Source organism: Homo sapiens, chromosome 2 (assembly GCF_000001405.40).
Source record: "Homo sapiens chromosome 2, GRCh38.p14 Primary Assembly".
Taxonomy (NCBI): Eukaryota; Metazoa; Chordata; class Mammalia; order Primates; family Hominidae; genus Homo; species Homo sapiens.
This window is the reverse complement of record NC_000002.12, coordinates 156,879,722-157,168,079: the sequence shown is the minus strand read 5'-3', so window position 1 is coordinate 157,168,079 and position 288,358 is coordinate 156,879,722. Positions and strand designations below refer to the sequence as shown.

Genomic DNA, 288,358 nt, shown 5'->3' with positions numbered 1-288,358 from the left:
TATACAGATATATACATTTTCATCTGTTACTCATTTTTTAAGCATCCTTAGAGTCAGGAGTTCATATTGGGATCTGCATGCTTCTCAGAGCCACTTCTAAAATCTCTACTCTTTTGTACTCATGCTATTTGGATATATCACACTTGGTTCATTTCTTATTTCCATCATCTAGTTATCTCCTAGAGATTCCTCTTTAATTTACTAGGAAATGTGGAACCTCGCTCAGCTTTTCCCCTTACCTTTAAGTGCTTCCACCATTATCCCAGATTTCATGTTGACAAATGATCAGAAAAGTCTAAATTGAAAACAAAATATGAAAAACAAACTCAAACCCAGATTTTCACTTCTCAACTACCTTGCTGCCTCTGCTTCACTTGAGAATGCAAATTCATTGTAGTAAATAACATCAGACAATATGCTTTTTTATTTTTTTTCTAGACAAGCTCCCATTCTGTCACTCAGGCTGAAGTGCAGTGGTGCCATCTCGGCTTACTGCATCCTCTGCCTCCCAGGCTCAGGTGATCCTCCTCGCTCAGCCCCCAAGTAGCTGGGACTACAGCCATGTGCCACCATGCGCAGTTAATATACACACATATATGTGCTACTAATGTGTATATATACACACACATATACACACACATATGTAATAAACTCCCTTTTATATATACATATATACACAAAAATAAAAGGGAGCTTATTAGAGAGAATTGGCTTACATGATTACAAGGTGAAGTCCCATGATAGGCTGTCTGCAAGCTGGGGAAGAGAGAAACTGGCTCAGTCCAAGTCTGAAAGTCTTAAACCAGGGAATCCTGACAGTGCAGCCTTCAGTTTGTATCCAAAGGCCCGGGAGCTCCTGGCAAGCCACTGGTGCAAGTCCCAGTGTCCAAAGGCTGAATAACCTGGAGTCTGATGTCCAAGGGCAGGAGGGATGGGAGGAAGCATCCGGCACAGGAAAAAGATGGAAGCCAGAAGACTGAGAAAGCCAGCTTAGCCCACCTTCTTCCTCCTGCTTTGTTCTAGCCACACTGGCAGCCAACTGGATGGTGCCCACCCACACTGAAGGTTGGTCTTCTTCTCCCAGTCCACTGACTCAAATGTCAGTTTCCTCTGGCAACACTCTGACAGACACACCCAGAAGCAATACTTTACCAGCTATCTAGAGATCCTTTAATCCCATCAAGGTGACAATATTAACCATCACAGTGTCAAAGTAAGAATACAAATGTCAAAGTAAGAATACAAAGTAAAAATACAAACCCTCGCTCGGTACCCAAGTCTGTATTCTAGACAGACTTTATGGTATGCCACAGAATAGCAGTGTTAAAAAGAAAATGCAGATTTGTAAGGTTATATAAGATATTGTTATTATTTTTTTGTGGACCAGCCTCACACTTTATATCTATTGTATTCTGCAATGTGTCCAAAAAAGTGTGATTTTTTGGACTACTTTGTGTCCAATTATTATTTGTTAAATTGATTTTAATATGATTTAAATGCAAAATAGAAGAAAATCACTTGAGTCTTTAATAAGAATTTATATGTCATCAAAGGCCAGTCAAATTCAGTGACTGAAGCAAAGATGATAGGAAATGGTGAGCATTGTAATAAAATGGAAAGCATAGATCCTGCCTAAAGATATTTGCGTTCATGTTTTAGAACAATATTTATACCAAACAAAATATATAAGTGGGGTAATATTGACTCCCATTTTTTCCACTCTTGCTTCAATAATAGCCTTAATTAGAAGGAGCTTTGGCTGGAGATAGTCAAAACTGTAGCAGAATTTAAATTTTATAGCAAATCTTACACTTCTTGGTTCAAGTTGAGAATTAATTAGAGTTCTCCACTCCACAAATACTTTATGAAAGCAAAAATAACCTATTTGTTTGGAAAGGATACCAAAAAGAAAAAAATATGAAATTCTGTTGTCTAGGTGCATTCCTAAAACCACCAGAGAGAATGTAGAGAGAGAAGGGGAGAACTTTTCTGCCCTACAGGCTACATGATTTCTTTTTCCTTCAGTATCAAATCTAGATTTGTCTGGGGGACTTTCAAAGCCCTCTAAAGGAAAGCAGCAAAAATAGTAACTGCTGAGGTTCAGAACTAAAGACTTACCATTATGCTCTAATCTAGTCAAGGGAAACCAGTTCATACAAGGAGTATCAGACACAGGGTGACAGTGGTGGCAGCCCATCTGGAGCAGCCACTATGGGGACACCAGCTGCAGTGGGGGAGGTGTGGCCAGAGCTGCACACTCCGTGGAGTGGCAAAGGCTGGGAGCAGGTGGGAGTCCTGCCCCCTACTGTGTTGGCAGAATGGGAGCCCTGAGCTCTTGGGTACAGCTGCAGCCACCTAACCATGGCTCCAGACGTGGGCATCCCTGCAATTTCAGGGGTCTGGGAAGCTCCCCCTGCCCCCACAGGCTCAGAAGTGCCTGCTCCCACTCCCTAACGTCTCCCCACTTCCAGTGCCCACTCTGATTTCAGAGCAATGTTGAAGCTAAGCCCAGGTGCTCTCGTGACCTGGCCAGGTGTGCATGCACTCAGGGTGGTGCTGACATGCCAGCCCCCTGCTGCCTAGGTCCTCTCTGAAGCTTTGGGCAATGATGAGCTCAGCGAGGGAGGCCAAGAGTGGGTGACTGAGGGTGGCTTGACTGGGCCTGCAGGTGCCCCTAAGCACAAACAGCCTGGGCATCATGGCTGGCATGTTGATGATGGCAGGAGGCAGACAGGTTCCTAGATGGGAAAGGGTGGGTCCTCGGTGAAGCCCCACCTTCAAATCAGGGATGGCCTGAAGCCTGGGGGCAGGCTGCCAGTTCCGTGTGGAGTCTGTGACCTGGAGTGAGAACTTATGGTGCTTTCTCCAGGCCTGCTCATGGCCACCCATGGACCAATCAGCATGCACTACCTCCCTTCTGAGCCCATAAAAACCCTGGACTCAGCCAGATTCACACACTCATTGGGCTGACTTGCTTGCAGAAAGGAGCTACCCACTATGGGTCTCCCCTCTGCTGAGAGCTGGCCACTCATCAGGATGACCTACCTACAGAAAGAAGCTATCCACTTCAGGTCTCCTCAGAGCTCTTCTGTCACTCAATGAAGTGCCTCTCCATCTTGCTCACCCTCCAGTTGTCCACATACCTCAATCTTCCTGGACATAGGACAAGAACCTCAGACCTGACAACTGGTGGGACAGAAAAAGCCGTAACACAAACAGGGCTGAAACACGCCCCCTACTTGCCACATTGCGGCCAACAAGAAGGAATGAAGAGCTGTGACGCTTCTGGGACCCCAGACCTGAGAAATCCCCAAGCCAGGACTGTGACACACTGCAACACCCTCTTTGGGGCTCTGTGGTTCCTGGCATCTCCAAGCTTTTTGATGCCATCATGTTCCTCTTGTCTAGACACTGGTGCCTATGGTGGAAGCTGCTCGGGGTACGTCTGGTCCAGCCATAGCCTCACACAGAGCTGAAGCCTGTGCTGGCGCCTGGAGCTGCCCACCCTGCCACCACAACTGGTATGCCTGGCTGGGTGTAGTGGCTGGACCCTGTGCTTGTTTGCTCACACACTCCTCGCCACTGCACACCTGGCTTGCCCTTGTCAAGTGTGGGATCCAGACTGGTAGCACCAGCCGAGTGAAGCCTGCTGGGCAGAGTGGGTGGAACAAGCCCAGCAGGAATAAGCAAAACCCAAGCAGAGGTACCACTGGCCACAGTGCCTTTCTGGCTGGTGAAGCAACACCCTGAGGATCCTGTGACAATGCTATGGCAGCTACCACTGCCCACCCAATCCTCTATGTCATGGCCGACTTTGCCAGTTGATCTGATATTCTTTCCGGGTGGAGCCCTTTCCAACTCTCAGAATTGTTCTCAATACAGAGATTACCACTATTTGAGTTTTATATTAGTTAGGTCAAGGTCTACCTGGAAGCATTTTTTTTTCTTTAGAGACATGCAGTCTTTGAAATGATAGCACAGAGCCTAGTAAGCACTGACATTTCTATTTAGAAGAGTGTAATGAGTGAAAGCTGATTCAGTGATACAAACAACTCACCATGGATATGAGTCTTTTAGTTTCATGACTATAAGCTTAATTTTTATGCTTTATCTTCCAAATCAAGCCTTTATATATTAACTGTAACATTCTCCTATATGGCCTTTTCCTTCCTATCTCTCCCACATATTTACTAGATTAATCTATCATAAACTCCACTGTCATCATATCACTCTCCTGTTCAAACAATCAATTGTGGTTTTCTACTATATCCAATTGCTCTGTCTATATATTTTGTTTATTAAAATAAAAAGGACTGTGATTCAGAAAGTTTGGGAACCTCTGAGTTTCCCTATTGCCATAGGGAATATCAATAGAGAAGGAGTCTCTATTTACATGCATGGAGCAGTAGTGTTCTACACAAAAATCAGTTTGGGAAATGTCGACATAATGCAGGCATAGACACATACTCACTTTATGGAGCATTTCCTGATTACAAACAACCTGATAAGAAATAGAATTGCATAGGTTGATAACAAAAATACAATAGAGAATAAATACTCTGGAATAATGCTGTACATGGAATCCATGCTTTTGTTTGCAGTACCACCATACTTAATTCATGACTTGCCTATTGTCATTATAAGCTGGTTTAGTTTTGATTTTCTTATTATTTCCTGTTTTTCTCCGATGCTTTAAGAATGGCTTCCAAGGCCTTATTTATATTTCTAAATTAATGGATTGTGTAGGGAAATAGGACCAAACAGTGAAAGAAAAAGAAAGTAAGCACTCAAAAATGAGTCCGTAAATGAATTTCAGAGTAATGTTTGCTGACAAAATTGTGTTGTGATTTTCTTTTCTCCTGGTTTTCCAGCCGTAGATAACAATGCCATACGTTTGTTTTTATAGTCTTTGTCTTTTATAGGGTCTGATAAGCAATTTGAAGTCTGAAAATAAAGATCAATTTTTTGCATTTCCAGGGTGATATTAGGACTTCGTGGTTGTTTGTACAGTTCCACTTAAAGATCACAATCTCGAACGCATTGATGAATAAAAATGTCTTCTCCATACCAAAATAAACCTGTAAATACTGAACTGTAGAGCAAGCTAGGGAAGGGCATCACACAATTCTGGCCTTTAAATAAAAATATATATGAATCCAAGTATATTTCTTTAATGTAAGAAAATGTGCAAAGCAGTCATGTGGAGATGTGAAGGTGGTGCGGTCTGATACTGCAGATGTACTACCCAGCATCCTTGGTCCCCAGTGTGGTTGGCAAAATGAGGGGCCATAAAGATGTCTCTGTCCTCATCCTCAGAACCTGTGGATGTGTCACCTTATATGAAAAAAAGGGTCTTTGCAGCTGTGACTCGGGTTACAGACCTTTAGATAAGGAAATTATTTTAAATTATCCAGTTGGGCTCAATGAGTTTTTAAAAGTAGAAGAAGGAGGCAGAAGAGTGGGTCAGAGGTATGTGACCTGAGAAGGACTCACTTACTGTTGGTTTCAAGATGGTGGAAGGTGGCCATTAGCCAAAGTATATGCTTCCCTCTAGATCTTGAGAATGACCCTCAGTTTTCAGGCAGCAAGGAATATGAAATTTTCTCTATGCTGGCAACCTCTATTCTAGGAAAGGAGCATAGCTGGCCAATACCTGATGAGACCTATACCAGACTTCTAACTTGCAGAATTGTAGGATAATAAATTTGTGAGGTTTCAAGCTATAGTTTGTGGTCATTTGTTGCTGCAGCAATAGAAAAGATGCACCAAGTAACAAATAACATTAGGTAATCACAATGGAAGGACATAATGGGAAATAAATACAGCAGAGATTTCTATAGCTGGGGTCTGTCTTCAAGCAGCTTGTATTCTCCCCTGTTTTATTGGAGAAGGCCTATGTCATATGCACTTTCTATACATATCTATTGATTGTCTTCAAATTTAGGCATCAGGACATCCCTGGAGAGTGTTTTCCTTGGAGGGCGTGTGATCAACAACTACTTTTGAGTACTTCTCCTAATATCGTATCCTAAGATATTCCTTTGTATATTGGCATTTTGCCATTTGTAACAGAGTGACAATTATAGTTGAATTGTAAATATTTAAAGTTCTAAAAAACTCAAACTTGTTACCAGAACTGATTTTGTCATATAATAATGTAATTATAAAACAATATTAATAATAATGTAGTATTGGTGTTTTCCTCATACACCCACTCATTTTGAATTCTTATTCCATTGTTAATTCAACTGTTTTATGATAGTGATGTTTTATTTTACATATGCTTAGAAAAGTCTCAAAGCCAATAGGGCAAACCCATGCATTATTGGTATTATAGTAAATATTTACACATTTGCTAATAAATATTTAACACATACTTATAGGCCTTGAACTGACTGTAGATTTATTTGACATTTTCCTCTCTTGTTGTAATTGAAAGATTTAATCAATTTATTTAAATTCATCCATTGAAATTGTACTGAATACTTGCTGGATACTACACACTGCTATAAGAACAGAGAAGATAAAGTTAAACCTCATAGGTCTCGTAGCCAATCTAGGGAGTCATAGCAGTCAACAAGTGGGAGAAGATTCCTGCTGAGCCAGAGAACCAGTTGGGATAGGCACCATCTGTGAGTAAAGCAACCTTTTTTTCACATCTAATTGTATCCCCTAAGTTTTATGTGGCTAGAAATTACTTGAAAATGATCTTGAATTTTGATCTCATCACAGATTAAGACATTCATGTCAATTTATTTGAATTAGGATGAATAATTAAATTGTAGAGATTTGACTGAAACTACCTAGGAAAATATCTAGAGAAAATATCCCTTAGAGGGAAACTGATGGCTGGCCAGAAATTTCAGAGTCAGCAGCAGAGCCTGGGAATTAGAGGAGAAGAACATATGGCTCTTAGGAGACCTTGATGGTTCAAACACTTGCTGGGTAGTATAGTGGTTATGAGTACAAGCTTCAGAGCCAGACTGCCTGGGTTCAAATGGGGCCTCTGCCATTTAGTAGCTGAGTATCCTCTGGTAAGTTATTTCTATGTGAAAAATAGCACCTATATTAGAGAGTTTTCATAAAGATTAAAATGAGTCTGTAGAGTCACTCCTTGGTATCTGGTGGAGATTGTTCCCAGATACCAAAATATTCAGGACCTCCCTCCCTGGATACCAAAAATCCACAGGTGCTCAAGTTGTTTATATAAAATGGCGTAGTATTTGTATATAACCTAAATACATCCTCCTGTATACATTAAATAATCTCTAGATTACTTATAATACCTAATATAATGTAAATGCTGTGTAGTTATTATACTATATTGGTTTTTAAATTTGTATTGCCTTTTATTATCATACTTTTTTACTGTTTAAAATATTTTTTCAAGTATTTTCAACCTACTGTTGGCCAAACCCGTATATGCGGAATGGAGGCAGAGGGCCAACTGTATGTCTAAAGCACTTATACAAGTTTCAGACATGTATTTGGTTTTCAGTAAGTGTAGCTACTATTAATATCCTTAGGATGAAGAACTGCAGGGCTTTTCTAGAGGAGCTGAGCACATTTATATCTATTGTGCATTGCTATTTGCAGATGAGCAGGAAGCCCAGGAGACCCAGTAGGCAGTAAAAATATTATTTGGTGGCTTAGAGATGAGAGGCAGAGGGAAAGCAGGGCTCGTCCTGGAATGCAATGGCATTGATGGTGCAGGAAATAGCCCAAGGAATCTTGGTGGCATGATGGACTGCCCTTAGGCAGTAACGGGCAGTGATCCAAGCAGAACAGGAAGACCATGACATTGAGTGGAGTGACAAGGGAGACTGCTGCTGAAAAGACGTTAAACAAAAAGGCTGTCTGTCTGAGCAGGTTTACAATCAACCTATTGTAGGAGCACCTGTTGGAGAATCTTCCCCATAGACATTTCCAAGGACATTCTAGAGGAGAGTAAGAAGATCTGTAAAGAGAAGGCAGCAGGGGTTTTGTGTTGGGAAAGTAAGAGGTGCTTTCAAAGCAATAGGTTTGCTTCTTATAATGTGACCTTAAGTGTACCTACAATTTGGTGAGAATTGGGGTTCCTTCAGGTTGTATAAACTACATACTATATAATGTGATATCTAAAGGTCAACTGGGAGCTCAGGGAAGGAACACATTTGGCCTGAACATACTGAAAAGGTTGAAGTGACACATGGAAAAACAACTTTGGGAAAAGTTAAAATAAAATATACTAAGGCTGTGGGTAAGGAGGGAGCTTAATTCATTTTCTTTTTTGCATTCTACTTATGTTAATGCCTTAACTTATAATGGTGCCTCATATTTTGGTTGCTGTATAAGGAAATAATGTTCAAGTGGCCTTTGACGTCTCGTTGCTTACAAACTCAGATTATACTGGCAGAGTCTGTCAATTATTTACATTTATTATGCGTAGTTTATACACTTGATTCTTTCATAAGCAGTGAAAAATTGTATGCACACTAAAAACTCACATATTCATTCTTCAGAGAGCATATTTCCAAATGGTTGTAGCACATCAGAGAAAAATGTCACAAATCAACTATGAAGATTATATATGTATATATATGCTGGCCACTATAATGCAGCAAACTATGTACACAGTAATTAAAGGGAACATAAGGATACACATGTGTGTATGTGTGTATTGTTTTTATACGTGGCCCCTACTCCCATGATGTAAAACAGTGCCAAAGGAACTCGTAGTCCTAGTAAGCTTTCATATCTGTGCCTACTTATACAAGCTACATTTCTGAATTCATTAGTTAATAGTACAGATATATAATAAAATACAGTGTTGAAGTCAGATTCAATCAAATTCACTTCACATTTTGCTGCAATAATTGATCATAGTCCCTAAATCAGAAAGAACTCAGATGTCAGATACTTTAACCTTTCTCCCAATGCACAAAACCTTTCAACAGCATTTCTGAGAGACTACATCTAGTATTTGATTGCCACTTCCATGCCATTGATGTTTTGATACCTTTCTCTAGTTTCTGGTTTGCTTCCAGTCCCTTAAATAACATGTACCAGATTGATGTACTTTCTCATCTCTTTTCACTCCTTTTCCCTTAATGTCTTTCCTGCTCTTTCTTCTTTGCCCTTCTTTTGTATAGTTTTCAAATAACAACTATAAATATGACTTTCATCCGTAATTTTATCCTGAATTCTGACGTTCAGTCACAAATTTTCATTATGTAGTCCCATTAGAATTATAACTGAATATGTCTGAGAGTTTGGGTTCTCTATTTTGTTTGATGTCACTACACTACTCTGGGTTTAAAACTCCAGGCATTTCTGCCCTTCTTCTCCCTCATTCTGTATTCCAATTTAGTAGAGAGGGAAAAATGAACTGGAAACTCATAGAACTTAGTATTGGTTTTAGCCTCATAGTTAACTGCTTCCAGAACCATTGAACAATTCATTTAATTGCTTTGAGTTTCAATTTATCTAACAAATGAGCTGATTGGAATACATAATTTCCAAAATCGTTTCCAGCTATGACATTCTTTTCTTATATACCCAAATCCTATCAAGTCTTTTGCATTAATGTTTCTTTGCAACTATCCCCTTTATTTCGACCTTACCTCCACTGACTCTACCTGCATGACTTCACTTAGGCTTTCCTGTCTTCAATGGATTTTCCTCATTTAGTTATTTAACTTACTTTTCCAATAAATTCTTGCCAGAGTAATTTTTCTTAAACATAGCTATGGTGATATCACTTTTTTGTTCACAGCCATGCAATGACTCACTATTTCCTAAGCATAAAATCTAAATCCTGTGGTCTAACTCCAAACTATGGCTTCATCTCTTATGTACATTATGTACAGTTCTAGAGGTAACTTCAACTGCTTGCTCTTCCTATACATATCTCTCAATTTCTAGTCCATGTTCCTTTGCTCAATCTGTTTCCTCTGCTTGGAATTCTTTTTCTTTCCATTTCCATATGCCCACATCATGTTCATTCTTCAAACCTCATATATTTGTTGTGGGAATCAAGTAAGGTACATGGAATGTACTTTGCAGAGTTCCTTCATGTTATGTTCTTAGTAAATGTTGACTTTATAGTTTTTGGTATTTTCTAGGTTAGAGTACTAATTTGCGCACCTTCTGGACTCAGTATTTAGGAGTGAGTTTTAAACAGTATTGTTGGAGTACTTTATTTGAATTTTGTTTATAATTTTACAATTTTAAAAAATTGTGTTTGGAAGTATATGCTGAACAATTTCTGCTTTGGAGAATTTATTTCCAATTTCTTCATGTCCTTGAGAATTGCCACTTTTTAAAGGAGTCCATGTGCATTTTCTCTCTGGAAAATGTGAATTTTAATATACCTTGAATTCTCCAGGTCCTTATTCATTTGTGTTGAATTGATTTGACATGGCTTGGTGTAATGCATTGAGGTTTCATACTATGATTATGATTTTGTTAAAAATTATTTATATGAGTTTTTCTCCTTTGTGTTGTTCTTTGTTACTTGGCACATACATTTGATAATGAATATAATTTCTTTTAGATTGCTTCTTTTATAAAGACAATATAATCCTCTTTGCATTGTTCATAGTTTTTATTTTGAATTTTACCTTGGCTGATGTGAATATTGCCACTTCTGCTGTCTTTTTGTTTGCATTTTACAGATATGTCTTTGCCTATCCTTTATTTATAACCTTTCCAAGTCATCTTGTTTTAAGTTTGTCTCTTGTAAACAGCATATTGTTGGATGTTGTTTTCTACTCCAATCTAAGAGTCTTTGCCTTTTAATTGGGGAGTTCAACACATTTACATACATTGTCATAACTGATATGTTTGGTCCTGCTTCTGTCATCTTGTTTTATGGATTCTATTTTCTGTGCTTCCTTGCCATTTTCTATGTTTCCTCTCTTGATATTTGGACCATATTTTGTTTGCTTTTATCTTTTGAAGGGATTTAAAAGAGAGAGCTTTAAAAGAGAGAGTTTTAAATTCTACCAATTATATCTTTAAGTTTATCTTGTATACATTTAAACCAATATTTCTCTAATTAGGATATTTAAGAGCAAAATAGTATCTTTGGTCTCGTTTTGACATACCATGCTTTTATTTTTCCTCTTTCCCTGTGCCAACTCTTAGTTCATAACGTGTAGTCTTCTCTTGTCTTCTTTTTCAGTAACAATTTTCAATAGGAAGTTGAAAATGGGTCTATGAAATACTTCTGGCATATCATCAACCCTTTCATTTTTCTTGATAAGCATCTTCTCACTTTGTAACACTGGAGGAAATTAAGAAAGGTATTGAGATCAAAGCTATGTCTACTCAAGTTAAAAACAAATTTGGTGAAATGTGTCACTAAAGTCCAGCTATGCTATCCTTATTTCAGTTCTCAGGCACGCTAATCGTTTTTTAATCACTATGTCTTTGACCAAGGCTTGATATTTTTCTTTCAGTCTCCCTTAAATATCACATCCTCAGAAACACCTTCCTCAACTAACTGAACAAGAGTGAATCTCAATACCCCATTCTTTTTTTTCTTAGCTTTCTATTTTCCTTCATAACATCTATCACAATGTTAATTATATGTTAACTCATTTATTTGCTTGTTTAATGTGTATGCACTTGATCAGATGATGAGCTCCAAAAGTACAAAGACCATGTCTGTTTAATTTACCACAGTGTATCCTAGGCCTACCACAGTGAGTGCTTACTATATAACTGATAAATAAATGAATGAATTGATGACAAAGTGTGGCAGTTTAAAACTGCTATACTATTCTATATTTTAAAAAAAGTCTCTGCTTAAGCCAAATAGCACCAACTCTTGCTCTCATCTAGTACAGTACTTTAAGCACCCTGTATTAAGCAATCCTTACCCTCAAGTATTTTTTTTGAAATCAGATAGTTCACAAACACATTTTAGCACTGGGCTCAACAACTGTAATGCTATATATACACCCATTAATTCCTACCACGAATATGCTATTTATTCATGGCTGCTGTGGATCTGCCATCTCAGAGATATCCTGAGGGTACCATCACATTTGTTGGACACTAAGGTCTCTTTCATGGCTCTGCTTGTTAGTGGTGGCAGAGATTCGAGTTTCCCTGAATTACCAGCAGCGTGTCTGTATGGGTCCATAGCAACTTCAGTCCTTGCCTCCTGAGGAGAAAGAATTGGACTGAGGGGCATAAAGCAGAAAAAGAGACCAAGGCAAGTTTCAGAGCAGGAGTAGAAGTTTATTTAAAAGGCTTTAGAACAGGAAAGAAAGAAAAATTTGCTAGGAAGAGACCCAAGCGGGCGCCTGAAGGTCCAAGAGAGAAAAGAGAGCAAAAACAAAAGAAGACAGCAAAAAACGGAGCCTTTAACCTTGATCCTAGGACTTTATAGGCTTTGCTCTTTCCCATGATTGTTGTTTTAGGGTGGGCTTTCTACATGTGCAGTGTCCTCCTTACCCTTGGGAACTGAGCATGACCAGTGTGTTTAGGGAGTTATATGCATGTCCATCTGAGGCTTTTCTTCCCTTTTCCGGTGTAGTGTGCCCCTAGAAGATCATACTTCGCTATTTTTGTCTGTTAACACACATGCCCAAAAAGTTGCTTCTCCCTGGGGCCTGCATTCAGTTAACATTTTTAATGTTAACCGGTGTGGACCATCAAGAGATTGTCTCTCCTTGGCTGCCGAATTATTATTTTTGGAGAGGCAATGTGATAATTGCCAAACCATCATTTGACATTCCTAGTGGGTGCGGGGAGAGCTCTCCCTTGCCCTGCTCGTTATCTACCTATCTGTAACATGCTGGTTGTTGATGTTAAAATACTGGAGCCCATTTTGTAGAATTCTACTATGTTTTTCTCTTTCTTTTCTCCTTCCTTCCCACCCCCCTTCTCTCTTTCTGTCTTTCTTTCTTTCTGTCTTTCTGATGGAGTCTCGCTCTGTTGCCCAGACTGGAGTGCAATGGTGCGATCTTGGCTCACTGCAACCTCTGCCTCCTGGGATCAAGTGATTCTCTTGCCTCAGCCTCCTGAGTAGCTGGGATTACAGGCACATGCCACCATGCCTGACTAATTTTGTATCTTTAGTAGAGATGGGGTTTTGCCATGTTGGCCAGGCTGGTCTCGAACTCCTGGCCTTAAGCAATCTGCCTGCCTCAGCCTCCCAAAGTGCTGTGATTATAGGCATGGGCCACCGTGCCTGGCCTCTACTATGTTTTTCAATGCAGCGAGAAGAATGTGTATATTTTCTAGTCTGTGATAAGCTTGTCATGGACCAGGCAGCAATGTTATGGTTGCCCTAGGTGCCTCAGGTCCTTTGTGAAAATAGTTCGTTGTCTTTACGTGTAAGAACAGCTCAGGTGCCATTCAATGGGGTTGAGTGTGGAGTAGAGACCATTCTGACCTTTCCACTTATCTCTATCTGTGGACTAAATACAGCAAAACATCCTCTCCTTTAGTTACAGGAATGTCAACTACAATCTGTCTTCCTCCCCTATTTATCAATTTTGCTCAGATATGAGAGTTGGGCTTAGGATAAGATCTTTATTATATACTTAAGAGACAATAATTGATGCTATACTTTATTATAGTTAGACATTTACGTAAGTTATCCTAGATTTCCCCTGAAAAGATTGTTTTATTCTCCCCTGAGAAGCAACTTCATTCTAAGGGTTAGCTAAAAGGAAATAGAAATTTTATGGTTTACGACAATGAATAAGATTCTAATAAAGACAGTTGACTGATAAGCAAAAAACTGAAATCACCAAATCTTTCCATCTAGGCCAGTGTAAAACTCAGTCTTTGGCTTCTGATGAGTCTACCATGATACTGACAACCTACCAGCTGAAGAGAAGTCTCTACATGGACTGTGCAAAAGAGATTCAGAGGCGTCTACTGAATTTCAACCATAAATTGTCTAGTATAAAGGAAGATAAGTGTCCCTGCTGAAGAAGAATGGAAACATAATGGAATCAATTCGGTGTGTCTGTGGAAAGAACTTATTTCTCCATTCCCCCAGGATCCAGGCAAGTGGCAATTCTCTTATCTATGCTAAATAGTCGAAGGCATCCTCACCACTTACTCAGAATAATCCTTTTTTAATAGCAGAGAAGTCTCATCCAGAAAAGTGTTGTAAGAAAATATATTGTGGGAGCCAGGATTCTCTTCGGGGCATAGAGAATTTTGTAACAGTGAAGGGAATTTTATCATCTTTCTCTTGAAAACAATTCCTTTACTGTCTCTTGGGCATATTGATGACCACATAATAGTTATAAAGTTCCCTATTTCCTTTCCAAAAGGGAAAATGGGATAATCAGTAGAAGATAGGGGATGACAAAAAGACACATAGGTGGCCTCCTTTGATATGATGGGCCGGTTAAAGGGTAAATTGTTGTGGGGTATTAAACACCACCATCCATGATGAGGAGAATTAACAAGGGAATTCCCATGCAGTAAGATAATGAAGACCTGGGAGTGTAGAGAGCATTTGGTCAAACTTCTTTCATTATGCAGATGAAGGAACAGGGTCCCAGAAAAGAAAACTGTAAGTCACATAATTAATTACTAGCGGAATCAACATCAGAATTAAGGTTTCATCACCTCTTGCATAATCCTCCTGAAACTAGGTACAAATTGAAATCATTTACAAAATATGCATCTCTCTGAGTAATTATGACACTGTGTTTTAATTGTGTACTGTTGAGTTTATCTTCTTAAAGAAACTGTTGATTTCTGTAGGGAGGGGCTTATAAACATCTTTGTATTTCTTGGATATAGCACAGTGTCTGATACATATGTAATATTCAATGCTAATTATATATGGGAAAGAATGAATAAGTAAATGGAGTTCTTTGCAATCAAGATGATCATTTTTCTTTCTTTTTTCTAAGTTTTGAAATTTTCTGACCTGTAGTTTTATTCCTTTTGAAATGAAAAACAACTCTAAAGAGTAATAACAAATGTAGCCAGGTCTGTGTTGTACATAGATAGGTTTATGTGATGTTTCTTTGTGTCACTGACTCTCAATTATCTCCTCATATATTTGAGACTTATTCATTTTAGAGAAGAAAAGGGAGGCCTCTTTGATTTATAGGTAAGCTTGCTGCTTTATTCTTTTGGTATCCTCAGTCAATTATTTCATCTCATTTTGAATGTAATGAAGATTCATTTAACAACCTATAAGGGCCTAATATGAGAGTCTAAGTTTCTTTGATAACCCCAAGGAAGTGCTCTTGTTTGTTCCCTTAGGAAAGGTATTAATTCTGACACAAATCACTATTTTCTATGTCCCTCCAAAGAGAAAGGTTGCAGTGTAGTAAAGGATAAATGTTCTTTTCCATTTTGGGCCAGATAAAATCCAAGACCTTTTGAAGGTGGATATAGTGGCCTTCTCACAATTGCCTGGAGTATGCTAGGGAGGGCCATGTTGCTTGGGAATGAGAGGTCCCTAATAGTGAGAATCAGGTTTAGCAAGAAGTATTCTGGGCTTTCAGGAGTCTTTGAAGTTTACCCTGGCTTTGACCTCTGTCCTTTCATTTTCTTTATCATTGTTTGCATGGACTGAGAGAGAAATGTATTACGTTTTGGCATAGGTTTTTACTTTGGTCTCTGATCTTTCCTAAGTTTGGAGTTCTGAAAATACAATGTCCTTGTACAAGCTGTTTGGTTTCATAAACTATTTTGTGATTGTTTAGGAAGACAAAAAGATTAGTTCAAACATTGACTAACACCATATTTTGAATAGGCAAGGATTCTAATTCAGGCTACAAAGGTTGATGTCTTTGTCTTTTTAAGACCATGGTAAGATTTTGTCTATCAATAGTAACTTCGTTAGGGTTAGGTAGGAAAGGTTTTCTTGTTTTAAGGAAATACTATAAATAAGGTACTTCCTTTAGACAACTCTTTTGCATTGTTCAAAACGAAAATCACTGAAGTCCTGTGGTCCTGTGGGAAGCTGACTTGAAGATTTTAAGTCATATTTTTAATAGTATGTGCATAGGTAGTTAAGTAATTCCATAAAAAATAATACATCATTGATGTACTGAATATGTTAATTTGCTTGATTTAATAATTATACATTACACATGATACATTATACATATCTGTATACATATATCAACCTATCATATTCTTCTTCATATATGTATATAATTATGATTTTTCAAATCAAAAATAATAATTTATAAGAAAAAAGTTTGTCCCCTACTATATATACATATGTACATTTTATATATGTTTTTATTATATATACACAAATTATGTAGTATATATACACATATGTATACACACATGTATCTGTATATGCTTACATGTATGTATGTATATATGCTATATTATATATATTACATACACATATAGGCATATAAGCATATATAATGTATATTACATATGATGTACATATGCATATATGATAGATATGTATGCAGTATATAGTGACTGTATGTGTGTATGTGTGTATATAGATGGATACAATAAGAAAATATATGTAGTACCAAGATAAAGATTTTACAAAGTGTGGTAGTAGTACACCATCCTCTCTCCATGGGAGTTTTCCTTAGGTCCCAGATGGGGCTTGGCCTGCCTGTGTCTCTTTGATGAACAACCAACTGAGATGCCAGCTTCTCAGGTAGGCAATGCCTATTTCCAACATTTTCATACTGGTTAGTAGGGAGGTTGGAATAAAACTTTTCTCCTTACCATAAAAACCTATTTAAATCATCTGAAGCTGAACAAAGGTGAAAGCTAAGATTGTGGAAGTAACAATAAAAATACAATGGTTCTTATGGCTTTGACTTCCCCACATGGTTCCAAATTGTGGCCCAGGACCTATCTCTTTCACAGAATCATGTAAATCCTTTTAAAATAATTAGATAATTCTATACCCTATTAATGCCTGTGGAACAGTGATGACCTGATTTTTCATAAGGTATCTGTGTGAATATGTGTGTAATTGAAGAAAAGAAAATAAAAACTAATAAAATTTCACCTTGTTACTTTTGAGCAACCATGTTGGTAAAGAAAAAATACATGTTGGTAAAATGAGAACTCTTGACTTGAGTATAAAACGTATGTCAGTTAATAACAGGAAAGAAAAACTAAAACTTTTTTCTGACCTTTGGACTATCTGTTTGCTTCACTGAGTAGCAATTTTCACTCCATATGATTCATACAGAGAGTTTAATGTTTCTGGTCAGTTTCACTTCAGGACACGAAAGCCAGTAACAAAGTGCTGCAGGAAGATTGACGAGTTATTTAAAGATTATTTATATCTTATGATTGCTGTATCATGAATAATAGAATATGCTGACATTAAATGACAAAATAAAACTGTTAGACATGCATTGTCCATAGGCACTGAGACCATGCACAGTGTTTCTGATCATACATAATTTATAAAAAGAAAATTCAGGCACTATATAAGAAAGTATTTTTCAAAACTATAATAAATATTTTTCTACATACATATGAAATAGAAAATTTATTTAATAAAGTTTCTTCTGAAGAGCTTATATAAACCAATAATCACAAATCCTGATATCTGACTACAAAAATAAAAATGGGAAGCCCAATAGGAGTCATTCTGCATCTCCGTGGACTAGGCTCAGTTCTGTTTGGCCTGTATGATAGACAACCACATCCTAAGGACTGAAGACTGGAGAAGGGAGAATTGTATTGAGGCAACCATTCTCTAAAAGCATGTAATTGAAGAATAAGGAGCTGAAATTATGCTAAGTAAATATGAAATTTTCAAGGATTTAAACTATCTGGTTTACATGGGGTATGGTAAATTTTCGAGTTTACATAGGAAACAATTTCCTGGATCAAATCTTGGTCCCATGCATAGTACACCTATGCCACAAACTCAAGGCCATGCTTGTAGAAGAAGTTTATCTTGGGCTTGATGCAACTACAGAAAATTCCAGTTTCTCCAGAGATGCCAATGCTTTACCTCTTCCCATGTGCTAAATATACTTTTAAAAAGTTTAAAAATACCTTGAGAAAGACAAACCTCCACACTTAACTAATCAAACTGTGTGTGAGTTCCTTTCTTGAACCGTGGTTCATCTTGTTTGAAGAGTTCCTGAAAAAAATGTGTGAAAGCATAGAGATGGCTTCACCAGGAACATCAAGACTCTTTCTTAGAGCCTAGCATATGATCTTTGTTGATGTTTCAAGCCAGATAGCAGAGAACCAAGGAGAGTTTGTCAGCCTTTCCCTGCCAGCTACTGCTTGTATAGCTAGTACTGTTAATAATAATTTAAATGCTTTAGTTGTCAGTCATTGCTCTTTCTTTGTAAATGTTACCCATTTCATAAATAAATAAAAACCTGCAGACCTTAGGTTTTGAGAAACTTGAATGCTTTTGTTAAAATTGTATGAAGCAAATTCACAAACACATGATTTATATTATCTCAGTGCACCACTGGAGATGATAGAATATACTATTTAAATTAACTCCTCTCCCAACAAATGAAATCAATTCTCTTCTTAGGTTACTTTTCAGCTGCCTTTTGTCTTATTGCAGAATCTTTTCTATTTCTCTCACTCATTCATCTATTGTGCCCTTTCCTTGATCTGATAGCATTAAACATATAATTAAGTCATAAAGGAGGGAACTGATGAGTATAGCAGATGGTAATTGCTTCCTACATTTGAATGAAATGATATGCATTGCTACAATTTACAGCTCTCGCCTCATATTTTATTCAGGAACCTTTTATCTCTTTTCCTGCAGAATTATTCTGCAATAAATTTAGACATCTTATCAATAGCTTGGTGATAGTAGCAGAAACAGAGAAAAACTGAACTTCGTGCATCTTAATGTTTAAAATAATTTTCTGCAATAATTGAATTATCTGTCAGTGAACATTCACATAGAGAAAGTGAATATTATCTTCCCTTTCCTTGGGTCAAGCCTGTGATTAAAGGAAAAGAAAGACCCTTTAGTTTGACAGATTATTGACTGAAAAAGTTTGAAACTAAACAAAAAGATAAGAAAATTTTGGTTCTGTTTTTTTTTTTTTTTTTTTTTTTTTGGAAAGGGGAAGGGATCTTTTCTCCTTTCCATGCCGTCAAGTACACAACAAAAGGAGAGTAGAGATGAAACTATCTTAGCTATTACCCAGAGATCCTGAGGTAATTAACACTTAGCCTTTCGAAAATTATGGGGAAATTTGGGAAGTTCAAGTCGTGCTCCATTTCTTTCCTTGGAATTATGTCCCATGGGGTCCATATTACTTACTAAATGTTGAACATGTGGAAACTGCTCCTGAAAGTCATTGTGTTGTCTCCCAGGACCTGAGGGTAATTTGCTACACTGTAGGGTCAGTGCAGTAAAAACAATAAAACCCCTCTCTGGCATAGTTACATTATTTGAAACCATTGTTAAAGAATGTGATTTTGAATGACTCCAGGTCTACAGGAGACAGGCAGTCTCTCTCAATAATGCATGTAATTTCTTTTCCCTTACAACAGAATTATGTATCATCTGTAGGAGAGTTGTTATAGGTTTTGGAAGTTTAAACATACACAAATGCATACAACACACATGCATATGTATATATTCAGCCCTCTTACAAGTACCTCAGCTCTAAACTTGTTGACTTAAATCTATCATGTGTTGCATTTTTATTCACACGAACATATATCTGACATGCCAATTCAGTTCAGAAGCATCACTCTGTGCTCCTACATCGTTAGCTGGCAATGGAGCTCTTATGAGAGGAAAAGAAAGAAGTCTGATCATCCACTCAGTATTTCCATTGTTGGTAAGAAGGGCAGGTCCCTGGTGGACTGCAGAGCATCGTTTTTTCATGACTTCTACTTTCTCCCTAGCTCATCCACCTCTCTCTCACCTTGAAGCCCCTCTCTCATGGGGTATGGGGAATTTGTCTTTTGTTCCATTAGCAATAATCTAGTTTTGAATAATATGTTAGAAGATAACCCAGCTTCCTCTCTGAGAGGCATGCACATTTTTAAAAACCCTGCTTAATAATGAACATATTTTATATTTCAGATATAGTACTATTTTATGTATTTATTCATTATCTTATAGAAAAAACATTGGTTGAGCACAAAGCATGTGCTTGGCACTGACCTATGCTTTAGAGATAGAAGTAAAAATAAATATAAGACTGCTTTTCATTCCAGTCTAGGCTCAGACAGAGCAACAATACAGAGACGTGTGGTTTGGTATGGAAGCCCAGAGGAGAGGCACCTAAGTCACACTAAGTGGACATAATTGGCCTTCCAGAATTTGTGACCTTGAACGAAACCTTCAAGGCGGAACAAAATTAACTAGGCAATTCCAGGCAGGTGCTCCCTGGGTAAAGGCTTCTGGAGAGTAGGGGTGATTTGGTATGGATGGAACCAAGTGTGAGTGAGGGAAAGAAGCAAAGGATAAGGTTAGGAAAATAGGCAGTGGTTGTAGTGGTGGTGAGGATGTTTTGGAGGTAAAATGTTTCAGGTAAGACTTTTAGAAACCACTGCAAATATTTACTCTGCAATGACAGATTAATATCATTAACAATTTTTGGCACATCGATTAAGATTCAAGCAATGTATGGGAAGCTTATTTTTATAAAATACATCAATATTGTTATTCACAAGGACTTTGTAAATATTATCTCTATTCAAATTTGGAAAACTGAAGCTTGAGGAGGTCAAATACCCTCTCCAAGTTCATGCTGATAGTAAGTGATAGAACAAATTCTTGGATTCAAACACTGGTGATCTGATTTCAAAATCCTTGTTTCTTCTATTACTCTTTGCAGCCTGTAGCAATCTGCAGGCTGTCTTTTCACAGTATTTAACTAGGGCCTGTACTCAGTAAGCCCATGTTACAGCTAATTCAATTAATAAAATATAAGATAATTTATCTTGCACATATTTTCAAATTTGAATGTCTTGGAGCCTGGATTATGAGTATTAGAAAGCTTACATATTTCAAGCAAGCAAAATTTGGTTATTTTCTTTAGTAGTATGATTTAATAGGTGATAGATGGAAGATATTCAGAGTATTGTAGAAAATAAACAAATTAAAAGTTTGGCTTAACGGATGGTTCCCTTTCTACTAGTACCCTCCATAGTATTACTACGTTCACTTAGAATGAATCCCTTTATTTTTTGAGCACATCCAACATTTCATTTGCTGGGACATAGTGCCACCATTCCTTAGCAAACAAAAAATAATTATTGGAAGAAAACTTTGTGAAAATATTTCAAAGTATAAATCCCTTTTCTCTAAGTTTAGCATTATCTTAAAAGAAAGAAAGCTAAAGAAACAATGACAGATTAAAACAGAAAAAGCGTTCTCTTAACATAAAAAAGGAGATTAGTGAAGTCCCCGTATTAGGCACATCTGAAGATACTGTGTTTAAAAATAAAATATGGAGGAGGAGTCTTAATTAATCCCTCCTTCTTAAAAAATTTCTAGGTGAATTTCATAGGCAGGAAAAATATAGCCAAAATTTATTCTGGATCTTTGAAGATTTTAACTTTAAAAGTTCAATTAAAAGCTTCCTTGTCAGAAGGATTATAAAATGTATTATGCATTTTTCATCATATCAACTTATAGTACTAAGAAAGGGGAAATAATATAAATGGTCAAGCATAATATAAATTATTTCATGTTAATTTTTAAGATATCAAAAAGATGTTTGCTTTTATTCAAAATGAATAAAGAGAATGTCCTTCTTCTCTTTTTAAAAAGCACTTCAATTTTTGAAATGATCAAAACTCTGACATTGCAAATGAAAGGAAAAAGTAAATTCTATTTCAACCTTCCGGCTTGTCTTTCAGTTGAATGAAGAAGTCTGGAAAAGACTCCATGCTAGGGAGAAGAATGAGTGGGAGATAGAGGTTTGGGTGGTAGCATATAGAAGGTAGTCTGTAGAAGCCTATTCCAACTTTTTCATACTGGTTAGTAGGGAGGTTGGAATAAAACTTTTCTCCTTACCATAAAAACCTATCTAAATCAGCTGAAGCTGAACAAAGGTGAAAGCTAAGATTGTGGAAGTAACAATAAAAATACAATGGTTCTTATGGCTTTGACTTCCCCACATGTTTCCAAATTGTGGCCCAGGACCTATCTCTTTCACAAAATCATGTACATCCTTTAAAAATAATTAGATAAATGTGGTTGGAACCACAGGTGTGGGTGGGAATGTTTACAGAGCATTTGTAAAATGGGAAGAAAACCAATTCAGAACTCTGAGAAACAACAATATTTAAAGGGAGGAGGGGAGTGGAAGGGAGGTGAGCCCAAAAATATGATGAGAGATGGCTGGAGAGATGGGTGAAGACTCAGGAAGGGATTGTCATAAGAGTTGAGAGTTGCAGAGTATCAGGAATAAATGTTATCAGGAAACATTGCTATTGAATATTAGCTAATTGCATGTGACAATGAATAGGTCTTTGGTCACCTTTAAACACAAGGATGTGTTTGTCTGAGGGAGGGTTTGCCCCTACATTAGCAACTAGCAAAATTTTTAGAGGTCTTTACAACCAGCAGCTTTATAGCCAGCAACCAGCCCTAGAGGTCTTTACAAGTATCAGGTGTTACAATAAATATTTAATATTTAAGTGGAAAATAATTTCCTATTATAAAGACATCTGCCAAATGATAGGATATCAACCATTAGGTAGTCTATCCAGTTAAATATTTTCATCTTTTGCTAATTTCTCATAATTGTTTATCAAGTACTAATTCCTTATCTCAAGTAATTTTAATATTATTAAATAATTGACTTCCAGAATTCTAGCACTCAATAAGAAAAGTCTAATTTATACCCAAGGCCAGATATCCACCTGTTTCTACTTCCTGTCTTCCTCTACCCAGTGGAGACTCAAAATACTCTTACCCAATTGCATGACATAAGGACTGCAGTTCTTTTTACAGGACTGATGAACTCAGCCATGTTAAATCTTCAAAAGGTTTTTTTTCTCTTTTTTCCTTAACCTTTAACTGGGTGAAAATATACATATACATTCTCTCCCTTCTGCCCTTTTCTTTTCTTTTCTTTTTTTTCTGTACTAAATTCACAGCTTTCAGCTTTTCTCTTTCTCTTACAATTTTTTTTTTTTTCTGGTCACACTGTATTTCTGGCTCTTTCTCTCTTTGCTTTTCTCCTACCTCTCCACTCTTTCTGCATTCTTTCATTCTTTTTATACCCCTTGTTATACTCCTTCCTGCACCCACTGACTTACCCCAATAGTAATTGCTGAGTATAGATGTCACAAACGTAAATGGAGGATTATCATTGTGGATGGGAGGCAGGACTAGATTATAGCTCTGACTCAGACGAACAGAGCAGCATGCAGAAGCTCGCATTGTGAATTTTAGCTCCAGATGGACTACAAGAACAAACCAGCAATCCTAAGAGGACACACAGACCCTCTGAAGGAAGCAGACTGCTCCTGCGCTACCCGGGAGGTGCCCCAAATACTGTGAGTGCTCCAACCGTGAAAAGGGAGGTCCTCCTCTTCCAAACACACATTCCCAATGGAGAAACTGAAGGTCTGTTTGTAGGAGAAATTTCCAACTGTACCTGGAGCTGAGTCAATTTAGAGAGCTGAGAGAAATACAGGGGTAGAGGAAGCAGTGGGAAAGGCCCTGGGAGCTTGCTGGGTCCCCAAGCAGGCCATTCCTACCTGGCACCACAGGGATCCATCAGGAGGGTGGTCAGAGGAGCGGGGGAAACACCACAGGGAGAAGGAAATCTCCAGGTGAACTTTGTAACAATTTGAGCCAGGTGAGAAGCCTCCTGGCCAGAACTCTGGGGAGAGCACAAATCTGGTGTGCAGACTCCACAGGTAGGGGAAGAACCAAGCCCTTTTCTTTCGCAGCTGGCAGGTGGGTATCCTGGGGCAAGTTCTCAAGCCTGGCTGCCTACTGCCTGGAAACAGACTTGGGGCTGTTGTGGGGGGTCACGGTTAGAGTAAGACTGGCACTTCGGTTTGCGTGGGAGCTGGGTGAGGCCTTTGACTGCAGGCTTTCCTCCACTCCCTGACAACCTGCATGACTCAGCAGAGGCAGCCATAATCCTCCTAGGTACATGACTCTATTGACCTGGGAACCTCACCTCCATCCCCCACAGCAGCTGCAGCAAGACCCACCCAAGGAGAGTCTGAGCTCAGACATGCCTAGCCCTGACCCCACCTGATGGTCCTTCCCTACCCACCCTGGTAGCTGAAGACAAACAGCGTATAATCTTGGAGTTCTAGGGCCCTGCCAACCACCAGTTCCTCTCCATACTACCATGGCTGATGCTCTCTGTAAAGTGCCACTTGCAGGAGCCAAGCAGCACAAAAATAGAGCATTAAACCATCAAAGCTAAGAACCCTCACAGAGTCCATTTCACACCCCTGCCACCTCCACTGGAACAGGTGCCAGTATCCATGGCTGAGAGACCCATATATGGTTAACGTCCCAGGACTCTGTGCAGACAACCCCTAGTACCAGCTCAGAGCCAGGTAGACTTGCTGGGTGGCTAGACCTAGAAGAGAGACAACAGTCACTGCAGTTCGGCAAACAGGAAGTCACATCCATAGGAAAAGAGGGAGAGTACTACATCAAGGGAACCCCGTGGGACAAACGAATCTGAACAACAGCCTTCAGCCCTAGGCCTTCCCTCTGACAGAGCCTACCCAAATGAGAAGGAAGCCCCAAACCAACTCTGGTAATATGACAAAGCAAGGCTCTGTAATACTATAAAAAATCACACTAGTTCACCAGCAGTGGACCCAAACCAGAAAGAAATCCCTGATTTACCTGGAAAAGAATTCAGGAGATTAGTTATTAAGTTAATCAGAGAGTCACTAGAGAAAGGTGAAGCCCAATGCAAGGAAATAAAAAAAAATGATACAAGGAGTGAAGGGAGAAATATTCAAGGAAATAGATAACATGAAGAAAAAACAATAAAAAAATTCAGAAAACTCTGGACACACTTATAGGAATGCAAAATGCTCTGGAATGTCTCAGCAATAGAACTAAACAAGTAGAAGAAAGAAATTCAGAGCTCAAATTAACCCAATCCAACAAAGACAAAGAAAAATGAATAAGAAAATATGAACAAAGGTCCCAAGAAGTCTGGGATTATGTTAAATTACCACTGCGAAGCATAATCGGTGTTCCTGAGGAAAAAGAGAAATCTAAAAGTTCGGAAAATATATTTGAGGAAATAATTGAGGAAAACTTCCCCGGCGAGAGACCTAGACATCCAAATACAAGAAGCACAAAGAACACCTGGGAAACTCATCACAAAAAAATTATCACCTAGGCACACTTTCATCAGGTTATCTGAAGTTAAGATGAAGAAAAGAATCTTAAGAGCTATGAGACAGAAGCACTAGGTAACCTATAAAGGAAATTCTATTAGATTAACAGCAGATTTCTCAGCAGAAACCCTATAAGCTAGAAGGGAATGCGCCCTATCTTTAGCCTCCTCAAACAAAACAATTATCAGCCAAAAATTTTGTGTTCAGCAAAATTAAGTATCAGATACGAAAAAAGGATTCAGTCTTTTTTAGATAAACAAATGCTGAGAGAATTCGCCACTACAAAGCCACCACTACAAGAACTGCTAAAAGGAGCTCTAAATCTTGAAACAAATCCTGGAAACACATCAAAACAGAATTTCTTTAAAGCATAAATCACACAGGACCTATAAGACAAAAATAAAAATTAAAAAGCAAAACAAAAAATAAAAACCAAGGTACATATGGAACAAATAGCACAATGAATGCAATGGTACCTCACATGTCAATACTAACATTGAATGTAAATGGCCTAAATGCTCCACTTTAAAGATACAGAATGGCAGAATGGATAAAAACTCACCAACCAAGTATCTGTTGCCTTCAGGAGACTCACCTAACACATAAGGACTCACATAAACTTAAAGTAAAGGGGTGGGAAAAGGCATTTCGTGTAAAGGACACCAAAAGTGAGCAGGGATAGCTATTCTTTTATCAGACAAAACAAACTTTAAAATAACAGCAGTTAAAAGAGACAAAGAGGGACATTATATAATGGTAAAAGGCCTTGTCCAACAGGAAAATATCACAATCCTATACATATATGCACCTAACACTGGAGATCCCAAATTTAAAAAACAATTACTAATAAACCTAAGAAATGAGATAGACAGCAAGACAATAATAGTGGGGGACTTCAGTACTCCACTGACAACACTAGACAGGTCATCAAGACAGAAAGTCAAAAAAGAAACAATGGATTTAAACTATACCTTGGAAAAAATGGACTTAACAGATACGTAGAGAACATTTCATCCAACAACTACAAAATATACAATCTATTCAACAGTGCATGGAACTTTCTCCAAGACAGACCATATGATAGGCCATAAAACATGCCTCAATGAATTTAAGAAAATTGAAATTATATCAAGCACTCTCTCAGACCACAGTGGAATAAAACTGAAAATCAACTCCACCAGGAACCTTCAAAACCACACAAATACATGGAAATTAAATAACCTGTTCATTGAATGAGCATTGGGTGAAAAACAAAATCAAGATGGAAACTAAAAAATCATTTGAACTGAAAAACAGTAATGACACAACGTATCAAAACCTCTGGGATACAATAAAGGCAGTGCTAAGAGGAAAGTTCATAGCCCTAAATGCCTACATCAAAAAGACTGAAAGAGCACAAACTGACCTTCTAAGGTCACACCTCAGGGAACTAGAGAAACAAGAACAAACCCAACCCAAACCCAGCAGAAGAAAGGAAATAATCAAGATCAGAGCAGAACTAAATAAAATTGAAACAAAAAATGCAAAAGATAAATGAAGCAAAAAGCTGGTTCTTTGAAAACATAAATAAAATTGATAGACCATTAGAAAGATTAACCAAGAAAAGAAGAGAGAAAATCCAAATAACCTCATTAAGAAATGAAACAGGAGATATTACAACGGACACCACTGAAATACAAAAGATCATTCAAGGCTACTATGAACATCTTTATGCTCATGAACTAGAAAACCTAGAAGAGATGGACAAATTCCTGGAAAAATACAACCCTCCTAGCTTAAATCAGGAAGAATTAGATACCCTGAATAGACCAATAACAAGCAGTGAGATTGAAATGGTAATTAAAAAATTATCAACCAAAAAAAATCCAGAACCAGAGCAATTCACAGCAGAATTCTACCAGACATTCAAAGAAGAATTGGTACCAATACTTTTGACACTATTCCACAAGATAGAGAAAGAAGGAATACTCCCTAATTCATTCTAAGAAGCCAGCATCAACCTAATACCAAAACCAGGAAAGGACATAACCAGAAGAGAAAACTACAGACCAATATCCTTGATGAACATAGAAGTTAAAATCCTTAACAAAAATACTAGCTAAGCGAATCCAACAACATATCAAAAAGATAATTCACCATGATCAAGTGGGTTTCATACCAGGGATGCAAGGATTGTTTAACATATGGAAGTCAATAAATGTGATAGACCACATAAAGAGGATTAAAAACAAAAATCACATGATCATCTCAATAGATGCAGAAAAAGCATTCAACAAAATCCAGGATTAAAACTCTCAAGAAAATCAGCATACAAGGGACGTACCTCAATGTAATAAAAGCCATCTATGACAAACCCACAGCCGACATGATACTGAATGGGGAAAGTTGAAAGCATTCTCTCCGGGAGCTGGAACAAGACAAGGATGCCCACTCTCATAATTCCTCTGCAACATAGCACTGGAAGTATTAGCCAGAGCAATCAGACTACAGAAGGAAATAAAGGCATCCAAGTCAGTAAAGAGGAAGTCAAACTGTCACTGTTTGCTGATGATATGATAGTTTACCTTGAAAACTCTAAAGACTCCTGCAGAAAGCTCCTAGAACTGACAAAAGAATTCAGCAAAGTTTTAGGATACAAGATTAATGTATGCAAATCAGTAGCTCTTCTGTACACCAATAGCGACCAAGAAGAGAATCAACTCAAGTACTCAACCCCTTTTACAATAGCTGCAAAAATAAAATACTTAGGAATATACCTTGCCAAGGAGACAAAAGACCTCTACAAGGAAAACTACAAAACACTGCTGAAAGAAATCATATATGACACAAACAAATGGAAACATATCCCATGCTCATGGATGAGTAGAATCAATATTGTGAAAATGGCCATATTGCCAAAAGCAATCTATGAATTCAACACAATCCCCATCAAAATACCACCATCATTCTTCAAAGAATTACAATAAACAATTCTAAAATTCATATGGAACCAAAAAGAGCCTGCATAGCCAAAGCAAGAGTAAGCAAAAATAACAAATCTGGAGACATCATTCTACCTGATTTCATACTATGCTATGAGGCCTCAGTCACCAAAACATCATGATACTAGTATAAAAATAGGCACATGCACCAATGGAAGAGAACAGAGAACCCAGAAATAAACCAAAATACTAACAGCCAACTGATCTTCCACAAAGCAAACAAAAACATAGCGTGGGGAAAGACACCCTTTTCAACAAATGGTGCTGGGATAATTGGCTAGCCACATGCAGGAGAGTGAAACTGGATCCTCATCTCTCACCTCACCCAAAAATCAACTCAAGATGGATTAAGGACTTAAATCTAAGACCTGAAACTATGAAAATTCTAGAAGATAGCATTGATAATATTGGAAAAACCCTCCTAGACACTGGCTTAGGCAAGGATTTCATGACCAAGAGCCCAAAAGCAATTGCAATAAAAACAATGATAAATAGTTGGAACTTAATTAAACTAAAGAGCTTTTTCATGGCAAAAGAAACAGTCAGCAGAGTAAACAGACAACCCACAGAGTGGGCGAAATTCTTTACAATCTATACATCTGACAAAGGACTAATATCCAGAATCTACAATGAATTCAAACAAATCAGTAAGAAAAAAAACAATCCCATAAAAAGTGGGCTAAGGACATCAATAGACAATTCTCAAAAGAAAATATGCAAATGGCCAACAAACATGAAAAAATGCTCAGCATCACTAATAATCAAGAAAATGCAAGTCAAAACCACAATGTGATACCACCTTACTCTTGCAAGAACGGCCATAATCAAAAAATAAAAAAATAGTAGATGTTGGCATGGATGTGGTGAACAGGGAACACTTCTACGCTGCTGGTGGGATTGTAAACTAGTATGACCACTGTGGAAAACAGTGCGGAGATTCCTGAAAGAATTAAAAGTAGAGCTACCATTTGATTCAGCAATCCCACTACTGGATATCTCCCCAGAGCAAAAGAAGTCATTATATGAAAAAGATGCTTGCAAAGGCATGTTTATAGCAGCACAATTCACAATTGCAAAATTGTGGAACTGACCCAAATGCCCATTAATCAACATGTAGATTAAAAAAAAACTGTGGTATATTTATATGATGGAATACTGCTTAGCCATAATAAGGAATGAATTAATGGCATTTGCAGTGACCTGGATGAGATTGGAGACTATTATTCTAAGTGAAGTAACTCAGGAATGGAAAACCAAACATCGTATGTTCTCAACGATATGTGCGAGCTAAGCTATGACGATGCAAAACCATGAGAATGTTATAATAGACTTTGGGGACATGAAGGGAAGGGTGGGAGGTGGGTGAGGGATAAAAGCCTACAAATGTTGTGCAGTGTATACTGTTCAGGTGATGGGTGCAACAAAATCTCACAAATTACCACTAAAGAACTTACTCATTTAACCAAATACTACCTGTACCCCAATAACTTAAGAAAATTTTGTTAAAAGTAAAAAAATTAAAAGGAAAAATCTAATTTTTGAAATTTGCCAATTACAATAACAGTCAAGTCATATCAATTGCTAAAACTCTTGGAGGACTCAGAAATTTTCTCTAGGATCCCCACTAGTTTTAATGTCTACCCTTTTCTAAATCGACTTGCTGGCTATTAAACGCCAGCATTAAAGAGAAATAAATTTATTTATATTATTTTACCTTTGAAACATTTATATTGCAATAATATTTCCAACTGTTTTTATAGCAAATGTACCCTATTTAAGTTACATTTTGGGCTAAAGAGACATTCAAAGATTGCTTCAGAAATGAACTATTCCATTTATAACATCACTTCCAAGGGAAAATGTGTGCTAAGTTCCTAACAACTGATTAGCAAATTAAATTTTGAAATACAACCTGTTTGTTAGCAAGGAACTGCCTGTAATTAGGAAGGTAAATCTGTTGGGAAAAAATCAAATAGGTGAGCCAAAACGCAGAAGCTTGTGTTGTGATAAGAAAGCTAGTGTATATTTGTATATTGCATTACTATTTCAAACTGCGTTCATACACACGCGCTCATCTGAGTGTCACAACAACCCTGAAAAGTAAGCAGGGAAGTGTTTTTTGTTATCCAAAATTTGCAGAAGAGAAAAGTGACTGAGAGGGGTTAAGCAACTTGCACAAGTTCAGGCAATTGCAAGGCTAGGTGGAACCGGGTCTTCAAATTCAGTATCTTTCCCAGAATAACTGCCTTTAATAGTGGGGTCTGTTTAAGATTTTAATTGGAAACCAAAAAGTTCTGCTGCTGCTGAAGAAAATGTTTCAAAGCTACTGCACTAAATGAATACGGCCAGCATGATTTTCCAGAATGGAAGTTAGAAGTCAAGCTGAGGTGTTTCTTCCCAGAATTCATTATGTAGAAGAAAAACCTTTCCTTTGTGCAATCATAATTCTGAAATGGAAATGTGAATGAGTAAACACGCTGAGTTCCTACTATGAGCTGAGCTTTTTGCTAGACTTCATTTCATTAAATCCTTTTGAAAACCATTTGAAGTAGTATTATGTCCATTTTACTGATGAGGAAACAAAGGCTCAGAAAGGTTATGTAACTTGCCTTGGCTACCTATTTTGTGAAGAGCAATGCAATGATTTGTACCTAGATGGGGCTAACTTCAGATTCTGTCCTCTTATTTACTACTCACACTCAGTGAACTGCTTTCCTGCTATTTGGAGATGCATTACTATGCTCTGAAAAGAAAATGAAATAAAGTATATGGGTAGATTACTTTTCAATTCACCTGCGTAGACAGAGGCTACTGCACTCTACTACATCAGGAAGGCAGAATGACAGAGCATCCACTCCAAAGTCGATGTTAATAGTATCTCCTGGAACTGGTTGATATGCAGCCTGCTCAGTTGTTCACAGTGGCCTTAGAAAGATCCCCAAACCATGAACTGTTATACATATTGGATGCTTTGGAATTGCTATTCTGCGTAAATCTATATGTAATATTTGTATGGTTTTGATATTTTCAGTTTACTTAGATTAGTGTGTATCAATTTTGACTTGATGTACAAAAATGAGAAGCATCTCCAGTTACAAAGTATAAAAAACAGTCAACTCTTAGACGACAGAGGATGTTAATTTTAGACTATTTAGCTTGTTCTGTGTAACACCATTTGGGAATATGGTAATCATAGCAATATTTCTTTTTAGATGCTATTTTTCCTGCCTCGTTCAACTCCAGGAAGAATTCCAACATGCCCTCTTCAGTCTTTTCTCTTTTGCCTTATGACTGCTAAACCTAAACTTTATGAGTATCCTTAGGTATGATACTCAGTCAATCCCCAAACATTTATGGCTCACTTCCTACTCTAGGAAAGTATGCTAGGTAAACTAGGGTAGGATGGGAATGAGAATATTTTCTTCTTCTCCGGTCTGATCTAGGGCCTCTTCATTCATACCCCACAATACACAATCATTTCCAAATGAATATCATCATACCTGTTCAGAATGGGGTGAGAACTGCCACCAACTATGGTAAGAGAAGATTTCTGGTGAATTAAATTCAAATTGGTCCATGTAGAATGAATAGGATTTGAATAAATGGAAAGAAGGGATGGTTGGGGCAGAGCATTATCAAATCACAAGTTCAGGGGAAGGAATTTGCAAGATGTGTTCATAAAACAGGGACAAGACTGCTGTTTATCATGAACAGGTATTTCTTGTGAGATAAAAGTGAAGTTAAATTTGGGTCAGATTTCAGACCCCCTTATGTGTTGGGTTACTGTAAGTAACAGCAACAATTAAAGGCCTTTGAATGCATACTGTGTGTTTCAAAGTATTAGAACCTCAAATGTATGAGATATGTGTGATTATTATCCCCATTTTATAGATCAGGCAACCAAATCTCAACAACATTAATTAGCTGGTAAGTAACTAACAAAGTCAGGATTTTAGTAATGTGGAGCTATGGAAAAATTAGAAAGAAGTGTATGACTTAAAAATGTAAAATGGGGCCGGGTGCGGTGGGTCACACCTGTAATCCCAGCACTTTGGGAGGCCGAGGTGGGCGGATCACCTGAGGTCAGGAGATCGAGACCAGCCTGACTAACATGGAGAAAGCCGTCTCTACTAAAAATACAAAATGTGGTGGCACATGCCTCTAATCCCAGCTACTTGGGAGGCTGAGGCAGGAGAATCGCCTGAACCTGGGAGGCGGAGGTTGTGGTGAGCCGAGATTACACCATTGCACTCCAGCCTGGGCAACAAGAGCAAAACTACGTCTTAAAAAAAGAAAAAAGAAAGAAAGAAAGAAAAAGAAATGTAAAATGGGGCTATTGGAATATTCATCTGGTAGAGATTATCAAATGAACTGGATGTGAAAAAGGCAGAGAGCCTGCCAGGGAGGCAATTTCTGAAGCCAAGACATGAATGAGGGCCTGAATGAAAAACAGACACCGAGGCATGAATGAGGACCTGAATGAAGAAGAAAGCTATGTCTGAATATTGGAGTGATAAAGACAGAAGACTCAGACATTTATCCAAGGTTTCAACAGGAAGAATTGTGGAAGGATTACAAAAGGGGGTGGGGGTGGTCCCTGCAGGAGAAGGAAGCTTGAAGGCAGGAGTACTAATAGTTGTAATCACTGTAGTATTAAATCTGAAATATTAATAAATGGTAGAAATCAAAGAAGAATCTCCAAATAATGGTAAATGCTATAGTAGTCAGACCCAGTTCTTGATATCTTGCTTTAAGATTGGTAGTGCTCTTTAGTGACCAAATTTTACCCTTACTATGATAAATAATTGTGAATAATTGGCATAAGGGACTACCTGCATTTTCTTTCATATAGTGTGTGTTTGTGTGTGTGTGTGTGTGTATTTTTCACACCTCTGCTTCAAAATCTCTTTTGCTTAGAGAATGCTGTTTTACAGAATTATGGTTCTGACTCCAGTGCTCTAATGTGCCTGCATGTTCACTAAATTCTAAGTGCCTCATAAACAGGGGTTGTGTCTCAGTTATCGTTTTATCAAGCACAGAGCCCAGCAATGGTAAGTGCAAATTAAGTGCTTATTTAATGATGATCTGACAGTACATGAGGACATCCTTTTGATAATGCAAATAAAATGGAATCCACAAAAGTCTGTCTCATAATTTATTGTTAAGTTGTATTCAATCTTCTGTGGCTAGAAATTGTGTCCCAAAAATGAAGTGACCTGCAAAGAGATGAATAAGTTAATGCTGTAATAAAGCCAGAGTTGGGGATACTCCTTGAGTAGAGATTGCAGGAGTAAATTAAGTTTCCTAATAATCTATTTGTGTTTTGTTTAGTCAAACTGACTTTTAAACAGTTAAATGATTAATTTTTGTGTCTCCTAGGGTACAATTATTAAACTCAGTGCCCTAGAACAGACTAAGTGCTGTATAAAGTTCAAAAAAGGGATAATGCAATATAGATAAAATTAGAATCCTGAAGTCTTTGTGCATTGCATTACTTAAGAAAATACTTTCTGTTGTAACAAACAAATATAAAAAAAAGTTTATTTTTTGCTTGCCAGAGGTGGGGTGTGGAGATTGTGTGGTTAACCTTTGCTGCAAGGCTGAGACACTTTTATTCAACTAAAAATCTTACTGAACCTTTAATGCTCAAACTTTGTTCAAACTTATCTTACTTTTTGAGGATCCAGAAATAAACATTTTTGGTAAATAGATAAGGCTCTTGACACTATTTTATTTTATCTCGACCTACAAACAAACAGTTTCTTGCCTGAACCCAACTTATTCTTATAATTTCTTGCTCTAAACAGCATGTAGTAGCCTATAACATTCTGATATTTTCCAACAACTTCCCTAAAAGCTATAATCTCAGGAGGCACATATTCTATCTTCCAGATAGTCAGTTATACCAAATGTATTCCATAATGTAATATGGGTTTTTAACTGTTCAGCATACTGTGTCTGTCTTCTTGACTTCCACTACCTGACTTCAAAGCCAATGTCACACATTTTGTATTCGCTGTTATAGTAGAACCCTACTGCTGGTAAAAAATTCTGTTTTAATTGAGATGAGTAACGTTAGTTTAACAAAAATCTTCATAATCTCATGACTTAAAGGTTTATTTCTTGCTACTCTACAGTCCTGCTAACCAGATGTCCCTTTTTTTTCATAAGAATGATCTACTCCTGTAAAATCAACTTCTTCTACATGTGTCTTCTGGTTCCACAGATATTTCCCCTGCCTGAGGTTACTTCCACCTTCTAAATTATATACTGTAGGTTGGGGGCTCCTGTCACCCAGTGGTTTAGGGAAGGCTTAGACATGCGGATCCAGTTTTGTTTTTTTGTTTTAAACTTTTATTTAAGGTTCAGGGGTACATTGTAACATTGTTATATGGGTAAACTGCAGATCAGGGGGACTTGGTGCACAGGTTATTTAGTCACTCAGGTAATAAGTATGGTACCTGATCGATATTAAAAATCCTCTCCCTCCTCCCACCCTCAACCCTCAAGTAGGCCCCAGTGTCTCTTGTTCCCCTCTTTGTGTCCATGTGTTCGAATTGTTAATCTCCCACTTAAAGTGAGAATATATGGTATTTGTTTTTTTGTTTCTGCATTAGTTTGCTTAGGATAATGGTCTACAGTTCCATCCATGTTGCTGCAAAGGACATGATCTTGCTTTTTTTTTATTTTGACGGAGTCTCGTTCTGTTACCCAGGCTGGAGTGCAGTGGCGCGATCTCGGCTTACTGAACTCTCCGCCTCCCGGGTTCAAGCAATTTTCCTGCCTCAGCCCCTCAAGTAGCTGGGATTGCAGGCGTGTACCACCATGCCAGGCCAATTTTTGTAATTTTAGTAGAGACAGGGTTTCACCATGTTGGCCAGGCTGGTCTTGAACTCCTGACCTCAAATGATCCACCCTCTTCAGCCTCCCAAAGTGCTGGGATTACAGGCATGAGCCACCATGCCAACTGATCTTGCTCTTTTTTTATGGCTATGTAATATTCCATGGTGTATATATGCCACATTTTCTTTATCTAGTCTACTGTTGATGAGCATTTAGGTTGATTCCATGTCTTTGCTACTATGAATAGTGCTGTGATGAACATACATGTACATATGTCATCATGATAGAACAACTTATATTCCTCTGGATATATACCCAGTAATGGAATTGCTGGGTCGAATGGTAGTTCTGTTTCAAGTTCTTTGAGAAATTATCACACTGCTTTCCACAATGGCTGAACTAATTTACAATCCTATCAGCTGTATGTAAGCATTCCCTTTTACGTGCAACCTCACCAGCATCTGTTATTTTTTAACTTCTAAATAGTGGCCATTCTGACTGGTATGAGGTGATAGCTCACTGTGATTTTGATTTGCATTTCTTTCATGATTAGTGATATTGAGTATTCTTTCATATGCTTGTTGGGCACATGTATGTCTTCTTTTGAAAGTTGTCTGTTTATGTCCTTTGCCCACTTTTTAATGGGGTTGTTTTTTGCTTGCCCTATTTGTCTAATTTATTTATAGATTCTGGATATTAAACCATTGTCCAATACATAATTAGAAAATATTTTCTCCCATTCTATAGGCTGTTTATTCTGTTGATCATTTCTTTTGATGCGCAGAAGCTCTTTAGTTTTATTATGCTACATTTGCCAATTTTTGTTTTTGTTGCAATTGCTTTTTTGACATCTTGGTCTTGAAATCTTTGTCAGGTCCTATATCCAGAATGGTATTTCCTAGGTTTTCTTCCAAGGCTTTTATAGTTTTAGGTTCTACATTTATGTCTTTAATCCATGTTGAGTTGATTTTTGCAAGTGAGGTAAGAAAGGTGTTATGGTTTTGTTCTGTATCCTCATCCAGATCTCACATCAAATTGTAATCCCCACGTGTTGAAGGAAATATCTGGTAGGAGGTGATAGGGTCACGGGGGTGGATTTCCCCCATGCTGTTCTCATAATAGTGAGTGGGTTCTCATGAGATCTCATAGTTTAAAAGTGCTTAAAAATGTGTGACACTTCCCCACCCCGCAGCTCTCTCTTTCTCTCCTCTTCTGTCATGGGAAGATGTGTTTTCCTCCCCTTCACCTTCCATGATAATTGTAAGTTTTCTGAGGCTACCCGTTAATGTTTTCTGTAAAGCCTGTGGAACTGTGAGTCAATTAAACTTCTTTTCTTCTTACCCAGTCTCAGGTAGTTCTTTATAGCAGTGTGAGAATGGACTAATACAGAAGTGGTCCAGTTTTAATCTTCTGCAGATGGCTAGCTGGTTATCCCAGCACCATTTACTGAATAGGGGGTCCTTTCCCCCATTGCTTGTTTTTGTTGGCTTTGTTGAATATCAGATGGTTGTAGGTGTGCAGCATTATTTCTGGGCTCTCTATTCTGTTCCATTGGTGTATGTGTCTGTTTTTGTACCGATACCATGCTGTTTTGGTTACTGCAGACTTGTAGTACAGTTTGAAGTCAGGTAACATGATGCCTTTTTTCTTTATGCTTAGAATTGCCTTGGCTATTTCATCTCATTTCGGGTTCCATGTGAAGTTTAAAATAGTTCTTTCTACTTCTGAATAAAATGATATTGATAGTTCGATAGAAATAGCATTGAGTCTGTAGATTGCTTTGAGTAGCATGGCCATTTTAACAATTTTGATGCTTCCTATCCATGAGCATGGAATATTTTTCCATTTGTTTCTGTCATCTATGGTTTCTTTGAGCAGCGTTTTGAGTGTTTTCTCATGGTAGAGTTCTTTCATATCCCTGGTTAGCTATATTCCTAGGTGTATAATATATATATATATATATATATTTTTTTCAAATGTGAATGACATTGCTTTCCTGATTTTGCTCTCAGCTTCAATGTTGTTGCTATATAGAAGTGCTACTGATTTTTCGTACATTAATTTTTGTATCCAGAAACTGCTGAAGTTGTTTATCAAATCAAAGAGCTTTTGGGCAGATGCTATGGGGTTCTAGGTACAGAATCATGTTGTCTGCACACAGAGATAGCTTGACTTTCTTTCTTCCTATTTAGATGGCTTTTATTTCTTTTTCTTGCCTGATTATTCTGGCCATGACTTCTAGTACTATGTTGAATAGGAGTGGTAAAGAGGGCATCCTTATTTTGTTTCAGTTTTCAAGGGGAATTCTTCTAGATTTTGCCTATTCAGTATGATGTTGGCTGTGGGTTTGTCATAGATGGCTCTTATTACTTCGAAGTATGTTCCTTCAATGTCTGGTATATTGAGGGTGTTTAAAATAAATTGATGTTGAATTTTATTGAAAGCCTTTTCTATATCTATTGAGATAATCGTGGTTTTTGTTTTTAGTTCTGTTGATATGATGAATCACATTTATCAACTAGTATATATTGAACCAACCTTGCATCCCAGAGATGAAGCCTACTTGATCATGGTGAATTTGATTTTTGATGTGCTGCTGGATTCAGTTTGCCAATATTTTGTTGAGGATTTTTTCATCTATATTTATCAAGAACATTAGCCTGAGGTTTTTTTGTGTGTGTCTGCTAGGTTTTGTATCAGGATGATGTTGGCCTTAGAGAATGAGTTAGGGAGGAATCCCTCCTCCTCAATTTTTTAAAATAGTTTCAGTAAAAATAGTACCAGCTCTTCTTTATACATCTGGTGGAATTCAGCTGTGAATCTGTCTGGTCCTGGGATTTTTGGGATTGGTAAGCTTTTTAATACTGATTCAGTTTTGGAACTCATTATTGGCCTGTTCAGAGATTCAGTTTCTTCCTAGTTCAATCTTGGGAGGTTGAATATGTACAGAAATTTATTCATTTTCTGTAGGTTTTCCAGTTTGTGTCAGTTTGTGTGCATAGAGGTGTTCATTGTAGTCTCTGATGGTTTTGTGTATTTCTTTGCAGTTGGTGGTAATGTGCCCTTTGTCATTTCTGATTATGCTTATTTGGATCTTCTCTCTCTTTTTTTAATTAGTGTAGCTAGTGGTCTACCTAGCTTATTATTTTTTTTTCAAAGAACCAATTCCTGGATTTGTTAATCTTTTATATGGGTTTTCACATCTCATTTCCTTCACTTCAGCTCTGATTTTGGTTATTTCCTAGCTTCTGCTAGCTTTGGGGTTGGATTGCTCTTGTTTCTCTAGTTCCTCTAGGTGTGATGGTAGGTTGTTAATTTGAGATCTTTCTAACTTTTTGATGTGGGCTTGTAGTGCTGTAAAATTCCCTCTTAACAATGCTTTATCTGTCCCAAAGATTCTGGTATGTTGCATCTTTGTTCCCAATAGTTTTAAAGAACTTCTTGATTTCTGCCTTAATTTAACTATTTACCCAAATATTAGTACAGAGCAGGTTGCTTAACTTCCATGTAATTGTATGGTTTTGGGTGATTTTCTTTGTATTGATTTCTATTTTTATTTATTTTTCTTTTTTTTATAACTTGCTGAGGATTGTTTTACATTTGATTCTGTGGTTGATTTTAGAGTATGTGCCAAGTGGTGATGAGAAGAATGTATATCCTGTTGTTTTGGGGTGGAGAGTTCTGTAGATGTTTATTAGGTCCATTTGGTCAAGTGTTAAGTTCAGGTCCTTAATATCTTTATTAGTATTGAAACGATGATTTTTCTAATACTATCAGTGGGGTGTTGAAGTATCCTACTGTTATTGTGTGGGAGTCTAAGTCTCTTTGAAGGTCTGTAAGAACTTGCTTTATGAATCTTAGTGCTCCTGTGTTGGGCATGTATATATTTAGGATGGTAGGTCTTCTTGATGAATTGAGCCCTTTATCATTATGTAATGCCCTTCTTTTTTTTTTTTTTTAATCTTTGTTGCCTTAAAGTCTTTTTTGTCTGAAATTAGGATAATAACTCCTCCTTCTTTGTGTTTTCCATTTGCTTGGTAGATTTTTCCTCATCCCTTTATTTTGAGCCTGTGGGTGTCACTGCATGTGAGATTGTTCTCTTCAAGACAGCATATCTTTGGGTCTTGCTTCTTTATTCAGCATGCCACCCTGTGCCTTTTAATTGAGGCATTTAGCCTGTTTACATTCAAGGTTAATATTGATATGTGCAGATTTGATCTTGTCATTTTCTTGTTAGCTGGTTATTACGCATACTTGTCTGTGTGGTTGCTTTATATTGTCACTGGTTTGTGTACTTAAGTGTGTTGTAGTGGCTGGTAATATTTAGTGCCTCTTTCAGGACCTCTTGTAAGGCAGGTCTGGTGGTAACAAATTCCCTCAGTATTTGCCTGTCTGAAAAGGATTTTATTTTTTCTTCAGTTATGAAGCTTAGTTTGACTGGATATGAAGTTATCGATTGGAAATTCTTTTCTTTAAGAATGTCGAATATAGGCCTCCAATCTCTTCTGGCTTATAGAGTTTCTGCTGAGAGGTCTGCTGTGAGCCTGATGTGGTTCCCTTTGTAGGTGACTGTTTCTTCTTTCTAGCTGCCTTTAACATTTTTTCCTTCATTTTGACTTTGCAGAATCTGATGATTATGTGTCTGGGGGATGGTCTGTTTGTGTAGTATCTTGCTGGGGTTCTCTGCATGTCCTGAATTTGAATATTGGCCTCTTTAGTGAGGTTGGGAAAGTTTTCATGGACAATATCCTGAAATACATTTTCCAAGTTGCTTGCTTTCTCTGCTTCTCTTTCAGGGATACCAGTGAGGTGTAGATTTGGTTTTTTTACATGATCCCAGATATTTTGGAGGTTTTGTTTATTCTTTTTTACTCTGTTTTCTTTATTTTTATCTGACTGAGTTATTTTGCAGAGCCAGTCTGTGAGTTCAACATTCTTTCTTCAGTTTGTTCTATTCTGCTGTTAATAATTGCTATTGCATTATGAAATTCTTGCAATGTGTTTTTCAGCTCTTATCAGTTTGGTTCTTTCTTATAATGGCCATTTTGTCTACCAGCTATTTTTTTTTTTTTTTTTTGTGATCCTTAGCTTCCTTGAATTGGGTTTCAACAGTCTCCTGAATCTCAATGATGTTTGTTCCTATCAAGAGTCTGAATTCCATTTCTGTCACTTCAGTTATTTTGACCCAGTTAAGAACCCTTGCTGGGGAACTAGTGCAGTTGTTTGGTTGTTTGAAAGAAAGAATCCACTCTGCTTTTTTGAGTTGCCAGAGTTCTTGGGCTGGTTCTTTCTTATATGTGTGGGCTGGTATTCACTTAATTGTGGTGTAGTTTGAGTACAGTCAGTACACTTCTTTTCTGGATGTTTTTAGACAGCCAAGGCTTTATGCAGGGTCTTTGTTTGTAGCTAAATTCTTGTCCTTGGTTTCACAGGGGGGATATTAGCAAAAATATTTTTGGTGTTAAATTTTAGGCTGTGATCCAGTAGATGGCACTTAAGTGAGTGGTGACTGCAGCTCATGGCTTGAGACTCCTGGGTTGTATGCCATAGCTCTGAGCTTCCTTTCCTAGCTAAGAGGCAGCATGGCCAGGGACCTTAGCAGTGGTTGTGGCAAAGGGCCTTTCACTTGTCTCTTAGGGTTTTCACCCTAGAGAGATGTGGAGCCACTGTTAATGGTGGGGGGTGTCCAGATTATTGGTGTCTTGAACAAAGAATTGGACAAAACACACAAACAAAGCAAGGAAGGAATTAAGTGTTTTATTGAAAATGAAAGTACACTCCACAGGGTGGGAGTGGGCCTGAGCATAGGGGCTCAAAGGCCCTGTTACAGAATTCTGGGGAGTTTAAATATGCCCTAGAGAATTCCATTAGTTATTTGGGGTATGCACTATGTAAATGGAGAGGATGAAGTAAAGTTACAAAGTCATTTTCTGTGTACACCCTATGGAGAGGATATTTCCTGTTATAGCTAACGTGTGAAACGGCCTTATGTTCCCTGCCTCCAGACCCTATTTTCCTGCCTCACCACTATCAATTAGTGCAATCAACCTGGGATGAGGTGGCTGCATTGTGGGCCCAGGCCAGGGTTCCCTGCCTGGTGACAAGTAGGTGGATAATGGAGGGGATGGACTGGCCTCTTCTCCTTAGGGCAACTGCAGCTTGCTGGATGGGTGGTTAAAACACTCAGGGTAATGCTCCTTCCCAAGTCCAGCGATAACAGGACAATACCACTGAAGTGGTTGCCTCTGGGAGCTGCACCTCAGGGAAACACACAGAGCCACTGCTACTGGGAATGTTCAGCAGGGAGTGGGGCAGTTGCACTGCTGGCCCAAGCTGGGAGTTCTGCTTGCTGAAGAGCAGGGGTTTGAGGGCTCATGAGGATGAGAGTCTGGGCTCCTCTCCACATGGTGACTGTGGGATGATGGAAGCTCAGGTGAAGCCCTCAGGCTCTTTGTTTCTTTCCAGACCAAGGGCAGCAGGGCAGAACCATTGCTGTGCCACAGCAGTGGGGCTGTCAGTTGCCTCCAGGAGCCCATCCTCAGGGAAACACCAAACCACTACCCATGTGTGTGTTCAGCCATGGACGGGTGGCTGTTCTACAGTCCTGAACCGGAGGCCCTGTTTGGCAGAGTTGGGTGAGGACTCTCAGGGAATAGGGACTGGACTACCCTCTGAATGGTAGCTGTGGTAGGCTGGAAGTGCCAGTGTAGTGACTAGACCCTTGTAACTGCCCAACGGGTTCACCTTACCCACTGCCTAGACAGAGCTCATTTATCAAGACAGCGGAATTACAATGGCGAAAGAGTAATTCATACAAAGCTAGCTGTGTGGGAGACCAGTATTTTATTATTACTCAAATCAGTCTTCCTGAGCATTCAGGGATTAGAGTTTTTAAAGATTATTTGGCTGGTAGGGGCTCTGGAAGTGGGGAGTGCTGATTGATCAGGTTGGAGATGGAATCATATGGGGGTGAAAGTGAGGTTTTCTTGCTGTTTCTGTTCCTGGGTGGAATGGCAGAACTGGTTGAGCCAGATTACCAGTCTGGTTGGTGTCAGCTGGTGCACTGAATGCAGGGTCTGCAAAATACCTCAAGTACTGATCTTAGATTGTGCAATAGTGATATGATCCTCAGGGGCAATCTGGGGAGGTTCAGACTCCCTAAACCTAATTTCTAATTTTGTAGCTAATTTGTTAGTCCTGCAAAGGCAGCCTGGTTCCCAGGCAAGAAGGGAGTCTTTTCAGGAAAGGGCTATTATCAATATTGTTTCAGAGTCAAACTATAAACTAAATTCCTTCCCAAAGTCAGTTCGACCTACACCCAGGAATCAACAAGGATAGCTTAAAGGCTACAAGCAAGGTGGAGTCAGTTAGGTCTGATCTCCTTCACTGTCAAAATTTCCTCAGTTATAATTTTTCAAAGGCAGTTTCACTCTTTGTTCCTTCCCCTGCCTGAGGGAGGTTAGGATAGTACAGCTGCAACTGCAATGGAGGAAGGGTTGTGAATTGTCTCTGGGATTTCCTCCTTAGTGAAATGCAGAGCTGTTTCTGACCAAAGTGTTCAGGTGGAGGAAGGGTGGTTGCCCTGGAGTCCCAGGTCAGGATGCCCTGCCCAGTAAGAAGTAGGGATGGGAACCTGCATGGAAAACAGCCTGGCTGTGTTTCTGTGGGGCAGCTGTGGTGTTTTGAGGATCCATGCCAGTCCCTAAGCACCTTGCACTTATCCTGCAAGGTACAGTGGAAGTGAGGCCTGCCTGTAGTCTGTTGCTGTTCAGCCTCCTGGATTCAGCTCCTTTCCTCGGGGTACTCAAGGGAGCTTGACCTCCCCTGCCGCTGGAGCTGTAGCCACTAGTGCCGGGATGCCTGGAGATCCAAGACTCCTGGGGCTCTGCATGTGCCTGAGTGGCAGCTGTGCCTAGACTGCATGTAGCTCTCCATGTCAGTCTCAAAGCCCAAATGGGTGATCTCATGGAAGGATCACCTGAGCCCAGTGTTGCAAAGGCCCACAGAAGAAGTGTGAGTCCCTGGGGATTCTCACTCTCTCACCACTTCCCTGTGGTGGAGAAGCCTCCTTTGGCTCTGTGCCACTCCTGGGTGGGTGGTCATCCTGTCTTGCTCCTCTCCATTCTCCACGGGTCAAGTTACTTCCTTGATGAATCCTAAAATGTCCACCTAGATGTTCCAATTGCAGATCTAGTAATTACTCACCACTCTTTCTTCTCTCTGTGAGAGGTGCACACTAGTTGCTTTCAGTCAGCCGTCTTGACTAACCCTGGATCCAGATTTGATAAAGGATTGGGTGAAGCAGCAACTGTAGATCTCTGGCAGATCTTAACACATTTATGCCCAATTTCTTTAAAGATAGATGTAAAAGTCTTGCATATTCTCCCATTTTCTTTCCCTACTTGTTCCAGCATTTTGAAGTGAAAGATGGATTAATTATTAAACATTTTATTATTTTTATTCTCATAGAGTGACATCTAACAGAAGATAGCAAAAGAGCTTAAGAAGGGAAGGGAAAGGCCAGGCGCAGTGGCTCACGCCTGTAATCCCAGCACTTTGGGAGGCCAAGGCCAGAGGATCATGAGGTCAGGAGATTGAGACCATCGTGGTGAACACTGTGAAACCGCGTCTCCACTAAAAATACAAAAAAAAAATTAGCTGGGCATGGTGGCAGGCACCTGTAGTCCCAGCTACTTGGGAGGCTAAGGCAGGAGAATGGCATGAACCCGGGGGTGGAGGTTGCAGTGAGCGGAGATCGCACCATTGCACTCCAGCCTGGGCGACAGAGCAGGACTCTGTCTCAAAAAAAAGAAAAAAAGGCATGGCTTACTTGCCTGACTCCTTAACCCAACTCTAGGCTAGACCTCCAGTGTTGGACATGGTGACTTGCCCAGAGTATGGGCTTAATGCATTTTCCTTGAGGAGTAAGGAGCACACTCTGGAGTCAGATTCTCATTGTTCTAATTCCTATTCTATGTTGCCATGAATCTTGGGCAAATTACTCTGAACCTCGGACAAGGTACTTAATGTTTTTGTACCTTAATTGGATCATCTGAAAAACTGAGAAAATAAGAATGTGTAGATCATAGAGTTTTTGTGTGAGGCTTAACCGAAATGATAAATGTAGGGGCTTAGAATAATGCCTGGTTCAAGGGTATGCTTTCAGTAAATATTAGTCACAATTTCAAGATATAGCATAGCATAATGGTTGAAAGTGGCACTCTGAATCCAGGCTAACTGGCCTCTAATTCCTGTTCCACTCATTCCACTTAATTTTTCCAAGATGATGTTAATTTTTTATGCTAGTTTCTACATGGCAAATATTTAACAAACATTAATATTATTATTGAATGATTACAGAATGAACTATTTAAAAGGTAACATTCCAAGATGAGTAGTTAAAACAATGCTAATTTCTACATCTGATTTTAACTTTTGGTCTTGCTTTTCACATTGATATTAACATGAAATACTCAATTAGCTGTCCCTACTATGTAAACAAAAGGACAAGTCTATGTCTTAGTTTTCCATTGCTGCTTTCCCCTCCAACACATGTGTAATTCAAATGACAAGAAATCACAATGTCAGGAGGAACCCATATTAAAACGTCTCAAATCGAAACACAGCAACCATTTCCCTAATTAGCCAAGTCTTAAAAACAGAGTATTTGGAAAAGGGATGGATTGATACCATCTGACAAAGAAGGAAGAATTATATTTAAGAGCTTTGTTGTTTTACTTCTCACATTACCTAAAAGGAATAATAAAGTAAAATAACATCCCAGGAAACTGCATGGCAGTTTCTAATATGATAGACGTTTAGTGACTTATTGCTGTTTGCCGTGGTGTTTCATAGTTTCTGACAGTATAAAGCTCGCTTAAAGAAAAAAAAAATACTGCCACCCACATTTTGTCTGGAGTTAATATGTATTTTTCTACTTGTCAGAGTGTGGGAGGCTCTCGGTTTATGTAATTACAGCTTTCAAAAATCGCTTAAATAGACATGAGCAAAGAAGTGAAATTGCATGTGGAATATTCGAATGACACTGAATCTGTCGGGCCTATGGGATTTTTCTTAGAAAAACTGAGATGTTTTTCAACTCTCACTTGGATGGGACTGTGCTTTGCAAGAGCTTCAGAAACAGCTTTTTCATGTTGCTGACAATCCTGACAATGGTCCTGATGAATTATCTGTATTAAACATGCTCCTCAAGCCAACTGAATCCACTCTGTCAAGCAGATTTGAAGAAAAGCAATGAGCTATGTCTTTCCCTGCAGCCTAGGGCTTGGTACCTCCAAGGAGATCAGGACGAGGAAGGGAAATCCTGACCAAACTTGATACCCTTTTTCTTCTTTTCCTAATGGGCTATCCTTTATCAAATTAAGAGTTAAAGCATTAGATATAAATGTGAGTAAGGAATGGAAAGCTAAGAAGAAATTGGGCTTGTATTTGTAGGGGCAAGGGTACATCTTTACTTTCCTCACTTATTTTTTAACAGGTAAAAAATAATTATAAGTGACTTCTTCAATATTCTTTGTTTCTATCTCACATTCTACATTTTAACATTTAGTTTATTTTCTATTTCTAAACAGCTTTACTTAAAATTGATATGCACTAAATTGCAAATTTTAAAGTGTACACATGTGTATACCCATGAAGCCATCACCCAAATCAAGAAATAAACGCATCCACTGCATCCAAAAGTTTTCTTATGCCCCCTTTTAGTCTCTCTCTCCTAGCCACCACTACCTTTCTGCCCCATCCCCACATCCCCCGCACGACCATCCCATCCCCTGGAAACCTACTGCTTTACTTCCTGTCTCCACAGATTATTTTGCATTCTTTATAATTTTACAGAGATGGGAATCATACAGAATGTACTCTTTTTATAAGGATTCTTCCAGGATAATTATTTTGAAATTTATTCATTTTGTTGTGTGTACAATTTTGATCTACATTTTCCCAGTGACTAACAATGTTGAACATCTTTTCATGTGCTTATTTTCCAACTATATATCTGTACAAATCTTTTGCCTGTTTTTTATTGAGTTGTTTGCTCTCTTAATACTGAGGTTTAATTTCTATTTTAAGTGTATTCTATTTTAAAAGATTAACATCCAATAAAATTAACTTTTTGGTGTACAGTTCTATTAATGTTATTAAATGATAATTTTACGTAACTACCACCACAATCGAGATACAAAACAGTTCCATCACTCCCAAAAACTCTTGCTAATGATACCCTTTATAGTCATATACTGCCCCATCCCAACCTTTGTTCTATTCTTCATCACTATAGTTTTGTCTTTTCAAAAATATCATATAAATTGAATTATACAGTATGTTACATTTTGAGACTGACTTCTCTCCCTCAGCATAATGCCTTTGAGATTCATCCAACATGTTGTCTATACGTAGAGTGCTCCATTTTATTGCTGAGTAATATTTTATAATATGGATGTCCCACAGTTTGTTTATCCATTGCCTGTCAAAGGATTCTTGAATTGTCTCCAGTTACTGGTAATTATGAATACTTTTACACATAAGGTTTCACAGAAAAATAAAGTTTTCATTTCTTAATAGAAAATACCTAGGAATATAATTGCTTGGTCTTATGGTAAGTATACGTTTAAAATATGCTCAAAGCAGCTGTCAAACTCTTCTCCACAGTTGATGTACCATTTTGCATTCAACAATGTGTGAGATATCCAGTTGCTCCTTATCACCACTTACAATGAGATGCCACTACACACCTGTAAGAATGACTACAGTTAAAACATCTCACCATTCCAAAGATTAGAGGAAGCTTCACCTATGACAAACCTATAACCAGTATAATACAGAATGGGGAAAAGTTGAAAGCATTCCCTCTGAGAACTGGAGCAACATGCCTACTCTCACCACTCCTCTTCAACATCGTACTGGAAGTTCTAGCCAGAGCAATCAAACAAGAGAAAGAAATAAAGGGCATCCAAATCAGTAAAGAGGAAGTCAAACTGTCATTGTTTGCTGACGATATGATCATTTACCTAGAAAATCCTAAAGACTCCTTCAGAAAGCTCCTAGAACTGATAAAAGAATTAAGCAAAGTTTCTGGATGGAAAATTAGTGTACACAAGTCAGTAGCTCTTTTATACATCAACAGAAATCAAGTGGAAAATCAAATCAATAACTCAACCCCTTTTACAATAGCAGCAAAAGATAAAATACTTAGGAATACACCTAACCAAGCAGGTGAAAGACCTCTACAAGGAAAACTACAAAATGCTGCTGAAAGAAATATATGACACAAACAAATGGAAACACATCCCATGCTCATGAATGGGTAGAATCAATATTGTGAAAATGACCATATTCCTAAAAGCAATCTACAAATTCAACACAATCCCCATCAAAATACCACCATCATTCTTCACGGAATTAGAAAAAAACAGTTCTAAAATTCATATGGAACCAAAAAAAGAGCCTGCATAGGCAAAACAAGACTAAGCAAAAAGAACAAATCTGGAGGTATCACATTACCTGATTTCAAACTATACTATAAGTCCATAGTCACCAAAAAAGCATGGTACTGGTATAAAAATAGGCACATAGACCATTGGAACAGAATAGAGAACCCAAAAATAAACCCAAATACTTATATCTAACTGAACTTTGACAAAGCAAACAAAAACATAAAGTGGCGGAAAGGACACCCTTTTCAACAAATGGTGCTGGGATAATTGGGTGGCCACATATAGGAGGATGAAACTGGAGTCTCATCTGTCACATTATACAAAAATCAACTCAGGTAGCCAGGTGTGGCAGCATGCGCCTGTAGTCCCAGCTACTCAGGAGGCTGAGGCAGGAGAATTGCTTGAACCCAGGAGGCGGAGGTTGCAGTGAGCCGAGATTGCACCACTGCACTCCAGCCTGGGCGACAGACTCAGTCTCAAAAAATCAACTCAAGATTGATTAAGTACTTAAATCTAAGACCTAAAACTATGAAAATTCTAGAAGATAACATTGGAGAAACCCTTCTAGACATTGGCTTAGGCAAGGAGTTCATGACCAAGAACCCAAAAGCAAATGCAGTAAAAACAAAGATAAATAGCTGGTACTTAATTAAACTAAAAAGCTTTTGCATGGCAAAAGGAACAGTCAGGAGAGTAAACAGACAACCCACAGAATAGGAAAAAATCTTCACAATCTACACACCTGACAAAGGACTAATATCCAGAATCTACAATGACCTCAAACACCAACAAGAAAAGAACAATCCCATCAAAAAGTAGTACAATTCTCAAAAGAAAATATACAAATGGCCAACAAACATAAGAAAAAATGCTCCACATCGCTAATGATCAGGGAAATGTAAATCAAAACCACAATTCGATACCACCTTACTCCTGCTAGAATGGCCATAATCAAAAAATCAAAAAATAATAGATGTTGGTATAGATGCAGTGAACAGAGAACACTTATACACTGCTGGTGGGAATAAAAACTAGTAGAACAACTTTGGAAAACAGTGTGGAGATTCCTTAAAGAACTAAAAGTAGAACTACCATTTGATGCAGCAATCCCACTACTTGGTATCTACCCAGAGGAAAAGAAGTCATTACTCGAAAAAAATACTTGCACACACATGTTTATAGCAGCACAATTTGTAATTGCAAAAATGTGGAACCAACCCAAATGCCCATCAATCAAGGAGTGGATAAAAACTGTGGTATACATATACGATGGAATACTACCCAGCCATAAAAAGGAATGAATTAACAGCATTTGCAGCGACCTGGATGAGATTGAAGACTATTATTCTAAGTGAAGTAACTCAGGAATGGAAAACCAAACATTGTATATTCTCAGTCATAAGTGGGAGCTAAGCTATGAGGATACAAAGGCATTGAGAATGACACTATGAACTTTGGTAACTCAGGGGAAAGGGTGGGAAGGGTGTGAGTGATAAACAAATAGGGTGCCACGTATACTGCTTGGGGGATGGGTGCACCAAAATCTCACAAATCACCACTAAAGAACTTATTCATGTAGGGCCAGGCGCGGTGGCTCACGCCTGTAATTCCAGCACTTTGGGAGGCCCAGGCGGGCGGATCACGAGGTCAGGAGATGGAGACCATCCTGGCTAACACGGTGAAACCCCGTCTCTACTAAAAATACAAAATTAGCCGGGCGTGGTGGCGGGCGCCTCTAGTCCCAGCTACTCAGGAGGCTGAGGCAGGAGAATGGCGTGAACCCGAGAGGCGGAGTTTGCAGTGAGCCCAGATCGCGCCACTGCACTCCAGCCAGGGTGATAGAGCGAGACTCTGTCTCAAAAAAAAAAAAAAAAAAAAAAAAGTAAAGAACTTATTCATGTAGGCTGGGCGCGGTGGCTCATGCCTGTAATCCCAGCACTTTGGGAAGCTAAGGGGGGCGGATCACGAGATCAGGAGATTGAGACTATCCTGGCTAACACGGTGAAACCCCGTCTCTACTAAGTATACAAAAAATTAGCTGAGCGTGGTGGCCGGCGCCTGTAACCCCAGCTACTCAGGAGGCTGAGGCAGGGAGAATCACTTGAACCCAGGAGGCGGAGGTTGCAGTGAGCCGAGATCACGCCACTGTACTCCAGCCTGGGTGACAGAGTGAGACTCTGTCTCAAAAAAAAAAAAAAGAACTTATTCATGTAGTGAAACACTACCTGTTCTGTTCCCCAATAACCTATGGAAATTAAAAAATAAAAAATTGGAGGATTCCAGTTCCTCTGAATTGGAGGAACTGGAATTCTCAACACTGCTAACTGGACTCTAAAATGGTATAGCCATTTTAGGAAGCAGTTTGTCAATGTCTCTAAAAGTTAAACATATAATTTACCATGTGAACCAGCCATTCTATCCTTAGATAATTATCCAAAAAGAATGAAATTGTATATCAATATAAAAGCTTAAACGCAAATGCCATAGGAGAATTTTAGGCATTCTAAAATGTATGTAGTAGTATCTCATTACTGTTTTAATATGCCTTTCCCTAATAGCTAATGATGTTGAACATCTTTTCTTGTGATGATCTATCATCTGTATATCTTCTCTGGGAAAGTATCCATTTAAGTCTTTAGCCCATTTATTTAATTGCATGGTTTATTTTCTTAGTGTTGATTTTTTAGAAATATTTATACATTCTGGATACAAGTCTTTTATCAAGTATGTGATTTGTGAATTATTTTCTCCCAGTCTGTAGCTCATCTTTTTCATTTTCTTAAGAGTATATAATCAATTTTTTCTTTTATGAATTGTGCTTTGTTATTAGGTCTAAGAACTGTCTGCCTAATCCCAGGTCATAGACTTTCTGCTGTTTTGTCTTTAAATTTTTTTTTTTTTTTTTTTTTTTTTAGACGGAGTCTGGCTCTGTCGCCCAGGCTGGAGTGCAGTGGTGCAATCTCCTCTCACTGCAAGCTCCGTCTCCCGGGTTCACGCCATTCTCCTGCCTCAGCCTCCCGAGTAGCTCTGACTTCAGGCACCCACCACAACGCCCCGGCTAATTTTTTGTGTTTTTAGTAGAGACAGGGTTTCACCGTGTTAGCCAGGATAGTCTCGATCTCCTGACCACGTAATCCACCCGCCTGGGCCTCCCAAAGTGCTGGGATTACAGGCATGAGCCACCACGCCCGGCCTAAAAATTTTATAATTTTATACTTTACATTTAGATCTATGATTCATTCTGAGTTAATTTTTATATAAAGTGTGACATTTAGGTCACAGTATATTTTTGTTTATGGATGTGCAATTATTTCAGCTCCATTTGTTGCAAAGGTTATCTTTCCTCTATTGAATTGTTTTTGCATTTTTGTCAAAAATGAGCTGAGCATATTTATATGAACCTATTTTTGGGTTCTCCATTCTTTTCCATTGATTTATGAGTTTATTCCTTCACCAATATCTCACAATTATAATTATTTTAGTTATCAAATAAGTGTTGAAATCAGGTAGACTGATTCCTCTCACTTTATTATTCCTTTACAAAATTGTTTCAGCTATTCTCATCAATTCGTCTTTCCATACACATTTTAGAGAAATCTTGTTTATATCTATAAAAAATCTTACTGGGATTTTGATAAGAATTTTGTGAAACCTGTATATCAGTTTGTAGAGAACTGACACCTTTACTTTGTTGAGTCTTCCAACCCATCAACATGGTATGTCTTTTTATTTATTTAGGTCTTCTTTAATTATCCAATCAGTTTTTGTAGTTTGAAGCACACAGATCAGCTTTATATTTTGTTGGATTTATATGCAAGTATTTTATTTTATTGGAACAATTACATCTGACATAGTTTAAAATTTTATTTCATGTTTGAATGTTGACCTTGTATCCTGCAAATCTGCTAAACTTGCATTATAGTTTTGGAATTTTGGGGGTAGCTGATTTTTTTGGTGGTAATAGTGTCTTCTGTGAATAGGGACAGATCTATTTTTTTCATTTAAAATTTTATGTATTTTGTTTATTTTGTTTGCCTCATTGATCTCACTAGAATTTTTACTACAATGTTGAATAGGAGTGGTGAAAATGGACATTACCATGTTCCTATTCTTAGAATGAAAGCTTCTGATTTTTCACCATGAAGTATGATATTAGCTGTAGGTTTTTCATAGATGACTGTTACCAGTTTGACAAAATTATATTCCTAGCTTGCTAAAAGTTTCATTAAAAATGAATGTTGGATTTTGTCTTAAGGTTTTCCTGTGTTTATTGAGTTTATCTACCTGTCTATTATTTTCTATTAGGTTGTTAGTATAATCAATTACATTTATTTTATTTTATTTTTAAAATCACTTTAATGAGATATGACTGACATATAAAATCTGTACATACTTAACATGTATACCTCAGTAAGTTTGGGGATAAATATATATCTGTAAAGCCATCACTATCATAAAATCCATAAACATAGCCATCATTTCCCAAAGTTTCCTCCCATGCCCTCTATTATTATTACTGTTTTTTCTGGAAGGAAATGGTAAGAGCATTTAGCAGAAGACCTCTGCTCTTTGAAAATTTTAAGTGTACAATACAGTTTTGTTAGCTAGATGCGCTATGCTGTCTAGTAGATCTCCAGAACTTATCCTGCATAACTGAAATTTTGTACCCTTTAACCATCACCTCCATTTTCCCAACCTCCAAGTCCCTGGAAAACACCATTCCACTGTCTGCTTCTATAACTTTGGCTATTTTATATTCCACGTATAAGTGAGGGCATACAGTATTTGTCTTTCTTTGTCTGACTTATTTAACAGAATGCCCTCCAGATTCACCCATGTGAATAAAGGGCAGCATTTCCTTTTTTTAAAAAGGCTAAATGGTATTCCATTGTATGCATATGACACATTTTCTGTATCCATTCATGCATAGATGGACATTTATATTGTTTCCATATCTTGGCTATCTAATTGTCAAAAGTGGGGTATTGAAGTTTTCTATTATTATTGTATTGTCATCTGTGTATATCTTCAGTTCTATTAATATTTACTATATTTAGGTTCTGCAAAGTTGGGTGTATGTATATTTATAATTGTGTTATTTTCATTAATTTTTTATCATTATATAGCGACCTTCTTTGTCTCTTGTGACAGTTTTTGACTTAGTCTATTTTATGTAAGTATAGCCACCTTTGCTCTTTTTTGGTTACCATTTGCATTGAATGCCTTTTTCCATCCCTTCACTTTCAGTCAATCTGTGTTCTTAAAGCTAAAGTGAGTTTCTTGTAGGCAGAATATGTTGTATATTACTTTTTTGTCATTCAATCACTCTATGCCTTTGATTTGAGAATAAATTCATTTACTTTATTTATGTATTTATTTATTTATTTACAGACAGAGTCTCACCCTGTCACCCAGGCTGGAGTGCAGTGGCACAATCATAGCTTACAGTAGCCTTGAACTGCTAGGCTCAAGTGATCGTTTCACCTACAGCCTCCTGAGTAAGTGGGTCTGCAGGCATGTGCCACTACGTCTGGCTAAATATTTTTAGAGATGAAGTCTCACTATGTTGCCTAGGCTGGCCTCAAAGGATCCTCCCACTTCAACCACCCAAGTAGCTGGAATTACAGATGTGAGCCACTGTGCCTAGCTCTAATTCATTTACATTTAAATTAATTATTGATAAGTGTGGAAGTATAATAATACTTCCATTTTGTTAGTTGTTTCATGTTTTATCTTACTTTTGTTCCTTTCTCTTATACTGTCTTTGTGATTAGATAATTTTTGTAGTTTTTTCATTTTTGAAAATATATATATTTGCTTTTCAGTAGTTTTGGGGATACAAGTGGTTTTGGTTACATGGATGAATTGTATAGAGGTGAATGAGATTAGGCCACCCATCACTCGAGTAGTGTACATTGTACCCAGTATGTAGTTTTTTTATCCCTTGCCCGCTCCTACCCTTCCCCTTGCAAGTCTCCATAGTCCATTATATCACTCTATATACCTTTGTGTATGCATAGCTTAGCTGCTACTTATAAGTGAGAACGTGTAGTGTTTGATTTTCCATTCCTAAGTGAGATAATTTCCGTAAAAAAATTTCCATTATTCTAAGTGAGTTATCTCAGTTAGAATAGTTGCCTCCAGCTCCATTCAAATTTGCTGCAAAAGACATTATTTTATTCATTTTTATAGCTGAGTAGTATTCTATGGTGAAGCCATCACTATCATAAAATCCACATGTCTTTATCCACTCATTGGTTGATAGGCACTCAGGTTGGTTCCATACCTTTGCAATTGTGAATTGCAATAAACATATATGTGCAGATGTCTTTTTGACATAATGACTTCTTTTCTTGGGTAGATACCCAGTAGTGGAATTCCTGGATCAAATGGTAGATCCACTTTTAGTTCTTTAAGAAATCTCCATACTGTTTTCCATGGAGACTGTACTAATTTACAATTCCACCAGCATGTATAAGCATTCCTTTTTCATCACATCCATGACAATATCTACAGTTTTTGGACTTTTTAATAATGGCTATTTTTGCATGAGTAAGATGATATCTTATTGTGGTCTTAATTTGCATTTCCCTGATGATAAGTGATATTGAGCATCTTTTCATATGTTCATTGGCCATCTGTATATATATTTTTTTGAGAAATGTCTATTCATGTCATTTTCTCACTTTTTGATGAGATTGTTTTTTTCTTAGTTGATTTGTTTGAGTTCTTTGTAGTTTCTCTATATTATCCTTTGTCAGATGCATAGTTTGCAAATATTTTCTCCCATTCTGTGAGTTGTATGTTTGATGATTATTTCTCTTGCTGTTCAGACGCTTTTTAATTAGGTCTCATTTATTATTTTTTAAATTTTTGTTGCATTTGCTTTAGAGGTCTTAGTCATGAATTCTTTGCCTAAGCCAATGTCCAGAGAGTTTTTTCTAGGTCATCTCCTAGAAATTTTATGTTTTTGTCTATTAGATTTAAGTATTTGATCCCTCTTGAGTTGATTTTTTTACAAGGTGAGAGACAGGATCCAGTTTCGTTTTTCTACTTGTGGCTAGCCAGTTTTCCCAAAACCGTTTATTTAATAGGGTATCATTTCCCCAATTTATGTTTTTATATGCTTTGTCAAAGATCAGTTGGTTGTAATTATTTGGCTTTATACCTGAGTTCTCTATTCTGTTCTAGTCGATGCATCTCCTTTTTATATCAGTACCATGCTGTTTTGGTAACTATATCCTTGTAGTATAATTTGACATCTGGTAATGTAATGCCTCCAAATTTGTTCTTTCTGCTTAGGATTGCTTTGGCTATTTAGGCTCTTTTTTGGTTCCATATGCATTTTAGTATTTTTTTTAATTCTGTGAAAAATGGTATTGGTATTTTAATAGGAATCACATTGAATCTGTAGATTGCTTTGGGCAGTATCACAATATTGATTCTTCTAATCCATGAGCATGAGATGTGTTTCCATTTGTTTGTGTCATCTGTGATTTCTTTCAGCAGTTGTTTTCTAGTTCTCCTTGTAGAGATCTTTCACCTCTTTGGTTCAGTTTATTCCTAAGTGTTTTATTTGTTTAGCAGCTGTTATAAAATGAATTGGGTTCTTAATTTGATTCTCACCTTGGTGGTTGTTGGTATATAGCAATGCTACTGATTTATGTACATGAATTTTTTACCTGACACTTTACTGAATTCATTTATCAATCTCGGAGTCTTTTGGAGGAATCTTATCGTTTTCTAGATATATAATCCTATCATCAGCAAACAGCAATAGTTTAACTTCTACTTTTTCAATTCGGATGCTTTTTATTTTTTTCTCTTGCCTGATTGCTCTGGCTAAGACTTCCAGTACTATGTTGAATAGAAGTAGCAAAGTTGAGCATCCTTATCTTGTTCCAGTTCTCAGGGGGAGGGCTTTAATCTTTTCCCCACTCCATATGATATGGGCTGTGTGTTTGTTATACACAGCTTTTATTATTTTCAGTTAAGTCCCTTCTATGCCTAGTTTGCTTAGTGTTTTTATCATAAAAGGATGCTGAGTTTTATCAAATGCTTTTTCTGCATCTATTGAAATGATCATGTGGGTTTTATTATGAATTTTGCTTATGTGATGTATCGTATTTATTGACTTGTGTTGTTAAACCATCCTCATATTCCTGAAATGAAACTCATTTGATCATAGTGTACTACCTTTTTTATTTTATTTTATCTTGAGACAGGGTCTCATTCTGTCTCTCGGGCTGAAGTGCAATGGCATAATCTCAGTTCACTGCAATCTCTGTCTCCTGGGCTGAAGCAATTCTCCTGTGTCAGCCTCCTGAGTATCTGGGGTTACAGGATCACGTCACTGCACCTGGTTAATTTTTGTATTTTTTGTACTATCTTTTTGATGTGTTGTTAGATTCAGTTAGCATGTATTTTGTATGCATAGTTTCTGTATCTATGTTTTTCAGGGGTATTGGTCTGTAATTTTCTTCTTTGTTGTTATGTCCTTCCCTGGTTTTGGTATCAGGGTGATACTGGCTTCATAGAATGAGTTAGGGAAGATTCTCTCTTTCTCAATCTATTGGAATAGTTTCAGAAGGATTCGCACCAATTCTTCTTTGAATGTATAGTAGAATTCAGCTGTGAATCTATCTGGCCCTGGGCTTTTTTTGTTGGCAATTTTTTTTCATTACTGATTTCATCTTGCTGCTTGTTATTGGTTGGTTCAGGGTCTCTATTTCTTTCTAAGTTAATCTAGAAGGATTGTATGTTTCCAGATGTTTATCTGTTTCCTCTAGATTTTCCAGTTTGTATGCATAGAGGTGTTGACAGTAGTCTTAAATGATCTTTTGTATTTCTGTGGTGTCTGTTGTAATGTCTCCACTTTCATATCTGAGTTTATTTGAGTCTTCTCTCTTTTTTTCTTGGTTAAACTAGCTAAAGATCTATCAATTTTATCTTTTCAAACAACTAGCTTTTTATTTCATTGATCTTTTGTATTTTTTTATTTCAATTTCATTTAGTTTTTCTTTGATCCTTGTTATTTCTTTTCCTCTGCTAGCTTTGGGTTTAGTTTGTTCTTGTTTCTTGGGTTCTTTGAGGTGTGACATTAGGTTGTCAATATGTGATCCTTTAGAGTTTTTGATGTAGGCATTTAATGGTATAAACATTCTTCTTGGAACTGCTTTTGCTGTATCCCAGAGGTTTTGATAACTTGTGTCACTATTATTCATTTCAAGGAATTTATAAATTTCCATCTGTTTTCGTTGTTAACTCAAATATTACTCAGGAGCAGATTTTATAATTTCCATATATTTGTAGTTTTAAGGGTTCCTTTTGGAGTTGATTTCCAGTTTTATTCCTCTTTGGTCTGGGAAGATACTTGATATGACTTTGATGTACTTAAATGTATTGAAACTTGTTTTGTGGCCTATCATAAGGTCTATTTTTGAGAATGTTCTATGTGCTCAGGTAAAAAAATGTACCTTTTGAAGATCTTGAGTAGAATATTCTGTAAATATCTATTAGGTCCATTTGTTCTAGAGTATAGTTTAAGTCCATTGTTTCTTTGTTGACTTTCTTATTTGGTGATCTGCCTAGTGCTGTCAGTGGAGTGTTAAAGTCCCTAAGTATTATCGTGTGGGTATCTCTTTTCTTAGATCTAGTAGTAAATGTTTTATGAATCTGGGAACTTAAGTGTTAGGTGCATATAAATTGAGGATAGTAATATAATAGCTTCTTGTTGGATTGATTCTTTTTTATTTTTTTTTTTTGAGATGGAGTCTCGCTCCGTCACCCAGGCTGGAGTGCAGTGGTGCTTGGCTCTCTGCAACCTCCGCCTCCTGGGTTTAAGCAATTCTCCTGCCTCAGCCTCCTGAGTAGCTGGGATTACAGGCACACACAATCACGCCTGGCTAATGTTTGTAGTTTTAGTAGAGACAGAGTTTAACCATCTTGTTCAGGCTGGTCTTGAACTCCTGACCTCATGAACCGCCTGCCTCAGGCTCCCAAAGTGCTGGCATTACAGGTATAAGCCACCGTCCTGGCTGATTCGTTTATAATTATATAATCGTCTTCTTTGTCTTTTTAAATGTTTTTGCTTTAAAGTCCATTTTATCTGACATAAGAATAGATACTCTTTCTCACTTTTGGTTTTTATTGGTATGGAATATCTTCTTCCACCTCTTTACCTTGAGTATATATAAATTTTTGTGTCTTAGATGAGTCTCTTGTTTTGTGATTTTTAAATCCATTCTGCAAATCTATATATTTTAAGAGGAGCATTTAGGTCATTTACATTCAATGTTAACATTGACACGTGAGGTACTATTTCAGTCATCATGTTAAATGGTTACCTAGATACTTTGTTTTTTACATTGTGTTATTGTTTTATAGGCCCTGTGAGTTTTACAGGTTCAAGAGGTTCTATTCTGGTGTGTATTGACATTTTGTTTCAGAATATAGAACTCCTTACAGCATTTCTTATATTGCTGGTCTGGTAGTAATAAATTCTCTCAGCATTTGTTTATCTAAAAGTGACTTTATTTCTCTTTGATTTATAAAATTTAGTTTTACTGGATATGAAATTCTTGGCTGACAGGTATTCTGTTTAAGGGGGCCAAAGATAGGAATCCAATCCCTTCTGGCTACTAAGGTTTCTGGTGAGAAATCTGCTATTAGTCGTTACCTGGTTCTTTTGTCTCACTGCTCTCAGAATTCTTGTATTCACATTGACTTTAGAAAACCTGATGACTGTGTGCTTAGGTGAAGTCCTTTTTGTGATAAACTGTCCAGTTCTTTGAACTTCTTGTATTTGAATATCTAATTATCTAGCAAGGACAGGAAAGTTTTCCTCAATTATTCCATCAAGTAAGTTTTCCAAAATTCTTACTTTTTCTTCTCCCTCAGGAGCACCAGTTATTCTTAGGTTTGGCTGTTTTACATGATCCCATATTTCTTGGAGACTATTTATTTTGATTCTTTTTTCTTTATCTTGACTGATGGGGTTATTTCAATTTTGTCTGTGATCTCTGAAATTCTTTCTTCTGTTTCTTCTAGTCTATTGTTAAAACTTCCCACTGCATTTTGTAATTCTCTAAATGTGACTTTCATTTCTAGAATTTCTGATTGGTTTGCATTTAAAACCAATCTATCTCTTTAGAAAATTTTTCATTCATATCCTGAATTGTTTTTCAGATTTCTTTATTTTGGTTTTCATCATTCTCTGGTATCTCCTCAAGTAGCTTAACGATCAACCTTTTGAATTCTTTACCTGGTATTTCAAAGATTTCATCTTGGTTTAGATTTATTGCTAGAGATGTGATCTTTTTTGGTGGTGTTACAGAACCTTGTTTTGTCATATTACTAGAATTATTTTTCTGCTTCTTTCTCATTAGGGTAGACTATTCCTTCTAATTATTCTTGAATTTATTCTTTATTTGACTGTGGTTTTTTTAAACTTCTTTTTTCCCCCTTAGTGATGTGACTTTAATGTATATAGTTTATCGTAGCCTAATTCAGCTCTTCGTACTTTCAGGGGTGAAGATTCTGTACAAGTTCCTTGGTTATAGAGAAACTTTGTAGGATAGCTTTCTCAGATACTGGTTAAAATAGCAATGTGCTCAGTGTGTAGGCAAGTTCACTGTCTCCTATGGGGTTGGAATGGCAGAGGTCTCTTGAAGCTTACTTTGTTCCCCAATGGTGTATGCTTATTTATTTATTCATTGTTTTCCCAGTATTATTTAGTTAGTTTGAGAAGGAGTCTCACTCTGTCATACAGGCTGGAGTGCAGTGGCATGATCTCGGCTCACTGCAATCTCCACCTCCTGGTTTCAAGTGATTCTCCTGCCTCAGCTTCCCAAGTAGCTGGGATTCCAGGTGCATGTCACCATGCCCAGCTAATTTTTGTATTTTTAGTGGAGATGGGTTTTCACCACGTTGATCAGGCTGGTCTTGAACTCCTGACCTCAGGTGATCCGCCTTCCTCGGCCTCCCAAAGTGCTGGGATTACAGGTGTGAGCCACTGTGCCCGACCCCCAGTATTTTATTTACTGGGTTTGTTGAAGTTCCAGAGACCCATTCTACTGTGAATGCTGCTGCTCCTTGGGGTCTAGCAACCTAGTAAGTCTGCCACATTTCAGGCTGGTGCTAGGGAATATCTGTAAGTGATCCAGAGATGTACCTGTCCTCAAGTCTCCCAGCAGCAGGTATCAGCAATCCCTCTGATGGGGGTGACAGAGGAGTGATGTAGATTCTATGAGATTCCCTGATTATAAATAGTCTCAGTGCATTGGCTTTCTTAAATGCCAATTGCAGTGGTAATGCACTGGTCAGGTGTACAGACTCAGGACCTCCTGGTTAGCCAGGGTGGTGCAGGCAGTGGTGATAGCTGAGGTCATGTACAAGTTTTCTCATTCCTCGGTGCAGTGTTATTCCACCTGTAGATGCTGTAATGGATTATGTCATTTGGCCTCCAGCCAGGAAGTGGTGCTTACAAAAGACAGCCAGCTGCGGTAGTAGCAGTGGGATTTTTGCTTGCCTTATGTTACCCTGGGGAGGTCCTCTGGTTTCTCAGGCAATGGGTGGGGTCATAGGGCTCTAAAAAGTTTCTCTCCTTTGCATTAAACTACCAGGGCAGGTGGAGGGGAAAAGCCAGGTGGGGGCTGGGTCAGGCAGGTCTGCATTCTGGCTCTCCATGTGCAGGGCAAGCAGAGACCCTTGTTGGAGTAGGAGGGCAATTCTCTGGCCCCTGGGGTAATGTTCCAGGAAGGAGCATAGCTGCCTCTGCTGCACAGAAGAGTTTGCCCAGGGAGTGGGGAGTAGCAAGTGGCAGTAAGCCTCACCCAGCTCTCACACACTTGGCAAGGCAGGCCTCTCACCTACAGTGTTTGCTAGCAACAGTGAGCTAAATTCCAGGCAGTCTACACTCAGAACTCAAAACTGTCCCAGGCCACAAGCCTTCCCCAGGGAGAGAGGAACCCAGGCTTTCAGGCCACGCCTCTTCCTGTCCACTCACAAATCTAAGGTGCCCAGCTCTTCTGCCCATGGCTGTAACACACTTCTCACTCAACTCCTGGCTTTGGCCAAGGGAGTTCATCCCCATTTAATATTATATTGTGAAATTCAGTTGGGAGCTTCTTTCAGCCTGCAGCCACTGCCTGATTTAATTGGCAGGCTTTCATGAGGTCACCTGTGATCTAGAATCAGGAATGTCTTCCCTTGGTCTGTGCTGAAGACTGGGAATGCATACAAGGCTCTTCCCATTGCTGCTCCCACTTTTATATTCCCCACCATTCCCTACATTAGTTGCAGTGCTGGGTAGGGTTAATGTCTTCCCCTGTGAGTGGGATTGCCAGGTACCATGGTAGTGGTGTATATGCTGGAGGCAGTCTCTTGCCCTCTCACACTCTGTGGACTTACAGTTTTTTGCCTGGTTCACAGTGTAATCTATAACCCGCTGTTTCTTTCAAAGCATCTGTGGTTTCTTTTCATTTCCTGTTGAGTTCCTACATTTCTTCTTGGAAAAAAGTTCACAGTATGAATCTCTACTTACTATTTTGTCTTTCCAAGTGAGAGAGGCATGCTAACACTGCCTCCAATCTGCCACCTTGGAAAAGAGGTTTTTTGTTTGTTTGTTTTATTCCTTTCTTATGCTTGTGCCCCAAGGATGTAGTGGTATGTTTTTATTCCTTTCTTTTTATCTTTTGTGTATCTGTCACAGGTTTCTTTGAGATTATCATGAATCTTACATTAAAAGTCTTATAGCTGTCTATTTTAAGCTGCTAGCAACTTAACTTCAATCACATACAAAAACTCAGCACTTTGCTTCTCCCTATGCATATTTTGTTATTGATCTTACAATTTACCTTATTTTATAACGTGTTCCATTAACACATTATTGTAGGTGTATTTTCAATATTTTGTTTTTTAACTTTTATACTAGAGTTAAAAGTGATTTATGAACCACCATTAAAGTATTAGATTATTCTGAATTAGATAACATACATACCTTTACCAGTGAGTTTTATACTTTCGTATGTTTTCATGATGTTAGTTAGAATCCTTTCATTTCCGTTGGGCATGGTGGCTCAAGCCTGTAATCCCAGCACTTTGCGAGGCTGAGGTGGGTGGATCACGAGGTCAGGAGTTCAAGACCAGCCTGACCAACATGGTGAAACCCCATATCTACTAAAAATACAAAAATTAGCTGGGAATGATGGTGCACACCTGTAATCCCAGCTACTCAGGAGGCTGAGGCAGGAGAATTGCTTGGACCCAGGAGATGGAGGTTGCAGCGAGCCAGATTGCACCACTGCACCACTCCAGCCTGGACAACAGAGCAAGATTCCATCTCAAAAAAATAAAAAAGAAAAAAAAAGAATCCTTTAATTTCAAGTTAGAGAACTCCTTTTAGAATTTCTTGTATGATAGGCCTAGTGGTGATAATCTTCCTCAGCTTTTGTGTGCCCAAGAAAGTCTTCATCTCTCCTTCATTTCTGAGGCACAGCTTTGCCAGGTATAGTATTCTTAATTGGCATTTTTTCTTTTAGTATAGTACTTTGACTTTAGTGTCACACTGTCTCGCATCCTATAAGGTTTCAACTGAGAAATACACCAACAGTCTCATTGCAGTTACCTTGTATGTTATGAGTTGCTTTTCTCTTGCTGCTTTCAAAATTTTCTCTGTCCTTGACCTTGACAATTTTATCATAATGTATCTCAATGAAGGCTTCTTTGTGTTTAACCTATTTGAGGTTCTTTCGGCTTTATGAATCTGGATGTTTGTTTTCCTTTCCAGATTTAGTAAATTTTCTGTCATTATTTTTTAAAGTAAGTTTTCTGTTGCCCCTGTCTTTTTTTCTTTACTCCTTCTTGAACTTCCACAATACTTATTTTGGTTCACTAGATGCTGTCCCATAAATCAGGTAGGCTTTATTTTCTGTTTTTAATTCTTATTTCTTTTTGTTCCTCTGATTGCGTAATTTAATATACTCTATTTTAGAGTTCTGTGATTTTTCATTTTGCTTTGAGTCTGCTGTTGAAGATCTCTATTGAATTTTTCAGTTTAGACATTATGTTAGTCAGCTCCATAGTTTCTTTGTGTTTTTAAATAGATTCTATTTCTGTTGAACTTTTCATTTTGTTCTTTTCCTGGTTTTGTTTAGTTTTCTATCTGTGTTCTAGCTCAATGAAATTCTTTAAGATAATTGTTTTGAACTCTTTGTCAATCAGTTCATAAACTTCCATTTCTTTAATTTCAGCCACAGCAGCTTTATTTTGTTCCTTGGTGGTGTCTTAATTCCATTATTCTTCTTGTTCCTTGAAATCGTACATTGTTGTCTTCACATTTAAAGAAGTCACTTCCTCCCATCTTTTCTGATTAGCTTCAGGAGAGAAAGACCTTCACCAGTAAACCTGGCTAGGGATTCTGGGGATCTCTCAGATTTTTTCTATGGATGCACCTGCTCCATTCCTCTTGTTCCCTCTTAGGGGTAATTCTTAAGATTTTGTGCCTTCTCTCAATTCTGAAAAGACAAGCCTGGTGCCGAGAAACTCCTTTTATTTTTTCTATGGTCCTGATGTGTTTGAGGTTGAGCATCGTCACCTAATCCAACAGCCAAGCCAGCTACTGAGCTCTGCATCTGCTGTTGAGATATGCATGCTGTCTGTGGAGGCTCACATGTACTGTGTGGGATACCATGCATGGGTAAGCATGGGCTGTTGGCTGTGGGGATGATGGTATGAGAGGTCCTAGGAGAATGCATTGACTTGTTAGGTGAGTCTTCAAGTTTTACAATAGGCCTTTTGATGGAGTCTGTAAGCTGGTTATCAGGATCTGTTGGTAGCTGTTGAAAGATACCCATATCCTCCTGGAAAAAAGAAGAAGAAAAATTACATACCTGGGAATTTGGTTTTTTTCTCACTTGGTATAAATTCAGACATTTTTAATTACCCAGAGAGGGTTTCTCACACATACACTGTTCTTATAGATAGTAAAAAAGCCTCTACATGGTAGATATAAATCATATCTCTTAGAGGAAGTGGAGTTTCAGCCAGAAATCAGGTCTTTGGTGGGCCCGGGAAGCTTCCCATGCCACATTTGTAATCATTTGAAAATAAGCTAAGTCTAGTTCAGAATGAAAACATATTTTAGGTCAATGTCAAAGCAACAAATTAGCTCCAGTGTCCACCTGTGCATTGTACCATAAAACCAAAGTCAGTTACCAGAAGTTTTTTCTGTAGCTGCTACTAGGAGATAATGGTGACTAGGCCTTGAATGGGAGCATGTTTGGGAGAGAGTTGCAGTCTCCAAGAGCAAATTTTGAAAATCTTGGCACAATGACTACAGTGAAAATTTTTGCAGAAATTTCTCAAAGAGGGACTATAGTCCTCCCTTACTAAGGTTAGAAAAATACATAAAAAAGAAAAAGAAACCTAAACTTGAAAGAAACAGGATACAGGAATTAAACAGCTGCAGACACAGCCACTGTCTATGCTCCCAGAAGGATAATTGGTTGATTATTAGTTCTTTACCTTACCTCTTCTTGCTGAGTATAAGATTCTTCTCTGGAAATCAGGAAACCTAGGTAGGTGATCAACTGAATCACTTCAAACTATGAAAAACTTACGTTCACTATACAATGAACTAACAGGCTCCAGATTTACCATTCCACCAGAAACAACTAAAAACTCAAACAGCACATATTTTTTAATTATTTGCAAGATATTTGACATTAGACAACATGGAAAGTGATTTATATGAGATGGGAAGCAAAGAAAGTTAGTACTGTCACCTTCCACCTATTAGTTGTGAGAGAGTTTCTAGGGTAGTGCATAAAGGAGAAACCAGGTAGAACCCAGTAGACTCCCTGAGTTGAAGAGTCTGGGGAAGCCAATGCATCTAGAGTTCACAGGGCAGACTACTAGAGATGCACAGACACAAAACTCTAGGGATATTCAGAGGATTGCCTTCAAACATTGATCAGAGTATTGATCAGTGTGCTCATGTGAAGAAATTATCCAATATTAGAGAAAGAATGACTCTACTAGAAGGAACGCCTCACACAGGGCTATGAATATTGCCTGTTCAACCAGTGTCATATTGGAAAACCTTATAATTTATGGAGTATTAAGTAGAGTACTCAGGTGAGTCTCATTTTAGTAGTAGGCAATAATAAGCCCCAGATGATTAGATTATGCCAAACACATCTTTAAAAGCAAGACCTAAAAATATGACTTATAATGAGGCTGAAAACCAACAAAAAATAAACTTGGAATCGATGAATGTGGTTGAAGTAGCAAACGATGACAGGAAAATAGTTATTATAACCATATTTCATATGTTTAAAAAATCTAGAGGAAATATTTAATATGTTAAATAGAAACATAGAAGTTATATAAAAAGAATACCCATATTGGACTTTAGAGATGAAAGGCAGATTAGACATTGCAGGAGAAGAGATTGGCTGACTTGAATATAGATCATTAAAAAAAAATTGAAATGGAACACACAGAAAAAAACACAAAAATGTATATAGATTGTAAGTAAATAGTTGGGAGTCAACTTCAATAGTAAATATTTAATTGGAGTCCCTAGAAAAAGACTGAAGAGAGAACATAATAGAAGAACAATTGAGAAATAATGACTGAAATTTTTTCTAAATTTAATAAAAATATAAACCTATATAGATCCAAAAAGGTGAATAAATCCCATGTTCAAGAAACATGAAGAAAACTACACCAAGGTAAGAGAGTAGTGGTTCTCCCAGCACCGAGTTTGAGATCTGAGAACGGACAGACTGCCTCCTTAAGTGGGTCCCTGACCTCCGAGTAGCCTAATTGGAAGGCACCTCCCAGTAGGGGCCTACTGACACCTCATACAGCTGGGTACCCCTCTGAGATGAAGCTTCCAGAGGAAGGATCAGGCAGCAGCATTTCCTGTTCTGTGATATTTGCTGTTCTGCAGCCTCCATTGGTGATACCCAGGCAAACAGGGTCTGGAGTGGACCTCCAGCAAACTCCAACAGACCTGCAGCTGAGGGTCCTGACTGTTAGAAGGAAAACTAACAAACAGAAAGGACAACCAAACCAAAACCCCATCTGTACATCACCATCATCAAAGACCAAAGGTGGATAAAACCACAAAGATGGGGAGAAACCAGAGCAGAAAAGCTGAAAATTCTAAAAATGAGAGCACCTCTTCTCCTCCAAAGGTACACAGCTCCTCACCAGCAATGGAACAAAGCTGGATGGAGAATGACTTTGACAAGTTGAGAGAAGAAGGTTTCAGACGATTGGTAATAACAAACTTCTCCGAGCTAAAGGAGGATGTTCGAACCCAACGCAAAGAAGCTAAAAACCTTGAAAAAAGATTGGACGAATGGCTAACTAGAATAAACAGCATAGAGAAGACCTTAAATGACCTGATGGAGCTGAAAACCATGGCACAAGAACTACCTGACACATGCACAAGCTTCAGTAGCCGATTAGATCAAGTGGAAGAAAGGGTGTCAGTGATTGAAGATCAAATGAATGAAATGAAGCGAGAAGAGAAGTTTAGAGAAAAAAGAGTAAAAAGAAATGAACAAAGCCTCCAAGAAATATGGGACTATGTGAAAAGACCAAATCCACGTCTGATTGGTGTACCTGAAAGTGATGGGAAGAATGGAACCAAGTTGGAAAACACTCTTCAGGAAATTATCCAGGAGAACTTCCCCAACCTAGCAAGGCAGGCCAACATTCAAATTCAGGAAATACAGAGAATGTCACAAAGATACTCCTTGAGAAGAGCAACTCCAAGACACGTAATTGTTAGATTGACCAAAGTTGGAATGAGGGAAAAAATGTTAAGGGCAGCCAGAGAGAAAGGTCGGGCTACCTGCAAAGGGAAGCCCATCAGATTAACAGCGGCTCTCTTGGCAGAAACTCTACAAACCAGAAGAGAGTAGGGGCCAATATTCAACATTCTTAAAGAAAAGAATTTTCAACCCAGAATTTCATATCCAGCCAAACTAAGCTTCATAAGTGAAGGAGAAATAAAATCCTCTACAGACAAGCAAATGCTGAGAGATTTTGTCACCACCAGGCCTGCCTTACAAGAGCTCCTGAATGAAGAACTAAACATGGAAAGGAACAACTGGTACCAGCCACTGCAAAAACATGCCAAATTGTAAAGACCATCGATGCTAGGAAGAAACTGCATAAACTTTCCAGCAAAATAACCAGCTAACATCATAATGACAGGATCAAATTCACACATAACAATATTAACTTTAAATGTAAACGGGCTAAATGCTCCAATTAAAAGACACAGACTGGCAAATTGAATAAAGAGTCAAGACCCATCAGTGTGCTGTAGTTAGGAGGCACATCTCACGTGCAGAGACACACATAAGCTCAAAATAAAGGGATTGAGGAAGGTCTACCAAGCAAATGGAAAACAAAAAAAAGCAGGGGTTGCAATCCTATCCTCTGATAAAACAGACTTTAAACCAACAAAGATCAAAAGAGACAAAGAAGGCCATTACATAATAGTAAAGGGATCAATTCCACAAGAAGAGGTAACTATCTTAAATATATATGCACCCAATACAGGAGCACCCAGATTCATAAAGCAAGTCTTTAGAGACTACAAAGAGACTTAGGCTCCCACACAATAATAATAGGAGACTTTAACACCCCACTGTCAACATTAGACAGATCAACGAGACAGAAAGCTAACAAGGATATCCAGGAACTGAACTCAGATCTGCACCAAGCGGACCTAATAGACATCTACAGTACTCTCCACTCCAAATCAACAGAATACATTCTTCTCAGCACCACATCGCACTTATTCCAAAATTGACCATATAGTTGGAAGTAAAGCACTCCTCAGCAAATGTAAAAGAACAGAAACTATAACAAACTGTCGCTCAGACTGCAGTGCAATCAAACTAGAACTCAGGATTAAGAAACTCACTCAAAACCGCTCAGCTACATGGAAACTGAATAACCTGCTCCTGAATGACTACTGGGTACATAACGAAATGAAGGCAGAAATAAAGATGTTCTTTGAAACCAATGAGAACAAAGACACAACATACCAGAATCTCTGGGACACATTTAAAGCAGTGTGTAGAGGGAAATTTATAGCACTAAATGCCCACAAGAGAAAGCAGGAAAGATCTAAAATTGAAACCCTAACATCACAATTAAAAGAACTAGAGAAGCAAGAGCATACACATTCAAAAGCTAGCAGAAGGCAAGAAATAACTAAGATCAGAGCAGAACTGAAGGAGATAGAGACACAAAAAACCCTTCAAAAAATCAATGAATCCAGGAGCTGGTGTTTTGAAAAGATCAACAAAATTGGTAGACTGCTAGCAAGACTAATAAAGACGAAAAGAGAGAAGAATCAAATAGACGCAATAAAAAATGATAAAGGGGATATCACCACTGATCCCACAGAAATACAAACTACCATCAGAGAATACTATAAACACCTCTATGCAAATAAACTAGGAAATCTAGAAGAAATGGGTACATTCCTGGACACATATACCCTCCCAAGACTAAACCAGGAAGAAGTTAAATCCCTGAATAGACCAATAACAGGATCTGAAATTGAGGCAATAATTAATAGCCTATGAACCAAAAAAAGTCCAGGACCAGACAGATTCACAGCCGAATTCTACCAGAGGTACAAAGAGGAGCTGGTACCATTCCTTCTGAAACTATTCCAATCAATAGAAAAAGAGGGAATCCTCCCTAACTCATTTTATGAGGTCAGCATCATCCTGATACCAAAGCCTGGCAGAGACACAACAAAAAAAGAGAATTTTAGACCAATATCCCTGATGAACATCGATGCAAAAATCCTCAATAAAATACTGGCAAATTGAATCCAGCAGCACAGCAAAAAGATTATTCACGACAATCAAGTGGGCTTCATCCCTGGGATGAAAGGCTGGTTCAACATATGCAAATCAATAAATATAATCCATCATATAAACAAAACCAAAGACAAAAACCAAGTGATTATCTCAATAGATGCAGAAAAGGCCTTTGACAAAATTCAACAGCTCTTCATGCTAAAAACTCTCAATAAACTAGGTATTGATGGGACATATCTCAAAATAATAAGAGGTATTTATGACAAACCCACAGCCAATATCATACTGAATGGGCAAAAACTGGAAGCATTCCCTTTGAAATTTGGTACAAGACAGGGATGCTGTTTCTCACCACTCCTATTCAACATAGTGTTGGAAGTTCTGGCCAGGGCAATCAGGCATGAGAAAGAAATAAAGGTTATTCAATTAGGAAAAGAGGAAGTCAAATTGTCCTTGTTTGCAGATGACGTGATTGTATATTTAGAAAGCCCCCTCGTCTCAGCCCCAAATCTCCTTAAGCTGATAAGCAACTTCAGCAGTCTCAGAATACAAAAATCAATGGGCAAAAATCACAAGCATTCCTATACTCCAATAACAGACAAACAGAGAGCCAAATCATGAGTGAACTCCCATTCACAAGTGCTTCAAAGAGAGTAAAATACTTAGGAATCCAACTTACAAGGGATGTGAAGGGCCTCTTCAAGGAGAACTACACACCACTGCTCAAGGAAATAAAAGAGGACACAAACAAATGGAAGAACATTCCATGCTCATGGGTAGGAAGAATCAATATCATGAAAATGGCCATATTGCCCAAGGTAATTTATAGATTCAATGCCAACCCCATCCAGCTACCAATGACTTTCTTCACAGAATTGGAAAAAACTACTTTAAAGTTCATATGGAACCAAAAAAGAGCCCACATTGCCAAGACAATCCTAAGCCAAAAGAACAAAGCTGGAGGCATTATGCTACCTGACTTCAAACTATACTACAAGGCTACAGTAACCAAAACAGCATGGTACTGGTACCAAAACAGCATGGTACTGGTACCAAAACAGAAATATACACCAATGGAACAGAACAGAGCCCTCAGAAATAATACCACACATGTACAACCATCTGATCTTTAAACCTGACAAAAACAAGAAATGGGGAAAGGATTCCCTATTTAATAAATGGTGCTGGGAAAACTGGCTAACCATATGTAGAAAGCTGAAACTGGATCCCTTCCTTATGCCTTATACAAAAATTAATTCAAGATGGATTAAAGACTTAAATGTTAGACCTAAAACCATAAAAACCCTAGAAGAAAACCTAGGCAATACCATTCAGGACATAGGCATGGGCAAGGACTTCATGACTAAAACACCAAAAGCAATGGCAACAAAAGCCAAAATTGGCAAATGGGATTTAATTAAACTAAAGAGCTTCTGCACAGCAAAACAAACTACCATCAGAGTGAACAGACCACCTACCGAATGGGAGAAAATGTTTGCAATCTACCTATCTGACAAAGGGCTAATATCCAGAATCTACAAAGAACTTAAACAAATTTACAAGAAAAAATCAAACAACCCCATCAAAAAGTGAGCGAAGTATATGAACAGACACTTCTCAAAAGAAGACATTTATGCAGCCAGCAGATACATGAAAAAATGCTCATCATCACTGGCCATCAGAGAAATGCAAATCAAAACCACAGTGAGATTCCATCTCACACCATTTAGAATGGTGATCATTAAAATGTCAGGAAACAACAGGTGCTGGAGAGGATGCAGGGAAATAGGAAGGCTTTTACACTGTTGGTGGGACTGTAAAGTAGTTCAACCATTGTGGAAGGCAGTGTGGCAATTCCTCAAGGATCTAGAACTAGAAAAACCATTTGACCTAGCCATCCCATTACTGGGTGTATACCCAAAGGATTATAAATAATGCTGCTGTAAAGACATGCACACGTATGTTTATTGCGGCACTATTTACAATAGCAAAGACTTGGAACCAACCCAAATGTCCATCAATGATAGACTGGATTAAGAAAATGTGGCACATATACACCATGGAATACTATGCAGCCATAAAAAAGATGAGTTCATGTCCTTTGTAGGGACATGGATGAAGCTAGAAACCATCATTCTCAGCAAACTATGGCAGGGACAGAAAACCAAACACCGCATGTTCTCACTCATAGGTGGGAATTGAACAATGAGAACACTTGGACACAGGGTGGGTAACATCACACACCGGGGCCAGTCATGGGGTTGGGGGAGGAGGGAGGGATAGCATTAGGAGATATAGCTAATGTAAATGATGTGTTGATGGGTGCAGCATACCAACATGGCACATGTATGCATATGTAACAAACCTGCATATTGTGCACATGTACCCTAGAACTGAAAGTATAATGAAAAAAAAAATATATATATATATATATAAAGAAAACTACACCAAGGTACACTTTAATCATAATGCTAATAAAATAAAAAAAAAAGCCGTCAGAGAAAATGTAAATGTTATGACCAAAATAGTTCTTGCTGAAAGCATTGCGTGTGAGAAGATAGGTCAGAAATACCTCTAAAATACTAGGATTCTATACCCATTGAAAACATCTTTCAAAATGACATATGAAATAAAGATTTTTTCAGACACAAAAATGAAGTAATTCATTACCAGCAAACTTTTTCTACAAAAAAGTAAAAGAAATACTTTCAGTTAGAAGAAAAAATGATATTAACTGGATATATATATCCACACAAAAAATAATGATCATGAGAAAAAATAACTACAAGAAAAATATGAAAGAATTATTTCTAATTATTTAAATATTTTAAAAAGGTAAATCAATACTTATAAAAATAACTTAATACACAGTTTATAACATATTTAGAAGTAAAATGTATGGCAATAAAACCACAAGATTAAAAGTAACAAAATGAAAATTTACTGTTTTAAGTTTCTTGTATCTTAAGTATAATATATCTTCCAGGTAGATTGTGATGAGTTAAAAATGTATACTATAAACATAGAGCAACAACTAAAACAGCAAAGAGTTGTTACTAATAAGCCAACAAGGAAGATAAAATGGAATTATAAAAAATAATTAAGCCAAACTTTTTTTTGAAAAAAGGAAAATGAGAACAAAAAATAGATGGAAAAAAAGTAAACAAGTGGCATGATGGTAGTCTTAATCTCAATTATATTATATAAGCAGATTAAAAGGGATGGTCTGTGTACCTCAATTAACAGGCAAAAATGGACAGATTGGATTTAAAAACAAGATCCAGCTATATGCTACCTTCAAGAAACATTAAAATATAAAGAAAAATTATGTTAAAATTTAAAGGATAGGAAACTAAATGCCATGGTAACACTAATCAAATAAGACTAAAATGGCGATATTAATATCAGACAAATTAGAATTAGAGAAAAGAATGTTACCAGAGAATTTAAAAATAACTTCTTAATGAGAAACAGGTGAATTCATCATAAGAACGAAACATTTTGGCACATAATAACAAAGCTTCAAAAGATATGAAGCAAAACCCGATAGAGCTATAAGGAATAGAAATATCTATAGTTATAACCGGATATTGTAATGTTCTTCTTTCAATAATCTATAGAAAAAGTAGACAGAAAGTCAGTAAGACAATAGAAAAAATAAACACTATTTGTCTTAATCGATATTTATAGAATCCTATAACTAACACTACAGTATTCTCCATTCTTTTCAAGAGTATATAGAACATTTACCAAGATAGGCCATATTCTGGGCCATGATACAAATCTGAATGCATTTTAAAAGATCCGCATTCTAAAAAGTGTATTCTCTGATCACAATAAAATTAAATTAGAAATTTAAAAAAAGATCTCTGGAAAAATCTTAAATATAGTGAAACTAAATAATATACTTCTTAACATTGCATGGGTTGAAGAAAAACATTAAAAGAGAAGTTAGAAAGTATTTTGAACTGAATGAACATAAAAACACAACATACCAAAATGTGTGGCATGCTAGTAACACTTAAAGGTAAATGTATAGCACAAATCACCTATATCAGAAAAAAAGTGAAGTCAAATCAGTAACCTTAGGATCAGATTTAAGGTATTAGAACAAGAAGAGCAAATTAAATCCAAAGTAAGCAGAAATAATAAGTATCAGAGCATAATAAATTAAATAGAAAAGCAATGGGTAAAAATCAATGAAACATAAAGGTAGTTTTTTGAGAAGAACAATGAAATTGATCAAATTTCTTGAAAGACATAAATAACCAAAGTTTACCCAAGAAAAAAAAATCTGGAGCAGACTTAATTAAAGAAAATGCATTACAGTTTATGACTCCCTCTTCCCCAAAATTAACAACTCCAGGTACAGATGGCTTCACAAATGTGTTCCAACAAACAAAAATGAAATAATACTACACAAACTCTTTCAGAAAATCAGAGAGGAGGAGAAACTTTCCCTAAACCAATCTATGAGGCCAGCATTACACTTATGCCAAAACCACTCAGACATTACAAGGAAAGAAAATGACAAGCCAATGTACCTCATGAACACAGATGCAAATATTCTTAAAAGAAATGAATAAATTTAACCAAACAATATATAAGAAATACAACACATCATGCAAAGTTGGATATATACCAGAAATGCAAGGTTGGCTTAACATTTGAAAATCAATCAAGACTTATGTCAGAAGATGGTGGAGTAGGAGATCCCATCCCTCAACCTGTCATACAAATGCTGACTTTGAGAACCCACCACTGATGAGAGTACCTCTGTGGCAACTCTGGAGTAAAACTGAGAGATTCCAGCACCCTGGTAGAGCAAAAGAATCTGAGTGGACACATGAAAAAGGTAAGAAGAATAATTTCACTTTATCTGAGTTACCCCTTCATGAAGAAGGCACAGTGTGGGGGGATTCTGCCCAGAAGGCCTCTCTGTCTTCCCCACTGGGAACACTGAGGGGATCATCAAAGCTGAATCATCTGGAGGCAGGCAGGAGCTAGAAGAAAGGGTGGGAACTCACAGCAACCTAGTATTCACAATGTCCGCAGTAGAATTTTAAATTATTTTAAATTAAAATTATTTAAAATTATTCTCCAATAAAATAGACAATCAATGGAAACCAACTCTTATGTGCCCCAGGTGTTGGTATTGGCAGAGCAGGATTTTAAAGTAAATGACATTCAAAGGAGTAAAGAAATATGTACTCACAATGAAAGAAAAGATAAGAAATCTCAGCACAGAATTAAAAAACCATAACAAGAAGCAAATGGAAATTCAATAACAGCACAAGAACTAAGTTTTTTTAATTACTGGGTAGGCTTATCAGAAGAATGGAGATGATAGAGAAAATAGTTAAGTAAATTTGATTGCTCTGTTGGTTAATAGAAGGCAGGAAATTACGAGAGGTCATTGCTGAAAGATCTGCTCTATAAAACATGCTAAAGAAAGTTCTTTTGGCTGAAGGGGATTAATATGAGATAAAAATGTGTATGTTCCAGAAGGAATGAAGAGCCTCAAAAATGATGAATGTCTGAAAAAATGTAAAATACTATTATTATCCACTAATTTCTTTAAAATACACAGAACTTTTAAATAAAAAAATATATTTTTGTAAGATTTATAATATGTGCAGATAAATGATTATAGCATAAAGGATGGGCATGAGTAAAAAGACAGGAATGTTTCCAAGTTGTCCACGTTTTACTTAAAGTGGTAAAATATTAGCTCTAAGTAGACTATAAAACGTTAGCTCTATGTAGACTATAAAAAGTTAAGGATGCATATTGTAATTCCTACAGCAACCACTAAACAATAATGCAGAGTATTTATGGTCTATCATGTCTTGCATATCCGTGTACTTCCAATAGTAGAGTAAGTCTTTCTTCTATTTATTCTTTCCACATTTTCCCTACTCTAGCCCTCTACATTCATTCCCCTGTGGGAGAAGAGTTGCTTAACATATTGGTAAGAGCTCAGGATATTAATTTAACTATGTCCATTAATTGACACGGTTACTGCTTTAAAAAGTGATGTACATCTTTGTGTGATCTTTTTCTATTTCACTGTCTCTGTACCTTTCCCTAGATGTGTTTATTGGGAGGGAGCTTCTCTATAACACATTTGTTTTAGATTTAAGAAGAAATATAAGGTTTTACTTTCCTCTCCAAGTCAAAGTCATGTTTTCCAATTCAGTGATTATCAGTAACTTTTACATTTGGAAATATCTAGGGCTTGCCAGGCCCTAAATAAAGTGGTATTTTGTTCTGATTTGGCTGTTATTGTTTTTTTGTGACAAATCCTGCAATGTGTAGGAAGACAGGATTTGGGCATTCTGGAACCCTCCTAGCTTAAAATCATTATGTATAACAGCATGAAACCTTGAGATTAGCATCCAGAATACCATACAGTCTGCCACATGGCATCAAGGACATTAGCCCAAATACTGGGCTTGCCCCCACAGAGGCATAACGTTAAAATTAAGTAAGCTTGATACCATTCATGCTCTCGGGTTGCTCACAGTCTTAGAAATATTGCTCAGCCTGTCAGATAGGGTTAGATGGCAACCTCCGAGAAACAGGTAGATAGATATCAAGACCCCTGGGTTCTTTTGGGTTGGCCCAAAGGATGATCCTATCATTGACTTTTTTTTTTTTTTTTTTTTTTGAGATAGGGTCTCTCTCTGTGGCCCAGGCTATAGTGCAGTGGCACGATCACAGATCATTGCAACCTTGACCTCTTGGGCTCAAGCAATCCTCCTGACTCAGCCTTTGGAGCAGCTGGGACTACAGGCACACAAGAACACACCTGGCTAATTTTTGTATTTTTTTGTAGAGATGGGAGTCTCACCATGTTGCCTAGGCTGGTCTTGAACTCTTGGGCTCAAGCAATCCACCTGCCTTGGCCTCCCAAAGTGCTGGGATTACAGGTGTGAGCCACTGCGCCCAGCTTATCATTGACTTTTTATTATTGTTTGCAGAGGTACTTTGTCTTCTCAAAGTGAACAGTAAGAATTTCAATTTTTCTTTCACTTGTTCAATATGTTTCTCTAATTTCTCCTTTGAAAAGCAAAGAAAGACCTGGACACTTAAGATTTGTTGTTGCTATTGTTGTTTTATTTGAGAGGCAATAGTTTTCAGTTTTCATTTTATGGTGTTGTCTAAATAGACATATAGGGCAGAAATATGATTCTGCCTTTCTGGATTCAAATCTTGGCTGCACCACAATGAGCTGTATGATGGCTCAAGTTAAGTTAAGATGCCATTTAAGATTGTAAAGATGGAAAGAAGTAATATATTTAAGACACTTGGAACCATGGCTTAATAAGCATTAGTTATTGTTAAAATTTTTAAAATATGATTAAGATGGATACTCTAATATCAAGCTAGAAACAAAATAATTCAAAATGACTTTAATTCTAATAATTATATGTACACTTTTTAAAGTTAATTTCAAAGGAAACAGAATATTACTTCAACAAAAATGAGACAGACTTCTTGCACCAATGGGGATCCAATTCTGTGCTCAGCTATTATGGAAAGGCAGTTTGGCTTAGATATTCATATAACATACTCATATTCTTTTGCACTTCTGCCCAAACTATTTAGAGACAACAAGTCATGGCTGAACAAGAGGTTCCTAAATACAATTAGATGATAAATTATTACTAATTAAGCTCTGAACAGTGATGGTTCAAATTAAAGTGTATTGCTCAAATTGAGGTTTTTTCGATTAATGAAAACCCGACATATAGTATTATGAGCTATAAGTATGATCACAATGTTGACCCTTTGAATATTTGTCTTTATTTGGTTATTGTCTTTAAGGATTCCCATCTATATAACAATAAACCAGAATCAAATGTCATATTAAGTATATAGGGGGAAGTTTGAATAAATTGAGGAATCAAGGTTTTTTTTTGTTTGTTTTTTTTTTCCACATCCAGTGATGCAGGATGAAAATAAACTCCAACTAAATTGGGCTTTCTGTCACTTGTATTGATTCTACTATGAGAAGAAAATGAGAACTATATTTGGGTTTCTGAAATGTGTATGTTTTAATGTTATAGAAACACTCAGTACTATTTGTCACTATTAATTTTTAAATGCTCTATTTCCATTTTATTGTGTATAGTGCCATTTGTAAAAATTAAACTACAAATCACATCGATTGCTTCTATCCTAATTAGCAGAAATAATCAAGTTTTTTAAAATCATCTATTATGTTGTAGGAATTAATTCCAAAATATATCTTGATTGGTCATTGATATCATAGAGTTAATGTGAGGTTTGTCTTTCTGTGAATTCACTGGGACATGGAAGGAACAATGACTCTGAGATTTTGACAGATGGTAAAACCAGGCAGAGACATTGCTTTCTGTCTTGAAAACCTCTCTCCCACAATTCTAGTTTGTCTACCAGTGGAAACTACTTAAAATGGAAGACAGAGCAAAAACTCACGAAGGTGATTTGAGCTGGCGGGAGAATATGTTTCTTTAATATTTGAGTTATTTCTAACTTTCTGTGAACTTCAAACCTAATTTAGATACTCCCTTTTCTGGTCCTTACCATTCAATCACACCTTTGTTTTATATTGATATCATTCTGGTTTTAACTCTGTTATCTATTACTTGCTGCTTATCATATTTATATTTGGATTATTAAGATTTACAATTAGTGAATCTCAAAATCTGGTTTTATATGTTGATGCATTTGATATTTTCTCCTATATCAATGGGCCTTCATTTTTACTTTGTTCATAAGATAAAAATGGAACTTTATATAACAGTGGAATGGCACCAGCTAAAAAGTACTTTTTATACTAGGGAAGTGCAAGGCAGAAAAGCTGCCAGCTCACTGTGGTGTCAAGGTATGTTAACTTTTCATTGTTTCTTTTCAGCTTAGGAGTTCAAGACAGACTTGTCAGTAATAATTTACAGAGTAATCTTTTAAAACCTGTGATTCCCTCTCTTATTAGTTTTAATAAAGAGTCACTACTCCCTAAGCTTGCTTGGAAAATTATTACCTATCAGCAAGACAGAAGACAAACATATACGATATTGACAGCAGTAGAAAGTCAGTCCCTAATGATGGCTATTAAGAGGTGAAAGTTACTTTTTAAATAATACAGTCAACCTTAAATTAAGTTCCTTTTGAAGACATACCTTGAGTTTGAAACTAATAGTGAGAAATTGTTTTTATAGTAAAAGAAGCAGAAGACCTGCTTTAATGAATACTAAAATTATAAACTAAGAAAAGACTCCACAGTATTTGAACCAGCTCAATACATGTATCCATCTGCTGAAAGAATTGTTAACAATAGATTATCATAAAATATAAATCCTTCATTATTGAGAGATAGTGTAAGGACAGTAGAATTCTTCCTGTGTACTGAAATGGGAGTGATATCATTATCTTATTTAAAACAAATGCTTATGTTCTTCTGGTTATCTGTAATCACTTTACATTTTTAGTCCACATATTTAAATATGTTCTGGGATTTGCCTGATTTGAGTGATTATGACCATGGAATATTTTTACTCTTTAGCTCTGTTCTAGGACTCGTCAGATTTATGTGGCTATGATAGAGAATACAAATGCTTATGTTGGGAACAAGTACAACATCATGTAATCAACTTACTGCACTATGCTTCATTATGTATAGGCAATGCACTTTGACTTGCAGTGTAATAAATCTTATAATACAACAGGACATTTTATAGTGTTGCTTAAATAGAAATATAAGACAGAAATATGAGATTGGAATGAATAAATGTCTGACAAGCTTGCTGAATGAATATATGAATGAATGAATGGAATTTGTTTGCCTTTGTCAGGTCAGACTTGGTTTTTAAGACCTTGCAGAACTGGAAGTTTGCCTGAAGTCCATCTTTCATATAAACGTTGGGTGCATTATAGAGGAGTTGTGCTCCTAGTGGATTAGTTTGTTATGTAAGGTGCATGCATTAAAGTTGGGTAGTAAGTCAGATGCCATCCAATGGTAGCAGAACTTCTGAGGAGGAAAATTCAATAATGAATGATTCTGTGTATTAGTGATGTATGAAGAAGTTGAGATGGCCTCTAGTGTAAGATCAGGAAAAGGAGAGGAGGCCTATGGGTCTGCTGCCACTAAAGCCATGTTTTATAGCTTTGACTCTTCCCCGTGGCCATGCAGCTTAGCACTAGATACACCAATTATTGCCAATGTGTTATTTAATTTTTTTAAGCCATCAGCTCATAGAGAAATCACCTCAATGTCGACGTTACTTTTGGAAGAGATGGACAGGGAGAGATAATTCAGGTCTGAAAGCTGTCATCCAAATTTACAGCTGTATGTGGTCAAATGACTATTGACGCTTGAGAGTTTCCAATTGCTGGTAATAGACTGAAAAAAAGATAATGTGTTTGATCGATCAGCATGAACAAATTTCATTTAGGGGATCAATAACAGTTTATACTTGACAAAGCTGAGGGACCACATTTATTTTTCCCTTTGATTGAATAAATGTTTTCAATGGGACTGCAAATGTAAAGCAATCGTAACCATTTCTTAACTTGAGGCACAGCTCCAGCTACAGTGTTATTGCAAGCAATGTGTATTTAAAACTAATATACAGAAAAGTGGATAGCCAGGGGCTGGAGCAGTTAAATGAAACTAATGTACAGTTTATTAAAACACAGCACATGGTAAGAGTAAGGTTTCATTTTCTTGGTGTCAAGTAATGGAAAGAATAGGAGAGAGACGTCACATTTCATGGTACTAAGCTTTTTGTGTTTTGTTTTATTTTGCTTTCCTCCACTTCTTTTTATTAAGATTAAATCCTTCAATGGACAAAATAAATTATTGAAAATATTAAATAGCAAAAAAGAGTCAAATACCTGTGTCTGACAATCCCAGGGTGAATCTTTGCACAGCGTGTGCTATGCTGCCTTCTCTGGCAATGCATATGTCCACTCTGCTGGCTCTTTTTCCGCAAAGCCATCTTCATACCAACTTTAATGCCTAGCTCAAATGTGTGTTGAATGAATAAATGGTTGAATTAATGCCTATGGTAGTGATTTTCTGCCAAATGGCCTTGCAGCTGATGCCAATTCGTGGCATTTCATTTGGACTCTGTAGTTAGGCCTGAGTTCCAGGGTTTCTGCATACCATACACAATGGAAGCACTCTTCATTTTGTGGATGGCATTACAGGCCACATGTAACTCAGCCGAAGATTTTAGATGAAGGAGTGAGATTCTCCACCAATTCCCTCTAAAAGTGATAGGTAGATTACTTTGGTAGCTCTGTATAAAAAGGTATTCTCTGATCAGCTTATTTTTCTTTCACATTAAAAATAAATGGCTCCTCTTTTTAGAATGTAGATTTCCAACTGACAAGCTAAGACTCATTTTCATTATTTTTCAGGATTCTTTCCTCCAAAAGATACTCATTTTTGCCATCTGAAGTTTTCCCTGCTGGCATTAGAAAACACAGATTCTAGATCCACAGCTTTTTCCACGCCTTGGTTTTATCAGTATTAAGTTTTCTCCAGAGGCCTTGGGTAATTCTCAATGAGACTTGAAATTATTGATAATTTGTGACTCTCTTCACAAAAACATATTGGCACGACTTAAGGGAACACAGTGATCAAGACATTTATCCAAATGCCTTCAATTCAGGTTTTACTTAGAAAACAAGGGGGTAAAGTTTTCCCAGCAAAGAGTTTTCTTTCTCCGAACGATGCCTAAAATTTCCTCCCAAAGGGGCTGGAGTTACATCACCCAGTAATTAAGTTTCCGTGATCCAGATGACAAGTGTGCCTTGAAATGTGGGGGAAATGCCAATAGTACGTGCAGCTTCTCGTTCCAGCTGCCTTAGCCAGCTCCACATTCCCCGGCATGTGCCTCCGAGTGAGAGAGCTGAGATGGCGAGAAGCTGCTCCTGAGTAGGAGCCCTGTGCCAGGTCTATTTTAGGCACTGGTGCTTTGAGTTGTTTAAAATGCATATTGTTTGTGTACATCTCACAAAAGAAAATGCCAGCTACGAATGCCCCGGGCTGCTTGTATGTCAAATGATTAAGTCTTCAAGTCCTGCAGCTGAGGGGTCGTTATCAATGGTACTTCCAGGTCAGGGTGTACACAGAAGAGTTTGAGGCAATGGTTGACCTTTCGATGGCACTTCAGGGTAACACAGCTTCTTAGGGCATAAATAATCATTTTTAAATTGTTCGTCTGAGTTCTATTTGTTTAAGAATGCAAATGTATTATAACATATGTGACTTACAGATATTCTTTTGGGAAGGGAAGAGCAGTTTCCACAGATAGAATTTCTCTCTCTAACTTTCTAAACGAAACACCTAATGAAGAGAAGTAAATGACAGAATAAATAATAGAGGTGAGTCAGTTATACTCTGCTATTTTGTAGTTTGGGGTGATCACTAAAATGGTACAGTTTTCTTGTAAAGTGTGAGCTTCCTCAATATTACAAAACAATCTTTGTGGTCTTCCACATATATTAGCTAAACTTTAAATGGCTTGATAATGCTTTAAAAATCTTCCAACTATTTATACACTGTATGCCTTTAAAACAAAGATTTTTAGGGGGTGGGTTCTTGAGGAAAGAAGTATTTGACTGTAGGTCATAAGACCCCCCATTCCAGAGAGGCTCCTGCCCCCTACCCAGAAGTAAGGAATGCTGCACAGAAAGGCCAGGAAGAATCTAAACAGACAGGCCTTACTGGGTTTTCCCACTCAGTCTATTAGCATTAGATCATACCCTTTTTGTCCAATCATATTCGCACATGCTATACATACTTTGTTGAACCTAAGTATAAAAATGGACTGTTTCCTTCATCTTTGTGTCTTCATTCTAAAGGCTCCCAAGTCATGTAAAATTATAATCAAATAAATTTGTATTTGCCTTTAAAAAAAAAAGTATCCATACTATATTTATTCTGAACTAAATTGACTTCCAATGTCACTGCACTCTTTGCATTTGTAGAAGTATAAAAGATGAATATGGAGTACAACAGTAAAATTTCAATAATGATTTCAATCAGCTTCAGTCTACTGTTATCTCCTGAGCTTCTACTATTCTTAACACACTGTGAAAGGTTAAAAAAAAACTTTCTGAGCTTATAACTAGAGAAATAAGGCAGAGAGGATCCTAGATATACAGTGTGGAGCAACAATTATTTTTTCTAAATTAATTATTTAAAGTGATTATTTGATGGTGCATGAGTGATACATTTCTGTTTTAGTGAAAATTCACAATGGCCTTTCAGATGGCACGAGGTCTCTGAACAATAGAGATAAAACATGGCTTTACATGACAATAACTATTGCAATAGTTATGGTGACAACTTAAACAACAGCAATGATAAATGTGTAGTGGTACAAATACAATGGAAATTTATATGTTGGCTCCATAAAATCCTAAACAGGTGTTTTGGATTGGTGGTTGGCTCTCTCCTAAGTGATGATTCAGGGAACCAGAGTCCTTTCACTCCGTGGCTTTGCCTTCTGCAGCATAGCACCCAAACACAACTGAGCTCCCCTACTGCACTGGCAGAAAGGGAAAGGGTATGGAGGGCCTTGTGTGGGGGAGGCTTTTGTAGGTGATGCACTTCCACTAAAAAGGGATAGGCTAGAGCTTAGTTTAGTGGCCACAACCAACAGCAAGGAAGAGAGAGAAATACAATCTACTTGAATATAGAGGAAGAAAAACAAGAAGAAGATTTGGTGAACAGCTAGCCAGTTTCTGGCACAGCTATGATTCTTCAAAATGACATGACATCACTATTTGTTCTAGCAACAATAAACTCTATGGTTAATGTGATAACTTGCATGGCAATCCTTAGAAGAAATGCATTTGTTTCTTTCAAAGTAAGAAATTTTGAATAACTACACTTTGATCTATCTGAAGTGATACATACACACTCTTGGAAGGAGTTATGGCAAAGGTCCCAGCCCTCTTGGAGAATTGCTGCAACTGTGGAGAGAGGTGATGGAAGCAGAAATCAGCTCTACTGCTACCTTATGTTGGGTCTCTGGCTTCCAGACAGCCCTAGTTTCTACCCAGACCCAAAGAATGGTCATGCTTGAAAGCAAGTGATCCTATCGAATATGTTTCTGTTGACTTGGCTACTGAGCTATTTAGGCAAGAAGTGGTAAGCATTTTTTTTAAATCTCTTTTTATTGGCTAATTCTGTTTTTCCCTTTATCTTTAAATATCATCTAATATAATCAATTTTATATGTAGGCAAACAGCAGTGGCATGGGTGCATTTAAAATAATACATCTAGCTGGATCATTAGCATTTAGGATCTTTTATTTATCATTTAAAGAACTTTATACTCAAAACAGTTCTGGAAGTATTATTACTATTGTTAAACCTCTTATATTTGCAACTCCACATCTCTGAATTGCCTCAGCCAAGAATTTTCTTGTCCTTTCTTTTCTTCTTTCTCATGTCTCTCTGATGTTCCTTAACCCCTGCCCCTTAGACTAATAAATTAAGTTCCCAGTATGTGGAGGTGCTGTCTATTCCTGAGCTGTAATGAATGTCTCCTCATTAATCAAAGAGCAAAGATCCTGATGGAGATGTCCCCTTTTCTCCATGAACCAGGTGTCACAATGCTATGTCAGAGGCTTGTACTAGGTCTTCAATTTCTATTTCTTGTCCATAGCACCCAAGTAAAATCCACAAGAAAAGCACAAACATTATATAAACAATAACCAAAATGAAATCAGTGAGAATAAGAGTCTATTCTGGTTTCATAAATTTAAAAACGTTAAACTATGTTCTTTAGAGCAATGGGAGTCCTTTAGTAATTACTCTTTATCTATGTATTTCACCTATTACACATAAGGTTATGAAATTTCTTTGAAACGCTGAAAAATACAATTAGTATTTGTTATAATGAGATTGATTTAGTAACGTGCTAAATTTATTTTATCCCTCTAGACCTCAGGGCATATATTATGAATATCTGTTGATTCCTTGATTTCAAAATATATAATAAACAATAAATAAGATTTTAAAAGGTAATTGCTTCTCTAGTCATTTGGTTAAGGCACTTTTGAAAAAAAATATATATATATATTTGGTTTTGGCTCTTTTTGGGGGGCGGATGATGAAGTTTTGCTCTTGTTTCCCTGGCTAGAGTGCAATAGCATGACCTTGGCTCATTGCAACCTCTACCTCCCAGGTCCAAGCAATTCTCCTGCCTCAGCCTCCCGTGTAGCTGGGATTACAGGTGTGTGCCATTATGCCTGGCTAATTATGTGTTTTTAGTAGAGATGGGGTTTCTCCACATGCATCAGGCTGGTCTTGAACTCCTGGCCTCAGGTGATCCGCCCGCCTTGGCCTCCCAAAGTGCTGGGATTACAGGTGTGAGCCACTGTGCCTGGTCTTTGAAATAAAAATATTTTTAACTAAAACTAAAAGTTTTTTATGTGAGTGAAAAATCACAGGCTCCTGAACATGCAGACACTGTTGGCATGGATTTATTTTCCCCAGAAGTCCAGTATTAGTTGCTATGTGGCTGGTGTCTGCTGTGACTTCAGGTTGCTAAGAGGTGATCGGTTCTACTGTTGCCGTGCAGAAGTTTCTTCCTGGTATTTCTTGGGAGAATTATAATTTCTCTGAATCCCAAATCCTGAGAAAAGTTAGTTCAGAAATCAGAAAAATGGGAAAAAATATAATTCTACAAAATTAAAGCTAAACAATCAACATAAAACATTACGGAGACAACTTAAAATTGAAATGCAGAAAATGCTGATATGAGGAGTCCAAGAATAAAGTTGATATTTCCTAGAACCAGGACAGGAACCAGGAGAAGAAAAGTGGTCAAGAATGTAATGAATCAGTCTTGCTTAGTTATAGAGTTGCCGGGTTATAAATGTGTGTTCATAGTCCTGTTTGTAGCTTTGGTGTGTCATTCCTGCAAATAAAAATTTGTAAGTTCATACACATAGTATACTTTATATAAATCCTGTGATTGATGCTACAAAAATAAACAAATTTGGGAAGCAAAATGAGTCCTAAATTGGTAAATTATGCGTTTGAGTCTGTGTAGTGCCCCAGCCAAGAATTTTCTGGTCCTTTCTTTTCTTGCATAAACCAAAAAGTATTTGAGACAGGTCTCAATCAATATAGAGGTTTATTTTGCCAAGGTTAAGAACTATGGCCTGTGACGCAGTCTCAGGAGGTCCTAAGAATTTGTGCCCAAGGTAGTTGGGTTACAGCTTGGTTTTATACATTTTAGGGAGACAGAAGTTACAGGCATATACATAAATCAATACATAGAAGGTATACATTGGTTTGTACTAGAAAGATGGGACATCTCAAAGAAGGGGCTCACAGGTGATAGGTGGATTCAAAAATTTTTCTGTTAGGCAATTGGTTGAAGAAGTTAACCTTTGCCTGAGGAATTGAAGTCAGCATAAATAAATGTTTGAGTTAAGGTAAGGGGGATTGTGGAAGCCAAGGTTCTTGTCATGTAGATAGAGCCACTAAGTAGGAGCCTTCAGAGAGAATAGATAGTAGAAGCCTCTTATCACACCTTTAAAGGTGTCAGACTCTCTGGAAAAGACCTAGTAGGAAAGGAGATTCTCTACAGAATGCAAATTTCCCCCAGTAGAGACTGCTTTGCAGGGCTATTTCAAAATATGTCAAAGAAATATATTTTGGGTTAAAATACTTTAATTTCCCTCAGGGCCTGCTGTCTGTCTTGTGATACTAAACCAGAGTTGGGTTCCAACTGGTGTCTTATTGCTGCAAAGACTCTGTTTTGTCAGTCTTATGATCTCTGTTTTAATGTTAATGTTAATGTTGATCTGCTGTGCCTAAACTCCAAAGGGAGGTGGGTATAAGGAAGCATGTCCAAACCCTCCTCCCATCACGGCCTTCACTAGTTTTTCAGGTTCTTTGGGATCCCCTTGACCAAGATGGGGATCCATCCATTCAGTCAGTTGAGGGGCTTAGAATTTTATTTTTGGTTTATACTTGCTAGGAGATGATAATGTTACTTTTTTCAAATATCACGTAGTAATAGTCACTGGGATTTTCCAGTGTTTGAATATATTCTATAGGTTACAGTTCTTTGTAAATAATGTTAAACTTCATAATTTTTATTTATTAGGCATTTGTATTTCTAATATCAAGTAAAGAGTAAAGAATGTTGGAAGTATTTTAAGAAAAATAAAGGAAAGCAGTAAGCTCGTCAGATATGTTTCAAATCACAATAACACATTCATTTATTTTTTTTTAAACAAAAGTTTTTGAAACTTTTGGTATAACCCTATTACAGCAAAAGTGATTTATATTTATAGTTATGGTAATTCATTACTATTACATAAAGAAAATGTGATGAAAAATGCACAGCAACATGATTCTGAATATTCTTGTGAACTTGGGGGAATTCAAATTTTAAATTCTCAGATTCTAAAGATGAGTGTCTATTGGAAATTTGGAAATTTTAATCTATTCTCACAGTAAATTGAAGTGAAGGAGTACATCTAAACTCGGCAGATAGATTGAACAATTGTATCTCTGTGGTGCAGTTTGAGTATTTTCTTTCTTTTTTGGTGTTTTTTTTAAGACAGCGTCTCGCTCTGTTGCCTAGGCTGGAGTGCAGTGGCGTGACCTCAGCTCACTGCAACCTTCCACCTCCTGGGTTCAAGTGATTCTCTGGCTCAGCCTCCTGAGTAGCTAGGACCACAGGCGCCTGCCACCACGCCCGGCTAATTTTTGCATTTTGAGTAGAGACGGGGTTTCACCATCTTGGCCAGGCTGGTCTTGAGCTCCTGACGCCTGCCTCTGCCTCCCAAAGTGCAGGGATTACAGGCATGAGCCACCTCACCAGGCCAGTTTGACTATTTTCTAACTGCTTAATGCAAATTAATGTTTTTAACTCTAGTGATACCATTTTGGGGGAGTTGAGGTACTATTTTTCTCTGTGAGGATCAGATAAACATTCTAAAGCTGATGTGAGGTGCTGTAAAGGAAGGTACACACCCTTTGACTCACAAGAGGTCCAAGTTACACCAAGTCCATTTCTTAGAAGAACAGAGGTCTTTCTGCTCTTGATGCCCCTAGGGAACGTTCCTTTGCAGGCCTTCCTCTTTTGGATGGAGCTAGACTGGTGTGAAATTACATGATTGGCTGGATACAAGGCAGCTTTATAGACCTGAACTCAGTCGCTGAAGAGTTATTCTAAGGCTGGAAGCACTGGGAAATGACAAGCAGCTTTTAGCTGCATGGGCATCCTTTAATTCTCCATCTAAGTTGTTTGTACTTCATTAAATGATCAGCAAGTCCCATCAGGCTTGAGTGGGAGTCTCTAAGAAGACCAAGAGAAGGATTCTATGGAAACTCAGGGTGCTTTACAATTCTTTCACTATGTGAAATAAGATCAAGATGAAATGAGGCATTTTGCCATTGTGGCAAGTAAGCTGGAATGAAAATGAGGAGAGACCCAAGCTCTAGCCTTGGTTCAGTGTGCCATGGACTAAGTCAGGTACTCTTCCCTGACTTTGAAGATCTTGTTCACAAAATAAGAGGTTGAGCTGGATGCTCTTTGTGAATGATTATATCACATAAGGACTTTGATTTTAACTGCTGTGGCCTTGGTACAGGTCGTTAGTTATTCCACCTTGACTATGCCAATTATCTCCTGGTTTCCAGTCTCTCATTACTTCATCTTCCACATTTCTGTAGATTTCACTACTGTGTTTCCAACTCTTCAATTATTTCCAAATTCCTATAAAATAAATTTATTTTGTGTGTCATTTAAAGCTCTTTATCATTTGTTCTCGTTTATATCTCCAGCCTCATTTCTCTTTACCTCATGTAATATGCCATGGTTACACCTTCCCACTCCACACAAAAGATGAAAATATGTGAAACTGACTAATTTTCCTCCAGCTCTAACCTTCGTTTTGTCTTGTATATAATTATATCAGTTACTACAATTGAAAATAATTCCTTTATTCATTATTTGCACCTAATATTCCTTCATTCATTCTTTAAAATCCAAATGAAATCTTTTCTTTAATTTCCTTCCATAAGAAGAGTTGATTATTTCTGATGTTATGACACTATTATATCTAGAACATACTTCTATGTGATTGTACTATATTAAATTTCTTTGTTCACACAGCTTTTTCCTTATAGGTAGTCAGTGAATCATATTTATTTTTGTGTATCTAGTTTCTTATTTATCTAGTGGTTGCTACTTAGTGGGTCCTCAATCCATGTTGTTTAATGGAGCTAACATTAATAGGTGTAAGTTTTGTAAAGACAGAGTCCATGACTATTTTCTTCACTATTGTATGCTCAGTACTAAACCCGACATCTGAAACAGAATAGGTGCTCAATAAATATCTGTTTAACAAATGAATGATAAATGGATTAACAAATGTAATAATAGTTTTGTGTTTGAGGATATTAATCCAAGTTTTTTTATCTCAGTTATAATTATTACCACTATTCTCCTATGATACTTTTTAATTAGTAGATTATGTTAATATGTTGGAAATATAATTTATTTTGAAATATAGTATTAGTTTAAGTTGACAGAGAAGACAGCTAAATTTAAAAATTTGAGTTCTCCCTTTAAGTCATTAATACTTAGAAAACGGTCTTCAAATCTCATCCTTTTATGCCTCTCATTATGTACCACATTAAAGGTCAGGATTTTAACCCTTGTTCTGCCATGTGTATGCTTTATTACCAATTTCTTACGTTGCCTTAAGCCTGTGTAATCTTGATTAGTTTTCTCATTTTAAAAATGGAGATGTTAATTCCTATTCACTTTGTAGGGATGATGTGTAGCATAGCAAAGTAGTTTATCCATAAAGTGCCATACAAAGAAAATAATTTTTTTCTAAACATAGATATACCCAATTGTATAGTTGCTCTTCATGACCAAACCAAGTCCCCTTTCTAAACTTGAATATTGTTTCAAGAAGTTCCTGTCCTATGAAAATGAAAATTACCATTTACCTCCATATGTGAAAGATTGGTATATTCTCTTTAATATTGAGTGATTCAATATTTTCAATTTCCTCTTCTTCATATGTACTAGTCATCTCAGGCTGCCATAATAAAATACCATAGACTGGCTGGCTTAAACAAAAGAAATTTATTTCTCTGCTGGGGATGGTGGCTCATGCTGTAATCCCAGCACTTTGGGAGGCTAAGGCAGGTGGATTGCCCAAGGTCAGGAGTTCAAGATCAGCCTGGCCAATATGGTGAAATCTTGTCTCTACTAAAAATCCAAAAATTAGACGGGTGTGGTGGCAGGCTCCTGTAATCCCAGCTATTCAGGAAGCTGAGGCAGGAGAATCACTTGAACCTGGGAGGCAAAGGTTACAATTAGCCGAGATTGCACCATTGCACTCCGGCCTGGGCGACAGAGTGAGACTCCATCTCAAAAAAAAAAAAAAAAGAAAAGAAAAGAAAGAAAGCAATTTATTCTTACAGTTCTGGAGGGTGGTACATCCAGGGTCAGGGTACCAGCATAGTCAGGTTCTGGTAACGACTGTCTGGCTTGCAGACTGCTGCCTTCCTGCTGTGTCCTCACACAGCAGAGAAAGCTAGCAGCTCTCTGGTGTCTCCTCTTATGAGGACACTAATCCTATTGAATCAGGGCCCTACCTCCTTGAAGGCTCTATCTTCAAATTCAGTCACATTGTGGGTTAGGGTTATGAATTCGGGGGAAAAACAATACAGAACATAGCACCACAATGAAAAAACAAACAAAAAGAAAACATGGGATTTTCCCACCCTCTGCCACTTATCAGATTTTCAGTGGATACCTATGCCTCATCCTGTACGTGTATTTTAGTGAACTGGCAGTGTGTGTGTGTGTGTGTGTGTGTGTGTGTGTGTATGCGTGTATACATAAACACTCTCTACCTATGTGTGTATGTGTATATATGCGTATATATATTTTGATGTTTATATTAATTTGTATCTCATATCTGTGAACCCCAGTATTCCCATCCCAAATTATCCAATGGCTATGATTAAAGTTTAATCAGGGTTTTTTTTTTTTTTGGCAAAGAAGAAAAACGGTCTCTTCTACATTTTTGTTGATGTTATGAATTAGCAGGAGATATTCTGAAATAGAGTTGCCTACATGTTGTTTGAAAATTGTTTACAGCAAATAATGAACAAAGCAAATCAGATTGCCAAAGGCCTTGCTGTTGAGAAAATGTAGCACATTATTAATTAAAATACAAGTCAGCTTTTCCAGCACTTGTAGCCTGTGGGTATCAAATGTACTCCACTTGATTGAATCAGGTAGTGGCAGCACAGGCATTTTTTATTTTGTGCTGGAAGGGATAACAAAAATGTAAAGCTGTTTTCTGCTACTTCATTTGAAAAAATATTATTTTGGAATGAAGGCCTACCAGCTGCAGCAGACAGGCAGAAATAATATAAAATCTGCATTTGTACCCTAGCCCTGTGATTTTAAACAAGGGGTCTACAACCTCAGATGCTCTCATGGCATTGTATTATAGGCAGACCTTTGTCTATGGCCAAGGAAACAGTTTCCATGGAGATGCAAGGCATTTGACAATGGTCACTGTTTTGGTGGAGAAAATTAATCTAAGCAGGAGGCCAGTTTATAGTTTTAAGATTTTTTTCCTATGTAGGAGGAGGGGAAGAAATAGTTGAGAAGTAGCAGAGAAGAAAAACAAATCTGCCTTTTGGGTATTCTTTGTAACATGCTGAAGTCAGTGAAATTTTGAAAAACCACAAACTATGTTTCCAGTTTCAATGCTGATGGGAATTCTCAGGTGAAAGAAAAAAACAGTAAAGAGAATATGATCTTTACTAATACACTTAAATATTTAGCTCACCCCTAGGATAAGTCAGGAAATAATGCTGAGAGTGTTTTTTTTTTTTTCTCAAACACTTTGGGTTAATTAAACTAGGAGTTAGTACTTTTTAAGTCGGCCTTGGTTCCAAGCTCTTCATGGATAGAGACCACTCTTTATTCATCCCCACATCCCCTTTATCTCAACATTTGGGAAAATAATTGAAATAATGTTTTTTGTAAATGTTTGTTGAATGCTGTGGACCCATCAAACTGTGATGCTCCATGAAACAATAAATATGGTAATTTAAAAGGACTTTGGTTACCTAGAGGTCAGCTCCTCCCACCTCAGAGTTCCCCTCTAGGTTCAGTTTAGCCAATATTGAAAGATTCACTAATACTTTCAGGCCACTTGTGTTGAAGGGAACATTTAGAAATGTTAGGACTCTTTTCAAAAATGCCTAGTGAAGAAGTAGGCTTTGTAATAACGAGCAGAATCACTGTTGACAAAAAGTAAAACAGAGCAAGTCAAAAGCCTCTTTGACCTATGGGATATTGGTGCAGTAATCCCATTTCCATGGTCAGTGTCCTTATGGGTAGATTTACTCACCCCTGGCCATTGGACTCATTCCGCTCATAGGTTTAAAATCTCCATGGTGGGCACTAATGCACCAGATTCACCTCTCACCGTTGTCTGCAGATTTCCTGGGTTTAAATTAGTGCATTCCTGCAGCTTTCAAGTTGAACTTTTAAAATAAGCAAATTGAGTAGTACTAAATTCACTTAATTCAGCTCCCTGTTTCACTCTAGGTCGGCCACACTCTAATTCATAATCATAGTTTGAGTGGTTGTTCTTACCCTGAGAGTTTAGTGGGACTTTGTTCGTCATTTAGAAAGCTTTGCCTGAATAAGGAAGCTCTTCACTGATTTAGGTTGATAATGGCTTAACATGCTCCTTTGGCCTCAGACAAATGAGTGGGTAGCACATAGCATACAACTATGTGCTATGCATGAATGGTAGGAAGAGGAGCTAAATTCTGCCTCAATTCCAGAAGCAACACCCTGTCTAGCCTAACTATATTTCACCATAGAAGGTATGTTCTACAATAGAAAATTACATATTCTTCTACCTCCCTTCTTCCCTTTCTCACTTCCTCTTTGCCTTCTTCCTTTCTTCTTCCTCTTCTTATAAGATATATGCTAAACCTATGTGTTTCTTCCCCATTTTGTCTTCTCTCATCCCTTCGTTCTAATTTTTCCAGTCATATTTTAGCCCCTGCCTCATCAACACTTCCTCCAATACCCCCTTCTCCCATTATTCCTTTGTTCTGTCTGCCTTAGGTACAGAGTGGGTTTTCTTCCTTCCAAATCCCTATTCTGCCAAAAAAAAAATTTTGCCTTAGGAATTAAGGGCACATAAACAAGATTATAAATTGGCTAGTGACATATCAATGTTCATACTTGCTTCCTCTGCTTTCTCTCAGGCTTTAAAGCTGTTTGCATGGCCATGAGACAGTTTTCAAAGCTAACTTGGACTTTCTTGTTTTTTACTTCCTCTCTCTCATGGGAATGTAAATCTTCATTGCTATAGAGCAACTGATTGTGACCTTATGTGTTAGCGGATCTGCTCCATGAGAACTAAAAATAGGCCTTAATCTTCTCAACATGTGAGGATCCAAAAGGGGCTCTTTGATTAATAGCTGCCTATGTGTAGTGGCATCAGTGTCCTTCTCTGAGCAGACTGGAGGTGGGGAAGGGTGCTGGCAAGAGAAGGCAGAGCTGCAGCATCACTGTTTGTCATGGATGACTTGTTTTGCCTCCAGAGTCCAGCTTTTTCCTGACTTCTGTGCTCCATTGAGAAGGCCACTTCTACAGGCAAAAACTGAAAAACACACCACCGTACCTAGGCTCTGTATTTTTTATGTGATTTGGAAATTCAATTCAATTTTTTCATTGCATACATCAGTTCTCACATGTTGTATACAGCTACATTTTACTGTATAACATAATTCTAAATAACCTAGTACTTAGTGGTGCTTCACTAATTAAACAAATTCCTTTTTCTCTCCCACAAAAGGACCTAAGCATCAGATTCTTTCTCTCTCTCTCTCTCTCTTTTTTTTTGGAAAATCACTGGTTGCCTTTGTAGAGGTGAATAAGATTCCAATTGCTGGTAGTTCTGATAGGCTCAACACCTGCCCATATTTGAAATCCACATTCAAATACACATTGGGTCAAACCTAACCAGATGTAGGTACACAGCCAAGTTATTGGATTTCTTGATAATGAACAGAAAGCAGACAATGCACCTGTCCGGTTGTAGAAAGGATTTGCATAAAAATGAAGAAATAGTATACATGCTTATGTAAAGTGTTGATTAACTGGATCACCTACATATATATGTAAGAAAAAAACAACTAACACAATACAGTTTTTCTAAGTAAAACCATAGACAGCATTACAAACACACACACACATTTGCCACACATTAGGAAAAGTGTTGATAGGCTGGGGCTATGCTAGATTGATTTGATTTTCTGGCATATTTATCCTCTGAAGAAGTGAAACACTGTTAATAAGCCAGTCAACTAGGTATTTGTGAGGGCGCTGATTATAATATGCTGTTGGCTATTTGATCCTTTGTGCTTAACATAGAAGGAGGGGGTGATAATTATGAAACAAACTACCGATAGAGACATGAGATACCCAAAAAGCAATGCATGAAGCCTCGGTCTATTTGTTCCTCTTCACTGCTTGGTTGAGAGTTTGATGGTGGAACCAATCGGAATTGAATTTAGTTGCTTCAGGTAGACCTCAATGTTGCTGTTGCCTCCATCAAAGGCAGAGGTTTTGGGAAAACAGGTCAATAGTGGACAGTGGGAAAAGTCCTTTCACTTGTTTCTGCTGCCACTGCTTGTATGGAAGGCATGTTTCTACTTTTCTCCCTGAGTGGCTTATCTGATTGCCAGTACAGATCCATTATCTGCTCTTCTCTGCCGTGTTCTGTATCTGGGATGCTGATATCCATAGATCTCATAAAGTTGCTTTGCTTTTTCCCTTCTATCTGGGTTTGAACTGTAGGAGACAATGGTGGGAAATTGGGAAAATAAGAGAAGAGGAAGTTTAGGGTATTTATTTCTCATTACCCTACTTCCTCCACTGTGGGATGTGGCTTCAATATTGACTGCATTCATCTGCATAATATCACAGTCTCCTTTTGGTAGCTCTTCTCCCATCATTATAGCTTTCAGTGGTTTGGGGGAAGACTGCATCCTATTCTTGACACTTCAGGCCTAAAGGTGGTAATAGTTTGGCACTCTTGCTGGTTTCTGGGTTCTTCATGGTTCTTTGTTAGTTCTCTTAACCATGACGACATCTCTGTAAATGGTTCTTTAATTCAGCCATTTTTAATTACTTCCTTTGAATGGGACCTTTTTTTTTTTCCTGCCAGTGTCCTGACTGATACATGGCCAAACACTTATGGTTGGGACTGAGACTCTGTCTTCCATCTTAGTAATGACTCCATGTAATGGTCAGTCCACTAAGATCATTTTACTCTCATAGGGGCTTCTCTTGGGACTTTATTAGTTTCCCCTGAACTTCAATTGTAGACTTCCTGTGCCACCCTGACTGTTTCAGTAGTTTTGAATTGAATTCAAGTGGGTTTTTGGGGGGCGTGGGGGGTCAGTCGCCTCTCTCCTTTACCTCTCAATTAATCCCTGTGCTTCTTATACAAATTGGTCCACCCCTTTCAACAACATTTAGGTTATATCAGTTATTTAGTGTGTTAAAAATAAAGACATTAGTTATTATAGAAACACAAATAAAAACTAAAATGAGATATCACTTCATAGCCAATAAAATAATTGTAGTCAGCAAGGTAAAATACAACAAGTATTGTCATGATATAGAGAAATTGGACTTTATGAGCTACTAATGAGAATGTAAAGTGGTACAGCCACTTTAAAAAACAGTGTGAAGTTCCTCAAAAGGTTAAATATAGATTTATTATATAACCCAGAAATCTCACTTCTAAGTATATACCTAGGTGAAATGAAAACCTATGTCCATATGAAAATCTATACACAAATATTTATACCAGCATTTTTTTATTATACTTTAAGTTCTAGGGTACATGTGCAAAGTGTGCAGGTTTGTTACATAGTTATACATGTGCCATGTTGGTTTGCTGCACTCATCAACTCGTCATTTACATTAGGTATTTCTTCTAATGCTATCCCTCCCCCAGCCCCCCACTCCCTGACAGGCCCCAGTGTGTGATGTTCCCCACCCTGTGTCCAAGTGTTCTCATTGTTCAATTACGACCTATGATGAGAACATGCAGTGTTTGGTTTCCTGTCCTTGTGATAGTTTGCTGAGAATGATGCTTTCCAGCTTCATCCACTTCCCTGCAAAGGACATGAACTCATCCTTTTTAATGGCTGCATAGTATTCCATGGTGTATATGTGCCACATTTTTTTCATCCAGTCTATCACTGATGGACATTTGGGTTGGTTCCAAGTCTTTGCTATTGTGAATAGTGCCCCAATAAGCATACATATGCATGTGTCTTTATAGTAGCATGATTTATAATCCTTTGGGTATATAGCCAGTAATGGGATTGCTGGGTCAAATGGTATTACTAGTTCTAGATCCTTGAGGAATTGTCACACTGTCATCTGCGATAGTTGAACTAATTTACAATCCCACCAACAGTGTAAAAGTGTTCCTATTTCTCCACATCCTCTCCAGCATCTGTTGTTTCCTGACTTTTTAATGATCGCCATTCTAACTGGCCTGAGGTAGCATCTCATTGTGGTTTTGATTTGCATTTCTCTGATGACCAGTTATGATGAGCATTTTTTCATGTGTCTGTTGGCTGCATAAATGTCTTCTTTTGAGAAGTGTCTGCTCATATCCTTTGCCCACTTTTTGATGGGGTTGTTTGTTTTTCTCTTATAAATTTGTTTAAGTTCTTTATAGATTCTGGATATTAGCCCTTTGTCAGATGGGTAGATTGCAAACATTTTCTCCCATTCTGCAGGTTGCCTGTTCACGCTGATGGTAGTTTCTTTTGCTGTGCAGAAGCTCTTTAGTTTAATTAAATCCCATTTGTCAATTTTGGCTTTTGTTGCCATTGCTTTTGGTGTTTTAGTCATGAAGTCTTTGCCCATGCCTATGTCCTGAATGGTATTGCCTAGGTTTTCTTCTAGGGTTTTTATGGTTTTAGATCTTACCTTTAAGTCTTTAATCCATCTTGAATTAATTTTTGTATAAGGAGTAAGGAAGGGATCCCATTTCAGCTTTCTACATATGGCTGGCCAGTTTTCCCAGCACCATTTATTAAATAGGGAATCCTTTCCCCATTTCTTGTTTTTCTCAGGTTTGTCAAAGACCAGATGGTTGTAGATGTGTGATGTTATTTCTGAGGGCTCTGTTCTGTTCCATTGGTCTATATCTCTGTTTTGGTACCAGTACCATGCTGTTTTGGTTACTGTAACCTTGTAGTATAGTTTGAAGTCAGGTAGCATGATGCCTCTGGCTTTGTTCTTTATGCTTAGGATTGTCTTTGCTATGAGGGCTCTTTTTTGGTTCCATATGAACTTTGAAGTAATTTTTTCCAATTCTGTGAAGAAAGTCATTGGTAGCTTGATGGGGTTGGCATTCAATCTGTAAATTACCATGGGCCATATGGCCATTTTCATGATATTGATTCTTCCTATCCATGAGAATGGAATGTTCTTCCATTTGTTTGTTTCCTCTTTTATTTCATTGAGCAGTGGTTGGTAGTTCTTCTTGAAGAGGTCCTTCACATCCCTTGTAAGTTGGATTCCTAGGTATTTTATTCTCTTTGTAGCAATTGTGAATGGGAGTTCACTCATGATTTGGCTCTCTATTTGTCTGTTAATGGTGTATAGAAATGCTTGTTATTTTTGCACATTGATTTTGTATTCTGAGACTTTGCTGAAGTTTGCTTATCAGCTTAAGGAGATTTGGGGCTGAAACAATGAGATTTTCTAGATATACAATCATGTGATCTGCAAACAGGGACAATTTGACTTCCTCTTTTCCTAATTGAATACCCTTTATTTCTTTCTCTTGCCTGATTGCCCTGGCCAGAACTTCCAACACTATGTTGAATAGGAGTGGTGAGAGAGGGCATCCTTGTCTCGTGCCAGTTTTCAAAGGAAATGCTTCCAGTTTTTGCCCATTCAGTATGATATTGGCTGTGGGTTTGTCATAAATAGCTCTTATTATTTTAAGATACATTCCATCAACACCTAGTTTATTGAGAGATGTTAGCATGAAAGGCTTTTGAATTTTGTCAAAGGCCTTTTCTGCATCTATTGAGATCATCATGTGGTTATTGTTGTTGGTTTTGTTTATGTGATGGATTACGTTTATTGATTTGCGTGTGTTGAACCAGCCTTGCATCCCAGGGATGAAGCCGACTTGATTGTGGTGGATAAGCTTTTTGATGTGCTGCTGGATTCAATTTGCCAGTATTTTATTGAGGATTTTTACATTGATGTTCATGCGGGATATTGGTCTAAAATTCTCTTTTCTTTTTGTTGTGTCTCTGCCAGGCTTTGGTATCAGGATGATGCTGGCCTCATAAAATGAGTTAGGGAGGAATCCCTCTTTTTCTATTGATTAGAATCATTTCAGAAGGAATGGTACCAGCCCCTCTTTCTACCTCTGGTAGAATTCGGCTGTGAATCTGTCTGTTCCTGGACTGTTTTTGGTTGGTAGGCTATTAATTATTGCCTCAATTTCAGAGCCTGTTATTGGTCTATTCAGAGATACAACTTCTTCCTGGTTTAGTGTTGGGAGGGTGTATGTGTCCAGGAATTTATCCATTTCTTCTAGATTTTCTAGTTTATTTGCGTAGAGGTGTTTATAGTATTCTCTGAAGGTAATTTGTATTTCTGTGGGATTGGTGGTGATATCCCCTTTATCATTTTTTATTGCATCCATTCGATTCTTCTTTCTTTTCTTCTTTATTTGTCTTGCTAGTGGTCTATCAATTTTGTTGGTGTTTTCAAAAAATCAGCTCCTGGATTCATTGACTTTTTTTGAAGAGTTTTTTGTGTCTCTGTCTACTTCAGTTTTGCTCTGATCTTAGTTATTTCTTGCCTTCTGCTAGCTTTTGAATTTGTTTGCTCTTCCTTCTCTAGTTCTTTTAATTGTGATGTTAGGGTGTCGATTTTAGATATTTCCTGCTTTCTCTTGTGGGCATTTAATGCTATAAATTTCTCTCTACACACTGCTTTAAATGTGTCTCAGAGATTCTGGTACGTTGTGTCTTTGTTTTCATTGGTTTCAAAGAACATCTTTATTTCCACCTTCATTTTGTTATTTATCCAGTAGTCATTCAGGAGCAGGTTGTTCAGTTTCTATGTAGTTGTGTATTTTTGAGTGAGTTCCAATTTGATTGCACTGTGGTCTGAGAGATAGTTTGTTGTGATTTCTGTTCTTTTATGTTCGCTGAGTAGTGCCTTACTTCCAATTATGTGGTCAATTTTAGAATACATGTGATGTTGTGCTGAGAAGAATGTATATTCTGTTGATTTGGGTTGGAAAGTTCTGTAGATGTCTATTAGATCTGCTTGGTGCAGGGCTGAGTTCAAGTCATGGATATCCTTGTTAACCTTCTGTCTCGTTGATCTGTCTAATATTGACAGTGGGGTGTTAAAGTATCCCTTTATTTGTGTGGGAGTCTAAGTCTCTTTGTAGGTCTCTAAGGACTTGCTTTATGAATCTGGGTGCTCCTGCATTGGGTGCACATATATTCAGGATAGTTAGCTCTTCTTGATGAATTGATCCGTTTACCATTACGTAATGGCCTTCTTTGTCTCTTTTGATCTTTGTTGGTTTAAAGTCTGTTTTATCAGAGACTAGGATTGCAACCCCCGCTTTTGCTTTTTTTGCTTTCCATTTGCTTAGTAGATCTTCCTCCATCCCTTTATTTTGAGCCTATATGTGTCTCTGCATGTGAGATGGGTCTCCTGAATACAGCACACTGATGGGTCTTCATTCTTTATCCAGTTTGCCAGTCTGTGTCTTTTAATTGGGGCATTTAGCCCATTTACATTTAAGGTTAATATTGTTATGTGTGAATTTAATCCTTTCATTATGATATTAGCTGGTTATTTTGCCCATTAATTGATGTAGTTTCTTCCTAGCATCGATGGTCTTTACAAGTTGGCATGTTTTTGCAGTGGCTATACCAGCATTATTTTAATAACCAAAAAGTAGAAACAAGTCTAATGCCCATCAGCTGATGAATGGATAAATAAAACATGCTATATCCATACAATGGAATATTGTTTTTCCATGAAAGGGAATAAATTACTAATACATGCTACAACATGGGTAAAACTTTGAAAACATTATGCTAAGTGAAGGAGGTCAGTCTCAAAGGTCACCTTTGTATGATGCCATTTTGATAAAATGTCCAGAATAGGCAAATCTGTAGAGACAGAAAGTAGATTAATGGTTACCTAGGTCTGATGGGAGAGAGGTTGGAGAAAAATGAAGAGTCATTGCTAATTGGTATATCGTGTTTCTCTCTGGGGTGATGAAAATACTTTAATATTGATAGTGATGATGGTTGTACAACTCTGTGAGTATACAAAAAACATTGAATTACACTCTTGAAAAGGGTAAATTATAGTATGTGAATTATGTCTCAGTTACAAAAATAGATAAATAAATACATATATAAATAGAAAAATAGATGAATAGAAAAATTAGACTTCGTATTATCTTACTACAGATATAACTGGTGAGAAGTAAAGTCATACTAGGCAGGAAAGACTATGAACTGTGGAGAGGAAGCATAAATATAAATGAGGTAAAGGTTCATGAGAAGGAAAGAAGAAAGAATGGAAAGAAAGGAAGGAAGGCAGTGGGAAGAGAGGGAGGAAGAAAAGACGAAGGAAAAAAGGAAGTGAAGGATGGAGGAAGAGAGGGAGGAAAGAAGGAAGGAAACACAAAATTAGAAAAGCAGATTAAAGACCCTGATTCTCCTGATACTCCTCCCAGGCATTTATGTCATTTTTTATCACATTGTCCTAGATCCTGCTATATATTTATTTTTCTCTTTTATACACCCTTAAATACAAATCACTACATAAAAATAGCTAAGGATTTATGAAAACAAAAAGGGTATGAATTTATAAAACAGTTATGAAAAACTAATCTAATAAAATATATGCCACCATGTAAATATGATCTATCCAAATCTTCCACTCCTTACATTGAAAAGCCTCAGAACCCTTGAATTATTACATTTTCTACCAAATGAAAGGGTGAAAAGCTGGAAAAAAATTGAACCAAGAAAGCTAAACAACTTCTGCAGTAATTTCATTCTTACTCAAAATAAAACTAGTGTTTACAACACAAGAGTTTTCCAGATGGCCATGCAAATGAAGGCTCAGGAACACACTACATACCATATTATTGTTGTTTAGTATTTATTGAGCACTCACAGCATGCAAGGCGCTGAAAAAATAAACTATTTCCCCAGTTATTCAAATTATAACCTAAAAGCATATAAAGTCATATTATCTATGTCTTCAGTGGGTTAATAATGCATGCAATGTCCCAAAGGTCAGGGCTCAATCATATTAATATTGTTTCCAGGAACATATCTCATTCAAATTAATCCGTTTTCTTTATTTCCTGTCTTTTCCAGGATATTTTTCCTGATGCATTTTTAATATTTTTATATCATAGTGTAATCATTGATATCAAAATTCCACCAATAAAGGTTTTTGCAATACGTAGCATTATGGATGACTAAGATTTTTTAGAACTTCATTTTTACTAAAATAATCCATTGTGATGATCCTTCTAAATCTACATCATTGACCTGGACCCTTCCTTGAAAAAGGGCTGGTTAACCAAGACACTAAAGATCTTAAGTGCAGTATTGCTAATTGAGAGAGCAACAATTTAAAAATTTTAATAACAAGAGTCTCTTGACTGAACTTAAAAGTGGAAAATTGTTTACAAAATTGACACACATTCCATTTTCATTTCTTAGCCTCAGGCTGATTCAGAGACTGACAGGAAACTTGTAAAAGGCCAGTTAGGAAGAACGAATCTTCATAGGCTTCTACAATACTATTCATTATAACAAGGAAAGACAATTACATGCTTTTACACCCATAACATACCTAAGCTGCCATGTACTGGAATTGTCTACATGGGTGCATATCTCTTAGAATTTGAGGCTTCCTTATAAGACATTGTGATGAATGCCTACATAGGTGAACTAAATTTTAGCCGAGCAGATTGTACAATGAGGATAAACAGAGAAAAAAAAGTTCCAAAATCAATTAAAAGATTAGCAAAGAAGACAAACCCAGATGCCAAAGTTTAACTCTTTATCTGTGATGTTATGCCTGTTCTATATTCTGACACCATACTTCCAAATCTGACATCTATAAGATGTGTTGGAATCAATAAAGCCACTATTCTTCTTTAAATTTTTAGCTTGATATTAAGTGATTTCTAATAGTAAAAGTGATTTTAACCAAGGCTTTCTTCAAGTGGATTCCCTTTGCTATTTTTCTTGAAACAGAAGTCAGGGACTCCCCATTATGATGGTTTTTCTTATCATAACTTTCTGATGATTGTTACTGTTAAAAATACACATTCTTCTAATTCCATGATCCTCTAATTACTCATTAGAGAAACTGATGGTCTAAGATAGCTACTGTTTTGGTGACATGCTGACAAGTGGTGACAGTAATAGACAATTTACAGCAAAATTTGCTTATATTTTCCTGGGCTTTCGGGCATATATTTATCCTATATTCTACATGTGTCTATCATATATCTTTGTATATGAACACTATATTTTTGGTAAGGGCTTCAGATTTTATTTTTTCAAATCTGAACCAAGAATCAACAAAACAGCAAGTGCTGGACTATCAGTAAATTGAACTGACAACATCCTTATATGAAGAGCAAGATTAAGAAGCTGCTCAACATTTAGCATTTAGCATGTTCTTCCTTAAGATCTCTGATTCTCTGATAGTACTTAATTACTTAGAAAAGGCACATTTCATCTCTAAAGCGACTTGCTTTTATTATTTTAATATATTAATGATGAAAAACTGCCTTAGTAACATAAAAGGCACAAGGAAAACTGTTTAGTTTCATATTTTCATATTAAAAATAATTTGAGTAATATTTGCAGTTTAGACTCCTCAGCTGCCCAAAAAGGTACCATTCCAGGGGAACATTCCATTTTGAGGGGGAAAGTAAACATTTACAGAAATGCTGAATACCCAGAATCTAGACACTTCCCTGGCCTGTTACTACTTGCTGCTTCTCCTTCCACATCACCGACTTGTTCCTTAATCACAGGTGAGGAGAGTACTATACAAATTGGAACTGATTGGAACTGTCCTCTGATATACAGTAGGCTCATGGTATTCAGAACATGAAAATATAAATAAAAGAAGAAATAAAAAAAGCAAAAGATAAGCAAGAAAGAGAAGGAGGAGGAGGAGAAAAAGGAGGAAAGGAAGGAAGAAGGGGGTGAGGAAAATTTATTAACACCAACTGGTATTTTCATGAACTTCTGGTGATCAGAAGAAAATCTTAAGACTTAATTCTTGTTAAAATATGTTATTGAATCAAGAACAAAGATTCTCTGTTGCATGTATGTTGCATGTGTAGCTGGAGCTTATTTTCTATTTTTCCTTTTAAGATAGGTTTTAAGATTTTCAGGATTTTAAGGTTCATGCCAACCTCTCCATTCTACCACTACTGTCTTTTTCCAGGATCGTTCCCACTTATATCTAGTAACTCTCTCCCTAGAATGTCATCTGCCCTCCCAGAATTCTCACCGAATTTTATTTGCTTATCAAGTCACAACTGAGGTGCCACCTCCTTCATAATCTTTCCTTGTTTACTTCTGCCATCACTGATTGTCAGAAGTCCTACAGCCTTAAAGCTTAAAATGCTTATAGATTCTCTACATAAATGAAGCAAAGAATTCCACATTGTTTCTGTCTGCAATAGCCTCTTGAGCAATACTCTTAGTTTTATAAACCACATGGAGTTATTGAGTGCCATCATCCTATTTTATACTTATTTTATATATGCGTTAATTCAGAGTACAGAGTAGACAATAAATAAGTGTCGACTAATTGTTTTACTAATAAACTTGTTCTGGACTTTCACCACCATAGGGTTCTTTGTCAACATAGAAATCAACATATGGAATTTTATTACTCTATTGCATATGTATCACTTATCCTGTTAATGTGGAAAAATAATAGATTAGAAGATCATCATTATTGTCCTCAATTCATTTTTTACATACAGAGACAGGGAAAAGGAAGAACAATATAAAACAATATAACCAAGGGCTAGAGTGTGGGTTCTGTAGGATATCAGCCTGATCCCCTTTCACCAAATAAAAAAATGTTGTGTAAAATTATGAAAGGTTATATTGTTTTACTTTTCTCTCCTTCTGTGAGTATGAGGATGGGCAAGGATTTTCACTTGCAACAGTGTATTATCTTGTTTTAACAGTAGCCCAAGGTAATTGAAATAAAGTGTTAACTCTTTTCTAATAATGATTATACTATTTATGTGCTACTATTATGTATCTGTAAAGGAGTTACATATGTCTCTTCTCTTCCAAAAGTAAATGTTCATGAAGACATGATGAAAATAAGGATTTTATTCCCTTTATATCAATGAGGTGGGGGCAGAGGTGTAGGGTAGGGGAAGAGTAGAATTCCCTATAGATAACATCATCACATCATCCCAAAATTTTGGTTCTTTATGAGGAAAGTGATTTTGAGGGAGAATCATTAACAAAGAAAGTAAGAGTTTGTTATTTCCAGAGAGCCTAGTAAGACAGGTGGAAAGATTATGATAACCATGTAATCCACCTACTAGCATAGCACAAATAGAAACTTTCTGTTACAGCTCAAGAATATAAATAGAAGTAAATGATGGCATTATTATATGGATAAATGAATTAGTCAATCACTGACAAAGCATACTCTGTAATCAAAATATTTTTCATGTTAAGATTAATTTCTTGTAATACAAGTCTAAATGTTACATAAACCTCTTTGACATTGAGTTATACTTCATAAGACAAAAAGGGCACTTCCAGCAGGCAAAGAATAGCAGATTGTCGGGAACAATTTGCTTGGATTTCAGGATGTGGGTGGCCACTAGCCAAAAATCTGGGAATGATTTGAATGTCAAAGTATAGATCTATAGTGTCTAATATGGTAGCCACTAGCCACACGTGGTTACTTAACAAAGCTGATAGTTGACAATGCTGGTAAAAGCCAGAATTAAATGAAAGGACCAAATTCCCTGGAAATAAAACAGTTAACATGGTGTAAGCATGAAACATATACCAGGTAGGTAGTATGAGTTAGGTGTTAGAAGCATTGAATATTGAACAGATATTTCTCCTCCTAGACATATAAATAATAATAGCACATATTGAATGTGTATGCATTGTTTCTAGGCTTTTGTATTCAACTAGAAAGCCACTCATCCTGAGAACCATGTTGACATAAAATTCCATCAAAGAAGAGCACATATTTAAAGTCAGTTGATCATACTCACCTTTTGGCAGGTCCACTCTAACCAGCCTCACTCTCTGACCAGCAGAATGTGTTTCTTCATCTACCAAGGCAAAGATGATAATTGACAAAATGGCCAAGGCCACTTTAAATTCAAAATGGAGTTAGGTGCCTGAATTAATACAGGATGGAGAAATTCATAAAAATAACTCTTTAATTTTACAATGATTTTAGGAGTTGATTTTCTATAAAAGAGTTGACATGAACCTGTTACAAACACCCATCTAGTTCATGCCAAAAGACAGCTGCAGTCCTTTCCAGATGGGAGCACTCTCACAGGGCACTTGCTGAGAATTCTTCAACACAAACATTGTTCTGTGGGTTTCTTGATCCATCTGCTAACTTCTATTTTGCATAGATTTTCCAGAACTGAAAACCTAGAAAAAGGATAAATTCCCCAAGATTCAAATTCAAATCAAAGTGTTTCAATAGAGGAACTCAGTCTTACACTTCAATGAGAGTAGATTTACCCTCTGGGAGAAGCTTGGCAAATACCCACAATCATAGTTCATTACCAGATGTGCAATTTTAAACTCTTTTATGAAGACAAGGCCATAAACTTACTCAAAGACAATGTCTCTTTACATGAACTAATGGTTCTCAGAAGTTTAAGAAATCCTAGATATGGAAATATCCTAGATATGGAAAACATGAGAGAACAAGTCTTTATTTTGTTTCTTATTCCCCACCTACATGCAGAATAGTGAACAAATAAGTACTATTAATAATTCTTAGGCTAGTCATGTGAAACTATAAAATTTTCACTTTGTGGTGAACAAGAGAAGGCATTTTACAGAGAACAGGACACAATTCACTATTTTTAGAGGCATTTACAAATTGTTTTCAAGCCTAATAACTATCATTGTCTTTCCTCTCCACCTGTGATCTCTGTGGGTAGTGCCCAAACTCACATTCTTCATGATTTGTCTGTTTTATTTCCAATTCATATGGACCCAATCACCAGGATAGGGGGCTGAAGGCACTTTCCCTTCTCTCTCATTTTATAAGCTGTTCACAAAATTAGTGAATTTTGGAGCTAGAAGAAATCTTACCATCCATCTAATCTACCCCCCCCCCACCACCCTTAGAGTGAACAAACTGTAAGGAAGAATGAACAGTCATACACCTGTCAGCTGGAGAAAGAACAAAACCTAGAATCCAAGTCTTCAAATTCTTAGTCAGCACTCTTTGACTTCTCCAAACCACATTCCTTGACTGGCTCTTACTACAGAGAAATAGGGAATCCCCACATTGTTCCATTTACATGGCATTACACATCTGGCATAACACATGTGGCATAATTTGGCCATAATGTACTCAATTAAAAAATAACTTGGAAGTTATCTTAATGTGAATTTTTACAATCCTAAGAAAAACAGCTAAGAGTGGTTATTTATACTTTCATATGGAAGGTGTTTTTTTTCTAATTCTAAGAAACGTCCATGGTAGCTTGATGGAGACAGCACTGAATCTATAAATTACTTTGGGCAGTATGGCCATTTTCACAATATTGATTTTTCCTATCCATGAGCATGGAATGTTTTCCCATTTGTTTGTGTCCTCTCTTATTTCCTTGAGCAGTGGTTTGTAGTTCTCCTTGAAGAGGTCCTTCACATCCCTTGTAAGTTGGATTCCTAGGTATTTTATTCTCTTTGTGGCACTTGTGAATGGGAGTTTACTCATGATTTGGCTGTCTGTTTCTCTATTATTGGTGTATAGGAATGCTTGTGATTTTTGCACATTGATTTTGTATCCTGAGACTTTGCTGAAGTTGCTTATCAGCTTAAGGAGATTTTGAGCTGAGAAGATGGGGTTTTCTAAATATATAATCATGTCATCTGCAAACAGAGACAATTTGACTTCCTATTTGAATACACTTTATTTCTTTCTCTTGCCTGATTTCCGTGGCCAGAACTTCCAATACTATGTTGAATAGGAGTGGTGAGAGAGGGCATCCTTGTCTTGTGCCAGTTTTCAGATGGAATGCTTGCAGCTTTTGCCCATTCAGTATGATATTGGCTGTGGGTTTGTCATAAATAGCTCTTATTATTTTTAGATTCGTTCCATCAGTACCTAGTTTATTGAGAGTTTTTAGCACAAAGGGGTGTTGAACTTTATTGGAGGCCTTTCCTGCATCGATTGAGATAATCATGTGGTTTTTGTCAAGGCAACTAAACAGGTGTTTGGGCCACAAGCCTTGCACTCTAGGGAATCCCCAAAGCTTGAGTTGACTTGCTTTTATTTGCATTTTCCTGTGAAGTGGATGCCTTTCTTTGGGGAGCAAATGATTCTGTGATGCCCAGATAGAAAGTTTGAAATGTGTCATAAGGATGCCTTCTTATTATGGCAGGATAAGGAGATAATGTTTACAGGCTTATGTGTCTGGGTATGAACAAGGTTAGAAGAGAAACAGAACTTTCCTATTATTTTGATGATATGACCAACATGGCTTATTTTCTCCCTTACCTAGTTTGTGCTATATAAAACCTTAATTCAATGTATTTCATTAAATTCATCTTTAAATAAAAATGATTAGTATGTTATTTCTCTGATATCTTTGGGCTAATCATATTAATGCCTTTGGTTTAAGAAGTGAAACATTTGAATTACAGTTGCTGGTGGATGGCACCAGCAACCATGTGGTTTTATAATGCAGAATTATGTAATGATAAAACATAGTCTGTTCAAAAGAGTACAAAGTTAAAAAGAAACTTTTATTGAAGGCTTTTAAATTGTATTACATGCATCTCCATTTAGCAGATTAAAAATGAAGGTTTAAAAAAGGTATGCAATTGCTCATTATTGAAAATAAAATGATATTATCAAAGGGGAAAAATAGACGTCTCTCTTACCTTCTGATGCTGTTGTCTTTGTAGTCTTGCAATAATAGGACCACTTGAATCATTGATAACTCAGAATATATGCATAATTAGACTTGAAATCATGTGGATTCTGTTAGAATTGCTTTCCAAATGTGGCATCTCCTCCTCTCCACCTTTACTATGCTCAATTATCATCAACATTAGCCTGAATGATGGCAAGAATCTTCTCACTTGTCTCTCTTTCTCTTCCAGGCAGTCTTGGTGACAATGTTACTTTCTCAAAAATAAGAAAACAAAGCAAAGCAAACTATGCCCATCATTGTCATTCTTCTCCTCAGTGACAAGCTTGTTGCATATGCACTTCTCTGTCTTTATCACATGCCATTCCCCTCGCATTGCCCCCATAAATCTTATCCTCCCCACCCCCACATTCTCACCCCTGTGTAAACACAGTGCTCCCTTTCAGAACTCCCCACACAATTGGTTCCTTCTGCCTGGAATGTCCTGTCAAGTCTCCCTCTCTATCTCAAATTTCATCATTTTGGTCCTAGTTTGAATATCAAGACTGTCCCTCGGTGGTCATTTCCACTCCTGGCAGAGGTAGCCACTCTTTCTCTTTAGATTTTAGGGTTACTTTTCCACATCTCTAAAAAAAACACCTGTCACATTTTGTTTTAATTCTATATTTAATTGTCTACTTCTCTGGCAGACTATTTTTTTGGGGTGAGGGGAATGGAGTCTTGCTCTGTCCCCCAGGCTGGAGTGCAGTGGCGTGATTTCTGCTTACTGCAACCTCCGGCTCCCTGGTTCAAGCGATTCTCATGTCTGGTAGACTCTTTAACAGACGCTTTCAAACTTTTTTAATGCAGCTATCATTAAAATGCATTTTTACATTGTGATCTGGAACACACACACACGTGCTCACATTTACACAGATACAGACTGAAACACAGCTCCGAGAAATAATATATTCCCTTATTATGAGTGGCATGCTTTAATATTTTCTACTCTGATCTGTTTTTGAAAAAAAAAATGGTGGTCACAACCTATTGTATTGATTTCACAGCTCAGTAATGGGCCACTACTATGGGACTGAAACCTCTCTCCTAGATGACAAACAATGGCCTCATTTTTACATCCCCAGTGCCTAGGAGTGGAAGGTACTCAATGTTTGTTAAATAGATGATTGTGCAAAGATAATATTGAAAATGTTTTTTAAACTTTTTTTTCCTCAGCCACAATACATATTACAATATTTCTTCTCCATCTTGAGTTTAACTTTGAGCTATCTCCCTGGGATTTTTTCGACTGCTTAGCAAGAGAGAAAAGAATAAAGTGTATATAGGTCATGTTTGCCGCCTGGAGGCTCTGTTAAAGACAAATCTGATGAGCAGAATGGGTCAAAGTTGTGATCTAAATAACTTTTAAACTTATTTAGTCACTTCATTGGTTATCACCCGCTTCCACGTGCAGCAAAATCAGAAATTGTGAGTATAAGCATTTTCTGTACAAATCATTTTAATTAGTTGATTTTGAACCTTAAGATGGCCCTATTAGAACAAAAATATTTTTTTAAATAAGAAAAAAAATCTTTCTAGCGAGTAGTTAATGCTTATTCTTAGTCCACCTACGTTTTTACATTTAGTTCGTTTCCTGTTTTTAGTTTTTGACTTTCAGTGTTTGACAGACTATAAGTTTTGTATTATAAATTTTATGGGCACAATCCAGACTCTGGGTTCTTAACAGACATTAATAATAACACTAGAAACATTTTTCTTGGTCCAATGGCAACCTTGCCAGTTTGTAACCAGGAATAAATAGAACACTCAGTTCATTCAGTCCATGCGCTCATTATGAAGCATACAGAGAATAAATCAGCCTTTTTCTTGGTGCTGATAGCTGAGTGGAAGTGGAAAGCTTGTGAAAAATCAGTTGTAACTAATTTATGGATTTAACTGTCAATTTATTGTTTTTTTATGATTATTTCTGTAGCATTATCTTTAGATAATAATAAAATGAAATGTGTGACTTTTTGAATTTTAGGTGACAATAAAATTAAGTTTATTAATATCACTTGTTAACATTTAGATTCAGAGATTCTCATGATTCAAGACACTCCCTCAATATCACACCTTTTGTAGGAGAAAGGGGAAATGAAACTGGATACAAAGCTGGTTCAAAATGATCAAAATTAACTATATGGCCTTAGTGAAATCTCTGATATTAATTCTACGGTTGTGGTTTTAAAATAATTTTTCTTCCTTTTTCTATTTTTTCCCCAGAATGCTCTCTCCTCAGTATACCAAAAACAAACAAACAAGCATTATTTGGAGTCCCATTTTTTAAAAAAGCAATATGAGTCGAGCTTTAGTAAGAGGGCTAAAAGGAGGCCCCTACCGATTTGGCCATACAAAAGGCCTGAATTCCTGGGGTTTCACCCAACACAGCCGTCAAATCACAATTCCAGAACACAGCAAGGTCAGGGAGTGTTGCAGAAAACTTCAGCAGTTCTTTCCAGAAACACATATTCAGGTCTTCTTCCTCCAGAGCTCCTGATTCTTTGAGTTTGGTGTGGCATTCAGGCATATGGATTTGCAATAGCTCCCAGGAGACTCTGGACCATCCCGTCTCTGGCTTCCTAGGACTGCTGGTCCTAAAAGGTTTCTTTAAGTACAGTCCTTGGGCCACCTGCGTCAGAATCACCTGAAAATTCAGAACCCTCTAGGCCCTCATCTAGACCTTCTGAATCAGAATCTCTGGGGAAATTCTGATGCATACTTGAGTTTGAGATTCAATGATTAAGAAGAATGTGGACAAATGCCTTTTCACGTCTTAGCACTAGGCTAAGCAATGAATCTTTTACAAAGAGAATCTGGTTAAACACAACATCAAAACTCCCAGGCACATTCATAGCACTTGCCATTGCTCTTCCATAACTCAGAAAGCACAAATGTCAGTCAAAATAAGCCTACTGGTCTTTGAAGAATGGGCCACTCTACAATTTCAGCCTTTGTCTCTGAGAATCGCTGGGAATGATTCTGATGGAGAAACCACAGCACTGTGATGGCGTATTGCCAGGACTTATGCAGAATCAAAATGCTGGGTACAATGGATACAAGAGGGGTCAATGGACTTTGTTTATTTTTCTCATTTTAGTCCCAGTTTCTACTTTAAAGCTGGAGGCTAATGGGAAGAATAATTCAGAAATTAATGGCCACCAAAAGGAGGAAGAGTGTAAAGAAATATTAAGGACAAGTTAAAAAGCTCCAAGATGGTTTATGTTTTTATGACTGTGAAAGTCATTATTTCTCAGACAAATTTCATTTATACTGACATCTCAATCACATCATTGTATTAACATCCACAGGTAAAGTTATCATCACTATCTTGTGATATAGCTTTATTTGGCAAATTTGGAAATAGAATGCTATATGACAATTTTATTGAACAACAGTGATAGCAGCAGTAGCCCCTTGGCAGAACCACCTTGTAGCTAAATGCATAGAATAGACTCTGTATCCAGACGGCCTGCAATTCAACTGTTGCTCTAGTACTTATTAGCTGTGTGACCCTGGGAAAGTTTCTTAACTTGTGTCTCAGATTTATCTGGTAACATGATGATGATGATGCTAAGGATACACTATCTACCTCATAGGGTTGTTAGGAAGAGTAAATTGGTTAATATTTATAACGAGTTTTGAATAGTGCACTAGATGCTGGGAAAATGTTAAATAAATAAATAATTATTTAAATATCATTTATATGATATATATAATATCAGTTAAATAATTAAAATCATATGAAAACCAGCCTTTTTTATGCACTAGACATGACCAAATGCTTTGCAAGCATCTCTTCATGTAAGTCTCCTCTCCACTTTTTGTAAACCAAAGCACAGACAGCTTATGAAACTTACCCATATTCCTACAGCTGGATGAACTCAGGAAAGCCAGTCAAAATCCAAATGATGTGGCATACAAATCTTTCATTTTTATAATGATTAAAATAGTTAAAATGCACAGTTTTGCTGGCAGAGTTCTGACCTGAATCTTCTGACGATTTAGGTATAATTAAGGTGAGCGAGCAGAAGGATGGAGAGAAGGAACAGAATACTGGGAAAAGAATGACTGAAGCAATTCTAGCACCTCCAATCTTGACTTTTTCCTATTTCCTATTAGATATATAGTCATTTTAGTGTTAATATTTTCCAGTGCATTTTAGTTTGTTTAAATATTATCATTATTTTTTATATTTATCTTTGTATATACACGTTAGAGTACGTTCAAGTGCTTGAGATTAGAGTTATAATTCCTTTTGGTTGTGTGTTTGTTACTTTTTCATGCAACAGTTTGGAAGACCCTGTATGACATCCTCACTGTCATTTACCTTTGGGGGAACAGTATTTGGTAGATCCCCTGCCTCCTCTGATTAGAGCCAATGGAGACCAGTCTTCCCAGAGGACAGCTCAACTGCATGTCATGTTGGAGGCTGAGGCAGGCAGATCACTTGAGGTCAGGAGTTCAAAACTAGCCTGGCCAACATGATGAAACCCCGTCTCTACTAAAAACACAAAAAATTAGCAGGGCATGATGGTATGTGCCTGTAATCCCAGCTACTTGGGAGGCTGAGGCAGGAGAATTGCTTGAACCTGGGAGGCGGAAGTTGCAGTGAGCTGAGATCACGCCACTGCACTCCAGCCTGGGTGACAGAGCAAGACTCCATCTCAAAAAAAAAAAAAAAAAAAAAAAAAAAAAAGAATTCAGTCCCACTCCAATATCTCACAAACTAGCTGTGTTCTCTTGAACAACCTTCAGGGAGAGGGCAGCCTTGGCTTCATTCAGAATCAAATGACATTATTTCCTCTTACCCAATATTAGTCATATGCTCATCCCCTTTTTTTATAGTAGATGAACAGCTCTGTTTGGATCTCCCTGAACTTCAAAAAGACCTTTGTATGCAGAGCTGTTGCAGAGAGGCAAATGATTATGGGATCATTTATTTATATTATTATGGCACAATAGAAGTCACTTTGGTCCTTGAATGTGTTCCAGTGACTCAAGATATTTTTTCCGATGTTTTCTGACCTCTGCTCCTTTTCAAATTCTCCCATCTCTGATAAATTAGCTTCAAAACCACAGAAAAACCACAGCTGTGTTTGTTCATCAGGGGCATGAAGAATGAAAGTAACTGTTTTCATGAGGAATCTTCAAAGGAGGTAAAATTAGTTTCCTGTTGTCTACATATAACCAGATACTAAGGGATTTCGGAAATGTAACTTGTTATTTCTTGTTTGGAAAATATTTTTGCATGATAAAAAATAGGAACGTTATAGAGACATCACCAAGGTCAGCTGAATTGTTTATTTTGTTATTACATTGCAGCATTACAAATGAGATGACACACAAATCACAATGAATGCATAATAAATAGAAAGTAATAATAGATTAAATGTATTTAATCACTTTATGAGACAAATATGATTATCAGAATGTAAAATATTAAAAGTCTAAGCCAACAAAAATATGTGGAGATAACAAAAGAAGACATTGATTTATGGAAGTTATGCAAAGTGTTTCAGACCTCCAGAGGGTGCTATTGCATTTACACAGAAATATATTTAATTATGTACACATTCTCCTGAAATTTAAAAAATGAGAATTTTGAGCATCTCTAATTTGTTTCCACATAAAACAAGGAAAGAATCAATAATCATAACAACAATTTGCCTTCTAAAATATTAACTGAGGTTTATCTCATTTAAAAGAACATTTTTTAACCTGAAGATTAGTTACTTAATGAAAGAATGGAAAATATATCAAGTCATTTCAGATACTATGTACAGTAACCTTTGTTTGAACAAAATGAGGTTTGTATTAGCCACAGATATTAAATTGATGGTATATTCAAAAATATGTTTAGAGATTTAAAGTTCTTTGAATCTTTTTGAGCACCAGGAAATAAATCACAACATGCAATCAATCTTTGAGGAAAAGCCGCACATTTTGAAAATGAAGATAAAGTCTTTAACTAAGCAAAGTTATTTTTGACTATCGTAATCTAGCATTTCTTACATATACTTACGGTAGGAGTGGTATTACCTACTGAGGAAAATGAATCAGAGGCAATGGCAAGTAAATAGTAAGTTAGTTCTTTGCATTATTTGAAAGCTACATGACAATGGTGGATGTGTGTATCTTTTTTTATTTTATTATTATTATACTTTAAGTTTTAGGGTACATGTGCACAATGTGCAGGTTAGTTACATATGTATACATGTGCCATGCTGGTGTGCTGCACCCATTAACTCGTCATTTAGCATTAGGTGTATCTCCTAATGCTATCCCTCCCCACTCCCCCCACCCCGCAACAGTACCCAGAGTGTGATGTTCCCCTTCCTGTGTCCATGTGTTCTCATTGTTCAATTCCCACCTATGAGTGAGAACATGCAGTGTTTGGTTTTTTGTCCTTGCGATGTGTGTATCTTAAAAGATTTTAAATTCATGTGACATGGCTGTAAATTTGTACACTGAGCTCTAATCTGTACATATCGGTTTCAAATAATATGTCTTTATAAAAAAGCAATGATTAAAATTGACTCAAATAATCCTTTTTGAAATTCACTGACATATTTGTTTTGTTTTGAATTTTGACAGCTATTATGAATTCTTATCATATTTATAGGATTGTTTGAATCATAAGATCATTGATTGCTATTGGAATTTCATACAATGCCCCAGGAATGTGATTAAGAAAATATTTGGATTGCTTCACATCTTTAAGCCTCTGATTTGCATTTTCCCTGATTTGAAATCATCCTGGTGTTGTTTTACCAAAAAGTGTATGTTGTTATTCAAAATAAAAAAGGAACTAATGCAAATATTCAACTCTTGGCAACATTAGTGAATGACATCATAAAATGCAGGCAATAGACAAGAAAGTAATTGAATCCAAAAAGTGTCCCTAAATTTATAACATTTCTGTCATTAAGAGTAAACAATCTATTTGGGAAACGCAGAATAATTGATGAGCCATAATTACATTGAAATGATTAATAGTGAATCCAGGTAGGAAGTTAAGAAACATGTTCATTAAAATGTGAGGATGTTACTAGAAAACTTGTAGAATTGCGTGTAAATAACAGTGTGATAGCATATGCTATTTCTATAACATCTTTCTCTCAGGAGCACAAGCTAACATAGATCCATTCTCTTCACATTTCTGGAAGACAGGAGGGTATTAATATCCCCTGTAGCTACAAGAGAACAAAATAACCAGGACAGGAGCAAAACAAAGCATAGGGAGGCAGATGGGTGGCAGTTTCCCATGTTTGTGGGTGACTGTGGACACAGATGGACCTGTCAAATGTTTTCCTTGAGCTGATCTGGATGACATCAGTAAGGGAGGAGTTTTAATCAAAAAGGCTCACAAGTAGAAAAGGAAGGCAAATGTAGCTTTCTTTAAGACCTTCACAAAATATTCTCCTAGGGACCTGTAAGTCTTTCAATACATGGGATCTAGAGAACAGGGTGGCTGCAGAAAACATTTAAACATTTAATACCCTAGAGGATAACTAGAAAAAGATCTCTTGGCACAAGATAGATGCATGCTAGTGACAAAGCATTCATATGAGCTTTTGGCCCTTTCCAAGGTATATATACCCTTTCTGTTGAGCCATAATAGTCCCTAATTGGGGATGCCATATTCTTCATACAGTCTAAAAACTGTCAGCACTGTATAGTACCAGGAAATTTAAGACTGAAAATAATAGCTAAAAATAAAAATAACAAATAGAACATTTGTTAGATTTGTGGCCTGGAAAAAAAAATATCTCCTTAGGCCTTATTTTTCACAGTTCCCAAATAGAGACATATGAGGTTAAATATTTGAATATAGTCTAAATGAGATAATATATTTTAAAGTGTTTTGGAAATATAAAGTCTTGACTATGTTAGCCTACTATAGTTTGTAGTTTTATCTCAGGTAAGATCCCAGGTGTATTTTACAGTGCTAGATTCTTCTTCTTTTCCTAGGAAAAGATAAATTAGGACTAAAGAAACAGAATGATTTATTTCAATATTTACCCTAGATTAATATGAAAGATGGAGGTGAGTCTAATCTAAGATCTCTTCATTTAGGTTCAGTGTGAATGATGAGGTAGAGTGGCTCCCTCTTCTCTCCAGCTCTTCAGTAACATCTTACATGGGCTACTAAAAGAATGCCTGGCAGAGACACCCCATTTCTCAAATGACTCACTGGATACACACTCTGCCGGAAGCTCTGTATGCATACCACAGTGCAATTGATAATGTTTCAGACCAGTAACTCAGTACAGACTTCAAAAGTAGTGCATGTGATGTTATTTTGTGTTATTTTATGGATCCGTTGGGAATGTGATCAAAACAGATATGTCACGAAAAAAATAGTTCATTTTTTACAACATTGATTTTGTAACCAGTGAGTGATTTTCATCTGAGAAGAGAATCATCTGAAGAAATAAGGCCTAGACTGACACCATGAGGTTGGACTTTGGACCATATGTGTTTAGTCTGTTTGCTGTGTTGGAGGAAATATGGGAAATCGCCATGACCCTCTCTAGGTATAGGAGAAGGGAATGCATGCTGGCATAATACCAAGCCAAAAGGTGAAACACAGACAATAGTTGTGAAATGATAAAGGAGGGTGATAGGATAGAAAGGTGACTATGAACCTGAACGTCAAAGTTCTTGCCAGATTTTGTGCACTGTGAATTGGGACAAGGACTCAGATTCTGTGATCCCAGTTTCACGTCTGCTAACTTGAGGCTGGATTTCGACCAAACATCTCAAAATTTCCTTATAGCTCTTAAATGCTCAGATTCTCTAACCCAGGTGTGTGTGTATGTGTGTATGTGTACATATGTGTATGTGTATGTGTGTGTTCTAAACTGTCTTGAATTATAATTAAATGGAAAGCAAGTTTACAAGCAATTTACACAGAAAATCAAATGATTCATTTACATGGGGTAATAAAGTAGGTTGGCAAAGGAATTTTTCAAAACACTAAGTATTTGAAATTCTGTTCTAAGGGTGAACAGATGCACACTTACTACCACAATACCTTTTGCATCTTTTATTTAAGTAAAAAGGATCCTTGAAATTTTAGTGATTCTCGTGTGCACATTTTGTAAGGAAGTTTTTTTTAATGCAAGATTCTAAACTTCTCTATTCACCCATACTTAACTGGTGTCCTCCCAACTGTATATGTGGCGGGTTTGGCCAAAGAGTTTTATATATAACTAACTCCCTCTGCACAAATTTAAATATCTAAGGCATTGTGCTATTGAGCTAGTAATATAATAGCTTGGCTTTGTATTTTATTGCAACAAATTCTTCCATTTCAGCATGCTACTTCTATTGAGAGAAATATATACTAAACAATGATTTAAAATGTACATAAAAGTTCCTAGATGAAAATATCTATGTCTTTTTCTGTTATATTCAGTGTCTATAAATCTGAACCTGCATTTATACATAGATTTATGCAATTGGATAACAATCTCACAATCATATCTTAAATCCTATCCATTTGTGAGGATTAGCCTGTTCAACTAATTCAGCGTGCTAGGATTGTAGTAATTTCGCTAGTCCTTTTCTCAAGACTGCATCCACAGGGAAATCTCACAGCATCTCCTCTTCAGCTTGTAAACATTAGCAGTCAGACCACATCATTCAGATTCATTCTCTGTTTTGTACTCGCAGGTACAAACTTCCCTACAACTATGGAAGTACCTCTATTAAAAGTAGAAAGGGTTAGAGACACTTTTTATGTTTATTTCTGTTGACTTTTTAAAGCAATTCGTAGTTCTAATATAGTGAATGTAATAGATACATGTCTGTCTGTCTAACAACAGAAGCAATTAGCTTTGTTAAATCTTCTACTCCACCTAAATCAGCAATTTCAGATGCCTCAGGAAAAGAATATATGGGAGACAGCAATCAGATAGGAAAAGGGAAGGTCGGAGGAAAAGTGGTCTGCTCACTCTCTTGCTGTTCCCTGACAGTTTGTGAATTCAGTCCTAAAATGATTAACATAATTAAAGCTGTATAAACATTGCTTATTTATCTTACTTTTTAAGGGACTTTGCTGAGACTTGTTCCAAAAACAAATCAACCCCAGGGTCAATTATTGACTAAGCCAATGCATATTTTTAAATGTGAGATCATAGACAATATATAATTAGTAGAAAATAAAATCTTCTTTTCCATTTTCAACTCCTCATTGTCATACCATTTTCTCACCGTTCCTCACTCATAAAAATAGAATGAAAATTTACAGAGGTACTCAATGCAGTATTAGGGTCTGTTAGAGTCAGTGAACTCTCTTCCACCAATCTTACACACAATCACTGTATGTTGACAGTTTTTGTGTTTGAATATGACTTTATCTCTTTTTAGAGTGTTTATTCAGTGTCCTACTTATTGGATCACATTTCAGAATCTGAAAGTAAGCAAAGAAAGTTTCTTAGAAGTCAAAATAGCTATGCACACCTAATACTCGTGGCCTCCATAAGCACCTACTTTTATTTAATGTACATATTATATGATTTAGTTGTCTACTCTCCAAGATCTTAGCAGATTACAGACATATTGATTATAGTACAATGATAATTTGACAACTTGCACAAAGAAGATTCTTGGGCTCAATAAGTGTGTAAGCAATCTGGGCACAAGAATGTCACAATGTTATAGCATTAATCATCCTTTGTACTTGATGATTGTAAGTCATCAAGAAACATTAAATTATGGTTAAAGTATATGGCTTTAGGAAGATCAAATCAGGGCCAGGCATGGTGGCTCACACCTGTATTCCCAGCACTTTGAGAGGCCAAGGCGGGCAGATCACAAGGTCAAGAGATCGAGACCATCCTGCCCAACATTGTGAAAACCCGTCTCTACTAAAAATACAGAAGTTAGCTGGGCGTGGTAGCATGCACCTGTAGTCCCAGCTACTCAGGAGGCTGAGGCGGGAGAATCGCTTGAATCTGGGAGGTGGAGGTTGCAGTGAGCCAAGATTGTGCCACTGCACTCCAGCCTGGCAACAGAGCGAGACTCTGTCTCAAAAAAAAAAAAAAAAAAATCAAATCAATATAATCAAATAAACAATTATTGCAATTATTGATGACTACTATTCAAATTTTATCTTTAACATTTCCCCATAACTTACTCTTTTCACCATTTTATGGATGAGGAAACTGAGGTGCAAAGAAGTAACTTTCTCAAGGTCACAGGCGATAAAGTGGCAGAAGTAGAGAGTAAAGCCTGACCACAAAGATGTTGCTCTTTCTGCAACTCTACTTTGCCTCAAGAATAAGATTTTCTTTCCATTTGAAACCATATTTGAAATTACATAGTCTAGCATCTCCAGTTTACAAATGAAGACATAAGAGTGAAAGAAGAAAGTTATTAGCCTAGGACAATGTAATGAATGAACCCAGAACCTAGATTCCTGATCTCACAGACCAAAGTTCTTTGCATGCTGCCATGTTGCTGACTGACATTGCCCCTGTCAATACCAAGTTCTCCTAACTCCCTGCCTGTTCTAATACCCAGTCTTGGATTAATAAAATTGATGAATATTGTTGTAGACATACATAGACTGATGCTCTACAAATCCAAGGTCTTTCGCTAGTCAAGACACTTACAGCTGCTTGTAATCTTGTGATATTTTTGAACTATTTCCCTGTAATCAATATCATAGTGTCCTGGGCTTCCAAGTTCCCACAGCTTCATATCTTCTGGCAAATTCACCTAGTTTACTGAGTTCAAAGTCATCCAATGTGAACTCTAACTTTAGCCATCATCTCCATCTCAGAATTTTTGTGTGGACCCTTCTCCCAGCCTGTATGTAACAAAGAAGAGTTTTGCATCATTATCATATCTAGTTCATTCTGTTGCTCATTACGTTTCATCTGTCTTGAAGGAACTTGCTCCCTTAATTTCTAAGACTCACTCCTTCCTTCCAAGCATGTAACATTCTCCAGCTTCACTTATCTCTAGAATTATGTCATTCCACTCACATCTCTTTTTTATTTGACTTCAAAATTCCTCAATAATACAATGGGTTCTCTTCCTCACTGTTCTTTCTCCTCTTCTCTTCTTAACCCATGAAAATGTAGTTACCTAGCTATTCTAGTTCAATAGAAATCTCCTGTTCACCAAATGAAATAGTCCTTACTCTGTTCTCAATATTTGTTTTTCTTAAGCTCTGTTGAGTACCTGCTGCTCAAATCTGTCTGTTGATAAGACATTGATCTTCCTGGCTTTTCTCCTATGTTCTTGGCCACACATTCTTCATTTTCTTCTCATTTATTCTTTCTCCCACTCCTTACGAGTAGCCATTTCACCATCTCTTCTTCCTTATTCCTGTATTTTCTTCCTTGCTGATGTCATTCACTCTTATAGCTTTAGCCATCATCTTCCATGTAGATGACAAAAATAGTCTATCTTTAGCTTTAACCTTCATCTTCAGCCTGGAAATTTCTAGCTACTGCTACATTTTCTTTTGATGTTTACTGACACCTGAAACTTTCGACACACCTACATCTTAACTAACTTATTCTGCTAAACGTTCTCTTGATGTCTCAATTTCTGTCATTGCAACACCATCTTTTGAGGGACCTAGGCTCTATGGACATGCAGGATCATCTTCAGGTATGTGACTTTCCTGAAATAAAGTGCAAAATGTTGTATTCGTATTATTTTTATATAATTTTATCTGAAGAAAAGTTTTAGAAATTTTTATCATCTTTTCAAAGAGTTCAGAGAGCAAAAAAATATCTTAATAGCCACTGCTGGATTTAACATCTATTTTTCTCCTTGTGTGAAAAAAAGAAATGCCTATAGGTAAGCTTATAAATTCAAATTTTTGGATAGCTTTTGCAATCCGTGTGCTTATATTTCTTAGCTATTATATGCCAGAATAAATTATCAGTTGTTTGGTTTTGCTCAGTAAGAGAGGATAAGCAGAACTTTGTCTTCCCAAATAGAAATCACATATCTTGGATTATGACTTACTGTATAAAATTATGATGTTATCTCTAAATTTTAAAAATATATCCATCACTTTGTCTTTGTTGTTAAATACAGGATTTGGCTATCAAAAGAAATTACACTGTTTATGTGTACAGGCAGCCTAGTTTTGTGTTTATCTCAAATCAGGAACTCATGTGTAAAACTAAAAGGTCAATTTGAAATATCTAGCTATTTGACATCAGATGGATAAGGAGGAATTACACTTTCAACCAATTCAACTGTTACAATATTAGGGTAACTATTTTAAGAAAATATATTTGAACCTATGTTTGAATGAACTTGATTGCTCCTTGTATGAAATGACATCAAAAGCGAAATCTATTCTCTTTTTACACACAAATTATGCTCAAATTTGGTAATTTTTTTTCAGTTTGCTTCCTGAGGATTAATGGCATGTAGACATAACTTTGTGATTAGAAAATTAACCACACTGTTGTGTTCCTTGCTTTCCTTTTTATGTGGAGTAATGCTGTTTTGCATTGGTTCTTATATTGTTTATCATTGTATGAAACAAAGCTTACAAATTAGATTTCATCTCCTATAAATTAGTGTATTTATATTTTCCAGGCCAGGGACTGTTAGGTGCCAAGCCACAAAGGAGAACAAGACAGCTCCTGTTCTTAAGGAGCAGAGTCTAACAAATATGTATCCACCTTGAAAAATATTGTTGTATTTATACTAGTATTATTACTGTTATTCATTTTTAATGATTATTATACCTAGTTCTAGCAAAAACACAACATTTTTTACAACAGTACATATTACTCAAAAAAGAAATGATATTCTCTTATATAAACAAGTTTTCTTTATAAAGGTAGAGAAATGTGTCAATTTTCTCCTTGAACTTCTGCCACCTTGTAATCAGGAACTAATTAATTAATTAGCTAATATTTTTAAAGTGCATTGAAAATGAGCTGTATCATAGAAATGCTAAGTATTTTAAAGCCTTGCGTTGCCTCATATATACCAAATAGGCTTTCTTAAAGTTTGTAAAGGACAATTTGAACAAATTACATTTGGTTAAAGGAAAAAGCTAGGCGTATATTGAAGACAGGTGTAGTCAGGAGTAGGAGAAGTTGGAATGGGAAAGTGCAAATGTAATCAAGAGAAGGAAAATGATTCTTTACTTTTATCTCCATTTATCATTATCAGAAAACAAAAGAGATGTATGTCTTATAAAATGCTAAAAATAGAATACAAATTTATCAAAATGAAATAGTACGATAATTGTTCTTATACTTACGAAGTTGTTAATAGAGTTAAGTCAGGACTTCCTATACAGGTGATTATTTTATAATGCTCTTGGAACTTAACTCCAAGGCCAAAACATCCCATTTGGAATATTGAGCTATATCTGCACTGCCTAATCATGGATAACAATCAGCCTCTTCCTTCTCCATGATTTTCATGTCCAAAGACTGTGCCAATGCCTGGGGAGGACAAAGGAAAGAAGAATCATGGCCAGTGCCCCCACACTGATAAATGTGGAAAACCAAGCCACAGCAGTCACGCTTCAATATGAGATTTCAAACCTAGAGAGTTCTCAAATGGGGTAAATTGCTCAAGTACTTTTTTAGACCCAGACTTACTTTTGTGATTTTTAAACATGATCATGTGGAAATTCAACTTTGCTAGAAATTATATTTGTTTCAGTTTAGTGGTGGTGGTGTTGTGCAATCTTTCCACACTTCTCTTTCTTTAAAGCCAATGAGAGAGATGGCCCAGAACATAGAAACAGAAGGCAACCGCAAAACATTGTTATGGTACTATTTTCACTCCTCAGGTATTATTTGCAGCATTTGCAGATCACTGCTGGTGTTCTCTCTTGTGAATATATGAGGAATAGACCTGACCCACAGAGTTAACTTGGCTAAGTGAGGTTCACTTGGCTAACTTGAGTTTGGCCTCAACTTGACATCATCACTGTGGGCTCAGCAAAGTGATTGCTCACAAGTAGACTGTGCAATATGCCCTTTTACCTCCTCCGAGGCCATAAATTATCACCCCAATAGTATACGATCATATCTTTTTCTACGTCACTTAAGGCAGATTAAATGGCGTCATCCAGTCTTTCTTACCTTTACAATTCTCATAAGCCATTTGGCCGATGTAGAAACTGAGATATAGAGAGACTGAATAGTTTCTCCAACCTCCTATATGTAGCAAAAACTTGGAGTTGAACATAGATGTCTAATGCCAGAGCCAGAGTCCTTAACCAATATACCATACTCTCTACCCATAATAATGATAATTACTAACACTTATCTAGAACCAGTGCTTTTCCAGTTAATTAAATTACTTGACTAATTTTATCTTCACAACAACCATATAATGTAGCTATTATTACTATGCCACTTGTATGTATGAAAAAACTGAGATGTAGAGAGGTTGTATAATTAAAGTTTGATCAATAGTAAGTGGCAGAGCAGGGATCTGAATAGGACATACTGACTTTTAGGATTTTATTTCGCATATAAATATCATGTAGAAACGTAGTATGCTTCATGACAAATCTTAGTGAGATACTGGATTTTTTCTCCTTTATATGACCGTAAGAGCTTCATAAGTCCTCATTTGTATGAAAGTTTGTTCCTAACCATTGTTTGGATTAAGACAGTAACATTAAAAAATTATGTATCCCTTAGAAGAGCAATACACTATCATGTAAGCATTTATGAATGCACTAGTACAGATGTTTATCTGATTAGCTAGCTGTCATTGTGCACAGTTAAACTCTAAGTAAAGGAATCTGTTGTAAGTCTTTGATAGAGATGAGTTTTAGAAAAGGTCCAAGTGCTCCCTGAAGAAATCATACCTGATAGGGAGAGAAACTACAGAAGGTCCTGAATAAACAGGATACCACACTGTATCCTGAGAAGAAAATACATCAAATAAGTAGAGAAATGCTCTTTGCCTCAGATTTGAACCTATAAACTAGCTTGACACATACAAACACCAAATATGAAATGACCAAGGAAGTTTGACTTCTTCACAGAAATCTCAGAAACCTCTGCTTGAACTCCACACCAAGCATGCACTCAGCCTGTTATTTCTCTTTCCTCTGTGTTTCTACAATTTAGAGTAGAAATTTGAACTTCAGTTTTCTTGCTGTGGTGCTCCGTGTACTTGGTTTGGGCTCCTCACTTGTTCTACTGCTCTATGCCCTAGTTGTAGTCTCCATGATCTAAATTAGGCTGTAATTGTTGATTAATACCTTGAAAGGGACCAGCCAAGGCCCATGACGAAAGTTCAAAGGCCCTGAAGTTAGATGTGTATTTTGCTGGCTTGAAGTCTTGATCGGCTCCATTGACTGTGGCTATGGTGAAAGTTGTAAGAAAAGCAAAAAGCAGTAGTGCTCCCCCCCGGCCACACCCCTTACCACCCATACCAATCTTAACTATTTAGGCTTGTCCTCTACACAACTGTCTTGAAAAATTCTTTGACAAATTTTGTGGATCCTCTGCCATTCATTCAGTTTGACAGCTATGTGCTTTTTTTATAGGAAAAAGATAAAATAGACATATGTAACTATTAGGCAAGTTGCATCAAAATTTGGGAGTGCTAATTAACAGAGAACTTACCTTTACAAAAATCCTGTAAATTGCTGTCTATTTTTCCAGAAATTATGCTTATTTACTGTTTTCTGTTTCTGAGAAAGAATGTTTTAAAAACCCAACCCAACTCAATTCTATATTAATAATATAAAGAAAGACCATATAAAATGGATTATGAGAATTATGTTAGATTATACATGTAAATGATATTATACATGGTTAATATTAGGGATCATTTTTCTAATTTCCTATTTTCCTTTCTTTCCTATATTTCTTTTCAGAGTTATATTATGTCATGTTCTATTAATATCTGGATGAAAGATATTGCCATATTCATGTTATAAATATCCAGATTGAGGACAGAGTTTTGAGTAATATGGTAACACCAAGTATTATTATGTGTAGAGCATTTTATCAACTCTCCATCTTAAGGGGTTTTCCACAATTAAAAAAGATGATTAAAGAAGCTATTGCTAACTAATTGTAGGTTAGTGTTGGTTGTAAAGTAAGGTTTCTCAGGTAGAGATTTATTCCCATTTGTAGAGCTTGCATATTTTTGGAAAGCTTAGGCATCAGAGCCCTGTAGCTTGTTTTTCAGCAGCTCACAGTAAATGTGATTACACTCAATCATCATCTTGAAGTTCTCTATGCAAATGCAGGAGGTTCTTGCCTTGAGAAAAATCTTTAAAAGTTGCACAGCTCCCCAGAAGCAGAGGTTGAGAGGGAGGCATGCTTTGTGTCATACACATTAATTCAGTTGGCACATTACAATGTTAAACTAAATGACATTATTACAAAGCTGTGCTAAGAAGTGTTGACAGGTCCATATGGTAATTTTACAATGTATAATGAACACACAGACTCCTTTCTTGCAGAAATTTATAGTTCAAATCTATACCCAGGATATCCAGTTTTATTTCCAGAAACTTAAATTGACTTATTACGATGTAGTGAATGTATAAATTAGTTCCAGTAGTTAAACTGAAACATTTCCCTACAGACTCAATTAGATTCATTAATCTGCTGTGTAGACCTGTAAACGGCCCATTGTTCTTTTCCCCCCAAAATGTCAAAAACTATTTCTCTAACTATAAAATATTTCCTACAAAAACTGTTTTAAATGGTCAGAATATTGTATATTAGAAACCCAGAACTGCAAATTGTCTTATTGCCCTGGCACCTTTTTTCCAAAGAAAAATAGGGTCCAGCCCTTGCCAAGTAATTTAATGGGGTTAGTGACTGAATTCAGTGCTCTATCACACTGAAAATGCACTGAAATTAAGAAAAGATCATCTTTTCTCCTTTCCTACTGCATAAATCAGCTGGCATGGGGCATATTGTGTATGTTCCTAGCCCCACAGCTTTTTCATTTTAAAACTTTTGTTTATGTGCCTCCCTCTGCCTGAAGTGTGGCAGCTTATCAGTCCATTGTGATGTTCCATGGAGGCAGAGTAAAATAATACAACCTGTTAATAAATTCCATTTCAAACGATGCACACCTGTGTCTTACCTTTTTCAAAATACCACCCTCGTGGAAACTAGGGAGGCCACTGCTCAGCAGAGCTTTAAACACAAATCTTTTTTTTAAGCTACTGTTGTAGAATTTTTAAAAACCACCTTGTTTTATTGATAGATGAAGGTGGCTGTTTTTACTTACTGCACGATATTTTTTGCTTCTGTGATTTATTAAACATTATTTTTTTGAAAAACCTTTGCAACTGTTACCTTTGACTTTTTTTTTTAATGGTTCAGCTCTAATAATCTTTAGAGGGTTGCATTTGAGGCTAACTTTGATTAGGTTTTTAATCCTGGGTAGACAAGGAACTGTTCCATTTTAAAGATGAGAGGGGGCTGCTGTGGTCATTTTCAGACAGACTGAAACTGATGTGATCTGAAATGGAAATACTTAAGACTTGTTTAATTTTGTTTAACAGAAAACAATTTCAGTTCTCTTTAGGGGGGAAAGATACATATTTAAGAGTGTGGGGGTGTCTCATAAGGCAAGCAATGGAAAACAAATAATCTTTAGAAATGATTTGCAACCAAGGATTCAAATATTCTCTCCCTCTCTCTCTCCATCTTTCTTCTCTCATTATAGCTACTTCATTCTTACTCATTATTACTTCAGTTCTAGTTTAGCTTTTTCTGCTTCTCTGGTTCATAGTGTGAAAAGTTTGGCTAAAGGGAATCTCCCAATTCTTACACGGCAGAGCAAATCTTCTCCCATCTTAATCCCAGTTTTAGAAAATTATATTCGTATTGGTCTAATTGCTTCAGTTCCTGCTTCTTTCCTACTTTGAGGGCAATCAAATGTGACTAGAGAGTGGACTGACACTGGTTAATGGTAGCAAAGAGGGGATGCTCCACTTTGGGCAGGAGTAAAAATCGGCTACTCTAGCTGAAATGGAGAGAAAGTTAAAAAGAGGGAGCTCCCAGGAAATGTTGGTAATGGTAAATGGGGGTTAGTGTTGGGCTGAATACACACATGGAACAAGTATCTATCTATCCTATTTTAAAAACCCTTCATCATTATCTTCAGTCCAATATTATGTAGAAAGTTAGAGCCGTAGGTGCTCCAAAAGTAGAGATGTTGGACTTTTCCTCCAGGATGATATTTCCAGTGAGAAATATAATGTGTTGGAATAATCAGCTTCCTGTTCACAGTCCCATGTTCATCTGCTCGCAGGACACGCACAATTTTCCTGCCAATGTAGAGCATAACATTTCCTTCCCCCACCCTTTCCATTTCATTAATATGGAGGTGGGGAAGGGGTGTGCCAGATTCTTCTTAACAACATATTTCCCCCTAATTTTTCAACTTATCACCTCCCTTCTTGGAATCCTAGCTTTTCATGACAAATTGAAGAGTTCTTGCTTGTGCAAATCTGCTCAATGCTAATATCTGCACCTGTACTCCGGGGTTGTGGCAAAGCAGCCACACATGCACAATGAGTATGAATCTCCCACATCTAGAAAAGACAGGAGGACTGATATCAGCAAAACCAGCTCAAGTACTTCCTTGTCCTATGGAATTGGTAACTGCTGTGTTTGGAAAGCCTTTCCTATGGCTCAGCACTTTGCATTTCAACACAGATATTTATTAAAGAACTCCTATGTGCCAGGCACTGTGTTGTATACTTATAGAGAGGCAAAATAAGTAAGATACTGTTTCTGCCTTCAAGGAGAGTGCCATGTTGATGGGGTGACAAGACAGTGTCTCACCAATAATTATGGTATAAGGGACAATGTGGATATACTGAATAAAGCTGATGGGAGTAATTATAGAAAACTTCTTGGAAATGAGCTTAAAAGATGACTAGGAGTCTAATAAAAGGAGATATGGAACATATTAGGTTTACTGGCATTCTCCTATTTAAGAGTCCTTTCAAAAGAGAATAGTCTTAAATAGAATGAAAATACAGAAGACTTGCAGGGAAGTTTAGAAGAGGATTGGAATGAGGGAAATTTGACTGAGCTCACCTCTATTGTCAATACAAAGAGAAATGAGGGAAGATATGAGGGAGGAGAAAGAAGGACAGAATAAGCAGGAATAGAGCCTCCTGGTGAACAGGAGCCCCAGTGTAGAATTCCTTGTTTTACATGCACTTTGAAGTAATGTTTCTAGCGGGCCTATCATTTGGCAGAAACTATCACATAATATCTGTGTTGTCCATTGTATTTATTGGTAAATTGTCTCAAACAGGATTAGCTTAAGGTAACAAAGTTAGTAGGTAATGCAGCTGGGAATTGAACCCAGTGTGCTGAATTCAAAAGATGGAAACATTCTTCAGGAGAATTAAAGGAAGAGATGGGCAAGTACTCATGAACTTGCTTCTTTGTTAGCATCCTTGATCCTCCTCTCTCTTCTCTATTGTCCTTGCCCTTTTAAGCAACTCTAGTTACCAGATTGTAATTAAAGGTGCCTCAGCAACAGAAATTTGTTGATGTGTCCTGTAGGTTCATCATTATAAGTGTGACTTAGTTGCCTTCTCTTTCTGCTTCTCCCTAGTCACCTTTTAGGTTCTGCTCCCAAAACTAGGTATTCCTGTTCAGGCCACTACCTGACAATCTCTTTTTTCACATCTTCATTCAGACTTTCTCAAGAGAGACTATATGATTGGCCTAAGTCATTATTGTCATTGCTATGGAATAAGCCTTTGAGCCAGACCTCTTCTAGACTGTGACCAGCCTTTATGTAGGATGCCATGGGTCAGAGGCTCACTTCAGTCTAAAAAATTGTCTTCAAGATGGTTGGGTCATGCAACTTGGCTGCTGATTCCCCTATTTTAAAAAATCTCTTAAAATGGGCTCTATTTGGACATATAAGGAGAGAAAGCTAAGAGACATTACAATTTCAGGCACTAAAATCAATGCAACATTGATCCTGACCTGCCTAAAGCAAACCAAAAAATGTGTTACCCTTTTCAAAATGAGAGTATATTTCTTAAGCTAAGTACCATTGCATATCATATTTATTTTTGTCTTCCATTAAAGTAACTGATCCACAGTTGTGCTTGATTATAGAACAAAGTGACTAAGAACATAAACTTTGGAACCAGACATAGGCTCAGTTCCTACCTTGGCTGTCTGTTGTCTCAATGACTTTAGTAAGTTATCCAAATTTTCTATGCCTCTTTTTCTTTATTTGTTGAATAGCTGTCAGTATCTAATGAGGTGTATACAAAGATCAAATGAGGTAATATCTGTAAAATGCAAGCACATAACAAATAATAGACTAATTTTTAAAATAAATGAATATTGCCTTAAAATTAGTAGATGCCCATGTAAAAATGTTACGAGAAGGAAATTAATAAACAGAAAAAATTATTTGCAGAGTGATCAACTTCAAAGACCTTGGATTCATTGTAGATTTTGGTTTATAAACAAAAACACACACAAAAAAACCTTTTTTGTTGTTGTTGTTGTTTGTTTTTTGTTTGTTTTTTTTTTTGAGACGGAGTCTTACTCTGTCACCCAGGCTGGAGTGCAGTGGCACGAACTCAGCTCACTGCAACCTCTGCCTCCCAGGTTCATGCCATTCTCCTGCCTCAGCCTCCCGAGTAGCTGGGACTACAGGTGCACACCACCACACCCAACTAATTTTTGTGTTTTTAGTAGAGACAGGGTTTCACCATGTTGGCCAGGATGGTCTTGATCTCTTGACCTCGTGATCCGTCTGCCTCAGCCCCCTAAAGTGCTGGGACAGGCATGAGCCGCCGCGCCTGGCCAAACCTTTGTTTTTATACAACCATAGAACCATGGGCTAAGAAACATAATTCTATTTAGTATCCTATACATAGTTTGCAAAAGGATATTCTCAATCTATACTCTTTGAGTAAGTGTGCCTTTCCCATAAAAATATCTAAAGGAGATTCTATGATTCTTAAAACTTAATGTGCTAATGGCCACATGTAAAGATGAAACCAAATGTTAATGTCATAGTTGATTGAGCCAAGGTTTTATGCATAAATACATGAGAGTGGCACATTTTTAAAATGTGAACAAACATTAAAGTATAAGGTTTATAAAACAAATTAGTCATAGTTTACTTTTTAGTGTATTTAAAATGTGTCATTGATGACCTTTTAGTAGTAAAGACAAGAAAAAGCAGTAACATTTGAATTTTAGGAGAAAAACACATTCAAAATTATCCTTTTTAATATATTAGTACATTTCCATATCTAAAGCCAGCTTCTCAACAGGGCTGTGTTTTTTTTGTGAATGATCAGCTCTCTAATTAGCCAATTATCATTGCAAAGAGCGAAAGGGACAAAAATCACAAACTGTTAGTAACTTAAAATAGTTATCTACATCACTACATATGAACGGAGAGTTTAAGTAGAATAAAAGGTTGGGGATCAGAATGAAACTGTTTCTAACCCTTTGCCGAGATAAAAATAACATTTTACAATATGGTGTCACTTGTCTCTGTTTGAATAATGAGAGTAATTTTTTACATCTGCATGACTGTTAAGAAGCAGTGTGTGTTCCATTTGTAAAATAATACAAAGCAGCTTTGAAATGTTTTATAACCTTTATTAAGAATAACTCCAAAATATCCAGACACTATTTATGGTTATAATTACTACTCTTAACTCTCTGTATTTACTACAGTCAATATATCTGCATCTCTAAATGACAAATGAGGCACAACTCTAAAATTTTGACACCTGTTGGACATATCACCCTCTGAAACTGTAGCTAGTAAGAAACTACAGAAAATTAATACAATAAGCCATCTGCAGAGTTAACCCACAATAGGAGAAGTTTTATAAACAAAACCAGGGTGTTACCAAATATCACCAGGCAGATGCCAATCAAAAATAAAACTAATATGCAATAGACTGAAACCCTGGAAATTATTCTATGCTGATGGCAGTCACAAACACAAATATAGTGTTTTGTGTGAGCGTAGAAAGTATGTTTCTGAATAAGAATTTGTCAGTATTCCATTGTACTACTCTAAAGCAAGGATTTAGGGTCCTTCTCTGTCTATTCAGTGTATGTATTGTCTACTAAGACAATTGTCACTTCAGCAAGTATACAACTGAGTCCAGGGAATGAGTAGTCTTAAAATGACTCCCTGGGTACTAGCTCTCCCTATTAAAAAGTTTTGCCCTATTTATACAACCAGTTATCTGGTTAGACAGACTTCCCAAGGTAAATGAAAACATGACCTTCTGGTGTACACATTTGTTTGTTAAGTGTTGCTTAGTATAACTTAGACCCTGGGACATGTTAATTCCTCAGTGAACTGACAAAATTAAGTGCCTCAATGTGCATAACTCAGATCTGGACTCTGGAATAGGAGAGTTCTACTAAATTACAGTTAATCTACAAACTCAACATCCAGCAATAGCTCAATTGTCTTAAGGGAAGCATGCAACTGGCAATAGATAAACAGAGATTTATTTACTTCATGGCAAATGCTTCTTGCAATGTAAATACTAAGAGTATTGCTAATTAAACATATTAGGCAACTAATTGAACAACATGAAATTTAGAGTTCCATAAATGCTTTTCTACTTTTGTTATCACTTTGTTTACATTACAGATGTGGCACTAACCATATACTTCCTTCAACTGTAGTATTTAGGTACAAGTCTTATTTTTGCCTCTAAGTTGCAATTTATTTTAGGACAGGTGTCAATGTCTCCCCTCACAGCCTAGAGTAGTCCCTTGCATATTGTAAGTATGTACTAACAAATATTTATCAAATGAACAACATATCTTATTTCTATGTCTTATTGTGACAGATAGTCTCTTCTTTCCTATATTACAGCAGTTGGAAGTTTTGAAACTATATTTCCAAGAATCCCTATTACCAGCAGAGTGCTGGTCACACTTCTTCCGTAAAAAGCACTTACTCAATAGTTGGGAAGAGAAACAGAAGTAGAAACCATCATTGGTCTTGTGGCAGCAATGGGCAGGTGTGAAAGTTTCTGAGCATCCTACTAAAAATTACCCAGTTTGGTTCTACTATGATCATTAACAGTGGATTCCTACAGTTCCTTCAGTTCTTCCACTTCCCAGTGTTTCGGAAATTTTTTTTTAGGAAATCCAGCAGGGGCTTTCCCTGAACACTATCACAGTCTTTCCAACAATTCCATAGGCTCTAATTCCCTGTATTGAATTCCATTCTGTTTAAAATTTCTGACGTATTTTCTGTTTTCCTAAAATACTGACTGACAGACTTGAAATTATGCTTTCCATTTGCTTGTCATTCCTATTCTGTCTCTATTATGAAAAAAAAAACTAAAGTTTTGAACATTCTTCCAAGATTTTAATTGTATTAGCAGTGGAGGAAATGCCACAGCTTCAAATTCCAATTATGCATTAGATTTATGGCCATAATAGATGGAAATGGCATAACTGATCTATCTCTTTATAAGCATCATAGCATGCTCTGAGTCACAATCCAGATAGTATTGGAATTTTGATATTTGATAGCTGCAATTAAGAAGCTGCTAGAACCTATCTTTAGTTTTAAGGTTATTTGCATTTACGTGTGAAATTTAAGTATCACCATAACAATGTCTATAAAGGAACTATAGGAAAAGATATTGACTGTGACTTTTTTGAAATCTACATATTAGTTTGAGAACAATTGAAATTCTAACAATGTATTTTTTAATTCATTGCCTCTTTATTTCTTTTTTATTTTCTCGGGTAGGTTTTGTAGTTTTCAGTGTATAGGTCTTGTACATCTCATTACTAAAAGTTATTTCTAAATATTTGATGTTTTGAGGTGAATATTTTTTAAATGTTAAATTATTATTGAAAATATTAAATAATATTTTAAAACTTTACATCCAGTTGTTTCATATTTCAATTATTTTTTGCTTAAAGATAGAATTATAATTTGATTTTGTAGTTTGACTTTGCATTTTGAAATTGTGATAAATTATTCATTCCAGTAGCTTTATGTATATTACTTAGAATATTCTATACACATATTCTATTGCTTGAAAATAAGGAGAATTTTATTTTGTCTCTTTCAGCCTGTATACCTTATATTTTCTTGCCTTATTCTGCTGGAGCTAGGACCTCCAGAAAAATGTTGAAAAGAAGTGAAAGCTGACATTCTTGTTTTTTCTTAATCCTAAACAACCTTCCACTGCTATGTTAGCTATGGATGTTTCATGTATGCACTTTATCATTTAGAGGAAGTTTCCTTCTATTTCTAGAAGGAATATTTATTTATTTAGATATATATGTAAATATTAGAAGAAATATATATAACATATATAAATAAATATTAGAAGGAATATTTATTTATTTTTGAGATGAGCTCTTGCCTGTCACCCAGGCTGGAGTGCAGTGGTGCAATGTCCACTCACTCCAATCTCTGCCTCCTGGGCTTTCCAGCTTTTGCCATTAAGTTCAACAACTTATATGAAAGGAACAAATTCTGTGAAATCAAAAATTATGAGAACCAATGAGATTAAATGTTTATACTATTATCTTATTATGCTTTTACTGTCTGTAAAACTTGTAGTGGTATCCCCTCTTCCATTCCTGATATTGGTAATTGATGTATTTTCTCTCTTGTTTTTTCCTTGATCAGTCTATCTAGACTTTATCAACTTTATTGATCTTTTCAGAAATCCAGCATTTAGTTTTATTTGCCTTTTTTCTGAGACAGAGTTTCACTCTGCCACCCAGGCTGGAGTGCAGTGGTGCGATCTTGGCCCACTGCAACCTCCGCCTCCCAGATCAAGCAATTCTCCTGCCTCGGCCTCCTGAGTAGCTGGGATTACAGGCATGTACCACCATGCCAAGCTTTTTTTTGTATTTTTAGTAGAGATGGGGTTTCACTATGTTGGTCAGGCTGGTCTTGAACTCCTGACCTCATGATCCACTTGCCTCAGCCTCCCAAAGTGCTGAGATTACAGGCATTTCATTGACTTTTACATTGTTCACCTGTTTTTTATTTCATTGCCATTATTTCTATTTCTGGTCCAAGTCATTGTTTTGTGTATATCCAAGTTGTCCTCTGACATCATTTTCTTTCAGTCTAAAAAAGTTCGTTTTTGTAATTTCATGTAATGAATGTCTCATGGCCAAAAATTCACTAGGCTTTTGTTCATCAGAAATTTGTCTTTGATTCTGTTTTTTAACTTTTCATTTTTAAAATAATTTCAGACTTACAAAAAATTTCAAAAATAGTGTAAATAAAATTCTATACACCATTCAGAATCCCTAAACAATACAACTTTACCATATTTGTTTTACAATTCAATCCTTCTCTTCATATATATGGAGTATATGTGTATGTGTGCATGTGCACAAATATATGCATATGTTGTTATAGAAATATAAATACATTTGTGTATATACACATATATGTATTTGTGTGTGTACCCACACACAGACACACACAGAAATCTTAACCTAAAATCAAATACCATCACTTTAAAGAATATTGTCACTAGATGTAGAATTCTAGGTTGATAATTTTATTTCAGCAATTCAAAGATGTCATTGTATTGTCTTCTAGAATTCACTGTTTCTAATGAGAAGTCAGTGGTCATTTTTATCTTTGTCATATCTTTGTCATTATCTTTGTTTGTATGTCGTATTTGCTTCTACTCTGCTACCTTCAAGATTTCCTTTTTATTGTTGGTTATGGAAATACATTATAATGGGCCTTAGTATAGTTTTCTTTATGTTTATCCTGCTTGAGTTGTGTTGGGTTTCTCAGATTTGAGAGTTTATAATTTTTATGAAATTTGCAAAAATGTGGCATTTATTCTTTTAACTTTTTTTTGTTCTGCTCTTCTGATCCTCCAGTTATATACATAATAAATTGCCAAACATTTTCCTACAGGTTCCTGAAGATCTGTTTATTTTTGTTTCAATCTTTTGCTGCTCATGTTTTATTCTGGATTTTTTTTCCCTTTGCCACATCTATCTATTCTTTATTTCTCAGTGGATTTTTCTTTACAGATAATATATGTTTTGTTTATCTATTTTTCCATTTCTGTCTTTATTAATCTTCTAGGTTCTCTTGACTATATTAATAGTTTCCTCTAAATCCTTTAAGATATTTATATTAGTTATTTTAAAATTAATATCTTCCAATTCCACTCTCTCTGTCATTTCTGGTTTTTTTCTACCAGTTGATTGTTCTCTTTGTTCTGAATCATATTTTCTGCTTTCTCACATGTCTAGTAATATTTTTATGAAATCCTAGGCATTGCAATATTATGATTTATGATTTTTCTTTAAAGAGTATTGAGTATTGTTTTTGGTAATTAAGTCACTTGTGAATCATCTCATTTTTCCTCCATTTTTCATGTTATGTTAGGATATAACCTGAGTACCCTTTTTCTAGATCACTCCAGCTCTACTAAAAAAAGTTACCTTTTTGAAGCTTCCATTGAATACCCCAGGAGTTCGAGTATCGCCATTCCTATTAGTCAAAACTCATATGTCTTCTAGCTCTCAGAATTCTAGAATGAATATCTCCTTATTAGTCATTCTTTCCATTGTGATTATTTTCTGCTTAGCCTCCTTATAGAGCCTTACCCTATAAATGTACAAAGACTCATAGGCACGCTGGTGCAGATTTATGGAGCTTTTTCTCTGCGTAGCTCTGTCCTTTTTTACTCTGCCCCCAAATTCTAGTAGTCTCAGCCTCTCCAAACTCAGAAACGATTTCCCTAATTCAGAGATAGTACCATTCTCTGCTTGGGATTTCTTTTCCTTATTGTGGTCTGGAAAATGTCTCCAGGTAGAAAGCCAAGGTTATTTTAGGGATCATATCATTTGCTTCCCTTACCTCAGAATCACACACCTGTACTGTCTGTTGTCCAGTCTCTGAAAACAATTGTTTGTTTTATATATTTTGTTTGGTTTCCTACTTGTTTACTATGGGAGAGCAAGTCTAGTCAGATTCATTCTGTCATGGACAGGAGTGGGAGTCCGTAGTTTACTTTTTGAAAAAGAACTAAATTGTCTTTGGGAAAAATCTCAATCTCTCACTCTCTCTCACTCTCTCTCTCTCTCTCTCCCCCGAGCCCTTGCTCCATCTTTAATGAGCAAATGTGTTCTGTTATGTGAAAATCAAAATCCTAGTTTATTGTGGGTTGGAGGGGTTTGTGATAAGAAACTAATGTGTTCAATGTGTTAATATAAAAACTTGTTACCACAGGAATAGAATGGTTGCTGTATAGTGAAGAAGTACCATCAAAAATCAGTTGAGATAATGATTGAGGGGTGTACTATTGATTTTACTCTTCCTGGGCCCTAGAGAAAGTTGATTGGTCTCAGAAAGCCATTGTGCAACAATATGGCAACAATAGCCTTTCAGAGGAAAAGTAAATCATAAATATTTTTGGCATGGACAAATCCTATAGACTCCAGAAGCTGTGATGTCCAGTATCTAGTTGAAATACAGCAGAAGGGCTTTCTTCGAGGAGTTAGATAATGAAATTTTCTAAACATTTATTTCACAAATTTTAAGCTCCTGGTGCCATAAAGATCTATTTTTTAATCTGTTGACTGTAGTGAGCAGAGTAAGATATCTGTTGATATTTGTATAAGGCTGCCCTATTCCCTGAGTTTTCATTTACACTCAGCAGATTATATTTATTCTAATACAATGCAACTTGACCCAAGGACAAGTCAAGCCTCCAGGTAATTTGCAATAGGTTTATTCGCCTGATTTGATTTTCTCTAATTTTCATGGTACTTATTCTGCTTAATTTGAATTATTGGTATAAACTTTCTTAAAGTACATGCATAAAAAGAAATAATTTTTTCCTTTAATTAAAACATGGATCAAAGGACCTTGAAAAGCTGGAATATTTCTGAAAGAATAAAAGTCCTGAAGAGTGTACCGTTTACGTAGGGATGTCAGGAAGGACACATAGCACATCATTATTTCTTCCGCTTGTACTCAGAGTGATTTTTCAAAAGAGAAAAAATCTTGAATACACTCATAGAAACTTTGAGTCATCAGACATTTTTTACTGTGACTGCCTACTTAATCCAGGAAGAAAGTGAACATTCATGAGTCAGAGCCCTTAGCTTTGACGAGTTCACTTAAAAATGACAATGGAATATTGTAGAAGAGGAATTTGCACCAAATAATCTGGAAAATATTTGCAATAAATGAGCACTGGGTCAGTCCTATTCACCCTCCCTGTGGATGTGCAAGAAACAGGGTTGTCTCAGGAAATGTGATGAAATGAGCCCACTATTGCAGGAAACTGCAAAGCCTCTCAAAGTCCCTGAAGAGAGGGCTTGACATGATCAATGGTAGGACAATTTAGACTCAATATAATAGTGGTTCCTCAGTGAGATGATGCGCTTCTACATAAAGGAAATGGGTAGATTATTTATGAAAGTTGTTTGTATTTAACCTTTGATTGTAAAGAAAGGTAGAATTAGTTACAGAATTTACATATTAATTTAATGCTACAAATATTTATTTATAATAAAAAAAGTCCTACCATCATCGAATTATAGTCTAAAAGAAGAAACAGACATTAATTAAATATTCACACAAAATAACTGAGCGACGTGCTCTTAGGAAAAAGAAGACGATACTACAAAAATGACTACAAAAAGGAATCGTATCTAGACTTGAGGTTGGGTGGGCTTCTGTGAGGAAGTGGCTAAAGTATTAGTGAGAGATACTAAGTGAATATGTGTGCATAGGCCTCTTTCCATAAAACTGAGAGATGGTTCAAATAGAAAACAATAAGATGGTAAACATAAACTCCAACAGATTAATAATTATACTAAACATAACTAGGCTAAGTAATAAAAAGATAGACTATATAGTATAATTATATACTCCTTGTGTGTGTATGTATATATATATATATACTATATATAATCTATATGGTATAATTATATACTCCTATATAGTGTAAGTATATGCTTGCAATCGACACACCTTTAATATAAGGACACAAGGAGGTTAAAAATAACGGTAGACTTAAAGATAGCATTATTAGAAATAAATAGGAAATTTTAAAGTGATAAAAGGCCAATCATCTAGTAAGGTCAAACAAGTTTAAATTTCTGTATTCCTAATAAACTTGAAAAAGGGGAAAAGTAATCGAATTAATAGGAGAAATAGACAAATCCAAATTCATAGAGAAAAATTTTACATTTCTCCTAATAACAGAACAAGAAAAAATATTTAGTAGAGATTTAGGAAATCCAAACATCTTTAACACATATAACCTAATTGTATAAATATAACTCTACACCCAATAATAACAGAATATACATTTTTTTCCCTTTTTGAGATGGAGTCTCGCTCTGTCGCCCAGGCTGGAGGGCAATGGTGTGATCTCAGCTCACTGCAACTTCTGCCTCCAGGGTTCAGCAATTCTTCTGTCTCAGCCTCCTGAGTAGCTGGGAATACTGCCACAATGCCTGGCTGATTTTTGTATTTTTAGTAGAGAAGAGGTTTCACCATGCTGGCTAGGCTGGTCTTGAACTCCTGACCTCAAATGATCCTCCCGCCTTGGCCTCCCAAAATGCTGGGATTACAGGCGTGAGTCACTGCACCTGCCCAACAGAATATTCGTTTATTTCAAAAGCACAGAAAATATTTACTACAATTGACCATATACTGAAACATGAGGCAAGATTTCAATAAATTGCTAGAAAACGAGAGGCTGATTTTTATGCAAAGCAGAATTCCATATAATTCTTCACTGATGGAATTTACTATCTAGAGTATAAATGAAGATTGTAAAAGAGATTTTCTATGTGTGAGTAATAATCTGAGAACTCTTTACAACATGAAATACCCAGCATATAAACGAGCTTACCGTTTTTGGGTTTGTGAGCCACTGTTGTCCTGAAAAATGTAAGTTAGTCATATATGCCTTCTGACTATGTGAATAGTGAGATACAAAAGCTGAGTGATCCGAAAACTAAACAGGCCCAATTAACTCATTGATCACATTAAGTTAGTGCTTGTCATTTAGAATCTAAACAATATCCTGATTTGGAAAAGTTGTTTCAGGGAGCTGTATTTAATGGATTGGGGTCTCCTAGCTATTGATGTGGCATTTGCTGTGACTCTATCTTGTATTCTTTGCTAATTACTTGTAAAGCTTGGTGCTGGGTGAGACGCAAGTTTTGAGTAAGTCTGATAATTTGGGCATTTGTGAGAAAGCAAAAATTAAACTGAATTCAACACAATAAGAAGTCAATACAGCTTTAAATAACGCTTGGATAAAATCAGAAATTTTAATAGAATTTATATATGTTAAATTCAGTGATAAAAATATGACATATTAAAACGTGGAATACTGTTTAGAGAAACAGTAATAACATTAAATCATACATTAGACAAGAGGGGAGGAAGTCAAAGTTCAATGCTCTAAATGTGCATCTCAAGAAGAGAAAAAAATCAGCAAATAAAGCCTTGTAAAAGTAGACAAGAGGCAAATAAAGCCTTTAAAAAGTAGATAAGTGTAGAAGTTAAAAAATTAGAAATCAGGCTGGGCGGCGTGGTGGCTCACACCTGTAATCCCAGCACGTTTGGAGGCCAAGGTGGGTGGATCACGAGGTCAGGAGTTTGAGACCAGCCTGGCCAACATAGTGAAACCCCCTCTCTATTAAAAATACAAAAAATTAGCTGGACATGGTGGCAGGAGCCTGTAATCTCAGCTACTTGGGAGGTTGAGGCAGGAGAATCGCTTGAACCCAGAGGCGGAGGTTGCAGTGAGCCAAGATCGCACCATTGCACTCCAGCCTGGGTGACAGTGTGAGACTCCATCTCAAAATAAATAAATAAGAAATCAAAGACATAATAGAGAAAAACAACAAAGCCAAAACTTGGCATTATGGATTGAATTGTGCCATGCAAAATTATATGTTTAAATCTGAAATTCTGACATCTCAGAATGTGTTTATTTGAAAACAGGGTTGTTGCAGCTGCAGTTAGTTATCTTAGTCCAGTTGTGCTGTTATAACAGAATACCACAGACTGGGTAATTTACAAAGAAGAGGAATTTGTTTCATACAGTTCTGGAGGCTAGGTAAGTGCCGGCAGGTTCGGTGGTCTGGTAAGGACTGCTCTGCTGTGCTCACATGGTAGAAGAATGGAAAAGCAGGCTAGTCAGCTAGCCTAAAGCTGTGTGAAACCTCTCTTTTGAGGACCTTAATCCCACGGATGAGGAAAGAGATCTTACGACTTACCCATGTCTTAAAGGCCTCACTTCCTAATACTACAGGTTGAATATCCATTATCCAAAATGCTTAGGACCAAAAGTGTTTTCGATGTCAGATTTTTTTCAGATTTTGGAATACTTGCATATTCATGATGAGATACCTTGGGAATGGTACCCGAGTCTAAACATGAAATTCATTTTTGCTTCATATACACCTTGTACACATAACCAGAAGGTAATTTTATACAATATATTTAATAATTTTGTGCACGGAACAAAATTTGACTGAATTTTTGACTGTGAACCATTGCATGGGTTCAGATGTGGAACTTTTTACCTGGAAGTTTTAGAATTTGGAGCATTTTTTTATTATTATTATACTTTAAGTTCTGGGATACATGTGCAGAATGTGCAGGTTTGTTACATAGGTATACATGTGCCATTGTGGTTCGCTGCACCCATCGACCCGTCATCTACATTAGATATTTCTCCCGATGCTATCCCTCCCCCACCCACCCCCTGACAGGCCCTGATGTGTGATGTTCCCCTCCCTGTGTCCACGTGTTCTCATTGTTCAACTCCCACTTATGAGAGAGAACATGTGGTGTTTGGATTTCTGTTCCTATGTTAGTTTGCTGAGAATGATGGCTTCCAGCCTCATCCATGTCCCGGCAAAGGACATGAACTCATTCTTTTTATGGCTGCACAGTATTCTATGGTGTATATGTGCCACATTTTCTTTATTCAGACTATCATTTATGGGCATTTGGGTTGTTTCAAAGTCTTTGCTATTGTAAATAGTGCTGCAATAAACATACATGTGCATGCATCTTTATAGTAGCATGATTTATAATCCTTTGGGTATATACGCAGTAATGGGATTGCTGGGTCAAATGGTATTTTTGGAGCATTTTACATTTTGTATTTTTGAACTTTGGATGCTCAACCTATATCACATTGGCAGTACTTGAATTTGGGAAGGAATTGACTTTCCTTTTTTCTCTTCCAACTTTTATTTTAAATTCAGGGGATACATATGCAGGTTTGTTACCTGATATATTCCATGATACTGAGGTTTGGAGTACAGATGATCCTGTCACCCATGTACTGAGCATAGTACCCAACAGTTGTTTTGTTGTTGTTGTTGTTGTTTGTTTTTTTATGGTTTTTTTTTTTTTTTTTTTTTGAGACAGAGTTTCACTCTTGTCACCCAGGCTGGAGTGCAATGGCACGATCTTGGCTCACTGCAACCTCTCCTGCCTCAGGCTCCTGAGTAGCTGGGATTACAGGTGCCTGCCACCACACCCAGCTAATTTTTGTATTTTTTTTTGTTTTAGTTGATATGGGGGTTTCACCATGTTGGCCAGGTTGGTCTCGAACTCCAAACCTCAGGTGATCCACCTGCCTCGGCCTCCCAAAGTGCTGAGATTACAGACATGAGCCACCACGCCTGGCCAGTACCCAACAGTTTTTTAAACTTTGTCCCCCTCCCTACTTCCTCCCTCTACTAGTCCCTAGTGTCTGCTGTTGTCATCTTTATGTCCATGACTATCCAGTGTTTGTTTAGCTCCCACTTACAAGTGAGAACATGCAGTATTTGGTTTTCAGTTTATGCATTAATTTGCTTAGGATAATGGCCTGTACCTGCATCTGGGTTGGGGCAAAGAATACGATTTCATTCTTTTTTATTGCTGCATAGTATCCCATGGTGCATATTTATCACACTTTCTTTATCCAGTCCACTACTGATGGGCATCTTAAGTTAATTCCATTTCTTTGCTATTGTGAATATTGTGAATAGTGCTGCAATGAACATATGCATGTATGTATCTTTTATAATAGAATGATTTATATTCCTTTGGGTATATATCCAGTAATGGGATTGCTGGGTTGAGTGGTAATTCTGTTTTGAGTTATTTGAGAAGTTTCCACACTGCTTTCCACAGTGATTGAATCCATTTATATTCCGACCCACAGTGTACTGACGTTCCCTTTTCTCCACAGCCTCATCAACATCTGTTGTTTTTTGACTGTTGTAACAGGCATTCTGACCAGTGTGAGATGGCCTCTTATTGTGGTTTTAATTTGCATTTCTCTGATGATTAGTGAAGATTTTCAATTTTTTTATTTTTAATTTTTGTGAGTACATAATAGTTGTATATACTTATCAGCTACATGAGAAATTGTGATACAGGCATACAATGTGTAATAATCACATCAGGGTAAATGAGGCACTCATTACCTCAAGCATTTATCTTTTGTGTTACAAACAATATAATTACACTCTTTTGGTTGTTTTTAAATGTGCTGAGATTACAGACATGTAATCGTTTAAATAACGATTAAATTATTACTGACTGTAGTCATCCCATTGTGCTATCATATACTATATCTTATTCATTCTTTCTATTTTTTTGTACCCATTAACCATCTACACTTCCCACCCACCCCCCTACTACCCTTCCCAGACTCTGGTAACTATCATTCTTCTCTCTCCATGAGTTCAATTGTTTTAATTTTTAGCTCCTACAAATAAGTGAGAACAGGCAAAGTTTATCTTTCTGTGCCTGGCTTATTTCACTTAATGGCCTCTAGTTCTATCCATGCTGTTGCAAATGATAGGATCTCATTCATTTTTATGGCTGAATAGTACTCCATTGTGCATATGTATCATGTTTTCTTTATCCATTCATCTGTTGATGACACTTAAGTTGCTTCCAAATCTTGGCTATTGCGAATAGTACTGCAATAAACATGGAAGTGAAGCTATCTCTTAAATACACTAATTCCTTTCTTTTGGGTATATACCTAGGAGTGGGATTGCTGGATCATATGGTAGCTCTATTTTTAGTTTTTTGAGGAACATCCAAACTGTTCTCCGTAGTGGTTGTACTAATTTACATTCCCATCACCAGTGTGCATGTATTCCTTTTTCTCCACATCCTCGCCAACATTTGTTATGGCCCGTCTTTTGGATAAGATTCATTTTAATTGGGGTGAGGAGATGATATCTCATTGTAGTTTTGATTTGCCCTTCTCTGATGATCAGTGACGTTGAGCACCTCTTCATATATCTGTTTGTCGTGGTCTTCTTTTGAGAAATATCTACTCAGGTATTTTGCCCATTTTAAAATCACATTATTTATTAGATTATTTTCCCATAGAGTTGTTCAAGCTCCTTATATATTCTAGTTATTAATCTCTTGTCATATGGGTACTTTCCATTATGGGTAGTTTGTGTATATTAAAACAAATCCTCCAGATATTAAAAACACCACAGAATATAATACACAATTTCATGCAAATAAATGAAATGGAAAAACTAAAGAATGATGATTAAACATAGGATAGTTGTTCTGATAGTTCTGGGTGACCGTGACAGGTCAGTGGCATGCTTTAGTGGTACTAGTAATACTCAATTGTATTTTAATCTGAGTGCTATCTATATAGGTGTGGTTATCTGTTGAAAATCTCTCAGGCTGAACATTCATATTTTTGTACAAATTTATATTTTAATAAAAAGATTTACTTGAAAATGAAAAATATAAGCCATTCAAACACATTAGTTTTCTTCATTGTTTAATTACTGGACTCTCATTGTTGATATTGATTGTTTAAATTCAGGAATATGTAATACTTCAGGAGTTAGCGATCTGAACTGAACTGTCAAAATAAACACAGGTAGCTGAGCCTTTCTGTGTATAAAAGATGTCTGTATAACAGGGAATTCTGTGAATTAACTTCCATGCAAAATACAATTTATATCAAAGGATTAGTGATTACAACATGCTAAAAAATCTGGGGGGCTGACAGCAGCCAAGTCATGGTCTAGGAGTAATCATTCTTTTCAGATACCTGAAAGCCAGATACATGTATCCTGATTTCTTAGATTATGAGATTTTCCTAATTTAAAACTCAGCATTGGAGAAGAGAATAATGAATGTTATTTCTGGAGAAGAGAATATGAATGTTATTTCTATTCTGTCCCTTTCTTCAACATCAACCAAATAAATGTTAAGGCCTATTTTTTTATTTTAAAAATATTTGTCATTGAATATCCAATTTAATTAAAACATGTTGGCCAGAAAGAATTGGGATAAAATTTTTGAAAATTGCTCAAGCTAGTTCAGAATCCTTCTGTAAATGGACAAAACATCAAGAAGTGAATAGTTATCCATGCCCTTGCTGTTCATAGAGCATATATACAGAGATGAGTGGGCATGGAGTGATGGTGATAGAACAATACAATGGGGAATAAAAGGGGCTCTGATCCCTTGATCCTTCTCTAGTAAATTTGCAGAAGGAGAGAACAGACTGGTAGATATCATTTAGGGAGGTATATTAGTCCATTTTTACACCACTGATACAGACCTACTTGCGACTGGAAAGAAAAAGGGGTTTAATGCACTCACAGTTCCACATGGCTGGCAAGGTCTCACAATCATGGCAGAAGGCAAGGAGAAGCAAGTCACGTCTTACATGGATGGTGGCAGGCAAAGAGAGAGAACTTGTGGAGGGAAACTCCTCTTTATAAAACCATCAGATCTCATAGGACTTATTTACTATCACAAGAACAGCATGGGAAAGACTTGCCCCCATGATTCAATTACCTCCTACCTGATCCCTCCTACAACGTGGGAATTCAACATGCGATTTGGGTGAGGACAGAGACAAACCACATCATTCCACCCCGGCCCCTCCTATATCTCATGTTCTCACATTTCAAAACAAATCGTGCCTTCCCAACAGTCCTCCAGAGTCTTAACTCATTTCACCATTAACTCAAAAGTCCACAGTCCAAAGTCTCATCCGAGACAAGCCAAGTCCCTTCTGCCTATGAGGCTGTAAAATCAAGAGCAAGTTAGTTACTTCCTAGATACAATGTGGGTACAGGCATTAGGTAAATACAGCCATTCCAAATGGGAGGAGTTGGCCAAAACAAAGGGGCTGCAGGCCCCATGAGAGTCCAAAATCCAGTGAGGAAGTCAAATCTGAAAGCTCCAAAATGATCTCCTTTGACTCTGTGTCTTGCATCGGATCATGCTGATTCAAGAGGTGGGTTCCCATGGTCTTGGGCAGCTCTACCCCTGTGGCTTTGAAGGGTATGGTCTCCCTCCCAGTTGCCTTCACAGGCTGGTGTTGAGCGTCTGTGGCTTTTTCAGGTGCACGGTGCAAGCTGTCAGTGGATCTACCATTCTGGTGTCTGGAGGATGGTGGCCCTCTTCTCACAGCTCCATTAGGTGGTGCCCCAGCAGAGACTCTATGTGAGGGCTCCAACCCCACATTTCCCTCTGTACTGCCCTTGCAGAGTTTCTCCATGAGAGCCCCACCACTGCAGCAAACTTCTGCCTGGGCATCCAGGCATTTCCTACATCTTCTGGAATCTAGGTGGAGGTTCCCAAACCCTAATTCTTGACTTCTGTGCACTCACAGGCTCAACACCATGTGGAAGCTGCCAAGGCTTGGGGCTTGTATCCTCTGAAAACACAGCCCAAGCTCTATGTTGGCCCCTTTCAGCCACAGCTGGAATGGCTGGGATGCAGGGCACCAAGTCCCTAGGCTGCACACAGCACAGGGACCCTGGGCCTGCCCACAAAACCACCTTTTCCTCCTAGACTTCTGGGCCTGTGATGGGAGGGGCTTCTAGGAAGACCTCTGACATTTCCCCTGGAGACATTTTCTGCATTGTCTCATTGTCTTGGGGATTAACATTCAGCTCCTTGTTACTTATGCAAATTTCTGCAGCTGGCTTGAATTTCTCATCAGAAAGTAGGGTTTTCTTTTCTATTTCATTGTCAGGCTGCAAATTTTCCAAACTTTTGTGATCTGCTTCCCTTTTAAAACCGAATGCCTTTAACCCAAATCACCTCTTGAATGCTTTGCTGCTTAGAAATTTCTTCCGCCAGATACCCTAAATCATCTCTCTTAAGTTCAAAGTTCTACAAATCTCTAGGGCACAGGCAAAATACTGCCAGTCTCTTTGCTAAAACATAACAAGAGTCACTTTTGCTCTAGTTCCCAAAAAGTTCCTCATTTCCATATGCATCACCTCAGCCTGGACTTTATTGTCCATATCACTATCAGCATTATGAGCAAAGCCATTCAACAGTCTCTAGAAAATTCCAAACTTTCTCACATTTTCCTGTCTTCTCCTGAGACCTCCAAACTGTTCCAACCTCTGCCTGTTACCCAGTTCCAAAGTCACTTCCATATTTTGGGGTATCTTTTCAGCAGCACTCCACTCTACTGGTACCAATTTACTGTATTAGTTTTCCCACTGCTAATAAAGACATACCCGAGACTGGCCAATTTACAAAAGAAAGAGGTTTAATGGCCTCACAGTTCCACATGGCTGGGGAGGCCTCACAATCATGGCAGAAGGCAGGAAGGAGCAAGTCATGTCTTACGTGGATGGCAGCAGGCAAAGAGAGAGAACTTAATGCAGGGGAACTCCTTTTTATAAAACGATCAGATCTCATGAGACTTATTCACTATCATGAGAACAGCATGGGAAAGACTTGCCCCCATGATTCAATTACCTCCCACTGGGTCCCTCCCACAACACATGGGAATTCAAGATGACCTCTGGGTGGGGACACAGCCAAACCATATCAGGAGGGATTTGAGAAAAACCTGAATTTCTCTTAAGCTGAGGCATAGAAGGATAGATCAAAGAAAATGTAGAGCATGTGAAAGATTTTATTAAAAAAAAATGTACTGGGGGTGGGTGAGTCCCATTAAACAAGGGACTGTGTCCATATTGGCCTTTCAGAGATCAAAAGAACTACGCAGCAGGAAGATGTGGGCAAGGTGGTAAAAATCAGAAGAGGGGAAAGTAAAGCTTTAACCACCTTGTGCCTAGTTCAATAAAAGTTGTTACTGGAGGTAAGAAAAGCAACAAGTCAAAGTAATCTGGAAGCATATACTGGCAGTGAGGGGAGAACAGTAAGTGAATAGAATTTTATTATAGGAGTAGAACATAGCATAGTAAAAAGGTAATTGGTTGTGTGAATCACAAAAAATTAATTGCAAAACTGGAATCATTTGCTTGTAGGCCTTTGGCCTTTATACTGCATTTGGCTCCTGGTTTCTAAATTTTATGAGAACAGAAACCTAATCCTCCATCTTAACCTCTTTCAGTACCTACCATGTTGCTCTGTGTATATTGGAGAGGCAGTAAATTGTAACAGAGCATAGGTTTTACCCTAAATTACAACAGAACATAGATTAAATCCTAAATATCTGTGTCTGAATCCAAAATTTGTTACTAGCAATGATGGTTAATTTTATGTGTCAACTTGACTGGGCTATGGGGTGCCCAGATAACTGCTAAAACATTATTTCTGGGTGTGTCTGTGAGGATGTTTCTGGAAAAGATGAGCCTTTGAGTTGGTAGTCTGTGGGAAAAAAAATCTTCCTCATCAATTTAGGTGGGCATCATCCAATCACTGAGGGCCTGAAAAGAGCAAGAAGGCAAAGGGGAGCAAATTCACTTTCTTTGCTTGAGCTTGGATATCCATCTTTTTCTTGCCCTTGGGCACTGGACATTGGTGCTCCTAGTTCTTGGGCCTATGGACTCAGATGAGGACTTATACAATTGGCTTTCCTTGTTCTCAGGGATTTAGACTCAGACTGAATTATAGCACTTGCTTTTCTGGTTCTCCAGGTCACAGATGGCAGACTGTGGAACTCCTTGGCCTCTACAATCATGTAAACCAATTTGCCAACTTTAATAACTCTCTCTCATCTTTGATTGAATTGCAATTGTAATGCATTGGATTACAATTTAAGGATTCTTTGTACTTTAAATCTTTTGTTTGTTTGTTTGTTTGTTTGTTTTTGAGATGGAGTCTCACTCTTTCACCCAGGCAGGAGTGCAGTGGCACAACTTTGTCTCCCAGGTTCAAGAAATTCTCCTGCCTCAGCCTCCTGAGTAGTTGGGATTACAGGTACCACCATGCCCGGCTAATGTTTGTATTTTTGGTCGAGATGGGGTTTCACCACATTGGCCAGGCTGGTGTCGAACTCCTGACCTCAACTGATCTGCCCACCTCAGCCCCAAAGTGTTGTAATCCCAAAGTACTGGGATTATAGGCATGAGCCACTGCGCCCAGCTTAATCATTTTCATTTTTAACCAATTATTTCTTGTTTCATAATAATATATACCTTTTTAAGACTTTTAACAGGGAAGCTCATCTTACATTTAAAAAATTTTCCTAAGTTGAACTTACTACCCTGTCTTGAAATTCATTATATTTAAAATATCACCCTTATCATCACATGCTCAAATTTCTAAAATTACCTCTCAATTTCTTTGAAATGCCTACATTCTTAAACTAAGCCCAGAAAAGAAGTTAAAGATTAATTCTGACTACATAAAAATGCAACGTCTCATTGTTTCTAGTTTCTAATGTATCAGGCATCATTGGCTTGTTTGGAACGTTACAACACTAACTCAATTATGAGAGCATCCTATATCCAAATGTGTTTCTCTTTTTGTCACTACGCGCTATGTGGGGTGGACATAAAACAGGCCGGAGATAAGGAGGTCGCAAAACAATCCTTCGTTGTGACACACACACACACACACAAAAAAAAAACAACAACAACAACAACAACAAAAAAAACCACTGGGCAAATTCCAGCTAAAATTAATTCAGTCCATGACTAGAAGAGACTAGAAGGAATAAAACACTCACAATAAACAATAACATCACTTGGCATTCATTGAAAAAAACTGCCCCTATTAATTTACATAATCATATTATGACATTTTTGCAAATATGTTTCTGAGTTACATTATGAGATGGAAAATTAAGGTGAGTAAAAACAAGCAGTTTCAGAAAACAAAGAATTACTGATTCCTTAACTCTCTCAGTCTAATTAGTCCTCAGAGAGACAGCTAAAAACAGAAAACTAGAGGACATGTTCTCAAAGTTATGCTTGCTTTTCTAAGAGAAATGCCTTTATGTGCAGTTGATCTCTGTGTTGATTAAACTGCCCTCTGCACTATGACCTCAATTAGAGCAGAACAGCAATAACCTATGTTGGTCTAGCGTCATACATCAAGAGATTTTTTTCTCGTTAGTAGAACAAAATAAAAAGAATAAGGTAAAATAATTGGGATGGGTAAAGAAGTATCAAGAATCTTCCTATGTTATCTTAAAGGTGTTTCATGTATTTAGATAGAAACAATTGAGGGAAGTCTTGAGAGACCACAATGTTAGAAACACCACGAAACTAAACACTGTTGTGGAACATGAGGTATTACAGTTGAGCAGAAGAAAATGTGGTAAGTTTTTGTTCAGTATGCTCCAATACTACTTATCAGGTTTTTCTTAGTAGTTGGCATTGTATTAATTTTATATATCTGGCATATACCAAATTACTATAAACTTAGAGGCATAGAAAATGCCACAAATCTATTATTTTCCACCTCTGGAGGGCAGAAGTCCAACACTGGTCTCATCGAGCTAAAACCTATATATTGGCAAACCTGCGTTTTCTTTCTGGAGGCTGTGGGGGAGAACTTTATTTCCTGCCTCTCCAGCTTCTAGAGGCTCCCCACATTCCACGGTTTTTGATCCCCTTCCTGAATCTTCACTGCCAGTGGTGCCACCTGTTTCTGACTCTTCTGTCATCACAACTCTCTCTAATTCGGCTGGGAAGATTCTCCACCTTTAAGGAACTGTGTTATTAGATTGGACTCACTCATGTAATCCAGGATAATCTCCCCTTTTTAAGGCCTTTACCCTACTCACATCTGAAAAGTTGATTTGCCCTATGTAGTCACTAACGTCTTAGAGTTTGGTAGAAAGTTGAAGAGAGGTCTCACATGGAACAGGATGGCAAAAATAGACGGTGCTGCTATCCAGAGCTCTTTATTTGCTTCTCCCAAGATAATGTATTAAACCATTCATGAGGGGAAAGCCCTCATTACCTAATCACCTCTTAAGGCCCCACCTCTCAATATTGTTACATTGGCAATTAAATTGCAACATGAATTTTGGAGAGGACATTTCAACTATAGCAATTTACATATCTAATGCAAATTTTTGAAACCTGTATTAAAGAAACCTTCATAAATGAAGTCAGAAAAGAAAAAGTGCCACATAACAGACACAAAGGTAAGAATGACAGCAAACTCTTATTGGAAACAATGTAAGCAAAGACTGTGGAGCAACTCCTTAAAGTGAAGCAAAAAATTGTCAATCTAGAATTCTATATATAGCATATGTATTTTTCAAATAAAAATAAAATAAAGGTATATGAAAGCTGAAAACATTTATCATTAGTGGACCTGCATTAAAAACGATGTTAAAGAAATTCCTTTAGATATGGAGAAAAATAATATCAGATTTATATGTGGATCTACAAAGGAATGAAGAACACATAAAAATAATTGTGTGGATAAATATATAAGATATTTCTCTTATTAACATCTTTTAAAAGATGATTGACTAAACAAAAATTAAAACCACATGTGCTGGAGATTCTAACACAAACTGGGTAGGGGTAAAATGTTTGATAACATTACCACAAAAGCTATGAGTGGAGAAATATATACTACAGTAAGGTTTTTATAAGTGTAAGTGAAGTGATATAAAGTTCCTTAAAGGTAGACTTTCATAAAGTTAATGATGTGTGCTAGAAATCTTAAAAGACAACCACTAAAATAACAGCCATGATAAGAGTGATACTATTAGATAACATAGATGGTAACAGAGCTATAGATAATGAGACAAAAAAGGATATAATATAATTTTAAAAAGCAAATCCAAAAGAAGGCAGAAAAAGAGGAAAGTATGAACATAGCATATGGATTATCAGACATTATATAGGTAGTTGATTTCTTATTTAATCTTCTTTGAGTTAAACTTACAAACAAATGGAAAACAAACAGCAAGATGGTAGATTTAACCCAATCATATCAATAATCTATATATTCCAGTTAAAAGTCAGAAATTTTTGTATTGGATGAAAAAGCAAGACTCCATTATATGCTGTCTAGATGAAATCCACTTCAAAAATGATGACACAAATGAATTAAAAGTAAAAAGATGAAAAAAAGATATAACATGACAATACTAATCAAAAGAAAATTGGAGTGGATATATTAATGATAGATAAAGTAGATTTCAGAGCAAAGGATATTACCAAGGATAAAGAGGGATATTCAGTAATAATGAAGAGATTAAATTCACCAAAAGGATATAATAATGTACATTTCCAGACATGTCTTGTTCATGGTCACAAATAAAGCTAGTCTCCCCAACTAAACTACACACCCCTTAGCAGCTTCAGGGGGAGAACATGGAAAGAAACAAACAAACAAACAGATGCCCCCCACCCCCCACACCCATCATCAGGAAGAAGGTTAATTATTATAGGAGTTTGGCCCTCTTTTTCTCTCTGGCCCACATGCTCACTTCTGCCTTCCACCCTAATCCAATGGGATTGCCCTTGCCAGAGGCCAGCACCATGCTCTTGGACTTCCCAGTCTCCAGAACTATGAGAAATAAATTTCTTTTTAAAATTAGTCACCCAGTCCATGGTATTCTATTATAGCAACGTAAAGTAGACTAAGACAGAAAAATAGTACCAAGAAGTGAGGCTGTTACTATAACAAATACCTAAAAATGTGGAAGCAGATTTGGAACTGGGTAATGGGTAGAGGTAGGAAGAATTTGGAGAAATAAGCTAGGAACAGGCTAGATTGCCATAAGTGAAGTATTAAGGGAGGTTCCAGTGAGTGCTCAGAAGAAGAAAAGAGGTGTAGAGGAAGTCTGGTTTCAAGTGATAGACCCATTTTGCCATTTTACTTTTTTTTACTTTGCTTGCTTCAAGACTGACTTGAAGTTAAAATAGTAGTATAAAACTTCTGTAAAACAATGTGACTAACATCCAAATCCCAAAGTCGCCCTAATAAGCAGTTTCCTCAGGTCCCAGGTTAGGTACTACTTTTATTTTTTTTTGGTAGCCAGTTGTGAGATTACAGTATACTGCCAGGTCTACATCAAATTCCTAACTGACAAGATAAAGCAGATCTACCAATAACTGAATAATGGGTCAATTATTTCAGATTTTAAAAATTTCTAGGAAAGAGACAGGAGGCAAATGCAGTATGTGAAGTTGATTCAGTAAGAATCAACTGGCTGACTGAAAATAGAGATTTCCTGCCTGAATATGAGTCCCTGAAAATTTTGATCTATTAGGTCTGGAGTGGTGAGTAGGAACTTGCATTTATAACAAGTGATTCGTATGGCCAGGAGAGTTTGAGGAAAGATTGATACTGTGAAACTGAACAGCATAAAACTGTTGATTACTTACTATCCCCTTCCTTCGTATTTCATCCATGAACATACTTAACTTGTTCACTTATTCATTCACTGACACCTTTTGAACATTTGCCATGTTCCACTCATATATGTGGATACTAGTAAATAATAATGGACAAGTCACAGGGCCTACCCTTTAGTGCTTACAATTTACGTTAAGGGTATGGTAGACATGGGCCGCTGACATGCAGTCATAGAAACACAGTACTGACTATGCTGGTATATATTGATTGTGAAGGCATCATTGGTCTTGCTTTTAAATTTCTTACTCTACCATTTTTAAAATAATTTGGCCATAAAAGAAGCTGAAAGTTGCCTATTTTTCTTTTCTTCACATCACAGCAATCAATAGTTTAATTACACAGGTTTTTTTCTAAGTCTCCAATCCAGATAGCAAATCTCTAGCCTAGACTGATTTTTTTCTATACCTTCAATTAGAACCTAGTATCATTTTTCTAAATAAGTTAGTTTCCAAGTAAGCACTCATCTTCTTTTGAAAGGGAAAATCATTTCACAATCTTTTAAGCTGGTTTATAAACCTCATCTTGATACTTTATGCTTATAATTTTTCTTTCATAAAATAAATTTTAGGTTTCACTACTTTAAATAAAATGACTCAAATGGAATACTTCCCTTAAATTAAAAATTGAAAGAAAAATTTAGAGGGAAATACTTTAGTGGTTATTTTTATGTATGCAGAATACCTGATATTCACAGCTGATATTGAAGAAAGACACACAACCTGAGAAGATAAGTAGCTTAAAAATTCAGATTCACTCAAGTCCTTCTGCTAAAACACATAACTTTTGTTTTTCCCCCTAAAGTATTAGGGTAAAATTTTGCAAGACAAGGGATATCTCTTTGTGTTATGCTGCTAAGTATTCTGCACATATTAAACAACACTGTGTTTCCCATCTTTTTGTTCTCCACTAACTAAAAAAGGTAGGAACTTCAGAGGGACTCTCTTGTGCGTAGGATGTTCTATGCTTTAGAAATTATTAAAGCTGAGAATATCAGTGACAAAGATAAACAAGGTTAGATGCTAATATTTCAGAGCAAGAGCATGGCAAGGGGAAATGAGACAGCCTCAGCATGACTTTTGAAAATTCAAAGTTCCTGACTAGTTTTGAGACAGATTTATAAAGAAATGTGCTTTTTGACATTAAGAAGCAAACCAGAGGTAATCCTAACTTTGGGTTTCATATTATTATTCCAATTTACTTAAGGTTAGCTTTCACTGTCTTAATAGAACAGTCCTGTTTAACTGGGTTATACCTTGTTGGCATTGGACATGACCAGGGGTTTGGTACAAGTGTAATCATGTGACGAGCAGAAATGCTACTGCAACATTATCTTCCCTTTTTATCTGCACCCCTGTTCTGCAAAAGCATGTGAGTGATACAAAAAGTGACTAGTGCCACATGTGCCATGCTGGGCAAACAGTCAACTGTGATCGTCTGATGTTGGACTTTTGATTCTAGGAGGGCAAAAATTTTCGAAACTGTGGGTGATAATTAAGCAAGGTTACAGAAGAGTATTAGCTTGGTGCAAAAGTGATTGCAGTTTTTGCCATAACTTTCAGTAGCAAAACCGCAATTACTTTTGCACCAGCCCAATAGTTGTTGAAACTGAGGTTGTAATAAAAAGCAACAAAAAAAGAAATAAGATATCAGAACTTTTATTATATTTCGGCGATGTTCATTATTTGCATCTACTTCTCTGGGCTAAAGAGATAAATAAATTAAAAAATATGAAAAGTTTGGTTTAGTTGAAATGTATTCACTAACTAGAAAACAATAATAAAGTAGTATTTAAGTTCTATAATATGGGCTATGAACACACATATTGAAGGGATGTGTGCAAAATACAATTATAACAGGGTGGTGTGAAGATGGAAATGTTCATATGGGAAGTGGATTTTGAACTTTTCAATCTCACTTTGAAGTAAAGGGTGTGAATTTCTGGAAAGCAGTAACAAAGATATTATAGATTTGTTTGTTTGGTTGTTGTTTGTTTGTTTGTTTTGAGACAGAGTCTTGCTGTGTCACCCAAGCAGGAGTGAGGTGGCGCGATCTCGGCTCACTGCAACCTCCACCTCCCGGGCTCAAGCGATTCTCCTGCCTCAGCCTCCCAAGTAGCTGGGACTATAGGTGCCTGTGACCACACCTGGCTAATTTTTGTATTTTTAGTAGAGATGGGGTTTCACCATGTTAGCCAGGCTGGCCTCAAACTCCCAACCTCGGGTGATTCGCCTGCCTCAGCTTCCCAAAGTGCTGGGATTACAGGTGTGAGCCACTGCACCTGGCTTGGTTGTCTTTTAGTAAGGCTTCTGGTTGGCCTCGTTCTGTGAGAAAGTCTGATATTTATTTGAAGGTTTTCTTAGGTTTCTTAGTGTTTTCCTTTAATAAATTACATATATATTTATAAAATTACGCATTTCTTAAAGGTAAGAATACTATTCTTGTAACACACTATGCATAGTGCCTAGACCAACTTCACTCTAGGATAGAAAGTACATGCTCTATAGCTTAAAAGAGTCAGCTAGATGAGAGACATGTAAGAAAGCTAGAGGTCTCTATTGCTTGGGACTGACCCAGCAGATGGGCATCACAGGAAATGTTAACATCTTAATAGGACATTGCTCCTCAAACCATGACCATTTGAGTTATAATTTTGTGTTTTGCCATTCTTCATACCATCTATATAAGTACTTACTTAATATTTTTCTTTGATCAATTTAATCATGTTACTTATATACCTTCAAAGCAGTACAACCAGTGTCACTTGCCATGAATCAAAGTAACCATGAAAACAAACACAATACAAAACAATGTGATTAATTTGAAAATAAAATATAAAATAGAATTATTAATGATATAATCATCTTCTCAACTAAAGATAAGTTTGTCACTAAAAATAACAAAGTTATCAATTATATAATAGCATAAAGTGTCACTTGACTAGATGACACTTAATTTAAGAAGAACCTGGGCTCTATATTAGGAAAATGATTGCATAATTTTGTTTGAGGCTAATCAGTAATGAAAATTCCATCTCTGGGAATTTTCCCAGGTCATTAAAGTATTTTAATAATTTACACAGTAATTCATCCTATGCACATGCCATCATTATTTCATTCCACCTCTAAAATTGGACATTTTGTTTGTATATAATTTTTCATCATAATAAACAATTATTTGAAGGTCAAGAAAAGAAAAAGAAAATCCCATATCACACATGTATCTCCTGAGAAAGAGCAATATATTTTATTTATGTTCTCTGACAGGTTTGGGAACTAAGAACCAATTTTCTAACCATATTGATATGTGATTATTTTTCAGTACAATTGTATTCCAAGAAACCTTATGAAGAAATTCCCTAAACCTGAATTCTGTCTGAATTCTTCTGAATCTGTCCTATTCACGAATTTCTGCAAACAAGCATGTGTTATCCATTTATTTTTATCATTTGGTTTGGGAAAATACGCATGACATCTTTTTCTATTATTTAAAAAACATCCTCATACATATTTCCAACTTTGAAGTCAACACTGAACTGTCTGTCTCTCTCTCTGGCTGGCTGGCTGTCAACCCTATTTCACTTACAGTATACACCAAAATCCTTATAATGGTCTACAAAGCCCCATAGAATCTTATTTATTTTTCTCTCTTCCTTCTCTCCCATTCTCAATACAAAGTTCCTGAAGACCAGATAATTTTGTGTTCATTGCTTTATCGCCTCAGCCTAAACCTGTTTTAGTATGTGTACAATAAATATTGATTGAATGTTTGAATGTATGAGTACATTTTCAGTGAGCTCTTATATGAATTCCTACCAAGGTTCCACAGTCAACAGAGTCCAACACCTTATAGCTTCAGTGTTACCATCATTTCATTCACGTGATTCATATGCTTTTTAACAGAATACTACTGCAAACATCATGCCTTGTAAGAATAAATTTTTATCATTCAAATAAACATGTCGATGTGCAAGATATATTCTCATTTTAGTCCTAAATAGATGTGTGATTTTTCAGGTTAGAAGTTTTATTTGGAAAACCCTGAAGTCGTCTCACACTACATGTAATTGAAAGATGAAACATCAACATAAAAGCTTATATTCACTTTCTACTCTTCACGAAACTGAGAAAAAAAGATGAGAACCCAGTGACTTGAACCTAAAGACACTGACAAATAGAACCCTTTTACCAGCTACTTCTAAATCTTGAAGCACATCTACAATAATTTAAGATTTTCCTGTAATTAAACAAGTAGGTTTTATTTTCTAAATTTAGAGATATGCATTGAAAGAGTACAGAAATAAGAGAACTTCAAGATACCAGCAATTGGAATCATTTGCGTAATTAGTACTATTTCTGAACAGTTAATAAAGGAGGGTTTGTGGCATTGATAACTCCTGGGTTTGTGTAAACAGCATTATCATGATGCTACCTACTTCATCATCTCAAAGCAATACTATGTATGAAAAAATGTCAGTTGTATTTTTTTGTAATACATTAAAATATATGCATAGGCAGGGCGCGGAGGCTCACACCTGTAATCCCAGCACTTCGGTAGGCCGAGGTGGGTGGATCACCTGAGGTTAGGAGTTCAAGACCAGCCTGGCCAACACGTTGAAACCCCATCTCTACTAAAAAATACAAAAGTTAGCTGGGCATGGTGGCACGCACCTGTAATCTCAGCTACTCGAGAGGCTGAGGCAGGGAGAATCGCTTGAACCCAGGAGACGGAGGTTGCAGTGAGCCAAGACTGTACCACTACACTCCACCCTGGGCAACAGAGCGAGACTCCATCTAAAAAAAGTTAATAAAATAAAATATATGTATAATGATTAAAAATTTTTTAAAAATCCCTTTATCAGCTAAACTTGCCCCAGTGGCCACCAGTTCCAATTGTGTCATTTCTAGGGCACTAGACACTAGATACGAGACATTAGACACTAGGCACTAGACACTAGGCACTGTCTAGGGCAGCACTATTCAACAGAAATATATTATAAGCCACAAATGTGAGTCAGATATATAATATTAAAGTATTAGTATCCACATGCAGAAAAACAAAAAATAAAATGGGCAATATTAATTTCAATAATATATTTTATGTAATCTAATATCAAAAATACCATTTCAACATACAATTAATATAAATATTATAAATGAGATATTTTACATTTCTTGGTACTAAATCTTTGAAATCTGGTGTGTATTTTCTACTTATAGCACATCTTTATTTCCTATCATGAAATACTTAACAAATCTTGGAGATTCTTTGATTAAAATTTAATATCAGTGTCCTAAATGTAATCAGATTATGGTTACATATAACAAAATTGGACACTCATATCTGTATTTTTAATAATAAAGTTATTTTATTAATTATTTGTGGGGAAATACTGTCCTAGGGTGTTTTCTTTTCCTTTGTTTTCTTATTTATTTCTGATTGTAGTGAGACATTTAACATGAGATATACCCTTTTAACAAACTTTTATGTGTGCAATATATTATTGTTGGCTGTAGGTGCAAGGTTGCACAGTAGATCTCTAAAGTTTATTCATCTTGCTTGACTGACACTTTATGTCTATTTTTTAGTAACTCCTCATTTTCCCCTCAGCCACTAGCAATCACCATTTCACTCTGGTTCTATGAGTTTGGCTATTTTAGAGTACCTCATGTATGAGGAATCATGCAATATGTCTTTATGCAACTAGTTTATTTCACTTAGCATAATGTCCTCAATGTTCATCCATGTTGTAGAATATCCCAGAATTTTCTTTTTTCGTGCTAAATTGTATTCCATTTTATCTATATACCACATTTTTCTGTCCATGGATGTTAAGGTTGTTTCTACTTCTTGGCTATTGTAAACAGTGCTGCAATAAACATAGGAATGCTAGTATCTCTTTAAGATCCTGAATTCAAATCTTTTAGATAAACACTCAAAAGTGGAATTGCTGGACCATAAGGCAATTCTAGTTTTAATTTTTTGAGAAATCTCCCTACTGTTTTTCATAACATCTGTACCATTTTGTCCATTCTCACTAACAGTGTTCAAGAGTTCCAGTTTTTCCACATTCTTGCCAACATTTGTCTTTTGTTTCTTTGCTAATAGCCATCCTCACGGGGGTGAGATGATATTGCATTGTGGTTTTTATTTGCATTTTTCTGGTGAATATTGACACTGAGCATTTTTTATATAGCTGTTGGCCATTTGCTTGTCTTCTTTGGAGAAATGTCTATTCACGATCTTAGCTTATTTTTTAATTGGATTTTTTAAAATATTGAGTTATAAGAGTTTCTTATATGTTTTGCAGATTACCCCCTTATCAGGTTTATTGTTTTCAAGTATTTTCTGCCATTCCATAGATTGTATTTTCACTCTGTTTATTGTTTCCTCTGCCATGCAAAAGCTTTTTAGTTTGATGTCGTTACACTTTTATATTTTTGTTACCTGTGATTCTTTTGTCATATTCATGAAATTATTGCAAAGATCAATGCCATGAAGCTTTCCCTTGTGTTTTCTTCTAGTAGTTTTATATATGAAAAGTCCACAGCTAACATAATATGTAATGGTCAAAAACTGAAATTTTTTCCTCTAAGATCAGAAACAAGGCAAGGATGCCCATACTTGCCACTTCTATTCAACATAGTCCTAGAAGTACTAACCAAAGCAATTAGGCAAAATAAATAAATATAATATAAATATAAATAAACAAATAAAAATAGAAGGCATCCAAATCAGAAAGGAAGAAGTAAAACTGTCCCTGTTTGCAGATGCCATGATCTTTTATTAAGTCCTAACGTCTCCATAAAAAAACTATTAGAGTAAATAAATTAAGTTGCAGGATACAAAATTAACATGCAAAAATCCCTTGAATTTTGAAACATTAACAATGACCACTTTGAAAAGGGAATTAATAAAACAATCCCATTTGTAATAGTACCAAAAAAGAATAAAATACCTAGGAATAAATTTACCTAACGTGAAAAACCTGTCTATGGAAAACTATGAAATATTAAGGAAAAATTTAAATAAGGCACAAATAAACAGAAAAACATCCCATGTTTATGAATTGGAATACTTCATAATGTTAAAATGTTTATGTATTAGTCTGTTTTCACATTGGTATAAAGAATTACTTGAGACTGGGTAATTTATAAAGAAAAGAGCTTTAATTGGCTCCCAGTTCTGCATGGCTGGGGAGGCCTCAGGAAACTTATAATCATGGCGGAAGGCACAGGGGAAGCAAGCACCTTCTTCACAAGTTGGCAGGAAAGAGAGAAAGTGCAGGGGAAACTGCCACTTTTAAACCATCAGATATCATGAGAACATCATGGGGGAAACCACCCCCATGAAACAATCACCTCCCACCAGGTCCCTCCCTTAACACATGAGGATTACAATTCAAGATGAGATTTGAGTGGGTACACAGAGCCAAACCATATCAGCTCATAATACTTAAAGTGACCTACAGATTTAGTGCAATCTCTATCAAAATCCAAATGGCATTTTTTGTATAAAGAAAAAAAAATTCCTAAATTCACATGGAATCACAAAAGAACAATCTTGAGAAAGAGAACAAAGCTGGAAGCATCACACTTCCCGATTCCAAAAACATTATAGACCTACAGTAATTGAAACAGTATGGTACTGGCATAAAGATAGACATATAAACCAATGGAACAGAATAGAGATGTGAGAAATAAATCCACACATATGTGGTTGACTAATCTCTGACAAGGGTGCCAAAACTACACAATGGGAAAAGGATAGTATGTTCAACAAATGATGTCAGGGAAACTGGATATCCACACACCAAAAAAAAAAAAAAAAAAAAGAAATTGTAATTTTATCTTACACCACACATGAAAATCAACTCAAAATGTAATAACGATGTACATGTGAGACTCAAAGTTTTTTGTTGGCTTATTAGCCATGCACTGGCATCAAGTCTCCTGGGAATATTCAGAACATGTATCACATGTATTTAGAAACAAATCTTATATTTGCTTCAACTCTCTGGCTTCCTCAGCAATGCCTGTTGCCAAGTCACTTGGGGACAACATATACTGAGACTATTTTACTTCTCTCCTGGGTGCCATCATCTCACTGCTCAAATAAGTTGGGCAGTTCTTGGCATGTCAAGCATATTGCTGTGGCCAGGGACACAGTATAGTGTGCAGGATGGCCCTCTCTCCTAACCCAGACCCGAAACACACTGGGTGTTCCAAGAGCCTCACTAAGGCTCCCAAGAAAACAACTCTTCAATTTTTTGTTCTAACCTTTATCCTTAGGGAAACTTGGAGCCAGCTTCTGGGGTCTGTGGATGCAACATAACCTCATTCCCCATCATACTCTAACTTCTTTTATTTTTCATTCAAAAGACAAACTTCTAAAAATAATTTCCGTAGATGAGTGGTCATTTGCAAGCTTGACCACGTTTCTGCCAGGAATTAACTCAGATCACACAGTTTGGAAATCTCTCTCACTTTGGTACCATCTTTTTAATTCACAAATCTAGCAATTCATCACCTCATATTGAGCTAATTGCAAATAGTTAATTGCAAATAACAACCTAGTTAGTCTCTGCACTGCTAGAGTACTTAATATAATTTTGTATATGAAATTTAACATCTATCAATAAAATCTGCAGATTTGTATCTATTGATAAAAATAGAAGTCAAAGAGGATTTTTATAAATAGGTCAATTGGTAGGAAAAAAGGCATTGTGGTTTTGTCTAAACAGAGAGACTTTGCTTCCAACAAGTTTGAAAATCTAAAATAATGCTTTGAATTGTTGCTATTCTGTCCTGATCTCAAATGATATTTGGTTATTCTATATCCCAGAGGAAGTAAATTATCCTACTTTCTTTCATTGCATTAATTAAATATTGGAAATACAAGTTCAACATTTCCTTTTAGGTTGGCTGTCCATTGGCACCACCAGAAATAGGCGTTGCTAATGGTAACATAGGATTGAGAAAGTATTTTTTCCTTCTTTGTCATTATTTTAAGAGATATTTTAGTTGATAATATTACACTGATCTGGCTTTATTATCATTTAAATACTCACGTATCAGATGTTGTATGTTAGTGATTACGTATTGCAAGAAAGTTCATTTCTCAAGGAAATTATTAGCCAAAAGTACAACATATTTTTATGTACACAATTAGTTTAGTTACACCTTGATTGTGAATTTATGCTAATACAAAATGCCTCTCATGAGTGAGTCTCTGGAATTATAGCTTAGAGCATGAACTCTGGAGTCAAACTGGCTGAGTTTAAACCTAACTACACTGATTACTAACTGCTAGACCTTGTACTGTTTCCACATCTGTAAAATGGACTAATAAAAGAAGCATCTCAAAATCACTTTCAAAAATGAAAATTAAATGAGGAGATTTTAAATTGATATTGGTATGATGAGAAAGAGGAAATCTACCTCAGCACTGATAATTTTAAGTTAAAACACATAGATGTTAGGTAAAGTAGAATAGTGTGAAGAGATCACTTAAAATTAGTATATCTGGAGAATGTATGTAGTGCCCAGCACTTTAGTGCTCTATAAAGTGACTAAAACACTTGGCATTTTGTTGGGACCTAATACATTTGTTTTGTAATTTGTTACAGGAAAAATACTGGAGAAGACATTTCAAACAATTCCTTGTCAATGTTTTGAGGCATCACAAATCTAGATTTTAGAGCTTGAATCTGGAAAAATGATTTACAATAGCTGGATGATAGACTTTGGCTACAATACATTCGTTATCAGGAAAGAAAAAATTAGGAATTTATGAAACCCTTGTGGAAATGTTTGCAAGCCAAAGTACTATGAATCTAGCTACTAATATCCATCATATTCTCTAACCAAGACATTTTCTGTTTTATCTCTTTGCCTCAACCACCTCATCCACTTTCATTATAACAGTGCTTCATGAAAGAATGTTTTGTCATAATAATTTTAAATGTTTTATATCTCTATCAGTGATTTTAATGAACTTTTTGCAATTTTACAATAGTTGTATGAGTTTCAGAGCCTCAAATTAGATCACATTTACCTTCTTTGCAAGATCAAGTTATCTGTCTATTTGTCCATCATCTATCACAAAGCATAAAGTTGGTCACAATTTACTTGAATGTACCCCTTTGTGCCAGGGAGATGTGGGACAATTTCTTGGTAGAACAGTTCTCTTGTTAACATATATCCTTTAGGAAAAAAGACCACAGATTCTGCCATTTATAAGAAGTACATTAGAAGAAGAGAGGAATCACTTACAGCCAGAAGCTGAACTCCACAGTTCAGTTCTTTAATATAGCAAATGCAAGCCTTCTTTTGTACATGAGTACCATGAAAACATCTTCCAAGAATCACCTTGTGTGCAACAGAGAGTGTAGTGGGCTGGAGGCTCTCAGGAATAAAAGAGAAGACCCCTAGAACCCTGATAAGAAGTGGAACTCTCATGACATTCAGTAAGGGTAAGGAAGGTTAGACCTCTTTGAAGTTTACTAATTTACTTAATTGGTAAACTTATTTTAAACTAATAAACTTAATTTAATTATAAACTAATAAACTTAATTATTAACTGTAACCAAAAGAGATAGAATAATTTATTCAATAAAACAACTGGGATCCTCACAAGACTCACAGAATTTGTTCAGGGAACAAGAACTTTGAAGATGTCCAAAGATCTATAAAGTCTCAATTTTTGTCAAGGGGAACAAAACATTAAGAATCTTTTTGGTATTTGGATTTTAAGCTTTGGAATATGTGGAATGAATTTCTCTTGATGATAAAAACTGCTCTCATGTGAAATGCACATTCAATAATATATTGATGAGGAAAAATCTTCAGTAACACATAATTTTAATGAACATGTCCAATACCAGCTGATCCCACTATAAGGATTCCAGTCTACTTGTAATTTCCTAAAAGTAAATTTACTCTGGTACTGACGTCAAAAATACAGCTCTATCAATGTCACCTTTATGTCAGCAAACAGATTAAATGCTTCTAATATCCAGCATAATGACATTCTGTAGGGTCTAGATCACATTTGTGATAGTATATTTGATACAGTTGTAAACCTTGGAAGAATATGCCTGCCTAAGAGAATAGCTTTTTTTCTAGTCTTAAACACATTACAGTTGCCAGTGTAAATCACTTGTCAGTCTATGGCAAATGTAACAGTGTTTTAATCTGAAAAAAAAGGGAGAAATAAAGTACAGATAATCTTTTTTGGCCATTTTCTTGGCACCATCATACATTGGAGACTGACAGGTCCTTCACTTGAGTGACAGGTGTCCTTTGAAATGCCTGTGAATCAGTATCTGTACAGACTGTTGAAATGCATATTTCCATCCTTATCGTAAAGGAATGGATGGGCAAGATAGGTGCTGTTAACATTGCAAATAGCTCCAGAATTATTCATTGTCAGCTCCAGGCAAAGAATAGGGGGAAAGTTTTATTATTCACCATGCACAATAGCAGGATGCTTAATGATTCTCGGTTACCTTGGCAGAATTGTCTGTCGACTTCAGGCACTAGCAGTGGGTGACACAGGTCTGGCCAAGTGTTAGAGCAAGATCATACATTCTGGTCCCATTTTAATTTCTAATACATTAATCTTTCCCTCCCAGATGCACAATGAATATTCCATAGACTCTTGTTTGTCAGAAGCTGTCTGGCTTTCATCTATTCAGGTGGTTTCATTGACTGTGAAAGCGTGCTTCAAAGGCCTGATCAGTCAATGACAACTGTCTCACAATAGCATTGAGTAATGCTTTCCTTTTTTCTTTTCAGGCATCTGATAGACAACTTTGACACCTGATCTCTGGGGACCTTATGGAGTCACTCAGAGTTCTTAAGAGACTTCCCTTACTTTATCATTCCAGAAAGAATTGTCACAGGTGAATGTATCGCACTTTCTCAGGAGCTGAACCTGACCCTTGAATCCATCTCATTTGCACTGCAGGTTTCACAATGAATTAAAATGGATTAAGTTGGCTTAATGCTGTTTTACAAGCAAGCGGAAAGCACTGCACCATTCATTTTTAATTTTAATCCTTTGTCTTAGCCTGCTAATTACTATTGTTTTAAGTTCATTATCCTGGCGTGCACATTGTTACTAGTTGGATGCTAATGCTTGTAAGCAGTGTTCTTACTTTTGCAGGTACTGACCCTTCAGTTATCAAATTAGTCCATGTCACTGCTGAACAGCTGCCTCTGTAATCTACAATTCTCTCTTTAAAATTTTATTCTTCTCTTGTCTCTAATTAATTAAGCAATAACCCTATTGAAACATCTTATGCACAGACTCAAGTTCAAAAGCATTAACAAGGAGAAAAGAAACTAAAATTGGATATGTGATTCCTCAAGTTTCTCTGACAACCTTGGTTCAGAGGAATTCTATGATGCCACATGTTTTGTCTGTAAAGCTTGCAAAATATGACCATAGAAAGTAATGTGAGTTACATTTTCTGTCTCATCACCACTTGTTTAAAAGTCTCCATTAATTACAACTCAGATGCTACAACACTACAATCAAGAGGAAAGCATAAGGAAGAAAAGATGACATTGCTGAGAAATGATATGGAAAGATGAACCAGTCACAGAATTCAACAAACTCACTTCTTGTACAGATTGAAGTGTCAAATACGATGTCCCTTTTTGATGCAAGGATTATCTCCACAATGTCTTCACAAAGCTCAGTCAGCTCTCTGAACATTTTCTGTGAAGGGAACTTCACAACTTCAGATTACAAAGTTTTGATCATTATGAAGTTTATTTTTATGAATTGCAATCTATCTTCCTTTAACTTCCACCTACTCATCATAGTTCTTTGTTCTGGAGCTGCACACACACACACACACACTCTCTCACAGAAAAGACTACTGCCTTTGCCACATGACTATATTTCAATTATTTGAAGCCTACTAATTCCCTAAGTAGCAAAATTTTAGACCCTTTCACACTCCAGTCAGTCTCTCCTGCATATGGGCTCTCTTTAGTCCTCTTCAATGTAAACTTTCTTATCAGACATTTAAAATAATTTGGAAGATAAACCTATCTTTCATGAAGACCAACAAATCCAACCAAAACATAAATTCTCATCACCAGTTGTTTCAGCCTCCATGAATCTCGACTCACTGGCTTTGCTTCCCTTCCTTATCACAGTGGAAGAAGTCTCCCTGATCCCATAGACTCTAGATTGTCTCCCATCTTGTCTGTCCAAAGACTTTACACTTGCAGTTATCCTGACTCTCACCTACATCAGCAATTTATCCCTTTCTATAAGATTAGTGTAGGCCAGGCACGGTGGCTCACGCCTGTAATCCCAGCACTTTGGGAGGCCAGGGTGGGCAGATCACCTGAGGTCAGGAGTTCCAGACCAGACTGGCCAACATGGTGAAACCCTGTTGCTACTAAAAATACAAAAATTAGCTGAGCTTGGTGGCTCACACTTGCAATCCCAGCTACTCAGGAGCCTGAGGCAGGAGAATCGCTTGAACCCAGGAGGTGGAGGTTGCTGTGAGCTGAAATCGCACCATTGCCCTCCAGCCTGGGTGACAAGAGTGAAACTTCTCAAAAACAAAACAAAAAAAAGATAAAAGATGAGTGTAATAAGAAATCAACTATGTCACTTTCCATTTAAAAGTACTCCCCACTATGATCATAAATTCTCCTTTACCTACTGCTCCATTGTTATCTTCTTTTTCATGGAAAATAAGTAAGTCATTGTCATCACTCAGTGTTACCAGCTCTATTACTCCTCAGGCTACTTCATTAAGGCTTTTGTCACAAAGCTCCCTGAAAATGGTCTTGTCATTGGGTTCCATATTGTCAATGATTTCTTCTTTGTTCTTTTTCTCATTTACTCAGTTTCTGAGGAGCATTTGGATGTCTTCCCCTCTTGAAACATTTATTCTCTTAACTTTAGTTGTGCCATGACATGTTGGTTTACTTCGAACATCACTGGCTTCCTTGTCCCTTCATGTTCAATTTTCTATGCTGGCTTCCTCTTCTCATTTTTACCTCTGTATTCTGGAGTTGCTGATCCTTGGCCTTTGGCCCTCTTCTCTATCTACATTCACATCTTAAGTGGTCAATGTCTCCCTAAATTATACCTCCAATACTGGACTCCCCTGAGAGCTTTCCCACTTAACCTCTCCCCTAAATTGTATAACAGACATTTAATCCCTTCATGTTCACAATGAAACATTTCACTTTGTTTCCTGTAATGATTGATTATGTAATTAAATCAATCTCTCCCCTTCCTCAATCCGAGATTTAGTTAAAAGAAGTAGATAAGATATATTAATATTTCATGTCCTCTGAAAAGTGACAGAAATCTGATGAGACAATATGAGATTATTGGGTCAAAAGTGGAGATAAATTTGAAATTGAGAGAGGCAAAGGGGCATGCTAGTTGGTGCAAAACGAGAATAGCAATCAAAACTCAAGACCCATAAAAATTTGGGAGTGTAATGAGAGATTTTCTCAACAATGGTCTAGGGTACCAAAGAATTTCATTCCTTGGGGAGAGGATAAAATAGAAGGAAACAAGCCCTCACATGACTGAGTTATCTGGAGGGAACTTCTGGCCATACATTTAGTTTAAGTTGATCTTTGATTTCTATTACTTCCAGGATCCTGGCAGAATAAATCATAAATTCTCTCTAGAGGCATTAGCATCCACTCTAAGCCTCAAATTATAGTTACCAATATATTTTTGTCACACAGCTTAAGATAACCAGGAGCACAAGGAAATAAAATACCATGAAGGAAAAACACCAAAACAAACAAACAAGCAAATAAAACTATACATACTTTATGTAATGAACGTGCCATAGACAGATTATAAAACAATTTAAAAAGAGGAGCTTGAGCTTGAGCTTATCTACAGGTAAAACTTTAAAAATTGCAAAGCAAATTAAAAAAAATACGTAGGATTACTAGAAATGAAAGAAGCAAAATTTACATTAAACTTACAGAATTAAATCTCAATTATCTCCTTCCTCTAAAATCCCCCTCTCCACCCAAATCTGTTCCATTTTAGATAATAATAATATCCTTCATTCACTCAGATGACATTTCCCTCATCCCTAACATTCAATTCATCGACAGTGCTATTGATGATACCTCCAGAATTTGTAATAACCTGATAATTTTTCAGCATTTTTACTGCTATATCTCAGTCCAAGCTACTATAGTCTGGCACCTGAACTTTTGAAATATCCTATTAAATGATCTCCTTGATTCTATCTTTGTTCTCTTCTAATTTTTCTCCATATAGCGTCCAGAGAGATCTTTGAAAAATATAGATCCTATAGATCCTCCTTTGCAGAACCCAATGGCTTCTTCCTGCTGCAGAGGCTTACAAAGTCCTATATGATCTGATTCCTAAAATGTTTTCCTTCAGGATCTTGCTCCTAAAATATATTCCTTATACCATACGCTTAGCTGGCTTTCTTGAGCATACACGGTTAACTTTGCCCCCGACCTTTTCCACTTACTGATGTACCCTTCTGTCATACAGGGTTTAGCTCAAATGTCATCTCCACATCTAAGACTATCTTAACCACTCTATCCAACCTTCCCACTTCTTCAATCATAAGTTTGTCCACTTGTTTTATTTTTGTTATTGCATTCACCATAATCTGAAAATATCTTATTAATCATTCATTTACTTATACGAATATATCTGTCTGGTTCACTGTTACATTTCCAGAGCCTAGAACAGTGTCTGGTAAATAGTAGGGGCACAAAAATATTTGCAGAATAATGAAATGTATTTACTTTTATCTTATTATTGACATAACTGACAAATTTAAACAAACGTTTGTGTAAAAGTGTATAATTGGAAAACCACAAACTTTCACTAAAACTCTAATAAGCTGGAGGGAAGGAGCATTTACAGTATATTCAAAAGGCCTTGAGTTTGTTTGCATCATAATAAGGCCAAAATTATGAAAATGTCTACAGCTTAAGTATTGAATATACAACTGCTTGTAGGTATACATTCAAAAATAAACTGGTTTATTGACCAATAAAGTATCTTTCTGATTAAATTTGTACATGTTATAGAAATTTTAAAATGGCTAAATAAATGACCAACATAGGAGTTCAATAAAGAAAGCACTTGGATTTTAGGAAAAGAATGAAATGGGTCATCAAAGAAGACAACTGATGAATGACCAGAGAGAAGGGGAGAGGGTACTTGGAAGAAAAGAGGAAAAAATTTAGGACAGGAAAAAGGCTTTCTTACTTGGGAATAGAGAAATCTAAATTATATGGAGACTTGTGCCGTGGGGAAGGATAAACTAGAACGGTATTTGAAAGACAAGACAAACTTACCTGAGAGTTAAAGATACTCCTTTAAAGGAAAAGTGGAACGCATTTGGAAATGGGTACCAAGGAAACAAAGGAATCGTATTAATTGACAATTGCTAGCACATGGAAAGTGCGTCCTCCGTGTCCAGCTCAGTTGGAAGTCCTTCCTGTGTGCCCATGTTCAAATTTCATAAGAGCCCCAGACATAGAAACTGTGCTTAATCCCCATTTTAAAACTGAGGAAGTATAAGCTTAGAAAGTTAAAGAACTTGTGCACGTAACCAATCATTTCGTGATGGAAGCAAGACTTTGACTCTCATCTTTCTGATTCTAAAATCCATTTTCTAGCTCGTTGTATCTTACTGAACATTGTAATACTTTCTCTTCAGTCTAATTCTAGGGTGTGGAAGTTCCCCAGCAAAACCATAAAGGTTTTCTTTTACAAATCCCTTTTAGAAACTTGCCATTGCTTCCTCATGTGTGTGCGTACGTGTGTGTGCACACGCATGTGCACCAGTGATTCTGTTTGTAATAACATGTTTAATTTACAGGGCCTGAGGTTTTCTTGGCAGGCAGCCATCTATTCTCACCTTCTCAAGCTTGCGGCTACAACAGTTGACATTCTGTTTTCCTTCCTGCTCCTTTTAGATATTTCTTCCATCTGATTAGTCATTTAAAATCTTCCTGCAGTGTTTGTTGATCTTCACCTGTTTGTTGCTTTTCCTGTGTTTAGAGGTTAAAATGCTGTGTTGGTGCAAGCTTACTAAAGCTTAACAAGAGATGAATCCACACAACCATTTGAACTAAGCAGATCGCAAAGTGTAGTTTGAAGGTTGAATAGCTTAATGGGGTGCCTGCCTTAAAAGAAGGAGAAAATTTTAATGGGTTTAATCTATAGAATAAGAGACTCAACATAAAAAAGTCAAAGGCCAGTTATACTAGTTGTTTAATAATGGTTTCAATAAAAAATATCTTTTAATTTGCTAGCAGCAACCCCTGTGTATAATTGAATTTTATCAAGTCTCAGAATAAATTTGATTATTACTGCTAGCAATAACATTTCTAAACAGTGTATCTGAAAGTCTTGGGAACGCAGCTTACTTGTAACTTCTAAATATATAATGGGATAAACCAGGCCACCTGGATCCCCTAAACTCTGAGAATCAACAATCTGAATCAAAAACTGCATGGACTACATTTTAGGCTGTTCTATTTATTGAAACTACCCAAGAATGATTAGTAAGTTTTCAGTAGATATTACACTCATGCACCGCATAATGACATTTTGGTCAATGACAGATCATATATACCATGGTGGTCCCACAAGAGTATAATGAAGCTAAAAATTCCCTATCACCTAGTGATACTGTAGCATTTGTAACATCATAGTGTAATGCATTATTCACATGTTTGTGGTGATGCTGGTGTAAACAAACCCATTGTGCTGCCAGTCCTATAAAAGTCTAGCACAATTATGTATACAATTATGTATAGTACATAATACCTGATAATGATAATAAATATGTAACTGGTTTATGTATTTACTATACAATACTTTTTATCCTTATTTTAGAGTACACTCCAGTGACTTATAAAAAAAATAAAGTTAACTATACAGCAGACTCACTTGGGTCCTTCAGGAGGTATTCCAGAAGAAGGCATTGTTATATTATCATAGGCAATGACAGGCTCCTTGAGTGTTACTGCCCCTGAAGACCTTCCAGTGAGACAAGAGATGGAGGTGAAAGACAGTGATATTGATGATTCTGACCCTGTGTAGGCCTGGGCTAATATGTATGTTTGTATACAGTGTTTATAAAGCCTAAAGCAGCATGCAGTAATGTCCTAGGGCTTCACATTTACTCATCATTCACTCACTGACGCACCAGAGCAACTTGCAGTCCTCAAGCTCCATTCACAATAAGTGCCATGAAAAATGGTGCAGGTGTACCATTTTTTATCTTTTATACCAGGTTTTTACTGAACCTTTTCTATGCTTAAATATGTTCAAATATACAAATACTTACCATTGTGTTACAATTGCCTGCAGCGGTCAGTACAGTAACATACTGTACAGGTTTGTACCCTAAGAGCAATAGGCTATATCATATAGCTTACACATATAGTTGGTTGTACCACCTAAATTTGGGTAAGTACACTCTATGATGTTCACACAATGACAAAATTGCCTAAAGACATATTTTTCAGAACATATCCCCATCATTAAGCAATGAATGACTGTAATACAATGAAGGAAATTCTAACCTCTTTGAAGTGAAAGTAATCAACAATGCCCCTAATAGCTTTATTGGATAGAGACAAATTTTACTTTAAAGAGTACAGCTGCTATGGTTTGAATGTAAACTCCCAAAAGCATGTGTTGAAAACTTAATGCCCAATGCAACAGTGTTGGGAGGTGGGGCCTAATGGTAGGTGTTTAGGTCATGAGGGCTCTGGCTTCATGAATGGATTAATGCCAATTATAAGGGACTTGAGGCTGCAAGTTCAATCTCTTGCTCACCCTTGCATTCTCTTTGCCCTTTCACCATGAGGCGATGCAAGAAGGCCCTTACAAGATGCTGGCCCCTCAGTCTTGGACTTTGCAGCCTCCAAAATCATGAGTCAGTAAATTTCTGGTTATTATAAATTACCCAGTCTGTGGTATTCTGCTATAGCAGCATAAAACAGAATAAGACAATAAATAGTTTGTTGCTTGTTTTACACTAATTGGTATCCTCTTAGATCACCATTTCTTTTTTTTAACAAATCATTAAACACATCATAGGGCCTTCTTTCTTCCTGCATAGCTTACCAAAGTGTGGCTATAAAACTAAGTTGTGGCCCCTATTTCAACCCTCATTACTAAAAATTCCTCTGCATTCACAGCATGCCTACCCTTGGCCAGGAACATAGGGCCAGCGATGTTCTAGTTCTTTGTTTGTGCTGCCATCTTTTCTTTCCCATAAGACCACTCTTTATCATTTACTTACTTTATTTTTGGCTTCCCACAAACTTTGGTAACTTTGGTATCGGCATTAACATATTTTGTGTAAGAGTTTTCCCCATCATTTTAGGAGACTCCAAAAATACTTGTGAAGCTACCACTTTAGAATCCCAATCCTTCATCTTTTCAGCTCAAATATCATTTTTTTTTCTATTCCACTTTGACAATTTGTATTCATGGCTACCTTAAAGAGAACATGCTTATTTCTGAAATCTTAAACTCATCCATCTTAGCTCTGTCTCTCACACCCACTGCATCCTTCATTTATCTTGACTTCCTCCTCATTTCCTCTGTAAGTCATTTCTCCTTTTGTTTCATTGGTCTTTTATTTTTAATTTTTATACTTTTTTTATTATTATACTTTAAATTTTAGGGTACATGTGCACAATGTGCAGGTTAGTTACATATGTATACATGTGCCACGCTGGTGCGCTGCACCCACTAACTCATCATCTAGCATTAGGTATATCTCCCAATGCTATCCCTCCCCCCTCCCCCCACCCCACAACAGTCCCCAGAGTGTGATGTTCCCCTTCCTGTGTCCATGTGTTCTCATTGTTCAATTCCTACCTATGAGTGAGAATATGCGGTGTTTGGTTTTTTGTTCTTGCAATAGTTTACTGAGAATGATGATTTCCAATTTCATCCATGTCCCTACAAAGGACATGAACTCATCATTTTTTATGGCTGCATAGTATTCCATGCTGTATATGTGCCACATTTTCTTAATCCAGTCTATCATTGGTGGACATTTGGGTTGGTTCCAAGTCTTTGCTATTGTGAATAGTGCCGCAGTAAACATACATGTGCATACGTCTTTATAGCAGCATGATTTATAGTCCTTTGGGTATATACCCAGTAATGGGATGGCTGGGTCAAATGGTATTTCTAGTTCTAGATCCCTGAGGAATCGCCACACTGACTTCCACAATGGTTGAACTAGTTTACAGTCCCACCAACAGTGTAAAAGTGTTCCTATTTCTCCACATCCTCTCCAGCACCTGTTGTTTCCTGACTTTTTAATGATTGCCATTCTAACTGGTGCGAGATGATATCTCACTGTGGTTTTGATTTGCATTTCTCTGATGGCCAGAGACGATGAGCATTTTTTCATGTGTTTTTTGGCTGCATAAAGGTCTTCTTTTGAGAAGTGTCTGTTCATGTCCTTCACCCACTTTTTGATGGGGTTGTTTGTTTTTTTCTTGTAAATTTGTTTGAGTTCATTGTAGATTCTGGATATTAGCCCTTTGTCAGATGAGTAGGTTGTGAAAATTTTCTCCCATTTTGTAGGTTGCCTGTTCACTCTGATGGTAGTTTCTTTTGCTGTGTAGAAGCTCTTTAGTTTAATTAGATCCCATTTGTCAATTTTGGCTTTTGTTGCCATTGCTTTTGGTGTTTTAGACATGAAGTCCTTGCCCATGCCTATGTCCTGAATGGTAATGCCTAGGTTTTCTTCTAGGGTTTTTATGGTTTTAGGTCTAACGTTGAAGTCTTTAATCCATCTTGAATTGATTTTTGTATAAGCTGTAAGGAAGGGATCCAGTTTCAGCTTTCTACATATGGCTAGCCAGTTTTCCCAGCACCATTTATTAAATAGGGAATCCTTTCCCCATTGCTTGTTTTTCTCAGGTTTGTCAAAGATCAGATGGTTGTAGATATGCGGCGTTATTTCTGAGGGCTCTGTTCTGTTCCACTGATCTATATCTCTGTTTTGGTACCAGTACCATGCTGTTTTGGTTACTGTAGCCTTGTAGTATAGTTTGAAGTCAGGTAGTGTGATGCCGCCAGCTTTGTTCTTTTGGCTTAGGATTGACTTGGCCATGTGGGCTCTTTTTTGGTTCCATATGAACTTTAAAGTAGTTTTTTCCAATTCTGTGAAGAAAGTCATTGGTAGTTTGATGGAGATGGCATTGAATCTATAAATTACCTTGGGCAGTATGGCCATTTTCATGATATTGATTCTTCCTACCCATGAGCATGGAATGTTCTTCCATTTCTTTGTATCCTCTTTTATTTCATTGAGCAGTGGTTTGTAGTTCTCCTTGAAGAGGTCCTTCACATCCCTTGTAAGTTGGATTCCTAGGTATTTTATTCTCTTTGAAGCAACTGTGAATGGGAGTTCACTCATGATTTGGCTCTGTTTGTCTGTTGTTGGTGTATAAGAATGCTTGTGATTTTTGTACATTGATGTTGTATCCTGAGACTTTGCTGAAGTTGCTTATCAGCTTAAGGAGATTTTGGGCTGAGACAATGGGGTTTTCTAGATATACAATCATGTCATCTGCAAACAGGAACAATTTGACTTCCTCATTTCCTAATTGAATACCCTTTATTTCCTTCTCCTGCCTAATGGCCCTGGCCAGAACTTCCAACACTATGTTGAATAGGAGTGGTGAGAGAGGGCATCCCTGTCTTGTGCCAGTTTTCAAAGGGAATGCTTCCAGTTTTTGCCCATTCAGTATGATATTGGCTGTGGGTTTGTCATAGATAGCTCTTATTATTTTGAGATACGTCCCATCAATACCTAATTTATTGAGAGTTTTTAGCATGAAGGGTTGTTGAATTTTGTCAAAGATCCAAAATTGACACCCTAACATCACAATTAAAAGAACTAGAAAAGCAAGAGCAAACACATTGAAAAGCTAGCAGAAGGCAAGAAATAACTAAAATCAGAGCACTACTGAAGGAAATAGAGACACAAAAAACCCTCCAAAAAATTAATGAATCCAGGAGCTGCTTTTTTGAAAGGATCAACAAAATTGATAGACCGCTAGCGTGACTAATAAACAAAAAAAGAGAGAAGAATCAAATAGACGCAACAAAAAATGATAAAGGGGATATCACCACCAATCCCACAGAAATACAAACTACCATCAGAGAATATTACAAACACCTCTACGCAAATAAACTAGAAAATCTAGAAGAAATGGATAAATTCCTCGACACATACACTCTCCCAAGACTAAACCAGAAAGAAGTTGAATCTCTGAATAGACCAATAACAGGAGCTGAAATTGTGGCAATAATCAATAGCTTACCAACCAAAAAGAGTCCAGGAGCAGATAGATTCACAGCCGAATTCTACCAGAGATACAAGGAGGAACTGGTACCATTCCTTCTGAAACTATTCCAATCAATAGAAAAAGAGGGAATCCTCCCTAACTCATTTTATGAGGCCAGCAGCATCCTGATACCAAAGCCTGGCAGAGACACAACCAAAAAAGAGAATTTTAGACCAATATCCTTGATGAACATTGATGCAAAAATCCTCAATTAAATACTGGCAAACCGAATCCAGCAGCACATCAAAAAGCTTATCCACCATGATCAGGTGGGCTTCATCCTTGGGATGCAAGGCTGGTTCAATATACGCAAATCAATAAATGTAATCCAGCATATAAACAGAACCAAAGACAAAAACCACATGATTATCTCAATAGATGCAGAAAAGGCCTTTGTTTCATTGGTCTTAACAAAATTGTCTGCTTCTGATTTTCAGATAAATGTTTTAGTAAATTTAAAGGAAAGAACTTCTCTTATAAGAAATCCTAGGGAATATTTGCTCCCTCTCTCATTTCTCTCATAGTTTTTTCCAGAAAGTGTGGGAAAATTCTGTAGTCATAATTTATTATTTAATACATTAACTTAATTTTTAGAAATCTATATTATTTTTATCTTCCAACATTTTGAAACTCCCTGTTCATTCTTTTGTGCACCATAGGCTGATTTCTGCTACTCCTACTCTGCTGAAACCCATCTCTCCAAAGTCACCAATGACATACTCAACATGAGCTTTATGTTGTTAGACTTCAGTCTAGATATTTAATACAATTAATCACTCTTTCTGTCTTGGATTTTTTTACAATTTTAACTTCCATAATGCCACTCTTTCCATATGTCTGTGCTACCTCCTTTGCCTTTATCTTTCTTGTTCCTTGACACACTTAGTTTGTTTAATTTCCCTTTAAATATTGGTTTTCCAAGCAGCATGCCCTTGGCACTCCCTTCTTCTCACTCTACACACTCTTCTTATGAGGTTTGCTCTAAATCTTTTACTGAATCCTAACTATTACTATTTATATGCTAAAGATCCTCCCACATCTCTGACTTCTTTCTTGAAGACACATCTACACAAACGCCTACTGAATATCTGTTCTGTACGTTTTAGAGGCATCTTATACTTAATGTGTAAAATCATTGTCTACACACTCCCCTCTCCTGCCTGTAATAAACTCCTAAATCTGCTCCTTTTCCCATATTCACCAATTTGGAGATTAGTATTACCACCTGCTCAGAATGGAAGACATCCCAGAAAACTCCCTCTCTGCTTGACACCTTGTCACCACATTCTCTCCTTTCTTCCTTTTACACATCTTCTCTACCTTTCTCCACTGTCATTGGTTTTCTCAAGTTCCCTTTATTTTTTTATGTGAACTACAGCAGTGGCTTCCTGTAGCTTGTCTCATTCTTGCTAACCTGCCCTCTACACGGCTGCTATCTAATTGTGTTACTCCTATGATTAAAATCCTCTAATGCTTTTCTGCTGCTTGGATAAAGACCAAGACAATATATAATGCCTTCAAAAATCTGCAACTTTCCCTTCACTTACTTCCACGTTAATCTACCAAACTGATATTCAAGCCACATTAGCTCCAATTGTTTCTTTTTTGTATGATGTTCTCTCACCACCTTCAAGTTTCTCCCATCTTTCTTTTCTTTTCTACCAAGAAAGCTTCTACTCATTTTCAAAGGTTCACTAAAGTTATGTCTTTTTGAGTAAGCTGCTGTTTGCTGTTGTAACTTTGTGTACCTACCTCTAGCATAATTCCTGTCATTATAACTGCCCTTTTTAATGTACTGTATTTTTCTTGCAGCCTCCATGTCAGTCATATAATTTCAAATGATGCATAGCAAATATGTGCTCAATTAATATTTATTGAATATACAGGTAGATAAAATTATAAAAGTCAGGTGAACCTAGTTTATGCCATTTATCCCTTTAAACTATATTTAGATACAATCTTAATCTACTGCCTTTACTGGGGAAAAAAGTGTAGGTCAAAAACTGACAAATTATACAGTATAAGAATATTCCGTTTAGAAATTAACATAAATGAAAATGAAAATCTGGTAGAAAAAAAAATAGGCCCTCAAACTTGAACAGGAAACAATTTATCTAAACACCTTTATCTAGAGTAGGTTATCACACTAGTTCTTTCATGAAAAATATGATAAGGCTCAAAAAAAGACTGGCTTATTAGTTAACGCAGATCCCATTCACATTCCCTAAAGTTTGTATTCGGATGATATCTACTGATATTGTCGAAACTCTTTTTCTTTCATTACAGTCAGCAGGGCCTGCCAGTGAACAATTTCAGGAAGTACATGTAAATCTTCAAACCATCTGTATTATAGTCCTCAACCTCGTTTTCATAGGAGAGTTTTCTTTTTTTCTTTTTTTTTTTGACGGAGTCTTGCTCTGCCCCCAGGCTGGAAGTCAGTGGCGCGATCTCGGCTCACCGCAAGCTCCACCTCCCGGGTTCACGCCATTCTCCTGCTTCAGCCTCCTGAGTAGCTGGGACTACAGGCGCCCGCCACCACGCCCGGCTAATTTTTTGTATTTTTAGTAAAGACGGGGTTTCACCGTGTTAGCCAGGATGGTCTCGATTTCCTGACCTTGTGATCCACCTGCCTCGGCCTCCCAAAGTGCTGGGATTACAGGCATGAGCCACCTTGCCCGGCCTTCATAGGAGAGTTCTAACAGAAGTACATAATTTTAGTGTCTTTTATTCTGAGATGATGTGTGCCAATGAAGGGCACAGGCAACCTTTTTACAAAGTGATGTTGACACACATCTGCTCAAATACATTAACGTTTCCATTCCAACTGACTCAGTTGGCAGGAAATAGCTCACTCCTCTTTGTGAATAAAGAACTAGGGAGGGGGCACTGGAAAGGGGATAGGCATTTTACAATTCGTCAAGATATGTATTCCAGCACTTATTTAAAAAAAAAATTAGTACTGAGTCCAACTTGAGCTAATAAGCTAATGACTGCTTATCCTTTACTATTAAGCTTCAAAGGAGCTCCTAACTAAATGAGCCAATTGTTATATTGCCATGTATTTTTTATTCCTTCCTGTTAAATCATGCATTTGGTGTTATATAGAAGTTTTATGCTTATTAGAAAATAACCAGTATGTATGAGCTTATGAAAGGAAACCTCACTCAGATTTTTAAAAAGCAAATGAAAACCTTCAAAACTAACTGGTGCCATATGGTACACTCAGAAACACTTGTAAAAGGAAAGTTAAACCTTGAATATATTAATGATTTCTTACTGAAAGAAAAAAAAAAGCCTCTATTCCATCTTTGCATGTAAAAAGACTTCTGAATAAGGCATTAGATAACACTTTTCTTTACAAAAAAGTAAATTCAGTAACATAAACCTTGTCTTGGTTTTATCATTATTATTATCTTATAAATAGTGCATGGTTTTGAACAAAACAAAACATTAACATTGTGTCTTAATACTGCCCTAGAGGCTTAAAAGATCTCGTAGGTGATTTTCTACTTATATTTTTTCATTGTATTTCACAAAAACTTTTTTTTTTTTTTTTTTTTTTTAGATGAAGGCTTGCTCTGTTGCCCAGGCTGGAGTGCAGTGGTGCGATGTCTGCTCACTGCAACCTCTGCCTCCTTGGTTCAAGTGATTGTCCTGCCTCAGCCTTGTGAGTAGCTGGGACTACAGGCATGTGCCACCAGGTCGGGCTGATTTTTGTATTTTTATGAATAGTAGGATGGGGTTTTAACATGTTGGTCAGGCTGGTCTCGAACTCCTGACCTCAAGTGATCCGTCCACCTCGCCCTCCCAAAGAGTTGGGATTACAGGCATGAGCCACCGCCCTGGCCCTCAAAAAAACGCTTTCATCTGACCTTGATATAAAGATATGTGCACAACAAGCCAACCAGCCACTTATGATACACACTAATGTGCCTTTAGAGGAGGGAGTCTTAATTCCCTGGCCACTCATTTTTTGCCTCCACATGAAGTCTCTTTCTCTAATTTATACTAATATGTAAATCATCTACTGAAGAGTCTGGTTTGATTCTTTTCCTTCTCTTAAAATGCAAATGTCAACCATGCAGAAAGTGATGAAAGCAAAGAATCATTAGGTTAATGGAGAACACCTGTACCTCTATACCCTTTTCTCCATATCAAATTGTCAGTGTTAAACTGTCCTATCACTTAATAAAATCAGGATAGTCCTTTAATTTTCAGTGTATTGAATACTGTATGCACTAATATACATACCTTCTTATTCTTATGTATTAACACAGCTCATTTGTTGAGATGGGACTGTATTTTTCTATAAAACGAAGAAAAACCTATGAGACTGGATTATTTTTTCTTGACCTACTGTACACTGAGAGTTTGTTTTGCTGTGGAACATAGCCTTCACTGTGGGACAGAATCAAACTCTGGCAAAGGGTCTCAGCATAAACAGCCACTCACCATTCCATTTCACTTTAAGCTGCATGTGCAATAAAATGATACCTTCTTCCATTTTTCCTAGGAACTTCTCTTTTATTCATGATGCATGGAAAAATGTGTGTTTTCCAAAACTACTGGGTATTTTTCCCAGGTCTTTTAGGCAATGATTGTTTTCTGAAGAGGCAATCAACACCTTCAACACACTTAAATTGCTCTGAACATCTCAGTGAGTTTCTACTGTTCCTTACATTGGGAATCAAATATTTGACGTGATATTTCTTTAGTTAGCAACATGATTTGACTTTCAAGGAGTTGCTTTATATTTTAACACTTATTTTCAGATATCAAGAAGATGTAGATTTTTAAGGTGATAAACCAGATGGCATTTAAAAATATGTTTAATTTATTTCTAAACAACAATTGTTAAGTATCAGCAGTAGAAGTTAAGTAGCAAAGGATTCACTTAATTTATTTGATCATCTGTGTGCCTCCAGAGTGAGACTCTATAATTTTTTGCATGTATGCATGGTTTAATGAACCTAAAAATGGAATAAAAATGACAATTGAGAAAAGTAAAGTGGTCGTGAAATATATTACATAGTATGAGGACTATTAAAAAGGTACCAATTATACTGCTTATTTTGATGAAAAAAATAAAATTATATTTCTAAAATCAGAATGTGATTTAATTACCTAGGTATAAACTGAAATCTAATTATGTCTGCAAAAATAAGAATTATTCAATTTTTAGTCATTTGGTAGTTTATAGGGCTTCCTCACAGGCCCACAAAGAGAGATATTAAGAGGTTAAATCTATTCTCCTGGTAAAGGTCTGGAACCCTTCTAATTCAAATTGTGACCTAAAACTTAGCTTATATTGCAAAAAATTCAAAGTAATACATAACTATGTAAAAAAGAAAAAGGAATACTTGCAGCAAATACATACTAACAATAGCTAAACTTTGCAGAAAAGTGCCTGGCAGCAAGTTCTGGGTTTTACCTGGGGACAGACTGCAGGGTAAGAGAAGAAGATCAAGGATACGGAAGAGTCAATTGCTTATGGAACATTTTCTGGATTGTCATTCAGATCCCACTTCATCATTAATCAAACATTAAAATAGAGCAAGAGTATAGGGGTTTCATATGGGAGAGGCAAGAACTCATAGGAGAAGAGACTGGTAAGCCTCGGGTGACCAGATGAGATTTTTGAGTTCATGAGAAGTTTTTTCAGGCTCGCAGCTCTCTATGTAGCTTCACATTATGAGTGGACAAATCAGAAAACTTAGAACTGGACTCTTTCTATAGCAGGAATGTGACTATAAATCCTTGAAAATAAAAATCTTGCTTAAATTTTCTGGAATATTACTAATGACTGAAAGGTGCTCCTTTCTCACCATTGTTAACAGAAAAATAACAAAGGCGGAAGAAAGAAGAACACTAAAATGGAAACACATTTAAGAGGAAAGCAAAACAGAGCAGTAATAGGCTCATTCTAATACAACAGAAGTCATTTGACAGGAGTTTGGCAATGAATTTACCTGTGATTATAGAGAAAGCATATTTTGCCATTACCAAATAGAATTCCTAGGGGTGAGATGAATTTCTACTTGCTCTTTGCCTGCACAGGAGGCTTTACTCTTTCTTTATATATAAATTCATACTGAAATATGTGTACAGAAATTTTGTGGCTGTTCAAAATTCCACTTGTTTCTGATGTTCAACTTACGTATTAAAAGCTCATAAAACTTACATATTAAGTTGAACATCAGATATCACAAGCATATTTGGACATAAATTTAAAGTTGGTTGCAATAGATAAAAGTCTAATTCTCTAGATACTAAACAAACAGTTTTGTATCTTTTGGCCCCAGGATATTTCATGTTCTTGTTACAGGATGCGCAGTGGACCAGATGACTTTGGAAGGTATCAAAAGTTCTTATTTCAAACCATGCTTTGTGAAACACAATCACATTAGCATTTGATGTGTCCTCTAGTATTTTTGTAATTGTCTCATTTTATTACCAAGTTGAATATTTAATTTTGCACTCCACTTTTTTTCACTTGCTAAAGCACAAATGTTTCCACGACATTACATATTCTTGGTCATCAGGATTTTTAACGACTAAGCAACGTTGCATTTTGTGGATTTGTTATAATTAACAGGTGTTTTATAATTATATATTTAAATTATTTTTAATTTTTCAAAACTAAAATATTTTCCTGAGGTATTTATATGCATGATACTTTTTTTTGGTCAGCTAGCGTGAGAATAATTAAAGAATATTTTCAGTAATGGAATTATTGGGTCAAAGGTTATGACTTGCATCTAATTTTTAATTACTTTTAAAAATTACACGAGTAACATAGGAAATTCAGAAACAAAGCAGTATGAAAGTACTGAAAGTGAATGTGATGTTCTCTTTTTGTTTTCTGTTTCATGTCTCCCCTTTCACTGATCATCTTAATTTTGTGTCATTCTTTCCATTTTCAATGCTTTTACATGTGCATATGTACACAAGGTAAAGTTTTTGTTACACAAATAAAATTATATACATTATTATATACCTTATTGTATCTTACTTTACATTGTATCTTTAAAAAATTTTTAAAGTACCCTAAATCTTCTCATCCAAATATTTCTGTATTAATGAATTTTTATGTTATAGATACAGGAAGTAAGAATTCTAACGTTATAAAGTGTAAGCAGTCTCCTCCAGTTATCATCCCTCCTTCCTTCCCTATTCCTCTCTTCAAAGGTAATGCTCTTAAAAAATGTTCTGTGATTCTTCCAATTAAAAAAGCATTAATTGTATTTTAACTTTTTTATAGCTAATTATTAATAATACCTTGAGTATTACTCCAAGTTTCAATATTATTATACTAAGAAATAAATTGTAAATCAGATAGATGCTGATTTTCTCAGTGGTTTATAAGGTTATGAAGGGTGAGACTTTCTCCCAATTATGACAGATTGGGCTAAGATTCGAATTATTAATATGGTCCCTTTATTTTGCAGAGAAGCAGGCAACGTGGCTCCCAGGAAAATGGCTTGAACAGAACCCATGAGAGGAAGGCTGTCAGTTCATGGAAGGGTTATTCATGGTGAGACCTGCTTGAGAGATTAATCCCATGCAGGATGCCCCTAGTGTTGCCTTCAATTAGATTAGAAGCCATAAAGCAGCTTGGGAGTGTGGTTTTCACCAGAGTGAATGTAAAGGACAAAGGGTAAAGGGTAATTAGCTCCTGACCTGAAAGAGCTCATAAAAGAAGGAAATTCCAGTAAAACAGTTTACTTTGGCCATTTCAGTAGTGTGTATGTGTGTGAGGCAGTATGTATTCATCAGTAATAGGAGTCTATTTTGATTAGAGTACACCATGGCAGGTAACACACTCAAATGGCCACATGGGCAGGCAGTCACACAAATGAGTGAAGTAGGCCTGGGCTGGTGAATGTGGGAATACAGGCGCCACCCAAAGGTCCAAGTGTGGCTCTACTCCTGTCATTTGGGGCAAGGACAGAACACGGGCTGAAGGTTACTTTATCATATGATGCCTTAAGAGATCCAAAAATAGGAATGTTCTTCTGAAATCTGTGAAATAAATGTTGGCAAGTATTCAATTTTGAAACAATATATAAGCCAATCAATATGCTTCTATGTAACAAGCCAAGTGCAAGAACTTCCAGGTTGTTACCTCTCCCTAAAATATTTAGTCCATGCTACTTATGTCAAGTCTTTTAACCATAAAAATCATATAAGAAAACCTAGGCAATACCATTCAGGACAGAGGCATAAGCAAAGACTTCATGACTAAAACACCAAAATCAATAGCAACAAAAGCCAAAACAGACAAATGGGATCTAATTAAACTAAAGAGCTTCTGCACAGCAAAAGAAACTACCGTCAGAGTGAACAGGCAACCTGCAGAATGGGAGAAAATTTTTGCAATCTACCCATCTGGCAAAGGGCTAATATCCAGAATCTATGAAGAACTCAAACAAATTTACAAGAAAAAAACAACCCCATCAAGAAGTGGGCAAAGGATATGAACAGATACTTGTCAAAAGAAGACATTTTTGCAGCCAACAGACACATGAAAAAATATTCATCATCACTGGTCATCAGAGAAATGCAAATCAAAACCACAAGAGATATCATCTCATGCCAGTTAGAATGGTGATCATTAAAAAGTCAGGAAACAACAGATGCTGGAGAGGCTGTGGAGAAATAGGAACGCTTTTACACTGTTGATGGGAATGTAGATTAGTTCAACCATTGTGGAAGACAGTGTGGCGATTCCTCAAAGATCTAGAACCAGAAATACCATCTGACCCAGCACACCCATTACTGCGTATATACCCAAAGAAATATAAATCATTCTACTATAAAGATACATGCACATGTATGTTTACTGCAGCACTATTCACAATTCCAAAGACATGGATTCAACCCAAATGCCCCTCAGTAATATACTGGATAAAGAAAGTGTGGTACATATACACCATGGAATACTATGCAGCCATAAAAATAATGAGATCATGTCCTTTGCAGGGACATGATTGGAGCTGAAAGCCATTATCCTCAGCAAACTAATGCAGAAATAGAAAACCAAAGACTGCACGTTCTTACTTATAAATGCGAGCTGAACAATTAGAACACAGGGAGGAGAACAACCCACACTGGGGCCTGTCAGGGGGACAGAGGGAGGGAGAGCATCAGGATAAATAGCTAGTGCATGTGAGGCTTAATACCTAGGTGATATTAAAATATTAGCTAATTATTTATAAGACAAATAATAAGATTTTGGAGGGTCTGAGTCTGGCCTTGGCATAGGTAAACAAGGGGTCACTCATAAGTTTCCTCTTAATCACATAAGAAAGGGTAGTTCTTTGCAGAAAGCTGTTTCTTAGGACACAAAATGTTAAGGGGTAATTTCTTAATCACCACTTGTGGTGGCTCATATTAGGTGTCAACTTGACTGGATTGAGGGGGATGCCTAGATGGCCGATGAAGCATTGTTTCGGGGTGTGTCTGTGAGGGTGCTGCCAGAGGAGACTGACATTTGAATTAGTGAGTTGGGAGAGAAAGACCCATGCTCATCATGGGTGGGCACCATCCAATTGGCTGCCAGTATAGCTAGAACAAAGCAGGCAGAAAAGGGATAAGTAGCCTGTTTGCTGAATCTGCTCTCTGCTCCCTCCTCCCCTTCCTTCTCCTCCCCCCTCCCCCCTCCCCCCTCCACGTCCTCCCTCCCTCCCTCCTTCCTCCTCCTCCTCCTCCTCCCTTGGACATCGAACTCCAGGTTCTTCAGCCTTTAGTCTCTGGGACTTAAACCAGCAACCTTGTTGGGGCTCAAGGGCCTTTGACCTCAGACTGAGGGCTGCACTGTCAGCGTCCCTGGTTTTGAGGCTTTCGGACTTAAATTGAGCGACTAACAGTTTCTTTCTTTCCCAAATTTGCAGATGGCCTATCGTGGAGCTTCATCTTGTGAGCTAATTCTCCCTAATAAATTCCTTTATGTATATATAAAGGTTCTGTCTCTCTGGAGAACCCTGACTTATACGTCACTGTTCTCCAGGAGCACAGTGCTTAGGTAAATTTTAACATTGTCAGGAGCATTTCAACCTGACCATTCCTTTCAGGGAACAGCAAACTTCAAGTTTTTAAAATATATTTCAAAAGTCAGTAATTAATTCTGAAAATTAATAACCCTGTTGAGAAACTAGAATATTTTAGTGTATCATATTTAAGTAACTGAAAAGCTGAAATGCAAAAGACTAGATAACATCATCGTGATAATAAAAGAAAATTTGACTTCCATTTGTTTTCTCCATAAATTTATATTGCCTCTCAATTTCTTAGATGATGACTTTCCTCTTCTCCACCTGTCTCTTTTGTTACCTCTCTGAGGTTATCTCTTTGAGCCTCTTTGGATACCGCTCTGGCTCTTCCATCCTTAGGTATTTGTAATTTTTATCTCAGTCCCAAATAAGCCATTTAATAATGCCAAGAGGACCATTTTCAATGGAATGTTACTATGATTTACTCGGTCTGCAAATGTATTATTTAGGTAAGGGAAAGAGGATTTTCCTGTACATCACACAGAAGTTGGCCCCATGCACTTAATAAAAGCTCATTATGGAAAGATTATAAACGTATAACAATACATTTTAAGTGAGATGCAATGATCCATAAAATTGGCGTGGCTAATTAGCAGATCAAATCTCTGTAAGAATTGGATGTCTTTAATATCCTGCAGTTGCTTAATTCTATAGGTATTTTACTATCCACAAATGTTTAGGAAAATTAAATAATAGTATAAATGTTCAGTGGGATGAAAGCAGCTGTAAAATGAAACCAAATAAAATGAGTTTATTTTGTTAATAGAATAAAGAGAATCTCAGTGTTAATATAACATTACACAAAATCTAGAGCAAACATCCTCTGAATCCCAGCCTCATTTCACATGTAATTAACCTTTCTCAATCAAGCTAAGCATCCCTCACACCTCCTTCTCAACTGCTGCACATCCACATCTCTTCTTTCACGTGAATAAAAGTCAGGCATCAATTTAGATTAGTAATACTGCCTTATACTGTGCCTCCAGAGCAACGTCATCCCAAGAATATTTTGAATTCCAATTATTTCTCCCAGTTCATATGTATATTTTACAAATCTTGTTTCTTCTTCAGGAAGTAGGAGACATTTGATGCTAACGGATAATCTGTTTTAATAGTAAAATCTCAACTATTAGTCACCACTCAGGTGGATGTGTCTTATATATTGGTCTTCTAGCAGCCACCAACTGCTTTTTGGTAAATGTTAACAATTTGAGTGTAGTAATCCACTCCTTTGGGTTGGATTCCATCCAGTGTATACACAGATAGAATACATTACACCTAGGCTTAGGTTAATCATCACAGTTATCCTGGCCTCAGTGATTTGTAAACAAATGGGTGTAAGACTCAAGTTGCACCAATCAGGGTGATTATAATGGTAAGTGTTAAGAGCTACTGGGAAGGGAATCTTTCTCTTTCTCTTTGGACCTAAAGTTGAGAGAATGTGAGGCTATCACTGCTGTAGCAATTCTACTACTACAGATCCAGAGATTAAAGCCAGCACATGGAGGAGAGCTCAACCAGGAGCAGGGAGAAACCACATCCTGCTAATTTTTGAGTGTATATAGAGCCATTTCTGAAGCCCGTTTTACCCCGAGTTTTTCCAGTTACATGAGTCAACAATTTTTCTTCTTTTAGTTTGTACAGTGTTTTTTATCATAACCAAAAGAGTTCCAAATTATACAACATTAGGCCAATGTGTGGTAGTAATATAGCTAAAATTGTAGGCTGAGAAATCATACAAACTTGGGTTTTAATTCCAGTTCAGCTACTAACTTCCCGAATTTTCTTTGGCAAATAGCTTAAGCTAAGGATATGATACAGTTCTTCCAGTGTTTAAGTGTCTATGAAAGCTTTGTTGTAACTATTAAATTACATGTACATGAATTTTGCATAAAAGTCATGTGAGTACTCAATAAATAGTAGTTATAATTTTTATAAAATTGCTTTTGCAGAGATTTTATTAAAAACTAAGAGCTATGAAAGTGTTCTTACTTCAGTAAAACTCAGTCTTATTCTAGATTATTGATTAAGTTTACCTGTATACTAAAGTATTTCTGGTTCTGGAAATGTGTTTAGCCTTGCAATTTAGAGGCTTGGGAGGGTCAGGAAGATGAAACAAAATTCTGTTCTGAAAAACAGATAAAGTCATAAGCTTAAAATGGACACCTATTGTTACCAGCATTGCTCAACTGTTTAGAAGTGAAGTGAAGTTGGCCAGGCGCAGTGGCTCACGCCTGTAATCCCAGCACTTTGGGAGGCTGAGGTGGGCAGATCACGAGATCAGGAGATCGAGACCACCCTGGCTAACATGGTGAAACTCCGTCTCTACTAAAAAACAAAAAATTAGCCTGGTGTGGTGGCAGGCACCTGTAATCCCAGCTACTGGGGAGGCTGAGGCAGAAGAATGACGTGAACCCGGGAGGCGGAGCTGGCAGTGAGCCGAGATCACGCCACTGCACTCCAGCCTGGGTGACAGAGTGAGACTGTCTCAAAAATAAAGAAGTGAAGTGAAGTAAAGTGAAGTGAAATGAAATGAAGTAACTTACACTGGGTAGATCAATGGGATTTGCAAAAAGCATACACAAAATGATAGACAGGAACATCACTTCAAAAGGTCCAATGAGTTTATGTTTTAAGGCACATTTCTAGTCTACTCATAAGATCAAGCAATAAGCTATAAGATTAGACATAAGAGCACTGAGGTATGCATCTCTAAAGATCAGAAAAAGAAAAAAATAATAATGATAAAGCTACAAGATTTGTGGGCTGCAGACCTAGAAGTATGTAAAAGCAGTCAGACTTTGGCACCTATGGCTCAAAGAAGGCTGAAAAGTATTTCCCAGTAGATAAAGAACAAGAGTCAGACTCACTTTTTAAAATTAGTAACTATTGCTAAATTCCATTTGGATTCTGTTGTAGCAAGCTGGGCCTAGAGATGAGGGAACAAAGAGTGTCTCCTGACCAGAAATTGAACAAAGTAGTTCACTAGAATGATGATTGTGTATATACCGTCTTTTACATTATACTAAAACAGAAATCCTTAAGTGTTGTTTCTGTACTAAGGGCATAGGAGCCTGGTGAGAAAACTTCAAAAACCACTGCTAAAAGAAATGTGAGCAGAGAAAGAGAAAAAACAAACAAACAAAAATTTCATTCACAATAGCCTACTATCATAAGTTGATCTTAAGTAAATTTAACTTTATGTCACAATCTGAAAAATAATTTGAAGTAAAAATGTTGACTTGAGTGTGCTCAGAGATATAGTTATAACTTTCATTTTAATAAACAAAAAATTATAACACTAAAATAGCTGTTCGTGCAGCAAAAAGGAGTGGATATAAAAAATTAATTAGAGAATTTGGAATTGATATAGATGGTTAAGTTTTTAACTTGTCACAATAGACACTACAACTTTACATTAGATACAATTTTAAAAAGACATTGGAATTTTATGCTAAAAAACTTATCTGGATTGTAACACAGAAAAATAGAGGTAAAAGTTGAAAAAGCAGTTCTGAAAGCACATAGAGGAGCTCCAATATTAATTCCGGAATGAAATTTTGAAATTTGTAAAAGAATAATATTTAAAGAAGTAACAGCTAAAACTTTCCAGAATTAAAAAAAATAAAATTGTAAGACTTACCAAGTCCTGAGTAGGATGAACAAAAATAAAAGCATCCTTAGTCACATTTCAATGATGCTGCATTATCAAAGATCAAGGGAAAAAAAATCTTAAAACGTTTAGAAAATATGTATTATTTACAATGGTATTAAAACAAAAATCTCAACAGCAAGAATAGATGCCAGTAGATAATACAGTAATATCTCTGAAGCGCCTAGGAAAAATTATTGTCAACCTGGAATTCAATATAAAGTTGATTACCATCAAAATGAGGAAGAAATAAACATTATTACATTCAGAAAAATAATCACTTACATATTTTTGCTGAAGGAACTAGTATTAATAGAATTATTTACTTAGGAAAAAGTTACATGACTTCAAAGGGAAGAGGTGAGAAAAATAATAACGAACACAGAACTTTATTAAAATTATCAGTAAATGTAAAACAAGTAGAGCTTTTGTATCAATAGAAAAAAACATGAAAATGTCTAGGCAATGTTGACAAGATTGAGTGTTAATGAGATGCTCTGTGGAAAACTAAAATGTGTTAAGATCTCTGTCATGCTTAGGTGAATAAAATAATAAATAACTTTAGACTGTTATTAAGAAAAACCTACTTAGGTATTTATGTATTTTTTAAAATAGGTATAATAATTAAAAGAATGAAAAAAATTATAAAGCTTCCAAACTAATAAAATTAATATAGCAGAACTATTCAATTCTACTGAAGGTAGAAAGAGAAAGGAATAAAATAGAAAATTAATAGCAAAGAAATTTAAATTAAAAATCAAGTAAAAATAAGTGCAAACATATCAGTAGACATATTAAATAAAATGCATTAAACTTACATATTAAAGGATTGAAGGGAGATGACATCAGAAAGATGGAATATAAATCCTCAGCCCTTGTTCTGTCACCAAAACACCAACTTAAAAATATATATTAAATAAAATACTTTTATGAGAATTCCAGAATCCAGTTAAGAGGCAGTACCTCAGGCAAACACAAAGCCAAGAACAGTCATAATAAAATAATAAGTAAGAAGAGCAATTTCATTTTACCCACATCAGCTCCTACCCCAAAGCAGTACAGCTCAGCACCAGGAGAGGACAGCTTAGTTTGGAAAGAGAAGGGTGGAAGGAGTGTCCAATGTTTGGCTTTTCGAAGGGCTGCCTGAGGGATTAATTTCTGTCTTGCTCCATTTGAAGTGCTGATGGAACTGGCATGTTTGGATGCCTGGAAGAAACTGAGAACAAAGAAGGGGGAAAAGTGATGGAAGAGGCTTACTGTGGCCAGCACAGTTGGGTTTAATTATTGCATAACTCAAGGCTTCCTCCTTAGAAAGCAGGGAGATGGGTAGAGACTGAATCTGACATGCCAGGTCTTTTGAGGGATGTCCAAAGAACTGATACCTGTTTTGTCTGACTTGGGACGCTGACAGGGAGCTGGCATAGTTTGGATGCCTGGAGGCCACTGAGAATAAGGGTGAGCAGTGAGGCTTGCTGCAGTAGAAGCATAGAATCTGCAGTGCCATAGACAAATGCCAGAGGGATTGAAGGATCACGAACTACTGAAAAAGAAACCAGTGTCTCTTTAATTGAGCAACTGTATGCACAGAACTAGAGAAGTTAGATCTCCCTAAAAAGGTTTAGAGGCTCCAGAATCTCTAGCCAGACTGAATGGTGAGGTTTTTTTTTTTCCTTTACAAATCCAGTCCATAAAGACTGGGAAAATATGTTCCACTAGTTCAAGAAAACCATGCATGATCAAAATTACACTATCAACAGAGAAAAAGGAATATAAAAGAGAACCGAGTAGATATTTTGGAGCTGAAGAACACAGTAATTCACTAGAGTAGTTCAAAGAAGACTTGATCAAGCAGAAGAAAGAATCAATGAACTCAAATATGGGTCATTTGAAATTATCCAGCTAGAAGAACAAAAGGGAAAAATAATGGTAAGGAAGAATGAAGGCCTAAGGGACTTAAGGGGTACCATTGAGAGAACCAATATGTGCATTATGAAATATTCAGAAAGAAAAGAGAAAAAGAAAGGACAAGGAAGTTGATTTTTAAAAAATAATGGATGAAAACTTTTCAAATCTAAGGAAGGATTCGAGAAGCCAAACAAATTCTCTTACTGCAACTAACTCAGAGAATTCACAGACAGGAACATTATTATTACAAATGATCACAATGATTATTTTGTGAAAAGTCAAAGACAAAGAGATAATTTTCAAAACAGCAAGAGAAAAAAGCAACTCATCACATACAAGGGAAACTCTCCTCATTCTCCTCCATAAGATGATGAGTAGATTTCTCTGCAGAAATGTTTCAGGGTAGAAAGAAATGGGATGACATATTCAGATCATTAAGAGAAAAAAAATACTGTCAATCAAGAATACTAAAGTCATCCAAACTATCTTTTGAAAATCAAGCAGAAATGAAGACTGCCAGATAAACAAAAGCAATGGAGTTCAACCGCAGTAGACCTGCCTTATAGGAAATACTAAAGGGAGAACTTTCAAGTTGAAACAAAAGGATACTAAATAGCAACACAAAAAATTGAAAATATAAAGTTTTCTGATAAAGGTAAATATATAGACAAATACAGAGTATTGTTATACTGTAATGGTGGCAAGTAAATCCTTTTTAGTTATAATATAGAAGTCAAAAAACAAAAAATAGGCCGGCTCAGTGGCTCATGCCTGTAATCCCAGCACTTTGGGAGGCCAAGGCAGGCGGATCACGAGGTCAGGAGATCGAGACCATCCTGGCTAACACGGTGAAACCCCGTCTCTACTAAAAACACAAAAATATTAGCCAGGCGTGGTGGCAGGCGCCTGTAGTCCCAGCTACTCAGGAGGCTGAGGCAGGAGAATGGCGTGAACCCAGGAGGCAGAGCTTGCAGTGAGCTGAGATCGCACCACTGCATTCCAGCCTGGGTGACAGAGTGAGACTCCATCTCAAAAATAATAATAATAATAAAAATTTAAAAAAGAAATATGCAACTCAAAAATACATTAGTGGTTACATAACATAAAAAAGATGTAATTTGTGACATCAGTAATAAAGTGTGTGTGTGAGAAGTAAAAGTGTAAAATACTTGCATGCAATTAAAGTTAAGTTCCTGTTATCTTAAAATGGATTGTTATAAATATAAGAAATTTTACATAATCCCCATGGTAAAAACAAAGATAATACCTATAGAAGATGCACAAAGGATATGAAAAAAGTATAAAAGCATGTCAGTACCAAAAAAAATTAGTGAAACATGAAGAAAGACAGTAATAGAGAAAAAGAAGAACAAAAAACCTTATAAGATGAACAGAAAAACAATTAACAAAGTGGCACTAGTAAGTCTTTCTCTATCAATAATTACTTTAAGTATAAATGGATTAAGTTTCCTATTAAAAGGCATAGAGACAACATAGATTTTTTTAAAAATCCAACTATATGCTATCTACAAGAGACTCACTTTAAATTTAGGGACACATAAAGCCAGGCACAGTGGCTCATGCCTATAATACCAGCAGTTTTGGAGGCCAAGGCAGGAGGATCTCTTGAGGTCAGAAGTTTGAGACAAGCCTGGCCAACATGGTGAAACCCCGTCTCTACCAAAAATATAAAAAATTAGTTGGGTGTGGTGGCTTGCACCTGTAATCCCAGCTACTTGGGAGGCTGAGACAGGAGAAATGCTTGAACCCAGGAGGCAGAGGATGCAGTGAGCTGAGATTGCACCACTGCACTCCAGCCTCAGTGACAGAGCAAGATGCAGTCTCAAAAAAAATTAGTTAATTAATTAATTAATTTAAGGACACACATAGGCTGAAAGTGAAAGAACGGATATAGATATTCTACGCAAATGGCAACAAAAAGAGCAAGGGTGGCTTTACTTATATAAAACAAAATAAACTTTAATTCAAAAAATGTCAAAAGAGACAAAGGAGGACATTATATAATAAAAGGATCAATTCTTTAAGATATAACAATTATAAACATATATGCATACAAAATCAGACACCAAAATACATGAAACAAACATTGGCTGAACTGAATATAGAAATGGACGATGATACTTAATAATAAGGATTTCAATACTTCACCTTCAATAGAAGATAGAATATCTAGACAGAAGATCAATAAGGGATCAAAGATCAAAGAAATCAATACTATAGACCAAAGGGACCTAACAGAAATATACAGAACATTTTACACAATAGCAGCAAAATACTCATTCTTCCCAAGTGTGCACATAACATTATTCAAGATAGATCATAACTGAGCTCAAAAATCAAGTCTTAACAAATTTTAAAAGATTGAAGTTATATCAGATGTCTTTTCTGACCACAGTGAAATGAAACGAGAGCTCAAAAGGCAAGTCTTAACAAATTTTAAAAGATTGAAATTATATCAGGTATCTTTTCTGACCACAATGAAATGAAACTAGAATTAATGGCAGAAGGAAAATTAGAAAAAATACAAATAGATGGACATAAAACAACACACTTTTGAGCAACCAATGGCTCAAAAAAGAAATCTAAAGAGAGATTAGAAATAATCTAAGACAAATGGAAATGAAATTGCAACATACCAAAACTAAGGGGAGGCAGAAAAAGCAGTACCAAGAGGGAAATGTATAGTGATAAATGCCCACATTAAAAAGAAAAAAAAACTCAAATTAACAACCTAAATTTACATTTTAAGAAATTCAAAAATAGATGGAAATAAGGCCAAAGTGAGCAGAAAGAAGGATACAATTAAGATAAGAACAGAAATAAATGAAATAGAGAATAGAAAAAAATCAACAAAATTAAGTTGGTTTTTTTAAGATCAACAAAGAACAAAACTTTCGCTACATTAATTTTAAAAAGAGAAGATATGAATACTTAAAATCAGAAATGAAAGAGGGGATATTACAACTTTTGCCACAAAAATTACAATGATTATAAGAGACTACCATCAACAATTATAGACCAGCAAACTGGATAATCTAGAAGAAATGGATAAATTCCTTAAAACATATAATCTACCAAGACTGAATATTGAAAAAAATTGAAAAGTTGAGCAGACCAATAACCAGTATTGAGATTGAATTAATTATCAAAAATCTCCCAATAATGAAAAGCCTAGGACCAGAGGGCTTCACTGGTGAATTCTGCCAATTATTCAGTCCTTCTCCAACTCCTCCAAAAACCTAAAGAGGATGCAACCCTTCTAAACTCACCTCACAATGCCAGCATCATCTTCTTACCAAACCTAGAAAAAGATACTGCAATAAAAGAAAACTGCGGCTCAATATCCCTAATGAATATAGAGGCAAAAATCCTCAACAAAATATTGAAAAACCAATTTCAACAGCATATTAAAAGGATCATATACCATGACCTAATGGAACATACCCCTGAGATGCAAGGATGGTTCAACAGGTAAAAATCAACCATTGTGATATACCACATTAATAGAATGAAGGACAAAAATTACATGATCATCTCAAAACATGCACAGTATTTGACAAAATTCAATACCCTTCTATGATAATAACACTCAACAAACTAGGAATAGAAGGAAATTACCTCAACATAATAAAAGCCATATATTAGAATCCCACAGCTAACATTTTACTCAATGATAAAAAGCTGAAAGCCTCTCCTCTAAGCTCAGGAACAAGACAAGGATGTTCACTCTCACTACTTCTATTCAACATTGTACTGGAAATACTAGCCAGAGCAATTCGGCAACAAAAAGAAATAAAAGGCATCTGAATCAGAGAGGAAGAAGTAAAATTATCTTCTTCACAGATGGCATAATCTTATACGTAGAAAACCCTAAAAATTCCACCACAATAATCCATTAGAACTAATAAAAGAATATAGCAAAGTTGGAGGACATGAAATCAACATACAAAAGTAAATGCTTTTCTATACTCTACCAATAAAAAATCTGAAAAAGAAATTAAGATAATTTCATTTACAAATGCATCAAAAAGAATAAAATAAGAATAAACTTAACCAAGGAGATAAAAGATTTGTATACTGAAAAATTACAAATGTTGTTGAAAAACAGAGCCAAATAAATGGAAAGATGTTGTGTTTATGGATCAGAAGACTTAATATTTTTTAAAATGTCTGCATACCCAAGGGAATCTACAGATTGAATCTGGTCCCTATCAAAATCCCAATGATATTTACAGAAATAGAAAAAAGAATCCTAAAATTTATTTGGACTCACAAAGGGCCTCATACAGCCAAAAGAATCATGAGAAAAAACAAAGCTGGAGGCTTTGCATTTTCTAATTTTAAAACACATTACAAAGTTACTGGCATAAAGATACTGGCGTAAAGACAAACATACAAATGGAACAGAATTGAGACTCTGAAATATACCCACACAAATATGGCCATAATTATTAATTTTAAAAAGGCTTAAAATTTATCTGAAAATGACAAAAAAAAACTCCATGTCAATACCCACATTTGAAATCTTAGTAAAACAGTTAAACACAAATTGTTAACTCAATAAAAAGAAAAATACTTAGCAAAATAATAGTCATTAAATAAGTTGAATTGACAATTCTGTTACAGTAGATTGAGAGTGGATTGGATATTTGCTTTTAATGCTGCTACTTCCAAATTCTCCACTACAATGATAGTGGAGGAATAAAGTAAAAAACTCACAGAGGCAAATTAAATAGAAGCAGCAATTGCAGCAGAAAAGATAGGTCAACAAAATATTAATAGCTGGAAAGCAAATGTACTGATGGTAATTAATTTGACAGGGTATTGAGAAAGCCTATTTGTGTCTCACAATACCCTGAAAAGTCTCAGGAACAAAAGGTTCCTGACATTGCCATATGGGAGAATATGGACTGAAAACATGAGGAATGTCTGAAAGGCTGGATAAGTTAAGTTAGTAATCTAGATGCCTTCTTGCTCATGTACAATTACAGTTAAGTATAAAGAAAGGCTGGACTAGAACATCAACCTTGGGTACTGATCCCACTTTTGGAATGTGGAGATTGGGAGATAGGGAGAGGTCATATGGAACACAATGGGTTCTAGTCAGAGTCCCTGCTCCCCAACCTGGTGCCAAGATCCCTGCTAGCCTTCCTATAGAGAGACTGGTCTAAGGGAAGGTACTTGCACCCTACCCTCAGCAAAATGGCCATGTCCCACTCAATCACTCTCCAGTGAAGCCTACTAGAGGGTATCTGAGCTTCTAATCAGCTGTCTAGTGTTTTGCTCTTAAATATGAACCAACTCCAAAGATGCCTCAACATTTGAAGAAAATCTTAAAGATGAAAACAGAAAACAAACCAAACAAACAGAAAAGCAACTCAGAGAAAGCAGAGAATAGACCAATACATAGAGATTGAGAGTAAAAAATATTTAAAGCATGTGCTCACGAACTATAGAAAGATTTAAAAACATCCATGGAAGAAGTTGTACAAAAGTAATGTTTACAAAACAATGCCCTCCAAAAAATCTTGATTATTAAACATGAGATAGAAAATATTTAAAAATAAGTAGAAAAGTTGGAAGACAAAGTAGAAAAAAATCTCCCAGAAACTAAACTAAAATGACAGATTCAAAATATGAGAGAAAATTTGATAATTGTTTAAGGAGTTCTAATATATGGATGGTAGGAATTCCAGAAGATAGGGACAAATAAAATGGAGACGGTTGTGGTTATCAGAGAAATAAAATAGAAATTTCCAAGACATAAGGCTATGAATTTCAGTATTGAAAGGTCCACTGAGGGTTTAGCATGAAAAAGGGGAAAAAGACCACCTCAATGGATATTATTGTGAAATTTCAGAATGCTTGTAGTAAATCAGGTATACCAGAAACCCTGGCCACAGAAAAAGCAGAGCCACACTGAGAGCTGACAGTGGCAATGGGGACCCCACAAGGACAACTGTACTGCTGATTACAGAACAACCAGTCCAGATGGAGCAGGAGGACCCACAGGTATGCATCAAAGAAAAAAAAATATATCACCTGATGAATTTGTGTATAGAGAGTCAGAGGGTGCATCCAGGAGAAGAACACTGAAAAGCAAGCAGGCAAAGAAAAAAATACCCAAGAAATTATTAACTCCAAGGATGATAAATATTGCATTCATAAGTTATTCATAGTCCATTATGTTGCTCAGCTGTGAATAATATTTACAAAGACAAAATAATGTAAACACTGAAATAATGGATTAAACTGAGATAATGATGTAACTATGGTGTGTATTAATATTGACTGTGTATATTAGAGAGGAGAGGAGTTGCAGGGAGTGACAAAGGTAAGCAGGGGGATGGAGAGGTGCAGAATGTAAGAGAATTAAGTCTTCCTCATACATAGACAATAGATAATATTCTTCACCTCAGCAACAACATTTAATTCCAGTTAAATTCAGTTTTGAGTTTCATCCTGACTTGCAAAAGCAGTCTTATTGCAAGGGCCTTTAGAGACACCCAGTAGTCTGCTGGCATCCCCTCCTCAGAGATCTGAGTTCCAACCCCATGGGACACCCCTTCCAAACTTCAAACAATTCTAACCTCTTCACTCTGTTCCAATAGCCACAGGGTGGGTAACTGCTTCGTGTAGTCAGTACCTTTTTGGTAACTTAATTTTCTTTTTAGCCTTTGCAGTTACTTAGCTAATTATTATTTATATCTGGTTAACAATTCTTTGTATTAATTTTTTTCTGATGAACCAGTTGGTATGATTTCTATCTCTTGACTAGACTGGGACTGAAAAAAAAATCTAAAACTGAAAATGAACAACAGCAATACACATCTCCTGAATACAAATATAGAGTTAAAATATCAGTTAAAACTACTAAAAGAGTTGTAGGTAGTTAGTGCTGGTTGTTTTTGTTTGTTTTGTTTTGTCTGGAGTAGAACACTTATTTCAAAAGAAATCTTTCAAGAAAGCACTGTATTTAAAAGATAAAGTGGAACTTCTCTCATGGATAGGTTGAATCTGGTCATTAACCAGAGATCTGCAACCTAAGGCACCTCCTTGGAAACCTATAGAGAGAAGCCAGAAAACATTTACAACATGGATCATGAAAGAAGGAATGTTAATCTGCAAGTTCCATTTGTGTACATAATAGTATACAATCCTAGTTATGTGATTTACTAAACATTAATTTATCTATTATCTAGTGATAATGTAGTCTATTGGTGTCCCCAAATAATTATGACAACATTGAAGTCGAATGGAATATCACATTTATTTAAATGGTATAAAAAACTGAGAATTCAGAGAAGTCTCTCAGAGACATGGTGATAGGTAAAGTGGACCTTTCACATTACAAACATGGGAAAGGAAATGGAGCATAGTCCCTCAGAAGTAGTCATAAAGTAGGAGTCTTAAGCCAGCAAGTATTCAAGTCATAAGTCCACCATTTTACAACGGACACTTGCAAGAAATGTGGTTTGCAGGGATCATTCAAACATCAGTATTTTGAGTCCTGAGGTTGGTTTTGACACAGAGTAATTGCATCTTGTTTCCCAGGGTTTGTCTTAGCTTTCTCATGCCCCACTGATCCATTGACTCGGCCCCACAGGCTACTGACTTCAGTTTTCAGTGAAGAGCATGCTGAGATACAGGCTTTGTTTCTTCCACTCTACCAATAGAATGATGCTGTCCTGGAAAGTCAGATTTCTAGGTACTTCAAGTTTCCTGTGGAAGTAGTTAATTATCCAACTGCAACTTTTATATTTCTAGGAGAATTACCTTCAATCCTTGGAGTCCCTGCAATGCTCTTGTGAATCAAACTTGAAAACAAGCTTTGTCAAGCAGCAGGGTTCATCTGAATGTAGGTCAAAAATAGAAAACCTTTCAAAAGATTAGCAGCAACTGGTGAAAGACAAGACAGTGCCAAAATTATTCACAATCCCTTTCCTTCCTCTTAAATCTCATTAAGGATACAATTGTTGCTGAAATTGACTACATTTTAACAGTTTGGTGCAGCTCAGAAAATATCTCTTTCATTCCAGTCTTCCAACCATTACAGAGAAATTGTAAGCCCTAAATTTCCTTTTTATAGATCACAGGAAGAAAATGGAGTAAAATATAGAAAACTTTTTACATGCCTACGTTGTATTAGAAGCAATTTGAATAGACATAGACTTCGTTTTTAAAGCAATAAAAAATCAATTCCAGTGAAGTTTTGGTACAGAACTTAACATAAAATGAAGCAACTACCTTTGCAGAAGTGGTGTACATGATTTAGTAATAATGTCTGGCTTTTGAAAGTGTCTTCTCAATGTGTGTTTTTCTTCTAGACATAGATTTTTTAAAAGACATAAGTAAAGAAATTCTGAACTTCAAAAGTCCGTTCATGTTTTTGTTTTCAAAGTACAGCTCATGTTAACTAAGGAATGGGTGTGAATTTCAATTTACCTAAGGAATGGGAGTGAATTATTTTGGTTGTAAATGAATTTAGAACTAAATCCACTTAGGATGTAATTTGGTTTTAGATCTAACATTTTTTTGGCTCTTTTACTCATACCTCATCAAAATAAAGACAGCGCTCAGTGCTAATTAATATTAGAGTCTACTAACCTTCTCATTATTTTCTAATTTTTATAATCATCTTGTGAAATGGTATGATTAGCCTGGGAATGTAAAAGCTCAGCCTCAGAGGATTTAGCCTCAAGTGTGCTAGAGGAGAGCCTGGAACTCTCTTTTCCCAAGGCAGAGTTGATTTTCTTTCCATCACATCAAGATGCCTTCTTTGGTTAGGAACACACAGATTTAAATTGGGAACACAATTTATTCTGCCTGGTGGTAGGAAGCAGTAAGTCATATGTGGAAGACGAATTAGTTCAGACTTCACATAGCCTCTTTGGATGAGATTTCTACAGCTAGAGAAAACAAAACAAAACAAAACAAAGAGGGGGAGAGTTGACACCTCAAAAGGAAATTGCAACGATTTGTTTGGGGGAAGAAATAAAAATTTCTTCATCTTTTCTTTAGGGAAACTGCCCTTGTTGTTGAATACATAACCTTATGGAAACTTGTATGGATGTTATCAGATACTCTTGGTACAAAATAGGATCTATTCTTTACAAAAATCCCCCCGTGTTTTTGTCAGGCACATTTGTGAGTGTAAACTGATAAAGACTCTGGAATGAAGTGTCCAGAATCTATGAAATTTCATATCCTTTTACTTTGAAATTTTACTTTCAGAAAATTTTCCTAAGGAAAAGATTAGAAATGTGGACAAAAATGTATGTATAATATTGTTTACTGAAGTGTTATTTATAATACTGAAAAACTGGAAACAAACCCAAATGTCTGACTTTATGGAAATGTTTAAATGTATTAGGATACATGCGAAAGGTGGAATATAAAACAACAAACACAATGTAGTTGAAGGAATTTTTATGGCTTGGGGAAATATTTAATATGATATAAACATATAAGCATTTGTTATGCTTAAGTAAATCTAAGCAAAATAAAATCAATGTAGAATATGATCTCAACTTTGGGGGGCAGTATATTTACAAAAAGAAAAAGGACAGGAAGGAAAATTGTTAATATTTATATAATCAATATATAATAATATAAAAACATCAATTATAACAGTGAGAGTATGAAAGATTTTTTTCTTTATGCTTTATTTTCTAAATTTTAATGTACATATATTTATTTTACAATAAAAATATAAACAATACCTATATATAAAGTAGTTTTAAATATTATCAATGTTCTTTCAGACGTGTCAATTTAAGTGCTTTTTCTTTTGTTCCCATATAGATGGTTTCTCAAAATATGCCTGCTAATTTTTGCATCATTCTGAATATTATTACTTTTACAGATTCATTCAGCATTAACAATGGAATACCAATTTAAACCATTAGCAATAAAATGCAGCTTTATAAATGCATGTATTGTTAATGCTATGAGTCTTTTTTTTTTTTTATTTAAGTCTGGTTTTAGGAAGCCAGAGGTAATTCAGGTACTACTATACCGCATTAAAAGGGTTTCAATTCTTTAAAATTTATAATTGGTTTGGCCTAATCATTTAAACTATACATGAATGACCCTTTCTTCCTCATTCTTAGACCTATTCTTGAACCTATTGCTCCACAAGTGGCTTTTTTGTTTTTCTTTTAAAATAAAGCAAGTATGCATATTTTATATTGGTGATTGTAATACTGGAGTTTAAATTTACCTAATTGCTTTTTTGTCAAGATAATTTATCATTGAGGTCTGGCAGCCAAGATGGCCGAATAGGAACAGCTCTGGTCTACAGCTCCCAGCGTGAGCGACGCAGAAGACGGGTGATTTCTGCATTTCCATCTGAGGTACCAGGTTCATCTCACTAGGGAGTGCCAGACAGTGGGCGCAGGTCAGTGGGTGCAGCGCACCATGCGCGAGCCGAAGCAGGGCGAGGCATTGCCTCACTCGGGAAGCGCAAGGGGTCAGGGAGTTCCCTTTCCTAGTCAAAGAAAGGGGTGACAGACGGCACCTGGAAAATCGGGTCACTCCCATCCTAATACTGCGCTTTTCCGACGGGCTTAAAAAACGGCGCACCAGGAGATTATATCCCGCACCTGGCTTGGAGGGTCCTATGCTCATGGAGTCTCGCTGATTGCTAGCACAGCAGTCTGAGATCAAACTGCAAGGCAGCAGTGAGGCTCAGGGAGGGGCACCCGCCATTGCCCAGGCTTGCTTAGGTAAACAAAGCACCCGGGAAGCTAGAACTGGGTGGAGCCCACCACAGCTCAAGGAGGCCTGCCTGCCTCTGTAGGCTCCACCTCTGGGGGCAGGGCACAGACAAACAAAAAGACAGCAGTAACCTCTGCAGACTTAAATGTCCCTGTCTGACAGCTTTGAAGAGAGCAGTGGTTCTCCCAGTACGCAGCTGGAGATCTCAGAATGGGCAGACTGCCTCCTCAAGTGGGTCCCTGACCCCGACCCCCAAGCAGCCTCACTGGGAGGCACCCCCCAGTAGGGGCAGACTGACACCTCACACGGCCGGGTACTCCTCTGAGACAAAAATTACAGAGGAATGATCAGACAGCAGCATTCGCGGTTCACGAAAATCCACTGTTCTGCAGCCACTGCTGCTGATACCCAGGCAAACAGGGTCTGGAGTGGACCTCTAGCAAACTCCAACAGACCTGCAGCTGAGGGTCCTGTCTGTTAGAAGGAAAACTAACAAACAGAAAGGACATCCACACCAAAAACCCATCTGTACATCACCATCATCAAAGACCAAAGGTGGATAAGACCACAAAGATGGGGAAAAAACACAGCAGAAAAACTGGAAACTCTAAAAAGCAGAGTGCCTCTTCTCCTCCAGAGGAACGCAGTTCCTCACCAGCAATGGAACAAAGTTAGACGGAGAATGACTTTGACGAGTTGAGAGAAGAAGGCTTCAGACGATCAACCTACTCTGAGCTACAGGAGGAAATTCAAACCAAAGGCAAAGAAGTTAAAAACTTTGAAAAAAACTTAGACGAATGTATAACTAGAATAACCAATACAGAGAAGTGCTTAAAGGAGCTGATGGAGCTGAAAGCCAAGGCTCGAGAACTATGTGAAGAATGCAGAAGTCTCAGGAGCCGATGTGATCAACTGGAAGAAAGGGTATCAGTGATGGAAGATGAAATGAATGAAATGAAGCGAGAAGGGAAGTTTAGAGAAAAAAGAATAAAAAGAAATGAACAAAGCCTCCAAGAAGTATGGGACTATGTGAGAAGATCAAATCTACGTCTGATTGGTGTACCTGAAAGTGATGGGGAGAATGGAACCAAGTTGGAAAACACTCTGCAGGATATCATCCAGGAGAACTTCCCCAATCTAGCAAGGCAGGCCAACATTCAGATTCAGGAAATACAGAGAATGCCACAAAGATACTCCTCAAGAAGAGCAACTCCAAGACACATAATTGTCAGATTCACCAAAGTTGAAATGAAGGAAAAAAGGTTAAGGGCAGTCAGAGAGAAAGGTCGGGTTACCCCCAAAGGGAAACCCATCAGACTAACAGTGGATCTCACAGCAGAAACTCTACAAGCCAGAGGAGAGTGGGGGCCAACATTCAACATTCTTAAAGAAAAGAATTTTCAACCCAGAATTTCACATCCAGCCAAACTAAGCTTCATAAGTGAAGAAGAAATAAAATACTTTACAGACAAGCAAATTCTGAGAGGTTTTCTCACCACCAGGCCTGCCCTACAAGAGCTCCTGAAGGAAGCACTAAACATGGAAAGGAAAAACCGGTACCAGCCACTGCAAAATCATGCCAAATTGTAAAGACCATCGAGGCTAGGAATAAACTGCATCAACTAATGAGCAAAATAACCAGCTAACATCATCATGACAGGATCAAATTCACACATAACAATATTAACTTTAAATGTAAATGGACTAAATGCTCCAATTAAAAGACACAGACTGGCAAACTGGATAAAGAGTCAAGACCCATCAGTGTGCTGTATTCAGGAAACCCATCTCACGTGCAGAGACACACATAGGCTCAAAATAAAAGGATGGAGGAAGATCTACCAAGCCAATGGAAAACAAAAAAAGGCAGGGGTTGCAATCCTAGTCTCTGATAAAACAGACTTTAAACCAACAAAGATCAAAAGAGATAAAGAAGGCCATTACATAATGGTAAAGGGATCAATTCCACAAGAAGAGCTAACTATCCTAAAGATATATGCACCCCATACAGGAGCACCCAGATTCATCAAGCAAGTCCTGAGTGACCTACAAAGAGACTTAGACTCCCACACAATAATAATGGGAGACTTTAACACCCCACTGTCAACATCAGACAGATCAATGAGACATAAAGTCAACAAGGATACCCAGGACTTGAACTCAGCTCTGCACCAAGCGGACCTAATAGACATCTACAGAACTCTCCACCCCAAATCAACAGAATATACATGTTTTTCAGCACCACACCACACCTATTCCAAAATTGACCACATAGTTGGAAGTAAAGCTCTCCTTGGCAAATGTAAAAGAAGAGAAATTATAACAAACTGTCTCTCAGACCACAGTGCAATCAAACTAGAACTCAGGATTAAGAAACTCACTCAAAACCGCTCAACTACATGGAAACTGAACAACCTGCTCCTGAATGACTACTGGGTACATAACGAAATGAAGGCAGAAATAAAGATGTTCTTTGAAACCAACGAGAACAAAGACACAACATACCAGAATCTCTGGGACACATTCAAAGCAGTGTGTAGAGGGAAATTTATAGCACTAAATGCCCACAAGAGAAAGCAGGAAAGATCCAAAATTGACACCCTAACATCACAATTAAAAGAACTAGAAAAGCAAGAGCAAACACATTCAAAAGCTAGCAGAAGGCAAGAAATACCTAAAATCAGAGCAGAACTGAAGGAAATAGAGACAAAAAAAACCCTTCAAAAAATTAATGAATCCAGGAGCTGGTTTTCTGAAAGGATCAACAAAATTGATAGACCACTAGCAAGACTAATAAAGAAGAAAAGAGAGAAGAATCAAATAGACGCAATAAAAAATGATAAAGGGGATATCACCACCGATCCCACAAAAATACAAACTACCATCAGAGAATACTACAAACAGCTCTACACAAATAAACTAGAAAATCTAGAAGAAATGGATAAATTCCTCGACACATACACTTTCCCAAGACTAAACCAGGAAGAAGTTGAATCTCTGAATGGACCAATAACAGGCTCTGAAATTGTGGCAATAATCAATAGCTTACCAACCAAAAAGAGTCCAGGACCAGATGGATTCACAGCCGAATTCTACCAGAGGTACAAGGAGGAACTGGTACCATTCCTTCTGATACTATTCCAATCAATAGAAAAAGAGGGAATCCTCCCTAACTCATTTTATGAGGCCAGCATCATCCTGATACCAAAGCCGGGCAGAGACACAACCAAAAAAGAGAATTTTAGACTAGTATCCTTGATGAACATTGATGCAAAAATCCTCAATTAAATACTGGCAAACCGAATCCAGCAGCACATCCAAAAGCTTATCCACCATGATCAAGTGGGCTTCATCCCTGGGGTGCAAGGCTGCTTCAACATACGCAAATCAATAAATGTAATCCAGCATATAAACAGAACCAAAGACAAAAACCACATGATTATCTCAATAGATGCAGAAAAGGCCTTTGACAAAATTCAACAACCCTTCATGCTAAAAACTCTCAATAAATTAGGTATTGATGGGACGTATCTCAAAATAATAAGAGCTATCTATGACAAACCCACAGCCAATATCATACTGGGCAAAAACTGGAAGCATTCCCTTTGAAAACTGGCACAAGACAGGGATGCCCTCTCTCACCACTCCTATTCAACATAGTGTTGGAAGTTCTGGCCAGGGCCATTAGGCAGGAGAAGGAAATAAAGGGTATTCAGTTAGGAAATGAGGAAGTCAAATTGTCCCTGTTTGCAGATGACATGATTGTATATCTAGAAAACCCCATTGTCTCAGCCCAAAATCTTAAGCTGATAAGCAACTTCAGCAAAGTCTCAGGATACAAAATCAATGTACAAAAATCACAAGCATTCTTATACACCAATAACAGACAAACAGACAGCCAAATCATGAGTGAACTCCTATTCACAATTGCTTCAAAGAGAATAAAATACCTAGGAATCCAACTTACAAGGGATGTGAAGGACCTCTTCAAGGAGAACTACAAACCACTGCTCAATAAAATAAAAGAGGATACAAAGAAATGGAAGAACATTCCATGCTCATGGGTAGGAAGAATCAATATCGTGAAAATGGCCATACTGCCCAAGGTAATTTATAGATTCAATGCCATCCCCATCAAGCTACCAATGACTTTCTTCACAGAATTGGAAAAAACTACTTTAAAGTTCATATGGAACCAAAAAGAGAGCCTGCATTGCCAAGACAATCCTAAGCCAAAAGAACAAAGCTGGCGGCATCACGCTACCTGACCTCAAACTATACTACAAGGCTACAGTAACCAAAACAGCATGGTACTGGTACCAAAACAGAGAGATAGACCAATGGAACAGAACAGAGCCCTCAGAAATAATACCACACATCTACAACCATCTGATCTTTGACAAACCTGAGAAAAACAAGCAATGGGGAAAGGATTCCCTATTTAATAAATGGTGCTGGGAAAACTGGCTAGCCATATGTAGAAAGCTGAAACTGGATCCCTTCCTTACACCTTATACAAAAATCAATTCAAGATGGATTAAAGACTTAAATGTTAGACCTAAAACCATAAAAACTCTAGAAGAAAACCTAGGCATTACCATTCAGGACATAGGCATGGGCAAGGACTTCATGTCTAAAACACCAAAAGCAATGGCAACAACAGCCAAAATTGACAAACGGGACCAATTAAACTAAAGAGCTTCTACACAGCAAAAGAAACTACCATCAGAGTGAACAGGCAACCTACAAAATGGGAGAAAATTTTCGCAACCTACTCATCTGACAAAGGGCTAATATCCAGAATCTACAATGAACTCAAACAAATTTACAAGAAAAAAACAAACAACCCCATCAAAAAGTGGGCGAAGGACATGATCAGACACTTCTCAAAAGAAGACATTTATGCAGCCAAAAAACACATGAAAAAATGCTCACCATCACTGGCCATTAGAGAAATGCAAATCAAAACCACAATGAGATACCATCTCACACCAGTTAGAATGGCAATCGTTAAAAAGTCAGGAAACAACAGGTGCTGGAGAGGATGTGGAGAAATAGGAACACTTTTACACTGTTGGTGGGACTGTAAACTAGTTCAACCATTGTGGAAGTCAGTGTGGCGATTCCTCAGGGATCTAGAACTAGAAATACCATTTGACCCAGCCATTCCAGTACTGGGTATATACCCAAAGGACTATAAATCATGCTGCTATAAAGACACATGCACACGTATGTTTATTGCGGCACTATTCACAATAGCAAAGACTTGGAACCAATCCAAATGTCCAACAATGATAGACTGGATTAAGAAAATGTGGCACATATACACCATGGAATACTATGCAGCCATAAAAAATGATGAGTTCATGTCCTTTGTGGGGACATGGATGAAATTGGAAATCATCATTCTCAGTAAACTATCCCAAGGACAAAAAACCAAACACCACATGTTCTCACTCATAGGTGGGAATTGAACAATGAGAACACATGGACACAGGAAAGGGAACATCACACTCTGGAGACTGTTGTGGGGTGGGGGGGGGGGAGGGATAGCATTAGGAGATATACATAATGCTAAATGACGAGTTAATGGGTGCAGCACACCAGCATGGCACATGTATACATATGTAACTAACCTGCACATTGTGCACATGTACCCTAAAACTTAATGTATAATAATAATAAAATAAAATAAAATAAAAAATAATTTATCATTGAGAGTGTACTTTTGTTTTATACCATTCAAACATTAAAGCAACTCTATATTTTGATGACTTAAAGTTTTTTTTAGATAGGTACATGGGTGTGCAATTAGGAGAAATGATGACTTTCATATATGAATTACCTATATGTCTTACGCACAAGTAGAATTTGAATATAAAAGCAGTCAAGGTAAAGTTAGCATCAAGACACCAGTATGTATAAGCTCTCACATGTTTCAGTGCATTCTTTTTATTCACAAGTCTTTCCAGATATTTCCAGGAATATCCAAGGATAACAGTTATTTACAGGAGCTCAGGAAATATATCCTGCAATGTAACTCTGTCCTGGCCTCCTCTTCATGTCACATCACCATTTCCTTTTTAAGAATGCTAGAGTGACACTCTGGAAATACATTGAATGAAGTTAAAGAAGGAGCTGGAGAAAGGAGAAATAGATAAATGACTTCCTCATTACTCTTAAATTATACCAACCAATAATATTTTTATGATTATAGGTGGTATAGTTTGGATATTTGTCTCCCCTAATCTCATGCTGAAATGTAATCCACAATGTTGGAGGTAGGGCCTGGTGGGAGGTATTTTGCTCGATTGGATACCTCATAGCTTGGGACTGTCTTTGCTATAGTGAGTTCTCATGAAATCTGATCTGATTGTTTTAAACTATGGGGCAACTGCTCCCCCTTACTCTCTCTTTTACTCTTTCCCTGGCCACATGACCTGCCTGCTTTCTGCTTCACCTTCCACCATAAGTAAAAGCTCCCTGAGGCCTCCCCAGAAGCCAAGCAGATGCTGGGACCATGCTAGTACAAACTGCAGAAACTTGAGCCAATTAAACTTCTTCTCTTCATAAATCACCCAGTCTTGTGTGTTTCTTTATAGCAATGCAAGAATAGTCTAACACAATAAGACTAAAAATACCTTACTATAAAAGCATCTGAAACTATAGAAAGAAAATAAAACATTTTCATCATCTCTATCCCATGTGCTCTCCTTTCAGACTTTTAAAAATATATATGTGCTGATTCTATCTTTACAAAATGCAATCAGACTGAAATATACTTGCTTATACACTTAGTAGTACAAAGTAGACATCTCTACCTTTCAAAAGTTGTACATTTATATCACTATTTTAATAGCCATAGAATTCCAATGATAAATTTCCATGTTTTTTATGAATCATTAATTATTTTCACTTGTTGCATTACAAATAAGACAGATAATTATCCTTGTATATACATTTTGACACATTTTCTGATTCTCCCCCTTAGGCTAAATTCTTATATGTGAAATTGCTAAATCAAAGAAGATGCATAATTTTAAGTTTTTGTTGAATATTTCAAGTAGAAATTCATTGAGACTTCAAAAGGGATTGAGAAATAAATACACACACACACACACACACACACACACACACACACACAAAGCTATATCTAAACTTTTTTCCTGTTCCAGTTGCTTACTTTCTATTCTGACACTAACATATTAATTTTTAAATTATTTTAACTTTATAGTGTATTTTAATAACTAGCAGAGATTTCCTCCATCACTCTTTTTACCCATATTTTCCAGTGATTTTCAAAGTTTGTTCTAAGAATTCCTTTATAAAATGGCTTTGTCAAGTTATCCCCTAAACCATAAGTTTTCAATTTGGAGCATATTTTGAATGCAGATTTTTTTGTCATGCCTATAATTGTTCTTGCTTTACACATGTGCCGTCTTAACTGATTCGCTATATAAACCACCATAGGAATCATAAATCATAAAATTTAATTATGGTTAATATTTATATCTCTAATTTTATATTCTTGACTAATTACATTAGAGAACAATTCTGGGATTATGTTAAATAATAGTAGGGCTAAACTTCTATATCTTTCTTCTAATTTCATTTTTTTAAAAGCATGATGCCAGCTTCCAGATTGAGATAGATTTTTAAAAATTATTTTATTCTTATTTTAGTTAGGTTTCATTGTTTTGTTTTTTGATCAATAATGATTATTGTATTTTCTTCCATTATATTTTCTACTGTGTAGTCAATGATAAATATTTTTTCTATTGACCTCTTAATCTGATGAATTATTAATTTATTAATAGGAATTAGCCCTACCATAATGATGGCAGCAGTGTCTCACCTGGAGTGGCTGCTGCCATTATGCCAGATGCAGTGAGGCATGCCCGGCCAGGGCCGTGTGCTCCATGGAGCCAGCAGGAGCCGGGAACAGGCAGAAACCCCACCCCCTTCTGAGTTGGCAAGGTGGGAGCCTAGTGCTCCCCAGTCACAGCTGCAGCCACCCAGCCATCCCTGTGCTCTTGGGGGCCAGGAGCAGGCAGGATCCCCACCCTCTCAGACACAGCAGCAGCCACCCAAGCTGCAGCTGCAGACCAAGGCATCTCTGAACTCTCAGGGGCCCAGGAAGGCCTCCCTCCCTCCACAGGCTCAGAAGTGCCATTTCTGCTGCCTGACCTCTCCCCAGTGCCCACTTGGATCCCAGAGCAAAATTGAGGCCAAGCCTGGCCACTGTTGCAACCCAGCTGGATGTACACACCCTCGGGGCAGCATTGACGTGCCAGCCCCCTGCTGCTTTGGCCCCTTCACACTTTGGACACTGAGGAGCACAGGAGGGAGGCTGAGGGGGTGCTAAGGGCAGCCCAGCCCTGGCCTGCTGGCACCCCATGCACAAACAGCTGGCACCCCATGCACAAACAGAGGCAGGAGGCAGACAAGCTCCTGAGCAGAAAGGGGCGGGTCCCTGGTGAAGCCCCGCCTTCATGCTTGGGAAGGCCTAAAGACTGGGGGCCAGGCTGCCAGTCCCACAGACAGGAGTGGGAACTTATGGTGATTTTTCTGGGCCAACCCATGGCTACACAGGGGCTAATCAGCATGCACTTTCTCCCCTCTGAAGCCCATAAAATCCCTGGACTCAGCCAGACTTGAAGTGATGTTGGGACTTCCTGCCTGTGGAGAAGAGCTACCCCTCCAGGGTCTCCTCTATGCTGATAGCTCAGCAGATGATGGGACTAACAGCTGTAGAGAGGAGCTATCCACTCCAAGGTCTCCTCTCTGTTGAGAGATGAACACTTGATAGGACAGCTTGTCTATAGAGAGGAGCTACACACTCCAGGGTCTCGTCTCTGCTGAGAAATGTATACTCGATGGGATGACCTGCCTCTGGAGAGGAGCTACCCATTCCAGGGTCTCCAGTCTGCCGAGAGCTGAATACTCACAGAGATACCCTGGCTGTGGAGAGGATCTACCCACTGTGGGTCTCTTCTGAGCTGGTCTATTACTCAACAAAGCTCCTCTTTATTCACTCTCCTCTTTTCTACATACCTCATTCTTCCTGTACACGGGACAAGAACTTGAGACCTGCCAAATGGTGGGGCTGAAAGAGCAGTAACGCAAACAGGGCTGAAACATACCCCATGCTTGCCACATTGTGGATGACAAGAAGAAGAGAAGAGAGGAGAGAAGAGCTGTGCCCTTTTAGGGATCCCAGACTTAGGAGCTCCCTGACCCAGGGCTGTGACACCCTCTTTGGGACTCTGTGGTTCCTGGCATCTCCAAGCTTCCAAGTGGAAGCTGTTAGTGGTACACCTCATCAAACCACAGCTTCTCAGTGAGCTGGCACCCAGGCTGGCACCTGGAGCTGCCCACCCCACCACAGCTAGCATGACTGGCTGTGTGCAGTAGCCAGTCCCAGTGTTCGCTTGCTCACACATCTCTTGCTGCTTTGCTCACCCTTAGCAAGTATGGGATACAGGCCAGTAGCACGTGCCGAGCACAGCCTTCCAGGCCTGGTGGGCCCAGCAGGCCCAAGCAAAACTCAGGCAAAGGCGCCACTGGCCACAGAGATTTCCAGCTGGCAAAGCAACACCCAAGGATACTGTAACAATATTTCAAGTAAATCTTACATATTTATATCACATTATATTGATAAATATGTTTGTAAATATTTAGTTCTTTAGCTAACATTCATAAGTAATAATGATCTACATGTGAACTTTGTTCATGCTAAATTTCTAAGATTAAAATCTGAATTATACTGATTTTATTTTTTAAAGCGTCTTGTATGTTTTTAATTAAATTTTTTAATTTTTAATTTTTACAGATTTATGGATAAAAGTATAGTTGTTTTACATGAATATATTGCATACCGGTGAAGTCTGGGCTTTTCATCTGCTCATTATCCAAATAGTGTACATTGTACCCTATGTTACCCCACTGCCACCCTCCCACCACTGGGTGTGTCCAATGTCTGTTTTTCCACTCTGTGCAACCATTTGTACCCATTGTTTACCTCCCACTTATAATTGAGGAAAAAATAACTTGGAAAAGCTTTCTTTTTTTGTACTTGTGCAGGAAACACTTAAAACATCTAGTAGTTAATCTATTCTTGAATGTGTGAGGACATTATAGTTGAAATTTTCTTATTTTTTTCTTGGAAGTAGTTCTTTGACAATTTTAATTCTCTCTGGTTAAATTTCTTTTAAGCTATAATATATTTGGTCAAAATTCTCTGCCAGTTTTACTGATACGTATATTTTTAGAAAAGTCTTTATTTTTTAAGACTTCCAAATTTGTTATTATGAAGTTTTGCATAGTATTCACTTACAAATATATGTAAAGAACAGCACTTATATTCTCTTCCTAGCTTGTAACATCATAAATTTATAGTTTCTTTTTCACTTTTGTTAAAATTCTTGCTGAACATATGTCACTTTTTAAAATCTCCTCAAGATCCTGCCTCAAATTTATCAATTAGTTTTTTTATTACTTACTAATCTTTAAATTTGTCTATATTTGTTTTTCTACTGCATGCTGTAAGTTTATTTTATTCTTCATATGATTTTTACATAGAATACTATATTTATAAGTATTAATAAGTATGATATATAATGTGTTGTAAATGATTATACATTATATGATCATGTAATATATATTAAATAATAAATTATGTAATGATGTGCATTATTTGGATATGATTATATAATTATAATTCTATTTATTTGTATTTGTCTCATTTTAATGTTATTAATTTTCTTTTGGCTATGGTTTTGAACACATTCTATAAATTGTGATATATAGTTTTCTTATTATCATACATTCTAAATGGTTTTTTTGTCTTTTGTATGCTTTAAATCCTTTTATTCCAATATTGCAATAGTATTTAAAAATTCCTAATTTGTGTGTAATATTTTTATTGCTTTAAGTTATTAAATTTTAGTTTCATTGCATGGATATAGTGGAAATCACTGTGTTGGTCTTCTGGTTTTACTTTTTAATATATTGAGATTTTTTTAAGATATAATAGATGATCATCTAAAACATATCTTTCACAGAGGTTTGGAAAAAAAGGGTACTTTTTTATATGTCAGATATAACAGTTTGATATAGCCAGTAAATAAATTATATTAGTTTATTATTCAAATCTTTTATATGTGCTTCAGCTGTCAAAAATGAATCCACCAGCTGAGCATGGTGGCATGCGCCTGTAATCCCAGCTTCTCAGGAGGCTAACAAAAGGATGAGTTAAGGCCAGGAGTTCAAGACCAGCCTGGACAACATAAAGAGACCCTATCTCTTATAAAACAAAAAAATTAAGAAAAAAAAACCACTAGCAAATGAATCTAGCATATTTGAATTTCTTACTGTTAAATTTCTGTTATGTATGTCTATAGGTGTATCTTTTTTCTTTCCTTTATATATGTTATTGAATTGTTAACCAACTAAATTGAGTGAGGAAGACTTGGTTCAAAATCTTTGTAACTCAGAACTTGCTATATGTCATCATGTGGCAATTAGTGTTCCAATAACTAAGCTAAAAGGTTACCAGATCCCAGAGACGAGAACACTGGCAAACAGCCCCCATGATGTCATCTGGTTGATTAAAAAGATCTTGGTGCAGAGAAGCCCTCTCTGCTACACATGCGGGAAGATCTCCAGGCATTTAGAGCACTGCTCATCTGAATCAGCAGCTTGGCCTGCCCCACCATGCCTGTGCAGAGATCTTGGTGCAGGGAGGCTCTCTCTGCTCATGCCCAGGCAGATCTCTAGCCATTCAGAGGATCTGATTGCCTGGTTTAGCAGTCTGAGTTACCCCAAATCCTCTGTGCAGAGATATTCATGCAGGGGGTCCCTCTCTGCTCCATGTTCAGGCAGATCTCCAGGCATTTGGAGGGCTTACTCTCTTGGGCTAGAATTTTAAGCCATCCCCCATCCCTCTGCAGAGAACTTGGAGTCAAGGTGGTTTCCCAGCTCCATGACTAGGCACACCTGTGGGTACTTGGTGGCTGCCCACTGGATTCTCCCTCAGAATTGGTGCCTGTGCCTGTAATAGGAGGACCTGTAGATGGGCATGCCCTGTCCAGGCCTGCCCTTCAGAACTCCTACCCTCCCAGGGCTGAGCAGGAACCTTAGACTGCTATACAGTCCATGAATCAGCTAATTGCCTGAGGCAACAGAGAGCTTCTGCCAGTGTCAAAGATCAAGTACATACCCAGCTATGTGGGTCACAGCCAGCTCTTACCTATAAGTGTGATCCATGGGCTTGTAGGTCAAACTCCACAGCCGAATATAAAAACTGCTGAAAGAAGTGCATAGGGCTATAGAAGCAAAGCCTAAAGACCAAAAGATGCTACTCAGCATTCTCTATAGTCACACCAGCTGGTAGGGAGCGTTGGGGAGGGAAAGAGAAAAAAAATAATAACTATAGCATTATAGGTAAAGAAAGAAAAAAAGTCCTACCCACACAAAAATAATTACAAATATTAGAAGTGCCAGAGTCTCTAGATGTGAGGGAACCAGTGCATAAATTCTGGCACCATGAAAAATCTGAATGTAGTAACACCACCAAGATTTTCACTTCCTGTCCAGCAATAGCCATTAGCCAAAATGGAAACTCAGGAATGACAGATAAAGAATTCAGAGCATGAATTACAAGGAAGCTCACTGAGATCCAAGACAATGTTGAAAATCAACACAAAGACACTTCTAAAGCAATCCAGGAAATGAAGAAAGAGGTAAATATATTTTTTAAAAAAAAAATCAGAGCTTTTGGAATTGAATAACTTACTTAAGGATTTTCAAAATATAATTGAAAGCTTTATCAATAGACTGGACCTAGCAGCAGAAAAATTTTGAGAGCTTGAAGACTAGTCTTTTGAAGTGACCCAGTTAGATTAAAATGAAGAAAAAAAGAATTTTTTTAAAAAAGAACAAAGTCTTCAAGAAATATTGGATTATGTAAAGTGACCAAACCTACAAATTATTGCCATTCCTGAGAGAGAAAGAGAAAAAGTGAACAACCTGGAAAATATTTTAGATGGAATAATTCAAGAAAACTTTCTTAATTTTGCTAGAGAAGTAGACATCCATATACAAGAAATTAGGGGACACCAGTAAGCTACTATACAAAACAAACATCACCAAGGCATATAGTCACCAGACTGTCCAAGGTTAATGCTAAGGAAAAAAGTCTTAAAGGCAGCTAGAGAAAAAGGTCAGGTCATGTACAAAGAGAACATCATTAGGCTAACAGCAGACAGCAGAAACCTTACAAGTGAAGAGATTGGGGCCCTTTTATTTTATTTAAGAATGCTGAAAATAGGCCCCCAGTCTCTCCTCACTTGTAAGGTTTCTGCTGAGATGTCTGCTGTTAGCCTAAAGGGGTTCTCTTTGTACATAATTGATAACTGAACTGCATATATATCTTAAAAATATACGTATCCCAATCTTGTATCCCAGATACAAGAAATTCAGGGAACATCTATGAGATACTATACAAAACAAACATCACCGAGGCATATAATCACCAGACTGTCCAAAGTCAATGCTAAGGAAAAATAAATCTTAAAGGCGGCTAGAGAAAAAGGTCAGATCACATACAAAGAGAACCTCATTAGGCTAACAGCAGACTCCAGAAACCTTACAAGTGAGGAGAGATTGGGGGCCTATTTATTTCCTTTAAGAATGCTGAGAATAGGCCTCCAGTATCTCCTTACCTGTTAGGTTTCTGCAGAGATGTCTGCTGTTAGCCTAATGGGGCTCTTTTTGTACATAGTTAATAACTGAATTGCATGTATATCTTAAATATATATGTATCCCAAGCACCCAGATTCATAAAACAAGTACTTCTAGACCTATGGAAAGACTTAGCCACACAATAATAGTAGTAGATTTCAACACTCCACTGACAGCATTGAACAGATCATCAATGCAGAAAACTAACAAATTCTGGACATAAACTCAACCCTTGACCAATTGTACCTAATCAACACCTGAAGAATTCTTCACCCATCAACCACAGAATATACATTCTTTTCATCTGTACATGGAACATACTCCAAGATAAGCCACATGCTTGGCCATAAAGCAAGTCTCAATAATTTTTTAAAAAATCAAAATTATACTAACCATACTTTCAGACCACAGTGAATCAAAATAAGTTAATACCAAAAAGATCTCTCAAAACCACAGAACTACATGGAAATTAAACAACTGGCTCCTGAATGACTTTTCAGTAAACAGTGAAGTCAAGGCAGAAATAAAAATTATTTGAAACAAATAAAAAGAGAGCCATAATACACCAAAATCTCCAGGATTTAGCAAAAGCAGTGTTAAGAGGAAAGCTTATAGCACTAAATGCCTACCCCAAAAAAGTTAGAATAGCTCAAATTAGCAACCTTACATCACACCTAGAAAAACAAACAAAAACAATAACAAACTAACCCTAAAACTAGCAGAAGAAAAGAAATAACTAAAATCTGAGTGAAACTGAACAAAATTGAGATCCAAAAATCCATACAAAGAATCAATTAAACCAAAAGTTTGTTGTTTGAAAGGATAAGCAAGATTGATAGACGGATAGCTAGATTAACAGAGAAAAAGAGAAGATCCAAATAACCACAATCAGAAACAACAAAGGTGACATTAGAACTGATCCCATAGAAATACTAAAGATCCTCAAAGACTATTATAAACATCTCTATGCACACAAACTAGAAAATCTAGAGGAAATGGATAAATTCCTGGAAACATACAATCTCCCAAGATTTAATTAATTAGAAATTGAAATACTGAAGAGATTAATATTGAGTTCCAATTTTGAATCAGTAATAAACAAAACCTACCAACCAAAATGGTGACCAGATGGAGCCACAGCAGAATTCTACCAGATGTACAAAGAAGAGCTTGTACCAATTCTACTGACACTATTGCCAAAAATTGAGGTGGAAGAACTCTCCCTATTGCATTGTACAAAGCCAGCATCACCCTGATAGCAAAATCTGGCAAAGACACAATGAAGAAAGAAAACTACAGGCCAGTATCCCTGATGAACATAGGCACCAAAATCCTCAACAAAATACGAGGAAAGTTAATTCAACAGCATATCAAAACATTAATTCACCATGATCAAGTAGGCTTCATCCCTGGGATGCAAGATTGCAAGATTGGTTCAGCACATGCAAATCAATAAATGTAATTCACCATATAAACAGAATTAAAAACAAAATCCATATGATCATCTCAATAAGTGTGGAAAAACTTTCAATAAAATCTAGCATCTTTTTATTAAAAAAAACTCAAGAAACTAGATATCAAGGGAATATAACTCAAAATAATAAGAGCCATCTATGAAAACACCACAGCCAACATCATACTGAATGGTTAAAAACTGGAAGATTTCCTTTGAGAACTGAAACAAGATAAGGATACCCACTCTCGCCACTCCTATTTAACATAGTACTAGAAGTGCTAGCCAGAACAACCAGGTAAGAAAAAGAAATCAAGTAGGAGAAAAAGTAGTCAAACTAATTCTCTTCACTGATTATATGATTCTATACTTAGAAAACCCTAAGGACTCCACCAAAAGACTGTTAGAACTGATAAACAATTTTAACAATGTTTCAAGATACAAAACCAATGTACAGAAATCAGTAGCATTTTTATATACCAATAATGTTTAAGCTGAGAGCCAACTCAATAATGCAATCTTGTTTACAATAGCCACCAAAACAAAAACAAAACCCTAGGAATACATCTAACTAAGGAGGTAAAAGGTATCTACAAGGAGAACTACAAGAAAATGCTAAAAATATCATAGATGATACAAACAAATGGAAGACCATTCCATGTTTATGGATTAACAGAATTGATACCATTAAAATAGCCATACTGCCCAAAGCAATTTACAGATTCAATGTTATTTCTATCAAACTACCAATGTCATTTTTCATAGAATTGGAAAAAGCTATGCTAAAATTTATATGGAACCAAAAAAGAATCCAAATAACCAAAACAATCCTCAGCAGAAAGATTAAATCTGGAGGCATTACATAACCTGACTTCAAACTATACTGTAAGGCTAGAGTAAGCAAAATAGCATGGTAGTGGTACAAAAACAGATACATAGACCAATGGAGCAGAATAGAGAACTGAGAAATAAAGCCACACACCTACAGCTATCTACTCTTCAACAAAGTTGACAAAAATAAGCAATGGGGAATGGACTCCCAGACTCCCTATTCAATAAATGGTCCTGGCATAACTGGCTAGCCATATATAGAAGAATAAAACTGGACTCCTACTTTTCACCATATACAAAACTTAACTTGAGGTAGACTCAAGATTTAACTGTAAGACCTCACGCTATGAGAATCCAAGAGGAAAACCTAGGAAACACTATTCTTGACATCTGTGTTGGAAAATAATGTATGATTAAGTTCTCAAAAGCAATTGAAACAAAAATAGAAATTGACAAATGAGACCTAATTAAATTAAAGAGCTTTTGCACAGCAAAAGAAACTATCACCAGAGTAGACAGACAAAAGGAGAATGGGAGAAACTATATATCCAACTAAGGTCTGATATCCAGAATCTGTAATGAACTTAAACAATTAAACAAGCAAAAAACTATCTATTACAAAATGGGCAAAAGACATGAACAGACACTTTTCAAAGGAAGATACACAATTGGCCAACAAACATATGAAAAGCTGTTCATCATCACTAATCATCAGAGAAATGTGAATCAAAACCACAATGAGATACCATTTCACACCAGTCAGAATGTTTATTATTAAAAAGTAAAAAAAAAAACAACAGTTGTTGATGAGACTGCAGAGAAAAAAGAATGCTTATACACTTTTAGTGGGAATGCAAATTAGTTCAGACACTCTGGAAAGCAGTTTGAAGATTTCTCAAACAACTTAGAACTACCACTTAACCCAGCAATCCCATTACTGGGTATATACTCAAAAGAAAACAAATCATTCTACCAAAAAGACACATGCATTCTCATGTTCATTGCAGGACTATTCACAATAGCAAATACATGGAGTCAACCTAGGTGCCCATTACCAGTGGCTTGGATAAAGAATATGTGGTATCTACACACCATGGACTACTACACAGCCATAAAAAAATGGAATCACGTCCTTTACAGCAACATGGATGCAGCTGAAGCCTATTATCCTAAGCAAACTAATGCAGGAACAGAAAACAAAATACTGCATGTTCTCACTTATAAGTGGGAGCTAAATATTGTGCACTCATGGACATTAAGATGGCAACAATAGGTACGGGGGTACTACTAGAAGGTAGAGAGAGGAAGGCAGGGCTACAAGGGTGGAGAAACTATTAGGTACTATGGTCAGTGACTGGGTGATGGGATCATTCATACTCCAAACCACAGCAGGTAACAAACCTGCACATGTACCTTCTGAATCTAAAATAAAAGTCAAAAAATAAATAAATACAATTAAAATGTTTAAAAGATAAAATAAAAGCTTAAAATTTTCCACTGGGTAAGGAACTTCTTTTTTGGACATTTGCTTAGATATTTTCTTAACGTGTAACATAAAATTGTGTGTTTTTGTGTACTCAATATTTAATAACCCCATCTGGACTTAGTTCACCGTTATTAATTAGTTCACTGTTATTAATTAGTTCACTGTTATCTGGTGTGTATTTTAGCTCAGGTAAATTTACTTCTATCTTAGAATAGCATTTGTTTGTTTATTTGTTTTAATGTTTTCTGCAGACTACACGGAAAAAAAGTATGTGTTTATTCTTCATTTGGTTGGCTTCCAAATTCTTCAACTCATCTCTTATTTCTATTATGTCTTTTAGGGATTCTGCTCATCACTGCTTATATTTTTAAAACATGTTGTAGCTTGTTTTAAACTATTCCTTACTCATCCCATTAACTCTCTTTTTATTTCTGTTTACATATTTTTTGCCTCGTTTCCTTTCATTTCCATCTATCACTTCATGCATTTCTTGTTTTCAAAAATTATTGTTATTTTTAGGGAAATTTAAAAGGAGCCGTGGTTTAAATCTTATGTTCCTTTAAGAAGTCATTTTTTTAGGTATTTTGGCCTTCTAACTCGTGAGCACAATGTTTTATTTTTTTATTATGCAGGGAACCAGATTCAGAACCGTATTTATTTGCCTGTTTTCTGACTTGTCCATACTTATTTATCTACAAAAGTTAAGATTTTTATCTAGAAACAAGGGAAATGACTTTCTCTTGGATCTCTTCCCTCTCTCCTTAAGTTTTAGAAATTTCAGGTTGCCAGAAACCTTTCACCATGCACATTTATATGCTTGTTGCTAGCTTACTGATCTAGCTAAGCATGGGGACAGAAAGATGGAACTGAGGCCATGAGTAATTATACCTGAAGAATTTTGTCCTTGTGCCAGCTCTGATCATGTGCATGTGTGCAAACATGTGCATGTATGTGTGAAATCACTATGGCAGGTCCCCGGGTAAGCATAGCCAGAACACTTACATGGTTGAGAAATGGTCTTGCCTCTTGGCCCAATCATCGTTTCAACTAAACTTTCCAACTTAATGAAACTGCTTCTCCAGCACCCCTGCCACTATGGGTTTTCAGTGGCCCACGGTCTAGTAGATTGATTCTTGCCCTAGTTCCTGGTCTAATATGCCCAGGCAGCTATTTAACATATTAAAGATGGCCTTGCTGTCTTAGACTAGATCTCCACATCTGGGACTTCCTCTGTTGACCTGAAGTTTCTTCTAGTGTCTGCCCAGAATCTTGGGATTCACTGTTACCCTGAATCTTACATAATATTTGGTTTGTTGGCTTGATTTGATATTCAGCTTTGTTTTAAGTAATTGCAGACTAATCAAGACTGTGGAAAGATAAAACATTTAATAAGTTATATTGCCTTGGATTTTAAGATCAGTCAGAAAGATATGAGAAAAAAGATAGGGTACCAATATAATAAATTTTATAAAACCAAGGTATCAGTAGTACTTTTTATAGAAAAAGGTAAATATAAAGACAATCGTTATTAGGTGTGAAAAAGAGATTCTGTTCTTGAATGCATTCAATTATAAGAAAGTCCCGTTAGAAATACTCTAGACAGTGATCTACAAATGCTTGACTTAAAATTGGTATTAGACTTTTGAATTCGCCCATATAGGATGGATCTGTAAAATCCAGATTTTAAAAGAAATCTTCCATGGATTCCGATGTGCAGTTAGGTTTGGAAACTACTGCTCCAATTTATGTAAAATTGTAGATTTGGAGAGAAAGCAAGAAATTTGACACCATGTATGGAAATCCTTTTAAATAAAGTATGTGCAATAAAGTAATATGGCATTAAAAATTTAAACAATAAGCATTCAATGAGTATTATTATTTCTGTTGGATTACTTTCAAGTCTGCAATTTATTCTTTAGATTTCCTCAAGGGCTCTTCATATGAGAATGGATTTGATTTTGTCAAAGTAGATTGAAGTCTTCTAGAACTGTTTTTTTAATAAGCCTAACTGAATACGTCTTTGGGAATTTCTTTCTAAGTCTTGGTCAACTGAATAATGAAAGTAAAAACTAACTCTTCCTGAAGTTATCATTTCACTTTTTTGATTTGACTGGCATTCAAATATCAGTGTGAAGATAATTACCCTTAAGTTGATCAAGATGCTTACAATCAGGAGTTCATTTTAAAGTAAAAGAATTGCTTATTGTTGACACATCCACTTACATTCACAGTCCTGACACAAACAGGAGATAAGACTTCTTAGTACATGCAAGAAAAGCCCAAGTACTAAGTCAAATTGTATGTACTAAGTGAAATTGGTATTTAATTACCTGACAACTCCGACTGAATAAAAAAGAGTGAGCCAGAATACTACTCTTTCAGTAATGGATTTCAGATAATTCAACTGTATCCCAGCACTGTTCACATGTTTCAGTAGCTTGTATGTTAATTTTAAGGATATATACCATTAAAGTTAGACTAATTTCATATATAACAGACATCAAAAAGGAACACAAGCTCTGTGTTCATTTATATTATGTTATCATAGGGAAGTTCTTAAATAATCTAAAATTAAAGTCATAAAATATTACTTTTATATACCAACTCTACTTCTTAAAATCTTATTTTTCATCTTTTTTCTCCTACCATATAGTTGAATTAATTTTATTTGAAGAAGGCCCATATAATAGGACAATATAGTTTCAGAAGGTCTTTCTTCCTTGCCATGGCTAATATCTGCAGTTCAGCTTTTTATAGGGAGGGAAATGACCCAAGAGGCTCTAAAGTCGACTTTGCCTTAACTGGAGAATATCGGTTGATTTACTTCTTCAAAGTGTAAATATTGGAAGTAATTTTTAAAATAATGTATACTATCTGGTTGGGAATGTTGGGGTTATGATTAACACAGATGTGCAGAGATAAAATAAAACAAGGTTATCAATGCCTCATTGAGAAGCTCTTACCAAGGTTGTTTTCTAAGCCTTTATTCTTGGTGAGTTCTAAAAATGAAGTACAAAACACACTATTAACATGACACATCCTGTCTCATCATCCAAAAATGTATTCTAACAGAGAAGCAAGGTTCAGTTTCCCTGCTCTGAAGTCTCATGAGAATGCGCAAATAAAACTACTTTAGGAAAATCTGCTCCACTCTAATTGTGTATGTTTTTTACTCCTGTAACATCAAAATCACCTGTGGGACTCAGTCTCAATTTTGGAAGATAGTTGGTGGTACCTCCCAGTGAGGCAGTGTGTCTATTAAAGTACAAGAGAAATAAATGTAACATCATGTATAAAAAATTGTGGTCTAGCCCAGCCATCTCATTTTAAAACAGGAGGGTTAGTGTACCCTGAAACATCAGGTACTGGCTTGATGACAGGGTCAAGATCTGATTCTAGGTCCCTTGGTAAGTGCCGTCTTTCTCTTAACTATGCTTCCTTGTTGATATCAGTTCTGGTTAATTTACCTTAAAAGTAACTTTCAAAAGTCACCCCATCAGCAGTTTCTTTCATGTTACAGAGAATGAAAAAGAGTTGAAAAGGAGGAGACCCTGGAAGAGCACGTAGGCAGGACACTGTTTTTAAAGTGGGTGGTCCAAGTAAAAAGGTGGGGACCAACTAGGATCTCCAGCCAAGAATCAGGCAATCTGTGGCCACAGGTGAGGAGAGTAGAGGAGAGAAGCTGGTATTAGAATCTGAGAGGCCATCCATCACTGAGGCCATTGGGTTGAGGATGAAACATAACTAGGGAATAAAAAATGATCTGTGAAGTGACCTGATCCAAACGCACATATCATCTGTGCTGCAGCTGCACAAAGGCCCCCTTTTAAATTCTTTCAGTCTTACCCAAGAACCTGGCCTTTGCTGGAAATAAAAGGGGATATTTCCCAGAGCCACGCCTCTTATATTTCATGTTCAAACTGTATTTTATCCCTCACTTTCCACCCCCACCCATGAGCCATGCTTTTTTTATATATTTAGGTAAGGAACAGATGTGTGGCAAACATAAGCAATGCTTTTGAGGAATGAGAAGTGATCCTAGGACTAGAAAATTGTTATGTAAGATTTATTGTTTTATTTTATTTTATGTTATTCTATGCTGCTATGCGCTGCTATGCTATGCTATGCTATGCTATGCTATGCTATGCTATGCTATGCTATGCTATGCTATGCTATGTTATGTTATTTTGAGACAGAGTCTCACTCTGTCACTCAGGCTAGAGTGCAGTGGCGCGATCTTGGCTGTCTGCAACCTCTGCCTCCTGGGTTTAAGCAATTCTCCTGCCTCAGCCTCCTGAGTAGCTGGGACTACAAATGAGTGTCATTCTCCTGGCTAATTTTTGTATTTTATCTTTTTAGTAGAGATAGTGTTTCACCATGTTGGCCAGGCTGGTCTGGAACTCCTGGCCTCAAGTGATCTGCCTGCCTCAGCCTCCCAAAGTGCTGGGATTGTAGGCATGAGCCACCACACCCAGCTTTTTTTGAAATTTTTAAAGGACTTATGTGACTTCCTCCAACTTCTTTTAAGATGTAAGGAAAAGGATTCATGACAATTTATGGCTAACTCAGAAAAAAGGAGTTGAGTAACCATGTAAATTACTAATGTGATCAACTATATTGTGATGAAATTATATTTGGGCCCAGTAACCACAGACATAATTTAGCTCACTTAAATTTATAATTTGGCTCATTGAATACCAACTGAATATATAGACTTATTTTTAATAATATACTTACTTATCAAACAACTAATCTTCTCCTTTTGATTCACATAAAAGTCTAATCTTTTTTATTGACTTAAAATGCAAGTTTCAACCAAAACTTTTACATCCCTTAAATGTGACTCTAAAGTATCATGAGATAATAAAATTCTATCACATTTAAGGGATTTGAAAAGCAGGTTTGTTTTTATTATATTATATTTTGTATGTATAGGTTCTTCACTATTAATTAGACATAACATGTTGAGTTTTGAGTTATACTTTCGTTTTTTCAGGGAAGAACTGTTTTCACTTTATTCATATTCTTTCACCTGTTCTCCAAATTTTTTAACTTCTACAAGTGATTAAACACACTGTTTACAAGACAACTTTTTGGAATTTTTGTGGGGGTGGGGAGCGGGGGAAGACAAAGACCTCATTAAAACTCATTTAATAGTACAGAAATTTGAAGTTGTTTAATTGACATAATTGACTCCAAACACAATCAACCTACTTAACTTTCACGTGCCAAAATCTTACTTGAAAGTATTTTGATATTTCCCTGAAGCTACTTTTCCCAACTATTGGAGGTGCTGATGCTTTGGTAAATTTCTAACACCGTGCAGTTTAGAAAAGAAACTACAGCCTTTCCAAACAATTATAGCTGGATACTTGTTAAAAAGTATTTACTGTTGTGGTTTTTATCTCTGAATGACTTGCTGGCCAATTTCATGCTCACTGACTCAGGAAAGGATTAGAGATGAAGAAATTTTTTGTTTTAAAAGTTTATGTTCTCAGAAAAGTGGAGAGGACTTTGAAGAAGACAGTGCATTTGGAAGAATATGATGATTTACAAGAAACACTTCTTGACTCAAGATTAGAAAAGATTGAATGGAGAGGAGTAGAGTTCGAGGGAATCAAGAAGTCCTTGATATTTCAGGATTCCTGATAATGGAGGCTTCTTATCTACTCTTATCCCCAGGGATCATGCCCTGTTAGGGTGGAGGGAGGGAATAACAGAAAGTCCAGAAGTGCTTGGGAATCTCAAAGCAGATGGAAATATGATTTTATCCTCTATGAAAATCTAGAAAAGATGGCAAGATCCCAGTGTAAGAATGACCATGTGATGGCTGAGACAGCTCCATAGCTTCCTTGTCTAGATAGGCATGAGGTCTACAGAATCACTCCATACACTAGAAGCACTGAGGTAGTAGAAGGGTCTTTGGGCCTGAGAAGCAATGACCTAAAACTATGAGAAGTAGATGGAGTAACAGTCACCTTAGTGGATGTCAGTGTGGATTGTGGACACCAAAGGCCAGATACAACTTTAACTTCCTAAGGTTATGGCACTATGTAAGTTCCCAAAAACGTGTATATAAAGCCAGGGGAAATGGGAGTTCAAAGCAGATATTAATTTGTCATAGAAATATTTGAAGTTACTTTTCTTACACACTAAAATTTGTGGATTAAATTTCATACCAGAAAAACAAAATATCATTAACCTAAATTTGACCCTTTTTAGTTTAGAGTTCTTTTCTATACATGATATCTCTTACTCTTATATCAACCTTACAATATTGTAGAACAGATAGTATTATCCAGGGAGGTTGTACTGTATAGTAGTTGAGAGGTGAGCTCTAGCCTGCCAATCTTCTTAAGTTTGAATCCCAGTTTGGCAACTAAACCTCTCTGCAAAAGGGAATGAAACAATACTCACCTTACAAAATTGTCATGAGAAATGAATGATTTACAACATGTGATGTGATTAAAAGAGTAGTACCTAAGTGATGAATAAATACAAACTCTATCACCATTTTATAGAATAGAGTTCATTTTTCTTAGACAAGATCATATAGCTAATAAATGCCTGAGGTAGAACGAATTCGCTAGTTTCCATGCTATTTTCATGATAACTCAGTGACGATGTAGTTTCTTATCTGACTCAGAAAAATTTTGAAAACAAAAGAAGAACTATTAATAATTATGACAAAAAAGTAGGCCTGGGGCATGGCTTATAGTTACACTACTATAACCCAAAGCACCAAGGAATATATTTGTTTTTATCTCTTTTGCTATGTCTTTTGTTATTTACTTGATCTTGAATCTTTGTCTTTATCACTAAGTTCTGATTGCTGTAGTGGGCCTCCTATACATGAGGCTGAGGAACAGGTTCTTTAGAAAAGGCTCTCCCACTACCTCATTATATGATCTTGTCCAAGTCACATAACTTCTCTGCGCCTTGCATCAAAAGAGATTGTTTAAGGTACCCCTTCTATAATTATAATTCCATCCCCATTTTGCTGACCTCATTCTACATCTTTGGCACTCTTGCCAATAGTGCTTTTCTGAATCTCTGGATACTGCTTTTGTTACCTAGTTCACAGACTTTTTCATAGTTAAACTCAGCTATCCTTCTGGTCTTGAGCCTCACCTGCTATGGAATCTGCATTGATGCTTATTTACCAGATTATTAGCTTCTTGGCATATTATTAGAATTGCTTAAAATACAGTCATTTCTATATAAATGGAAATGCTTTAACACTTTATCCTTTTTAATAATCAAGCAACAAAAAAACCTGCAGCCATCAAACTCTGGTACAATCTCTTTTATTGAGTGTGATAACATTACTGGGTAACAGTGTTCTTGTGGGGATTAATGCATGAAACTGCCATTTTGCATAACAATAATGTCAAAAGCATAACTCTGAAAAGGTCCATCTTAGTTATAAAACTCAAGCAGAAGATTGATATATTATCTTTAAAAAATTCCAAAATGCTTTGTGATTCTGCATTGTATAATATCTCTAACAAGATATAAGGAGAAAGTATTCCATTTAAGTACACAGGTGTGAATCTGATCCCAGAGCTCTGTTTCTGAAGTCATGTTTGTTTTAGGTAAAGGTCACCAAGAAATGCTCCTTTTGAAACTTTAGATATTAGAAGAAAATATGGCAATATTGGGGTGAGTGACCTTTGTGTTGATCACTCTGTCAAGAATCCATAAATATGTGCATGTGAGAAGAGAACTCTCCTAGAGTCACAGATTTTTAGAACAAAATTCAAATTTGGAATGATTATCACCTGCATTTTATTTGACAAATGCAGGCTTTGTAACATCAATTTTTAAAACTCTTAATATTACACTCCCTTGATTGTAATTGTGTAAGAAAAAAACACTATCCTTCTTCTTTTCAGCACTGAGTATAGTTGAAACACATAATAGCAAATAGATCCATGTACTTAGATGGTTTTTATTCTGACTTACTTGGTCCTCATGGTCCTTTGTGTTGCTGTTTATCAAGAAAAACCATGTGAAAGTTAATAATAACATAATTTAGAGCAATAATTACATTTTTATTCAATAGCTGTGGGAAAACACTGGGTTGACTAATGAGATAAAAATGAGTGAGTCTTAACAGGACATTAATCAACATATTAACGGTGTGGGCAAACTGATTTGAGTTTGTTATGGCTTAATTTGTCTCAAAATCATTATTTTTAATGTATTGCATAATGTGCTTTAAAATATGTGTTGAACTGATTGTAAGTAAGCATAAGATTTCAACAGAATAGATGTTACTCCTCACTGTGTGATGACTTATCCCTTTTTCATAGCACACAGTATAAAATCGATATTCCTGAAACCCTGACATTTCGCAGCTATGTTCAGACAAGGCCAAATTAGTTCTGCAACCTCTCTACTAAATTCTTTTATAACAACAGAGCCTACATATTTTCATAATTCTGAGTGCCAAAATATATTTATTATTCTTTGTTGTTTTAAGATATTTTCAGAAAAATCTTTACATGCCATTACAATTCCAATAAATAATAGTAATTTTCCAAACTCAGGAATCTTTGACCAGTTTTAGATGACAGGAATTCAATTTTTAACCCTAGCTCTTCACTTAACAGGAATTTATTTTTTGAAAACCTCAACCACTCCAAGGGATTCAGCTACCCTCCTCAAACTCCTTCTCATCCTTCAGGAATCACTTTCAACATCACGCCCCAAGGGAACCATACCTTGATTCCTCCTTCCCCAAGCTAGGCACAGATACAGAGAAAATAAAACTCGTGTGTGTGTGTGTGTGTGTGTGTGTGTGTGTGTGTTTATCTATTTCTTTCCATCATCTATCTATGTATCTATGATGAAGGTAAAATAGTTAATTTAAAAGTTGACTAAACTGGTGGAGTTTTGATCTAAAAATAAGGTAGAATTCTACTCATGGAAATTACCCATTTTTTTTTCAGGAAAACATCATAATGGTTTTTACTTATAAAACTGAAGAACTCTATTCTTAGGCATAGAGAGCCTAGTTGAAAAGTTTTATGTAAGGGGAATTAAGTCTTGTAAAAAAAAAAAAGGAAAGAAGAAGGAGAAGGAGGAGAAGAAAAAGGAGAGGAAAAGAGAGGAAAATGGGGGAAGCGGACGAGAGGGAGAGGAAATAGGAATTTTAGTTTCCACTTGGGAGTAGGTTAGATAAGAATTTGGGAACTCTGAGATTCAGAGAGAATTTGAAAGAAGGAAGAGAAAAGTCACTGTGGTAAAAGTTGGGGAAAAAGGCAGTAAACCAAGGCCTAGGAGGACAAGGCAAGTGAGAAATTCTTTATAGTGGAAAATGGCTAATATGCATTTAAGACATTGACCTCTAATATTTAATCTTAAATTGTTTCCTGCTCCATACAGTGCTGATATTCTCCTCCCCTTCATATTCATTGAGGTAGCACCAAACTTACTAAAACAGCTGTTAACATGTCATTCAGTTATTTGCGTTGCTGGGGATAGAAAAGGAAGGGTAATATTTCACCTTTAGATGAGTAATATAGGGCAGAGGAAGATAAATGGCCACAGAGGGGTAAGATAAACTGTGGAATCAAGAATAAAGTAGGAAAAGGAAAACAGATCAGAAGTGACCAGGTAAATAAAAACCTGTTAAGCACCTGCAGGGATGTTGAGAAAGAGGCTTGTCCTCTCACACTATACATATGTAGTATATGTTTATGTATGTATGTATTTGTAATATATCTGTGAACATCCAAATACATGTTTCAGGGATTTTAATTTTTTTAATTTGCTCCAGTGCGGGTCACAGAAAACTGAGATTTTTCTGAACACAACTGGAAGCTGACAAGCTAACTTAGATTTGTAGGAAAATAAATATCCAATTTTTTGCGACCCGGGTAATGACTAAATAGTATACTCACTACGTTAAGCAAGGAAACCGCTAAATGTCTTGATTTCCAGTCCTGCTTTTTCTTTTTGTCTCCCCTCCCACAACTAAGGCCAGCATACTAGATAGCTCAGAGTAGATCTTTTTTCACCAAAAATAAGCATATTATTATTTTTATTCTCTTCATTCTTTCCATTCATTGACATCAATACCATTCCTCTTCCTGACTTATTTTCTACTGTTTATTTTGTCTCCAAAGTTTTTTTCTACTTTGTACCCCATACACAGAGTTGCCTAATCTTACTTGATTTTGTTCACAATGTCCTTTGCCTTTTTGATTTCCTTACCTTTCCAACAGACGATACATTAAGATAGGCTTTAGGGCTATTTTGTATTGCTTTGTGCTTGGGCAATTTTAATAATTACAATTATTCTCCATGACTCTACCTTTCTCCTCTTTCAGTGATTCTGCCCACCAGCATGTCTTCATTCTTCCTAGCTTGGCACTTGGACCATGCCACTCCCTTGCTTGAAAGCTTTTGTGGGAAAAACCTGACATTCAGCCTTTCCAAACAGTGTTATCTCCTACATGCAATAAACATATGTTGAGCCTCAGACTGCTCTAGGATTTGGAGATAGAGAAGTGGAAACAATAGACCAAAGTATCAGCCTATGAGAGCTCATATTTTAGTGAGAGTGGACAGTTATATAAGAGTAATAGTTTGTAAAGTATATAGTATTTGAGAAAACAGCAGCTATGGAAGAAAGCAATACAGGCATTTTTGAAAATGTGTTAATTTGGTCAAGAAAGGTCTCACTAAGCAAGTGAATTTAAACTGAGGGAGCATGGGAATGAGAAATGAGTTCTTTGGGAGCAGAAATTTCCACCTAGATGCAAGAGAATATGGTGGATGTATTCAAGAAACAGCAGAGATTTCAGTGTGGGCAAAATCAAGGGAGAGAAGGAGAGAAGAGGAGAACAGGAGGGCAGAGAGTTCTTAGATCAGATTATGTAAGTTCCTTTGAGAAGTTGGCTTTTGATCTAAGTGAAGTGGAAAGCTATTGACTGGGCTTGGGGCAGAGTAGCAACACGATCATACTGTCCAGAAAAATGTTTGAAAAAGGTGTTTCAAAAATGAGAGTGTGATTAACTGGGTTAAATGCCACTGATAAATGAAGTAAGAAGTAAGAATTCATCATTAGATTAACCATGAATGGGCAATTGGTGTAGACAAGACTCGCTTAGCATGGTTTAAGCAAACAGTACAAGAGAAGAACTGGAAACAGTGAGTTTGCACACTGATTTGAGGAATTTTTAATAATAAGGGGAAAAGAAATAATAAGTGAAGACATAATTGGGGTTGGAAGAAGATTTTTTAAAATGAGAGAAATAAAAGCATGTTTCTGATAGCTGTCTTCCACTGGATAGGAGGAAATAGGAGAAGAGAAAGAGAAAAATTGCTGGAATTGCTGGGCAGTATCCTTCAGGAGTAGAGAAGTTCTGAGATAGAACTGAGGAATTGGCCTTAGATTGGAACATGAACAGCCTCCACAGTAAGGGAGAAGGGCAGAGTATATGGATATAGATGCTATAGGTGGGTAACTGAGGTGCTGGAAGCTAGAGAAATTATCTTCTGATGGTTTAAATTTCTTTGGTCAAATAATAACCAGGTCATTGGCTGATAATAAAAATAGGTAAAAAATATATCAGAGATTTGAGGAAAGAAAAGGAAGTGTAAAAATAATTATTTGGGAAAGTCAGTAGAAAAGTGTAGCATGGTTGCCAGGAAATATTAATGGGCAAATAATTCAATTTAATCAAGGTTAGAGTTTTTGCCATGTGACCATGCTAAAGAGAGAGTTAATGCTGTATTTTATTATTTCCACCTATTATTTTAGTAAAACCTGTCAATCAGACCTGCCTGGCCTGCATGGGACTGTGAAATGAGTAAAAATTTTTATTTTGTTAAGTCATTGAGATTTGGTGGGAGCTGTTTGTTGTATCAGCTAGCATTAATTAACCTAATATACACTTGTTAAAATCTTGCCGATTCTTTATTCAGTTTAAGCAATGATATGAAAAATAAAATCAATGTAATATAGAAATTTCTACTTTATTTGCCTTTCAAATTTCCTTATGTGTCTTATCTTTCAACCTATATTTTAACTTTGGGGTCTTAAAATTCATTGCAGTTTCATAACCTCTACTTTTGCATTTTTTCTCTGTAAACAATTGCTGAATCAATGAATAAATAGGAATAGTTAAGTACCTGTACAAGATTTATTAATTTTATTCTAGTAGTTAATTCTTTATTCTTTTGTTTTCAGAAGGAAGTAGCAGATAAGAAGAATAAGAGTTTGTTTTCATAGTGAAATGTATGCATGCAGTGAGAGCCTCTGATGGGCAAGTGTCATACACAATGAAATACAAAAATCCTCACTCAGATTTGGACGCTGAATTTTTTCTTGGCAGTCCATAGTGCCATATTTCTTCAGTGATGGTGTCTCTAGGCAGTGCATACTTTTGTTGGAGACCTTTGGGTTATGACATTTACCTTTGCCCAAATATACCCTTGAGAACACAGGGTAAAGTTTTCAAAAGAAATCCTATTTTCCCATCTTCGGAAAACATACACATTGTGTGGCAAGTACGTTGACAATGAAGATGCAATTAATTGCACTAACCCTCATGGGTTTTTTTTTGTATAAACAAATAGCTATTTTGGAGGGTGATTAAAATATAATTATATTTCTTAGGTGTGTTCTTATGTATGTGAAGATGGACAAATCAAGATCTCAAAATATGTAGTTATTAGAATGTGTATACCCTCTTTTCACCTGCTGTAATTTTCCTTAAAGAATAGTGCAGATGAAAGCACAAGCTATCATAGAATGCAAAGAATACCGAAAGGTTGTTTAGCTCATCTTTTTAATTCTAAAACACATTAAACCTAAACTTCATCCCCAAGAGTGCACTAAGATTGAGGAAAATTACACATGGCAAAGCACATGTCTCAGTCCACTTCCAAGTCATGCAGTTGATGATTTTCACCAATTTCTATTTCTCTTTTCCCTCCCTCTCTCCCTTCCTTCCTTCTTTCCTTCCTTCCTTCTTTCCTTCCTTCCTCCTTCCTCCCTCCCTCCCTTCCTTTCTTCCTCCCTTCCTTCTTTCATTCCTTTTTTCCTCCATCCCTCCCTCCCTCTTTCCTTCCTCTCTCCCTTCTTATCTCCATTTCTCTGTCTCTCTGTCTTCCTTTTTCAATAAACACTGGCACAATATCATCACTGTCTCCCAGATTTAGATCTTAAACTTTGTCTTTATAATTAAAAATGGAAGCACAACAAACAAGTTTATGGCAAAATTGACCCAGTAATTTTTCAACTCTACCTTTAAAAGTAATGATTTTTAAACAATCAGATGGATTCATTCTGTCAGGGGTGTTAGTAGAGAAAAACAACCACTCAATATAGAAATCCTAGAGATGAACAGAATATTGAAGATGGAAAGACACATATTGAAGGATCCTACTCAAATGTCATTTTAGCCACTTCACTGCAAAGCTCAGAAATGTAAAGTGGATTCCAGATGCTTATTGTTTCAAGTACTTTATCCCAATGTTTTTTTTTTTTTTTTTTTTTTTTTTTTTTTGAGACAAGGTTTCACTCTTGTTGCCCAGGCTAGAATATAATGGTGTGATCTCAGCTCACCACAACATCTGCCTCCCGGGTTCAAGGGATTCTCCTGCCTCAGCCTCCCAAGTAGCTGGGATTACAGGCGCCTACCACCATGCCCAGCAAATTTTTTATTTTTAGTAGAGACAGGGTTTCACCATGTTGGCCAGGCTGGTCTCGAACTCCTGACCTCAAGTGATCCGCCCACCTCGGCCTCCCAAAGTGCTGGGATTACAGGCATGAGCCACCATGCCTGGCCTATCCCAATCTTTAGATTTTCACATATTTGTCTTAATCTTCCACAAGCTCCAGCTCATGTGTGACATGGTCAAGTAAACCCTCCTATGGGCCCCAATTCACACTCACTCTGTGCAGACTGGTCTTTTTCACTGAACAATGGCCTATCACTACTTGCCAATCTCGTTTCACCTCTCCCCACAGAATCTTTTCAGGCAAGCTTCACAGCACATGCTCTCATCCTTAAACCTTGAAGCCTTGAGAATTATACTGCATATACAACTTACTGTACACACTGGTCCATGCATGTAGAGTATTTTACCAAATTAGTCTCACTATGTATATTACATATTTTTAAGAGTTTCATTTTACATTTTATTCTGTAATATCATGTTATACTTTTCTCTTTCCTTTGTGAATTTCTTCTGTGCATAGTATTTTCTTTATTATTAAACTATTAAATGACTGAGAAAATATCTAACCCTAGCTCTTTTCTTCAGGCAAAATTGAACAAATCCAGCCTAAGTACTTTAAAAATTTACATTTAAAAGATCTAAAAATAATTCCAATATTATCATTATTAAACTACTTCAATATTTAACAACTTTCATTTCCTATAGTTTATTTACTAACATTTATATCTATATGTGCAAATATATGTATGTGTATATATCTGAAACCAGTTCATTTAAATAGCCAAATGTGTGTTTCATTATACCTTATATTCATGAAATATTTTTTATTACCTTCCTTTACAATAAAATAGTTGCCAGACTCCATGAATGATGTACAGTATCTGAATCGGTAGCACTTAGCAATTAGGTACTTAGCAATGCTAATGTCAGATGCCAGACAAACTGGATGTCAAACAAAGACTCGCTTGACTTCACATTTGGTATGCTCTGCAAAGCTGGCTATGGTTTCATATTTCAGAACACAATAGGAAAGTAATGTTTAAAACCTGGCAGAGTGACTTTGGGTATGATACATAGAAAAGAGGAATTCACGCACCTGGCATTTGAGTCAGAAGTTTGGAAGACAGAATATTTCTTAGCAACTAACCTTGTAAAATCGGTACTCACTTAGCTTTTACGTTTTCTCTCTTGTTGAAATGTGCAAATGTGTATATTAAAAGCCTGGCATCATAAAAAAAAGTTCGTAATAAAAAAGTTTGATTTTCACCAATTTAGTTGTTTGTGAATCACATTCAGCAATTTACCATATACTTTGATTAAGGCTTAAGTATCTCTGATACTGTATTTCTCATTTCAAGCATTTCACCTGTCTTTTTTTATAGTTTCCAGCTCCTTCAAAATTTGTTTATCTTTCCATGCATGTGCCCCCTTTTCTACTAAATTTCTTAACATATTAACATAGACAGTTTCCAACAACTGGACCATCTGTGGGTCTGGTTTTACTTTCTTAACATAAGGTATTTTTCTTGTGCTCTCTCTCTCTCTCTCTCTGTCTCTCTCTCCGTGTGTGTGTGTCTGATAATTTTTAATTCAATGTCAGATATTGTATATTTTTAAAAGTTGAGACCAAGGTAAATAATATTTATGAATGGAAACAAGCATGGCTCTTCCGTCAAGCCATGCATTTACACTTAGTGTATCTCTAGATACCACCTAGGAGAAAAGTTGGAGTTGAAGAAAATTGGTGAACTGAGCAGGTATTGTAAATTTGATGTGCTCAACCATACTGCGCATGTTTGTTCTAAGGAGCTGGTTTCTCACACCCTCTGAAAACCCCACCTCTGGTTATTGAGCACTACAACTGTTTAAACAATTTCTTAAACTGTTTAAAACAGTTTCTGGAATGTGCATATTTTAGAGAATGAATTACTTTATGAATCCAACACCATCTACTTTTTGTCTTTAGAAATTTGCTGTAATTTTTAGTTCACCAAAGACAACTTTCTTGTTATTCCTCCATGGATGTTTATTTATTTCTTTAGTGTTTCTAGTAATTTGTCAGAAGAAGGGAGTCTTGTATATTGAGAGGTTTTTTTTCATCAACTAATTCTCCAATAATCTGACACTAACTGGGTATCCTAGAATTCAATTCAATTTTGACACTAACTACCAGGAGTTAATGTCAGAATCCAATTTCAAGTGCTCAGCCCCACAAAACTGCCTTCACTTCAGACACCAGTTACAAGTATGGGTCCCCAGGTTACCCATGTTACTGGAATGGGGTCCCGATCCAGACCCCAAGAGAGGGTTCTTGGATCTCATGCAAGAAAGAATTTGAGATGAGTCCATAGAGTAAAGTGAAAGCAAGTTTATTAAGAAAGTAAAGGAAGAATGGCTCCTCCATAGGTATAGCCCCACCAAGGGCTGCTGGTTACCCATTTTTATGGTTATTTCTGAATTATTTTTTAAACAAGAGGTGGATTATTCATGTCTCCCCGTTTTAGACCATATAGGGTAACTTCCTGACATTGCCATGGCATTTGTAAGCTGTCATGGCGCTGGTGGGAGCATAGCAGTGAGGACGACCAGAGGTCACTTTTATCACCATCTTGGTTTTGGTGTGTTTGGGTTCGTTTCTTTACTGCAGCCAGTTTTATCAGCAAGGTCCTTATGACCTGTATCTTGTGCCAACCTCCTATCTCATCTTGTGACTAAGAATGCCTTAGCTTACTGGGAATGCTGCTCAGCAGGTCTTAGCCTTATTTTACCTAGTCCCTATTCAAGATTTGCTCTAGTTCAAACGCCTCTGACACCCACACTACCATTTGACTTGGCTACAAAGACCAGGGTTTGCACAACGTCCCTCCCCTACCACCCAAGGTTCAATAATTTGCTAGGATGATTCACAAAACTCAAGAAAATGCTGTGCCTACTATTACAGTTTATTATAAAGAATGAAAATGAACAACCAAATAAAGAAGTATGTAGGGTGAGGTCTAGAAGGATCCTAAGAGCAGGAGCCTCTGTGTCTATGGAGTTGGGGTGTGTCACCCTCCAGGCATGTGGATGTGTTAGCCAATACAGAAGCTCCTGAATCTCCTGCTCAAGAAATTTAATAGAGCTCAATCTCCAGCCCAGAGGTCACTGGGTAGAGCTTAAAGTTCCAAGCTTCTAATCAAGGCTTGGTCTTTCTGGAGACCAGTTCCATCCTAAAGTTATACAGGCACCTGTCAATGGCTATCTCATTAGAACAAATGACACTCCTATTACCTTATTACTCAGGAAATTCCAAAGGCTTTAGGCTATCTATGTCAGGAACTAGGGACAAAGACCAAATATTTTTCTTATACCATGTATACGTTCTCTCCACCATTGTGGATTTGATTATTTTGCAAATCTTGCTTTGAAGGTAATATTTTATGATACAATGGCAATATTAGGGAAAAGAGAGTGGTTTGTGAATAATCTAAAACTCTTGCAATAAATATATTTTCGTTCCAAAAAACCAGTATTAAGACATATATATATATATATATATATACACTCTAGAATGTGTATATATATATATATATACACTCTAGAATGTGTGTATATATATATACACTCTAGAATATATATATATATACTCTAGAATATATATATATACACTCTAGAATATATATATATATATACACTCTAGAATATATATATATATATATATATATATATATATAAAACTTTTCTCTTACCAAACCGAGTTTAAATCACAGACTACAAAAAATTCTGGTCTTAATATATGTCAGTGAATATGGACTAAATATTAGTGAAGCTTGAGCCATGAGTAGAATATTGTAGATCTGCTGCATAATGTAATTCATGTTAGGCCTCTGACCTTCATTGACAGGTTTTCAGAACATAAACTGGGAATTTTCATACGAGAAACCCATGAACATTTTAAAAACCACAGTAAAATATAATACTTTGACTTCATAAAATTATAAGTAAAAATTATTACAGCTAATCTTGTTTAATATTTTTACTAATTAAAAAATATAATGTATATAATGTATAATGTATGTGTGTAATAAATCATTCTGTTTTAGTTATCAAAAATGTGAAAATCTTAATAAAAGTTAAAAAGCTTACCATCAAAATTATGCTTATTATATACCCAAATCTGTGCAAATATTGTGAAATCAAAACTGTTCTTTAACAATTTTTACAATTAGACATGAAGTTTTGACCGTGGTAAAACCAAATTAGGAAAACTACCTTCCAAGTGTTTTTTTTTGTTTTTTTTTTTAATGTCTAGTGATTTAACACTGATAGCAAGGTGAAATTTTTTGATTTATCTTATTTGTACAAATATGTCTAAAAACTTGAAGCTGAAAAATCATGTCATTTTCTCCTGCTAGATGAGCATTACTTCCAGAATACAATAAAAATCAGAAGGCCCTTCTACTTTGTACTTTACTGTGTCTTTTCAAATACAGGTATTTTACATAAGAATACCACAAAAAGGATTGAGCATCATTTGTGAACCAATGTGGCACATGTGGAAATCAAAGCCATAAACACTGAAATGTATTACGTTGGTGCAAAAATAATTGTGGTTTTTGCCATTACTTTCAATGGCAAAAATCGCAATTACTTTTGCACCAACCTAATACATGCGTCATAAAACTAAAGGGAGCTTATCTATAAGAATCTTTCCATTTAATCCACCTCCCTGACCCTTGCAAATACCTCTAGAAATTTTAACAATTTGTAAACTTTTTTCTGAGATTCTTGTCTATTTCCAACATAGATTTGGGTTTACTTTTCATATTTCAAAATTCTGTCTTTCTGAAAACAGAAACAGCATATGTTTAAGCTAGTCTTGTGCTGTATTTGGCTAGCTATGTGATTCTAATATGAGAAGAAAAATAATAATACATCTTACATTAGTATAATTAAGTATGATTAAGTATTAGTAAAATCAAGATTAGTATGGTTAAACTTAAGAGTTCAATCAAAAGTAGTCCCCTTACAATTCAGCACAGAGCAGTCAGGGCAGTTGCTTTTTTCCCCCATTTTTTATTTGAGATATGCATTTCTCTGATGCTCAATGATATTGAAACAAACCTCTTGAAAGTTAAGCAAAGTCAAAAACTAAAAACTTCCACTCTTCAAATTACACCAAGCTATGCTTACAACAGATTGCCACCCGCATTCTATTGTTCAATTGCAGAAACTCTTCCTGTAAAATAACATTCAATAAATATTTGCAGAGGATCTCTGCTTGACTCTCAAAGGAATAAAAAGACATGGAAGAACTGGTTTCTGTCTCAAAACCACTTTAAATCTACTGGGAAAGATTGTTTCCATAAAGTAAATTTGGTAGGAGTTACAGAATATTAAATGTATTAGACAAAAGAGAATTCTGAAGAATTTGAAAGAAAGAGGTGTGGAAATCTGAAGGCACTGGCAGGGAAGCAAGTTATGTTTGAGGAATAGAAGTAGAAGTGAATTATCAGAGAGCTGCAAGAGAAAAACTCAAAAGTAAAAGAAAGCAAACTTTCAAATCAATCATGTTTTGCTCATGGGGTGACATAAATATCTGAATATTTAAACACACAATTATTCGCTTATTATTTAAACAATGTGTTCATTCAGCCAACTAGAATAAGAGTCTGTAATGTGTTTATACTTGAGTTATTCTATGTATACCAGGATTGCCTTATGATCCCTTAATTTTGAATTTTATATCATTAGACAGTCAACAAAGATTCATTAAGTTACAAACTATTACCTATATTTCCACTAATTAAGAGGTGAATAAAACTTTTAAAGACCATAATGGTCCCACAAGGCTTTACATATACTAAAAAACATTAAATTATATGGTTTAAATAGGTGAACTATATACTTTATAAATTATATCTCAATAAGTTATTTTTTAAAAACTTGTTATATGCATGAATTAAATTTGGTAAATATTTCAGATATTTTTTCTTTAATCAACAAACTGACAGAAAAGATTATGGAGAATATTTTTGGTGAAATATATCGTAAAATTAATTAATTAAATCCCTTTCATATACAGTTCATATAATGTAAAAAAGAAGTATATAACAATCTCCTACTATCATGCTCCATGAACACTGAGAATCCAACTAGGAAAAAGCAAACAGGCACATAATCTCCCAAAGTAGCGTGGCTCTACATCATATGGCAGTACAAAGCTATTAATCATACAGTACAAACAATGAGGACAAACTATTTAATAAGACATTGCAGGTAGAAATTTCTAGGAAAGACTTCATAAATAGGTAGTGCTTGAGCAGGGCTCAGAAAGTTGATTAGGAGGATCCTTATCATTCAGGGAGTGGGTAAATCCTGTATGCAAAGAAACAAAGTTATATGCAATGGTACAGTGTGATAGGAAGTGCCTAAGTTAGGATTACAATTGGTACAAATAAGAGGAAACCCTAATAAAAGACCTTACAGAAGAAAATAGTACTCCAATTTCTGCAAAGACCAGTATTTCTCATTTAAAACAAATTCAGAGGTAAGAAATTGCTACAATTGGTTCAGAGGCTTGATGATCTTGGGGCTGAGACTGCCACACTCCACAATTCCAGTGGTGCCATAAATGAATGGTGTTCGGCCTTGAGCTAGCACTGGTCAGGGCACAGTTCTCTACACCTATCACCTCATGAACGCAGATCCCTTCTACCCCTCCAGCCATGCTAGATGTCTTCTAGGCAGGAAGAAGAGGGCAGGCAGAGAGATAGAAGCTTTCTTCTAGTAAGGCCTTGTATTTTCACTCAAGTTGTGAGTTTTCCTAACTTGAAACTTTGGTTTTCTGCAAGGACTCTGTCACTGTCGGTGCTTAGCTGCAAGGGAGCTTGGCAGTTGGTAAAGGAATACAAAGTTTTTGGGAGATAAAGGAAAGGCAAAAGGGAGTTGAAATGCATCATAAAGGGGCCAGTCAACAATTTTTCTCAGAGAATGTCAATAAGTATCCTTGCCTAATTTAAGCATGAAAAAGATAGAGGTATATATTAGGACTCAACAATTAGAAGCACTGGCAAGACACAGGATGTTAGGATTAATGTTCTAATAGAGTGTTTCCTGTGTGATTTACCTGAAACACTTGGTGGCACAAAATCCTCAGTGACCAAATAAAGGTTAAAATATATTTGAGAAACGCTGAATTTCTATGTAATTTCCCTCTAGATAATTATTACATTAAAAAGCCTGAGAAACCCAAGACATTCTTCATTTAAAAGGTGGGGGGGGGGGCACTTAAATTTTTATAACCTACTTTTCCAGGTGTTTTTTACTATAGAACTGTGTATATGCATGTTTGTGTGTTTGCATGTATGATGCATGAGTAAAAGTAACTATTACCAAACCAGGAATGTATTTCTGGAAATTCCGTGGCAGAAACTTGGGATCTTTTTCGGGTTCTTCAGTCAAAGAGTAACATAAGATACATGCATTGTCTGGTAAACACTAATCAGGAGATGATACAGAATTAATTTAGTTGGGGTATGGGGATGTTGCTAAGGTGGGAATAAGGGAAGGCTATGCAGGTGGCAATTTATTTAATTTTCTTTGAAATAGAAGGACTAGAACTAAGGTTATAACAGTGGCAATTAACTTGAAGGGAACAAATCAAAAAAAATTTCATTATAAGAATTGTAGGATGTTAGAACTCAAATGGCCCTTCGAGATCAGCTAACTCAAAAATTCACCTGACAAAATATGATAGATTGTTGTTAGTAGAATAAATGAAAGGAGGGAAGAGAATAGTGGAGGAAAAGAAGAGGTCAAAGATGAGTAGATTTTGAGTCTATAAAGCTACAAGAATGATGGTTCCGTTTTCATGAATGACTATGTCAGAAAAGTGTGCTTCTTAGTGAATTTCATGCAGGACATGGTGAGTTTGAAGCATAGCTCAGGATACAAATAAGAATGTTCAACAGCCATTGAAAAGTTTGAAATTGGAGTCTGGATAAGTGTTATGAGATTTAAGAAGTATATTTTATGATTATTTAAAACATTACAGGACACTCCTTTGCAGAAAAATAAAGATCAAATAAAATTCCAAAAAATAAAAAATAAACCGCAGAGCAAGCCCCTCATTCATTCTCATCTCCCCCGTTTTATTTACATGTTGATGGTATGCTTGAACATTGCCATCTAACCAAAATAAAATAAAAGACAATCTAATTGCCAAGTTAAGCATTTCATAATTATAGTAGAGAATATTTTATTTTAACAAAGTGGTAAGTTCTAGAAATTTCAGATCTATTTGTCCTATTAAAATTACACATTTGTTTTTCAAAATAGTACAGCAGTTCCTCAAGTAATGTTATTTTGTTCAAAATCGTTTTGCTGTAACTTTGATGAGAAATAAAAAAATCACTTCCCAGCTGGGGTCACTGTCTATGTGGAGTTTGTACATTCTCTCCATGTCTGTGTGGGGTTTTCCTGGGTATTCCGGTTTCCTCCCACATCCCAAAGATGTGCACATTGATTTAGTTGGCATGTCCAAACCATCCCAGTCTGAGTGACTGTGTGTGTAAGTGCACCCTGCAATGGAATGGTGTTCTGTCTAGGGTTGGTTCCTGCCTTGTGCCCTGAGCTGTCAAGACAGGCATCAGCCACCTGCAAACCTGAACTGAAACAATTAGGTACATCATTATCTTACTTGTTTTAATTAATCTATTTTAAATGTATGTATAGCTGGTATGTTTTGGAACTGTGTCCCCCTGCAAAATCTCATGTCAAATTGTAATCCTCAATATTGGAGGTGGGGCCTGGTGGGAGTGATTGGATTGTGGAAGTATTTCTCATGAATGGTTTAGCACCATCCCCTTGCTGCTGTTCTCATGATAGTGAGTAAGTTTTCATGAGATCTGGTTGTTTGAAAGTGTATATACCTTTTCCCCCACTCTTTCTCTTGCTTCTGCTCTGGCCAAGTGAAGTGCAAACTTCCCCTTCACCTTCCACCATGATTATAAGTTTCCTTAGGCCTCTCCACAATTGGCTCACAGTTCCATAGAAACCGGGCACCAACTCAGTTTATTTTCTTTATAAATTACCCCATCTCTGGTATTTCTTTATAGCAATGTGAGAACAAACTAATACAAGAAAATTGGTATGGAGGAATAGAGCATTGCTATAAGGACACCTAAAATTGTGGAAACAGCTTTGGAACTGGGTATTGGGCAGAGGCTGGAAGAGTTTACAGAGTTCAGAAAAATACAGGAAGATGAAGGTAAGTTTGGACTGCCTTAAAGACTGGTTAAATTGTTGTGACCAAAATGTTGATAATGATAAAAACAGTGAAGTCCAGGCTGATGAGGTTTCAAATGGAAATAAGAAACTTTTTGGGAACTGAAGCAAAGGTCATATATTCGTCCATTTTGTGCTGCTGATAAAGACACATCCAAGACTGGAAAGGAAAAAGAGGTTTAATGGACTTACATTTCCACATGGCTGGGGAGGCCTCACAATCATGGCAGAAGGCAAGGAGGAGCAAGTCATGTCTTACACGGATGGCGACAGACAAAGAGAGGAGAGCTTGTTCAGGGAAACTCCCGTTCTTAAAACCATCAGATCTTGTGAGACCCACTCACTATCATGAGAATAGCACAGGAAAGACCAGCCACCATGATTCAATGACCTCCAACCAGGTTCCTCCCATGACATGTGGGAGTTGTGGGAGTTACAATTCAAGATGAGAGTTGGGTGGGGACATAGCTAAACCACATTAGGTAACTTCTGTTATGCTTTAACAAAGAACTTGGCTGCATTGTGTCCCTGCTTTAGAGATCTGTAGAACTTTGAACTTGAGAGTGATGATTTAGGATACCTGGTGGAAGAAATTTCTAAGCAGCAAAGCATTCAAGATGCAGCATAGCAGATTCTACCATTCTAGGCTCATATGCATGAGCAAAGACATTACTTAAAGTTGGAACTTTTATTTAAAGGGGAAGCAGAGTAAAAGTTTGTAAAATTTGCAGCCTAGACATGTGGTAGAAAAGGGAGAATTCAAGTGGGCTGCTGAGCAACCACTTGCTAGAGAAATTTGTGTAAATAAAAAGGCAAGTGCTGATAGCCAAGACAATGGTAAAAGGGCCTCAAAGATATTTCAGAGATCTTTGCAGCAGCTCCTCTCATCACAGGCCTGGAGGCCTAGGAAGACTGAATGGCTTCTTAGGCCAGACTCAGGACCTCACTACCCTGGGCAGCCTCAAAACTCTGTTCCCAGCATCCCAGTTGTTCTAGCTCCAGTCATGGCTCTAAGGGGCCCAGGTACAGTTCTGGCCACTCTTTCAGAGGTTACAAGCCATAATCCTTGGTGATTTCCACATGGTGTTAAACCTGTGTATGCACAGAGTACAAGAGTGGAAGCTTGGGATCCTTCACCTAGGTGGCGGCACCCTCATGGAGAACCTCTACTAGGAGAGTGAGGAGGAAGAATGTGGGGTTGGAGCCCCCACAAAGAGTCCCCACTGGGCACTGCCTAGTGGAACTGTGAGAAGAGAGCCACTATACTCCAGACCCCAGAGGTAGATCTACCGATAGCTTGCACTCTATGCCCGGAAAAGCTGAAGGCACTCAACACCAGCCTGTGAGAGGAGCCACAGGGGTTTAACCCCACAAAGCCACAGAGATGGGGCTTCCCAAGGCCTTAGGAACCCATCCCTCACACTAGAGTGCCCTGGATTTGGGACATGGAGTCCAAGGAGATTATTTTGGAGCTTTAAGATTTAATGACTGCCCTGCTGGGCTTTGAAGTTGCATGGGGCCTATAGCCCCTTTCTTTTTGCTGATTTCTTTTTGGAGTGGGAGTATTTACCCAATACCTGTACCCCCATTATATCTTGAAAGCATCTACTCTGGTTTTGATTTTACAGGCTCACAGGTGGAAGGATGTATCAGATGAGACTTCGGACTTTGGACTTTTGAGTTAATGCTGGAATAAATTAAGACTTTGGGGGACTGTTTGAAAGTCATGATTGAATTGCAATGTGAGAAGGACATGCTTGGGCAGAATGATATGGTTTGGGTTTGTGTCCCCACTTGAACCTCACATCAAATTGTAATCCCCAGTGTCGCACATGGGGCTTGGTGGGAATGATTGGATCATGGAGGTGTTTCTCATAGTTTAGGATCAACCCTTTTGTGCTGTTCTTCTCATGATAATGAGTGAGTTCTCATGATATCGGGCTGTTTAAAAGTGTGTAGCACCTCCCCCCTCACTCTGTTTCTTGCTTCTCCTCTGGCCATGTGAAGTGCCAGCTCCCCCTTCACCTTCCATTATGATTGTAAGTTCCCTGCGGCCTCCCCAGAAGTCAAGCAGATGCCAGCATCATGATTCCTGTACAGCCTGTGGAACTGTGAGACAATTAAACCTCCTTTCTTTATAAATTACCTAGTGTCATGTATTTCTTTATAGCAATTCAAGGATGGACTAATACAATAACTCACATTTCCCTCAATGTTTAATGTTAGAAGTGTTTGGTCTTTATTTAGAAGTTGGTGATGTTTTTGTAACCAGAAATATGCCATAAGAACTTAACTCTTTTTTATGTCAATTAGCCTATTTTATTAGTCCATTCTCATGCTGCTATAAGGACATGCATGAGACTAGGTAATTTATAAAGTAAAGAGCTTAAATTAACTCACAGTTCCACATGGCTGGGGAGGCCTCACAATCATGGTGGAAGACAAAGAAGGAGCAAAGGCTTAATGGTGGCAGGCAAGAGAGCACGTGCAGGGAAACTGCCCTTTATAAAACCATCAGATCTCACTTATTCACTGTCACAAGAACAGCATAGGAAAACCACCCACTATGATTCAATTACCTCCCACTGGATCCCTCCTACAACACCTGGGCATTATGAGAGCTACAATTCAAGATGAGATCTGAGTGGGGACGCAAAGTCAAACCATATTGTCCTGCCCTGACCCCTCCCAAATATCATGTCCTCACATTTCAAAACCAATCATACCTTCCCAACAGTCCCCCATAGTCTTAACTCATTTCAGCATTAACTCAAAGTCCAAGTTCAAAGTCTCTTCTGAGACAAGGCAAGTCCCTTCTGCCTATGAGCCTGTAAAATCAGTAGCCAGTTAGTTACTTCCTAGATGTAATGGGGATACAAGCATTGGGTAAATACAACCATTGCAAATGGAAGAAATTGGCCCAAACAAAGGGGCTACAGGCCCCATGCAAGTCTGAAATCTATCAAGGCAGTCAGATCTTAAAGCTCCAAAATGATCTCCTTTGACTCCATGTCTCACATCTAGGTCATGCTGATGCAAGAGGTAGGCTCCCACAGCCTTCAGCAGCTCCACTCCTATGGTTTTTGAGGGTACAGCCCCTCTCCTGGCTGCTTTCATGTGCTGGCATTGAGTGCCTGTGGCTTTTCCAGGCACATGGTGCAAGCTGTCAGTGGATCTGCCATTCTGGGGTCTGAAGGATGGTGGCCCTCTTCTCACAGCTCCACTAGGCAGTGCCCCAGTGGGGACTCTGTGTTGGGGCTCTAACCCCACATTTCCCTTCTGTACTGCTCTAGCAGAGGTTCTCCATGAGGGCTCCACCTCTGAAGCAGACTTCTGCCTGGACATTCAGGTGTTTCCGTACATCCTCTGAAATCTAGGAGGAGATTCCCAAACCCTAATTCTTGATGTCTGTGCACCTGCAGGTTCAATGCCACATGAAAGCTGCCAAGGCTTGGGGCTTGCACCCTCTGAAGCAATGGCCTGAACTGTACGTTGGCCCCTTTTAGCCATGGCTGGAGTGTCTGGGACACAGGAGACCAAGTTCCAAGGCTGCACACAGCAGGAGGGCCCTGGACCCAGCCCAGGAAACCATTTTTCCCTCCTAGGTCTCCAGGCCTGTGATAGGAGGGGCTGCAATGAAGGTCTCTGACATGCCCTGGAGACATTTTCCCCATTTTCTTGGTGATTAACATTTGACTCTTCATTACATATGCAAATTTCTGCAACTGGCTTGAATTACTCCCAAGAAAATGAGTTTTCTTTTCTATCACATCACCAGCCTTCAAGTTTTCCAAGCTTTTATGCTCTGCTTTCTCTTGAATGCTTTGCTGCTTAGAAATTTCTTCTAGCAAGCTGGGTGTGGTGACTCACACCTGTAATCCCAGCACTTTGGGAGGCTGAGGCACGCGAATTGCTTGAATCCAGGAGGTGGAGGTTGTGGTGAGCTGAGATCATGCCACTGCAATCCAGCCTGGGTGGCAGAGCAAGACTTTGTCTCAAAAAAAAACAACACAATTTCTTCCAGATAGCCTAAATCATCTCTCTCCATCTCTCAAGTTCAAAGTTCCACAGATTTCTAGGATGGTGGCAAAATGCCACCAGTCTCTTTGCACAGCAAGTGTGACTTTTACTCCAGGTCCCAATAAGTTCCTCATCTCTACCTGAGACAACCCCAGCCTGGATTTTATTGTCATATCAGTATCATTTTGGTCAGAGCCATTCAGTATGTCTCTAGGAAGTTCCACATGTTCCCACATCTTCCTGTTTTCTGAGCCCTCCAAGTCTCTAGGAAGTTCCCAACTTTCCTACATTGCCCTGTCTTCCCCTGAGCCCTCCAGGTTTTTCCAACCTCTGCCTGTTACCCACTTCCAAAGTTGTTTCCACATTTTCAGGTATCTTTTCTTTTTTTTTTTTTTTTTTTTTTTTTTTGAGACAGAGGCTTGCTCTGTCACCAGGCTGGAGTGCAGTGGCACAATCTCAGCTCACTGCAACCTCTGCCCCCAAGTTTCAAGCAATTCTCCTGCCTCAGCCTCCTGAGTAGCTGGGACTACAGGTGTGTGCCACCACGCCCAGCTAAGTTTTATGTTTTTAGTAGAGATGGGGTTTCACCGTGTTGGCCAGGATGGTCTTGAAATTCTGACCTCATGATTCACCCACCTCGGCCTCCCAAAGTGCTAGGATTAAAAGACTGAGCCACCGATTTTCAGGTATCTTTATGGCAGCACCACACTTTAGTTCCACATGACTGGGGAGGCCTCACAATCATGATGGAAGGCAAAGCAGGAACAAAGTCATGTTCATTTACAGGGAGGCAGGCAAGAGAGCATGTGCAGGAGAACTGCCCTTTACAAAACCATCAGATCTCATAAGACTCATTCACTATCAAGAGAACAGCACAGAAAAACCACGCCCCATGATTCAATTACCTCCCACTGGGTCCCTCCCATGAGGGGATTATGGGAGCTACAATTCAAGATGAGATTTGGGTGACGACACAGAGCCAAACCATATCACCTGTGTTAAAATTGGTTTTGTTATACGTCATTTTGCTTAAGGTCAATTTTCAAGAACCTATCAATGAGGTTAAGTGAGGACTTACTGTACTTATACAAGTTTCACTGAAAAGCCCAAGATACTATGTTCATAACCAAAAGAGTGCATGAACCCATAAAATAGAATAGGAATTGAAACTACAGCACCCCCTGTTTCTAACTCTTAAATTTATACTTCATTTAAGTGTTTTTGAACTTTATGAATTGTATGCCTAGCATTGGGTTCTGTCTCAGGCTCATTCTTTCTGTATACCTTATTCTCCAGTGTTGTAGCAACATTTTTATGGTTGCCTTTATGTAGGAAATCATACAACCAATTTACTTGCTATTTGGGAAATTTGTGTAGATCATTTGGTGTACAGAAATAGAAAAGTAGATGGTCACTTTCACCAGTCAGTGGAGGAAAAGTGATAAGAAAATGAAAATATGAGCAGTATCTAGCAACTTTTTGTATTGTCTAGGGTTTGGTTCTTCAACATTATGGGCCTTAAATCTGCATCAGACAACAAAATACACAACTTTCCCTATGCATATGCATATTCACATAACATTTATTAACATAAAACAAAATATCACAAAATAAATTTATTAATTTACGATGATGCTATATCTGTATAATGACTACCTTTCATAGATAATATGATAATTACCAGCTCCTCAGGAGAGAATATCTACCTGGAAATGTAATTTCTAGTAAAAGCTGGCTTAGTAATTCAGAGAAAGTAGATTTTTTAAGTCCTGAGAAATATTTTATCTAGGATTTGTTAGAATTTACCTTTAAGAAAAAAGAATATATCTTCTTTGTGGCCCAATTTTTGTAACCAAGCACTATCAGATTATCATTGAACAAATAGTATGAATTTACTTCTGCTTTGAAATCCATGATGATCACTCTTGTTTTGATAACTCCTAAACATTTAACAAGCTATCAGGCTTATGTTTATCAACTATTCTTATGGATTTTTAGATTATTCAGTGAATTGGCTCACCAACACGCCTATGTTCTCTACCCTGAATGCATACCAATTAACAGTAAGAGGAAAAATAGCCAGGCTTAAAATCATGGTGAATATGTCTTGAGAACTGAAGAAGAACAAAAAGAAATCACAGAATGGTGGCTAAAGGTATAAGCTGGCTGATGTCACATGTATTAAAAGTACCTCACATAAGATCAACATCATTAGTTATTGGAAAAATGCAGTTTAAAACCATAATGTGATACTTGTATAAGCCTATTTACATTGGCAAAAATGTAAAAGACTGACCAGACAATTGCTGACAAGGATGTGGAACAACTGGAGATCTCATACATTGATGGTGAAAACATAAATAGGAAAATCCACTTTGAATAACATTTTGGCAGTTTTATTTTTTGTTTGTTTGTTTTATTTTGAGGCAGGGTCTCACTTTTTCACCCAGGCTGGAGTGCAGTGGTGCAATCATAACTCACTGCAGCCTCAACCTCTCAGGCTCAAGTGATCCTCCTGCCTCAGCCTCTCAAGTTGTTGGGACTACAGGTGTGTGCCACCATGTCTGGCTAATTTTATTTTTTAATTTTTAAAAATGTTTTATAGAGATGAAGTCTCACATGTCACCCAGGCTGGTCTCAAACTCCTGGACTCAAGTCATCCTCCTGCCCTGGCCTCCCAAAGTGCTGGGATTACAGGTGTGAGTCACCATGCCTAGCATTTTGGCAGTTTTTTAAAAGTTAAACATACACCCATATGACCTAGCCATTATACACCTAGGTATTTACCAAGAAATAAAAGCATGTTTGTGTAAAATGTTCACAAGTATTAATAGTAGCCTTATTTGTGATAGCCAAAACTTGTAAACAATCTAAATGTTTATCAACAAGCCAATGCATAAACTATTGTATATCCATATAACAGTGTACTTCTCAGTAATAAAGAGAAACTATCGTATGCACGTGAAAGAATTTCAAAAATAATTCTGCTGAGTTAAAGAAGCCAAAGGGGGGCTTACACTGTATTATTCTATTTATATAATGTTCTAGAAAGATGCAAAACTAACCTATAATTATAGAATAATGACAAGTGGTTATGTGGTGGAAGGATGGAGGAATAGATTACAAAGAATTACAAGGAAACTTGAGAGGTTCGCCATTAGAATTGTGGTGATGGTTACCGGAGTGTGAATATATATGTGCCCAAACTCAAATTGTACATTTTAAGGATGTACTGTTTACTTAATATCAGTTATACATCAATAAAGCATTTAATTTTAAAAATTACATCAAACGAAATGAAAAACCAGGGCTGCTGTCACAGCAAAGAAAACGAAACGAAAATATCTGACAAACACATAACTGCCTATGATTTAATGCTTTAAAGGTGATAGCACTGGAGAGAAAACAGAAAAATGGCATAGCTTGTGACACAAAAATTGTGTTTATTACTCACTAAACACAGTGATAAAAATCTACATTATGTCTGACGTAACCAGAGAAAGGAGACTCTCATTACAAGAATTGCTTATTTTACTACAAGTTTTTTGCTACAAGTGACAACTTAAAAAAAAAATGCTTCTGGATGGAGGTTCACAAAGAAGGGTGTAGGAAGCTGCAAACTTTCTAACTTACCCAACATGTAGGGAGGGAAAATAAAATTAAACAACAACAAAAAAAATAGACAAAGTCATTTCCAACCAAAATTATAAAATGTGAATAAAATTAATAATAAAAAAGACAGTCAACAAAATAAGCTTTTGCTATGTAATTCCTTATGAATTAAAATTTAGTTCACAGAGAATTTATTATTATTGGGATGCTCAAAAAGATAATTAAAAGAAAGCATCCATTAAAAAAGAAAAAGTTATCATAAATAAAACAGACAGATACAAAATCAAAATGAGAGGATGTCAAAAAGTACCAAATAGAAACACTGAAAATGAAAAGAAAATATATGGACATCAAAAAACAAATAAGAAGGCCGGGCTCTGTGGCTCACACCTGTAATCCCAGCACTTTGGGAGGCCAAGGCAGGTGGATCACCTGAGGTCAGGAGTTCAAGACTAGACTGGCCAACATGGTAAACCCCGTCTCTACTAAAAATACAAAAAATTAGCCTGTTGTGGTGCCAGGTGTCTGTAATCCCAGCTACTCAGGAGGCTAAGGCAGGAGAATCACTTGAACCTGAGAGGTGGAGGTTGCAGTGAGCTGAGATTGTGCCATTGCACTCCAGCCTGGGCAACAAGAATGAAACTCTGTTAAAAAAATAATAATAAATAAAAGGAAGGAAGGAAGGAAGGAAGGAAGGAAGGAAGGAAGGAAGGAAGGAAGGAAGGAAGAAAGAAAATAAATAGATGGGTTAAGCCCTGGACTGAACAAGGTTGAAAAACAATTAATGAGGTAGAAGATTTTAGTAAGAAAGTCACTCAGAAGTTCAGAAAGATGAAGAAAATAAATAAAATTAGGCCCTGTGGTTTTCTTCTATGTATGTGTAATCTCATCAAAACTTGGTCTCCCTCTATAAACAACTAAGAAACTGGACATAATACATGAAAAAACTGGTTTCAGATATTGAAACAATTGAAATTCAGGACTGTAATCTTTGAAAGACAGGAAACAAATTCTGTGAGCCTTAAAATGGCCAAAAGTTTTTTCCTAGATGTAATTTCCAGATCGCAGTGCAAAAGTGTAGAATTGAACTGAGGATATAGAGAATGGAGTTAAAAAAAGCCAAGGTAGCTACAATGTCCATGGCAGAGTACTGGAGAAAAGGAAACTATGCAGAAAAAGGAGATCCTGGGTTCTGCACTGGAGGGGTATTAGAGAGGCATTGAACGGGCTCTTCATTGAGCTGAAAACTGCACATGCAAAGGGTGAAATTCCACAAGGCTGAGCTAATCAGCAACTAGTAAGAAAAAAAAAAAAGAACAATTACACAGGAAGCTCTAAGCTAAAAAAAAAAAAATCCCAAGTACTCACACATAGGTGGGAATTGTTTGAATACCCAACAGTCAGAATAGAGAGAACTTATTGAATACACAGAGGATTCCAAAGAGACCCAAGAAGGTTTTCATATTAGTAATGGAACTAAATCAAGTAAAGACTACTATAAACCAATTACAGCAAAAAAACTGAAAAGAAATTCTTAAAATGATCAAGCCATTTCCATGTAATCCGACTAACTGAGAGAACAAATTCCAACAGGGTTTAAAGAAACACATCAAAATCTACCACTTATCAAGGTAAGAATAACAATGTCCAGCACTGAACAAAAAATTGCTAGATGCATGAACAAGCAGAAAAATGTGATCCCCAACAATGATATAAAAATCCACCAATGTAAATAGAACTTGAAGTGAGAAAGATAATGAAATTTTTAAATATCATAAATATTATGAATATACTCAAAGGTTTAAAGGAAAATGTAAATAATGAGAAAAAATGGAAGATACAATAATGAGCTTAATGGAAACTCTAGAGCTGAAAAAGTTATATTTGAAGTGAAAAATTCACTGTATGGGGTTAATAGCAAAGTAGATAGAAGAAAAGTCCAAACAAATTGAATACATGACATTAGATATTATCCAAAATAGGGACAAAGAATACAAACCTCAATAAAATTAACAGAGATCCTATAGATACACAGCAATACCACGTGGGTCTAACATTCATGTAATTGAAGTCTCAGAAATGGGGAGGGGGATGAAGGAAGAGAAAAAAAATGGCTACATATTTCCTATATTTCATGAAAAGAATAAATCAACACATCCAAGAAGCTCAACAAATTCTAACAGAATAAATACAAATAAAACTAAGAAAAATCACACTCAAAACATTGAAACAAATTAACAAAATAATATTAAAATTAATTGTAGAAAAATAACATATTAAGTACAAAGGAAGAAAGATTTTTTAAAAATCCACAGAGAAAAAAGCAGAAGGCAAAACAAAATGGAATATCATCTTCAAATCGCTAAAAGAAAATAAAACTATTTCAAATTTTATGTCAGTAGAAACATCGTTTAAGTATGAAGAGAAACAAGGCAAACATGTTTACTCTTACCTCTTCAACTCGGCATTGTACTAGAGAGCTTAGCCAAGGAAAAAAAGGCAAGAAAAAGAAATAAAAGCCATACAGATAGGAAATGAAGAACCAAACTTGGTTGTATGTGTAGAATATGCAAAGAATGTAAACAACAGCTATTAGAATTAATAAGTGGGTTATAGGAAGGTCACAAAATACTAGGTTGTGATAAAAAATAAGTTGTGTTTTTTATGTTACAAGAAACAATTTGAAACTAAAATTTTAGAAATCAATTTTCAACAGCAATAATAAACATCATATGCTTAGGTATTGATCCAGCAAATTATGTGCATTATCTGTACACTGAACACTAAATAGTGATGCTAACAGAAATTAATGAAGAAATAAACAAATGAAGAGATATACTATGTCATGGATGAGGAGATTCAATATACTTAAGTACCAATTCTCCCCAAACTGCTCTATAGGTTGAATGCACTTCCAATCAAAATTCTTTCAGAATTAGTTTTTTTTTTTGAAATACACAAGCTTATTATAAAATTTATATTGAAGGGTAAAATATAGCAAACATTTTTCCTTTTACCAAAATAATTTTGAAAATAGAAGACTAAAATTAGAATTTATTCTAGCTGATTGAAAGAAATAAAGTTGTAGTATGCAAGACACTAGGCACTACCAGAAAAAAAAAAAAGAAACCTTTATCAATGAAGCAGAACGAAATATCTAACAATAAATCCTCACTTATATGGTCAGGTGTTTTTCAACAAAAGCATTAAGGCAATTCAATGTTAAAATAATAGTCTTTTCAACAAACAATGCTGGAAAAATCAGATATCCATATGCAAAAAAACCTCAAATTATAACTTGCACAATATACAAAATTTTATGCAAAACAAATCAAAGACTTAAATGTAAAATCTAACATTTAAACACATCTAGAAGAAAACGTGAAAACATTTGTGTGACCTTGGATTAGGTAAACATTTCTTAGACATGACACCAAAACCATGATGTGTATACCAAAAAATTGGATGCTGTCAAATGTAAGAAGTCCTGCTCTAGAGAAGACAATGTATGTATGTATGCTTCCATTTATATGACATTCTTGCAAAAAAAAAAAACAAAAAAAACTATAGGAACAGAGAACATTGTTTGCCAGAGGCTGGGGACAGAGAGAAGGATTCACAAAAAATAAGAATCCAGAAATGTTTTTATGTGATGGAATTGTCCTTTTCCTTGATTGTAGTAGTGGTGCTTACAAAACTTGCATAATTTTCCTATAAAAAGCATGAATTTTTCTATATGTAAATTACACCTCTATTTTTAAAAATATAAAAATTAAAGGGAATGTAAGACTTTTTCAGAAAATAAAAACTAGAGTATATATCTATACCAAGTAAAGAAATTAAATTAATAATAAATAAACTTCCTATAAAGAAATTCTAGGCCCACATGGGTTCACTTGTGAATTCTCTCAAATATTTAAAGAGCAAATAATATCCACAAAATCTCCTTCAAAAAAAAGAGAAAAAAATTAGAGAAGATGGAAATACTCCCCCAGATCATTATATGAAGCCAGCATTACCCCAATACTAGAAACTAAAGCTGAAAAAAGACAACACAAATTAAGAAAGCTAGTTATCAATATTGCTCTTAACTACATACTTAAATCCACAAAAAGAATTAGTAAACTAAATTTAGTAACATACCAAAAAGGTTATATACCAAGTGGGACTTATCCCAGGAGTTAAAGATTGGTATAGTATCTGAAAATCAATTTATGTAATAAACAATATTAACAGAATGAATGTCTGAAACCATGTGATAATCTCAATAAATGAAGAATAAAATGAATAAAAGCTAACTCATGATTTTCAAAAAGCTCAAAAAGACTAATAATAAAAGGGATTTCCTCAACCTGCTAAAGATCACTTACATATTATGCAATATATAATATTGCATAAAAAATATAATATTGCAATATATAATTTTGCAATATAATATTGCAAAAAAAATTATATTCACCATGCAGATGTTCCTTGACTTATGATGGGGTTATGTCCCATTAAACCCATCATAAACTGGAAATATTCTGAATTGAAAGTGTGGAAAGTGTTTTCAACTTACCATAGGTACAGATATTTGTGACATCCAGAGGTAACTCCATCCAGGAGTGTACTGAATGCATTTGCTTTGTACCATCATAAAGTCAAAAAATCAAGAGTGAAGTAATCATAAATCTGGGATGTCTGTAGTATTGAAAAGTGGAAAACATTTAAGCATTTGTGTAACCAAAAAGTGTAAGATTTTGTACTGAAAATTACAAAACCCTGATGAGAGAAATTAAAGATTGAGATATTTTATGTTTGTGGACTGGAAGAAAATACTGTTAAAATGCCAATTCTACCCATACCAATTTAATGAAATTCTAATTAAAAAAAAAAAAACAACTCAGCAGGCTTTTTTTTTTTTTTTTTTTTTTTTTTGGAGAGGTTGAATGTGATACATATAAAAATGGAGAGGACCTAGAGCAACTGTGATCCTTTCTTTTCTTTTCTTTGGCCGGTTGCGGTGGCTCACGCCAGTAATTTCATCACTTTGGGAGGCCGAGGCGGGCAGACCAGGAATTCAAGACTGGCCAACCTACAGACACAGCTATTTGGAAGGCTGAGGTGGGAGGATCGCTTGAGCCCCAGAGGTGGAGGTTGGAGTGGGATGAGATTGTACCACTGCACTTCAGTCTGGGTGACAGAGTGAGACCCTGTCTCAAAAATAATAATAATAATAAATAAGCTGTGATTTTTTTTTTGATGTGTTAACTTCACTGGGCTACAGTCCCCAGTTATTCCACCAAATGCTATTCTAGATGTTGTTGCGAAGGTATTGGGTAGATGTGATGACTATTCATAATCACTTGATTTTAAGTAAAAAAGATTATCCCAGATAATCTCAGTAGTGTTGATTCAATAAGTTGAAAGTTCTTAAAAGCAGACCTGAGACATCTCTGCAGAACAAAGTTTGCCATGGACAGCAGTTTTTCAACTTGTGACCAAGAGATGGAGACTGTGTTTCCTCACGGCCTACCCTACAGATTGTGGACTTGCCTAGTCAGCCCCCATTTTCACATAAGCCAATTCTTTTTAAAATTTTTTTATTATTTTTATTTTTTTGAGATGGAGTCTCTCTCTGTCACCCAGGCTGGAGTACAGTGACAGTGGCGTCATTTCGGCTCACTGCAATCTTTGCCAGCTGGGTTCAAGCGATTCTCCTGCGTCAGCCTCCCAAGTAGCTGGAATTACAGGTATGCGCCACCATGCCCGGTTAATTTTGTATTTTTAGTAGAGATGGCATTTCACCATGTTGGTCAGGCTGATCTTGAACTCCTGAGCTCAGGTGATCCTCCCACCTTGGCCTCCCAAAGTGCTGGGATTACAAGTGTGAGCCACTGTGCCCGGCCCTAAGCCAATTTTTATAGTAAATTTCTTAGTATTTATTTTACATGGGTTCTGCTCATCTGAGTGATCCCTAACTGATAGCAGAAGCCAAGTCAATTTTTAAAAAGAAGAACAATGTTGAAGGACTTCCACTACTCAATTTTAAAATGCACCATAAAGCTACAGGAATCAAGGCAGAGTGTTATTGGCATAAAGATAGGAATGTAGATAAACAGAATTGAGAGTTAAGAAATGAAATGATTTTTTACAAAGGTACTCAGGCAATTCAATTGAAGAAAGGATGGTGTTTTTGACAGATAGTGCTAGGACAATTAGTTATCCATTTGTAAAGAATTAGCTTAGTCTCTTCTCTCACACTATCAAGAAAATTATCTCAAAATGGTTCACAGGTCTAAATATAAGAGTTTAAACAATAAAACTTCTGAAAGAAAATATAGGAGAAAACCTTTGTGAACTTGAGTTAGGCAGAGTTCTCAGATATGACATCAAAAGCACAGTGCATAAAATAAAATGATAAATTAAATTTCATTAAAATTAAAATATTTGCACTTCAAGAGATACTTTAAGAAAATAAAAACACAAAAGACTGTGAAAAAATATTTGCAAATTACATGCCTCATAAAAGTATTGTATCCAGAATAAATAAAGAAGTCTCACAAGTCATAATAATAACACAAAACCCCGATATAAAAATGGGTAAAACTTAAATGAACATTTCGCCAAAAAAGACATAAGAATCGCTAATAAGCACATGAAAAGATACTTAACTTTATTAGGCATTATAGATTGCTTATAAAAAAATAGACAGTAACAAGAATTGGTGAGGATGTGGAGAAATTAAAATGTAACATGGGTTGTATAATGTTATAGCCACTTTGGAAAATATTTTGGCCATTTCTTAAAAAGTTAAACACATATTTGCCATATGTTCAGTGGATTAAGGATGTCTCAGCAATTCTACTGCTAGGAATCCACTGAAGAGAAATGAAAATATAAGTCCACACAAAGACTTGTACACGAATATTCACAGCAGCATTATTCATATTAGCTAAAACCTGGAAATCATTCAAATTTTTATTTGGTAAATGAACAAACAAAATGTAGTATACCATAAAATAAAATACTATTCAATACTAAGAGAGAATGAAATGTCAATTTATGTTACATTAATGACCACAAAAACATACTAAGAAGTCAAACCAAAATATTATTCTATGGTATTGTATATACAAAATGTCCAGAAAAGCAAATTCTTAGAGATAGAAAGAAAATCAGTGGTTTTCTGGGACTGGGGGTGGGAGCAGGATTGAGTGCAAAGGGGATCCAGGAACTTTAGGAAATTTGAAGCAAACATCCTAAAATTGGATTACGGTGCAGTATAGGAGAAACACAAGTCTATGATAATCATCGATCAACGAATTGTACACTTAGAATGAGAGCATTGTTATATAAGTTATATCACAACAAAGCTATAATAATACATTATTTATATAAAAATATTAAAAATATAAAAAGAACTTGCACTATTTATGAATAGACACTTTTAAAACTATATAAAAATGAGAAACCCTAAATTCAAGATCAGATTTCCTCAGTGTAGAGAAGGAGACAAATAAGGAAGTGGTTTAAGTCCTGTCTATAATGTTTTGCCACTTAAAAAACATAAAACAGATATGGATATGCTAGAAAAATCTCATAACTGTCATAACATGGTTAACTTTCTAATAATATTTATATACCTATTTTGTTTTAATATATTTATCATAAAGAGATTTTACTATGTAAATTTATTGATCTTAATAAATATATATATTATATTTGAATCAAGTTGTGTGTAAGATAGTAGATTCTGCTTTATTCTGAGAATTATGGGAGAAACATTTTTTTCCATATTTTAAATTTTCTTCCAAATAACCCTTACTATTTACTATATCTTTTTGCATCACAGTGTAATTTACCCACTCTTGTCTGTCAGATACACGAATTGCTTGTAGCAAACGGATATTTGGCTACTATAAATAAAACACCTCATATGTTATTTATTACTTAATTCTAACTCATCTAAAATTTAAGGTAAAGCTCTGATTTAATGTTTTTCTGACTAACTTTTAAAGCATCATTTATTGACTATTTTATCTTTCTCCATTCACTTGTATGCTATCTTTATGTGTAGAAAATATTACATTGAACGATATGAAATTGCCAGTTTTGTAAGTCAAAAGCAGTTAAATATTGGTAATTTCAGATAGTTCAGTCTAACTAATGCATCAGGACTATCTATTCCACTGTATTAATTTCTAATTTCTCCTTTATTATGAGAGTGTTCATAACATGATAAAGTGGGTCCATTGATTTCCTCCTTTTTTCTCCCTAAGAACTAGTTTTCTTATGTATTTTTTCAAACTTTCTTTTTTATTTAAGAAATATTTGTCAGATTTCCCAAAATATTCCCCTTTATTTTAACTATCCCTGTGATGTAACTTTAATTCTATTTGGGGAAAAAATGACATGTTTACAAATGCTAAGTATTCCTCTTTATTTATCTAAGCACAATTTTAGGGATTCTTTCCATGTGTCCCATACATTTCTTGTTGAGATTTTATATAATATCCCAGTATTTTATATAATATTTGTTTCTCACATTAATGAGATTGCTTTTCATTGTATTTTCTAATGATTTATTACTTATATAATCATAATATTAATAACTAACATTTATTCAACACATTTAACATGCTGGCTGCTAATCAGCTTTTATGAAGTTTGTAATGTAATCTTCACAACATTTCTGTGAAGTACTTACTAATGCTAGCTTCGTGATGTAGATGAGGAAACTGAGGCATAGAAAGTTTAAGCAACTTATTCATGATGCCATAGATTATAAGAAAGTATTTAAATGTAAATTGCATAATTACAAGACCCTAATTTTAACATCACATCAGAACAGTTTTATTTACATACTGTCACATAATTGAGCTCTTCCGTTATTTCTCTAAGTATTTTAGGTTATTGTTATAGCTTCTCTGGCTATCTTATTTACATCTCATACTACATATAAAACCTTTCATTTATACCTGTCATCCTTTCTCCACTGAACAGAGAAAGGCTCCTTTGTTCTTCCTGAATTCTTGATGTCTTTGTCTCCGAAGAAGAAAAAATATATATATCCCCGATTTTAATCCAACTGTGAAGTTCTTGGGCCCATTGTTAGACAGACACAAATCAATCTATATTTTTAAACTATCCAATAAATGTACATTGTTCCACTTTATGCTACTGTGTCCTCTTATACAATATTAGCTTAATCTGAAATACACAGACAATATGCCAAGTTTTAAATCAAATTTTTTTCATTCATATGTATGTATTAGCCAAAAAGCTTCAAATTTACATGGCCCAAAAAAGTCCATTTAATAAAGCAAACACTTATTCAGCCTTAGCTTACATAACATAACTTACATAGCCATGTGATAATTTACATATAGTCAGTAGTCAAAAAACAAGTAAACCTAAATATAAACATCTATGTGTGAGAACTTATTTACTATAAAATCTTACTAACAGGTTCATAAAAACCTTTTTATAAAAATTCTAACATCAAGTTACATAAATAGTTCTGCATAGCAATTATGCTAAGAATTATCTTTGCAACTTATTCCTTAAGTAGTTTAGATAGCAATAAGGGGAAAAATCATCTTATGTGACTTTGATGTGTGACAAATCCGAGAATTGACAAGACCGTGTAAATCATGTGTACTATCATGCCTCATCTGAATGTCTCTATAACATATACAAGTTGAAGGATTAAATGTGAGAAGAGCTTTCAGAGCAGTGTCAGTGCTAAGGGCTGTCGACACTGATTAAGACACTGACAGAGTGCACAAAAAAACCATTTGTTGGCATGACATATCAGATGGGTGAAGAATCCGTCTTTGTCTATTGAGTTCAGTTTTCTTCCAAACTGACTTACGGATCAGCTGTAGTGTTTCCAGAGGCAAATAGTACACTGATTTTTAATATAGACATTATGCAAAATAGGTAGTAATGAAAAGTTTTTAAAGAGGCTTTTCTATAGCATTAGTAAGCACAATGAACAATTGTGCATTAATATGAACAGTGTTTCCTTCCGTCTTCTACTTCTAAGAGCCACTTTTTAAAACAGCAGCTCCCATTAAAAGGCTAATTCTCTTTCTACTCATGACTAAACTGTGTGGTGAGGTTTACTTTTGTTTGGCACTGAAAAATAAATGATGGAAAATTGGAGCTAACAATATGTTCTGATTATTCCTACGGTATACAATATTCTCTGAATGGGACAAACCATGTTTATCACACTAGGGAGGGTGAGTAAGGGAGAGAGATTCCCTGTGATTTATTGGCACGCATGATGCTGTTAAATAGCCATTTTATTATTCTGCCTTGACACTGACAAATTTTATTTAAATTCTAGGAACTAAAATTTTTTACATGTAAAATCTTACCTAAATATTGTATCGACTATGAGAAATAAAAGTTATTTGGATTAGTAGTTAAGACCATTGGGTCCATCAAGTGTTATGTTCCACTTGTTATTCTAAATCATATGAGTTTTTATTGTTTCTATCTAATACATTTTAAGTGGTCTCTTTCCTACATTTCTATATTTTAAAAAGTGGTACCACAGAGTAGATCATCATTCCAGGAAGCCAGATTCTCCAGTTAAGAAAGGATACAGATTGTCTCCATATATACCCTTATTCCTATTATATTCTTAGCTTAAAAGTGACGTCAATACAAGCAGCCCTATCCAATATGTCTGGCTATCCCAACATAGGAAAAATACATATTCCATTGCATGAATGTATACTCAGTGCTGAATTGCTAATGCCAATGAAAGAAGATATTTTTTGAAAGGGGAAAGGAGAGTCAAAAGCCCATAAACACTCTCTATCCTGGTACAATTGAGATGAAAAATAAAAATTCTGAGATGACTGGCCAGAGTTATTGTAAAATCTGTGGTTAGAGAAGAGAGTAAAGCATGACTCAACATATGAAACTCAACTCTGTGGTCGAGTTTGTGGCAAAACACAGAATAGTATTCCAAATAATTCTAAAACTTGTAGTACTTGTTTATATCTAGTGGAATATAACCTAGGGGAGAAAAAAAAACAAAGTCTTTAGTTAATGGGTATTGTTATTTTCAGACTGTTGTGTATGAATTATGGGATAAAAAACAAATACACAATTATCCTGGTGCCATTGAGAACCAAGGAGTTTTGGCAAGGGAGAAACAGGATATAGATATCAGAGAGATGAGATTAAGTAAAAACTATATAGTCTTGAATATGAATTACAAGTATCCATGATATAGTAAAGAAAAGAAAATAAATTTCTTAGCTCTGTCCACTGAAAAATCCTAGAAGCAATGATCAAATAAAATCTCTAGACCTCAAAGTGGTCTCTAAATATCATTTCTATCTAAAAGAATATGAGAATCCCTTATGAAATGGCCGATTCCACATTTTGAGCAGAATACATACAAGATGCTCCTGGAACATTTTGTCATACCAAAGCAGAGAAAGAAAGACTACCAGGGTAATAATAAAATGACTCAGGAGCCTACTTAAAGATATTGTCAATAGCCTGAACTGAGACAATCTAACATCAGTAGGTATGAAAATGCAATGGATTAAAAATTACCTAAAAGATTTAAATAAATGAGCCTATATATTAATATTAAAAGAAAAACAATATATGGTTGTCTTTTAGAAGATGCTGAGAAACCAACTCATTTTTTAAACTAGCAAATCAAATGTTGAATATTATTTTTCCATTCAATCTCCATCTAAAGGTAACCAAATAGTCGATGAGGGAAAGTTTCTCTTTATTAAAGTAGTCCGATTACTTGAATACTAACTGTAGTATAGTCTACTAATAGAAGAAGAAATGACATAACTAAAGTATGCTTGTTTTCATAATCTATCAAAATAATGGATTTAGGCCAGAGGTCAGAAAACTTTTCCTGTAATGAATCAGAAGGTAAATATTATAGGCTTTGAGGTCTGTATGGTTTCTGTTTCAACTCTGCTGTTATAGCATAAAAGAAGCCATAGAGAAAACATAAATGAATAAATGTGTCTGTGTTCCAATAAAAATTTTTTTACCAAAAGAGGCTGCAGGACAATTTGGCCCATGGGCCATAGTTTCTTTGATATCGACAATGATTATCAATGGCAGCTAACATCAGAGACAGAGATAACAAGAGAGTATATGCTTCCAGATAGAAGTATATAACAATACAAAACACAATTTATTAACTATTAAAAATGAACCTGGTCAAGGTTCTAGGCCTAAATATCATGGAACAAGGCAATGTATCAACCAGTTATAATAAAAAGGTCAATACCTTTGTAGTAGATCCTGATTTTAAAAATATATATTTATTTGTGTATATATGTGTATATAAGTATGTATGTGTACACATACGCACACATAAATTCACACATACTTACATATATATGAGATAGGTAGGGAAATTTGAACACTATTGGTTATATGATGATACTAATATATTGTTATTGATTGGTTTAGGATAATATGATATTGTGGTTTGTTTTCAAAAATATCCTTTGATACTGAATATTTTCATATGAAATTACATGCTACTTGAGATTTGCTTCTAATTAATCTAGAAAAAAGATGGAAAGTGAATGAGACATAAAACAAAATTAAATAGCAGTTGATAATTACTGAAGCTGAATGTTAACACTGGGACTCATTATACCATTTTGTCTATTTTTGTGTATGTATGAAATTTTTCAGTATGTTAAAAAAGCAGAAGAATATACTTTGTAGTTTATATATTTCAGTTTCTTATCTGGAATACTGGTAATTTCCATTTATTTCAGGCTTTTCTCTTCTTTGGTATTCTTTTGTATTTGTCCATTGCAAATTCATATTATTTGCCTTTGACTATCCCTTGATTTTCAAGGTCATATAAATGTTATTTCATCCAAGGAAAAAGCCATTCTCTTAAATTAGGGTTATTCCTCATAGTTCTTGACATAGCATGTTCATCAACACTACATTGTAACTCTTAACTTATTCTAAGAAATCAATGTCCTGAATTAAATTCTGAATTCAAGTTTCTTTCTAGTTCATGATGTAGGACAAGGTAACCCTATTGAGGTTAGGATGACAATTTAGATGACTTATTAGGTGGATATTAACTTTATAATACTATGTACTATAATAGCATTGTACATTATTAAAAATGCATAAACATCATATCAAGAATAGGATATACTCATTTTTACTATGCTTATTGATTTATAAGTACTTTTATAATCTTTGACCAATGAACATGGAAATGTAGTTACAGGAAATTTCTGAGTTTAATATGAATTGTAAAAGAAGGAACTCCAGAAACAAAGAAGCAATAAAGCTATATTTTAGGTTTTACAAAAAGAGTTAAGATTTATCAAATTATATTTTATTTCATTATATACTGAGCAACTACTCAGGTATAATTGGAAGCATTTGGATTTTTATTTTACAATATATAAAATTATACTTGATCATTTCTCTCTTAATTTCATTTAAATTATCATTACAAAGTATCACATCTCTTTAAAGGATATTTCCTTGAGACTTCTAAATTTTGCCCTGTCTCCATAAAATACTTGCTGCTAGCTTATGTAAATACTCTTTTAATTATTATTTTAGCCACAACAACTATTCTTTATTAATGTTAACCATGTTGCAGTTACTTTGTATACATTTATTAAATTTTTAATATTCAAAATGACATTGGAGTGATGGACTTACTCCCATCACATATTAGAAAACTGACACTTAGTGAGGACAATTAAAATTCTCGAGTTTTTGTAGTCTTAAATGAAAGAGTTGGGTTTCAAGTTCAGATGTGAGTCTCTAGGGCGCACATTCTTTCTGGCACACAATGCCATGTAAGTTATCTAAAGCCATATGTCAAAAACCTATAATTATTATGAAGATACCAGCCCTCCAGCCTAATGTTAAATGCACTGTTCTTTACTATGAGTGACCACCATATACATACACACTACAGGCAAGCAAGTAGCACAGAATATAGACGTAGAAATGATACCAACCCTCCTGAATTCCACTGAAAATGTTAAGATGATATTTCCAGTTAAAAAAGGATTAATTTAAGGTAACTTCAAAATACATGAAAGATAAATTAATCTGATTCAAAAAATGTAACATATGAGAAAAATAAAGTCAAGAAGATACGTGTATTATCTAAATATTGGGAAAAATTACAAATAGATTGTTTTCTATGACATTGAGAAATTTTTATTTTATATAATAGGACCCCAAAGACTGTTTTCTTAGAGTTTCATATCTTTGACATATGATATGTATATTTACCCACATAAAATGTCTTCAAAAATATATTTTTAAGGCTAAATAATCATATTTACCCCTCTATTTATAGTGATATTCCGTGAAAGAAAATAACTTAGGACTTGAATTTGTGCCCAAGAGTTAAAATCTGGGTCTCATTTTCTTCTTGAAAAAAATGGTTGTAGTGAGTTCTGACAGGTCTTTTGAAATCACAAATTTTCCATAATCACAATTCAGATGAGTTGCAACTCTCCAGGACAAACCTGTATGTTTAACAGCCATTTCTTCTACAAATGGCCCTGCAGTCCTTCTTAGTGCATGGCTACATATTGTACTCTCACATTTTCCATTCAACCCATACCGAACCTGAATCTCTTCATTTCTTTATAGGTTCCATGTTACCTCTAGCTTCCAGGTAACACAAGCTGTTTTCTCTGCCTGAAACTCTCTTCTACCACTCCTCCCTGGACTAACTCCTCCCATCTTTCAGGGATTCTTTACACTCTTCCTCCAGGAAACTTTTGCGTATTTCTTGCATTTATTTGTAGCCAATAGACATACTTTTATCCAAGAACATGAACCTCTTCTAACTCCTTCCAGCATGGCAAGAGTTGAGTCTTCATCTTGGGATTTGAATCATCTTCTCTTTTCCAGAGAATGAGATTTAAATGTCTCTATAAATTTGCTGAAACAAAATTCCACCACTTGTCAACGAAACACAAGAGAGAAAGTTCTTGTTTTCTAATGGGGGGAAAATGATTGTTAACGTAGAAAACCTATGCATGAGGAAAACTTAAGGTCCTGGCTGCAGACAAGGTAGACAATGAAAAAACTGAACAATTTCTTCCATCACCCTTGATCCTAAATATAGTAAGAATGACAAGTAATCTCTAGAGTATACTCAAAGGAAGGGAAAACCAGAGGCTTGTCCTCTGCTGCTGTTGAAACATCTATACTGACAGTCCCAATCCAAGCTGTCCAACCTGTTTATTGGAGGCAATCAATTTTATTTATTATTTATTTATTTATTTATTTATTTATTTATTTATTTATGTTTGCAGAACTTTGGGGCTTATATTCAAAATGGCTCTTCACTTTCACCCATGGGGCATCTATCTATAAAGCAATTTCTGTACCAGTTGCTAGTAGCCAGTATGATGAAGTCAACTATTTGCTTGATTTCAGATAACTGCAAATTTGCTAGTAGCTGCTGCAAATACCTCCCAGGTTGGAACTCTGCTAGGAATAAGGAGTTTCTAATGAGGTAAAAGAACAGATCATCTAAATTTGGCAAAATCTGTAGAAATGATAAATATTTGTTCATTTTATGTTATCAAGAAAATCCCCTGATTTTCACTTTATAATGAGGACCAGACCCATTTCTCTGGTTACAAATGGCTATGCACTAGGAAAAGCAGCCCCATATGCAGCTGTCTTAGATGTTTAAAACAGCAAATCTAAGCTTGTGTTTGTGTGTGCATGTATGTGTACTTAACCATTTGAAACATACCCTGAATAACACTGCACTTCCAGAGTTGGATGAGATGATCCTTCTATATGTTCATGTAGCATCTTGTACTTCTAGCATAGAACTTCTCACACTAGGTTGACTTGCTTATTTAAATTCTCTAAAGGTAGAAACTATAAATTGCTCATTTTTGTGTCTGCAGTGCCTAAAATAGCCTCAGACACAGAGTAACTGCAAGGTAAATATGAACTGAATGAAAGTTGTATCCACCATAAAAGACACAATGGATTATGAGTATGCTTTTTACCACACTCAACATATTCATGTAGATGCTTTATGTGTATGTATTTATCCCAAATATCATTAATGCAATCAAAAGCATAAAAATATAAGAAATGTATGACTCCCATATATGGTAAAGCCAAAACCAAGTTGACCTTACTGCTTGTTACCCAAAACCAAAATGTATAGAAAGAATAGAAAAGTCCAAGAACACTTTGCAGGATGCTCAATAATACATTTCTGCATTTTCAGAAGGTTGAAAACAGCAGCAAATGGATACTTTCCAATTTAATTTTAAATTAAAAGATAACTTGAACAGAGAATTCCATAGCAGAAACCATAGTCAGTATGCCCTGGTATCAAGTGTCTCAAGATTAAATCAAGGGCAGATTAAATACCCTGCTGAGTCATAACTCAGTGACAAACCCATTAGATTACATTTTCTTCCCACAGAGTCCAATGTCAGAAGTAAAAGACTGAAAGGTCATTCAGTCCTTCCTGAAATGACCTGAAAGTTTTCTTTATATAATACAGTATGTAGTGTTTTCTCCAATTAGTTCTTTAGTATTAAAAGTTTTGCTCAAAATTCCACTAAAACTAACTTCAGTGAGTTTTGTTCCCTATTTCTCCTATAAGAGTCGAAAACCTCATGGGAGTTTCTGCTCCCCATTATATTACTAAGCTCTTTTATTCTTCATCATGATCACCCTTGTCTAGTCACCTTGTTCTTCTTCTTTGTACAAACCAGGTATGCACCCAACTTAGGGCCTTTGCACTGGCTGTTTACTTGCCCTCATGGCACTCTGCCCACTGATGTCAATAGGGATCATCACTTTTACCAATTTCAGACCTTCAGTCAAATGTCATCTTCTCAGTGAGGCCTTCCTCTTCTACCTAGTGCTGGAAACTTGCCCTAACACCACTCATCTCCCTTGCCATCTTCTAATATACTATGTAAGTGATTCAGTTATTATCTTCAATGTGGATTTCTCCCCACTCATGTGTAAACTCCATGAGGAAAGGTGATTTTCTGCTCTATCTCTAGTACCTAGAACAGTTTGTGCCTGAACTATCATTAGTTCACAGGACATATTTGTTGAATAAATAAATACAATAGCTATATATTTTTTTAAATGCATAGTTTTCAAAAGGACTTAAAGATGTTGAAAAGCTTACTGAAATGTTTTTAAAAACCAGAAGTGTGTATACAGCATGATTACAATTGTGTAAAAAGAAATTTAAAAAGCAACCAACCAAAATCCCATACATGGAAATATTAAAGATGAAGAAGAATGTAAGATAAAACACACAAAAATAAAACTCTCAGAAATTGAATTTGTATGATGGAACTATGGGTGAATTTTTTCTTCCTTTTAATTTTCCATATTTCCTAAATTTATAAAGAAACATTACTTTAGCATTTAAAAAAATGCGAAGAAAAAAACAACTAAACATGGTTTTTTTTAGCTGCTCTTTAGTATTTTTTTAACTCAGTTTCTCTGTGTTGCAATCTGGACTAAATCCTTGGTGCTATCTCTTGAATCATGAATTCTCTCTTCATCTCTGTCTAAATGTTACTTTTTTCTCTTGAGATTTGTAAATTCTCCTTAAAAAGAAAACTTCAGCATTTCTAATTTATTCTTTCATGTCTACCTAATATTGTTTTTGAATTTTTTAAAAGAATTGTTTTAATTTATGATTGCTTTTTGTTTCACAGTTTCTTAGGGGTTATTTTAGTAGATACAATTCAGTATTTTATCTTTTTGAGATTCTCAATGTGTTTGTGAAGTCTTTTTTTGGTAACGTTATAATTTTCATTTTTATCTACATTGAATTCATCTCCCAGCAATTGATTTTTATTTTGTCAGCTGTCTTTTGAGCATTCATTTTTAATAATCATTTTCAGACATTTCTTGGTTGGGAGTTTACTACAATCTCTCTGTCTCTGCCTTTCCTTGTCTTTCTCTCCCCACCATTTTTCGTGTGTGAAGTTTTAAGTTGACTACACATCACTTTCTGCCTGGGGCCTTCAGGCCAGATAATGAGCTGTCCTGGAAGAATGTTACCCCTGGGCTGCAGGGTAATTGTGAATATTTTCAATTCCAGATACTCGAGTATCTGGGTAGCTTGGCCCAGACTTTGGATGCGACGTAGAGTCCTTCCTTTTCTTAGAAATGCAGCTCAATTCATATAGGCATTGGTCCCAGTCAGTGACCTGTTACAGCTTTATACAGCTTCCTTTCTGGGTTGAAGATGCCTTATTTTACTCCCCAATTTCAAGCATGTCCTTTTCTCTAGTCCTTTTACCCTTGAACATTCCTCAACTGACAGATGTGGTACTCAGACAGCCACAGCCTTTGCCCCACTTGCTGTTTTTTATTTCTCTTCTGGTTCAGTTTCACAATGAGGCTTTCTTTGCTTTTGAGTATGGTTATATCCTTCTAATTTAATCTTTTTCTGTACATAATTAATCAGAGAAGACTTCCAGAGAAAGAATCAGTTGTATGGAGAGAGAAACAGCATGTTGTTGAGTTAGTAGAAAATGAGTTAAGTTAATAAATTTAGAAAAGACAGTACATATTAATAGGACCTAATGGATAGCCAGAGAACAGAAGGCAGCAGAACTAAGAGGATACTTTCCCTTCCTCTGACATAAAAAGTGAGGAGAACTAAGATCTCAGTAGGAGCTGATCAAGTTGAGATAAGGATTCAGAATTTCCCATTCAGTATTCATAGATGTCTTGACAAAATGATTCTCATTTTTAAAATAATTATAGCGAGGAAATTGCATGAAAATAAAAGTATATAGCAATTTAGGTGGAGAAACTTATTATCTAGCAAGAGCATGAGAGGAACAAGGGGGAGAATGTGGCTTATTAATAAGATCTTATACTAATCCTGCATGTTTTAAGGGTACATGTATTGCCTCTTGTGTCTCTCAGTAACTTACCTGAGTCATGTAGACCACTGGTCTTCAACTCTGACTTCACAATAAAATCACCTAGTGACATTTCAAAAAATATTGGTGCCCAGAATCTCATTCCCAAAGATTCTGATTTAATTGTTTTACTGTAGGGCCTGGCTCATGTTATTTTTTAAAGTACCTCGGATGCTTCTAATGTGCAACTAGGGCTGAAATACTACACAGAAATACTGAATGAATAAACATCATGTAGTTGCAAATCTATATATTTTTTCTTTTCTCTAGTATATTTTCGCCACAAGGCCTGAAAGTGACCTTGGACAGAGAAATGGCAGAAATCCATTCTCTTGATGAGCTGTGTAAATTGGCTTGTGAATTAGTTCCCTATTGCTGCTGTAACAAAGTATCACAAGCTTAGCATTTTGAAACAACAGACATCTTTTTTGGGGAGGTACATTATCCTGCCTGCCACAGTTTGGTATAGAAGTGATTGTAGCAACTTCATGATTAGATCACTCTTACCATTGTGAAGTTCATGGAGATCAGACTTGTTCAGAGGGGCTTGAGGGAAAAGATCATGGAACCAATATTGTCAAGAATTGCTATATTGCTTGAATACAAGAGAGTATTTTGAAACATGACCTTATATTGCCTTGGTTTGAAATCTGAGATGGTCATTTTCAATAATATCACTTTGTTCCTGACTTTGTTAAATATGTTAGCTCTTCTACCTCTTCCTCTACCTTCTGCCACCTTTCATATATCCTACCTTCTGTCTGTTACATTTGAATTTTTACCTCATTATTTTTGTTAACATATACATTTTTTCTACAAGTAAAAGCAGTCTTCCTAACTCTGGCCGTGAATTTATAAGTTGAAAAACAATATAAAGAATTACATTATTATGGCTATGTAAAAATTTTTCACTGCTGAGCCAATTAGTGGGCTGGGAATATAATTTTTTTTCTCTCTTGGCCCAATGTCATGACTCTGGATGACTCAATAAAAAATGTTCCTAGATTGGGCACAGTGGCTCATGCCTGTAATCCCAGCACTTTGGGAGGCCAAGGAGCAGAAATCACTTGAGGCCAGGAATTCAACACTAGCCTGGGCAACACAGCAAGACCTTGTCTCTAAAACAATTATTTTTAAAAATTATCTGGGCATGGTGGCGCGGGCCTGTAGTTTCAGTTACTCAGGAGGCTGAGCCAGGAAGATCCCTTGAGCCCAGGAATTTAAGGTTGTAGTCAGCCTGGGCGACAGATTGAGACTCTGTCTCAAAAAAAAAAAAAAAAAAAAAAAAATCCTAAATTCAACAGTAAGAACACCACCAATGGATTCTCTTTTCTTATGCTATTAATACAATTACAAATTTAAATGATCATATTTTCAGTTGTCTCATATTTGGATCGTGATTTTCTTCCTAGAATTTACTATCGTTACAAAACAATCCTATGGGGGAAAACTACCCCCATAAATTTTCATTTAAGCAAAATGAATAAGCTGTAGAGATATGTTATAAAACATCAGATTTATAGTGAACAATAATGTATTGCACACTTAAAAATATGTTAATGCTCATGTTGTGTTCTTATCACAATAAAATAAAATCTAAACTTGTCTTTTTTTTTGAGCCATGTGTTTTTTCCAGTTTTTAATAATACCATGTAATCTATTGACTCCTTCTTTTTCCACAAAACTTCCCCCTACAGCCTTCTATCCTCTGGCTCCAGTCCTGATTAGTTGTTAACGGCATGGCTATATTCTCAAACCTCCCTTTCTACAATTTCTGTCTCTGCCTTTCTGTTTCTCTCTGCAAATATCTTTGAGATTATCATCAAATTTCTCATTTTTAAAAAATGATTGCAAACTTATACATCATCTTTTTTTAACTTTAGAAATTTTTTTTCATCTTTAGATATTCTGTATATTTTGAAAAATGACACAGAAGGTAGGTCTGCTCTGGCCATTTGATAAAATGTCAAAAACAACATGCAAATTTTTCTTTGCTCACTTAAATTTTGATTATCTTTGAGTTCTGTTCATGGAACACTTCAGAACACCTTCTCTTCACATTCTTCCATTTATTTATTTTTTTATCATACTTTAAGTTCTGGGATACATGTGCAGGACGCGCAGGTTTGTTACATAAGCATAAACGTGCCATGGTGGTTTACTGCACGATCAACCCGTCATCTACATTAGGTATTTCTCCTAATGCTATCCCTCCCCTAGTCCCCCACCCTCTGACAGGCCCCGGTATGTGTTGTTCCCCTCCCTGTGTCCATGTGTTCTCGTTGTTCAGCTCCAACTTATGAGTGAGAAGATGAGGAGTTTGGTTTTCTGTTCCTGTGTTAGTTTGCTGAGGATGATGGTTTCCAGCTTCATCCATGTCCCTGCAAAGGACATGAACTCATCCTTTTTTATGGCTGCATAGTATTCCATGGTTTATATGTGCCACATTTTCTTTATCCAGTCTATCATTGATGGGCATCTGGGTTGGTTCCAAGTCTTTGCTATTGTGAATAGTGCTGCAATATAAATCTTTTTAACACACATTTCAGGCCACTTGTTTAGAGAAGACCCAACTGCTTCCTACCTGAAGGTAAATGTTGACTACTCGTGAAACCATAGGTTCATTTGACCCTTACAACGGTTTTAATTTTTTGTCATTCCTGCGTATCAGATCAGCCCTCTCCAGTAAGTGCTAACTAACTCTGGTCTCCGGTTTTCTTAATAATTTCATTGACAGAAAACTGGCTTCAAACTTCTCTGCAGCTCTCCTGTGGTACATTCTAGTCTGTAGTATTCCTATTTCATCCATTCTTCTATACTTATTTGCTTTCTGTCTTTCAGAAATTTGCTGAAATCACTGGTTGATTTCTGACTCACTCCTCAAAATCTTTTCTCTCTCTCTTCCTTTCTCTCGTTTTTCTTTATTTGCATTTCTATGCATTTATTCGAGCAGAAGATGGGTCCTGGGAAGGACCAGAGTTAGTGTGTGTCTAGTAAGTGGAAGCTTATTCATATAACTTAAAGCTCATAATGAAGGATACCAAAAATTAAAAACAACCTTGGTGACTCTATTGAATTCTATATAACTATTTAGAAGTTCCATTGATTAACAATATCTCCAACTTAACAAAAATAGTGTATTTTATCTCTGGAAAGATAAAATAGCCATTTGTAAGAATAATTTGAAGACTTTTCTGTAGTAGAAATGATTGCATAATAATATGTCACATGTCCTCCTCATGACCAGTGGCACTGATAATTCTAAGTCAGCTGAAGACCTCTCATCAGGAAAGGAGCAAAATGATCTATCAGACCCTGGAGGATAGAACTGTTTTCTTTGTTGTCACTGCCTTCTGAGGTCACTATTGAACTAGGCAGAAACCAATGGCAGAAATTCATTGACCTGAAATGGATTAAGTAAGAAAATTTATCTTTTTTTACATTCTAACAACTCTCTGCTTTGTAATCCACATAATTGTAAGAAGTAGTGTATTTTAAATCAAGCATATTTGCGTCTAAATTCCCCCATCAGGTACCATATGTGTAATCCTGGACAAATTATATAACATCTGTGAGTTGCAGTTTCTTCATCTGACACGTGGGATTTATAAAGAACCTCTTTCACAACGTTATTGGGAGTAGTTATGGATAGTATATGTTACATGGCATACCTCAACATCCTTTCTTTTTTTTTAACCTTTATTTTAGATTCAGGGGTTCTCAATATCTTTTTAATAAGAAACTATTTTCAATGTTTCAAAAGTAGCCATGAATAAAATGGGATAAAATGGGATTATTCCCTCTGTATAACCTACAGCTAAGGATTCTTTTAAAATACACATATCATTCCAAGGATCAATTTCATCTCTACGCACACACACACATATACACATGTACACACACACACACACACACACACACACACACACACAAAATCTCTCCTTACAAATTCTGCTTATCAAGTAATTTGGCTTTCAATATTTTACAATTTTTTTCAAAATTTATGAAAAGTAAATTCTAAGAGAAAGTGTAACTAGGGCCCTTTGTGAAAATACAAGGGTCAATTTTAATTCCTTTTTCCCAATACATTGAAATCTATTGATCCCTCTCTGTATATATATTCGTGCATTTTTAGATAATGTGTGAGCTTACAAATATTTAAAACATAGCATGGCAAACATAGCTTATTCCACGTATTATGCCTCCCTATTTCTCCCACTTACAGAACATAGACATTTCCAATCTTATAAATATCCAACGGGGGAAAGAATCCCTAACTCGGCCTATGCACATGGAGCCATCCTATCTTTCCCTTCCCCTAGCTTTTTCTAGAGGAGATCCATGGACCAGGGTAAAACAGCATCTGCAGCACACCTGTTACTTTCAGGGGACTAGACATTCTCTGCTTATTTCTCCTTCTGAGAAACCATTTATGACTCATCAATTTCCCCTCAGGAAACATTCTGTGGTTGTTGTGGCCATTGCCGTTGATGTTGGTTTCCCTGTTCTGTCTCTCACACAGTTACCTCAAAATAATCTTTTTCCCCCTTACCAATTCCTTCCATTTGTGAACACACAGAGAAGCAATGACCTCAATTATGGTTCATAAGCATTCATGATACACCTGTAATATAGAGTGAAGGAGAGTCTCAAATTGTGAAGTGAAATTAGACACAATCACAAGCCAGTGCCGCGCACTGCAAGAGCCCTTGAGTGTACCCAGGAGTCTCCTTCAGAATTTCCACAACAATCTCCACCCACATCCTCATCCTCCTCTAATTAAACCTGTTTTCCTCAAGCACCAGTATTTCAAAAACCGTCCTTTTCAATTTTATTATTTTCTTGTGTTGTTTGATTACTAGTATGAAAACACCCACAATTTTTATAGGATTTTTCTGAAAATGTAAAAGAATGTTGCAAAAACATTGGGAGAGGTTAGCCTGGGGTCTTAATCACCATTATAATATTGTTTCTGGAAGAAAATGCATTCTGAGTTCCACGCAAGTGACTTACAAATAAACTTTCAGAACATAACACGTTCTGAATGAGGGGACTGCCTATATACATAGTTGGAAAATCATTGAGGCTTGATACCATTAGGCATCATAAAATCTGCAAATTCACATGTAAATAAATCAAATTATTCACCAGCCCAAACAATTTTGCAGTGAGTTACCACTCATTTTCGAAAGTTCGTTTATTTTCCCTCACCTGGAATAAGTTGTTATTCAAACTGATCACTTAAACCAGAAGACAAAATTAATACTAATAAAAACAGTGGGAAGTAGCCTAGAGAATGCAAAACCAACCAAGCTTAAGAAAAACAATAACTATATATATATTATATATATACATATAATATACACATATATAACATTTGGCCACTTACAAAATGTCTGAGGACATTTCAAAAATCAGGAAATTAAAGCACACATAAGAAACTAGAAAATTTTTACAGAATACACTAATGAGACATTGTGCAATTTCTTGAAAGAAACCTGTGACAGTAACCTTTAATGATATCCTAATACCTCTCGTATCCAGGATCCAAATGTACAAAGAAAGAAAAAATGCTAACAAATAATTTTCCAAGATTTTTGCCACGAGCATAAGCACTCCTATTTGACCAACGGATTAAATTACAGTAGCAATACCTATGTGAATCATTTTGGATTCATTTTGATCCAGAAAAAAAAATGCTGGGAACCATTATTATTTATAACTTGAGCATCACGCTGGAAAATGTCACTTGAATCTTACTTGAATTATATTTCCTATGTGAAAATGAAACAGCCCACAAGTTACTTTAAATCTATAGTGTATGTGGATGTCAGCACTCACAGAGACAGGAAAAATTTGTTTCTTTCTCTTTCCAGATGTAAAAAGCAGCAAACTTACTGATTTTTTTTCTTATTTTATCCTAGAAGAAATAATATTCTTTTCCCCCCACTCCCCAATTATGTTGCTGGCCTCAAAGGTCAATGAACACATTCATGCAGAAAGACATAGATGGCTATAGGGAACTGGCTCTTTCTTACTATAATAAAGTCTTGCATATTTTGGCCAGGAGAAATTTGCACAAGGACATTTTCTTCTACAGGTAATAGTAAGCAAATTCCTTAGGTTCAAAGGGGAATTCAGTGAAAATACGGTCTAACTGAACAATACGGTCTAGGAAGGCTTACCTGTAGTGCTGTTTGTGTTTGGTGGCAGACCTATAGAATTGCTTTTGCCACCTGTGTGCCCCTCGAATCCTGCCATTGGAAGATTAGCTTCCTTTTCTTCAGGTACAAATCCTGCAAAGGCTGATAGCTACAACTTAGAGAGGTGCCACTGGATGTGGGAGAGACATCCATTTGATAGTGACAGAATAAGGATGTTAATGGATAGATTTATTTGTTGCTTCGAAGCATACTGATACTGTAGATGGAATTGAGAAAGTAAAAACTTTGTTTTCACCTCATGGAATGTGGTTTCCTATAAAAATGTGCTTCCATTAAGATAATGTTGGAGTTCTAAATCTGTCTAAACAGGAGTGAATAGGAAGGCCCAACTTCAGTTTCATTTTTAAAATGTTTTTATACATTTTAGTTTCAAGTTCTGCATGCTATTTGGAGGCTTTAAGGGGCTAGATTTCTATTAGCTTTGCCTTTAGGCAGGTAGAGAAATAAGTTATACAAGCTCACATATGAGGAAAAGTAAAAGAGCACAAAAATTAAATTTAGAACTCTGGATTTGAGTCCAACCCCACCATCAACATTCTGTGTGCTCTTAGTTAACTCTCTGATCTCCAAATTCCTTATCTGCTAAGTGAAGGCAATAATAGATCTTTAAGTACCTTACTGGGTAAAGATAAAATAAGATGATTTATATGAACGCAGTTTGTAAACTTTTAGCACTGATAGCATTAACCGACTTAAGGTTTTCTAAATTGATTGCAAAAGATCTCAAAAGAGTTTTTCAGAATTTTTATGTAATTCAATGTCCTGGTATAGTAAGTGATTCCAGCATTGTTTTGGCAAATGAATACTCTGAAGAAAATGTGACCTAAACATTAAACTCTTAAGTCCTGTCAAACCCTACTCTGAAAATAATGATAGCATATACATAATGATCCAGGTATTCCAAATCACAGAATGAAAAGAAGAAGAAAAATCAGTTTACAAATACAAATCTGAGTTACCTTTCCTACTCCAGGACTGTAATTATTTATTTTACAGTTATATTTTCACTTGCAGAAACTCGTTGCTCTTTACTAGTATTTTATTTAGGGAGAATAAATTAAATGCTAAAGAATGGACCATAATGCTACCTTCCTTTCATGAAGTAGAATTTTTCTCAAACTATTGAGGAAAAGAAGATGAACTTGCTTTGTCCTCGTCCCTGAAAGGACTGTGATCATTAAAGGGAACTGATAACTTCCTTCAAATATGTTTAGCCCGTAAGCTAGCAAAGGTGACTAGCAGGAATGGTGATTAATTTCCTAGTCAGGAAGAGAAAAATATAATAAATAATCTTCTAAACTGGTTCAATGAATCTGCATTTGCACTAGACACTCCTAAGTTCCAGAAGTATCACGTAGAAAAATCCCGTAACACGGATCCAGCGAGAGAAGGACTCTAACTTGGAAAACAGAGAGGAAATTAGAGATGGAGACAAGCCTGAAATTAGTATTATTTAAAGAGTGCCGTTGGCACCTACAGCATGAATAAAAGTAATTAGTTTAACATTGTGTCTCGTCCTGACAGTTTTCTTTTTCTTTTTTGATGCAATCAAGCCCCTTTCCTTCACTGTCCTAAATCATCGCAGGCTTCATTAGAGCCACAAAGCACAAACTGCTGGGGACGTCTTTTCTGCGGGATACGGCTCTTTATTCAGTGACTTCCGCTCAGACTGCAGACTGCCTGCGTATTTAAGCACTGGGGACTCAAAAAGAACTAGCTCCTGTTTTATTTGTTCACATTCCGAGTGCTACATGATTCTGATTACAACGCAGACGGCTTGAAGCAGTCAAGGATAAATACAAGGGTTAAATAATCCAGCAGTCACTGAAACTGGACCCCAGAAAGACTGAGTCTAAAAGCTTCTTTGTTAGCCTGTCACTTCAAGTGTCTTTACTCTGTATGCAAATTCCGTCCACCTTACAGGTATATAGGTGAACTCTTTCCCTCTCTGCGGTTTGTTTTAGTTTGTGCCATTTTTCTTGATGTGGAAAATGTCTGTGTCCTGAAGAAATGCTTTCACCTGCAAGTGAGGTAAACACATTGTACACTGTTTTACCAAAAGAGGGCAATGTTGCTGTTCAGAATTTCCTCATTCTGTTCCCCAGGACCTGTTCTCTAGAACGGTAAATAATCTTTGCTGTCTCTTCCCTTTCACCCATATACAAGTTTCCACATGTCTATGCGCTCTGTAGTTAATCAGGACTTTATAACTATCTGTCTTACCTATTAACTGCATCCACTCCCAAATTGTTTAAAGGTTAACACATTTCACTCCATGCATGACTGGCACACATGAGCAAAGTGCTGTCTCTGAAATTCTAAATCCTTTTCCATTTGCCAATGATAGGCAAGAGGAGAAACAACCTGCTTTAGGAAATATTGAAAGATATTTTTACTATGTCCCTATTCTCAAGTATTCAATCAGTGTATTATCGAACTCTGGTTCTCCTAGGTAACCAAACTAAAAACACAAGGGAGGAAACACAGTGTTCATTTTGGGGGAATTTACTTCACAGTTATTCATCATCTTATTAGTTAAAACATGCTTCAAAACTAATACCAGGATATTGATAATAATCTTGATAACTGGCATTCAATTTCTTTTGTGGAGAGTCAGGGAATGAATGCTGCATGATATGATTTTAAATGATATAACCCAATGTGAATTCAGGACTTTATGTAAGAGTTTTCTTTAGGAGACTCTAAATTAGTGATCTGCCTTTTCTTTAAGATGTTGCATTTTCCCCCTTGGCAGCTTATTGTACTTTAATAGGTTATTTCCACCTATTTTTCATTCCTTAAAGAATTGTAATCCAGTTGTTTTCTGGAAAGCGCAATTTAGATTTTCAATGGAAGGTTTGTTTGAGTAGCAGAATTCTTGGCATTTTTTTTTTGTCAAAGAAGAAACACTCTCAGTCTATGGAGTGTTTCTTTTGCTCTCTGAAGCAACTGGCAATGTAGCTGGACTACCAAAGGAGTGCTATCAGAGCAAACTACTCTTGCATTTAAAAAGCCTACTAGCCTATTTTTTTTTACAAATATATGTGTGTATATATATGTGTATATACATATGTGTGTGTACCTATAAATGTGTGTATGCACACACACACTGCTATTTCTGTCTTTGTTTTTTTTTTTAGTACTGACTCATATTTAAAGTTCATTAAAAGGAAATAATTGTAGGCAATTTTGGGCATTAAGCATTTCCTAGGGACTGCAACTAGGTGTTTCATCAGAACCAACAGTCTGAAAATATGAAAACTACAGTCACTAAAATTAAAAATACATTAACAGGGAAAAGAATTTGGTGTGGAGTGGCAAATCCTTAGAGCAGGAGATAGTCTTTGATGGGCTTCTTGGTTCTTTCAGTCTCTGAAGTGCCTCATGTTCTCATATTTAACTGGGCTTGAAAGATTTAAGTGGAATCTACTGTCCCAGGGACATCAATAAAACCCATAGAAAGCTGTGTCTGCTGTAGGTGGTTGAGGAAATCCTTATTTAACATTGACTTAGTTTACTGTGGCTCGTCTTTTTCATTTTTTCTGAGTTAAAGCCCGCCATCTCATTTCTGCTTCCTTCTTCTACATCTGTCAGTATATGTACATGAGAAAGTCTATGTTATTAAAAGAATAATAACCATATTGCAGGTTTCTGAACCCAAGATTGTATTTTCTTTCTCAAATATTCATTAAAAAATATAGATTGTATTTTATTGAAAGTGCTCTTTAATGAATAGTATTCCTGTTTGCGTACAAGAAGGAGCTTCCAGTGCAATTCCCTGACAGTAATTGTGGTCTGAATTGAGAACATACAGTAACGGAGTGCAGTTAATGGCCACCCTGTGGATTGAGTGCTCCACTTTTGTCATATCTGGCTACTTTTTAAAATGCAGAAATTAGTTAGGCCAGCAAAGAGTTAATTATGTTCTTGTATCAGGAAACCCTCAATGAGCAGTCAGAAAGAGGAATTCTTTGTCTTTAATGCAAAACAGAAATTTCAAAGACCCTGGCAGATGATAGTCTATAAATAGTAACTGAGCATCTAGTTTGTGTGTGTGTGCGTGTATGTGCATGTGTGTAATGTGAGAACAAGGGAAAACCCTCCAGTAAGGCAGTCCACAATGTTAAGGAGCACGAAATGAGTCGTTGGTACCTTTTAATTTCCATAAAATTAAAATAAATAAACAGAACAAAACACCTTTCTAGCCAAACTTCATCTTTTTACTTCTCTAATTTAATCTCTTATCACCTAATAATTACCAGCATGTAAAAAAGCATGTCTAACCGAAGAAACAGGTTCTTTGTGTGACTATGGTCAGCTCCAAAAGGTCCAAGCAAAATAGACATGTTCATAAATGGGTTAAGGATGAGAGAGATCAAGTTTGCAAAGACCAAATAGGAGATGTTGACATTTTATAAGATTTGGGGAAATAGGAGGCTATATAATTAAATCATTTAATCTTCTGATTTCTTAGAATTTGAGGAAAAGAGTAATTTAAAATATCTGTCTGTGAGCATACACACATTCACACAGACACATGCGCACACACACTCGCACACACACACTCATACACTCAGAGTCATCTAGATGATATACTTGCCATAGAGAATTTGCTATGAAAAGCAAAAAGCTAACATAAGCAAATGGATATTTTTTAAACCTATCCAGGCTTTTGCAAAACAGAAGATGTTATTCTCAAAACTTGTCTTGGAAAGGGAGAAAATCCATTAAAGTTGGAGCATTTGATGAAATACCTTAGCTAATATGTAGGGTTTGACATCAAAGGTGAGTAGTGCATCAAACCATCAGGATTGCTGCATAGCCACCTCCACCTCATCTAAAAATGCACTGGGATTCATAGCTCTGGTTCTTGAGGATAGTCTACATCCTAGGTGGGGACCAAGGATTTATACCTCCTTGGTATGTGATGGATACTGGGTTTTGCAAAGCCATAGTGCTCACTAGCATATTTAGAAAAATCAGAAACTAAGGTTGTATCAAGAACCCTACCATTATAACAATATGAAAAAATCCATCCAAAAGAAGAGTTTTTAGTACTTGTTCAAATATTTGTTTAATTAATTGTTGCTCTCAACTGATTTTGGCATTCTTTCAGAATTGGCTAGTTTGGTTGGACAGTCAGAGTCTAAGTTTTCATGCTCAATTCAGGAGCTGATCTCAGTAATTTTGATATACTTTTCTTCTTTAGGCAGCACAGATGACCTTAATAATTATGTTTGAAGTGACAAGTTAGAGGAACCTGGGCAGTTTTTATTATAATTAAAAGCAATTTGTTTAACGTTTTGAATCTTTTTTAAGCATTTTTTTTCTTTTGGCCTCACTGTGCATTTTTATTTTGGATAAATGAATTTAACATGTGAATCAGTTGATTTTTTTTTTTTTTAGTCAGCAGTGTAGAGTCAATGTAGTACAAATTAAATTGTGTTCTCATATATTGTATGCATCTTGTCCAGCTAAATTCTGATCCCTCAATCTACAGAGTTGTGAATGAAGCAGAAAGAATAACACATTATTATGTTCATGACAGTCACATTGAAAACTTAAAGAGTCTTATTTGGATCTTTCGCTACATCAGGTGTGACATACAAGCATTTGTTGTATTGGAAATGAGAAGGCATACGAAAAGGTTCACAAAAGTAACCGCACCAATTTGCCATTTCACAGTCAAATAAGTGCTTCCCAAATTCCGAGCAGCACGTAGGACCAAAATACATATCAATACTGTTGACACGTTTTGAGAGACTATTGATTAGAATGCAAGTGTTCAATGAGATGCAAACACCTTAAAAATGTAATTGTGATAAGTTTCAAATACATTGGAGTAGGGCCTATCAATACCAACATTTTCATCTTTGATTGATAGCATAGACATGTGTATATTTTGGAGTTCATTTGAGGCAACAGTATTTTAAGGATTGAAACATGGGCATTTATATACTTTGGTATTATTAGCTAGTGGAAGTGAAATGATTATGAAGAAAAGGGAATATTATATTTTTAAAACCAATGTAACTTGTAACTTTCCTAAGAATAAACCATAACCTAAAGATATGCTGTTCTTAGTATGATTTAGAAGGTAACATTTCAAAAAGATGACTCAACCTAAGAGAAGAAATATATGTATGTATGCATGTATGTAAATATACAATTTTATTTTATTTCAGCTTAGTTTACTTATATCATTACTAGTTGTGTTTGAAGCTATTTTAAAGTTATAAACACATAATTTATAATAATTTCCTCTTCCTCAATGACAAATATAATGCAAGATGCTTCAAAGTAGTATAACATATAGTTGTTTATAGAATCCAGAGAGTTTTCTGCAGTGTGTACCTAATTATCCCCCAAACTTTTCTGTTAATATTTCAAAGTAATAATGTAACATTACCCTCATTCAACCAGATGGGTTCTTGCCCCACCCCATCCCTGCCAAATAGTGTCAGTGACATCAATTCATTATTGTTATTTTACTTTATTGTTTTTATTCTTAAACGAATAATAATATAAAAATGGCCATGTTAATTTTGAATGCTTTGAATGTTGTATACTCATTCATGAAAGTAGAGCAAACACATTGATAACTGACAGAACTTCCCTACAGGATAACAAACTATGCCAGTTGCCCACAAATAAGTAAGTAAGTAAATAAATAAATACAAATAAGATCTCTTGGTTAGTTAGTACTCAGTACCCCTGTTATTCTCTGCTACAGTCTCTTTGGTGAGTGTAAATAGAAATTCCTTCTGTCCAGGACAATTGCATCACAAGCAACAATAAAAATATATTTGCAGCCAGAGTTGGTGATGCCATTTTCCTAAAGATACCTTCCTCAGACATCAACTCCCAATGCTACCTTACTTCCATGTTCACAACTACCTACAAATTCACTTTTCAAGATTCTGAACGCACATCCCAAAGAAATATCTGGGCATTTGGACATTAAAAATCATTGCTAAAAAGCAGAATGACACTTAAACGTATGTGTTCCCAGAATATGAATATACCAATATCTGGTATTACAGAGTTATATGAGAAACTTTTAATGAAAAGTAAATAAATAAACTTGTGATTATCTTCATTGTCAGCCATATATTAATAAGCACAATAGCATGATTCCTTATGCTGTATCTATTAGCTAGTGTGATCATTTCCTGGCTCTACTTGGAGTTCAGTTCAGAAGAATTTATAAGCTGAAAATTGAGCTCTAATTTATTTAATTAGGCCCTTATTGAAGTATAAATACAACATTTTAAAATGTTCAGTAAAAGAGGGAATGTTCAAGAGTTGTGAGCACATAACTGAAGGTCAAGGCTTCTGTGTCCTAACCTTATCCTGCTGCTGCCTTGCTGTGTGACATCAAGAAGCACTCTCAACTTTTCTGTGCCTTTATATCCATTAGCAAAGTTGAATTAATGCTTGCCTGTAGAACATTGCAACAGCTCTGGAAAAAGGTACAAGTTACACTGTGTACATCCTCCTCAGCTAAAACAAATATGCATTGTCAATAATATTAAAATCATAATGAAAACCAGAAGACTACTCCAGATGAAATAGAAATCACTTCCTAAAATGCTCTCTTGGATAACATTTAACCTGAAATACAAGGCTTATATAAAATAATTTAATTCCTAGTCAATGTGCTGAATAACATAGTGATTATTAACCACTCTGAGTTGGAATATCTTTATGTAGTGCTTTCTACTTTCCAAAATCTCTTCATTTACATCATCTCAACTCTATCACATATCTCAGCATCACATAAATTCTCTTACAACTTATCCATCTGGGCAGCCTAAATCACCTCCGTTGTTTCCTCAGCTTCTAAAACTGATTCCACAAACCACAAGAAAAATCCCATCTCATAACTTTACAGGCTCAACTCATATATACACTTATGGTGGGGATTTATTTCTGAGAAAATGTGTTTCCCTAACAGTTATGCAGGAAGGAAATCAAATCCTAAGGCAACCACCCACAGAGCATGGAGGCTACTTAAAGTGTTCATTTGGTTGTAGGTAGGGCTAGGCAGAGGGGCAGGTATAGGCTCTGTCCTTCAAGAAAATCAGCCACATGGTTATAAAGCTGACAACTTTTCAAACAAATCAAACAATCAAACATGCTTGTTTGTGTTTCATCTAAATGCATCAGCCACCCCTTTCATTTCTTACCTTAAAGGCGAAACAAAAGATCCATCTAAAAAGATGTCATCTATGGCACCTGGAGGGAGAATTCACTCCTTTCCTTCCACTTTGATCTCTATCATTAGCACCTGGTGAGACAACCAGAAACATGGAAACAAATGGTTACATTATACAGTTGCTAGATTTAGGTATCACTCGCTGTAGAGTTGCTTGTTTGTTTTGATTTTTACATTAAAGGAAACCTGCTGACCTCTGTCATCCAAAGCAGCTCCTGAGGCATGCTCAAGTGTCTCAAAATGAAGTATTACCCAGAACACATAAAAAAGACCCAATTCCTTTCCTTTTTCCACAATTTCCTTATTTTACTCAACTTGTTTTGCTGCCTGTTTTAATAATAATTTATATATCATTAATATTTTGTAATATTGGTACCTACATCATAAAGTTGCCAGGAGGATTAAATTGGTTGATACACATAAATCACTTAGAATAGAAACGTGCACATAGCAAATGTTCAAAAGTATTAAGTAGTTTTATCATAAAATCTATATTCATTTCCTAGTGCTGCTATAACAAAATATCACAAACTGGATGTCTTAAAACAAGAGAAATTTATTGTCTCACAGTTCTGGAGGCTAGAAGTCTGAAATCAAGGTAGTGATAGGGCCATGCTCCCTCCTAAGCCTCTAGAGGAGAATACTTCTTTGCTTCTCCCTAACTTTTGATGGTTTGCAGCAATCCTTGTCGGTGCTTCTTGGCTCATAGATGCATCACCGCAATCCTCTGTCTTTACATGGTGTTCTACCTGTGCCTGCCTTCGCGTGGCCATCTTCTCATGACACCAATTGTATTGGATTAGGGGCGCACTACCCCAGTATGACAGCAACTCCATTTTAATTACATCTGCGATGACCACATTCTGAGCTAGTAGGGTGTAAGATTCCAACGAGTGTCTCCTGAGGGGACACAATTTAACCCATAATTATATCCCATGTGCAAACTAACATTTCTGCCTGCAAATGGCCCGAAGCTGAACGTGTCTTCTTCCCAAAGTCAGATCCTTGTCAGCCACTTCCACCTCAAAGGATGGTACTGACCTCAATTTTATTGCCCAGGTCAGAAACCAGTCTTTTTGCCTTATTCCATCCTCTTTTGTGCCCCCTTTCTCCTATCAATCATCAAGTCCTATTGAGGCTTCCTTATTCATACCTCTTCATTAGTTCTCATCTCTGCATGTCCACTGGAACTACCTTTCTCCTGAACCACCCAGGTTTGCTAACTGATCCTCTAGCTGTTCCCTCCTCGAAAAGTATCCAGGAGGCAGTCAATGATCACTCCAAAAAAATCAAGTCAGATCATGTCAAGTGCCTGCTTATGATATCTACTAGCTTTTGGCTGTCAAGATCAGGTCCCAAATGTATATCCATTTCATTATATGGGATCTGCTAGCTCTTTTCCTTTCTCTCTCCCCACTGTTTCCCTCCAAATTCTCAGCCATGCTTCAATACTTGGAGTTCCTCCTCCTTGTGCTGCTTTTTCTCTTTCTCCCGGCCTTTGCTTAGCAACTTGCTCTTTGTGTCCTAAAATTTTTGCTCTTTCCTTTTTCTCTGACCAATTCCTTATGCCTTTGGGGATAAGCTTAGATATTAAATCCTCACTCAAATCATCTTTAACTAACCTCTCTTAAACCCTGTCACAGCTGAATTAGATGCCACTCCTATGGGTTCCTTAGAAACCCATAGCTTTTACCTAAAATAGTACTTATCACATTACATTATGTTTTTCCACTTACTTGTCTGCTTCCCATTAGACTGTAAACTTCTAATGGACAGGACCTGAGTATTGTACATCATTGTATCATTATATCCCCAAGAGTAGCACATTCATTCATTCAGCAACTACTCAATGCCTGCTCTGTGTCAATAACTGCATTATCCTTTGGGAACACAAACAATGAACAAGAAAAATATTGTCCTTGTACTACAAAACATTATATCCTGTGAGTAAAATATTAAATTCAATAAATAGTTAAAATATAGCCCAATACGTGCCTTGATAAGGGTACTCTAGGTTTCTGTGGTCCCAGAGAGTCAAGCATGAATACCTGCAGAGAATAGTTGAAGGATGAACTGAATTGTCCAGGTAAAGGGTAGCAGGTGTAGGGTTTCATGCGAGAGGAACAGCATGTGTGGACATCCCACTGGGAAGTGCAACAAAGGGAAAGAGGCAGATAGCAGGAAGTGAAGTAGTTTTAAAGGCATTTCAATTTATGTTAAAGTGTTTTGAATTTTTTTAATGAGAAAATATTAAAGAGTATTCAATATTAGAATGACTCGTGGATCTATATTTTAGAAATGTCACTAAGGCAATTGTATAGAAAACTGATTGAAGTGGGACAAAATTGCAGCTAGGATGCCAGTTACTGTCCAGGTGAGAAGAAATAGAGGTCTGACCTAGGGCAGTGGTGGCACAATAAGGGAGAAGTTAGGCAACCTGGATGAGTAATTACGAGGCAGACAAAGGGAATGTGGTGATTGTGGTAGGAAGGACTCAAGAATGACTAAGGGATCTTTGAACTGGATGCATTTTGGTGACATTAACCAGAATAGAGAATGTTATACAAAGTGTGTATTTGGGACATGGTGAGAAATGATGATGCAGTTTTGAATGTGAGGTAAGCATCTGTTCCATGTCCACGATGATGTAAGCCTGAAGATGTACACAGGAGGCAGCTGGTGTGCGGGCCTATTTGCTCAAGAAAAAACAATGCTTGACTAAAGATATTGATGTGTCTTCTTATTCATTCAACAGTGCAGGTTCTGATCACCAGCTGCATATTAAAATCACCTAAGCATTAAAAAAAAAAAAAACAAGCTACACCTGGTCCTCATTTCCAAAGATTCTAATTTAATTGGTCACAGGCACTAGTATTTTCCAAGAGCTCCCGGAGAATTACAAAATGAGGCCTGGGTTTAAAATCACTGCTGTACAGTAAAATATACAATATATAGTATATATAGAGAGAAATATATGATATATATTCTATATACACAGTATAATATAGTATACATACAGTAATATAGTATATAACATATGTATTATATATTCAGTAATATAATATTATATATACAACTATATAAATTATCCAGGGAAAAAAGGTCCTGGATAATTGGATGCAATTCTTCTATGATGGCTAATTTTATGTGTCAACTTGAGTGAGCTAAGGGATGGTCAAATAACTGGTAAACATTTCTGGGTATATCTGTGAAGGTGTTCCCGGAAGAGCGTAGCATTTGAATTGGTAGACTGAGTAAGGAGGATCTGCCCTCACCAGTGTAGTCGGCTATTGTCCAATCTGTTGAAGGCCTGAATAGACAAAGAAAACAGAGGAAGAGTGAATTTGTTCTGTCTTCATTAGCTGGGAATCCATCTTCTCCTGCCCTCAGACATTGGCACTCCTAGTTCACAGGCTTTCCGACCCAAGACTTACCATCAGTCCCCCATCCCACTCATATTCTCAGACCTTCTGACTTGGACTGAATCACATCACCAGCTTTCCTGGGCCTCCAGCTTGCAGTTGTGGGATTTCCCATCCTCCATATCCACGTGAGGAAATTCCCATAATAAATCTCTTCATATATTCTTATTTGTTCTGTTTCTCTGGAGAATCCAGACTAATACATCTTCTTCTTCAGCCTCTTCTGCCACTTCTTGCGTCCTATACATCTTGTATGCTAGCAACCCTGGTCTCCTTCTTTCCCAAATAAGCCGACGAGTGACACACATTCATGTCTTCACTTGTGTTCCTTCCTCTGCTGAAATCCTCTTCTTGGCCACCCTGCTGAATTCCTATTGAGCTTTCTAAATCCAACTCATATGTCACCTCCTCTCTGAAGCCTTGCTCAACCCTCATCCAGATGTAGATTTAATCTCCCACACTTACCACATTATATCATAATTATTTGATTGCATTTTAACTGGATTATTAGAAACACAGTATTGTGCATTCTCAGAAATGCAATGAAGGAAGAAAAAATGAAGAGCATAATTACAGGGTTGCTTTCTTCACTTAAAAAAAGACAACTTACATTTGCATAGCATTTTCATCATGTCCATAGATGTTTTATTTAATCCCACTGAAAGCTTGTGGATTAGGCAAGGAAAGTATTATTCCTTTCATCAATATTAGTTATTTTAATTGTTCTCTTCACAAATAAATGATAAGTATGTGAGGCAATGCTTATATTAATTAGCTTGATTTAGCCATTCCACAGTGTGTACATATTTCAAAATATCATGTTGTACACCATAAATACATCCAATTTTTATTTGTCAATTAAAAATAAATTGATAAAGTTTTCTTTAAAATCAATTAATGATTCTCCACCACACTTTTCAAAAGTACCACTTAAATTTTTTTTTTTAATAAATTGAATTATGAGAACACCTGGACACAGGGAGGGGAATATCACACACCAGAGCTTGTCAGGAGGTTGGGGGTTAGAGGAGGGATAGCATTAGGAAAAATACCTAATGTAGATGATGGGCTGATGGGTGCAGCAAACCACCATGGCACATGTATACCTATGTAACAAACCTGCACGTTCTACACATGTATCCCAGAACTTGAAGTATAATTTATAAAAAATAGGAAAAACAAACAAAAATAAATTGAATTATGTATATTTAAGATATACAACATATTATGGGATACATATAGATAGTGAAAGGTTACTATATAGTGAAGCAAATCAACATCTCCATTATTCACAGTTACCCTTTTTTTTTTCATTTTTGTAGCAAGATTAGCTAAAATCTGCTTATTTAGCAGGAATCTCAACCACAGTAAAGTTCTATTGTCTTCATGCACATTAGATCTCTGGAATTGTTCTCCCTATGTATCTGCTACTTTTTATCTTCTGACCTAGTCTTGCCATTTCCTTCCCACCTACACACATCGCCTACCCCTACACCTGGTAATCACCATGTATTCTCTATTGCCTTTTTAAAAGAAAAAAAAAAAAGACAGGGTATTGCTCTGTTGCCCAGGCTGGAGTGCAGTGGCACAATCATAGCTTACTGTGACCTCAAACGCCTGAGCTCAAGTGATCCCTCCACCTTGGCCTCCTAAAGTGATTATAGGTGTGAGCCACTGCACCATGCCTATTCTCTATTTTTGTATATTTAAATTTATTTTGAAGAATCCACATATAAATGAGATCATATTGTATTTTTCTTTCTGTGTCTGTTTTATTTTACTTAGCATAATGTCCTGCAGCCTCATCCACGTTGTGACAAATAGCAAGATCTCATTCTTTTTTGAGGCTGCATAATATTCCATTGTATACCACAGTTTCTTTATCCATCCAACTGTCAACAGACGCTCAGATTGTTACCATATTTTGGATACTATTAATAATGCTGCAATGAACTTGAGAATGCCATCATCAGTATGAGATGGTGATTTAATTTCCTTTGAGCATATGCCCAGATGAGGTATTTTGGGGTCATATAGTAGTTCTATTGTTAATTTCTTTAGAAACCTCCATACAGTTTTCCAATGGCTGTACCAGTCTATATTCTAACCAACAGTTCACAAGACTTTTCTTTTCTCCACACCCTTGCAAACACATTAAAATGATAATGTACATGTAAATGATATTAAAAATATCATTTAAAAAATACCTTTATTAATAGGCTTGCTGTATTTACTTTCCCATTTAGTTTACACAATGCAAAATCTAAGTGCTTGCTAGAAATTATACTTTGAATACAGTTTACAAAGGACTTCTTAAATTGAAAAAAATTTGAGCAGGCATAGTTGCTCATGCCTGTAATCCCAGCACTTTGTGAGGCCAAGAGTTTGAAACCAGCCTGGTCAATTTAGTTAGAGCTTATCTTTAAAAATAAAAATAAATAAATAAGTAAATTAAAATTACAATAATGAGGTTGAATATCTTTTCTAAAATAATTTAAAATTTTTGTTTAGCCCACATGCTACATCTCTTCTGCTTGTGCCAACCAGTCTACTCTCAACCGTGACCCACCCTGCTCTTCGGAGGCAAAACTGTCCTGTGTTGACATTAGCAAGGAGAACCCTTACCCTTTGGCTTAGGCATATAGGAAGCATAAGTAGATGATCAAAGGGGTGGATGAGAGTGAGGTAATGTAGGGTTGTCAGGGGAAACTGCATCCCTCATCTGAAGGTCAAGGATCTCCTTCAAGGCAGCCCTCAGCCCAGAGCCCCCTCCATAACTGCCTTTACTTCTCACATCGTCAGGCATTGGGTAGCATTTAAAGTGTCGTTACTAGTTACTAGCTATTACTAGTAAGGTATACAAGTTACTGTGCTGGGGCACTATATTATCTCTTGTGGTTCCCTTAAACCCTAGAAATGCCTTTCTAAAAAGTCCCTTTATTAGACTGTCTTTAGTGAGTCTGCCATTTGCTACCTCCTGAAACCCCTACTCATAGATTACCAAATTTATATTGGTTTAAATCAATGGATTTTCAGATAGAAGTACGTGTGATTTAAATATAACATACACATTTGCTAATCCTGAATTTTCTAAATTGTAATGGTTCTTGGTAAAAACTGGCATTAAATAATCACTGGATAGTTTTATGGAATACATTTTTAGATGATTAATAACATAATTATCCTATTTATGCTTATTAAGGCCCAACCTTGTTTTAGTGGGCATAAGCCTTCAGATATATTACTTCTCATAAGTTTTACAATATTTGAGGTTTTATATTTTAACTGCTGAATCAGTCTTAACAAATTTCAAAAGATTAAATAAAGGATATCAATTGATACTAAAAATATTTATTGCTATTTCACAATTTCTTACCTTAGACATGCTGT

General features: G+C 36.4%; 2 long non-coding RNA genes across 4 annotated transcripts, besides 4 other annotated features; one reads left to right on the top strand and one right to left on the bottom strand.

Annotated features, from left to right (window-relative positions):
• Positions 2,612–3,138: an enhancer, noted in NCBI's record as "H3K27ac-H3K4me1 hESC enhancer chr2:158021454-158021980 (GRCh37/hg19 assembly coordinates)". NCBI's record gives its function as "activates a minimal SCP1, AML or CMV promoter by ChIP-STARR-seq in primed H9 embryonic stem cells {active_cell/tissue: H9 hESC(primed)}" and the evidence as "EXISTENCE:reporter gene assay evidence [ECO:0000049][PMID:30033119]".
• LOC105373710 (uncharacterized) lies at positions 111,823–199,686 on the top strand. Of its 2 annotated transcripts, XR_923509.3 has the most exons (4): positions 111,823–111,892; positions 181,150–181,235; positions 195,192–195,343; positions 199,574–199,660. It is a non-coding gene; the product is annotated as an uncharacterized LOC105373710 (long non-coding RNA). The 2 variants fall into 2 exon arrangements; XR_923510.3 differs by lacking the exon at positions 195,192–195,343 and having other exon boundaries at positions 199,574–199,686.
• LOC105373709 (uncharacterized) lies at positions 112,019–134,808 on the bottom strand. 2 transcript variants are annotated; one of them, XR_923507.3, is made up of 5 exons: positions 134,168–134,807; positions 127,880–128,004; positions 120,991–121,177; positions 118,932–119,379; positions 118,361–118,554 (listed from the first exon to the last, which is right to left on the bottom strand). It is a non-coding gene; the product is annotated as an uncharacterized LOC105373709 (long non-coding RNA). The 2 variants fall into 2 exon arrangements; XR_001739755.2 differs by having other exon boundaries at positions 112,019–119,379; positions 127,880–127,967; positions 134,168–134,808.
• Positions 123,871–124,800: an enhancer, noted in NCBI's record as "VISTA enhancer hs415". NCBI's record gives its function as "enhancer in: limb[6/10]" and the evidence as "EXISTENCE:transgenic organism evidence [ECO:0001131][PMID:17130149]".
• Positions 162,183–163,491: an enhancer, noted in NCBI's record as "VISTA enhancer hs573". NCBI's record gives its function as "enhancer in: midbrain (mesencephalon)[4/5]" and the evidence as "EXISTENCE:transgenic organism evidence [ECO:0001131][PMID:17130149]".
• Positions 271,393–271,442: an enhancer, noted in NCBI's record as "active region_16669". NCBI's record gives its function as "activates an Ori minimal core promoter by ATAC-STARR-seq in GM12878 lymphoblastoid cells {active_cell/tissue: GM12878}" and the evidence as "EXISTENCE:reporter gene assay evidence [ECO:0000049][PMID:35858748]".